This window comes from Colias philodice, chromosome 18 (genome assembly GCF_061535455.1).
Source record: "Colias philodice isolate Cphi_HAF_F1 chromosome 18, ilColPhil1 Martin Lab GWU primary, whole genome shotgun sequence".
Classification (NCBI taxonomy): Eukaryota; Metazoa; Arthropoda; class Insecta; order Lepidoptera; family Pieridae; genus Colias; species Colias philodice.
In genome coordinates this window covers 5,760,172-6,020,270 of record NC_143103.1, presented here as the reverse complement: position 1 = coordinate 6,020,270, position 260,099 = coordinate 5,760,172, and the positions used below count along the sequence as shown (strand labels likewise).

General features: G+C 33.6%; 17 protein-coding genes and 1 long non-coding RNA gene across 23 annotated transcripts; 10 read left to right on the top strand and 8 right to left on the bottom strand.

Annotated features, from left to right (window-relative positions):
• The first annotated feature begins 44,290 nt into the window (after window positions 1–44,290).
• LOC149480479 (uncharacterized) lies at window positions 44,291–63,791 on the top strand. Its single transcript, XR_016316978.1, has 4 exons — window positions 44,291–44,373; window positions 44,650–44,748; window positions 62,230–62,654; window positions 62,939–63,791. It is a non-coding gene; the product is annotated as an uncharacterized LOC149480479 (long non-coding RNA).
• A 6,598-nt stretch (window positions 63,792–70,389) lies between these two features.
• LOC149480478 (JNK1/MAPK8-associated membrane protein) lies at window positions 70,390–73,549 on the bottom strand. Its single transcript, XM_089706535.1, has 4 exons — window positions 73,082–73,549; window positions 72,632–72,841; window positions 71,995–72,164; window positions 70,390–71,636 (listed from the first exon to the last, which is right to left on the bottom strand). The coding sequence occupies exons 1-4, from the start codon at window positions 73,312–73,314 to the stop codon at window positions 71,356–71,358; spliced, it is 894 nt and encodes a 297-aa protein (XP_089562661.1). The 5' UTR covers window positions 73,315–73,549; the 3' UTR covers window positions 70,390–71,355.
• Window positions 73,550–74,184: 635 nt separating this feature from the next.
• LOC149480477 (UDP-glucosyltransferase 2-like) lies at window positions 74,185–76,426 on the bottom strand. Its single transcript, XM_089706332.1, has 4 exons — window positions 75,372–76,426; window positions 75,029–75,251; window positions 74,664–74,883; window positions 74,185–74,561 (listed from the first exon to the last, which is right to left on the bottom strand). The coding sequence occupies exons 1-4, from the start codon at window positions 76,200–76,202 to the stop codon at window positions 74,261–74,263; spliced, it is 1,575 nt and encodes a 524-aa protein (XP_089562458.1). The 5' UTR covers window positions 76,203–76,426; the 3' UTR covers window positions 74,185–74,260.
• A 389-nt stretch (window positions 76,427–76,815) lies between these two features.
• LOC149480476 (cyclin-dependent kinase 20-like) lies at window positions 76,816–79,063 on the top strand. The gene is made up of 6 exons (XM_089706218.1): window positions 76,816–77,200; window positions 77,410–77,598; window positions 77,726–77,847; window positions 78,077–78,191; window positions 78,399–78,626; window positions 78,972–79,063. Exons 1-6 carry the CDS (start codon window positions 77,003–77,005, stop codon window positions 79,056–79,058), a joined length of 939 nt encoding a protein of 312 aa, XP_089562344.1. The 5' UTR covers window positions 76,816–77,002; the 3' UTR covers window positions 79,059–79,063.
• An 11-nt stretch (window positions 79,064–79,074) lies between these two features.
• On the bottom strand, window positions 79,075–86,548 carry Ada2b (Transcriptional adapter 2B). Of its 4 annotated transcripts, none has more exons than XM_089706214.1 (10): window positions 86,368–86,548; window positions 86,223–86,282; window positions 85,997–86,138; window positions 85,691–85,908; window positions 85,352–85,424; window positions 85,037–85,190; window positions 84,023–84,245; window positions 82,533–82,600; window positions 82,035–82,173; window positions 79,075–81,298 (listed from the first exon to the last, which is right to left on the bottom strand). In XM_089706214.1, the coding sequence occupies exons 1-10, from the start codon at window positions 86,476–86,478 to the stop codon at window positions 81,158–81,160; spliced, it is 1,329 nt and encodes a 442-aa protein (XP_089562340.1). In that variant the 5' UTR covers window positions 86,479–86,548; the 3' UTR covers window positions 79,075–81,157. The 4 variants fall into 4 exon arrangements, with proteins under 4 accessions (XP_089562340.1, XP_089562341.1, XP_089562342.1 ...); XM_089706215.1 differs by having other exon boundaries at window positions 84,038–84,245; XM_089706216.1 differs by having other exon boundaries at window positions 81,163–81,298; window positions 82,533–82,595.
• Window positions 86,549–87,020: 472 nt separating this feature from the next.
• Window positions 87,021–92,573, top strand: Wdr37 (WD repeat domain 37). The gene is made up of 9 exons (XM_089706312.1): window positions 87,021–87,433; window positions 87,567–87,680; window positions 88,056–88,247; window positions 89,052–89,224; window positions 89,568–89,796; window positions 89,883–90,021; window positions 90,176–90,245; window positions 90,450–90,626; window positions 91,070–92,573. The coding sequence occupies exons 1-9, from the start codon at window positions 87,256–87,258 to the stop codon at window positions 91,193–91,195; spliced, it is 1,398 nt and encodes a 465-aa protein (XP_089562438.1). The 5' UTR covers window positions 87,021–87,255; the 3' UTR covers window positions 91,196–92,573.
• Window positions 92,574–102,349: 9,776 nt separating this feature from the next.
• Window positions 102,350–104,611, top strand: LOC149480473 (uncharacterized). The gene is made up of 4 exons (XM_089706299.1): window positions 102,350–102,489; window positions 102,870–103,016; window positions 103,398–103,570; window positions 103,698–104,611. Exons 1-4 carry the CDS (start codon window positions 102,430–102,432, stop codon window positions 104,554–104,556), a joined length of 1,239 nt encoding a protein of 412 aa, XP_089562425.1. The 5' UTR covers window positions 102,350–102,429; the 3' UTR covers window positions 104,557–104,611.
• Window positions 104,612–109,017: 4,406 nt separating this feature from the next.
• Window positions 109,018–130,806, top strand: spn-E (tudor domain containing 9 protein spindle E). 2 transcript variants are annotated; one of them, XM_089706297.1, is made up of 27 exons: window positions 109,018–109,395; window positions 109,644–109,872; window positions 109,944–110,138; window positions 110,283–110,504; window positions 110,670–110,745; window positions 110,911–111,206; window positions 111,315–111,523; window positions 111,846–112,024; window positions 112,675–112,838; window positions 113,219–113,386; window positions 116,568–116,730; window positions 117,488–117,615; window positions 117,881–118,087; window positions 118,469–118,698; window positions 119,088–119,148; window positions 119,233–119,324; window positions 119,411–119,534; window positions 119,919–120,134; window positions 120,758–120,973; window positions 121,756–121,881; window positions 121,992–122,152; window positions 122,450–122,569; window positions 123,070–123,192; window positions 123,416–123,563; window positions 124,317–124,438; window positions 128,872–129,096; window positions 129,651–130,806. In XM_089706297.1, exons 2-27 carry the CDS (start codon window positions 109,663–109,665, stop codon window positions 129,787–129,789), a joined length of 4,320 nt encoding a protein of 1,439 aa, XP_089562423.1. In that variant the 5' UTR covers window positions 109,018–109,395; window positions 109,644–109,662; the 3' UTR covers window positions 129,790–130,806. The 2 variants fall into 2 exon arrangements, with proteins under 2 accessions (XP_089562423.1, XP_089562424.1); XM_089706298.1 differs by having other exon boundaries at window positions 109,018–109,483.
• On the bottom strand, window positions 126,584–128,512 carry LOC149480472 (uncharacterized). Its single transcript, XM_089706852.1, has 5 exons — window positions 128,103–128,512; window positions 127,908–128,017; window positions 127,482–127,710; window positions 127,293–127,364; window positions 126,584–126,787 (listed from the first exon to the last, which is right to left on the bottom strand). Exons 1-5 carry the CDS (start codon window positions 128,151–128,153, stop codon window positions 126,584–126,586), a joined length of 666 nt encoding a protein of 221 aa, XP_089562978.1. The 5' UTR covers window positions 128,154–128,512.
• Window positions 130,807–131,559: 753 nt separating the features above from the next.
• Window positions 131,560–147,428, top strand: pug (pug C-1-tetrahydrofolate synthase, cytoplasmic). Of its 2 annotated transcripts, none has more exons than XM_089706295.1 (15): window positions 131,560–131,716; window positions 137,371–137,569; window positions 139,175–139,311; window positions 139,619–139,853; window positions 140,071–140,182; window positions 141,418–141,643; window positions 142,303–142,476; window positions 142,818–142,983; window positions 143,370–143,673; window positions 143,935–144,152; window positions 144,537–144,747; window positions 145,278–145,426; window positions 146,127–146,230; window positions 146,496–146,781; window positions 147,153–147,428. In XM_089706295.1, exons 1-15 carry the CDS (start codon window positions 131,664–131,666, stop codon window positions 147,393–147,395), a joined length of 2,817 nt encoding a protein of 938 aa, XP_089562421.1. In that variant the 5' UTR covers window positions 131,560–131,663; the 3' UTR covers window positions 147,396–147,428. The 2 variants fall into 2 exon arrangements, with proteins under 2 accessions (XP_089562421.1, XP_089562422.1); XM_089706296.1 differs by lacking the exon at window positions 131,560–131,716 and adding an exon at window positions 136,803–136,885.
• A 12,174-nt stretch (window positions 147,429–159,602) lies between these two features.
• On the top strand, window positions 159,603–166,768 carry LOC149480469 (putative G protein-coupled receptor Mth-like 3). Its single transcript, XM_089706410.1, has 8 exons — window positions 159,603–160,079; window positions 161,688–161,855; window positions 163,514–163,629; window positions 163,980–164,058; window positions 164,296–164,456; window positions 165,216–165,354; window positions 165,432–165,521; window positions 165,892–166,768. Exons 1-8 carry the CDS (start codon window positions 159,817–159,819, stop codon window positions 166,106–166,108), a joined length of 1,233 nt encoding a protein of 410 aa, XP_089562536.1. The 5' UTR covers window positions 159,603–159,816; the 3' UTR covers window positions 166,109–166,768.
• An 826-nt stretch (window positions 166,769–167,594) lies between these two features.
• LOC149480467 (G protein-coupled receptor Mth2-like) lies at window positions 167,595–178,917 on the bottom strand. Its single transcript, XM_089706865.1, has 8 exons — window positions 178,490–178,917; window positions 176,652–176,819; window positions 176,038–176,153; window positions 175,527–175,605; window positions 175,238–175,398; window positions 174,490–174,628; window positions 174,281–174,370; window positions 167,595–168,717 (listed from the first exon to the last, which is right to left on the bottom strand). Exons 1-8 carry the CDS (start codon window positions 178,774–178,776, stop codon window positions 168,513–168,515), a joined length of 1,245 nt encoding a protein of 414 aa, XP_089562991.1. The 5' UTR covers window positions 178,777–178,917; the 3' UTR covers window positions 167,595–168,512.
• LOC149480468 (uncharacterized) lies at window positions 171,989–174,085 on the bottom strand. Its single transcript, XM_089706866.1, has one exon. The coding sequence runs from the start codon at window positions 173,704–173,706 to the stop codon at window positions 172,861–172,863; it is 846 nt and encodes a 281-aa protein (XP_089562992.1). The 5' UTR covers window positions 173,707–174,085; the 3' UTR covers window positions 171,989–172,860.
• Window positions 178,918–183,809: 4,892 nt separating the features above from the next.
• LOC149480464 (RNA helicase aquarius) lies at window positions 183,810–229,226 on the bottom strand. The gene is made up of 27 exons (XM_089706219.1): window positions 229,065–229,226; window positions 228,131–228,231; window positions 227,366–227,522; window positions 226,507–226,717; window positions 226,011–226,203; window positions 225,271–225,424; window positions 206,506–206,619; window positions 206,051–206,154; window positions 205,539–205,650; window positions 204,177–204,390; window positions 203,954–204,002; window positions 203,513–203,748; window positions 202,984–203,201; window positions 202,312–202,481; window positions 198,925–199,056; window positions 195,721–195,858; window positions 194,312–194,403; window positions 192,748–192,946; window positions 190,210–190,390; window positions 188,547–188,671; window positions 188,097–188,257; window positions 187,088–187,355; window positions 185,678–185,849; window positions 185,231–185,401; window positions 184,867–185,064; window positions 184,368–184,538; window positions 183,810–183,995 (listed from the first exon to the last, which is right to left on the bottom strand). The coding sequence occupies exons 1-27, from the start codon at window positions 229,149–229,151 to the stop codon at window positions 183,846–183,848; spliced, it is 4,278 nt and encodes a 1,425-aa protein (XP_089562345.1). The 5' UTR covers window positions 229,152–229,226; the 3' UTR covers window positions 183,810–183,845.
• Window positions 208,668–216,519, top strand: LOC149480466 (putative G protein-coupled receptor Mth-like 3). The gene is made up of 9 exons (XM_089706445.1): window positions 208,668–208,878; window positions 213,289–213,518; window positions 214,072–214,257; window positions 214,650–214,765; window positions 214,840–214,918; window positions 215,283–215,446; window positions 215,531–215,675; window positions 215,762–215,854; window positions 215,981–216,519. Exons 1-9 carry the CDS (start codon window positions 208,873–208,875, stop codon window positions 216,183–216,185), a joined length of 1,224 nt encoding a protein of 407 aa, XP_089562571.1. The 5' UTR covers window positions 208,668–208,872; the 3' UTR covers window positions 216,186–216,519.
• Window positions 217,262–225,007, top strand: mthl5 (G-protein coupled receptor Mth-like 5). The gene is made up of 8 exons (XM_089706281.1): window positions 217,262–217,686; window positions 218,402–218,537; window positions 218,909–219,089; window positions 222,479–222,776; window positions 222,960–223,038; window positions 223,175–223,377; window positions 223,466–223,601; window positions 223,680–225,007. Exons 1-8 carry the CDS (start codon window positions 217,500–217,502, stop codon window positions 223,936–223,938), a joined length of 1,479 nt encoding a protein of 492 aa, XP_089562407.1. The 5' UTR covers window positions 217,262–217,499; the 3' UTR covers window positions 223,939–225,007.
• Window positions 229,227–229,369: 143 nt separating the features above from the next.
• Window positions 229,370–236,335, top strand: LOC149480463 (uncharacterized). The gene is made up of 10 exons (XM_089706749.1): window positions 229,370–229,735; window positions 229,813–229,987; window positions 230,150–230,245; window positions 230,523–230,689; window positions 230,805–231,010; window positions 231,347–231,488; window positions 231,641–231,766; window positions 233,150–233,274; window positions 235,441–235,560; window positions 236,157–236,335. The coding sequence occupies exons 1-10, from the start codon at window positions 229,370–229,372 to the stop codon at window positions 236,227–236,229; spliced, it is 1,596 nt and encodes a 531-aa protein (XP_089562875.1). The 3' UTR covers window positions 236,230–236,335.
• A 52-nt stretch (window positions 236,336–236,387) lies between these two features.
• On the bottom strand, window positions 236,388–259,897 carry tara (SERTA domain-containing protein 2 taranis). Its single transcript, XM_089706750.1, has 2 exons — window positions 259,670–259,897; window positions 236,388–240,296 (listed from the first exon to the last, which is right to left on the bottom strand). The coding sequence occupies exons 1-2, from the start codon at window positions 259,691–259,693 to the stop codon at window positions 239,562–239,564; spliced, it is 759 nt and encodes a 252-aa protein (XP_089562876.1). The 5' UTR covers window positions 259,694–259,897; the 3' UTR covers window positions 236,388–239,561.
• Between the last annotated feature and the right edge of the window lie 202 nt (window positions 259,898–260,099).

Genomic DNA, 260,099 nt, shown 5'->3' with positions numbered 1-260,099 from the left:
TCGGGAACTACTTTTCCGATTTGAAAAATTATTTCGGTGTTAGATAGCCCATTTATCGAGGAAGGCAATAGGCTATATATACGCTAAGACCAACAGGAGCAGAGCCTGCACGCGGGTGAAACCGCGCGGCACAGCTAGTAGATAATATACAGCATAATATATGTATTAAATAAAACTGAAATTAAAAGCTATATCGTAACGTCGCGTCCACAACCTCATGTATTACGTGTTCATATTGGCAGCTCGATTCGAAAAAGGTTTCGTCATAGTCATATCCAACAGGGATTCCTATTTTCCATATAATAATGTACAAATCTTGGAATTCGATTTCCGCAGCCCGTATCCGTTCGCTGTACGTAGGTTGCTTATATTTTACGATTGTAAATAAAAATGTATTGATATAGTTTAGTACATATTTATTTATTCCTTTACGAGTCCAACTGATATGTGAAGCTATCGTAAATTCCGTAGTTTATAAATAAATGAACTTTGGAAACCTTTTTGAGATCTTTTTATTTATTTGATTAAGAAATAATGTAGACCATTGTGATTCCACATAATCATTATTTCATTAGGTAATAAGATTGCTTATATTCCACGAAAATCCATGCTATATACAAACTTAAATTAATAAAAGATTGGTACGTTAAGCTTCTTTCATAGTGCACACTATAAGTAGGTATTTCTCTTTCTCCTTTGTTTGCAATAATTCAATTGTAAATGCACTGGATATTTAGTTTTTTTTGCAAATCTATTAAGAGAATAAAGAAAGCGAACGGATTATAGTAAAAGCATAGTAACTGGAGCGGTGTGAAAAAAATATAGCAAAAATCGAATTTTATAGTTGATTTAAAGCTTTCCAAGAATTATTATTTACGTAGTTTTTCCGCAAAGGGATTAAAATTTTCTATGTACTGTATGTTCACATGTATTATGGACAAAAACAAACGTATACAAATATAACAGTAAAATATTTGCTATAAAATGACGTAATCTCTTTTTTATTTTTTTACAACACAATAGTAAATGGTAAGGTAAAAACTTTTACTAAATCTGGTCGATTGCCAACGATATTGGCTGATCTAATACGAGCTATTCGCTCTATCAGCCAAAGCCTTCACGCCTTACTTAGTCACAAAGATGAAAAAGAGACTACTTGATAAAATCTTTTCGAAGCACTTTATTGTTCAATATTTTCTGTTCACATAACCTTACATGTTCTTCAATATTTCATGAAATGTAGCGTTATGTGTTCCCTGTGTTTAATTACATAAGCACGTTATTTCGTAGAAAATTACATCGACGGAATCAAAATATTCCGATAGCAAGAACGAAAATTCATTCCCTCGATCAATTCGCAACTCAACGACCCGCGAGAAGTATTTACAAAACAAATTACATTACATGTGTATACCTTCATAATGTGTTCCACATGAGTGGGGACAGGGACGAAAAATGAGGAATCCATTGGAAATCGAGGGGCGGAGAGCGTCGTCCGGATCACAGCTCCGGATAGTCTTGTACGTACGTCTGCTACATTATTGCTATTGCTACTTTCATGTATTTTAATATAGAGGTAAAAATTGTAAGTTGGTTAAAAAACATGTATTTAATTAGCTTCATAGCAAAGTTAATCTAGAGGCCAATCAGAGTATTGTTTTATATTTATATAAGATACTAAGATCAACGACTAGCTATTTTATTTATGACCTGCAGGCGATGATGCATTGATGAGATGACGATTGTAAAATATTTTGAAACAAAATATAGAAACAAATATGAACAAATTTCAAATAAATAGAAACATACAAAATATGTATCTAATTTGATAAAAGGCAAAATTTAATTCGTTTATAGTGATTTAAAACACTGAAATTAGCAGCAGCAAATCTAGTTTTCATCCAGCGCGTTTTACTCACAAGTACTTCACAATAGAAAATAATAGTTCCCGAACTTTTCGCACTTTGTTTTTGCTCGGGAATCATAAATGAACTTGGTTTTCGACGTTAATTAGAAATAGGCGTATTTCCATCGACGCCATTATGAAGGTAAATCCTGAAAAAGCGCAATTAGCGACCAGCTCGTGTTTTCTTATTCATTCGTGTGAAGTGCATTCTGTGCACAAGAAATTATTTTGTATTTCGCTAAATGCCGTGAAACCCTTCAGGTTTTGATAGCAAGAGAACGAATGAATACAATTTTGCAAAAACAACAAAAAGCGTAGTTATAAACCTCGTAAATTGAATCGTTGATGTTGTTCGCAATCATATTCTCTTCTGCTATTATATACCTTATACATTATTTATAAATAATAAAAAGTGTATATATTTTCATGAAAAGGAAGTACATAATACATTGATTGAACAAGAGCGTAATCACGTTTATTTTGTATAAAATACGCGATATAGGAGAGCTTGATAATGTGTTGCGAATGGTGCCGTCTGATAAGGAAAAACGGGTAAATAAGGAATCCTGAGAGCGGACCGGAAAGGTCAGGGTGGGGGGAGGGGGAAATCCGACGGATACACAGCCGTCCGCTAAGCTACCCCCCAACAGGTCGCACCGGAATTTTATAAACATTGAAAATCCAAATAAAACTGAACGGTTCATTACATTTCTGGAAATGAATATAGTTCAGTTTTAACTTCGTATAGTTTCTTTTATTTGAGAATAGCCGTAGCAAAGAAACTTACTGTATTTGTTATTTGTTTAATTTTTGTTGCATAAATGGAACTGCTATTTAATAAATGCTATTCAATTTATAGGAATAAAATCCCGTGACCCTTTATCGGGTTTCAGGCAAGTGCATTTCACATCTGGTTCATTTATTGATTTTTCCTTCCGGGCAATTAACTGAGAGAGGTACTAAGATTTCTTTTTTGTTTTGGGATCGAACCCCTACACTATCTCTCGGTTCTACATTATAACCGAGGAAGCTTTTATGATTTATTTCTTTAATTTGACATTAGAATATCTGTCAACTGTGTTAGAATGTATAAATGAAGGGAATTTATTAGAATCTTGCATCTCTAAAGACAACTAGGCAATGCGAAGGAAATAATAAATCGTTCCTCAAAATCAGATGCTTTTCTTACATCTATCGTTTCCGTCTCAACAAACAACTTCGATTTCAAACCAACACGGTCAAAGAGGTTTTCAGTGAGAAAAAAGTGCGGAAAGAATTGAAAGAGAGAAATAAAAAATTCACAGAAACAAGGAGGTCGGAGTTTTTCCTGTCACCGGGCACAAACAATACCTCCATTGTGCCCCTCCCTGCCGACCTATGGCTCGGAACTGCTGAGGAAACGAGCATCTTTTGTTTCCATACCTTCCCCGCTCGGAAATGGGAGCTTTGAACCCGCGGTCATCAGTATATCGCGTGGAATAGGAAAGACATGCAATTATTTCGTCCCCCGATATTGCATTAGGAAAGGAAAACCGTCGCAGGTTGGAACGTCGTGTGACGTAAGCTCGGGAGAATAATTATGCCCTCATTGTATAGGGTGACAATAAGGTGTCGTGACGCAGACCCTGTTGTGTCAATTTTTACAAACTAGCTGTTTGCCCCGACTCCACTTGGGAAGATATTTTTTGTAAACTTTTCAAATTTTTTACTGTGAATATGAGAAAATGCCAATTAACCTTAAATTCATAACATCAGTTACACCAATACAGAGTTAAAAGTAAGTACGTAACAAAAATTTCCTTTCATTATTTAGATTAAAAGTATAACAATTATTTATACATACTATTTTTGTGTATCTATATGCAACCGGAAGAATAAAGCACATTAGTCTGAAAATGTAATCAACAGTAAATTTCAAAGATGGACCATTTTGAAATCTCTCTTTACAACATCTTTTCTCCTCTACATTAAATTACCTAAGCGCAATAAACATTTCGCCTCGGAGTAAATTTCATTTGTATTTGCTAAGCGGAACGTATTATCATAATATCACATGAATACCGCGGTGGATACTGCATTGTTTTACATATGTAATGTAACTCAAATTACAAACGCGAATAAAAGCTTCAGTTATTTTAAAAACCTTAATTTTTCGTTGATATTTCTCACTACGAGAGATGTATAATAACGAAATCAAGTAACTACTAGAGAAGAAATGGAGATCAATATTGATTTAGCTTGCAATATTTTTTCAGCTGTAAGTGTTGAATCGAAACATTATATTGGAATGAAATGAAATCTGTGATAGACTTTGATTCCAATAATATATTGTTAATGAATTGGTGTAAAAAAATTATAGACCCTGACCCACTGTGTTTTATACTTCATTTTTTGTTTAGATGTCTACTTTATAGCTATGTTTAAAAATATTTTGACAAGGCAATAGAAGTTTCTACAGAATGTATAAGCAAAATAATAAGAAAAAACATATTTTGTGGAGTCACTTCTCCTAAAAGTAATAGGTACGTATTGTCCACTGTTAAATCGTTTGAAAGGAATCATTATATGTACTACAATCGAACTGATAATGATAATAATTAAAAGCTCAAGGGACAGTCGATTGTGTTCGCTCGCCCAAATATGATTAAATGATTTCGCAATTCATTTTAGTTTCGTTATTGGAAAACAAATATGTGAAGGAACAATACAATTATTATTGAGGACGGAATAAAAACGTCTGTTTCTACGCTAAAGTTATTATCTTTGTTATTGTTTATTATGAAACAGAATTGACCGTATATTTCATTTCGAGATACTTACTCTTTTCGATTATGATTTAATAAATAGCCAAGCATACAGAAACGTTTCGTTTAATTAATTATTTATTACTTTCCCGAAACTCAAAAATAATTGAAATCGCATTTCAATGTACTGATCAATTAAAATTACATAACTTATAACGGCTTCAATGTTTAGTTTGCATATTCATTAAAAATATTAAAAATAAAACTGCAGTGTTTTCTTATTTAATAATTTATTATTTTTATCAAATTTTTGATATTGAGCATTCGTTCTTTCTTACTAAATTTTTTTACCATTCGCATCGCCATCGCCATTTTGTATCATCTTAGTAAATCATAGATTACGATGAAATATAAAATTATGCTTAGAGTCTAAACAAAACAAAATGAGCACAAATTCAAATGTATTATTTATTCACTCATAAAACGTTGCTCCACTTACCTTACAAATAACGCCATTATGTTAACTAGCTGTGAACTCAATTAAGTAGATTACATCCGCGTCAAAAGTCGCAGCCGCGGTTCAGAACACACTGACAAATTAGTTTAGACGAGAATGTAATGACTTGAAAACATGTACGTATATTTGTACACAGCCGCGCAAACCAGTTGACGGAACAAAAGAAATGTACAAATAATAGGAGCGCATTTTAGCGGAAAATGACACGAGAATGTACGCCGAGTCAACCTAATTTTTCATAACATAATATGAACTTTTGTCGACGTTAAAATGTTTTATAATTTAAAGCTTTTATGGGTAATATATGGGTTACATATACGGGTATATTTATGGTATACTTTTCTGTAGCAATAACACACAATAATTTTCAAATACGTATTTAAAAACATTAAGAAATCAAAGCTTTTAAAAATGAAATAAAACCGATCTTCAAATTGCTTATATTATGAAAGCGAAAAATCAACCTACTTTTCGTGTAATTAGTATTAAAATGTCGACCAGTAGAATAAATAAAAGGCCTTTCAAATATGTTCAACGCTTAAGGGACGGAATTTATTAGGGGTATCGAAAGAGTCACTAAGTGATTGCATGAATATTTGTGCTGTTTTAGAAGCTTTTAACACTCTCGGTTTATATTTAAGCTTTGGAAAATTGTTATTATAACGATTATGAATAAAATTTTCATTTAAAGGGAACTAATATTATACATTATACTTTTTTATGAATATATTTCTCTATTTCTAATTTTAATATATTTTTTTTTTGTTAATAAACTTAAAAATTTTTACCATACTATACAAAATTATCCGAAAACAAGGAATAAGAAACAGAACTATTAATTTACACCGCACTGTTATTGATTACGTCAGTGTGTCCTTTCGATGCTTTGAAATATTAAAAGCAATAGAACCATTTATTATAAACATTAATGACTAATGGTCTCAGCTATAAATTTTATTATTTAATACTCATTCTCAATTTGTGGGACAATATTCTCGAAAAAACTTCTAACTTTTGTAGAAATTAATTTCCGCGAAATTAATAATGAAATGTTAATCAACTGACCTCGACGATAAGATACTGTCGAAGGAACTAAACAGTGTATTTTTTAATATACAGTGATATTTTGATTAAAGCTCTTCATAATATGAAACTTTCCATGTGCAAACAAATATTCATCTTTTTTCCAGTTAACACTGGTGAAAATAAGTGAAATAAAGAGAGAGTTTTAATTAAATCCCGAGATGCGTGAATTTATTTTTCATAGCTTCCGTTACGTACATTTGTAAATGTACCTACATATATTTATTACTAGCGGTCCGCCTGGGCTTCGCCCGTGGTACATGTTTACGTTTTCTCTACATAAGAACCATCCTCGTACTTCAAGGAATATTATAAAAAAGAATTAACGAAATCGGTTCAGCCATTCTCGAGTTATGCGCTTACCAACACAATTTGCGTTTCATTTTTATATTATGATGTATACATAATATATTAAACTATTGACACATAGTAACAAACATTTTGTGTCTCTTTTGTCTTGGTAAGTTATTATAACGACAGGAGGTTAAAACTTGATTTAATCTTGAACCTAGCCCTAACAAGTACTGCCAAGGCATCGTTCAAAATCCCGTTAAGGTTTGATTGAATTGTTCAAAGCCTCTACGCTTGTGTTTGCTCTCCCCGTCGATAAACTAACTAAAGACCTTTGTGTTAGAGCTAAATAGCTAGAAGGACAACAGAGATTCAGTTTGTGGCGTGTAATTTTTACTACATTTCCGTATCTTGTTCGCTTTAGTATGTGACTCTTGGCTATATTTAGACGAACTCTGCTCTGTTCCAAAGAATAAATAAGAATATGTTACTAACTAGGTTATAATTATTAGGTTATAATTATTAATGTTAATGCTTGAAATATAAACTGTGAACTCAATTTATGTTACTTTCATTTATTTTTTTTTTGTGTTTTCTGTTTCATTCTCCGCTCGCTCAATGAAATTCTGCATATTTTAAAAGTTTGATTAGTTATTGCATTCGTATATTCGTATAGCCCAATCTATTATTTTTAAATGTAAATATAATATAGTAAATATTAATATACTTAGTTATATTATTAATAGAACGACTTACCATTAAATCAAATTAATAAAATGGTGTTTAAATAATTAAGGAATGTTTAAATTGATAAATATTATATTAGATACTTTCCTAATTTTATTTTTAATGTAATCCAACATAACCAACCATTTCTTTTTCCACTGTCTTCTTTAATTTAACACCGGCCGTTGTGTTTTTACAAATCGGCATTGAATTGTCAAACACAGACTTGTGTAAACTTTTTATTGTATTTTGTTAATTATCTTCTTTCTTAATTAAATGAGAGCAAGTGAAATAAAGTACGAAAACGGATACAATTTTAAATTAATAGTTAATACCGAGTTAGGATTCATTTTTGTTTTTATATTAAGGAATTAGTTTAATTTGTTATTTATAAGAGAATTATTTATTCTTTATTTGTTATATGGCAATAGAAATAGCCTCTGTAGTATAACTGTCTTTGATATAATTTCTTCAATTTTTGATGAATTGCCTAGGCCGCGTGAAAGTGTATAAAAACCACAACCCAAACAGAAACATTTACTGTCAAATAATATTGTGAAAAGCAGTAAATAATAATCAGTATAAAAGCTTTTGTACCTCATAAAATCTATTACATATAATATAGTGATGTGGCTTGTAAGTTACAATTGAAAACAAAATCAAAGTTCAATCTTACATCCTTGCGATTAATAATACTTTTTTATTAATCTATTTAAATACTTACAGATGAGAGCTATAAGAATGATCGTGTCCATAACCTGAAACAAAAAATGTAGTATTACTTTATGTAGTTATCTAAAACATTATCAAGTAAAATTATGTTTACAATAAAATGTTATCATTAAAACAGTAACATTTCCTGGAATGTAACTACATTCGGCCAAATTAAAATGAATCTAGAGTAGCATAACAGACAGATATCAAAAAGTAACATGGCTGGCTGTATAAACTGTGAAGTGTGTGAATTTGATGCAAACAATGGAAGGAATTCAGACAAAGAAAAAAACACAATAAAAATTCATTAAGATTTTACTAACAGTTGGTGTTATTAAATATAATTTTATACAAAACTTAGAAAATGACGCTGCTTTTCGTTAAGACAAATTTCTTTGAGAATTAAATCTAATGTTAGTTACTAAAATGCTGATCACTATTATAATATTTTCTATACTTATTTTTTTAAGTCATCACAGAAAATTCGTCGGAAGCTCTGATGGACATAATTTAAGTTACAAAACTCTGGTATACAGGGTGTAATCGTTAAGTGTGCACAGGCGATTATTCTGTAACTATTGAAGATATTAAAAAACTTTAAACTGATATCGAAAGCCCTTTACCTAATGAGTAAAATGACAATAATAACTTTTTTTTAAATAAAACGGGAAATATCAAAAAATTTTACATGAATCACTCCCATACATTTAGTATGAGATATGACTATCCCAAACATGTAATATGAAAAATTTTGGTTCTTTTTTTGGTTTTCTGTTAAAATTACTTCGTAAATTTTAATAAAAATTCATTTAGAAACTGTAAATAGAGCTGCATGTGGAATACAATAGTATTCCAAAACGAGGACGTCTCTTCGAACATTTGCTTTGAATACAAAAAGTATGGGAAATTAAATGTATGGGAGTGTTTAAAGTTAAATTTTTAGATATTTTTCGTTATTTTTTTAAAAAGTTATTATTGCCATTTTACACATTAGGTTATGTACTTTCGATATCATTTTAAAGTTTTTTGATATCTGCAATAGTTACGGAATAATCGCCTGTGCACACTTAACGATTACACCCTGTATATGAAGCTTTTTAGTGACCAATTTAATGTAATACTTCTAATAGAAAGAAAGAATAAAATACTATTAATTACTTAAGCATAAAGTAACTTTTTAATAGCTTTAATATTAATTTATTTATTTAAACCCAGCGAAAAGCGGAACGGGTTCGATACATTGCGAAATAAAATTCATTTTTATGACTTAATAAGTCATTAGCTATTACGTTCGAAACTTAAGCGGTAAAAGCTTTTCACGATCCCATTTAAATTTTAATTACTACAAGAAAAGTGCATGCAAGGAAATTTCAATAAAGTGCTTTCTTACTTAAATAATTCTCGATTGGAAGTTATTTCAAATATGCAATATGCATGACATAAAAAATATATATAACAATTTTTATATTATGTTTAAGAAACTAGTAGTAAATTAAGTTATTTGGTTGTTTGTTTTCACTATCTCTTTTAATTTGGAAGTTATAAGTTTTGACGGCAAATTAAAATAGACTTAAATAAACAAGAAAATATATCTCGATCCTGAATTAAAAATATGTTTAAAAAATAAATTTAGGTAATTGAAACAAATCTTTGGTCTAAATCTAAAAATATGATGTATCTCAATTTTGTAATGTGTATCCAAATTTCTTACATTAATCTGAAATGTAGAGGCAGTGGTATTTTGGTACTAATCGATAAATTCCAATGAAAGCTACGGTCTACTGGCTACGCCGCTACGAGCTACATGCTACGTCAGCTGTCCGCCGTAGAACGGAAATAGAAGCTACGTCTGTTTTTTATGTACGATCAACAGAGGTATTTGTATATATGTATATATTTTTAAACTTATGTGGTTTTATTTTTTTTTTTTATATTAACCGAAATATTTTAATTTTTACGTGTAATGAAAAGTTATAAAGAACTAGAGGTCCGCCCCGGCTTCGCCCGTGGTACATATTATTTCGCAATAAAAGGTAGCCTAAGTCCTTTCTCGGGTATCAAAATATCTCCATACCAAATTTCATGCAGATTGGTTCAGTAGTTTAGGCGTGATTGAGTAACAGACAGACAGACAGAGTTACTTTCGCATTTATAATATTAGTATGGATTTAAAGGTTGAATACACAAATTAATACCACTACAACAATACTCACATGTTGAAAGATATTAAATTAATAATGAAATAAAAAACTATCACGAATTTATCCAAAAGTTTTAAACTTTACTTATAACAAAAAAATATGATAATATTGTTTACAATATTATAATGTTCTTATATAATTTATATTTTGTGTTGTTATCTCAAAGAGGAACGGCCTATGAGATATTTCGATTTTTAAATAAAACGCACTCAATTCACAAGATTCACTTTAATTCAATTTTCAAATTCAATGCTATAACAAAAATAATACCACTTTTGGGACCAAAAGTTTTAATTGGTTTCTTAGTTATGACGAAGTTTAATATAACTACAATAAACTATTAAAAGTTTCTCATAAAAGTGTATCGAAAATTGAAAAATAAATATTTTATTATTAATTATTAATGTCCACAATTTTAATATATTATAACACGAAGTTTAAGTTACTTATGTTTACAAACTCGACCGCGCTCACTTAATTACTTCGATAAAGTTTGCAACTTACCAACTTTACGCAAGTTCCATCAACGCAGAGACCGGAAACCGTGAGTCATATCACAGCACAGTTTATCAACACTGTCCACAAAGTTTTATAAGTTTCAAGTTAATAGATTTCACATTTCGGCAAGTATCGGCGCGGACGGAGGCTGCGTCCCGAGCGAGAGAAAAGCATGAGAGATCGCGAGCGACTGAGCCCAATACAGCCAGCCTCCCGCGCTCTCCTACCTATTTTATATATAAACCGCTTTATATACCGATTTATATATTTACCCGCACTCATACATATTTAACTTTTTTCCCATTTCACATCGTTTATTCGCGTATGTGAGACGTGGACAGTGTAGGCGCGGCGCGTGTGTGCGTTCCCGCCATTTGAACCGAACGAAACGAACTCTCCGCTCTTCTATTTACGTATTTTTAGAAAGGGTGAAGCTTTTATACCTTTCCTTTCTACTATTCGCTGTAGTTCAACTCGACGCTGAATACCTGAATCCTGTGAAATATTTCTTTACGATTCGAGAATTACATTTTTACACTTGAATACTGCTATTGTAATCATTACACAATGTAATTATATTACATAGTCAGTCTTTGTATTTATTTTAATAAATATGATTGAGGAGAAAAGTTTTAGCAATACTTTTGATTTATGTTTGATATTTGTACTCAAGTAAGTAATTGAAAAACTTTGATATTTATATTTCCAGGCAAATAGGATCGAATTCATCTTTTATTTGTGCGTTTAACAAATCAAGTTTTTACACGGACAAGTTTGGAACTAACCCGCAACTTTCGTGTTTTACTCTAAAACCTATTTCGTCGACAAACATAAAATAAAATGAGATGTTACATGGAACATAATAATTGATTATTTAATATTATTATTATCAAAATAGTTGTTTTAATTTGACACCTTAATATTATATAAGTAATGGTGGTTACGAAAACAAACTTGAAAATAAAAAAATCCACATATTTTAATATTTATTATAGGTACATACGTCTTTTTTTGTTAATTTGAACTTAATTCAAGTTATATAAACTCACAGTTGTAGTGAATAAAACTTTTCATCTGCGCAGCACACACCAACTTTTTGGCATAAGTACAAAAATCTGTAAAAGTGCGCAAACAGCTGATGTTGCGGCAGATAATGAAATTTATGTTTAGCAGTCGCGACCCTGCACCCTGTGATCGTCATTTCAAATTTATCACAAGACATACGTGAAGACTGCATGTATGATGTTAATAGATTTCTTTTACATGGATGATTGAATACACATTTATGTGTGTTCGATCATCGTATTTCTTCATTCTTGTTGTGTTCATTACATAAAAACTGGTCTCAACAAAACGACAGTTAGAAAAACACTCATTTGATTATGAACGAATCTTCAGGAGCAGTCGCAGCGTAAAAGTACACAAACACACACATACAAAATACATCAAAGTAATAAGAGAAATTCAGCAACAAAGCACATTGTCCATAGCTAGTACAAAACGCATAATCAAGGCGCGGGTCCGACCGCATGTCATCGGACTCGCAGGCTTCACAAAGAACACGCAAAAGTATTCTTTTGTACTTTGTATTATGAAAGAGAGAGGTTTCTTGTCCCGTTTGTCATTTATAAAGTAATACGTTATCTAAAGCGGCCACAATATGCTGTTTTACAGTGTGCGTGCAGTTAAAAATATTATCTACAGTTTACAGTGCGTTGCATTCAAGAATAAATAATGTTTACAATACATACCTATTTATTACATTTGATGATCTTAATAAAAATACTTTTTCCGTTATCCATTGTTTTTCGAAAATCAATTAGGTGATAGAGTCCTTCTCTACTTAAACTATGAAAACTAAACATAAAAACTGCTATCGATCTTAGCATACTTTTAATCAAATGATGAAAGACAATAGGTATTATAACCCAATACAGTGCTATAATTGCTCTTTGATGCTGGCTACACGTGTTTGAGATGTCGGAATGTATTCATGCAAAGTCTGCGTTTTTTAAGCGCCCAGAAAGATAATGAATCCTTTCTAAAACTCATCGGACAATTCCAATTTCAGCACCGACCTAGATCCATTCAAAATGCTGACTTGATTATTGTACAAACAACATAAAATTGAAAAAATCTTTCCGCTCCTAGTAACTAAGTTAGGCATAATTGTTAACCTTTATATTGTATATTTTTCTTTTACTTATATACCTGACCGCGTGTGAACTTGAAGTAGTATCATCTCAAAGTTGTTCTAAAATAAGTTACCGTTTTGTTTAGTATTAAGTTATTGCAAAAATGAGTCAAAAATATATGAAATAAAATACTGTAAGATGTTACAATAATGATATATTTGTACATTCTAATTACACATTATTTGCTAAAAGAGTGATTTAGACGTGCAACGGTAGCGAATATCTGACCTCATTATTAATAAAAAATACCAGGTGTCCAACCCTTTTTACCTCCCGAATAAAAACCAGCTTGTTAAAACATCAATTGTTTGTTCAATGGCGAGTTTCCGTGTGCAAATTGAAATCGGCTTATAAATCGGAACACGAAACAGGTCCAAACAAAACATTTTACGTATGATTTAAAAATTGAAAAATATATATAGTTAAAGTAAAACTGTCGCATGCAACACAGACCCACTTCTCGAGAGCTGTGTGGCTGTGTAGTTCAAACATCAATGTGAATCGCTGTGTTATTTTTATTTCGAAATTCTGTTGCAGAGTTTGAAATTTTTTCGTATTTGTATAACGAAAATATTGAATTGTGCGACTGCTTCGCAAGCTCAAATGGTTTTTTTTCTCAATATGCTACAGAGATGCTGCATACTTGACTAAAATATTTTTTATGCCAAGCTATTTGAAATACTCGCGAATGTACCTAATAAATCTACCTACTACTTGTTAGTTAGAGAAATTTCATGAATACAAAAACAATATTTGTCATTATTTTTAGAGAAGATCTCGACTAAAAATTAAACCAAATCGATTTCTACAATGATTACCCCCTCTAATCTCTACGAGAGGTACTTATAGATATTTATGAGGTCACATTACTTGCCGACCGTCAAGTGATAATTGTGCTCTTTACCCCTTTGCAATTTAAATCTTCTTAATAGCATTTTAAAGAGAAAATAAATGAAATTAATTTCAATACTGAGCAGTTAAACACACTTGACTTGTTTTAGTATTTCGTTTTATAGTTTTCTTTCACAAAGCCCCACCAAACAAAAGCGATGGGAGTCAATAAACTATATTCTCAGAGATATTTATCTCAAGGATATACAAATAGACCGAGCAAATAGCAATATTTTTCCACAAATTACTTTTCATACAATATACAGTGAATTCATGTACATTTAGCCGCTATTTATCAGAAGCCAATATAATTTGTCAGTAAATACAAATTTCTCTTACAATAAATGAAATTATTAGAATTCATCTCGGTCCATAAGCTTAATTGCAGCACTTCTCTAGCCCAAGATAATATTTGAACTTTGATTAATTTGGCCGGAATAACGTGCCCATATTAAACGTGTATTGTGTACTTACATTCATTACATATTTACGGGATCATTGTATTCCCAATATTAAATTGTATAATACCACTTTATCAACCGCATCTATACATAATATGGGGTCCCCGTATAAATGATTTAATAATTGTCTATAAGAAATAATTTGTCATAACAAGGTATTTTTTACATACAAAGTCAAGACAGATGTTCTAGATCAATAGTGTTACAAAAATGGTTGACGACGCTACAAGCCATTAAGAGCACAATAATTTGGTACGAGTGCAAGCGCGCTTAAAACTGCCTTTTGTAGTTTACGTGCTTGAAATTGCGTTTTTTATTCCCAACCAGACAAAGGACGCTAAAAGCGAACGGGGAAACAATAAAACGCGGGGAATTTTAATAAGTTTACAGTAGTGAAATTAATGTCTGATTGATGTATTAACGCGAAACTGGTGGCGCTGTGATGTTTGTAATTAGTGAACAATGGATGCAATTAATATAGTAATAATGATGGTTTTCATATAATATTTCGATGAGGGAAGTTACCTAGTGATGTGTATTTATTGTATGAATTTTAAACTTATGATTCAATACGATGGTTTTGGTATTGACGAAAATTATCTTTAGCATCTCGAGATAAGATGATAAAAATTCAATTTTAAAAACCATTTTCGAAATAGTACTTCTGATATAACAACGATAAGAAATAAGTATTTTCCTCAAATAAATATGGGATTCGAAAATCATCTCCTCCCGTATCGAAGCATAAAAGCTCAAATTCGCATTCCCTTTACGACAGACAGTCAATAAAGATTCTGCCAACGAATTTCAGTTCCGAAACCGTAATTACGCGGTTTTAACGCGGAATCCATTGAGAACCGAGCCTCTGAAAGGCTCGCAAAGTAAATTACAATCTGTTGCCCGTTGCTAAGACTAAATAAAGAACTTAACACGCAAAGAACTAGCCAGTGCTCCTCAGCTTCTTTTACAGCTCGGGTGTTTTATAACACTCCTGCCGTTTTAATTAAAATCTTACTTCAACTACGTACACTCCTCTTGAATCGTTAAAGAGCGGGTACCTACTTAAACGGTGCATGCCGTCCGACTACAAATATGTTGTTACTAGTTACATTGCGAACCTTTAAGTACACTACTCGTTTTAATTCATAGTTAGTAATTAAACGCTCGACACGCTTTGAAACTAGCTATTTTATTGGTTTTCTATAATACAATGGTCTTAATTAATTTTATAAGATTCCACGACTCTTAAAAGTGTAATTCGAATAAAAAATACATTCCTGATCAAGTTGATAAAAATATATATTATGTATATGAATATATATTTGGGTGGTAGGGTTTTATTAAAATAACTCGTAGATAGAGTTTTGTATATCTTCTATTGCTTTACGGGAAAATGTAAATACGTTTGTATTTATATTCATGAATTCCATGCCTAGATAATCTGTATGTTTGCCATCGTATAAACTCAATAAGAAAACATCAATTCAATACATTTTGGGTCACATCAAACCCTCGCTGGCTTTTTTGTATTGCTTTAGACAATTCACTTACATAACAATGATTTGACGATTTTTCCAGAATACAAAAAATGTTTGTTTGAGTGGTTTATATTATAAGTTTATATTTTATCTTTCAGTAAGTTCAACGAATGTACCTAACTATTTAAAGTAGTAAGCACTGTAACTTATGGAGTCTCTAACTTAAATATATATCTAGTTGTTTAGTATCTATAAGTGATCTTAAACTTATGAACATAATTTTCTTTAAAGCTGTTTGTTTGTATTATTTTTCATCCAGCCATATCGAATAAAAGACTATCGACAAAAGTAAGAAACTTTATTGAACTTATTCCAAAACGTTAATATAAAAAACAAACATTCTTCTTTTAATTAGTGAATGGTTAGGTTACCTGTAAGTAAATTAATAATTCGATTGTCTAGCTTCCGATATCCAATCAACGGTGGGCAGATTTGAATATTTGCGTCAAAATCTAGTCTGGCGGAACAATAAATCCATTCAGACCTTATTGAAGTGTTCATATAGAGCCTCGCCACTACGGTGAGTTTGGAAATTTGTTCCTCAATATAGGTATTTCCCATATATTTTCTAAATCTACCTGCCTATGCCTGTAAAGTGTAATTATTAATTCTACCTTCACTATCAAACCATATATCCTGAATTCTGCAATTGTTTTTGAGATTAGTTATAGGTATAATTGAATACTTTATCACTAGTCCAAAGAATAGACTACGGATTTGCGCATATTTTCCATCGCTATTATATGAAATCTATTTTTTTTTATTTAATTTCATCGTGTTGCTCCAGGTTTATGTGTGTGTGTGCTTAGAATTATTATTTTTTTATACTACAAAAAGATCTTATAAAGATGTTTATTTCTGACCACTGAGTTGTAGACCATTGGTATTGTAAGTGCAGTCTTTCAATGTCGTTCAGTCCTAAATTAAATTTTACATTTATAAACATTGCTATTAAAAGAGAAACGATACATTTCTATCCAATTTTGGAACACATCGAAAACAAATCATTAAGGTAACAGTAGACTATCAACAATCAACATAAATCACAAACGTTTAACAATTGAATTCTCTCAATTGCCATAGCAATTTTCTAATAGGAACGCAGAGTAGAGCACGCCAATTCTATAATATGAAAATGAACAGACGAGCCATGAGCCACTACTCATATTAACATGTTATTTATACGCTATTCTAAACATTACTTTACCCTCGACTAGCATGTATGGTATTTGTACTTACAAATGCGAAGATTATAAATAGGTACACTCGTTGCAGTAAAAAATAATTCTGAAGTAAGTAAGATTTAAATTTATTTAAAACCTACCTTACCTTACCTACCTACGGTACTTACCTTAGACCAACAACGAACATATTATATTTTCCATCTCTTAGTATATTTAAAAAATATTTACTAAAAATATATTTTGTATAATGTAGGTATTGATGCTACAACCCATGTTATGATTATATGTTTGTTCAATCATAAAATTTGATCATGTAACATATGCATTCCACATAAAAGCCGGCACTCTACTAAATGTATTTGATAAAAATATAAACATTTACTCTTGCAAAATTTGTAAAACGTGTGGACTAACGAGCTCAACTATTTTTTTAAACATAGCTACATCAGCTTTACGTAACTTCGTCCGTTTGTTTTGTCCTCGACGTAGGCTTGATTAAGCGAGCCGACTGTAATCGTATGTGACTTCACAAATACAGTGCCATTCAGTTTATACAAAAGACAACCCTACTATATCGGAATAAGGATCGCCCTTATAGAGAAATAAATTTGCGTCAGTCTAACATGAGCTTTCAAGCGACTCTATGCAGTTCCGATTTCCTTTGCCTGTTTATTGAAAGAATCCTTTAGTTCAACGGACACCTATATATTATACTGTGTTTTTTTACCTGTATAATTTTTAGGAATCGATAACAATCGTTGTCAAAAAAGAGATAGCTGAAGTAAAATTATTTCGCACAGTAACATAAATTATTATTATTTAGTGTTCATTGCTTCATTCGTGTCAATTTTTTTTTAATAGTAGTCTAAAATCGCAATCAAATGTATTAAGTGATGAAGTTGGATATTTCATTCACTACATACTACACAGACAGGGCATACTTTTTTACATTTGTATCGGACGTGCCACTAATGTAAAATCGAATCCAGTGAATGATGACCGAGTGACCCTTTATAAGTGTTTTTCAATTACAGTGAGTCAGTAGGTACTTACGTGGTTGATTCCAACAGGGGTTAGTAAATAGGCCACTTCCTAGTATGTACGAGTATATGTATACGGAAATGAATCCGAGCATAATGGGGTCAGAATAAAATGCATAAACCTAGCCTTAATACTTTGGCATATTCTAATATCCTTTGTAATGAAACAAATATTAAACTAGCTAAAAAATACCTGCATATTTCCTGTTCCAGTGGGTTTTCTCGGATAAAACCTATCCTATGTCCTTTCTCCCGCTATAAGCTTTCTCTGTACTTACCAAATTCCGTTCCGAGGTTGAGGCGTAAAGAAGAGATAGAAAGACAGACAAAGTTACTTTCACACACATAATTTTATTAAAATAATATAGTTAGGATTTCAAAACAACCACTCTTTAGATACCGTAAAGTATAAGCGAGGCTGCTGAAGAAGCAGAAGTAGTTAGCTAAGGGTCTTCTATCAGTTCCACTTAAAAACAAGCCTTTCTGAACCACAGTACCAATGCCTTGAGAAACTCAGAAAATGATTTATATTTCAGGTTACAGTTACAAGTGCGGTGGACTGTGAGATAGTGATTAGATTGTTGTCGGACAGCAATCCCCTTTCAACCAAGCAGACCAAAATCGCTTTGAGAAACTGCTAGCTGCTATTATTGACAAACCCTCGATACGATCAATTAGGGAATACAGGATATGGAATAAATGCACAGATTGAATTGTAGTTACTTTTTATTATTATATAACAGCATGAAAATTCATTGTCTTTTATTTTATGTAAATGGTGCGTCCGTTTTTCTATTTTTATTTAATGACTTCTCAAAAAGGAATGCTACGTTCTTAGAAATCTTGTGAATATGTGTATAATTAATAGATGCAGTGTAGTGAACTCCTTACATACCTATCTATTCAATTTTACATAATAATTCTTACTAACTTTGAAAATAATAATTAGATATTATAATGAATTTAATTATTTTATGGTGAATGTTTAATGTTAATAGCATTAGCAACGCTATATCCATGGATAATATTTTAACCATCAGTGTAAAAAAGCCATTCGCATTAATTAATTAAGCTCTACAAAGGAATAAACGCGCTCAGAACCGGGGATTAACTATATATGTAATAGGAAAATAAGCGTTCAATCTGATACACAAAGAAAATTAAAAACATAAAACACATTAATTTAATGATGAATGAAACTCTAGTTAAATAATAAAAGCAAACAAAGTTCTATCCAATTCCACCTTTGAGGTCGTTATTTCCGTAGAAAACTAAAATTTTATGCAAGCGTTTGTTAATTAAAAAACTAAGAGCAAAAAAATGTTAACAGTCGCAGCTTCTTTTTATACCGCTGGTATATAAATTCTTTGGCATTCATATTTACGATTTATTCGTTTAACTATCTACGGTCCTGCAGCATTAAATATTTAGTCGCTGCATAAAAATTTGGTTCATTTTATTTATTTTAATTTGCCTTCTATAATAGGTACCAACAACAAAATAAATGCGTCCTATTTTGTAGTACATACTTCACAGAACATAACATTATTGCTGTGACATCTGCAAATAATATCTCGTATTTATATGACGTAATTTAAAGCTTGGATGTATTTAACATTTAATATGTAATGTATTAGCAAATTATATGCTGGTAATTTTATTTCATACCTTCTTTTACTCAAAATCGAAATTTTTAATGGCAAATTACAAATAAATTTTAGGATTTCATCGAATATCAAATATCCTACTGAATACGATAAACTACAGCTAAGTATATAAAAATATTTCATCCTATGTTATTCAGTGCAAAGGTACCTAATCAAAATTCATTCACTCGAGTCTATATACCATACTCTTACAACAAAATCTTTAATATTGCTTGCAGTATCTTTATAACTCTGTTTCTCATTTTTATCTGTAATAATGTTCATATATTGATATGAAACATTATTACAGGGTAATACAATACAAGACTGAAATACATTTTATTATCACAACTAAGCAAGTAACACCTTAATCAGGTTGTAGGGTGAAGCTAATGGAAGTAGAATCGTGTTGAATCGACAGCTTATAACATTACTTACGTGACTTTGAGAAATGAGTTTTTAAATGAATTCCGTTCACATAGTCTGCTCACTACGACACTGCGTATGAGCTTTTACTATAATCGAAATGGAATCTACATATACCTTATCTTTGTGGCCTTAATACCTAGTACTTAAGTGTCATCTATATATATGTAGCTCCTTTGCTTGAAGATGGAATCCATAAGTTTTAATAGGTGAGGCAGGATTCCGTACCCGACGTAGTAAATAGAAATTGACTAAACAGAAAACCGTTATACAATGTAGTATAAATAATTTTTATCATGCCAAGCTTGAATAACTGACAAACTTCGATCACGACCGCCCTGTTAGAGGTAGAGAGAGTAGAGTCGAAGGTAGCGTGAAAGGTTTTTAAATGAATAAAATATTTACTGACTCGTAAATAAAAGTCACGTATACGACCATTAGCTTAAAAAGGCCTGTTAATAAGCCACTAATACTATAATTGTGACAATAATTTTAAAATATTCTGTTCATTTAAACCGCATTCGTAACTGAGGTCGAGAGCGTTTTTTATGTCCCCACATTAAGGGACATTACACGCCCGCTCTCGGTAACGTTGAAAATAATATTTTGAAGCTGTCGACTCGCTTTTTATTTCGGGACCGCAGCAAATGAGTTTCTAAGCGTAAATAAATCTTTCGCTCCGTCGGTCGGTGAGAGGTTTCATTATTATCATTTTGTTAGGCTTTAGACAATAAGAATTCAGAGCGCAGGAAATGAAGTAGTCGCAAACGACGGCCGTGAATAATATAAACATAATAACTCCTTCCACTTGATGAAATTTGAACAGCAACAACGCAATAAACGTTTCGAATCATTGTTTGAGAGTTAAATATTGCCCTCGGTAAAGAGTCTAAAGTGCTTTTCCTGTCATGGCTTATTAAGTAACGCGTACAATCTTATTTATAATATTTTAAATGATGTTACATTTACGGGATTTTGTTTACTGTGTTGAATAACTGAAGAGTTTATATAAAATGGTTTTACTTTAATCGATGTTATACTTTCAAAGGGTATGTATATTCATTTGTTTAATAATATTTATAAAAATCTGAAATGTTCATGTTTTCTCACTCATATTTAACAATGTATGAATCTAAAATTGTAAACATGCCAATAGTATCTACCAATTGAAAATTGTAAAGCAAAATTATGTCGCTCTCCAAATTTATAGCTCTATACTGAGAGACATTATTAAAAATAAGTGATATAGATAGGTTTTCTAGATGAATGTTCGATACATGCGACGCCTTGTAAATCTCGGAGCGTGTTACACATGACTACAAACCTTATTTGTGCTCGTTCTTCGGAATTCGTCTCGACTCAGTATTGGTATTTTTATTACCTTCGATATATTGCGGGACAATATATGTATGAGCTTGAAATGTTTCGCAATACAAATGATATATTGGGAAAATTATCGAATATATTTTATGCGATAACCCGAGCAATAATACTCACAATGACAAATAGAGAATAGTATGGAAGAATACGTTTCATTTAAATTTGTCTAAACATATCAATGTATAAATAAAAAGAACGATGCAATCATACAACTAAAACAAAACAATGAATGTATTATGGATATAAATTCATCCAAGTGAACAAAAATAATGAATATCCTTATTCGCTGTAAAAATTCTGGGATTCTTTAAGAGATTTCAACAAATCGTACCGGAATAAAGATAGCACGAGAATACAAAGCCAAGGTGTTGGTGTCCAAGCTAAAATGAACTCGCTTTTAGGTAACCGTATATTTCACGAGTCAACGATACGGGAAATTGAGAAGATCTTTCAATATTGGACACCATATACCACCTGAGATTTTCAATTTTCCAATGTGGAATAAATTTATTCGGAATTCGTTCTTCCCTTGTCGAAATTCTCGGGTAAATTACGTGTAGGTGTGTGGTGATAAAGAATTCATTTCTATTTGCTTTCGACATTCTTGAACATAATATTAATGGGCAGTATGTAATATGTATATATACTATATAGGTATCTTGTCTCGAAGTATATATATGTTATATGTTGATGCTTGTTTAATTGAAAAACTTGCAAACTAAAAATAAAATTGAAAAATAAACTTTGTTAACTAATTGGAGTGGGAAACATAAACGTTCAAAATTACATGGAAATTTTAAAGTCGTTTAGAATATTTTTAAATACGCCATCTTGTTTGGAGCAACGCCAGGCTATACTATCAAGCCGCTGCGCTGGCTCGACACCGCGACAGATATTTAATATGAACATACAAAAAATTCTTTATTACATTTTTCATGAATACTTCGAGATACTTCTATGACGTTATAACCTTTGCTTATATTTGAATTATTCACATGCTAGAGACTCGAGAGACAAAGTTTCAAGAAATGTTATTTTTAGTGTTTTTATAGAATAGATGGATATTATACAATAACTGAAAATGAATGAATGTAGCTATAAATATAAGTACAAATGTAAAATGGAGTATCTTATTTTATTAAATTATATGATATTAATAATTCTAAGCATAATAATTCCGTATTTATTAAATAGGTCAAAAATACTATAGAAATTCCTTAGATTATAGATTGGTCTCCGCGCGCGCGCTACGACTAGATACCGCCGGCGTACTTAAAAAATGCGGCAACTAATAGTACGCCGAATTCGGCGTACCCACGGCGTACCCAAGCCAGTCGTGTCACAAGCATTCTGTGGAGAGGGCGAACTGATACTTTATAAAGATTTTGGACAAAACCCGAAGTAAAATGCCTGTTTGTGTCATAAAACTGTGTAAAAATAATACAACAAAAAATAAGAAAGACACTGGGATCACATACCATCAGTAACTATCGTATTATTTGAAATTTCTCTTGTACTTTGAAAATGTTGTTTACGAAAATACGACGCCATTCAGTGTTGCCGTACTTGCATATCCAAAAAAAAACATGTAGTTGAGGAAATATTTTAGCAATAATTTGAACTTATTCATAATGTTTTTTTTTTTATTACTAACACATATTATATAAAAAAGGATAATAACAATAATTTATTTCAGTTTAACCATGTTTAACTGAGTCATGAATGTTATGGTTTTTTTACTACCGCTTTTTTAATTTTAAACAACCTTTGTGACTAGTATAGTGGCATCGCAAGTGGATTTGATTGGCATGTTCACGGGTTCGATTCCCGGCCAGGTCAAGATGAAAAAAATATATTTTTCAAACTTTTTACTTTTTAAACGTTTCCCTGAAATTCCGACATAGGTGTTCCGACCGAGGTTTTTTGGGGTGCTTATTTTAAAAATGATATCAGTTTTGAGATTTACGATGACCGCCGATTCCTCACCCCACCCTTTCCTTACTGACTGTCAATTCCAAACTTTTGTTAAAATGAACAATAATTGTTTTAAGTCAAGGATTGCATGACCACCTGTTACTCGGGGATCGCGGTTTCGATCCCTGGCCAGGCTAAGATGAAAAATGATATTTTCAAATTGATCTGAGGCTTAGATGTTTATCTATAAAATTAATATATTATTATTTTTTGAGCATCTCATAACACAAGACTTCATTGCTTACTTGCAACTTACTTTAGGAATAGCTCAATATTATATATAAATCTCGTGTCACAATGTTTGTCCTCAATGGACTCCTAAACCACTTAACCGATAATAATAAAATTCGCACACCATGTGCAGTTCGATCCAACTTGAGAGATAGGATAGTTTAAACATGTAGGTACCACGGGCGAAGCCGGGGCGGACCACTAGTAGGTATATATATATAGTTATTCTATTATCTTGCTACAGATTTCCTGCTGATCCTGTGATATGTGACCGTTGGACTACTATAATACGACGTAGTCGAGAAGAAAGCTGGTGGAAACCAGGAAATCGTAGTGTAATATGTTCTGTTCATTTCAATGAAAGCGACATGTACATTACAAAAAGTGGTTTAAAGAGGTTGCATAAGGGAGCTGTACCTCAAAACGCGTTATTTTTGTCATCAACACCACCGGACATAATTTGTAACATCAACGATAAACTCACTGAAAAACAAAACAAATCAGCTCCAACTGTCAATTTCAACAACAATGTTGTAACTGCAGAACCAAGCACATCATTTTTAGTTGTTAATGGAACCGATAATACTTTTAATGAAAATCTACCATTAGACGATTTTCCAGAACTAGATTCTATTTTTGAAACACCCAGAAAGATAAAGCTTAAAAAGGAGCTTCACAGGAAAACTATGTTACAAATTAAACATTTTAGAATAATTAAAACATTGCGTGAAAAGAATCGTCGATTAAAAAAAACTAATTGTAATTTAAAAAGTATCATCAAATCTTTAAAGAAAGAACGGTTTATTGATAATGATATATATAATTTACTCAGTAGAAATGTTGTCGCAGCAGATATATTTAATAATATATATATAAAAAATATAAAAAATAAAAAGATTTTGCCAAAATATACAAACGAACTCAAGAAATTCTGTTTAACCTTAAACTTTCATTCACCATCTGCTTATAATTACGTGAGAAGTAAATTTAGCACATGTTTGCCACATCCCAAAACTTTAGGAAAATGGTATCGTAACGTTGATGGTTCTCCAGGATTTACTGATGAAGCGTTCACAGTATTAAAGCTCAAAGCTGATAAAGGCAATATTATATGCGCGCTGATAGCTGATGAAATGTCTATACGCCAACAAAGTTTGTGGGATCGTAACCAAAATCATGGTTATGTTGATATGGGCATTGGGGTAAACGACACATCTGTATTGGCATCAGAAGCATATGTGTTCCTATTGGTGTGCTTAACTGAGCACTGGAAATTACCTGTGGGGTACTTTTTAGTTCACGGCTTAACAGGATCCCAAAAAGCGAACTTAATATCGCTATGTCTTTTTAAATGCCATGAAGTGGGTGTACGTGTTTTATCAATTACTTTTGATGGACATCCTTCAAATATTTCTGCAATGGAAATTTTAGGTTGTCGAATAAAAGATCCCAAAAATTTGATGACTACCTTCAAACACCCATCTTCAAATGAAGATGTGGCAGTTTTTCTCGACCCTGTTCATATGTTTAAATTAATAAGAAATCATTTTGAAAGTAAAAAGATTTTTCTAGATGAAGAAGAAAACGAAATTGATTGGAGTTATCTAGAATACCTACACGAGTTACAAGACAAAGAAGGAGTCCATTTAGCTAATAAAATAACGAAACGTCATCTGGAATTTCGTAATAATATAATGAAAGTTAAGCTTGCAGCTCAATTATTAAGTAGAAGCGTTGCAGTTGCTCTGAAATTCTGTAGAGAAGATTTATACTTGCCTGAATTCAAAAATAGTGAAGCAACAGAAAAATTCATTGTATTGTGGAACAATTTATTTGATATATTCAATACCCGAGACTTAAAGCAACATGGATTTAGTCATCCTATATATAATGGAAATAAAGATAATATATTAAATTATTTAGAACAGGCAAAACAATATATTTTAAATTTACATGTGAAAACATCTAGAAAACGTTCTTTTAAAGAACATAATCAACAAAGGAAAATTATATTTAAAAGTTTTAAACCGGTTTTAAGTACACAAGGCAATACTGGATTTTTAGGAATTTTAGTATGCATTGAAAGTCTCAAACATATAACAAAATTCCTTGATGAAGGTTTATTAAAATTCATTTCAAGCTACAAGTTTACACAAGATCACATTGAATTATTGTTTAGTGCAATCAGAATGCACGGTGGCTTCAATGATAATCCCAACACTAAACAATTCAAAGGCATATATAGGAAACTATTATGTCACTTAGAATTAAAAACAAGTGATACTGGAAATTGTATCCAACTTCAAAATATTGCTGTTTTAAATTGTTCTTCGGCACTTAAATGTATAAATAGAACAACAATGTGTGAACGGTTTGAAGAAGAAGACCCAGAGCTGTTAGCTGCAATAGAAATGGTTAAAGATGAATTTGATCAGATCACAGAATTCGTGGATGTGCCATATATGTCCAATTTTAAAAATCAAGTTGTTGGTTATATAGCCGGTTTTGTTGTCAAGTCCTTATCAAAACAAATAAAATGTATTAATTGTATTGATAATCTAACTGCAAAAAATCGTTATTGGTTTCATAAATTTGTTACATTAAAAGACAGAGGTGGATTATCATATGCCTCTGAAGATGTATATTTAATATGCATGGTTGCTGAATCTATAATACAGAATATAGATAAAGTATCCGATCATGTATCCGATATACAGTCAAATATTATTTATAAAAAAATTGTAATTGATGTCATGAAAAAATTTGTTGGATCGGACTCTAGAAGATATTTTGAATTTGACATGAGCCATGTTAGTGGTGCTATACATCAAACGAATTTGATGCGGCTAGTGGTTGAGAAGTATATACAAATTCGTCTTCATTTTATATCAAAAAGAGAAAATTTGCAAAAATCCGTAAATTCCAAAAGACAAATTTATCGTAAACTAGTACAAGTTAGTGGGATGTAATTATTTCTTTTCAAATGGGTGTTTCTCAGTAATGTTAATTTCGTATGAAAGTATTTTGGTTATGTTTTTCTTTTCTTTGTGATTATTAGTTGTAAAAAAATTGCCAAGGAAACTAAATAAAATAAGTGTTTAAATAAACCCTAGTAATTACCTACTGCTCTCCGCTTATCCTATCACATTATAAGTTTTACATTCACCCACGGGAACAGGAATTCGCGCAGGTGATCCCGCGGGCTCCCGCTAGTTTATATAAAAGTACTAGCTGTGCTCGTGATTATGTCCGCACTAAAATTTATTTATTAATTAACGTTGATGTTTTCATAAATTCCACGCAGAGAAAGTCGCAGGCACGGCTAGTTTTAATAATAAAATAATTTTAAAATAATTAATAAAAATTTGTATTTTAAAAACAAGTACATAGATGCATACAACCCATACTATCTACTACATACATCTCGCGATATCGGTTTTCCCATTTATGAGGTAAAATTTATGTAGCTGGCAACACAATTCTTCACACACACTAGCGTTGTGCTAGCGTACTTACAAATTGCCTTACACACACTACAGAACTGAGTTGCCGCACTCACGGAGCTATTGTTTTTTAGTGGGGCGGTATCTAGTCGTAGCGCGCGCGCGGAGACCAATCATTAATCTAAGAGAAATTCCTATTTCCAACGTAGGCCTGTAGGCTGTAATAATGTAATAGACATTCAAGGAATAAATAGATAATCAAGATCGCCTTTTAAAAAGATCGTCAGATAAATAATAAGAAGGTAATTGAATGTCAACACAATTACCTTTCGATTTCACAGATATCTTATTTGTCAAGAATAATCAATATAACATGATTAGATACGATCCTTGTGTTCTGTTATTACGTATGAGATTTCTCGAATCCCAATTCGAGACCCACCTTTCGTCAAATGCAGAAAATGTGTTCTGTATTAGAGGGGCCAATAAATTGCGTACGTGAGGCGACGTAGATCACGAGATCACAGCGAAAATATTCTCCTTTGTTTCACCTGATTAGATACTTGTTCTCAACATTTTATAAAATATAAATACGAATGTTTTGGATTTTCATTCGTTATATAATATAATATGCAAATAGAAAATGCTAGAATGATACGATGAGAGATTTATGAAACTTATATAATAATATATATTAAGTAATAAAACTTAACAGTCTCAGAAAAAAACTTTCAGTACAGCTCTAGATGTAGGATATACAAGAATATTTTATAGAAGCCTACATTCTAATTATTATTATAAATTGTTTTCCAAAACCCTGCATTTACAAAGGTTATTAAATACTTCTCTGACACACCGTACGACGTACGTACATACGCTAACCACAAGCCAAAGTTAAATAAATCTCTTCAAGCAAAACATAAAATGTTACTTTGTTATATTTATAGTGCGACTTTTGTAATTTTATAGATTTTGCGTTACTGGGGTGTTAAATATATTACTTAACGCTTTTACGAGCGTATTTTATGATATGGCTGTAGTAATATCGAGAAATTGTAGCTCAGTGGTCGAAAGCTCGGGCGTACAGGAGTTTATAATAGTGGCCTTATTGAGGATAAGTATAACAAACCCAATTTAAATATGTTCATACAATATAAATTCTTTACCGAAGCTGCAACAGCTTACAGTAAATTATTTTTAACCTTTACATTTTTATTTAAACTAAATTTTACATTTTATTTTTATTTACGCTCCTCGGATGCGGATTGCTATTATAACCTATTTTATTTTTAATCAATTAAGATGCACCTTATAGTAAGAATAAATAAATGTATTATGGCCTTTGTACATAAAAGTGTAAAACAAAGTAATAAAATAATAGCTCAAACATGATGTTTTGGGAGATATTTGTGAGATTCTCACTCTAAAATAATCCTCAAATTAAATATTTCATGAAATTTAAGAATGAATTTAAATTATTTGTAATGAAGGTATGCTACTAAAATAAATTAAAACAGGGAGCTATTTTCTGCGTCTATAGTACGCTCTTCAGTTAAATTTAATTGATAAAAATAGGAAAGTACATCATTTTCATTTCATTTAACCTCAGCGTATTCTATCCACAGTTCGAAAAGACTTTTTGGGTTATGAATATTACATTAATTCATTCAGTTGATTCAGATACTCATTTCTTATATATTTTATCATGTTTTCCACGTTGCACATTTTCTATTTGTAGGCCGATTGAAAATCCGACATCGAAATTTTTATCCGTTTTGCAAACAAGAATATAAGTAAAGTAAAACTCACTCAAATTTAAAATGTACTAAAAACTTCATACTTGAACGAGTTATGATCCTTATTCTATTCATTTAAAAACATACAAAATGCACAAAGGCATATTACAATGACGAATACTTAGAGTTAAATAAATGCTTCTATTATTAAAATAATAATAACCCGAATGAGAGACCGTTACTACAGCTTTCATTCTATTCTTATTTACCTGTACTAAAATATATTATTGTAATGAAAATATAATATATTAATTATAAAAGAAGATCATTTAAATTGAGTTTTCAAATAATTAAAATATGTATAGGTAATATTTATTCTCATTATGTTATACGAACTTTGATATAAATAGGTACCTATACGACAAGAATTCAGCATGTCTGTTACAGGCACTTTCACTGCATCGCATGTTTTTCCAATTCCATTTCCCTTTGGAATACGAAACGAAATATATTACTTACATTTTTCATACACACGACGAGACGAAATTGCAATAAAGATACTTAAAAATAGATTACACTTGGTAGGTGGAGGATACAAAATTGGATGGAATGCATCCACGGCTTTATGACTATCCATTTTGCAGGCCGCTTGGGGACATTTTAAAATAGAGTATAAGATCAGTAAACACGTGGTCTATTATCATTATGAAAAAAACTTTTTGACCGAAATTGCATACCTATTGAGTTTAGAGTAAAATAAGAATTACATATAAGTATTCATTACATATATTTTAATTATACACATAATATAAAATATATAATTTTCATAATGAATAGTGACGATGAGCTTTTTGTCCTATAATAAATGGAACGTGTTTCTGATTTCAACATAAACCATAAAATATATGCATAATTAGAATGTAGGTAGTTAAAGTAGGTATGCATTTCGCATATTCAGTGTTATTTAAAATAAGCAATAATTTATAAGTACTTATATCAAAAATTTCAAGCTCCCGAGCGAGTCAAATGCAGGAGGCACTCGACTCAGCTCCATCCCGCGATTTTTACAGAACCCATTTACACATTTAATTAAATTCTCACTGTTTTAATTTGACTCGGTTACTCCGCAAATTACTACCGCGTAATTCAAACTCTGAGCCGGTTAGCGAAGTGGCATAATATTACTAAGCTGCAATTAAGTATAAATAACGCTTATAAAATACGCCTATAGACGTGTTTCATTGAACGTAGTTCAAAATAAAATGACCTATTTAATCGCAGTGTATAAATTTAATAGCGGTTTATTATTTTGGATATATTCCCGTTCGGTGTTCCCGCAATACCCATTTTAATATTTGTTGCTGGCGCGGTTAACTTCCTTTGATTTATATTATAAATTATAATGTAAAAGCGAAAGAGAACAAAATATAATTGAGTTTGAAATTAAAGGAAAATCCTTAATGTAGTAAGTAACAAGTTTTCTATTATGTATATGTACAATAGCCGCTTGTATCGGCTTCATCCGGGTTGACCTGGAATAAAAAATAGTCTGTTACACGGTAAAGTATCTTATCGAAAAAAAATATATAAATATCGATTGAGTAGATTTTATCAAAAAACAACAAAAAATCAAATCCTTTCTATGATATAGTTACGTACGAATATAAATTCTCATATTTACGTTCCTATATTGTTAAGTAGGTACCTAGGTACTTACAGATACTTTCAAAAATTGATGTGAAATGTAGAAACCTTAAGGTACGAAATATATCTGCTAATACCTAATAATGAGATGATACCACTATTTAGTAGAAATACCATTATTTGATACAGTTGCTAATTTTATACTAGGGAGACAAAATGGGTGACTCTACATTTATCTCTAGAAAATAGAATTTACCTAACCTAACCTAACCTACCTACCTAATAATTTTAGTGGGTAAATTTAGTTGGTAAGTACCTACCGAAAACACATTATATAAATAAATTACCCTGTCTGTAACAATTCCCCAGTTTGCTCTATGTAACATTGTAGGTGCGTGCAATTGTCAGAAAAAATAATTTCCTGTATATTTCCTGCGTTCAGCACTTCACTGCACCGCTGACGTAAACGAATAACCTATCAGATGCAATGCGATCGAAACTTCGCAACAAATCCACGCCAGGATGAAAAAGGAAAGCTCCAACAAGATTCATCATTTATATTCATAAATATTTTCTTATCGACAATGGTAGAAATGTACTATGTAAGGCCTTTGCATAATACATACCTATGTGCAAAATAGTATAAATACAAGGTACCTAGAGTGCATGTTAGTAATATTGAAGCTTCATTTAATGTTCTTATATAAAACAAAAATATAAAAAATACACTTATCATCATCATCATCATCAATACTTATAATATAAAAATTAACGTTAAAAACAACCGACTTCAATCGTAGGTAGTAGTGAAGTAGTTCTTGAGATTAGCGCGTTCAACCAACCAAACAAACAAACTCTTCAGCTTTATAATATTACTACAGATAACATACGCACTGCAGTGATTAAATTATGTTTGAAATTAGCCTTGTAGTACCGTAATGTAATAAACATGCCTAATATGTGCTATAGTTGAGATGCATATGAAAATACATTATCTAATTAATTACCCTTTGATACATTTGATTAAATTACGTGCATTGTAATAGTGAGAAGCTTTGCTTTCTAGTGTCCATACCATTTGCAAGGAGAATAAAAACACAATTTTTTTCAGAGAATATTTATTACATAGTTATATTTTGTAGAGCTTGATAAAACTTTTTCTATATAGACCTTTTTTTTGCATTTGTTATATTAAACTTTATTTAAATACTCTTTTTGTACACATAAAATATAAATCTTACAGAATAACAATATAATATCTTTCCTATATTTTCAATATAACGTGCACATATCGCATTTTCATCTATTGAAGATTTCATGTGAAAATTAAAGAAATTAAATGTTTATGCATCAATATTATCTGCATGAAAAATTTACGCAATTTTATGTGAACATTAACATTTTCACACAAACTAATAGCAGGGAACGTTATCAATTAGCCGGATGTAAGCACCAACTAAAGCGTGTGTATGACAGGCAAAATACTTCACACACCACTGCTTTTCAGGAAAAACATGAATAAATGCTTTAGAGAAGATAAAACGTGATAAAACTATACAATATAGGTACCTACCGTCGAATACAAAAACATTCATTTAACCAATTCGAAATTGGAGAATATTTTTAAACCTAACATTGTCACATTCTATTGTGTTAGTAATCGAAAAACTACAATATGTAGGTACAATGTTTGTTTTGGCCTACGCAAATATACGAATAAAATACCTTTCAATACAGTAGCGTACCTACCCATACGTTTATAGTTGGAAAATCTATTTATTTCCACGCAAATGTTTAGAGTGCCACTCGGATCTACATGCCGCCCATAGTTCGACATGAAAGAATTTTAATTTCAGCAATCTAATAAACTAGTCTATTTGCGCGTCCTCAATTTTCATGCGAACTCGGGCTTTCAGCATATGAATGCCCACTCCGACATGTAGAGCTACCTACAATCTACATATCTAGTAGTTCAAAAGAATAATAATTTTTAGGGTATATTTTTTCTGCGGCCGCTGGCCGGTCGGCGTTCGCGTTTTATTGCACACTATTCCGGCGAATAACGCGCCGGGGGCTTAATGGACCGGCCGGGGGACCACCCTCACGGAACCTCCACCGCATCGGTTGCGAATATTCAATATTTTTGCTTCAGAAATGAAGCCTCAGCGCGGCTAACCACTTATTAGTGGCCCAGTGATGTACGGCATTCAAAGCCACAATTCATAGAGCTTGCCTTAGCAATTACTGTTGGGAACGCTTTAAAACGAATCTCTTTAATGAATATTCCTCTCTGACGGAACATGGTAACAACCGAACCACGACCTGCTATTTTAAAATGTATATTCAATTTGTCGCAATTTCTCGTTTTTATAAACTTAATTTCAACATATTTTAAAAGTGACGAGGTAGCTATTAAACTGTAACATTTAAATGAGAAAAAAGAAAAAAATAAACATTTCAATGAAAATAAATAATGAACCCACTTTTTATAGCATGTTTTATTCGTTGTGGTGTGGGCGGTCTAACGTTTTCAATAAAATACATAAACCCCGGGAGATTAATGAAATCCTTTTTCCGATGGTTCCAGGTAATCACGCGAGGCCTTTCAATCGCCGGGAATTGTTTGTTCAACTTGTTAAATTGCGAATGCTGACGACGATGGAGCAATTTCCGACATCTAAAACTGTTGCTGTTTACAGATCCACATACGTCGCCACTCGCCTGTGTAACGTTCGCAGTTCGTTCAACTCATCAACGCGTATTTGATTGTAAATATTCGAAAAAAATCGTCTGTTGAAAATGTGGTCAACGATTTTGGTTACTTTTATCAGGGGCTGGATCGCAATGAAATCTACGGTTAAAACCTAAAAGTATTGCACGGCTACGCTGCCCGCGAGGGGGAACCTACCGGCTATCCACGACATGGAACCATTGAACTTATTGCTTTTGGCTTTATTTGCATGGTTATGTCACCAACTTTTAAAATGTTATTCAACTTAATTGTTCCGCAATTAAGTTTTAAATATGAATATTTAACATGAAATAAGGGAACTTGAATTACTGTGCCATTTTTTTTCATTTTCGTTCGCAAAATTAATACTTAATTATAGTTAATATTTTTTACTGCATGCTCACATAATAGGAGGTAAAAACAGAAATCTCCAATACAAAGCATATTTGTTTTTAATAAGAAAACTCATTAGTAGTGTAACAAGGAAGCCTTTTTTTAAGTAACCGCTAACTTTAAATATCAAATTAATATAATTATAATTATGTATAATAAAATTCTTTAAAACCAAAATGTCTCTTTCGTTTTTTTTTACCCAAACCCCCGCTTCTTCCTATCTTATCCAGATAAATTTCATTTGTAGATAACAGTGGTATCTGGTATATTCGAATAAAAAGTAAAAACTATATATTTATACCGTACCTACCTTTTGGCTTTTATACACATATTTTATTCACATTATACAATTATAAATTTTTATTTACAAAATATATTTCGTAATATGACATTATAAAACAATAATATAAGCATATAAGTTAAACCACATAAACATTCGACCGTAAACTACCCGATTTAAAATTCCTAAACTTGTAGTGAAAGCTTTGGTCTTTTACTCTTTAAAAAGTTAAGAATTGGCCCTCCCCGACTTACGTATAGCTATTAGCCCTCTATCGCATAAAGTATTCTCTTGGAAAAACTTGGCAAAGTTAGAGCCGTCGACGTGCCCGACTTGCTCCTCGATTGTGGAACTCTTCGTTTACTTACAATTTACAGAAGTCACGCGAAACTTTTCTTCAAGCGGGCTCCTTTGATAGCGGCTGTAGATTCTTATACGACATCCAAATAGATGGGAAGTTACTTTAAAACACCAAACGAATGACAATCGACTTATTTTGCGAGATTCAAAGCACAGCCTTTTTCATCAAGTTTCAAACTTTGTGATTTCTGATAGCATCGATTGTTAGTTAAAATAAATAAATAGGCAATAGTTGAATAAATACTTCTTGGTATTTTATTGTAGTATTCTAAGAAAGTTAAATCATAAACTGCCACCCTTTGCAAATCGCAATATTCATCGTATTCTAAACCGGTAAATAACACGTTTGCGATTCAAAAACTAGTTCAATGAAACATCGAAACGTGCTGACTCTTTTGAAAAGCGGACATATGACTTCACTTTTAGCCATCGCGTATCCAGTAAATTGAAATGTCCACGAATACTAACCTAGTTTTGCGTTGCAGAGTTAAAGGAGTAATTTGTCGTTTAATTTAGTGTTATTGTGAATACAGCGAGCAACGAGTTAATATAATTATACAAAACAAGCTTTGACCGGCAGGTCCATAACTGATACATACATAGGTTTAAATGTAACCTATCTCCTATTATAGTATTAACCCAGTATTATAATATGTACATATTATCTGTGCCATCTCCTAACGGTGCATTTACATGAAACGAGCAAATGCTCATCCGTACCCCGCTATGTCAAATTATTTTAGTGTAAACCATGAAATGTGTAAACAGGCTTAGAGCGTTCTTTCGTTGTTCTTAGTGCGTTCGAAATGATTCAATGCATTATGCAATGTTCTAATACTGAACTGTGAACAAAACACTCAATACGAGTTTTCATTTACACTAATAATTATGACTAAAAGATCACGAAAAATGCTCTTGCTCTAGCTCTAGCTCTATGTTCGTTTGATATAAATACACCGTAAAATGTCTTAATGATTTTTCTCGAATTTTTGATGCACGTTACACCGTCACAACATAAAGGAATAACAGTAGAATAAGCAGTAGAATATGAGTAGAATGTATAGATGAATTAACATGCTAAATTACTCAATTAAAAAAAACATTGAATTACTTTTACTTTATAATACTAATACTTCATTCTATAAAAAAACATTATAACCATGATCTGCAAATGAACACAGACAGTCAATACAACATGAAGATTGAAATTGAAGTTGCTCACAATAGACTCTATTAACTACTAGCGGTCCGCCCCGGCTTCGCCCGTGGTACATATTTACGTTTTCTCTACATAAAAACCATCCTCGTACTTCAAGGAATATAATAAAAAAAGAATTATCGAAATCGGTTCAGCCGTTCTCGAGTTATGCGCTTACCAACACATTTTGCGATTCATTTTTATATATAAGACTAGCGGTCCGCCCCGGCTTCGCCCGTGGTACATGTTTACGTTTTCTCTACATAAGAACCATCCTCGTACTTCAAGGAATATAATAAAAAAAGAATTATCGAAATCGGTTCAGCCGTTCTCGAGTTATGCGCTTACCAACACATTTTGCGATTCATTTTTATATATAAGAAGATTTATTCAGGAGTTGGGAAAGGATCTATTTCAAGCACTCTGTACACGCTTTTTCTTTTCTTTCTTTGTTATCAATAGATATCTACGGCCTACCTACAATTAAAAAAAACTGTGCGTTAGGTATGAGAACTAGGACACAAGAAGGGTTTAAGAGGGTTTAAGAAACGAACCTACGTTACGTAACGTAGGTTCCTAGTAAAAACAAAAACTCAATATTATATTGTAATGAAGTCTAAAGACAAAAACAAAAGCATAAAACCAATTAAATTATAAATTAAGTACCTACCTATACCTATTACAGGAGGTTACTACACAAAAGACATTTTTTGAGGTCAGAGAATAAAGAAAGCGTTTAATAATGAGACCTTCCATAAACGCCGCCCTTTCTTTTTATTTTGCTCATCCGACCCATCTTTGTGACGAGATTTGTATTTAGCATAAACTCGCGGCTCGAAATAATATTCTAGATTCCTCCATTTTAGATACCTAAACATAAAATCTGAAATCGTAAATCCGTTTTTACTTTAATTTATTCCTACTAAGTATAGGTATCTAGGTATTTCCTATTTACGAAAAATATAGTAATACCTACGTAGGTACAAAATTTTAACACAATCGTTGTAGTACTCTTTTAATCGATTGTGTAAGTAGGTACAGTGTTCGCAGAAAAATAAGATGATGGAATTCGAGAATCAAACAAATTCTACGGTTCGTTCCAAACATTATTTTGAGTGTTTAGATGAATTACTTTACAATTAATTTAGAAATGTTTATTTTGCATATTTGAGAAGGTATACCAGATAAGAGAATATATCGTCGGAACGATCTATCGATTTAAATTAGTTTTTAGAGAACCTCATAAAAATTGAACCGAAAACTCCCTTATTTTGTTATTACAAAATAAGGGAGTTACATAATACATATTTAGCTTATCTTTCTTGTAACACGATCAAACCTAAATATGGGGGCTCCTAAGGGCCTATAACATTGCAGTTTATACAAGCGCAGGATCGTTGAGTGAACTTTGGTATCTACAAATAGTCTAAGATCCCACTGCAGGATCAGTGCGTTCATCGGTTTTTTGCTGAAAACCGAATTTTTATGTATATTTATAATTAGGAGAATATATATCGACTAGGTTGCCAGTCAAAATTTGGCCGCAAGCATGTTTAATTAAAATTTTTCTAATCGATTTTTGGGAAAAAAATTCGTTCACTTGTTTTTTGAATAAAATGTAGTCTACATCACGTCAAATGATATAAAAATTCTAAAAAATCACGGTTGCCGCTTTTCACCTGGCCGCAACATCTTGGCAGCCTGGTGCAAACAGGTATGATTTCGATTCATTTTTGCGTTCATAACGCACATTTATGAATCATATATCAAATTAAAGCTAATTTTTTTCTATTTATTATCATATATGGTTGCCTAATTAAATCCCGCCGCAAATACGGGTTGCTGGCTTTTAAAAATTATAAATATAGGATTAGTGCGTTCATCGTTTTTTGCTGAAAACCGAATTTTTATGTATATTTATAATTAGGAGAATATATATCGACTAGGTTGACAGTCAAAATTTGGCCGCAAGCATGTTTAATTAAAATTTTTCTAATCGGTTTTTGGGAAAAAAATTCGTTCATTTGTTTTTGAATAAAATGTAGTCTACATCACGTCAAATGATATAAAAATTCTAAAAAATCACGGTTGCCGCTTTTCACCTGGCCGCAACATCTTGGCAGCCTGGTGCAAACAGGTATGATTTCGATTCATTTTTACGTTCATAACGCACATTTATGAATCATATATCAAATTAAAGCTAATTTTTTTCTATTTATTATCATATATGGTTGCCTAATTACATCCGGCCGCAAATAAGGGTTGCCGGCTGTTAAAGATGTTGAATATTTAAGGTTGAGTGTAAACATGCTTGCAGCCAAATTTTGACTGGCAACCTAGTTGATATATATTCTCCTAATTATAAATACATATAGTTACATAAAAATTCGGTTTTCAGCAAAAAACCGATGAACACACTAATCTTATATTTATAATTTTTATAAGCCAGCAACCCTTATTTGCGGCCGGATTTAATTAGGCAACCATATATGATAATAAATAGAAAAAAATTAACTTTAATTTGATATATGATTCATAAATGTGCGTTATGGACGTAAAAATAAATCGAAATCATACCTGTTTGCACCAGGCTGCCAAGATGTTGCGGCCAGGTGAAAAGCGGCAACCGTGATTTTTTAGAATTTTTATATCATTTGACGTGATGTAGACTACAATTTATTCAAAAAACAAGTGAACGAATTTTTTTCCCAAAAATCGATTAGAAAAATTTTAATTAAACATGCTTGCGGCCAAATTTTGACTGGCAACCTAGTCGATATATATTCTCCTAATTATAAATATACATAAAAATTCGGTTTTCAGCAAAAAACAGATGAACGCACTGATCCTGCAGCCGGATCTCGTACTAAAAGTACCAACATTTTCTCAGAAGCACACATTGATATTTGATATCATCGCGAATTTTTTTCAGTTTCGCCAGAAACCTTCAAAAGGGAATCATAAAAATAAAAAGACTAGCATAGAATCATTAAATACTTTTATTTTGTTGTCTTGGTTGATGAATATGGAAAATAAATAATTTTAATATTATTTCGTTAAGAAAATTTCAGTTTACTGATTTTTATTATTCGTTTCCAGCATAAACTAAAGCCTCGCCTCTTGGTAAACATTTGTTGAGCAACAGTTGATCTACAGACAACAATGCTGCTGGGAACTTTGTTTAAATGTTGTCGCTCCTCGGGCCGAAACATATCAACATGCCTTATCATTTTTTTAACATGCGCTGTTGCTAGCAACATTTTGACAGAAACTCCGCAACAAGGTGAGCCAACTTTGTTGCGAAACAAATGTTTATCATGAAGACAGTACATCTCAATATCTTCAACATGAAACTTAAAATAATAATAAAAATATTAATCCAGTGGAAATATTAATTTATATATTAGGTATGTCTCTATAAATGTGTAACTTAATATAAATACTATTATGGGCCCTCTTTACAATAGCCTGTGATGGGCGAGTATAGGCAATCACGATAGTGTAGAGGGCTTAAATGTGTACGATCGGCCATCATTGCAGATGTTTATTTAAAATCGCCGTAATGGCGGCAAACATTGATTTGTTGGGCCAACGCTGTCGATTGTGAAGAGATCCCAATCGTTTGTTAGAGGAAACAATATTAAACAAACGCGAACGATAACTTAATTAAAATGTGTGAAATACACTAAGCACTATTTGAATTAATGAACTTTATACAAAACTAATTTTTCTTGAAATATTCATAACATTTGACTTGACTAAGTACATCAATAGTTTGAACTAGAGACATCAACATTTTTTTTTACTAATCTATACATATGTATAATAAATCTGTAGAAGGGTCAATTCTGTACATTGAAAATATTGAAAAAATAAATAGCAGGGGGTGTTACTGGATCGATACCAAACCCAAATATGTGATTAAAAAAATTTTTGTCTGTCTGTCTGTCTGTCTGTCTGTCTGTATGTGAAGACATCACGTGAAAACTAACGGTTCGATTTCGATGAAACTTGGTATAATTATACCTTATTATCCTGGGCGTAAAATAGGATACTTTTTATCCTGAAAAAATACGAAGAAAAAAAATAATCTTAATTTTTCGGTTTTATCCATAGACGTTGTTCTGTAGAACAGCGAACACACGTTGGGTATTATTATAGGCCTAGCCGTATTGGAGTCCAATATTATTATAATATATAAAGCTACACTACCACTCACTGACTCACTGACATCGCTTTTCTCGGAAACTACGGGGAAAGTGGGGGGGATTTTGACGTGATCGTGTAGAGGTGCGCCGAGTGACCAGAGGAAAAATATAGCGATCTCGATCACCTTCGAATACCGAGTGGACCCCTGGTGGTGCGCCAAAACGGTGGCACTTGGAGGGGGGTGTCTGAACAAAAAATGCTCGGAACTGGTGGCGATTACCAGGGGTGGTGGAAAAATGGGGATTTTCGCGAAAACAAGATGGCCGCCGTACTTTGCCAAAATCGCCGTTTATGAATCCTTACGTCTCAAATTTGGCACACGTGCTCTGTTCGAGCCGGCGAATCGATCGGTGCCCCGTTCGAGTGGCTCCGGGCTCCCGTTTCCGACTTTCATACATTGGAAAATCCAACGGCCCGCGGAAACGGTGCGAGTTGGGTGGGGGGTGTCGGAACTAAAAATGATCACCACCCTGGGACGCTACCAGGGAGCCATAGTGGGACGCTCGATTTTGGAATTTTCCCATTTTTGGCGCAAACATAAAAACGTAAATTTAGACGAGGTGGCGCAACGGAGAAATACACCAATGATGCATTCGTACTCGCCCAGCTCCCAGGATATCCAGAAAAATACGAAATCTTAAACTTTCCCTCATCTCTCGAAGACGGTCAACGGCCCGCGCAAACGGTAGCAGCTACATCTGGGGTGCTCGAACTAAACTTGGAGTAGACCTCGAGCAATTACCACAGATAGTGAAAAAAATTCAAAATGGCGGAAAAAATGGCCGCCGCCATACAATTTCTAAAACGGCCACCGCTGGGCCGATCGCGCTGAAACTTGGCACAGGGGCTTTAATCGAGCCGCACATTAAGGTGGGATACTCATCATCGAGTTTCCATCGCTGGTTTCCGAGTTTCATACAACGCGAAATTCGACGGCTCTCCGAAACGGCGCCAGATAGGTGGGGGGTGTAGAACTAAAAAATGATCAGGAAGATGGGGCGCTACCAGGGCAATGGAGAAATTTCAAATTGGACGCAATTTTTTTTTCAAAAATGGCCAATTTTTCAAAGCAAGATGGTGGCGCCAGTTACTTTACGATCGGTCTGAAAATTGACTTCTATGCTCTAATCGGCCAGATTTACAAAACTGCATACTCAGAATTTCTCTCCGACCCCCGGTTTCCATTTTCCATACATCACGAAATTCAATGGTTCTCTGAACTGGTGGCAGGTAGGTCAGGGTCGCCGAAGTAAAAAATGCTTCAAAACCTGGTCCGCTTTCAGGCATATAATATTTTTTTGTAGAAAGTGAAATTTTTTTTTTCGAAAATTTTGTATGGGAATTTCCATAGTAGGAAGGGTAATAGGAATATAGCAACGGAAAAAGATGGCACCGCGGGCTGCTTGCTGCCCGCGCACTGCGCAACCTCGAAGGTCGACAGCCTCCCGGAGTAGAAAATATTTGAATAAGTAGGTTATTTATAAGCAGTTTCGACTGACTGTGGAATCGCTGTTTTTTTTTTAGCTATCCGCGCGCCAGCGGCTTCGCCAGCGTAGTTGAAGAACCCGCATAGTTGTGAATAAAATAATAATGTAAGTAATGAACCGAGATGAGTAATTTCTATTGATGTTATTAAAACAAGTACTTAGGTATTAAAAAATCGAGGTTAAACAACCATTTTTTTTTTCTCTACGAACGGATCTCACCAGTGTTGAGATTTCGACTCGACTTATCTTAATTGACACAGTTAAACAGGACGAATAAATATTGTCCATTGATTGCTATGGGGTCTATAAACCCATCGTATATTTGCATAACAATTTTTTTCAAAAATATTTAATGTGTAGAAATCTAAGGTAGAAATGGACTGTTTAATTTTTTATTAAATATGTAAGTTACATATCGTTTCTGTAAATTTTGTTTTGTGTGCATTGTACAATAAAGTGTTTTCTATTTCTATTTCTATTTCTAAGTGGGTAAGTACATAGATTTAAATAAAAATGATTCAAGTGCGAGTTGGACTCACAACACTAAGGTTTCCGTATAAGTATGAAACTTCACTATAAGACCTTGCCAAGATTGCTTAGGTATATCTACGGTTTTTATTATTTTTGTTGTCGAAGCGACATCGACATCATGATCTCTGAAATTTTCAAATGTAGGTATCAAGGTTCATGAGATCAGAGATACAGCCTGGTAGCAGATGGACAGACAGCCAGTTAGTAATATAGTTCCCTTTTTACCCTATGAGTATAGATTCTTAAAAACAGAAAATTATCATTGTTTATAAATTTTTAAAACAATAATATTCAAGATCTGTAGAACAAGTGTAGAACCTATTATACTATCTCATTAAACATGTAAGAATAGTAATAACTAATAAGTATTTATTTATAACTAGATTTCCGCCCGCGGCTTCGCCCGTTTTGCAAAGGAAAACCCGCATAGTTCCCGTTCCCGTAGGATTTCCGGGATAAAAACTATCCTATGTGTTAATCCAAGTTACCCTCTATATGTGTGCTAAATTTCATTGTAATCGGTTCAGTAATTTTTACGTGAAAGAGTAACAAACATCCATACATCCATACATCCTTACAAACTTTCGCCTTTATAATATTTATTAGATGATTTTTTATTTCATTTAGCTTTTACCAATGTTGTACCTAATAAAAATTAAGTCTGAATAAAATGTACCTACCTACCCTCTTCAAATATTTATATGATTTCAAATCAAATTGGAATAATAAAAATTAATAATCAACAAGCATTCAATGAGAATTTTATAAATCAATATGTACTTACTTTAAAATATGCAATATGTAAAGTTAACATTAAAATATATTTTAAAAAATTATATGAAAGCAATTTAAATTATTTGTATAGCAATATATCTAAATCATTTTTTTCTACTTTATGAATATTATTACTAAGAGACACTAGATTAATAAGAAAATGAAACACATTAAAAAGTTTCCATTATAATATATTTACACTGAAAACATAATATCCAAACCATGATATTTATTTAATTTAATTATAAACATGACTTGGTGTAGGGATAGATACCATGTTTAAATTAATATTTTAATGATACATTAACTTTTATTTCATATTTTTGTCAAGACTTCTGCAGGGATCCCAAGTTACATTGTTCTTGAAAGATATTTTTTGGATAGATATATTAAATTAATGATGTTTGGTGAATTAAAATTGATAAAGAGTACGGCCACATTACTATACTCGGTTCCTTTTTTCTTATAGCAAACAATGCTGTTTAAAATGTAGACGGCTTTCACTTATTAGGTATTTGCTTTATATTATAGTAAAAGAACTAAGAAGTATAAAATGTACAGTAACAATAGCTATCAAGTTTTCAGAGACATCATGGTTATTCAAATTGAAATTTATACACTATTTTTTCATCTATATAATACCATCAATGGGTCAATCAGTCTATGTTATTCAATATTAATAATACTAATAACTTTCTGGAATCTTTTATAAATTTAAAATGTGAGCATCTGCAAATCATAAAACATTTCCTTTATGTTTGGTAAATTCAACTTTTGTTTTTCTTCATTTTCATATTCTGATCTTATTAGATTTCACTTGTTTTACACTTGGCATTGTAGTCTTCTTTCATCACAAAAATATATTATGTTTTAATTCATCCATTGTTCGATTTTTATTCAATGACATGAAAACTTCTTATCCACTTCTTTTGGAATGATAAATTGGCAAAACATATTTTTGTTATGCATAAATAACACATAATATTTTACATTATACACAAGAAGCCGTTTTCTTATTTGTTTTCGGAAAGTTGTTTGTTGACATAAAATTATTCATTTGACGTTTCAATGATCATTTAAAATTTGACATTAGTATCAATAGTAAAAAAGTGCATTAACAATTGAAAGACTTTAATTCATTAAATCTTTAAAAGAAATATAATGACGTAAAAATAAAACAGATTTAATGAAATAAAAAATTACGAGCACGTATAACTTTTTTCCAAGTGCATTTAAATTAAAACATTGCTATTATGACTAAAAAATATATAATGTTGGCAGCATTGGATATATTTTTCTCAAATCAGAATAAACTTGAATAAAATTTATTAATTTGCAATTTATTTAAGACGATACGTTTTTGTTTACTTTAGAATAATTTTATAAATATTTTAGTTGTGTTTAATAATTATGAAAATATTGATTTCTTGTTTATGTTTATAAAAAGCATAATTTGACTTTTATCCATATTTGATATTCAAGGTATTCATAGACACAGTCTTCTATAATTATTGTGTAATAATAAAAATAAATTAAACATTAGTTTCTTGTTATTATTATATTTTATTAAAAGAAATAATAAATATATTTGTATTTAATATATTCAATATAGCATATTTTCGAAAAATAATTAAATATGAAAATAATAAAACATAAAATATTATTAGACTCCTAACAGTTGGATTTTAATATAATACATATTATTATGTTTCTAAATTATTTTATTATTATTTTAATATATTTTTTAGATTAGATTACGTATTTTAAATATTTCTTATTAATTAAAATATATTTTAATTAAAAAAAATACATAACTGTGAAATTGTCTATTCCCACTTTTTTCGTAATGTTTGCAATTATTTTTACTTCCGGTGGGAAATAAGAATAAACGCCCCGCGCCCGCGCCAATTCTCTTCCATTAACATTTCATCTGTTCGCAGGGTAAGTCGATTTACATATTTTATTATTAATTATTGGTCTCATATTGTACTTGGAGTGATTAATTAATGATTTGAGTTTTATTGTTGTCTTTCTTTATACATTTTCCTTACTAACAATTAAATTTGTTACTTTAGGTAATTATAAAATATAAAAAGACTTCATTTCAATTCATGATGATTTATTCTTTTGTTTTTTTTCAATGGTTTAAGTAATAAAAACAAGTGATGTCTGATTTTTAATGCTTTGTTTTTTTAAATAGTCATTTATCGTTTTCAGTAACTTCGAGATTCTACGTGACTTCGTGCCTCAACATGTTCCAAGCATCATCTAGCAACAATGGCGGCAACGCAGCGGCAATGGCGTGCATCGCTACCGGTAAGCTTTATTCAATTTATTAGGTTTAAAGTCAATTAATATACCTACATATATTTTCATAAGGCTCTGTTAGGTAGGTAATCAATCACTTTTATCTTTTATTGTGCAAATTGAAATGTTCTGAATAAGTTGATACCTACTTTTAATAATAACAAAGATTTTTTTTATAAAATTGGTATCTGATGTTTAACATCTTAATACCTACGTAATTACCGTTGTTGTCATGTGTGTCTATGTACTTACTACTTACCTTATAGGTTACAGAATAAAGTCATTTTCTTTAACATAAAATAGAATAGAAAATAATATTTTAAAATAATATATAATAATATGTATAAATGTAGTAGGTAATAAGTCGGTAATATATTTTTTTTCCTAATTTGTTGTACTTACATCGAAATGAGCGGGAATCGCGAACCGGCAACGCGCGCGACGAGCGGGCGCGCCGCTCGCCGCGGACGGCGTCGGTCGCCATTTTGTGTGATAGATATATTTATTATAAAAATAAATTAGATATTTGGTAATTCATTCAACATTGTAAATATCCTTAAATAGTAAAAATTTAATTATTATAAATCATGAAATTGTCTCTGATCATTCAAACACATGTTAGGTATATCAATGTTCTGTATTTTAACGTATGTTATAAGGATACATACCTACCTATTTTCTTTTTAATGAAAGCTTTCTGCCAGTGAGTAGTTAAAATTGGTCCAGACGCTTTGAAAATTTGTATGTAATTGAACGTATATTATATATTTTATTTTATATTTATTTATTTTTAACTTATCTGTGGGTATAGATAAAGTATTGATATTTTCGGTTTAATTTCAATTAATTCTTCACATTATGTAGCGAAGTTAATTTACACTATTATATTAGAAAACTAGCGACCCCGGCTTCGCACGGGTGCAATGGCGGCTGGCCGGTAGGTACCTACCGCCGCAAACGCTATGTCCCGCAATTTTTAAATCTGTAATATTTTCGAAAATATTCACTTAAGTCATACGGTGTAAAGGGCCATATAGATCTATATTAAATGAACAATGTATTCAAGGTATTTAATTGGTTAAGGATTAATGCTGTATTAGTTAAAATCGCTTCGAAAATTAACCATTATTCATTGTCGTAAAAAGTAAATGTCAGAAAAAAGTTATTGTGGGTTATCCATAAGAGATAGACATAATATACATATTATATATAACCATCACGGACTTTTCTATAGACCTTTTCAGTGTTTACAATACTTAGTATATTATTTTGATAAAACTCGTTGGGTTCAGCCTGCGTTTGCAATGTAAGCGGAAAAAATGCGTTTGATAAAATTATTTGCGACATCACATTAGAAACCTCAAAAATAACAGTACTCCATTATTTAATGGATGTTATTATACATATTATAAACCTTCCTCTTGAATCACTCTTATCTACCTATTAAAAAAAACCGTATCAAAATCCGTTGCGTAGTTTCAGATTTAAGCATACAAAGGGACATAAGGAAATAGGGACAGAGAAAGCGACTTTGTTTTATACTATGTAGTGATAGTGATGTAGATAGGTACTTACTTTCAACATTAAAGCGAGATTTATAAACCAGATTTTAGAATTACATAGGAGACGGAAGGACGACTAAGTTGTATCATATACCTACTAGAGTCATTTTACTTGATAGGTAATGAGATTAATTTTAATTTGATATTACAAATATATAAGTTATATGTATACCTACATGATTTAATAATTGCCAATAACAGTATGTAAACTATTTCCATAAAATAATAACATTCCATCATATTACGTAAGTACATAGTTTTGATAGGATTAAAATTAACATGATAAATAATTCTAGATATGTTTGATTATACGAGTATAATATTATACTGAAACGTAGATCGTCGCGAATATTTTTTTATAGATTGCGGGGTAAGGTAGAATGACGCCATATTTTCTATTCGTATTTAGTAGCGAGCTTAGTATTTTTTTTAGAGTAGTTTCGACTCCTTTTTCATTTTGGATCTCATTCTCAACCCATATCTAATCGATTTATATTTTTGTGTTACGAAATTTTAGAAATGAAGTAGTGATTTCACTAGGGATACTTTCTTTAACATATTTCATACGGATTTGTATTTTATAATCATAGGTACAACGCATTATTCTTTGTTTGGGACATTTCAATTTGCTTAACAAATTATAAATAAATTGTGCGGCACTATATAAATATTATGTTACTTCTGACCTGATAAAATCTCATTCTGTTTTTATTATTATTTTAATCGGTCAAATTATTATTAAAGGGTCAACGCATCAAGCCGATCCCCGGTTTAAGGGTAACAACGCACAATGTGTCGCGATGGCAACATGCGCGGCTGTTTACTCTTCTATTCTAAATAGAGCCGTATTTTCTCAGGAAAATATTGACACTATTTTAGACTTTGGTGACATGTTATACATTCAAGTAAGACCACTTGGGGTTGCGCATAATCATCCTCATTTATATCCTGAAGAATTGCCTTCTGATATACGTGTAGGGACCTATTTGGCTAATATTAAATCGATGGCAGACAACGATAGTTGGATCGACAACGGACTGTTTCCCACATGTGACAGCGACATAGCCACTTACACTTTACAATTAAAATTAATCCTAAAAAATAAAATATTTCACACTGCACATAACGACTCCACACATAGCTACCTTTTCACCGGCGCTAATAATACGATATCTTTTTGGAGGTCAAATAATTCATATTTTATTTTTAATAGCCATAAAGTAGACGCTAATAATAAATACGTCCATAACTCGCATTCGGTAGGAGCCGCACGTCTCTTTCAGTGCAACAATTTAGATACTCTTGCAAAGTTTTTGTTTTGGAATCCGGCGTTTGGTAGTCAATATCAAATTCATAAAATTATTTTAAATCATTTTCATAGTGTAAATATTATTAATGAATTAGTTAGTGTAGACAATCAATTAGTTAATGTAGACGACCCTAAATTGTCTAATTTAAAACCGATAGTTTTAGTTAATAAAGGTATACCCCCAAAATATGACCCTAAATTAAATTCCCTAAAACCAAAAGTTTTAATTCAAAATATTCGCGACCCTAAATTAACAACACTGACACCCGTTGTCTGCATAACAAAATTATCCGACGTTAGGATTGTAGGTAAAAAACGCGGTAGACCGGCTAAATATAATAACAAACAAAACAATATAAACGTAGATTCAGATAGTTCATCAGTAAATTCAGTAGAAGTAGGACGTAAGAGGGGACGACCAGGTAGGCGATCTATAGATGCAAATTCTCATTTAAAAGCGGTCACAAAGTATAATGAAAAACATCCCGAGGTTAATAGGCAGGCAGTTCAGAAATATAACGAAAGCAATCCTGAAATTCATAGGCGGGCAGTTCAGAAGTATAGTCAGAGTAATCCAGAAGTTAATAGGCAAGCCGTTCAAAAGTATAGTCAAAGTAACCCAGAGGTTAATAAGCAAGCAGTAGATAGGTACAATGAAGTAAATCGAAATTTAGACGTTGAATTACGGAATTCAAACAATTTAATAGGTACAAAGAGTGGCGACGGCTTAACTGTCGTCAAATTGTATAGTTTTAAAAACATTTCATTATTAGATAGGGAAGCGTTTTTGTGTAGGCACTGTAATGCTAGATTGTTCTTTGAGGAAAAGAATCGTATCAAGTGGTGCTGTGGGGCTGGCGCTTATAACGTTCAAAATTTCCCGCCTTTAAATGAACCATTTTATAGCTTTCCTTCTTTTTTGCATAAACCTAGGGCTTATAATAATTTATTTGCTTTTAGTGCTTTAGGCGTTTCACACGGATTTCAACATCCGACAACGGGGGTATCATTTTTAAAAATTCAAGGGAGGGTTTATCACAGAGTTTTCGATCTTGCGTACTCAGAAACTACTAATCCGGCTGGACTTTACATCTATGATAACAGTGAGCGAGAGAGCCTCGCTACAAATTTAAATTTAGATTTAACTGTCATTCGATCGATTACAAATTTCTTGCATAATCACAACCCTTATATAGAGTGCTTCAAGCGGCTGAGCCAAGAACCATCCGACCACGCACACCTCATTTTTGAGCACACCACACGACGCACACATGGCAACATTCTCGGTGATATGCCTTTAGGCAACGAGATTGCTGCCATTATAAGCAATGAGCAGGAGCGTTACATTCCTCGCGCCATTGCAATCTGGAAAATTGGAGACAAAAAGCCTCACACAGTAGATATAATGCATCCCCTATATGAAACTTTTCAATATCCATTATTGTATCCGCACGGTAACCCTGGATGGTTTCCTAACAAAACGGACAATAATGGAGCAAAACTAACCCAAAACAAATATGTTAGATGTCTCCTTCTGAGCGAATCCCGTTTCAACGATTTTAATCGTTTGTCCGAAGAGTGGTTAGTTGATATGCAATGTAGGATTTTAGAAGAAAGACTTCGTTACCTGTATAACATCCAAAAAGGTAACACGGATAATGCTCTCCGTTCCGCTCCATTAAGAGAAGTAGAGTCAGTTTTACAGCAGATCAGTGTAGATGAGACTATTCGAGGAGAGGGTGGGGTTGTGCCTGGTAGAGTTTATTTGCCAAGTAGTTACACGGGGGGGCCTAGATATATGAAGCAAAAGTATATGGATGCTATGGCAGTAGTTAACAGATTAGGATTGCCATCTTTTCTTTTAACTTTAACTTGCAATCCCAAATGGCCTGAAATACAAAATTCAACAACAGGTCATCATAATACGCCTTCAATTTGTGCTAGAGTTTTTAACATTAAATTACAACAACTTTTGAGGGATCTTCGCACAGGGGTTTGGTTTGGTAAAATTGTTTATATTTTATATGTAATAGAGTTCCAAAAACGGGGATTACCACACGCTCATATCTGTTTTGCAGTCGAGGGTGGTGGCCCCGTTCACGGTACTGATGTGGATAAATTTATTAGAGCAGATATTCCTGACGCTTCAGAAGTTGATGGAAAATTAAGAAAAGCTGTTTTAGATTACATGGTACATGGTCCATGCGGTCCGCCGCATAGGACAGATTTAAAATGTTGGGATAGTGAAAAAAAAAAATGTACAAGCTATTTCCCAAAACCAGAGACAGAAGTCACATATTGTAATGATAAAGGGTTTATTAACTTAAAGCGTAATAGTAAGAATACAGCCACCATTAAGTACAGAGGGAGGGATGTAGAAATTAGTGATTTGTGGATAGTACCATACAACGCTGCACTTCTTCTTAGATATGATTGCCATTTAAATTTAGAATCAGTGTCCACTCGAACAGTCATTAAATATCTCTTTAAATATATGACTAAAGGTCCAGACGAGGCTCGAGTCGCCATTGTTCCAGATGAACTAAAAAATAACGAAATAGAACAATACGTCACAAAACGATACATCGGTTCTGGTGAGGCTGCTTGGAGAGTTTTTGAGTTTGACGTCACGGGACGTGAGCCTACTGTAAAGATGTTAGACGTGCATTTAGAAAATCATCAATCAATTTTTTTTAAGGCGGGAAATGAAGCGCGTGCAGTTCAGAATTCGGGTTCGGATCTCGTCACGTATTTTAATCGTCCCCTCGGTGAAGAATTCGATAGTTTAACATATTTAGATTTTTACGAGAGGTATATCGTTCATTCCAGCCGCCCCTCAACAAAAAATACAACCATTTATAATATGACCAACGGTAAATTTTTGACGAAAAGACAGAGGGGAGAAATAGTGACGCGTTTATTTTGGGTCGCGCCCAACAGAGGTGAACAATTTTATTTAAGATTACTTTTAGCTTTACACCCCTGCCGTAGTTACAGGGATCTTTATAACTTGGGTGGTCCAAATTGTAACACATTCCAGGAGGCCGCTAAAGCCGTTGGTATCGCCAACGATGAAGCCGAATACGAGATAGCTATGCAGGAAGCTTCATGTTTTTTGACCGGACCACGCCTGCGTAACTTTTTTGTATTATTGGCTGTTAACGGGGTAGCAGTAGCGACACTGTGGGAAAAATTTAAAAATGAGCTAGCTGAAGATATACTTAACCGCGTAAATAACGATCCGGATAGAGCGTACACCCAGGCCTTGGTTCAAATTGACCGTCTATTGCGAAAACATGGTTCGTGTTTGTTAGAGCAAGGTTTGCCTGACGCGCACGATGACACCACCGAACTAGGTCGTGAGAAGGCTCTACACGATGCAGACGGGTTACGCGAATTTGTGGATGTTTGGACGCCCAAGCTGTCTCATGACCAGCGGCAAGTGTTCGAATATGTGCAAAATTTGCTCACTGATCACGGTTTTCGCAATAGTAACGAAAGTGCTATTTATATAGACGGTCCGGCAGGCACTGGTAAAACGTTGCTATTAAATACGATAGCAGCGTACGTGAGGGGCGTACTCAACGGTGTAGTTTTATGCACAGCGAGTTCAGGTATTGCCGCGCAGAACTATGACGGCGGTATGACTGCGCACAGTATGTTTAAGTATCCGTTAAGCGCTATTGACGATTTAGGCTATTGGTATGTAACAAACGGAACCCAGAGAGCTGAACTCATACTACACTCCGATTTAATTATTTACGACGAAGCGCCGATGGTACACAAGTACCTCATTCATTTGTTAGATAGGTCTTTGCAAGACTTGACAAAGTCTAATAAAAGTTTTGGGGGAAAGGTTATCATTTTTGCTGGAGATTTTCGTCAGATTCCGCCCGTAGTTACCAACGCCAAGTGTCATTCAGATATATTTAATGCGTCAGTAAAATCATCGCCCTTATGGCGGAGTTTAAAGACGTTTTCACTAACTACACCTCAGAGGTGTAGTGAAGACAGTGTTTTTTCCGATTTTTTGCTTCAAATAGGTTCAAATAATTTGCCTTTACATTCGGTAAAGGTCGGTAGATCTTGTCAAAATTTAATAGACCTTTCACTTTTATCATTTACTACTGATTTAAATGAGTTAATTAATTTTGTTTTTTCGGATTTCCTTTTAGAAAACGAGCCAGAAGTTTGTATAGGTAGGGCCATTCTTTCCACTCACAATTCAAATATTAGAGAAATAAATAGGACTGTATTAGACCGTTTGCCAGGCGACCTTTTACATTTCTATTCAGTAGATAAAACGGCTACGGATGACACTGACGAATTGTATTTAGGCGTAGACGTGTTGAATAGTATGCACCCTAAAGGTATACCAGAACACGATCTCACTTTAAAAGTAGGATGTATTTGTATAATAATTCGTAACCTTAGTTTTTCAGATCATTTAGTTAATGGTACAAAAGTTATAATCGTAGCGACTTCACCTCGATTAATAACAGTTCGCAAACCGGGAATAGCCGAATTGTTTTTTATACCGCGAATCATGTTTAAAGCCCCCATTGATCATAATAGTCCAATAGAAATGTGTCGATTGCAATTTCCCCTTCAGGTGTGTTATGCAATGACCATTCATAAGAGTCAAGGTCAAACTATTAATAGGGTCGGCATAGATTTAAGATCGGACGTATTTAGTCACGGACAGTTGTACGTGGCATTAGGTCGCGTACGGGATAGGAACGATTTAATGCTTCTTGTACATAGGGAAAAATTAATTAACGGTAAACCTTACGTAAATAACGTCGTCATTCCACAGTTACTTTAGGGATTTCCCACCATGCATTACACTATTCACTTTGCTTGGTAGATTGACGAGTTACACTTGCAAGCATTACACACTCGGCTTCCTGGAATGAAATTGTTCACCTCCGTTCTATATCAGAAATCAATTATTAAAATCAAATCATGTTGCCAACGTTTACATTGTGCGTATTTTTTTATGAACTCTTATCATCACGACGCTAACATTAAAAAACGAATTGATTCTACGTTAAAGTTGAAACACTGTGTAACAAATTATTTGTATTAAAGTAAAATGCGAGAGCGAATGTATAAGTTTGTTATTGGTTTTAAGGTTGTATGCGCATTGTCGAGTATTTATATGTCAGTGGCGGTGACAGTAATTTATAAAATTGACTGAACTTTTCTTATATATAATAATGTTATAATGGATATGTAAAGTCATAGCAGCTGCTTGGTTCATAGGAATTTAAATGGATTTGAATGGACCTTATCGGCTCGGTGACAGGTGGAAATGCGTGTCGAGAGTCCTCTGCAAGGCGGTAGGTCGTGAGTTCCGGAGCCGGCGGCCGGCCGTGGGAGGCGCAGGAGCGACTCTGTCGCAGAGGTGAGTGCGGTGCCCTAAGTCACTTTGCATTGGCGCTGCGTCGCGCCTGCAGTGATGGCGGTGACTAGATGTAGACAGTGTCGAAACAATAGAATATTACGATTGATAATGCGGGGCGTTTCTCTCAAGTTGTATGTATTAATATTTATATTACATCTCATATAATATGTCATAATTGTGCTAACCTAACCAAAATATTTGCGTATTTGAAAAAAAATGGACAGATCACGGATACACAAAATAAAAACAATTTTATGTTCCTATAAATAATTGTTATTTATTCTAAGTATCAAATTTGATAAATGTTGAGTGAATGTTATCACTATCATGTAAACAAAATTTAAATGGATATGATTATTAATATTATTTTATTAATATACCGAGAAATATTCACAAAACGAAAGATGTCGTTTACTTTAAAAGTCAAAGCAGTATCATGAAAGGTCGGGAACCTTCAGATGCTGGGAAATGTTACCCAGGCATTTTTTTTTTTCTTTTTCATATAAATCGCATTTTACTTTTCCAAAAAGCTGGTACATCTCAGTAAAATGAGCATTCTTTCGATTTCTTTTGCTGCAAAGATTTCGTAGTGGGATTATGTTGTAGGCAATAAAAAGCAAAACAGAATATTGTTCATTGACTATTAAATAAAAATAATCATACTTTTACATTTAAGTTGTGCTTTAAATTCAGTGATTTAACTTTATTTATGGTTATTTCCGAGATACCAAATTAGGCTTATTTTTCCGAAATTAACCGAATAGAAATAATATTTATTAACTATCAAATTATGTGGTAATATAAAATGTGCTAACCCTAAGCTTCTTTTGATGCTGAGCAATGTTGTAAAATATAGATCGCTACATTATTAGGTAATTTTGCCCATCATTGTAACTTTTGTTTAAAACAACCTTCAGTGGTAGTTATAATATTTCAAACGTTATTTAATGACATATTATGAGTAAAAGAAACCTGTGTTTTCGCCATCATGCACAAACTATCAACTTGAATTTTCACCATTTTTTTTTTCCCGCGAAATAACACATGATATTCAATGAGTTACAACAAGTTGCTGATTTAAATTAGCGACACACACAATAAGCAGTGTTGACAGACAAATTAACCAACTATTTTACACCAAATACTTTGAATGTTGCCAAAGTATGAAGGTATTTTAACAATTTAAAAATTTGCATGAAGTGTTCTTCAAAGCAAAGCTGATGACCCATTGTACGCCAATCATCACATTTTCAGTACCCAATCACTTTATTACTTTATCTATGAATATTTTATTCGTATTATTATTTATCAAAATACAAACTCGATGCCATAAAGCATTGGTAGCACATCTCGTCTCTCTTTGCTTGAAGTGTTCTTCAAAGCAAAGCTGATGACCCATTGTACGCCAATCATCACATTTTCAGTACCCAATCACTTTATTAATTTATCTATGAATATTTTATTAGTATTATTATTTATCAAAATAAAACTCGATGCCATAAAGCATTGGTAGCACATCTCGTCTCTCTTTGCTTGAAGTGTTCTTCAAAGCAAAGCTGATGACCCATTGTACGCCAATCATCACATTTTCAGTACCCAACCACTATATTAATATACCTATGAATATTTTTTTAGTATTAATTTATTATTTATCAAAATACAAACTCGATACCATAAAGCATTGGTAGCACATCTTGTCTCTCTTTGCTTGAAGTGTTCTTCAAAGCAAAGCTGATGACCCATTGTACGCCAATCATCACATTTTCAGTACCCAATCACTTTATTACTTTATCTATGAATATTTTATTCGTATTATTATTTATCAAAATACAAACTCGATGCCATAAAGCATTGGTAGCACATCTCGTCTCTCTTTGCTTGAAGTGTTCTTCAAAGCAAAGCTGATGACCCATTGTACGCCAATCATCACATTTTCAGTACCCAATCACTTTATTAATTTATCTATGAATATTTTATTAGTATTATTATTTATCAAAATAAAACTCGATGCCATAAAGCATTGGTAGCACATCTCGTCTCTCTTTGCTTGAAGTGTTCTTCAAAGCAAAGCTGATGACCCATTGTACGCCAATCATCACATTTTCAGTACCCAACCACTATATTAATATACCTATGAATATTTTTTTAGTATTAATTTATTATTTATCAAAATACAAACTCGATACCATAAAGCATTGGTAGCACATCTTGTCTCTCTTTGCTTGAAGTGTTCTTCAAAGCAAAGCTGATGACCCATTGTACGCCAATCATCACATTTTCAGTACTCAACCACTATATTAATTTACCTATGAATATTTTTTTAGTATTAATTTATTATTTATCAAAATACAAACTCGATACCATAAAGCATTGGTAGCACATCTTGTCTCTCTTTGCTTGAAGTGTTCTTCAAAGCAAAGCTGATGACCCATTGTACGCCAATCATCACATTTTCAGTACCCAATCACTTTATTAATTTATCTATGAATATTTTATTCGTATTATTATTTATCAAAATACAAACTCGATGCCATAAAGCATTGGTAGCACATCTCGTCTCTCTTTGCTTGAAGTGTTCTTCAAAGCAAAGCTGATGACCCATTGTACGCCAATCATCACATTTTCAGTACCCAATCACTTTATTAATTTATCTATGAATATTTTATTAGTATTATTATTTATCAAAATACACTCGATACCATAAAGCATTGGTTGCACATCTTGTCTCTCTTTGCTTGAAGTGTTGTTCAAAGCAAAGCTGATGACCCCCTGTACGCCAATCATCACATTTTCAGTACCCAACCACTATATTAATTTATCTATGAATATTTTATTAGTATTAATTTATTATTTATCTACTGAATGAACTATATACTGAAGCCCTATGCTTCTTGAGGAGATAAAGGAACAATCATCAACATTATTTTATTATAAGTATCGAAATATAAACTCAGCACCATAAAACATAAGAGGTACATCTTGTCTCCTCTTTTCTATTCAAAGCAAAGCTTATGATTGGGTAATAATATACAACATTTTCAGTACTTAAATTGTAAATTATACCCGAATCCTCATAAATTGAAACTTTGATTACAGATTATATATTATAATAATCACACCTGCGCAAAGCATGCATATGCATTTACGAGTATTTTATGTAAAAAATATTGTAACAAGAATATTATGGTTATTCATCACATCGAATAAATTCAAGCGTTTGTTACTAACGTAAATAATATAAAGGGTGGAATTTTTACTTCTTAGATTATTTCGTATGCCTTTAATTTGCATAAATTAAAATGTATTTTTAATTATTCTATTTAAAACGGCAAATTGTTTAATAGCTACCAAAAAAAATACATAAAAAATATCAGAAAAAAGAAATATACAAAAAAAACACACAAAAAAGAACATAAACAAAAAAAAATATCAGAAAAAAAGAAATATACAAAAAAAGACAAAAAAAACACTAAAAAGAACAAAAAAAAACGAAAAAATAATAATGATAGAACATCAAGAATATATTTGCCGCATCAACGAAACAAGAAACAAATACTGGAATTACATACGTTATCTAATTAAAATAGCCATTTTACTATTATAATAAACAGTCATAGCCATTTTACTATTATAGAAAGCAATGAAAACATTGGTCAGACGCAATAGCCAAACAAACATGAGTGACATGATGACTTTTTCTCACTCCAAAAATGTCTCGAAGCTGACAAAAGAAATTTTCTGTTCACCAAAGGAAACGTCGTAAGTGGACAAAATCCTTGATAAAAGCCAAAGAAAATTGACTATCACAGTGAAAGTTCACGGTAAATATAATATATGTAATTAAAAAAAATGGCATTATGATCCAGTTGCCGTCGTATGTGAGGTCACAAAGTTTTGGAACTAAACTGAAGTGCAAATTATAACCGAACGAACATGAAACTAAAATCCTAATATTAACGACATCAAATACAACACTGAAGGCTATGCTTTTATGATTGATTTGTATGATAATATTTTCTGAAACGACATCCAAACAAGAACATGAATTCTATCCGGTTGCTGATCGCACTCGCTGGGCTTCCCAAAAGGGTCTCACCCGGTGGGGTTGATCGCACGGATCCTGCAAGCAAGTGGAGTTAATGAATTTTAATTTACCTACATAAAAATACTTGACTGTATTCAGTATTGAAGTATGGTGGAATAGTTCGATATATATGTGAATAGCGTTTATTTAGTAATTCCAGTATTTTGAATCACCTCAATCAAGCAAGATCAAGATTTATTTTATAATTTAGTATAAAAAAATGTATTCGTATTAATTTATTCTTTCATCTCGTTTTAAATGGAACTAAAGTTTAAAACAAATGTTGGTTGTCGATTATTATGTACTTATGAAAAAAAAATATATTAACATACACGTTACGTTGTCAACAGTTATTTTAAAATAAATTAAAGTTATAATATTGTAATTCGTATTGCAAAAATAAAAACTTTCTTCCTTACTTTTACTCTGCCTTCTCTTCTTCGAGAGAAACTTTATTGAATTAAAGTATCAGGCAACTCTTCTATTTTTTCGCTATACCTTCTTATGTAACTCGCCCTTTTCGTTTCGTGTTATTTAATTACACCACTGTGCCTATTCTTCTTTCTCTTCTTTATATCTTCTCTAAATTCTTCTTAATACGTTATAGTTTATACTATGTGTAATTTAAAAAAAAGTCAACGTTAACCTGTAATATTAAGAACTCATTGTATATAAAGTACATACTATCATTATGTAAAATACATTTTATCTTAATGTACCTAATGTTGGAATACAGCTGGTCGACTGGTTATTTATTTTGTAATTTGAAACATTTCATTGCTTGCTTGCTTAAAATAATTAAAGTGACTATGTAGTAAGTACGGTTATCGTACAAACTCCAAACCTATCGAGAACTGAAGAATTGTTATACTAACTAAGTACAATCAATTGCTTTTTTCACATGCATATAATATATCTATAAAATATAATTTTAGTTTTTATTAGATACATAAGTAGAACATTTATGTTTACGTATCACCTATAAGTTTTTGTTATTTACAATATTTTATTAAGACAATGTAAAATGTATGAAATACTCTAAGAGTTGAAAACATCTTTTGTTAGTATGATAACCATATTCTTGAATATTTTCCAACGCAAAAAAAAACTACATTATCAAAAACAATTAATCAATATCATAATTACTTCGAAAATGCATAGTGTCTTATTGTGATTTTTTTACCAAGGATATCTTTGCCCGAAGATCAATTCATAAGTCAATTTTTAAATTGCAAAAATACCTTCATACTTTGGCAACATTCAAAGTATTTGGTGTAAAATAGTTGGTTAATTTGTCTGTCAACACTGCCTATTGTGTGTGTCGCTAATTTAAATCAGCAACTTGTTGTAACTCATTGAATATCATGTGTCATTTCGCGGCAAAAAAAAATGGTGAAAATTCAAGTTGATAGTTTGTGCATGATGGCGAAAACACAGGTTTCTTTTACTCATAATATGTCATTAAATAACGTTTGAAATATTATAACTACCACTGAAGGTTGTTTTAAACAAAAGTTACAATGATGGGCAAAATTACCTAATAATGTAGCGATCTATATTTTACAACATTGCTCAGCATCAAAGAAGCTTAGGGTTAGCACATTTTATATTACCACATAATTTGATAGTTAATAAATATTATTTATAACGAAGTCGGTGCAAGTGACATTTACCCTCAGACGCGATACTTGTCCACCCGTTCAACTTAACGGAATAACAATTCCCCAGTCAGAAGATGTGCGTTACTTGGGTATATACTTGGACAGACGTCTTACATGGAAGAAACATATATTCACAAAAAGGAAAGCTCTTAGTGTACAGTTTCGCAAATTGTACTGGCTCTTGGCGCGTAACTCTGGCCTTTCACTGAACAACAAACTTCTTTTGTACAAGTCTATCCTCAAACCAATTTGGTCATATGGAGTTGAACTTTGGGGTACTGCAGCTCACTCTAATCTGGAAATTATACAACGTTTCCAGTCAAAAATACTTCGTATCATATCTCGAGCTCCGTGGTTCATTAGCAATTGTCATCTTCACCGTGACTTGTTTATTCCAACTGTTAAAGAGGAAATTCTCAAGAAACTTAAGACATATAAAAGCCGTATAAAAAATCACCCCAACATACTTGTCTGGAACATGATGGAGCCCACTCGCACTTTTAAGCGCATAAAACGGAGAGCTCCACAAGACCTCCTTCAACCGTAGAATCAGACTCACCATGATCATAGAAAATATTATATGGAGACGCCACTGGGCGTTTGCCATGCATGCCAACATTAAAACTTTTAACCACCAGCTTAATGCTTAATAAGGCAGATTGCAGGTTTAGAGGAGATTTAAAAAAAAAAAAAAAAAAAAAATATTATTTCTATTCGGTTAATTTCGGAAAAATAAGCCTAATTTGGTATCTCGGAAATAACCATAAATAAAGTTAAATCACTGAATTTAAAGCACAACTTAAATGTAAAAGTATGATTATTTTTATTTAATAGTCAATGAACAATATTCTGTTTTGCTTTTTTTGTCTTTTTATTGCCTACAACATAATCCCACTACGAAATCTTTGCAGCAAAAGAAATCGAAAGAATGCTCATTTTACTGAGATGTACCAGCTTTTTGGAAAAGTAAAATGCGATTTATATGAAAAAGAGAAAAAAAAATGCCTGGGTAACATTTCCCAGCATCTGAAGGTTCCCGACCTTTCATGATACTGCTTTGACTTTTAAAGTAAACGACATCTTTCGTTTTGTGAATATTTCACGGTATATTAATAAAATAATATTAATAAACATGTCCATTTAAATTTTGTTTACATGATAGTGATAACATTCACTCAACAATTACGTTTTACATCTCACTACTACAACATATTGGCTGCATCATATCGATCGCTTGGCTTCATCCTACGGTGCTTCAAAGAATTCAAGGATCCTAAAACAGCGCTTGTACTTTACAACAACTTCGTTCGTAGTCGTCTGGAGTATTGTTGTACAGTCTGGAACCCATCTTATCAAACGCATATAATTCGGATCGAGCGTTTACAAAAATTACTGGTCCGTTGTCTAGCATTCAGAACTGGAATTGGTAAAACCTGCACAAGTTATCTGGACAGACTCAATAACTTCAAGATGTTGAGCTTAAAATCTCGACGTACAATGTTAGATATATTTTTCTTATATAAAATAATTAATAATTGTATTGATTCTTCTGAATTATTGGGCAGAATATGTATTAATGTCCCCGCCAGGATCCCTCGATATCCCTGCGCTATACTCAGAACTCCTCCATTTCGAACAAACTTATGGAAGCATTCCCCAATAGTTAGACTTACCCATGAGTACAACGTTGTTGCAGCAAAGTCGCGTGAAATTGATATATTTCACAATTCACTTGCGGTATTCAAGCGTATTCTTAATAAACATTTCAATGAAACATGTCGATAAGCACCATACTATTTACAATAAATTGTAATAATAATAATAGTAGTCAGCATTAGTTTTTTAATTAGTAATTAGTAATATTAGTAAAAACGATATTATTGCAAATTTGTTTTGGATCTACTTTGGTTAATTATTATTTGTTTGTTTGTATTTCCTGCATCAGAAATTGTATTTCATTTTTTCATTAAACTAACATGATATTGTTATCCGTTTAAATATACGATTGTTGTAATTTCCTATAAGTAAAGAAACATATAGGACTTATTGTTATTATACGATAAGCTATTTTAGTATTAAGAGTTTATAAATTATGTTTTCTTTGTTGGAAATTCTTAATAAAAATAAAAACATTTATCAAATTTGATATTTATTTTAAATAACAATTATTTATAGGAACATAAAATTGTTTTTATTTTGTGTATCCGTGATCTGTCCATTTTTTTTTTTCAAATACGCAAATATTTTGGTTAGGTTAGCACAATTATTATGACATATTATATGAGATGTAATATAAATATTAATACATATAACTTGAGAGAAACGCCCCGCATTATCAATCGTAATATTCTATTGTTTCGACACTGTCTACATCTAGCCACCGCCATCACTGCAGGCGCGCCGCAGCGCCAATGCAAAGCGACTTAGGGCACCGCACTCACCTCTGCGACAGAGCCGCTCCTGCGCCCGCCGCGGCGCGCGCCGGCCCGGCCACGTCTCGCCGCCGAGCGAGGCCGCTCGCGCGCAGCTCCGCCCGACACCGGCCCGGTACCGTCCGCGGATCCATTCCTTCCGTTGGACTAAAAGCGCCCGCTATCGTCTTTCATGATCCATCGTTATTCTATATTCGAAGGGCTATCATTTCATTTTTATAAATTGCATCACGTCCGACGTATATTTACAGTACAACGCGCTACATCATTACTTCTAATATCGTACTTTTACATTCGCTGAGCGCATTTTACAGTAATATTTAAATATTTTGTCTCGCTATGCTTCAATTTTCTATGTAGATCAATCAATTTTGTTTTTTAACATAAACTTACATGCACAACACAAACTATATTTTTGTGTACATAAAATCAATTAAGTTTAGTTTATAGGTATATAGACTAGAGTAAACTAGAGTAAATTAATTTAGATCGTGTAAATTATTGATGTAGAATGTAGATATTTTATTCATACATTTTATTTACGTGTATACCTAAGTATATATTTTTGATAGAATCATGGTTATATTTATTTAATTTTATTTTATTACACGCATAACGCTTTACTTAAACACGTGTCAATCATATACACACTTTACAATTTTTATTTCTTTTATAGTTAAGTATAATAGTAGTAATTAGTGTATATCGAGTACTTAGACGGTAGTTAGGTAACTCCGCCTGTGTTTGAGGGTGAATAGAATAAATTTTATGAGATTATTTTATTCTACCTCATCGCAGCCAGTCCCAAGCCTGGATAAAGGAGGAGGTGGTAGTTTTGCATTAATACAGAAAGTTCCAGATATAATTTGCTCAGTATGATGTGAAACACCTCGCTGCCAGTCAAAAAAATTGAAAACAGTGTTCCTTTTTGCGGATATTTGTCATAGGTTTATATTATCTTTTATAATCTTCTTATTATCTTTCTAAATTTATGATACAACTTATATAATATTTCATATATTTCATATTTTCCAGATCGCAGAAGACGGACAAACAACACAAAAGAATAGGTTTAATATGACAACATTAAATCACAAGTTAAGTATATTATATTTGTTTGGCATAATTCCCTGTTTGTCTAAAAAGGAGCATTAAAAAAACATAATATCTTGATTAAGTTTAGATAACAAAAGTATGGATGCAAAACTCTCAATAAATTTAAAAAAAGTGTATTAAAACGTTTAAAATTATTGCCAGTCATAAAAAATGAGGATAATCAAATATTTTATAAATGTTTTTTTTTTTCAGAAACGCCACAATTGATTCCCAGTAGAAATAGGAAAATATAAAAGACCAGTTTCATCCATAGGAAGAAAGATACTACTTATTTTACCAATAAAAGGACTTGAGGGCAAAATATTTTACATTACATATAAAGTTTTGATGAGAAAAAATATCAAGTTAAGTACATAATATATTTATTGACCTAATTCCTGTTTGTGAAACATTTAAACTGCATAAATGTAATAAATAACACATCATGATTAAATTTACATTTTAATCGACTTCGAAATTGGACTTATTCTCTTTTTCGCGTTGTTACATCATAATTTTTCACTGAGAAAACCGATTTTGAGAATTCTTTTTTTTTATTTGAAAGCTGCCTGCAATGTGGTGGTCCCAATTATTTGATTTAGTTTTGACAAATTGAAGGTTTTCATTAAATGTGGATTTTTTTTTTCAGAAATGCCATAAATTACTCTATAACATAAAGACAGTTTCATCAGGAGGAGGAATGACACAACCAATAAAAGGAATAATTGAAGTCAAAATATTGTACATATATAAAACAGGCTTTGTATCAGTACAAAATGGAATCACCAGTTAAGTATGTTAATTATATTTTTGGCCTAATTTTTGTTTATGAAACGATCAAACTACATAAAGTATTGATCAAAAATAGTTTCCTCAATGCAACCTCTGTTACTATTAGAACAAAATATATTTTTTTATAAATTTATACTATTAACCAATGATATTTTATGTATAGATACGTTATATACTCACAATATATCCAAAAAAAATGCTTCATATGCAGTGTCAGGCACACACAAATACAAGTTTCATTTTACTTAATTTATTACATTGACAGACTGTATAAGAGAGATGGCTCTAATAAAATGATATAAACAAAAAAGACAAAGATAGTTTGTCACTTCCGCGCAGGTGTAAGCAAAAGTCATAAGAATTCACCAATTAAATATAAATAAACAAATAGTTGCCATGGTAATTGGCATAGACTAACGACACAGAAGGTTCAATGTTATAGATGTTACCTTTCCTGCACAAGAAAACAAATGTGACAATTTCATTTACTATTTATTCATTATTATGATGTTGTATTAAAATGAAAAAAACTTTTTTGGAGATATAACTGTATTAAGTATTTATTACTAGCTGTGGTGTTCGTTTTCGGTCATCATTATTTCACCCGATAAACATTAAACACCCACTGCTGAGCATAGTCCTCCTTATAGAACTCCATAAGGACCGATCTTACGCTATTCGTTTCAAGGCAGTTCCCGAAACCCGTACAAGGTCATCGCTCCAACTTGTAGGATATAAAAAAAAGACGGGTTGCACTGGGGGAGTGCCGGCAGAAGTGAAAACTTGATTATTAACGTTCAGCATGTTTGATATTTTGGAATGGTATCCGTCTTAGTTCTTACGCATGGAATATAAGGGCTAAAAAAAAAAATCCGTCTTACGCTTTTTCGATCAGGCCACGTGTCCTGACGCGAGTTTAAGATTTTATACCCAACGCCGCTAAAGAAGTTTTTACTTCAATAATAGTGGTGCCTAGATGAAAAAAAAAGATGAAATAAAAGAAAGGATGAAGTAAAAGCCTTTTTTATCTAAAACACAAATAAAATTTATGTTCAATACCTATATAAAGAAAAGCAAATAGCATTTTTCGTCAGTAGCGATAATCTTTTCTTTAATGTATTCAACATCATTTTTGCAAACAAACATTTTTGCCATCACGATTTCATTGTACAATATAATAAATAGATAGATATATTTGTTAATTACATGCACTGTGTGGATTTAAATATAAAAATAATAAAGTATTTACCCAAATCGAAATTAATAAAATAGCCGTTCTATTTTTAATAATCGTATCTACATGATAATCTTTGAACACAGTGTACGCTAGCTTTGTCACACTAGTGATTGAAGCAATGTTTTATCCCTTTCATTATTTCAATAGAAGTGTCAAGCAAGTGTCATTCATAAAGAATTGTAAATTGTTATTTTTAATCTTAAACTGTAATAATTTAATATATTTTCCTGTGATATGATATTCCTTTATCTTTCTTTATTTTTTTGCACGAATACGTGCACTGTCTGAACACACAGGAAGGCATTTTCGACAACTTTAATGTACCTATCGGCACATGCGCTCACTGGGACCGGTGACAATCTGACTGATTGCATTGGTCCCAAATAGGACCAATTCACGGAATCAGTTTTGGTGCGTTGATGACGTATCTACCTCTTGTTTCTATATATAATATCATTGCTATTAACTATATTTGTTGTAAAATACATTAAAATCTTTAATTTCTAACTATAAAACTCTCGACACAAACAATAAGTTTTATAATAAACATCGCTGTTAAAAACCAAAGTTGTGACTTTCAAGAATTCATATATATATATATCTATTCATAAATTGAATTTCAATCTAATCTTTATTATGGACTATTCTTGATTTTTGATTGATACTCATACTCATGCATGTGAAAAAGGATAACAAAAATATGTATTCATATTTTAAACAATTTCAGCCAGACGCGCCAGGTGCTCAAAGCAGCGTCACTAAGAAGAAACACGTGAAAGCACGAAACAGACCACCATCGTGCTCCGTGGCTTTATCCGCATTGTTACGCTCCTATTGGTCTTAGCAAGATGTTATATTATATGTTTAGCCTTTAATATGTTGATCCGACCTGTTTTTATAATATTTATTCAAAATTTTAAGTTTATCCATGCACTACTGTTTACGTCTAGCCCGGGGTAGCATATTTTTTGCTTCGATTATTATTTTGTAAATCGCACCCAAAAAATATTCACGTTTTTTTTATACGTTACCTACGTTTTTTTTATGTATAGATTTTATTTAAGTTGTATGAAAAAATGTATTACTGTTACCATTAGTTGAATAATATTATAGTCATGTTAATAAAACCATTTTAGTTTCAATTATTGTTGTTTTATTCGCAATTCAAAAATAATTATTATTATTGATTTTATGAAACTAAATTTTGATATAATATGTAAATAATCTATGAAGATAGCTGTTGAAAAGTTGTGTGCAGTGTGAAGTTTTGATTAGATAAATTGCCTATCATCTACTACACAAGACAATGTTTAGTACTTATTACCTACTTAAAATTAGCTTTTTCTTATGCCATTTACTTAATGATCTAAGTATGCCATAGAAACACATAGAAATGAACTACCTACTAAAATCATTATTCACATGTTCGATTCAATAAACAGTGTAGAACTTAACAAATTAATCCTTGCAAACCGACAGATGGAACTGATATAAATAACTATATTTTTATTTTTTTATAATAAACTTAGGTATATCTTCCTAACACCTAATTCAGTAGGTACATAAATTAAAAAAGGCAATACGAGGATTATAAAATGATAGAATTAAAAAACACTGATAAATGATAGAAAAAACACTGATGAATGATATTGACAAATGAAAATTTTAAGATTTTTAACTAAGTAATATTAATGGTCCTAACTACTATTTAAATTATTGGCTTGCAGCTAAATTACTAAAATACCTAAGGGACTAGAAATATTGAGAATACAACTTCAATTAAAAATCAACAAAGTCAATTTAATGTAACTAGATAAGAAAAAATAACGATAACAAACAATTATTTCGAGGTTTTACATAACGAACTACCTACCTACTTAACATTTAATTTTAATATCAGCTACACTCCACAGGAGTACTTGTTTATATAATTCAGTTTTTTGTTAGTTTTTAAACAAGACAAGAGGTAATCATTATTTGTAGGTATATGAATATGTTCAATGAAATTAAAACACATTATTTAGGTATCTAATTTTGTATTGTATCTTTTAAAAACACGTTTTGCCGAGATCACTTTTTCATTAAATAATTTCAATCTTCTATTTTCATTATTGCTTCTGTTAAAAACAATCACTTTCTATATTATCGAAGTCGTTTCAAAACTGAAAGAGAAATTAGTGATGTTTAAATTTTGTATTATAATGTTTAATATATTTAAAGACTAGGCTGCTCGAAAACTGAACATTGATTTATTTATTTTTTCTTATATTTCGCTTTTTTATACTTTTAATTAAATAAGAAAAATAGGGTAGTACATATAGTACATATATGATTAATGAATATCGATCAAATTATGAAGTATGGTGGTGTAAGATTTTTAAACATTATTTTTTCAATTATTATTCTTCAATATATAATATATCATAATAACAATAGATTGATGTAACACAGTATAAATATACAGGTATTACATATATTTAAGTTAAAAAATGTGTCAGTTTGCTATTTTCTTTTTAGTTGGTACAACTATAAGTATGTACATACAACAAAAATACACAAATTACATTGCCAATTACATTTTGTTGTTGAAACATGTATAATTGTATAATGATTATAATAGAAAAAACATACAATTTCGGTGTATTTTTTTTACATCAATGATCTCTTAGCGTTTTTTGTCATAATATACCCTATATAGTTATATATTTTTTTTTATGATTATGAAACGATGAATTGCGATTAAGTACTTGTTTGTTTAATTGAGTAAGTGTTGTCTTGGACTTTTTTTTCTGACAAAATAAAAATTAGAAATTATATTGCTATAGTCCAAGAGCTGATGATAGCTAGAATAATTATAGATAAAAAAAACAACATCGTTTGTTAAAACTCTTGGAGCACACGGAAGCTCGCGGGCTGCTTGCAGCCCGCGCACAACGCACCAGCTAGTATATTTATAAGATGTTATTGTCAGAGTTACTCAAAATGGAGAAATAAACCATCCACGCGAAGACCGACATCCGCGCGGACGGAGTCGCGGGCGGAAGCTAGTTTAAGTAAATAAAATTATCCAAATATCTGATTTTATGTAATACTTTATAAGATGCATTAAAATAGACGGAGCTACATAATAATTATGCTATTAAGGGGATCACTATGGTCAAAACCGAAAAACACCTTAAACATATTGAATTTTGTTGAGGAAACTGTTGGTACGATTGTCTTAAAAAAAATATATGTGATACTCAAGGATATAATTAACAAATTGTATTGTTTACTTTTCAGTTTAGAACGGCCTAAACATAAAAAAAATACATACAAATCAACCCCTTTTTTAACATAAAACGCATTTTGTTAGGAAAACGGCTACATATTTATACATGAAATTTATACCAAAAAATATGTTATGATATTTGTAACAATTTGTATTGATTGTTTTTTCAATTTTCATTATTATCGTTAAATTATCAAGAAAAAACTCGAATTTATAATAAAACCCACATAAAACATCATCTCTATTGCATATTTTCGACGAAATTTGACGGTGTCAGTTCGACTCGGACGGGGGACTGTACGTGCGGTTTTTTTTGCAAAATAACGCTAAAATTCACCGAATTGAATGTTTTGTTAAATTAAACCAGATTGTAATAGGTATTTACATGAGCAGTTCATGAAATGAAAGTTAAAAATAGGTATGTAAAGATATAAAAATCTGTTTGTAAATTAGTTTTGTTTTTGAAAGGCGTCATTGAATAATATCCAGTGTTGATAATTTTTGACAGTAAAATATTATCAGAAAACACATACCTATAAAACAGTAACCAGACTTTCCCTGTGCCTTGAATATTTTTAAAAAAAGATTAATTGCTGTTCTATCGTATATTTTAAGGGTCCAAAACAATCCAAAGCCGGGAGATACTGACACAAAATTTTGGGTCATTTGTAACAGGATGGCGGTTCTACAGTGGTCTTAGTACGCAATGACAAAAAGAAAAATCATGGTCAGAACAGTGGTACCGGTAGACTAGTCGCGTGGGCGTTAGTCGAACTCGTCGGATAAATTACGGAAGGCAAACGATTTGTAACACAAAAATTTTAGGATTTACCGATAGCCCATAAAAAAGAAGTAGGCGGTAGTGTCATGCCATACTTTTCCGGTGTAATTTACAGCCCACAATACCGACGTGAATGCGTTGATTTAAAAAAAAAATTCAACCATTTGTACCAGGCTAATTTTGCCATGCCATGTACGAAAATCGCCATGCCATACTTTTCAGACAGTTCCATGGTCGCCATACCGCCGAAAATCAGCAATTTTTTTTATATTGTATAAAATCATTTAATTTTATATTATTGTATAAAATCGTAGGAAAGTCAAAACTGACATAAACGTATAGCAACATTTTTAGCCGACGCCATTATAGGACGAAATTCTCAATTCAACTGAATTTTTTGTTGGTTCCGTTACCTCCGCACTTTTAACTGGGTGAACCGATGATTTCTTCTACACTAATATTATAAAGAGGAAAACTTTGTTTGTTTGTTTGTTTGATTGTAATGAATAGGCTCATAAACTACTGGACCGATTTTAAAAATTCTTATTCTTTCTTTTGTTAAATCAACGTTCGGCCTAGTAATCCAAACAAATATCAGATTTAATCAGATGTCGGCGATGTCTTATATAGACACAAATAATGGAAACAATGCTAAAAAACATAAATTTAAAGTTACAACATCATAAAAAATAGATTTGATCGGAGCCCTCAGTACGCGAGTCTAACTCGTACTGGGTCGGTTTTATTTCCTCTTCAACTGTACTATAATTTTCCTGTTGCCATGACATGGTGGTACTGATCTACACACGTCACATGCATTTCCAAAGCCACAACAAAATAAATTATCCAAGTTTGCACCCTTATGAAACCAATTCCAAGTTGCCCAATTTCTTCCTTGCCCGCGCCAACATAATATGTAAGACTGTTTAACTATAGCGTTGAACATTGTAATAGACCATAGATACCGACACAACTAACACTGTATTCTTTGAACGGAAGGTATGACCCATATCAGTCATAGTCATAGGCTCTGGTAACTTCAGTCGCAGGAAAATCACTCATTTTGTAATGTGTTCAAAGATAAACAGTAGAAAAAAATAAACTCAGTTTAAAACACGTTATAATATTTTTGATTTTAAGCTGCTATATTATAGTCGATAAATAGGCACCAAACTCTTAAAGGGATATAATATTTTAATGTTTAAAAATCGAAACACATTTTTTTTCTCGTCATCATTTGAAATTTTCAAAGACGTAAGGGATTTAAAAAATTAACCCCGAACTAACTACAAAATACATGACAAGTCGAAAAAAACGTGATTTTTTGTCCGTTCCCCTATTTTTTTCGGTGTGTGTAGGTTGCATGCATATATTTCTACTAGGTATGAAGAGATATACAGAGAACGCTAAATACATTTGCCTGGTCACCATTACCATTCGATACACCATGACATGGTAGAGGCCGTTCTATAGAATTACGTCAAATAATGTACTCCATCTTTTATATCTCTGTAGGTGAGATGTTCTCCACCCTAGCCATCATCAGGTCTCCAGAATATAGTAGAGTCCGTGTTGAATAAAATTAATTTCTAAATCGGTGTTTTCTTAACTGTTCCCTACTCTAGAACTTATAATTTACTTGCTTAGTCATCTTAAGGTCTCCAAAATGGGTTATGTAGTAGAGACTTTGCTTATAACGGTTAATGTTGAAAGATGAGTCTTCCTACATTACATTTACAACATACATAGTACACAATATTTACTATTCATAAATGTAATATGTTACTGCCTCTCAGAGAAAACATAAATTAGGTAGAAACCACTAACACATTACGATACAATACGATACATTATACAATTCCATAATCTTTGGTCACTTTTACTTCAACAACGATGTATATTTATAGAGGGCGGTTAAAAAAACAAATTCAAATGTAGTGACAGAATCATTAAGGTCGTTGAACCATGTAATTGCCTTAAAAGGATTTTATTTGCATATAAAATAGGTTAAAATTAATATTTACAATTAACAGTCACTTTATTTTAATCTTGCCGTTATTTACATCCTTTTTTCACTAAATATAAAAGTAGAACATCTAATCATAATAAATAAACAATGTACACCTAGTTTTCACATGTCTCTACCTTTCTAATTAATTATTACTAATTGAATATTGACATACTATTTTAACTTTAATATCATTAGAAATTAGAAATTCAATAACATCTGAATTTTTTTTAATAAAGTATCCAATTTTACAAATGTTAATGTGTTATTGTTTGTTAATATAGTATGCCTATAAGTTCTAATGTACAATATGGTTTGAAATAAATAAGTCTTGAATGAAAACTAATTAAATTTTCTATTGCAACACAAACATCAAGACATTGACAGTAATAAAATTAAATTATCTATGATTAACGCATTCCTTAATTTTATTTCTTAATTCCTGAATTCCTTAATTCATAATTCTTAATTTTAACATACCTAAAATATAGTAATGTGTATTTACAAAACATTTCCACGCCTCGATAATCTTAAATAATTAAAGTAATCTAATTTAAATAACATTATATGTAATATGAAAGCATAAATTAAGTTTACATAAACATTCAATTTTATACAAAGCCTGAGAGTAATTTCAAAAACTGCGTTTTCATCCTCCTCTTCAAAAGTCAAAATTATATTTATTTAATAACTTACATAATCACTATAAAACACATATTTACAATAAACAATAAGTGCAAACCGCATTTTAAAAATGTTCTAAACACCTCATACACTCCAATATATAGTTAAGTTCTAAAACACCTGATTTCATCAATAACCCACAGTACATTCCATTACCAAGTATAATTGGTAAATAATGTCATGTCATTGTTATTATTAAAATGTCTCTGTCTGCGCCTAGCACGGCGCGGCTCTTCATTGGGAGCAGCCGAAGATCAAAAAAGCACCATTTTCTCTAAAGTGCTGCGTGCTAGTCAATCGTTGTGAATCTTCATTGGGTCCGTGAACTGCGCGGTCAAGATGTAGAACAGAGCCGGAGCTGGTACTAGCGTCAGATACCATAGTTCCTTGAAGCCAGTCAACGATATAATCCCGTATGCATGTATCAGCCAATGGCCCAGAAGTATGATGAGGTTTCTCGCGTTTTTCACGGATGAAACGAGGAGCGCGGGTGCTGATTGATCGATTTTTATCGAGAAGTGCGATGCTGATGTCATCATAGATATGATTATGATGATGTAGGGGAAGGCACAATCTGTAACAGATTAAATATGAATATAGTTTTCTATTTGTGTGTTCTGAACATTACATTTAGTCAAAATTTGTTTACAAAAAATAAAAATACAAAAACAATAACCAGACTAATCCATTTTTATGTGTATTTCAGTTTATTCGTAAAAAATTTATACAGTTCCCATACACAACTTTAGAGATATCGTATTTTTAATCACATGCAGTTTTCGGAAAATGCAAAAAGATGGCGCCACAGACAAGCGATTTTGGTCGACATTGTGAGTAAGAAGCCAATACGTTTAGCATGAATAAAAGAAATAATTCAAATAACAATAAAAATTACTATACTAATAATAATTGAGCATAAATTTTAAACTAACATATCAATCCTGCTGCTACAGTATGCGTGAGTACCAATATCGGATAAAAGTACAATGCACTGTAGATGGCCTGCTTGCCCGCGTTGTTCTTAAGCCACGCCAGCAATATTGGCCTTAATGTCACAGTTAGTAGCAGACTGAATGCATATATCAGTAGAACTATGGTATATCTGAAATATAACACATATTTAAGAAAATAAATTAGTATCTAGTTAAACTTTAAAAATGAAGTTGGAAAATATGTTTAGTACATATTTTTCAATATCATTTTTTTTTGAGATCTTCAGAGTCATCATTAATTTCTGTATTTAAATTTCAGTAATGTCTTTAAGGGATTAACAAGTACATATAATCCGTACATTAAATCATAAATTGATATTAAACAAAATCCAAACTAGTAAGCAACAACTATGTGAAAACAAACCCCATTTTTACTAAATGAAATGTATAGAAAAGTAAGTTAAAGAAAGCCTGCTTTTTATTGAACTATTTTCATGGTGATGGTTCCCAATTCTTAGTATAAATAGTTTTTTTTTTATATATTTTATAATAACACTGTAACTTATTATAAACAGACAAAAGTTAAAACTATGCCCTGCATATGCATATTTTATAACTATATTAATCACCAACTTACAAGGGATACACAGCTTCTTGTGTACAATGCAGTGTTTCCTTATAATCCGGTTGAGGGTTATGCAGCAACGTGTACCAGTCTGACAGGGCCTTCGGTGTACATACATGGAGAGCTAGCGACCCTGTCGGCGGCAACACTAGTAGTGCACCTATTGTACCTGTCAATACTTCTATGAACGCGCAGAAGTGTTGGGTCACTGTTGTTGCTTTTCTAGAATTTTTAATAATTGGACATGAATAATATTTTTTGTATTTTATTTCAATTTTAAATTATATTCACATACTAGTAGTATTCAGTATCAAGAACTGATATTTAAATTGCAGTTACTAAAATTGTAGAAATACAAAACTAAAACAAGTAAATTCATGTTTTACAGTACCTAGGAAAACAAGTATAGGTATGTATTTTAATTATAGAGTAAGTAAATGGATTAACTTTTCATAATCTTACTTTTTTCCAGGAGCGACCATGTCAATAAAGAACCAGTGGAGAACTAAAGGCAGTAGAACCATGAAACCAAGATACTGCCAGTCGTACAGTGTTGGCTCATCTGCACACTCAACGCAATAGCTCGATGCATTGGTTCTATATCCTCGGGGACAAGCTCCACATTCACTCCAGGAGTTATCCGATAACTCTGTCCTGCCACAGTAAAGTCCAGGGCAAGTTCGTACAGCCGACATATTTTCTGAGTTTGAAGACAATGTACGACCGAGAACTTGTTATCTATTTCGAAAGCGGTATCTTCACAATAAAAGACATACGATAATAGATTATACGTTCACTTAGAGCGCTTTCATTTTTTAAATTATTTTCCCATTTCCAAAATAAAATATTTACGGAACTGAGTACGGAACTCTGAACTCAAATTTTGACATATTCGTAATTGAAGATTTTAGATATTTGACAGCATCTGTCAAACAAGTTTATAATATGTAAATGGCAGCAAGGTATTTGAGCTACGAGTAAAAATTACGACTTTAATATTTTTAACAACACTAGCACAGTATTTTCTAGTGTTTAAATTTACGCGAGTATAATACATTTAGAAATAAAAGATTTTTAACGGATTTTAAACGCGATTTTAAGTGTCCGAAACGACGGGAAAGTAATAAATCGCGTTTAAAATCCAATAAGTGTCCGAAAGGACGGGAAAGTAATAAATCGCGTTTAAAATCCGTTAAAGAATCTTTAATTTCTAAACACTATCACAGTCAGTCTACAATCTACACTCATTAAGAATGGAATCCTATCCTACTACTGTGTATGTATTACGATTGTAACTATCTTGCGATAAAGCAGAACAAAGTGGATACTTTATCTACTTTGTTAAGTTAGAAAAAAATGATTATTCAACTTTTGAAAAGCGAACTGTAGCAGCATGGTAGCAGCCCACGTGACAACACTATGAATTCAAGCTGTTTTAATTTTATTAAATATAAGTAAACTACTCGATATGGTATGCTTATGTACTTAGTTTTTATAAGTTCCTAATTTTCCGAGGACATAATATTAAATAAGACACTTTTTTTTATTAAAAATACTATAATGAATCATACACTTTTATTAGAATAAGTAACATAAATAGAAAATAATAAATTAAAACAAGAATTACTAACGTTGTTTACATTACAATGCTTTAAACTTTCCTTTATCTCCAAATTTGTTAACAAAGCGGGCATAAAGTCGTCTGTAAACTATACGCAACATGAAGTAAGTAGCCGAAAGTAATATTAATGATACTGAAAGCAAGATGCCAGCGATATCTAACATGTAGTATTTGACGAATGATATGCCAACTGCTGGGGACCGTAGATACTTCGCGCCGCCATTGCGTAGAACGTATTCCGTCCACCAGACAGCGTTGTCAGGGCCGGAAATCACGGGGCTCACAACCATACTCTTCAATTTTATCATTTCATTCTTGTACCTGTAAAGTAACATAATAATAAATTCGTTTTTTGTTAGAGAGACACTTTTGACCGATTTAATTTGGTATAATATTATGTCTGTTACTATTACACAAACGTACTTATTATTCGTTGCAACTTCAGTCACCACTTGTTTCAAAGTCTCCTTTTCCAAAGAATAAATGTCCAAAATTTCTCCTGTTCCATATCGAGTAATTTCACTAATAAAGACTTTTCTGGAACGCACTGTTGGTAAACCAATTATTGGAACTTCGTAGAAAATAGCCTCTTCTAAGGAACGTGGTCCACCATGTGTTATAAAAGCCTTAACATTAGGATGAGCTGAAATACAAATAAAAAAACATAAATAGTCATAAACCGGCAACGTCTCAAGTATTCCAAAAGGCAGACAGGTTATCATTATTCTTTAGAATAGAAGGAAGTATTTTCTAGGAATTGTAATGCTATATTAGAAGATGTTAATTACCCAAAATTTCCTGTTGAGGAAACCAAACATTGGCAATCACGTTTCCTGACAAATTCACCATTGTCGTGTTGCCAATCTTCCACAGTACTGTAAATGGCATCTCTCGGAACGCATCAGCCAGAGTTTGCAGTATACTATTGGAAAGATGTTCTGGTTCCTGAATGGCGCCAAAACTGAAGTATATCACACCTTTCGGCGCTGAATCCAAAATTGTTTTTAACTCCTGAGAACAATTTAATTTGAATAAGACAATTTAATGAGAAGAATAAGAATAAGAATCCGACCAAGAAAAATTTAAAACATACCTACTAACTACACAAACAGCAATAATTTATACATTTACCTGTTGTAATGGAAATCCTGGCTTAATTTGAAGGCGATCGACGAAAGAAATTGCTGGTACAGTTGGTCTATTGCCGATTAAAAGTGGATTACTAGCTATTAACAAAATGTCAATATCATATTCGACTTCTATGAGCTCTCTATTTAGTCCAAACATTTTCTTAGCAGCAACATCGCAAAGGGGAAGATAATTATTATAATATTCGTTTCTCGTGCTGAAATAACGATATATCTCAACAATTTTTTGCCATCGCGTTAGATTTCTGTGGCTTAAGGTATTGACGTCTGGATAAAGTATGGGATGAATCGGAGTGCCTTTAGATTCATACTGGTGGATTTTTCCACTAGAAGCAGTGATAGAAATGTGTGGAATTTGATATTTTTCAGCAATCGCATACAAAAGTGGTACATCAGCTTCTGTTATAACGAGGTCAAATTTGACATTCGGGTTAATTAGCAAAGATGTCATCGGTTTCGACTTTAACTGGGCAATGGCTAATTTTAAAGATAGTTCATTCATACTTTTCAGTCGTGGAAAATAGTCATCGGTATCGGTATATAATCTCTTGTATTCCTCCCAAAATGGCGCTGATTCAGTTCCAACATTTAGTTCCACTATCCGTTCCATTTCTTGTGGGTTAAAGTTACCTGGATATGGGGTCATCATCACAACCGAATGTCCTCGTTGAACAAGAAGAGAAATATAACTCCTGAACACAAGATGATCAGAGAAGGACAAGGAAGAAAATAGTGCTAATATAGATGCACTTTCAACACTCTTACAAGCAAGAAATAATAAAAACACCACGCTTATTCGCCGAAGCCACGTCATCTTGTCTGTTTATGATACGCCTTCAGTCTCAAGTCGCTGAAGTAAAAATGGTACCTTTCCTTTGGTAACCCGAACGACACACTTAATCAAACATATAAATTAAACACAAGTGTTCCAAGCAAGGTCGGTACGGTATAATTTGAGCAATGCTTACTTTATATTTGCTCGCTACATAAATTTTAATTTGAAATCTAAATGAATGATTTCATAATACTTTATTTATTTTATATATAATAACAATATAACTACATCTATTCCAAATGTTCCGAAGTCTTGTCCCTAAAATAGTATTTGATAGATAGTTAAAAACAAAAATATAAAAGCAACAAAATAGAGACAAATATAGTTAAATCGTTTTATCTTTAGCCCCTTTTGTTCATCTCGGATTTTTATATATATACACATTTCTTACAAAACCGAAAACAAGCGTAAACATTAAACAAGTCTCTGCAGCCCTTGAGTTTTATTTTTTGTGACCTCTATAGCAAACCCAGGTGCCCGATTTTTTTATGCAAATAAAATATAGGTATATTAGTATATTTTTAAAGTGTACTGTTCTGTCTTGGTTTGCACCTGATTTTCGTTCAAAACCGTCAATGTGCGTAACTACCCGCATACACAGATTTTAGATAATATGATGGTACTTAGGTAGCGGAAAATTATATAACGCTTTGCTTGCAATATTATATTGTCTATAGTTGTTGATCATAATCTTTATCAATTTGCCACCGCTTTTCGGTTGCTTAGCAACACATTCGCGCAACAAAGCAGAGCAAAAATCATATTTTCCTTGTTTTGAAATGGACAGAGATATATCAAGCTACTCCGTTGTTGGACGAATAGGTGAAGGTGCCCATGGTCTTGTGTTTAAAGCTCGCCACTTACCTACCGGTCGAGAAGTTGCTTTGAAGAAAATCCTCATCAAAAATCTCGAGGATGGAATACCGGTCAATGTTATGAGAGAAATAAAGGCACTGCAACTGTTACGATGTAAATATGTCAGTAATATTACTCACATTTATAAGATGTTTAATTATTGACCCTTCTCTGTACCATAACTCCCGTTCTTACCTGACAAAAAAATTTAAAAAAGATCGTTAAATAGGAAGTACCTATCTGCTATAGACTCTAGTTAACTGCCTCTTGTATCCTTACCCAGCGGTTTATTAATATGAGAATATTTGTTTATTAAGTCTATTAATTTTAGGTAATAAAACTCTACGACATGTTTCCCCGAGGAATGAGCCTTGTTTTAGTACTGGAATACATGTGTTCCGGATTGTGGGATATGCTGCATCATAATCAACAAGAACTTACCGTCCCTAGAATCAAATCATACGCACAAATGTTATTGAAAGGAACGAGATATTTGCACGCTCATTATGTAATGCATAGAGTAAGTAACTAGAACTTTGTGGAAAATAACTTCATTTTATTGGACTCGTTACAGTCATAAAACCAACTGAGATGTAACACATTTTTTAAACGTATGCATCAATATATCCCATTTATTTCTAACAAAGGACCTCAAACCTGCAAATCTGCTCATAAATCATGAAGGGATTTTAAAAATAGCCGATCTGGGATTAGCGCGCTTATACTGGCCCGATGGCGGTCGGCCATATTCTCATCAAGTCGCCACGAGGTATATTTTTTATTCAATCTTTTCAATATTTTATCATGATATGACCTATATGTACATTGTACATTATTGTTACCGCGGATTCGTTCCTGTTCACGGAATCACATTAAGTACATTCCTGTAGATGTTTAACGAGGCTCCAAAGTTTAATTAAAATTGCAAGTCAAAACTTTTTTTTATATTAATAATTATTAACACAGAGCATATTTCACAACTAATGCGATTTTTGTAGATGGTACCGTGCACCCGAATTACTGTATGGCGCCCGATATTACAGTGAGAAAGTTGATATTTGGGCTGTGGGTTGTATTATGGCCGAGATGATAACGAAGCAACCACTTTTTTCTGTAAGAAGTTCTTTTTATAATTTAAAGTGTTTACATAATATTAAATATCCTCCTCTCGTCTATCGTTCGTTCGCAAAAAATAATCAACGACTGCACCGGCTTTGAAGTATGAGGATAGATATAAGATAAAAGTATTAGAGTAACCGGAAGTGCAACGCTCGTTTAAGCAATAGTAAACAATTTTCAAAAGACTTATCCATCTTGCAGGGTGAATCAGACATAGAGCAGCTAGCGATAGTTCTACAGCATCTCGGCACGCCCACAGAAGAAACGTGGCCGGGCCATTCCGAACTACCCGACTACCATAAGATAACATTCCCCGAGTCCCCGCCAATGCCGTGGACGGATATACTACCGGGCGTCGACCCGGAGGCCATTCATTTTGTCAAATCTTTCATTTTATACGATGAAAAGAAAAGGATCCCGGCTAAAGAGGTATGCGAAAATTTTTAAGGTAATTTCAAGCAAAGTACCTTATAAAATATATCTGCATGAATGATATTGTAAACTTTTTGTATAACAACCATTGGCATAGAAAACAACTCGATTCACAATCACGCTCAAAAATTGCAAAGGAAACTCTGCCTACGCGTCTATTGGGCAGAGTTTCCTTACACGCCTATTAGTATGTACAAGTCTTTGAACAATACTGCAATTAAATAAGGTGTTAATTTCAATGAATCGCCTGCTAAAATTAGTTTTTATAGACGATTGTGAGTCTAGGTGTTTATTAATTTTGTATTAGGTAAGTCAATGATAACAACACGTATTTTATTTCAGGCATTAAGGCATTCGTGGTTTCGATCAAAACCAGCGCCAGCTACTTTAGAAGACATGCCTAAACCAACTGCAAATAAATCGAAATGAATAAATGAAAACAAAGTTCATATTAAATAATTTTATTACCCCTGAATACTCATTATATTTATTATAACCTAAAAATGACATTTTAATATAATTGTACTTTCACCATATGTACAGGGTTAGGCTGTAAATCGAATTTAGATAAGGCTTAAATAAATGAATCCGATGTTTCTATTATACGAATACTAACGATATTAATTATTCTAGAACATTCGAATATTTGTATTCTCTACATCTCTGTTTTAACGAAGCCTTACTTTAGAATTACATGTTTCAATAGCCCTTTTAATACTATTGTATTAAGTACCCATAACATAGTAATCCTTACTGTTTTAACCAACAAGGTAATAACATAGGGCTAGCTAATTAAACTTTTATATTTAGTTAACTATACTAACATCTCTTGTGACAATTTTATATAAGAAACACAAGTTTAATTTGTAAAAATCAACCCTCAATATGGTACTACAATGTTTTGTATGCACATAAAATAATATACATACTTTGAAACTATAAATACAAAAACTGCAATAGTGACAATTAAAGAGATCAATGAAACCCAATCATATAATAATCTACTTGATAACTAAAATAAAATATTATACACATTAGCAAAAATGCAGCCTATGATTGTTTTTTTACATTTTACATTATCATATTCAAACATTTAACTTGATTAATATAATTTTAGATATCTAAGCAATGTCTTTTTACGTACTACACAACTTTTGATATTTAAATCCACGAAATATATCTCGTAGAATGACGAGGATGTGAACTTAATCTATAAATAGATAACATACAAACAAAAATACATGAAAATTACAACATATACTTTATAATATTTACAACATTAAATTAACTAATACAAATTAGTTGAGAATTCTCTAATTCTTCTCGTAAAATGAGGTATTATACATACTTGTGTAACAGCCTAGACAGTTAAACGATATCCATTTTATACATTCGCTACTTACTAGTAATTTAAATACTGAGTTTCTATAGTTTTTGGCCAACACCAAACAAACATTACCATAATAATACTAACCTAAACTAAATTAAAAATGTTTATTACCATAATGCCAGGAAGATGCATTACAAGGTTATATATAACTACACTGCAGGTATGAAAATAATTTGCCTATAATCAAAATAATATTCAAGTAGAATTCCTATTTCTCTGTATGAGATTTAAAATATTATAAAACTATATTACTATATTTACAAAAAGTGGCTAAAATTGTTGAATATAAATATTTACTAAAATTTACTTATATATAGGAACGAAAAAAAATCTTTAATTGTTATTGATTGAACTAAATGTGTAATAGAATCATCAAATGATAATAAATAACTCTAAAATTAAATATTATGCAATGGGCATGTTTTTAATGACCCAGAAGTTTTATTCAAGAATTATAATCAATCTCTATTAAAATTAGATATAAGACAGAGTTAAGGCCTTATGGTATTCTCCAATAAATGGCCAATTCTTTTGAAACAGCCATACACAGTTAGGGTATCTAACCAATGATGGCAATTATAGCTTGTAAGCAAACATTGACAAGCAAAAATTAAGCGAAATGCTCGTTTACTTATACGCGTTATGCGTTTGCGTATGTAACGCATTTTACCTAAAGTGCCATCTTAATACCAGAGTTTAAGTGAATTATACACTTAACCCCTTATAATTTTATTAATAGACCACTACATAGATTACAACATAGATGATAGTAATCCATGACGAATTACTTTTCATAGAGCCAATATTTCTATACAGCTACTTTAGTGACATAAATTTTCACTACCCATAGTTTTAGTGTGCGATGTTCACGATAAATTAAATTTTCACTCACCCAGTAATATTTCACAGAATGTTCTTCCATAGATTTGAACTATGAATATTGTACACTCTATAAATTTATCATGCACAATATTTTTACCATTTTCCAATTCACATAAGTGAAGTGATTTATGGCCCATAGGTATTCACAGTAATTCCTTGTTATATATAACGTTTTCACTTGCACTTCACTTCACACTGATATCCTGTTATATTTCACATGTCCGAATATTTCACAGTGATTTTTCGTATTTATCTGTTAGTTTCGTATCCAACCAGCAGCGTGGAGATAATGCTTTAGCGCGTGATCAAGCTCGCAGTGCGGCGTTGCCGGTCGGCGCAGAAGCATGCCCTTGAGTGTGATATATTGAGCTGGGGCTAGACTGAGACTGTTGCATAGCTGAAATGAAAATAAAAAAAAATTGGTTGTTTGTAAAGTAGGTTTACGATCGAGATGTTTACGTGATAACATAATGCAGTGGCAGCGCTCGAGATGAGACGGGAGATCGGTCCGTCTCTCTCTCGTTATACCTGCGATCGCGCTCGTGAGGTTTTGGTGTGACACAAGTTTCTGAACATGTCACCCGACTAAAACGATTTTAAAAACGTTATCACGTTAATAAAAATAAGTTGGAAAAATACGGAAACCGAAATTTGAGGTTTTACTCGAATCTAAGATGGGAAATTAATTTATACAAGTTTGTCGTACTTATCGTCTGAATACTGAAACTAGGTGTTATTGGAAATGAAATGATTATTTGTAATATGAACACATTATAGGTAGGTCTCCACTACGAATAATGCCATGCCACGGCCATCGTGATTAAAATCCGTTAGTCTTGAATTTCTTTTATACATTTTATCCTTTATGATTTTAAATTTTTAAGTGTACTTTAGCATACACTAGCACAACATACTTAATGGTCCTTTGAGCCGGAAACCCCTTTACCACACACATTGTGTCTTGTTAAAATGAGATATTAAGACGACATACCAAATGGTCCTTCGAGCCGGAAACCTTAATAACATCCTATATTATGTAATAGTCGAAAGAACGCAGATAAAATTTTATCTGCCCTTTACTACGACTCAATTAGTCCGTATAAAATGGTCCTTCGAGCCGGATCATCACAAACCTGCGCCTCGTTAGTGTTGAGCAGCTGCCTCTGGTGCGGCGCGGCGGCGCTGCAGCAGCTCCTTCTGGAGCAGCCACATGCGGTACTTCCGTCCCGTGTGCACTTTGGGCTGGTGGAACTTGAGACGCTTTCGACGTCTCTGTAACAATACATTTTTATAAATTAGAAAAAAATATATTGAAATTATATTATTGGCATGTAAGTCACCACGTCACGATTACGTTATGGGAATTATATTTGAATTTGATGATAAATTTAACAAATAAATATGTAATTAAGAAAAATCACATAACAACCAATATTGCAGCATTCATAGATGGAATTTTTTTCCTTATTGACTATCTATCTTCCTTTTCCAAAGTGAAATAAGAGCACTTAACAATCTTTAATTTTCTTGTTAAGAACAAATAAGTAACAAGAAAATCATCTGGATTACCAAAAGACCCCACAAAACACCTTAAAATCGCCAGGTATCCAGACAATAAACTATTCACTTACTTTTTTCTTTGCTGCTGCGCGTTCTGCGTTTGCTCTTTTGTCTGCGTGTCCAGACACCCACTGCTGCCCTGGCGAATACAATTGTTATACGGGATCAAACACACAACTACACGACACGAGGGGCTCGTGTTAGTATCCACAACGTTACAGAACACAGATGAAGCGTCAATGAATGAATAATATGTTTATTTTTTAAATAGATTTTTGTTTTGACACAAAGAAATAAATCCCACTTTTATGAAGTTAACATAGTAGAATTACATTTTTAACACTATGCCAATTATGTAAAGTGCCCACTTAGAACACGATATAAACATTACACACGATTGTGTTCAGTAGTTTTTCATTTTAGTTCTGTGCATATTATTTTTTTAAATCTAATAACCCTTTAATATACAGCTTAAAACCCATAATAAAACAACTTTTTTACAATCCCCTTGTTCATCCTGTAAATCAAATACGAACAACTTCGTCGTAAACAATACTCTATGAATACTGTCACTACTAAAAGAAAGAGTAACTAAAAAGACTACTAGAACAGATGAATGTAACATGATATCTATATCATGATTCATGCCGCTACATTTAACTATGAGAATCATCATGCATAGTTAAACAGCTACCAACGAACGTTCATCGCGGAAGCAAAAGCGTATGTCTTGATGAAGCATGAACTTATAATATAATCCATGCACAAGAAATGGATGATACTGTCAAACATAAAACAAAAAAATGTAACTACCGACGAAAAAAAATTAAAATGCAATTGAAATATGAATACAACGCCATTATTACGTATACATTTTCGTCGAAGTTAGATAAGTATTTTTTTTTTCTCATTGTATTCATGCAAAGTTATAGTTACCTAATATTATTTTATTTCAAATTTTAAGTACCAATTTTAACTTATTCTGAAATACTAATAATGTAAGTACATATTTATTCTATAGCTCGGTGCTATAAAAATAATAAAAAAAAAAACAAATATTTGTCTAAAAGCAACAAAAATAATTTATAGAGAAAAAGTAAACTTTCATTAAATCATATAACATACATCAAAATGATCAAAATATATTCATACCACTCAGCCACAGAACACCTTTACCATGTAAGGGTAGTATTCACGCAAACCAATCAAAATGTGCAAAAAAATGCCCATTATTGAAGTGAAAACTTATTTTAACGCCTCCGATTTTCTATTAGAAAATTTAAGTGCATCAATAATAGTTACAATCATCATATTTAAGTCCTAGCTCCCCAAATCACCAAACAAGGGTTCCTATCACATTGAATCAGAACCGTATTTAAAAACCATATTACTTATTAGAGTAAGTACATGTCTTTACGAATTTAAGATTCCTTCTTTCTTTCATTTCCCTAACCAAACGTAATTTTCATTACCAACAACGAAAAACTTATCAAGTTTAAACTCTCAACACTTTCACATAAGTTGTCACTCCGTATGTACCGCAAGCGAAAAGCAAAGGTACCAGTCGTATTCTCACGTCGGCGTGGCCCGTGTGCCGGCGGTGGTGCGCGTGCTGCTCGTAGTGCGCGCACTCCTCGAGCCGCGTGACGCCCGCGAGCCGGTAGCGGTGGAGCTCCGCGAGCCGTACGCGTAGCTCCCGCTCGCGCCAGAGCCCGGCTACTACTGCCGTGTGTTCTGCGCGTCCGTAGAACTGCGCGGTCCAGCGGAGGCGCTCCGTGAACTCTCTGCGGAAAAAGTACCATTTTAAGATGCATACTAAATGTGGATATATAAATCTTAATATCTAATATATATTATAAAGGCGAAAGTTTGTAAGGATGTATGGATGTTTGTTACTCTTTCACGTAAAAACTACTGAACCGATTACAATGAAATTAAGCACACATATAGAGGGTAACTTGGATTAACACATAGGATAGGTTTTATCCCGGAAATCCCACGGGAACGGGAACTATGCGGATTTTCCTTTGAAAACGCGGGCGAAGCCGCGGGCGGAAATCTAGACAATGTGGATATATAGTAGATTTTGTTTTTAATTTGATTAGACTTTGCGCACATTGTATTGTATTGTACAACTTTGTAGTGCTGTAGTAAACACAAAATTGCAACAGCTATTTAAATTGGGTGTGTCTGTAAGCAATATAATAAAGTATTTTATTTTAATAAGGTTAGAGGCATCAAACTTGAACCAATAAAGTGAAATTTGTTATGAAAAAGGTTGCAAGTCATGCGGGAAATACCGCGCCTTATCATCTCCCACGCCTTATTATCTCCAAATGTACGTAATTATGGTTAATAATAGTAAGCCTTTGTGGACAAAAAGCAAAAACAAACATTTTCCTCACTTCTCCTAAAAACAGCTATGTTTGCCGATTAAAAAATTGGCTTGAGCGGATTTAACATAATATATATTCACATTTTATATAATTTTAAAAGATTTTTTTGCTATTTTAATAAAAAATGTAAATTGTACAAGCACTTTACAAAGTTTTAATTTCATTGACATATTACTTACTTTTTCTCTTTGGCGAGTTTTCCTAGAGTCTTTTGTTTGTTGCGCTGGTTGTTAAAGAACACAGAAACAAGTTGGAAGTCCCTGACAAGTCTTTTTCTTCTTGTTCTTTCTCTCAGCCGCCGTGTGTAAATATCCACTTGGGATAACTTGAGCGCTGAAAAAGTTCATGAAATTCTAAACATTGACATACTTATAATAATTATAAAGAAAGAAATAGTGTAAAATAAGCTGTGTTTCCTAAATAAATAAAAAAATACCATGGAAACAACTTAGAAAAGTAAAGAACATTCCAAATCAACTTTGTCTATAACTTACCAACATCAAGTTCATCATCTTCTGGATTGAGTGATAATGTTGATATTAACTGTTCTGCTTCATGATCATGCTCCTAAAACAAAGAAAATATTAAAGAAAGATGTACAATGTAACAAAAACATTATTCAGTTTTAAAAGTGCTGTTAATCAATCACATAAGTGCAATATTTTTACAAAAATAGCCGCTAAAACCAAATAAAATATAGCTAATAGTAATAATGTAGTTTTCTATTAGTGAAAATTATTAAAATAAGCTCAATACTTTTGGAGCACAACACAAACAAATAAAAAATAATTTTTCCTCTTTATAATATTGGCATAGATGTAGATGATACTCACTCTTTCAAAGTCATCTCTATTTGACATATATCCAAGTTGGGCAGCTTCATCTGCACTTATTGATAAGGGTGGGAGACGTGAGACAGCACTGGGACTGAGAGGCCCCTGATCTTTATCTGGACAGTGCAAGGATGGTCGACTGGTGCTTTCCACATTACCCCATGTCGCCCGACCTATGCTACCCTCCAGATATCTAGCTATATATTCATCTTTGGCTTCTGCAATCAGGAATAATCATTAAATCTATCATAATTATAATGTAAACTAAGTTATTCTTGATAACCATCTATTTTTCGAACACTTTACCTTCTGGAGTCCGTGTTTCTATATGCTTAGCTATATCTTCCCAATTCCCAAAACCAAATTGTTCTATTGCATCTAATAATCTTACTTCTTCGTTGGCTGACCAATTGTTGCGACCCAAGAATATACCAAAAGCGCCAGCGTCCTTAGTAAATAATAATAAAATTAAAATCGTGAGTTTAAATTAATTATAAATATAAATCAGCGAAAAATGTGGGCAAAAACTTACCATAAATTGATAGGAATGATCATTTTTATGTGGTCCGATTTCAGCACCCAGTGAAAAACACTGAAAAATTATGAAACCATAACAATATAAATTTAAATTAAGCGCCAAAACTTCAAACTATATGACAAGGACACCAGTAATTTACCTGCAAACAAATATCAAAATCTTTGCACTCTGCACATCTTACACGTACACCGTTTATTTCTTCTTGGCAATAAGTACAATTATATTTCGCGTATAAATCAGAAAAAGACATCTTAAAATTAAATCATTAAATAAAAATTAGCTAACAAACTTTGGCAGTTTTTCGTCAACTACGCGGCAGCCATATTTTATCACAGATAAAAAAAAGTTTACAGCTGGTGTAGAAAAAGCATAAAAACACAGATAATAAATGATTTATCTATGGATCATATTACTTAAAAATAAGCAAAAAAAAATTTCAATCATTTCAAAGATTGCATACAATCATATTTGGAAATCATTTAATTCAGGTAATATTTCAGGGAAACAATCAAAATATAATAAAGAACATTGAACTTATATAAATGACATTCAGAATTTTAAATCTATTCTAGTCATGTTCTAGTCAATTTAAATATTTTTTTCAGATATTACGTTATCACACATAATTACTATCTTAAAATATTGATAACGAATTAAAAGTAAACTGCCATATTAAAAATCTACAGCAAAAAAGACCAAGTGTCCATCAACAGGAAAAATAAGAAATTTAAAAAATATTGCTGTCATTGTTCAGTCTTGGTAAATGTCAATTAACAAATTGGCAACTCTATGCCAATATTATTTTTGTTGCACTTGCAAATTGTTGTGAAGTGATTGAATGTTTAATTACATATAAATAAATTCACTACACGTGTTTGCGATTGTTAAATTTTCATACTATACATCTTACGTGACAGCTATATTATTATTTTAAAATCTTCCGTAATAAACGTGTGCAATGTAATGTGATAGTTGATTGAATCTTCCTGTCTGTGTAGCAAGAGTTAAAACTAGTTAGGTACTAAACATGAAATCTAGTAAACGAAGGCTTCAGGCACTCGCAGAGGGTTCCGAAGGTTTATCCAATTATTTAAAAATGGAAGATTCTGAGACATCAATTCCACCTGTGTTTAGATCACGATTGCACGAATTGTTTTCTCAGATAGAAAAAGAATTTGACCTTCTCTACTCGGAAAATTTGAATTGTAAGTAAATAAGTTTACATTTTTTGAAGGTTTATCCTAGAATTTTCCTTTGGTGTTCATTTTTAACTTCAAGGCTCTGTCTGTCTGTGTGATTAAAATATTAGAACAGCTAATACTTTACGTATTGTTTTAGTGCAAGAGAAAATTGATATTTTAAGTGAAAAACTTGAGAGAGAGAGTTGTGTTGGTGACAAACAAAATGATTATATTGAATTTGAGACATCAGGAAAAAATTCTAAAGCAAAAAGTAAGTAATAATTATTATAAATAAATATCACACTGCAATCTATTAAAAATGAATATTATTATTAATATAATTAAACACATACTATAATATCTAGAGGTGTAATCACCTCTTCATCAATTTAATAATTAACTAGAACACAAACAACAGACTATGACCATTAAAATCTCACAAATTTATTTTTTGTTGATATAATACACTAAAAAGTTATCAATTCAAATGGTTGATAAACATAGTATCAAATTATGATAAGATAAATTCTTAGATTTGTCTTCATTGTTGTATTCTATTGTCTTTTGTTAAAAAGAGTGTACATAATGAGGCTCATTTCCATGAAATCTTGTCCAACTTTGGATTTTAAATCTTATGATGTTCCAGTATCTCAGAATAACTCTCAAAAGGTGAAAACTAGCCATAAATTAAGAGTGCAGACTAGTAAGATTGTGTCGAGCTTCAAGGCGCCAACATATAGTTGCCAGCTTGTTAGAGAATTCACTGGGCACAAGGATGGTATATGGGATGTCTCATCAGCAAGACCTGGTCAAGCACTCTTTGGAACTGCCTCAGCAGGTAAATATCAATATCCTCATGTCACTGATAAGTAAACTTTTAAATCTGACTAAGATAGTATTGTGTATTGTGAAAGGAAATATTGCTTTTATATTACTTAACAGAATATTTTGCATACATATAATATATACAGGGTGTGTGCACAGGCGATTATTCTGTAACTATTGCAGATATCAAAAAGCTTTAAACTGATATTGAAAGCCCTTTACCTAATGAGTAAAATGACAACAATAACTTTAAAAAATAAAACGGGAAATATCCAAAACAGTTACATTAAACACTCCCATACATTGAATTTTCTATACATTTTGTGTTCAAAGGAAATGTTCGAAGTGATGTCCTCGTTTTGGAAAACCATTGTATTCCACATCGAGCTATAAACTATATAATTAATCTGAAGATTGCATGTGATTAAACAGAAAATTTATTTCACCATTATTTATATTTTTCTATTCCCATCTATATATTTTAGTCAAGTTGAAAATTCTAGTCCCCTTGAATTTAAAATTTGCCATGTTGAAAATATCTATGAAAGGATGTAAAAATACAATTTTTTTTTAAATATGTGAATTAAACTATTTTTATTATCATGATTGATTACTGTTTGTTTATCATAATCATGCTCAATTAAAACAAAAGCAGACTGGATTATAAATTATTTTCTATTTTGTTTTATCATTACATATTCAAAGTGTTAAAGTGAAACTTTTATTACATCGTCTCAAACTTTTTGGTCTGTGTAGCGCATGTCGCGTGTATCGCGGCTGCCGAGTAGGTTAAAAGAGTTTTTGTCACCATTCTTAGATCACACGGCTTGCGTATGGAGCGTAGAATGGGGCAAATGCTTATTGCAGTACACTGGCCACTCTGGTTCAGTCAACTCTATCAAGTTCCATCCCAGCAGAGACATTGCACTCACTAGCAGCGGTGATAATACTGCTCATGTATGGCAAGCAGCTGTCAATTGGGATTTACCGGTAATTATTTTTCTCATTTCGCTTGTCGTCAATTTGACGAATTATGTCCGTATTATTATTGTTGAATAATGTCACTTTAAAGTATTGTACAGCTTAATATATTTCTAGAGCTGTGTACATAATTATAATACACATATTGGTCAAGTGTCAACATATTACATTTGATCAATATTAAAAGCTGATTTATGAATGAAAAAGTAATTTTAGTTACGAAGACACAACTAGGTCAATCATTTATTGAGGAATGATATATTACGTAGGTATGTGTACAACATGTAGTAGGTATATTGCAGGCTGTGTGTAGTAAGTACAAGGCTTTGTTTTAAGTATTTATTTATTTTAGCGTGGCCAATCTTCAGAGGAAGAACTCGAAGGTGGCGGTGAAGAGAGCCTCGGAGAGAGCGATAGGCCAGAAGTACTCCGGACTCCACTCACAGAGCTAACAGGACATTTGGGTGTGGTGGTAGCTGCAGACTGGCTGACGGGTGGCGATCATGTGATCACTGCATCGTGGGACAGAACGGCTAACTTGTATGATGTCGAAACAGGAGATTGTCTGCAAATATTGACAGGTATTATTATACAGACAGGTACTTATTCAATTCACTTATTTATTTAGTAAACATTACAAACAAGTACTTATTTTTATCATCTCTAGGTCACGATCACGAACTAACGCACGCGTCTGCACACCACAATTCGCGGCTGGTTGTTACCGCGTCGAGGGACACGACCTTTCGACTGTGGGACTTTAGAGAGCCGATACATTCTGTGTCCGTGTTCCAGGGACATACTGAGTGAGTTTGTTTGTTATTTGTGAGTTAATGTTTTGAATTTGTTTAATATTTACGAAAAATAGTGTAACTATGTAGTTAATAACACAGTATTTGGATTTAGGCTACTTTATCACTTAGCAGTGATCTATTTCTATTTTTTCTTATATGTTCTCAGGAGCGTCACATCCGCTGTTTTCACACGAGAGGACAAAGTCGTATCTGGTTCAGATGATCGGTCAGTTAAGGTAAGATTATTTTAAACACTTATTGTTTTTTTGTCTAAAGCATTCAAATATTTGTGTCAGATGCAATGCATAGTTATTGAATTGCAGGAGATTCGATTGCTCAAATTCTTGGTGTCATTGTGGTCTAGTAACAAGGACATGGGCATGGAGGCTTCAAGAAATTCTTCCTACACTTGTACTTTATGATGAATGATTTATTCCCAGGTATGGGATGTCCGCAACATGCGTTCCGCTTTAGCCACCATCAGGTCGGACTCGTCAGTGAACAGGGTGTCGGTGAGCGGCGGCGGGCTGATAGCCATCCCGCACGACAACCGGCAGGTGCGGCTGTTCGACCTGCAGGGGCAGCGGCTGGGCCGACTGCCGCGCTCCAGCAGACAGGTATATAATACTAGCTGTGCCTCGCGGTTTTACCCGCATTGCTCCGCTCTTGTTGGTCTTAGCATGATGATATATAGCCTATAGCCTTCCTCGATAAATGGGCTATCTAACACCGAAATAATTTTTCAAAAAAACCAGAAGTTCCTGAGATTAGCGCGTTGAAACAAACAAACAAACTTTTCAACTTCATAATATTAAGTATAGATTATAAGCCAATGAACAATATTGTATTTTACACCAGTCGGGCAATTACCTCAATTCCGTATTAAATTTTCAACAAATATTATTCCATCAAATACATGCCACTTTTCATACGCTCATGTGTGTAAACAATTCAATCTCTTTGTATACAGCAATCAACAATTACAATAATCAGCAATATAAAATCATACACATAAATAACAAGACTTTTATATACTAATATACCAATTATTAACTTACAGGGCCACCGTCGTATGGTAACATCAGTAGCGTGGGCGGATGACATGACGTCGAACATAAACTTCTTCAGCTGCGGTTTCGACCGGCGCATACTCGGCTGGTCGGTGCAGCCCTCCAAGGAGAACTGAACGATGTACTCGCCGTGGAATGTTCTAGAACGTTCTAGAAGCGGCGGTTTTTAAATGTCCTGTAAGTTGTTTTGTGGATAGTGGCTGATCTTCGCGGAAAAACCCTTTCGTGTAGGTAGTAGGTATCCAAAAATCTTTATCGAATAAATTTCAATTATATAAGTTACATCCAAATCAGTTGCTATAGGATTAATTGATTTGGGGTACATAAACTTCTTCAGCTGCGGCTTAAACCGTACTCGGCTGGTCGGTGCAGCCGTCCAAATAATCTGAGCTCGCCATGTTATGTTCTGGAACGTTCGAGAAACGGCTGTCTCTAAACGTATTTTAAGTGGTTTTGTGGATATTGGCTGACCAGCTAATGAACTAAAATCATACTTAGTCACATACTTCCGTCGTATAAGAATATCCCAATAAATATATCCTTTGGTTTCAAGTATAAAACAAAATTCTGGTTTCATAATACATAGGCCAATATTACAAAATCGAAATATTGTTTTACAGAATAAACTATCAAAATATCTTTAATGCATAATTGTTCGATTTATAGCGTTTTAGTAAAAAATATATCCTGTTCCATAACAATATTATGTTGTTCGTAGTGTAAATTTTTGTCATCTGTAATGTTCTGTAGAAAAAAATGCTTGTTCATTTGAATCTTTGATCCATGAATTATTTTCACTTTTTATATTTATTTATGTACTTTATAGAAAGAATAGTTTTGAATGATTACTATACTGTTTATAGAATTGATTTTCGGGAATTAATTATAATAGATCTTAGTTATCTAACAGATATCAATGAATAGTGCCCAAATTTCATTCAAAATTACTTGTTGAATATAGTTATAATGTATTATAATATAATTATTATAAGTAAATTTATCTCGGATTATGAGTACAGTAAAAAATCTCTTCGGTTATAATAAAGCCATCGCCATCTTATATTGCAGTATAATATATATCAGACCTTCTAGAACCTCTAAAGATTCTTAATTAATTAATTTTTGTCTGATTTTATTTGATTTTGTCTTAAATACACCACTTTTACTTTAAATTTTGCTTTAGAATATACATACAAAAATGCTGCATTTGTAAATACATTAATCTGAGATATCTATATTTTTCTATTACTCAAAAAAAATACACCACTGGATACTGTAAATTAACGAAAAAATATAAAGTATACGTACTGTATAAAAAGACTACAAACATATAAGATTTGGAAGATTAATTAAAAGTGAACTCGTTTTTTCATTTTTCTATAGTACTATTTGAAATGAAATGTTCCTAGAAAAAAATATATAATTATATGCTGTACAATACACTACCTTACATATTTAAAATATGTAGTTGTAAAAAATTAAAATACGATCAATTCTGAGCAGAGGCGGCTCGCCCTAAGGAGCGCTGGTGCAGTGAACTCCCATAAATAATTATAATAAAATCATACTCCTTAATTTAATTATTAACATTAATTATTACTATTTAAAATCAATCGTAATCTTTAAAACTACTGTTAATACCAATGAATATATCCATCATTCCATCATCCCATACACCTGTATAATACCTACTGTATTAATGTAACGCGCGAAGCGGTGCGCTCACGATTGCGATCCAATGAAAAAAGATTTAGTACATTTCCTAATACGAAATCCAATAGGAGTGAAAGAGAGGGTTTTGCCAAAGCCCTGCGCGTGAAACAAAGGATTTTCTATGGAAAAGTAGCAAAATTCGGAGCGGCGCACACGCAAACGTTGCCGGTTCGTTTTTACCGCCCGACAGGACAGCGATAGCGCGCGCGGCGCGGCGCGACGTTGCCAGTTACCACTTCTATTAATATAAACAAACACTCGAGTCAACTTCAATGCTCGCGCGCGATTCATGCAATTTTCTAATTAAAATTATAAAATACGTGTTGAAATAGCCTGTAGTTATCAGTATTACTTGTGAGTGTTAAAATGAACAATAATTATAATGTGGCGTTCATTAAAAAGTGTGATAAAACGTTACAAATTCGGCTTGAATGTAAAGCTAAGGGACCGCCACGGCCTGAACTTACGAACGCAAAAATGTACGACAAAAACGAAAACATATACGCGTGTGTTTAAATCCGAACAATATTGTGAAAACACCGTGGTTGTGTGGTTGTGATGAAAGCAACAACAGACATTTACGAATGTCTTGTCGCTTTAAGTTATAGATATTTTTGCACACCAAAAAGAAAGACGTATGTATTTCCTTTATAAGTAATTTTTTTGATAAATGTACTGCTTTACACCATGTATTTTCAGTGTTTTATTTCAAGTGAACACCCATAAAATTTTGTCACGAGCCGCCTCTGATTCTGAGTATGACTTCCTGTAGAATTTAACATATTGTCTAATGTTTTAATTATAAAACAAAATTAATAACCATGATACTGAAGCTGAACTTATGTGATCACAGCTTCCAATAAAATATAAATAGAACAATATACATACTCGCACATAAAAAATAATTCTAAACAAAAAAAATCCATCTACGAACAACATAAAGGCAATTTTGATTTCTTTCCTTCCAGAGGGCGCTGAATTGTAGGTAAAAGCTCACTTTTGAATCGCCATAACATAATTTTACCATTTACCACTGGTTCCGAAAACAGCTACAAAAAAGAGCTGGCAAGAAATTTAAAATTTCATTTTAGTTTGTATATAGGTACCATAAAACTGGTAGCATTTTACTACAATCACTTTAAAAAAACTGCATTAATTCATTATACTTATACGATACAAATGAAATCTTTCGAATTTTAACAAATATTTAGTATTTCTTTACCCAATCAAAGATTTTATAACGTTATAGAATCGACACTAAACTTAAAATAAACTTCAGTGGATATCATATTATGTAGGTACCTTAGACCAATAAACAAGTATAGACGGAGCCGTCCGCATCGTAAACAATCGCGACGAAATAAGTGAGGTCAAGTCTCGGCTTTGTGTGCGTAACTCGGTGTACGATATCGTAGACTAGCTTTCCGCCCGCGTTTTCAAAGAAATACCCGTTCCCGTAGGATTTCCGGGATAAAACCTATCCTATGTCCTTTCTCGGGTATCAAAATATCTCTATACCAAATTTCATGCAAATTGGTTCAGTAGTTAAGGCGTGATTGAGTAACAGACAGACAGACAGAGTTACTTTCGCATTTATAATATTAGTATGGATATAGTATGGATTTGCGCATGTATGCTAGAGAAAAATGTTGCAAGCGTTGAGTTGCAACTCCCAAGTACGAGAGATATACTTTGGTGAAAGTTTTATTATGTACCTAGTATTGTGTTTTATTTGTATTGGGTGAATGAAATGTAAGATAAATTTAATTAGAGTCATTTAATATTAACATCAATAATAATTAATTTTACAAAACACAAAACTTACGTAAATAAAAATTACTAATGTCCCTTATGTTTAGAATTTGTGTTAGTACATAATTGTGTTGGTTTATTTAAGTACTTAATAGTTATTCCTTCTTTAACAATTTTCCTTAACACCAACTCACACGTACAACATACATTACTGCGCGGCCACACACTCGACGAGTGGTATGGGAAGTAACGTGGAAAGCAGGCAGAGACAATAGCGTGGCCACGTTACTCGTCGTGCTCTTTGTCCTGCTCACTGCTCCCTATTTTGTCGGCTTTTTCGCGCGAGTCAAAGGACCGGCAATACGAGTGCGAATGACCGGCCACATACTCGCGCGATCGCATTCCGCATCGAGCGCTCGCGCAAGACGCACACGTATGCAAAATTCGAAATTAATAATTATGTCGTCTCCAAGCATGGAATGGTCAAATGAAAAAGTGTTAATGTTTTTTATGTTCGAGGACGACGACGACGATGTATATGTCTTTTTACTACCTACATTAATATAATTAGCTATACTAAAAATGCTTAGCGAGCACGCTGCCATTGTTTCAACGTCCATTGTGTGAGACAAGGCAAATGACAAGTGAGGAGCGTCGCGATTCATTGCGCGAGTAGAGCAGTGTCTGGCATTTGATTTTTTTTTTTAAGGTAATGAGCAACTCCACCAGCTATATAACCGATTACATATTTCATAAAATCATTTATTTCCGGTACATCTAAGTAGCTGACCAAATTTCCAACGTCGTTTACAATTGGTTTAAGGAAATTGAGAGTGCTGTCTTCATAATTCTCTTCATGACGGTAAGATGCTGAAGTAGCATTGATAATTTGTATGACGGAAGAGCAATTTAGTATAGCTATGTGGCCAATTTAGTATTCCCATGTCTACTAGCCCATGATATTTTTTTCCGTCCCATATCTTTTGCTGTCTTAGAGCCATTTCATCAAATACAAGGGCACATATAGGACGGTATTCTGAGGCTTCAGCCTTTTGTCTTACAGCTGAAAAAGCTTCTTCTATAAAGCCAGGTTCTTCGTTAATATGAGCGTACCATTTCGATAAAGTTTTAGAGTGTGGTAGACATGTTCGGAAGGTTTGTCGCACGTATTCATAGGCTTTCAGTGAATAAAAGTTGAGGGTGAGACAGAAAATTTTCATTGCTGAAGAATATTTGATTTTTTTCTTTCCTATACCTATTCTTTTTGTTTATGTTATGAGTTATGACATATTTCTGCTGCAACAATGTTTTCACCGAGCATATTGAATACGTCAGTGTCTATATAATGTTATTCTTTGAAATCTTTTAAAACATTTTTTAGTGACGCATTTTTCTTTTTAAGACGTCTAACTTTCTGATTAAGTGTTTTGATTTTACGTGCATGAATCTTATAACGTAACTCAAATTTTCTAACTTGTTGTCTATGTTTTTGTTTTTTTGGAGTGATATATTGATTGATGTACTGGACTGACCGAGTTATCTTTTCCCATCATTGTACTGGCTCCATCCGACGCGAATTCAATGATGTTCTCTAATGGAATCTCTACTAGGCCGAACAAATATTCTGCCGTAGCACTCTCCACTTCCGAATTTTGCTCAAAAATTTGACAGAGATGCCAAAACTTGCTGACCACTCGACCCTCTTCAGCATAAAAAAAACCTGTTTTACAAAATTTAAAATATAAAAACAAAGGATACATAATTATTATCCGTAAAAGCAGTGAAACATGAGTATTACTATTTACCTTACAATGCACATCGTTTGTATGCACCCAATCGGTTGATTCATAAATTAAAACACTGCACCGATTGATCTGCAATTTTTTTTGTAGCCGTTCTTTTTCGGCTTCAGCAATGACATTTTTTATTATCGCAGTTCCTTTCGTCGATTTCATCTGCATTTTCTTAATAATTTCAGAATCATGCACAGAACTTTGCAATAGTGTTGTCAAATGATTTAAAGTAGTGAAGGATATATTATGTTCGGCTAGAAAACCACATAATTTTATTTCAATTGCTTGACTTGATTTGGCTTTCGTGCTGATTTCGTCAGTCTTTTTTATAAAAGTAGAGATTGACTGTTGGGATGCTAAAGGTTTACGAAGATGAATTTTCGATGTCATATGATTTTTTATCACAGTCAACTCTGCATTCATTATTATACCGCAGCCACACACTATGCTCTTCGTGCTGCTCATCGCGCTGCCGTTATTCGCCGCGACATTGCCCGCTCTCACACTGCTCTACTCGCGCGATTAATCGCGACGCTCCTCACTTGTCGTTTGCCTTGTCTCACACAAGAAACGTTGAAACGATGGCAGCGTGCGCGCTATGCATTTTTCGTGTAGCTAATTATATTAATGTAGGTAGTAAAAAGACATATCTATACATCGTCGTCGTCGCGTCGCTCTCTGAAGAATTTTCAGATAATATGTTGGATTCCGCAGATACAAACATGGCTAAGGTTTCAGGCAAAAATGTTTCTGCTTTCCTTTTCTTTACAGTTCGTTCGTTTCTTTACATGCTACTGAGCAAAGCAAAATCTTGGCGGTAACATCTAAAATGTTTGTTGCGAGCCTCAGCTGCTTCCTCGGAAAGCTATCCGATTGGTAATAATGCCTTTTCAATTATGACTGCGCCATGGACTAAAATCTTGTGCATTGTTGGCGTCATAGGATGCCAATCATATAGGTTCACGTAAATACGAGCAGTTTCTAAAGCATACCTTTCATATTTCACGGGATCAATTTTTAACCCGCTTGAAATCTCTTCCAATATGACTTTTAGTCTATAAATTAGCTCATAATTGATACCAGTTATTTCAGCGGCTAATTTGGGGTTCTCAAAGAACCTTCTGCTGATATTTCCATCATTAGTATTCCTAAAATTGGATTTAGGCATATCTATTATTAGACCAGTCTCAGTGCGAAACCTTTTTTGTATCTCTTTTTTGGTTTGATCTTCTAGGTCTTTTTCCTCTTTCAACTTTCTTTCCCTGTATTTTTTCACCATAAGTTTGTAGGCCAAATGTAGGGATACATTCAAATATCTGAATTCTTGCGTGTAAGACCGATATGCCGAATTCAAGGGCTTCAAAATTTACTTTTCTCGTATAAGTAGTCCAATTTATTGAAATCTTTCGAGGTTGCTCCACAGATGTAGCACCTACTTGTAGACTTTGTGCCTGTGGCTGCATTGCAGACTTTTCCGTCTATTATCTTTATAAAAATGTGCTTGACTAAGAATTTTTTTCCTGCTATGTCGACCTCTGTTGGGACTAAAAACCTAATAGCGCTTTTAACGTGTCTTATTTCTTCTTCAGTGACATCATTAGTTTCCTTGATAAATTGGAATCTTATTGGTCTACAAAATCGCGGCGAAGAGGGCGTTGGATTATTCCATAAAACTTTTTCATTGTTATCTCCACAAACTAATTGAAGAGGCACGAAGCATCTTTGGAATATGTTTGAATCAGAATCGGTATCACTTTCTAGTTTTTGCTTTAACTGTGATTGTTGGGACCCATCGCAGCCCCATTTATTAATTATAGTTAAGCATTCACGCTCTTGCTCATTTAAAGTTATCAATACCTCTTCTAGGTATTCCGATAAACGCCTAACAGTAAAATCCACTAGAGGCTGTAACTGAGCTTCAGCACTGGTACTCGTTACCGTACACGATTCTTGAGGTGGGTAACATTTCTTCTTGGCTTTTTGTAAGTTATTATAGCACGGAAAAAACTTCTTATTGGTCTTTCTTATAATAAATTTCGTACTGTCTTTGTGTCAAATCTGCATCTATAAACATTTGCAAAGCTTGCATTGGTGTCAAGGAGGGTTGCTCTTTAATTGCCTTTTTATATTTAGTCGCTCTTGTCGGAGTACTAGTGATATCTTTTAGAACATTTGATGCATCTTTGTTACCAGATTTCCCTTGTTCCACTTTCGCAGCATGTATGTATTATGATCTCTTTTTAAAAATTAGAACGAAGTTCTTCAGTCTTTCGCCTCTTGCTCCTCTCACTTGTCTTCAAACGATTGGATGGTCGACCTGGCCGTTTTTGTGAAGTCTCAACAACAGGTATTTCAAAAGTACCTTCCAGCCAAGACCTGTTGTATTTAATAAAATTATACTCTTCATAATGAGCTTTGGTCCACCTTTGTTTGATTTCTGATTTGAAATGGGCAAAACCACGTTTCAAACTAACAATTTGGTATTCATTGTAACCTTCACATGACAAAAGTTTATCTTTCAGAAAATTTAATTTGGCATCTAAATTAAGCAAATTTTCGATCTTCATGAGGTCAAACAAGTATTGTCGGGTCACAATCCTTACTCCTGATGTACCCGCTGAACCTAAAACAAACATATATTATGTTAAAAGTCGTTAACAAATATTTCCAATTATAGACGAGTTCCGCCGAATATTTTTAATCCCTCTAAACAGTATTTATCCGGACGTTTCCGGAGACATTTTGACGGTGTTTATAAGGAAAAGGATCAAATCATAACCTATAGTAAAAACTATAGCCCTCTCTCGTCTCTGCCTACTTTCCTCGTTACTTCCCATACCACTCGTCGAGTATGTGGCCGCGCAGTTACATTGCATGTACGGCATTTAGCTTTGTACTGGTCTTCAGGCACTTTGCTAAGCCATTATGTATTTTGAATAATTCCCTTTCTCAGAGCGAATACAGACATATAACCATAATAATATAATGACTGCCAATATCGAACTTCTCTTGTTCGCATTGGTAGATACTATACTGACCAATAAGAAAGAGTATCCCATGTACAGCAGGCGCTGTATAAAGTTACAGTCTCAGCAGTGGTGAAACTTATTAGAGTGGATCGTAAGAACCAATAGGAATAGAGAACTTGTATTTCCCGGTATCAAGATTTTATTGAACAAAATAAAATCCGTATGGGCGAAATAATATAAATTATAAATTCTCGAATTTTGCATCATGATAGAAATTATCGTACAATCAGCGTACGATAATAATATACTATCGTACATCGTACGTAGGTACAAAATTATCGTATGTAATTATCGTATGGTTCCGAACGCTGAGACTACCGCGCACTGCGCAGCCGTCTTCATATGGTTGAATCGTCTTCATATGGTCGAATCATCTTCATATTACGTGCCTCCCTTTTTGAGCGCAATGTTCTATCTATACTTTTTTATTGGTCTAAGGTAGGTTCATGAAAATGATGTAATCGCGACAAATAAATACTTGGAATTTTACATATACATATTTTTGAAAATAATTTTATGATTGGTGCCAATTACATAGATGCGAATATTACAAAAGTTTTGAAATAATTTATTAATTTGTTCAATGTTATTAGCTTTTTAAAGCTAACTTAGTATGTTTTATTATTTTTTTTCACATTTGTAAACTAACAGTTCATAAGATACGGTTATAGAATGTTTCAATTACAAAAGTTTATTATACTATGACTAATGTTTAGACTTGATTTAAAATCTTCAAGTCAATATTAATTATCTCAAATAATACGAAACAAAAGAAAGAGTCGGATAAAATCTAAATTAGCCCAAGTCTTATAATTATCAATGCTGACTAAATCTGCACAATAATTTTAATTGCTTAATTTTAAGATGTTGTTGGTGTTTAGAGTTTATTTAAGTATAGTACGGCTTAGGCATATTTGTAGAATATTTTATTGTTATTAAATAAGTTGGTTGTCGGTTTGTCCTTATAGTTTTAAGCTAAAATTAAATCATTTGCGTGATACGTGATATATATAGTATTTCATAATCACTCTATTTTCGAGAGTACATTGTTAGCTGTAATTTTAATTATTTAAGCATTTAGTTATGTTCTTTGATGTTTCACATAACTAATTAATACTTACTTTTAGAACAGTTAATATTGTTTATAGTAATATGTAATTCATATTGTATAAGAAATTTAACACTTCAAAATGTCGTCAGCGATAAATTTTCCATTTAATACAATATTTCAATAACTACCTGAAGAAATTATGTTTGTGAATTTTATTTGTAAAGTATTATTGTATTTTATCGAATATTATTAATATAGTACTCGCTTTTCAATGTTTTCATTTAATATTATATATCTGTGAAACATATCTTTAGATTTAATTGATTGAAAATCTGAAGATATCAGCAATCTTACTAGTCAAGCGGAAATTTTTATTTAAACCAAAGATGTGGCTTGGACTCTTAGTGTTTATTTATTCTAACCCAGTATTGTAAAGCATATATGAAAATACGACATATCATAGAGATACCTTTTCTCAACATTTTGATTGTATACTTAATTAATGAATGAAAATGTTAAAATTTCCAATGACATGAGATGGCAAATTTATTTGTATAACTACTTTGGGAAAATATTTTACCATTTTTCTTTTGAACTATTTTTATTACGATAACGATCATCGAACAAATTTTTGCACCTGCAAGATATTCACATTACAAATTCAATGTATGTATTTAGTTAATGATTTGATTAAGCTCCCATTAAAACCTTGCATACCTATTAGCTATTTTAATCTATGTTACAAGTGTTTATCTTTATATTTAACCAACCTACACAAAAATCTGGTTGTAAATTCGTAGATTTCTGTTTCGTTTCATTGGCATAACTATCTAATCAAAAGATATTTATTTAAATATTAATTTGTTAATAACTGTATTAGTTGTGATGGATATTAAATTCTCATATAGATAAAAATAAGATAAGTACCTTACCTTATATGTAATTATTGCTGTACCTATTCATTTCACCTAACTTTATAAAAAAATGCATATTATATTCTGTTATTAGGTACTTATTTTAATGATTGATTTAATATTTATAGATTATCTATGTACTTATTGTATCTATTTAGGTATGTCATGTTAAACGGTGTTTGCAAATATGAAAAATTGTGGTTAATTGGGGTTGTGGGAAATTATAAAAATGATATAAGTAGCTACAGATAAAACACATATTATTGTATAGTTATTAATATTCTAAAAAATAATTGTATTTAAACTGCTTCATGCCGTCTATTATTTAAAAGATTTCATTGCTTATCACGTTAAAAATTAACGTTAATTGTACTCGATCATGTAACATAGCATAATAGTTAATTTTGAATGGAATAATCATTGTGATTATTAAGTAAATGTAGTTTTTGAAAATTGATCTGAATATTTTGTTATTTCTGTTATGATATATAAAATAAAATGTAAATGATATTATATGGTATTTTATTTTTAATATACCTAATCCCTAAACGACATTGGTTTTATTCTCAACTGGTAACATTTCTTTTAAGATATTTTGTAAAATTCAAAATATTATTCTGTTGTGTTTTGCTTAGTTGATAGAGTGAAAATATCAAGGAAGCAGAACTAACAAGTCGACGATGCGGACGTGAACATTTTTGGACGTAAGCGATTTTTTATTTCCATCAATACATGTAATAATAGGTAAGTAGGTATGGTTCTTCTTTAAGAATCTTACCCACTATAAATGAAGAAACCAAAGGCAAGGAAAGGATTTGCCTTGAACCTTTTACAATTTATAAACTTACTGAACGATCCTTTTCGTATTTAGTACTTACATATGATTGACTGATTAGCTTAAAATAAAGTGTTCATAACAAGATGATTAGACATACAATGTTATGTATCATAGTGTAATTATTCGGCGCATTGATTGAATCTTCATCTTATCAATTACGTAAATCACCCACGCCCAACTATTATTGTTAAAACGTAACCAGATACGTACATAATGGAATACTTATAATTTCTAATACGCATTGTATAAATACACTAGACATGCGGCTATCGGCGAGTTTACCAAATATTTATCAGTGGGTACGCACGATGGATTTAAAGGTAGGTTTAAAAATGCCGTTTTTTTAATTTAAATTTTATTTAATCTAAGATTTAATTAAGTTATTAAACGATTATCTTTAAAAAATAAATAATCGACAAAAAATATCCTTGAGAAATTATGAGTTAAGTGGGTGTCGAGATAAATCACTGAACACCTAATGTACTTGTTAATCTTTTTACCAACTTAAATAATAATTGCACATAATTATTAATTTATAATTGGCACGTTACATGCTTGTAAATTCAATGTAGGTAATATTGTAATAAATGCAAGTTTCCTCAGGATATGATCTGGCAAGTGTCATTGAAGCGTGAGGTCTTTTTGGAAACTTGTTTTTTTGCAGATTTTGCGATTTTAAATGGTTTATGTTTTATTACAGTTATTAACAATAATATGCATGGTTTGGTGCGTAACAGCGCGTTCACCAATCGCTACTTCTGAACAGAAGTTTGTTCAATATTTTAAAGACGAACCGAAAAAAATAACATACGTTGGGTCTGACAAATCTGAAAATCATGAGGAATATGTAAGTCATCATATATAATTATATGATATAATACTGAGGACAAAAGCGAGTTTATAAAAGACGATGGCAGTAGTTTATTTATCTCGCACATTATACCGGTCACTCACATTCGCACGAATACGCAAACCCACAACGCAAATGTTTTGAAACCCTGCATAATATGCGCAGATATTCGTAACTACATTGTACGAATGTTTGCACGAGTGACCCAAGTCAGTTACGGTGTCGGTTCATCTTCTGTCTTTGTAAGTGACTTATCTTTTATCTGACCTTCTAAAAGTAATTGCTACATTGCATTTTCCTTACTGTTCAGTGTTCTTTCTTCCTTTCTTTCATTTTTTGTGTACGTAACGAGTAACTACTAACCATTTTCTTTTACAGGTCAACACGTATCCCTGGTATGAGTTCTCTTACAAAATATCGGATCCCCATACGCACGACTATAAAGGACAGGAAGAAACCAGAAATGGAGACAAAGTAAATGGAGATTACTGGCTCGTAGAACCAGATGGTCGAAAACGAATAGTCAAGTATCATGCTACTGATAAAATTGGGTACATGTTAATAACTTTATTCAGCGCGTTAGTTATAGTGGTAACTTTTACATAATTTTCAACATATTATATGTTGAAAATTTGTACTTAATTTTATTGTTTTTAACATTGTTTAATGATATTACAGATTTAATGTTCTTGTGGATTATTTGCAAAAAAAGCGACCTTATCCATCTCAGCTAAAAGATCAAGATAGTAGAGAAAATTCAGAGGAAGGGAGTGCAGAAAAAATCAATAAAGCCAACGACGAAAAATCCAGTAATCAAGAAAATGTATCTTCAAATTCTGTAAAGGACAAAAATTATAATGAAAGCCGTAATTCAAAAGAAAGTAATAATTCAAAGGAATTACAAGAAACAAAAGATCTGAACAACAATAAATCTGGTGAAGATAATAAAGGAACTCAATCGAGAAGCGAGAAAGAAGCTGTCCCAAAATCACAGGTTGAAATAAGCAGTAAGACTAAAGAAGGAACAATGAAAGAAAACATGAGACGAAGACCATATTGGAAAAATGAAAATAAAATTAGCAACAACGACCAAAACACGCAAAGTAAAAATAACGAAGACGGTTCTAACGAGGAAAGAAAAGAATGGGGAAAACGAACACATATACCTTACTACAAAAAACAAGAAAAGAAGAACGAGAGCAAAAATTCAAACGAAGTTAGCAGAGAGAATGAAACTGAATCCAAAAATTCACAAAAGCTTCCCGAAAGTGAAAAACCGATAAGCAAAGGATATGAAGTATATGAAGAAATTAATGAAAATACTGAGGAAAGTAACAATGTTTCACAAAATAATCAAATAAAAGAAGAAGGATCCGAGGATAAGAATGCTCAACAAAGTATGACAAACGGTAGCACAGAAAAGAGCGAGAATGAAACAAATAAAAAGAATCAAAGTGGTGAAAATGAAAATAACAAAGAAGAAATATATGGATACAACACGTTTATATATCACAAACGTCGCCATGGTCGCCACTAGACTTGTATGTTGTTGTAGGACTTGTAGGCGTTTTAAAAATAAAGAGATTGTGATATTATCTTGTTTCTCTAGTGAAAAAGCTTATGGCTATTATCATTTAATTTTAATCATGATTTAAATTAATCTACTCTTGTTATGGTTAAATTATAACTAAACTCGTACGGTTACTTTAACCCTTAATCGGCCATGACTTCAAACAAGTTTATTTTAATACATCAGTATTCAGTACGGGGTTATATCGAGATTGGTAAACACGTCTTGAGTATTAAAAAGTAAAATATTGGGTAGCTTATTTTTTTTTGGCGGTGGGATATTATTTCCCTACAACCATTAAAAGTTATGTTTTGTGGGAAATTATTTCCCTATATCCATGAACTAGCAAACCGCCCCGGCTTCGCACGGGTGCAATGGCGGCCGGCCGGTACCGCCGCAAACGCTACGTCCCGCAATTTTTAAATCTGTAATATGTATCTTCGAAAATATTCACTTAAATCATACGGTGTAAAGGGCCATATAGATCTATATTAAATGAACAATGTATTCAAGGTATTTAATTCGTTAAGGAATTATGCTATATTGGTTAAAATCGCTTCGAAAATTAACCATTATTTGTCGTAAAAAGTAAATGACAAAAAAAAGTTATTGTGGGTTATCCATAAGAGAATATCACATATGCCATCACGGACTTTTCTGTAGACCTTTTCAATGTGTACAATACTTAGTACATTATTTTGATAAAACTCGTAGGGTTCAGCCTGCGTTTGCAATGTAAGCGGAAAAAATGTAATTATTTACGACATCACATTAGAAACCTCAAAAATAACAGTACTTCTCCACTATTTAATGGATGTTATTATACATATAAACCTTCCTCTTGAATCACTCTATCTATTAAAAAAAACCGCATCAAAATCCGTTGCGTAGTTTCAAAGATTTAGCGTACAAAGGGACATAGGGACAGAGAAAGCGACTTTGTTTTATACTATGTAGTGATATACATGTGGGAAATAATCACCCACTTGACTAGCTTTTGCCCGCGGCTTTACTCGTCGATTTTAACACAGGGACAAAAAATAAAAAACCATCATTAAATTTATTATTTATTGAATATGTATGAATGTTTTAATTAGTTACTTTTTACTTTACTTAACTTTTTACTTTTTATAACTACTTGGTATCCTTACGGGATAAAGGGAAATATAAATTCCCATTTGAAGATTTCATGAACGGCTACAGGGTATTAATTTCTCACCATTTTTGAATGAGAAAAAATAGCCCAAAGTAACAGCTTTCGTACGTTCTTTTGTTAATATTTGATAAATAACACGTTTTACTTTACGAATTAAAAACAATTGCATACTTACAGGAATTTTTCGGGGCGTAGATCCAAAAACTGTCTTGAATTTCGGGAAAAAACGGTCGTTAAAATGAACTTTTGACTTCGATTGATCATTGACTACTGACATTGACAGTTGACGTTTAGAAAGATGTGTTGCTAGAAAAAATTGGTTGTTTGTAAAGTAGGTTTACGATCGAGATAACGTCTATTATATTGGTGGCAGCGCTCGAGATGAGACGGGAGATCGGTCCGTCTCTGTCTCGTTATACCTGCGATCGCGCTCGTGAGGTTTTGGTGTGACACAAGTTTCTGAACATGTCACCCGACTAAAACGATTTTAAAAACGTTATCACGTTAAAAAATTAAAAGAACTATCAACTATCTATCATAAGGTTCCTTAAATTTTACCGTATCTTTAAAAATACAAAAAATAATAATTAATTTGTGGGCAATGCCGAGGTGGGAAAATAATATCCCCATGGCTTATTAAGGGTTAAAACATGTGCCAAGCGAAATTAATTAATAATAGACATTGCTATTTGCTAAACACCGTCAGTCGTCTTTGTGGTCGTCTTCCTTCTTTAGATTTAGACCACATTTATACTAATTTCAAACTAAATACATAAATTTGTAAGTATTTGAAAGTGGAGAAAAAGAAAAGATGCAAAAAAAATATGTGTGTCTTTTTTTCTACTTACGCTGCCCGTTCTAATTGTGTGGTGATCCAAGTATTTGTAGAAATTAAAAAACTTATTTAATAGTTAGGTCGTAACTTGAATGAGTCACTTAAATATGTACTCGTTAGTACTTAGTTACTAAAAAAATATATATAGGCAAAAATTTGAACTAAATATTTTTGAAGTGATCGAAACTTATGCAAGATTTGGAAATTTTTTATTAAACCTTTCCTTACCTTAATAATATTATAACGAAGGGAATAATTTAAAAGTGCAGAAATAATTAATGATGCTAAAGTCCAGTCTCTAATGCCGGTCACTCACATTCGCAATTATACCCACAACCACAGTGCGCTTTTCTCGACACTTTCTACCGAGAACGCCGACCTTGTGGAACAACTTATCATCCTGAGAGCGTTTTCACATTATCCGATCCGATATCGGATATCGGACGCCGATAGCCGATATCCGATATCGGATACAATTTGCCCTTTCACATTGTCCGATAAAATCGTTCCGATATCATCATGAGTGTTGCCAGAAATTTTTAGAGAAAACTAAACTAAATTGCCAGTTGATAAAAAAAAGGTATAATTAAAAAAAAATCAAATATTATATCATAGTTGTACATGTACATTAAAAATAACTACGATAAAGAAAAACAACTTCAAAAAAGAAAAGTAAAATGTAAAAAAAGATTTGATATCACAAATTACTGCATATTATTTAAATGTGCTATTTACTAAATAGTTTTGATATCGGTCATTTGTATAACATAATATACTTATGTTAACACATTATAAATTAAATAAATTTATATCAATACCTACTACAACCTAGTATTAGTTAATAGTTTTAGTAATACATATTAGTAAATACCTTTCAAAATCTATTAAATGTATTTTTAGCAAGACGTACCTAGTCATTTAGTCATTTTTTCACTACATACATTTATAAAAGTTCATGTTCAGTTCATGTTCAGTACCTATGATAAATTTATTAAGTGATACAATCTTTGTTCACATTTTCTTTTCTTTTTCTTATTACACTGTAATATCCTAAAATAATATTGTCACTCGTTCAAATATATTTGTAATATGATTGTTGTAATTTCCTGTAAGTAAAGATACATAAATTATTTTATTGTCATAAGCAATTATTTTAGAATTAAGAGTTTTCAAACTTTGTATTCTTTGTTGTAAATTCAAAATAAAAATAAAATCGGTGTGAAATCTCCTCCTTTTTTTGAAGTCGGTTAAAAACAAAGCACTCAATGACAACAATACAATAAACAGCACAACCAACATCCGAGTAGGAGGAGGAGCGAGGCAGAATGAGATAAAATAAAGATGATAGACACTAATGTTTTCGAAGATAGATATTTGAATTTAAGAACGCAATATATTTTTGTTTACTTCAGTTCAGCCAATTGCCGTATATTTTAATACGGCAAATAAAAATACCTGCCGTATAAATCGTATTTTAAATGCCTATAAATACTTAAATGTGTGTTTTCTTAATAAAAAAAGGTTTCTTTTAATAGAAAGGGTTTTAGGTTAAAAGCAAAGAATTTTTTTAAAGATTGAGCGCCCTATAAGACTGAAAATACACAAACTAGTGCTTTTTTGCTGTTGGTATACTGCCTTTTCGAAAATTGAGTTGGCAACACTGAACATTATCGTCCGATAGCCACTGGGAATATCGGTGTCGGCTCCGATATCCGATATCGGACCGGACAATGTGAAAGACAGGTACATATTTCATACATTTTACTTCCCTCCGATATCGGATATCGGCTATCGGCTTCCGATATCCGATATCGGATCGGATAATGTGAAAACGCTCTGAGTGTTCCCAAATTGATTCGACGCGGAGACCTTCAAGAAAAGGGCATAATATTTATACCTCAAAGGCCGGCAACACATTCACGGTGGCACATCACTTTCCATCAGGTTACTCGCCCGCGCCAGCTCGTGTGCCTGCTTAAGCGATAAAAATAAAGTGTAGATACAAAGGCAATTTTAAATATTTTTCCCTAAATTAGTAGCTAAATTGTATATTTATTTATTATTTTTTACACAAATAATATATTAATAATATAATTAATTTTAGCCGCACTGCATATTTAATATTTTCCCTGTGGCAACTTAGTCTATAACATTTTAGAAAGGGATTACCCCAACTTGTACAAACTCGTTATGAACCGTTTTATGAAATTTGAAAATGCTTATTACAAGCAATGAATAAAATTGTTTTATTTTTCCCTCCACTTTCAGAAATCACTATTTCTACATCTTTCTAGTCCTTTTCACTTCTCTTAGAGCCCTTTCTGGCCAGTTCCAGTTGTGAGCATGAGTTACCCATTTTATGAATCAAGGTTGCAGCACTTGTAAAATAATAATAATTATTGTCAGTCACAGTGTCAGTCTTCAAAATTTGAAAGCAAAGCGCGAGAATATTGAAATAAGGGTTGCCTAAGAAAAAATCTCCTTTGTTTTAGAGAATTTACAAAAAAGGTTTTCATCAGATATTTTAGTGTAGTAATAAGGGATGAAGTTATGATAAATTTCGTATAGGTAGTTTGAGTTCTTGAAATGGGATAAGTAAAGTTATTGAAAATGAGGAAAAATTATGATTGCACGGAACAATACATTCAACGATCTATGATTTATTCTCAGATTTATTGGGTAACACTGCACTTGACACTGATAGTTAATATCTGTGGTTAATATTAATGTCTTCTGTAATCTTGACAGAAAATATCGAAAAGCGTGAGCTGAAGCGGCAACAATTTGTTGATGTATCAACAAAAATTTTTGCAAGGTAAAAGTAAAAAAAAAATATAATATTTAATGCTTCTTGTCTCCGTTCTTATAATTTAAGAGCAGTAATTTTGTTACAACAAACGTAGGTTAGCATTTAAAAAAACAATTTTGTTTATTTATCCCATCTTATTTTTATATATTGACAATAGCATGTTCATATTTACAAAAGCATGTTTCTATTTGCTAAATATAAAATTTTCAGTCTTATGAGAATATTGGATTATATTTATGTATTTTATTTACCAGCTGTTCAAATATATGAATAATGGACGAACTTCGGGCGTTTTTCAATAATCCTCCCACAAGTTCACAAAAAATTAAACTACGAGGGCCGCTCACGGCAGGTCGTCGTATCACTAAAAATGATACAATAAATGAGCTTAATCGCTCCGAAGACCATCGTCATTCCGTACTTCCAAGTGGTACTGGTTATGCCAAAGAAGCTCAGCAAAGAGAAGTTGAAATTTATTTGAAGGTAAAAATAAGTTCATTCATAAAATAAAGTTTTAGCATTTCCATGTAATGAGGTTATTGGTTTTATTTTAGAATGAGAGGGAGCGGCTGAACTTTGAAAGTATTTCTGAAGGTTTAAATTCTTTAGAGGAACTTTCATCATGGGCTTCAAGTAGGCCACACTTATTAGATCTTTCTGAGGAAGTGATGACCCATGTGTATAACAAATACACTTTTCAAAGGAAAGAAGATACCAAGAATCTCCCTATAAATGAACATCATGAAGAGGTTTGTTTAATATGTTTTTTAAACCGATATGAATATTTTCTAAAATAATACTGCAGCTAGGTTTGTGGTGAAATTAAATTAACTTTTAAGTTAATGTTAAAGCTTTTTTCTTAAACATAATATGAAATTGTTATTTTAATATAGATCATAAAATACATCAAATCTTATGGAGTAGTAATAATAGAAGGTCCCACTGGATGTGGTAAAACAACACAAGTGCCGCAGTGGATTTTGGATGATGCTTATAACAACAGGCAAGCCTGTAAAATAGTTGTCACTCAGCCAAGGAAAATTGCAGCCATATCTATTGCAAAGAGAGTCGCTCAAGAGAGGGGCTGGGATGTAGGAGGGATTGTTGGTTACCAGGTTTGTACATTGAATGTATTTTTCAGAAGTAGATGTAGTCAAATTATTTTCAAGTAGATGAGCTTACTTAAATATAGAATATCCTGTAATACTTTAGATGGAATTTGTCTCTCAACAACTAAAAATAGTCTATATTATAAGGCATAATTGTTGAATAATTTACAGGTGGCTTTAGAAAACAGAACTTCAAATGATACTCGAATATCATATGTCACTACAGGAGTATTACTTCAGAAATTAGGTAAGTATGCTATAACTAATAGTAATAAGATAAAATATGTTACATACACCAAGAACCTTTTTAACCCATTGAGCCCCGAACGGCCCGATCGGTCCACGACACAATAGATTTTCTATTGTGTCTGTGATTCCGGGGCCTAAGTTATTAACAATGTCTTTGTTTTAGTTAATGCAAAGAATATGAATGAGTATACACACATCATATTGGACGAGGTTCACGAGAGGGGTCAGGAAATGGACTTCCTACTGTTGGTTGTTAAGAAGTTTCTTTATACAGTCTCGCCACGGGTCAAAGTCATTCTCATGTCTGCCACATTTAATGTACAAACATTTGGTGATTACTTTTCCCTACCATGTCCTACCACCAAGCAGCCTATGTCAATGTGTGTGAGAGTGCAGTCAGGAAAATCGAGATATACTACAAAAATATTTTACTTAAATCAATTGAATAAGTTTGGATCTGTAAGTATTTTCTGTTTTTTCTTCTATAGACTAAAATAAGTGGCTAAATAAAAAATATGTTACATTCAATATAAAGCAAAATAAATATTTTTTTTATAATTCCCGTAGATTCCACAACAGCAAGGCTCACCGGAAATTGCTCCAGATATGAACCATCTTGTTGTTAAACTTGTAAATGCCTTTGAAAATATAGATAAGAAAGAAGAGTTTGAAAAAGATGATATTTCTGAAGAAGACTTGCCATCTATACTGATATTCTTGCCTGGTATTAATGAAATTGAAGAACTATACTCCTGTTTAACTGATCGACAAATAAGGTATTTAATAATGTCAAAATATTGCACTAATATTTTTTCCCAACTCGAACAGTTCCCAACATAATAACTTGTGTCTAAAATATGTTCTTTATACCATGATTTGACAATAAAGTTATAACATATAAAAAAATGTCTCTAGGAAAACCCAGCCTATGCATATAAGAGGCAGAGTTTTCTAATAATCAATACTACTTTACTCTCACCAAAAACGTTATAATTTCAAAGAATGTTCGCGTTCGAACAATTTTTGACGTACTTTTCATATGCATTTGATTGACTCGGACAGACTAGCTGTTTACAGATGATAATGTTTATATTATAGGATGAAGCTATGTGGCGCCGATTGCGCTAAACACGAGTGGTGGGTATTGCCTTTACACTCGACCATAACAGCTGACGAACAAGTGCGCGTATTTCAAAGAGCCCCTCCCGGTCATAGGAAGATTATACTCGCAACAAATATCGCGGAGAGTTCCATTACAGTTCCTGATATTAAATATGGTAAGTGAATATTGAACCAAGAAACAATCATTGACCATTGTATTCTGTATTTTTATTGATTGCACAAAATATGGAGACGGATATACAGTAGAACTCCAATTATCCGAATTAATGGGGACCGGGACCCATTCGGATAATCAAATATTCGGATAATCGGATTTAAAAAAAAATTGCCATTGGAGAGAATAAAAGCTACGTTTTGATATTGCACTATTTTTTTATTGAATTAAATGAAAGAAACATGAAATTTTCACATGTTTTAAATATTTTTGCAATCATTTTTCTTATTTCCTCTAGTGACAACGCATCTTTATCATCATCATCCTTTCCATATTCTTGTTAGGGGAAGAATAATAGCGCACTTAGACTTTTTTTGGACAATTTTTGGTGATTCGGATAATCGGCGATTCGGATAGTCGGAGTTCGGATAGTTGGAGTTCTACTGTATTTTTTCATTAATCAGAAAATTATTCCCTTTGTTTCTACAGTTCTACTATTTTAATTGTGTTATTTAATTAACAGATATGTTCCTTCCTTAACGAATGCGCAAAGAGCATTGTTTTGTATTTTCAGCTTTTGATAGTGTTTGGTTTTAAGTATCATAATAGGACAATGTGACTTTTATAAACGTGAACGTATTCCCATAACAGTGATAGACTTCTGCCTGATGAAAGTATTAGTAGCGGACACAAACACGAACTTCACGTCGCTGCAAATGATATGGGCGTCGAAGGCGAACTGCCAGCAGCGGGCCGGCCGTGCGGGCAGAGTGCGGGATGGACGAGTGTATAGACTGGTTACTGATAAATTTTATGTGAGTGTATACAAAATATTTATTAAATAAAAAAATGTCAAATAAACTTTAAGGGCCGATTTTTCAATGCTTGGATAAAACTTATCCTTTCAATAAAGTATTACACGATAATATTAAAATGTCACCTAAACTGTCAAATACGGGCAATTAGAATACGTTTTGAAAATGGTAGTTTTAAACATTATTCGACGAATAAGTTTTATCCAAGCATTGAAATATCGGCGGTCCTACTATGAATAATTTTTACTTTATAATTGATGTGACCCCGTTTCTTTAAATTAAAATTTTATAATCTTTTAATAAAATACAAATATATTTGACAGCACCAAATATCAGTTTCAGTTGAAATGTCTACAATATATATTCTTGTTATATTTTAGGAAGGTTTACTGGACGAGAGCCTACCAGAGATGAACCGTTGCCCTCTGGAACGGCTGGTGCTGCTCTCTAAAACGCTAGACATGGGCCCGCCCGCGGATATTCTGGCTTTGGCCATGGATCCACCAGATATGTCCAATATACATCGAACTATACTTGTGTTGAAAGAGGTACATATAATGGGTTACCTATCTTAATCTCGAATTTTAATATTCCGAATATCATAATCCAGAAAACGTTTGGACATTTTTTCATAACCCCGAATTTTTAAATTTCGAAGTTTTGTTTGCCATATAATCGCAACTCCGAATTTCATTTGCCCATTTCTTTATTTGTACGACGTTTTACAATCCAGACGAATGAGTTCCAGACATACGAAATCTAAATGCACAAAATCCAGATGACCGTAATCCATATGCACGAAAGCCAGATTTTTAAAACACAAATTTTTGAAATACAGTTAATTGATATCCAGACAAACAATGTCCAGATTTTTGAAATTCAAATAAACGATATCCAGCAAAACGAAATCCTTCAAGGGGGACGCAGCACGAACCTAACCTAACCTACTGAATAGATTTTAACACTTTAACCTTTCTGTAATGGGCAAGTAAAACAATAGCGAGTCGGTTCTGGCACTCGCCGGCCGCTGCCGCGGCACGCTCGCTTCGCTCGCTCGGCTCGTGCGTGGGGGGTCACAGTTCAAACCTAACCTAACCTACTGAGTCGAATTTGACACTTAAACCTTTCTGTAATGGGCAAGTAAAACAATAGCGAGTCGGTTCTGGCACTCGCCGGCCGCTGCCGCGGCACGCTCGCTTCGCTCGCTCGGCTCGTGCGTGGGGGGTCACAGTTCAAACCTAACCTAACCTACTGAGTCGAATTTGACACTTAAACCTTTCTGTAATGGGCAAGTAAAACAATAGCGAGTCGGTTCTGGCACTCGCCGGCCGCTGCCGCGGCACGCTCGCTTCGCTCGCTCGGCTCGTGCGTGGGGGGTCACAGTTCAAACCTAACCTAACCTACTGAGTCGAATTTGACACTTAAACCTTTCAGTAATGGGCAAGTAAAACAATAGCGAGTCGGTTCTGGCACTCGCCGGCCGCTGCCGCGGCACGCTCGCTTCGCTCGCTCGGCTCGTGCGTGGGGGGTCACAGTTCAAACCTAACCTAACCTACTGAGTCGAATTTGACACTTAAACCTTTCTGTAATGGGCAAGTAAAACAATAGCGAGTCGGTTCTGGCACTCGCCGGCCGCTGCCGCGGCACGCTCGCTTCGCTCGCTCGGCTCGTGCGTGGGGGGTCACAGTTCAAACCTAACCTAACCTACTGAGTCGAATTTGACACTTAAACCTTTCTGTAATGGGCAAGTAAAACAATAGCGAGTCGGTTCTGGCACTCGCCGGCCGCTGCCGCGGCACGCTCGCTTCGCTCGCTCGGCTCGTGCGTGGGGGGTCACAGTTCAAACCTAACCTAACCTACTGAGTCGAATTTGACACTTAAACCTTTCAGTAATGGGCAAGTAAAACAATAGCGAGTCGGTTCTGGCACTCGCCGGCCGCTGCCGCGGCACGCTCGCTTCGCTCGCTCGGCTCGTGCATGGGGGGTCACAGTTCAAACCTAACCTAACCTACTGAGTCGAATTTGCCACTTAAACCTTTCTGTAATAGGCAAGTAAAACAATAGCGAGTCAGTTTTAGCGTGGGGGTCGTAGTTCAAACCTAACCTACTGAGTCGACTTTGACACTAAAACTGGTCTGTAATGGACAATAGATCAAGAGCCCACGACGGCCAGACTTTCCTTTCTTTCGGAAAGTTGAAAGTTTCTCTGTATATGTCTCCTATACAGATAAGAACGACCAGCGACTATCAAGTTTGGGTTGTGGTTACTTTGGTAGGAAACAGGTAGTAAAGGTGTATAAAATAGTACCTAACTTTCATTATAGTTTAAAAGCTAAATTTTATATATGTTACTTGGGGACCTATAAAAAGATATTACCTTAAGAGCCAGACAGTTTTCATGGTTCTTACATCTAGCCAGACACATTTAAAAAATAACTAACATATCATCAAATTCACATAACTACCTAAAAGCGTAACAAATATGAAATAACCCACTAAAAACATTAGTTAACTATAATTATTAAAAAAATAAAAGTATAATATATAAGTAATAAAGTTATTACTTATCTTTTACGGGGGCTTATGTTGATGGAATTTCACGTATCTCGATGACACAATAAAAAAGTCATCGGGATACGTGAAATTCCATCAACATAAGTCTAAGTAAAAGATAAGTAATAACTTTATTACTTATATATTATACTTTTATTTTTTTAATAATTATAGTTAACTAATGTTTTTAGTGGGTTATTTCATATTTGTTACGCTTTTAGGTAGTTATGTGAATTTGATGATATGTTAGTTATTTTTTAAATGTGTCTGGCTAGATGTAAGAACCATGAAAACTGTCTGGCTCTTAAGGTAATATCTTTTTATAGGTCCCCAAGTAACATATATAAAATTTAGCTTTTAAACTATAATGAAAGTGAGGTACAATTTTATACACCCTTACTACCTGTTTCCTGCCAAAGTAACCACAACCCAAACTTGATAGTCGCTAGTCGTACTTATCTGTATCGGAGATATATACAGAGAAACTTTCAACTTTCCGAAAGAAAGGAAAGTCTGGCCGTCGTGGGCTCTTATATTACAAGTAAAACTTACTGACAATGATTATTTTCAGTCGATAGTAAAGGTATAATCACGATTGTATGGAAATCAAATAAAAAGATTATGAAAATCTGGCAATAGTTTATCTGTTATACGATTATATGGGAACCAAATAAAAAGATTATGAAAATTTGGCAATAGTTTATTTGGAAAATGGTACGATGGGAAACAAAAAAAAGTATTCTGAGAATCTGGTATAATCAGATCTGTATTATGAGAATACGGGAAACAAAAAAATACTTTTTAAAAATCTGGTTTTGGTGCATCTGGAAATTGATTCATCTGGGAAATTAAAAAAGGAATTTTAAAAATTTGTCATTCATTACATCTGTCTTTTAAAAGTTCTAACAACCGTTTTCGGGGTTTTAAGATTCGGGTAATAGAAATTCGAGTTTTTAATAGGTTACCCATATAATGACTATATTCGATAAAAAAAAAGAACCATTTTGTCTCTTCAAGAGGCAAAATTAGCTTAAGTTATTGTTTTCAAAATTGAATTTTTGTCTTTTTTACATAAAGATCATACTAATACACTTTTTAACAAATCATAAAAGCCAAAGAATGCAAAAAATTGGCTTACGAAACCAAATACGTATGTAAAACAATTTATTATTATAGACCGGCGCATTGAAGAAAATGATAGATGGAGAATGGAGTACATCAGATGGGGATATTACTCACTTGGGTCGTCTAATGGCCACCCTACCGATTGACATCAAAATGTCCAAACTCATTATGCTTGGATACATCTTTGGGTGTCTGGATGAAAGTGTTATTATGGGTGGGTATCTTGAAATATTACATTTTGCACGCCTCTTAAGCGAAGCGTTGAGGTGGGTACTACTGTCACTTCGCGCAAAACATCTGATTTTTCAAACTTAAAATGTCTTTATGTATCATACATTGCACTTGTAAGATAATACATACACACACATATTAAGAAAAAACACTATTTTTAACGTTCATGATATTTTTGATGTCATTTTTGTTATATAAACTAGTTAAAAAACAGTTTAAAAAAGTTCTGTCTTGGACGTCCGTGTGTCTGTATGTGCGGATCCTTTTTCTTGTTAACACGATAGCGACCGAAATACTTTACTAATTGAGTCTTTTTTTTTCTCTTACGCTTGAGTATGCTCAGGAATAGAACCCTTTCATTTTTCAGGGTCTGATTCGATGTGGTTTAATTGTTATTAAATAAACAAAAATAATAATTAATAAATATTTATTAAAAAAAAATTATGAGGCGTGCACTTTTGGATTTTCCAAATTTTTGTAGTTATTGTTGAATATTACAATTTAATGAAATGTTTTTTTTCTTATTGAAGTGAAACTTCTTTAGGCGCGTTGAGAGTAAAATTTTACGGTCGTGTCATGGCAATACCGTCACGTAATGGAGTAAGGCGACGAATTTGGTATCTTTGAATCTTTCCAAAGAGGTTTCACTTCTGACACGTGTGCTCGCCACACACGCTCTTTTTTATTTATTTAATGGAAATTGTTGAACAATAAATTCAATTATATTATTTGTTCTACAGCTGCTGCAATGTCTGTCAAAAACGTGTTCAGTAGTCCTTTCCGTGAACGCATGAATGCCTATAATTCGAAGCTCACTTGGGCTGATGGTTCGACGAGTGACTGTGTCGCTTTTCTTAACGTTTACAAGGTAAATATTGTCTAAATATTAAAAAATGTTGCTATTATTATGAAATTTCAACTGTTACAAAAACATAATATTTCAAAAAGAAAAATGTTATTGCATTGGCAAAATTTTAAGTTTAATATTTAAAATGATGAACATATCAATAAATTACGATTTTTTTGTTACAATATATATACATATATAGTAATATTTCTGTTGCTGTATTTTTTATTTGATATTTATTCGATATATTTAGTATGCTTAAAAAAATATATAACACACAAAACAGGTATGGAACCACCTCCGTCAACAACAATACTTCAAGCAAGCCGGCAACACGGAAGCGCAGTGGGCGCGACGCTTCTACGTGCAAGTGCGTGCGATGCGCGAACTTGACGATATGGTGCGGGAGTTGAGGAACAGACTGTCCAGGGAGGGCATGGAGTCGGCTAATAATACTCCGTGGAGTAAAAATGAACTGCCTATTGTGCTGAAGGTAAAACTGTTTTCAGTAATAGTGTTAAATTAAAGTTAATGAAATTACGAAAAGAAATCGTCCTGCTTTAGTATGGAATCGCAGACGAACATGCCTCTAATTCAATAGTTTATCATTTATTGATCATATTTGTATGTATAATCTCATATGATTCTTAGGATGTTATGTTTTAGGGAAACTGCATTTAACAATTTATTTCCAATTTTTTTTTACGAAACTCACAATGTCTATCAGTAGATTTCCTAATAAGAATTGATATGTTTAAAGTTTGGAATAGCTTGTGTTACAGGGAAGAAAAAATTAAAGAAGCATTTTACAGACGCTATTAACGTCAAATTTTCAATTCAGAAACTGATCGTAAATCTTGTGTCGTATTTGCAGGTGATACTAGCGGGTGCGTTCTACCCGCAGTACTTCATACAAGTGGGCGGCGACGAGGGTCGTGAGCGTGAAGCCGTACGCACGCTGGGTGGGCTCGACCCGCGCACATCTGTGTACCTGCGGGGATTCCCTGACCACCAGCCGCCTGAAGTATACGCGGCTGCTATACGATCAGTGGTGAAGCAGCATATAGGAGATGAACCCAGAGTCACTTTTGATAAGAATAGCCGGTGAGTTTGTAGCACGTGGTGGTAAAGGTACCCGCATATACCCGCATAAATAGTGCACGTACTATTGTACTTACGCGGCTTCCCCGACGACTTCGTTGGAAGCGTACGCGGCTGCTATACGATCAGTGGTGAAGCAGCACATTGGGGATGAACCTAGAGTCACTTTTGATAAAAATAGCCGGTGAGTTTGTACCACGTGGTGGTAAAGGTACCCGCATAAATACTATACGCACAACTGTACCTGCGTGGCTTCCCCGACCACCATATTTATGCATTAAAATGTTTTTATGTTTTTGGAGTTTCTACTCCCGTTAAATTATGCACCTTTTTATCTTTTCTACTTTGCTGCCCAATAAATTAAATATTTTTTTACAATTTAATTTCAACAGAAAAGTATATCTAACGTTTGACGGTGATGTGGGCGTGCAGCGTGACAAGAACAAAGGCGGAGTGAGTAAAAACTTCTTCATTACTTAATATATCGTATTATTTTAAATATTAAATTAACAATAATATGATATGGCATGTTTTCAGGATCCAACAATACCTGGTCAAGTGGTGTTGCCAGTTTATAAAGCCATAAAAGCTCGACATTTACAAATGCCCATAAGGATTCCATTGCTACCGTAAGTTTATTTAATTTGCAAATCTTATTTCTGATGTATAAGGAATATGAACAAGGCGATGAAATAATTCCTTTATACAATTTTAGACTGGAGAAAGCAAATGCTTTGGCGGCAGCAGCAGAAGCGTTGAAGGCAGCACGAAATGTAGATAACATGGTGCCGCGTTTACCAGAAATTGATGATACTTATTTTCCACTAAAAATATCCCAGGTATGAAACCATACATATAATAAACCATACGTAATATTTATTTGACTTTTACTTATAATCAGAGAATTTTTTTTTTTATTTTATCCTTACAACTACAACTAAAGCTGAGTACGTATCAAAATGAAAATCTCTACTTAATAAAAAAAAAATTGGTTGTCTGTAAAGTCGGTTTACTGACGATAGTTGAACGTGACAACGTCCGATTGTGCTTCTTTGTCGCTCGTTCCGCGCTCTCTCTCGCACTTTAAGCCTTACTTGGAACGCCTCAGAGTGAGGTAACGCCGCATGAGTCATGTTTTTTCGTGCGTGCAACCGGCTCTATCGAATTATAAGACGTTGTCACGTCAAAAAATATAGCTTCTCAAATACCTTCTATATTTTCAGCTAATAAACGTCGGCCGTTTCTGGGTGCAATACGACGACGAGTCGACAGCCAATGAACTGCGGCACATACAGAACACACTAAACCGCAAGCCGCTAGCGCCGTTCTCTGGGGCTATTGTAGCGGACACGTTGGTTGCGGCGCCGTATACAGACGATACCGGCACTATGCTGTACCGAGCGAGGGTCACTAAAGTGCTGCCTCGGGATATGCTTGAGGTTGGTGCTTGAGACAATATTACACAGCAGCAACATTCCATAATATGTTGACGTTGTGTGATTTTGAATAGTTTTTAAATATTTTTATATATTTGTACTTTAAGATTTGAAGATTTTTATTCATGAAATTCTAAATTATTCCGTTAATTTCTAGATGTAACCGTGATGCTAATTGTGCAGGTTTTAGACTTACGAGCAAAAATCTAAAAAAAAATGGGTCCTATGAATTCCTACAATCTTAGCTTGAGCACTTTCGATATGATCATCTGGACATGTCGAGGAATAACTGTGCGATTTTCAAACTTACGCGAATTATTTCCGCTAATGGCCCATTTTCGGCTTAATTTTCTTGGCCTATTATGTAAAAATCACTGCATAGTATAAAACAAAGTCGCTTTCTCTGTCCCTATGTCCCTTTGTATGCTTAAATCTTTAAAACTACGCAACGGATTTTGACGCGGTTTTTTTTAATAGATAGAGTGATTCAAGAGGAAGGTTTTAGTATATAATTTATTAGGTTTTAGACAAAGCGGGCGTAGCCGCGGGCGGAAAGCTAGTTACTATATAAAACGTGGATTTAATCATATAGTACGTCCGTAATATGTTTCGATTGCACTGTGCAGGTGTTCTACATAGACTACGGCAGCGCGGGGCGCGTGTCGGCGGGCAGCGTGCGCGCGCTGCCGGCGGGCGAGTGCGGGGCGCGCGCGCCGCTCGCCATGCAGTGCGCGCTGGCGGAGCTCGCGCCGGCGCCGCTGCTGCACGCGCACGCGCACTGGCCGCCCGCCGCCACCGCGCTCTTCGCCAGCCTCGTAAAGCGCCCCCGCCTCATCGGACGGGTCAGTTACAGTTCGTCTGAGACACAGAGACTACTTCAGCCGCACAGATCACGGAAACTAAAGGGAGATACGGTTAGGGGGCGGGGCCGATGTCGCAGCAATATGCCCAAAAAAAGAACAAGCTTCTAGTGTGCGAACGAATAGTCGCCCTCATATTTTTGTGTGATGACACGCACACAACGCGAAGTATTGTTTTGATTTTGTTTACCGCAGTTGTGTGCGTAAATTTGTAATGAGACACGATTTCGTACTCAGCGCTAGCGATTGGCATCTCTCTAGATCTCTATGTTCAGCAGTCACCACAGTGAAGTAGCCTCTGCCGTTCACAACTTGCCGTTCGTGTGTTAAAACTCTGAAGCGGCCATTTCATTAATAGCCTAGGCGATTTGTTAAAGCGTTATCTGTAAGCGATTGATTATCCTGAATGATATCCAGTCGTTTTGATATAACAACGGCGCAATAACAAAATGTTATTAAACGACACTATTTAATAAAAAGTCTAATTTATTTAATGAATTGGCTGTGATCTATTTTAAATAACAAGCATAGAAATGAAAAAGAAAAATCACAAATGACGAAGCCATTAGCAATCCAACTAGCGCGGGGTAAGGTGCCCTATGTACCAAAGCCCAATGCAAAAAATGTGTATTCGAGACGGGGTATTTTTCTTAGTAGTGTTACCGAATTTTTCATCAACGGCTACCTACATAATTTCAAAATAAAAGTTTTAGGCTTTTTCCAAAATTGAAAATTCAAACTTTCTAATGGGACATTGTTTACAGGTGTATTCCGTAACGCACGGCGTAGTATCGATAGAACTGATGGGGGACGGAGGCAAAATAAACATCAACAAGGAATTGATCGCTAAGGGATTTGCTATCAGTTGTGAAGAGAGCTATGATTCAAAGGTATGTTATTCAAATATTTTTTTATTGCGGCTAATTCCTCGTCATTTATAAATAACTAAATTTCTTACTTACTATTTGACTAAAAATGCACTATAACAATATTTTTTTAGTTAAATCACGAACTAAGGCAAACGGCAACAGAGCTCAATATGGCACAAAAGCGTGCGTTTAACAAAGAACAAACGGAGCTAGCGTTCAATCAGACATGTGATATTGGCCCACTTAGTTTCAAGGAGTGTATTTCGGATGTCTGTCTGAAAGGTCCTACGAGGTATAATTTTTTTTCTCCCTAAGTTATTATGACCTGAATTAGTTCATATAAATTCTACCCCTTTTCACTCCTATCTTTATTGACAATATTAAAAAAAGGATATTTAATAATTTACCTACCCCAATTTTTTAAATTTCAATAAGCATTATTAAAAATTACAATATTTTTATAAGAAATAAAACAAATCTTATTCATCTTATTTAATGTTAAATTTGAAATATCAGTTCGTTTGTTAGGCATTTCCTTTGTTAATATAACTTATTTATTTGATTTTATTTATTTATTTATTAATTTTAGCCCACTAGAAACAACGCTACACAATATGATGTACGCGAGCCGCGACAAGCAAGTGACGGTCGAATGGAGTTCTGTCAACTCTGTATTGCTGGATACTGAACCTCAGGAACTTTATGAAAGGTATAAAAACTGTTCTTATATCTATAAAGATAGGTACATACTAACTTTAAATTTCTTGACTTAACGTCTAAATAAATAGCTCCTTTACATATTTTTTAAAAACAGTGATTTTCATGTTTAGTTATTTTTATTAAATCTGTTTATAATTGAAATGAAATACGTTTATTATGGACTTGCGGTCCGCCCCGGCTTCGCCCGTGGTACATATTTCGCAATAAAAGGTAGCCTATGTTCTTTCCAGGGTCTAAAGATTATCTGTGTCAAATTTCATCAAAATCGGTCTAGTAGTTTATGCGTGAAAACCATACATACATAATTACAAACCTTTCCTCTTTATAATATTAGTATAGAATATAGATTTTAGATACATAAAATAAGATACAAATAAACAAGTAACTACACACAGTATGTTTGTAAAAATCGAGCTAGAATTAGAATTTGCTAAAGAAATATGTGTGTATGATTAATACACTTGTTTGTTAATATTTTGTTAATTACAGGTTGCTAGTAGCAGGAGAAGTGGGCCACAACGAGCACAGTGGAAAATTAACCCTACGCCATACAACGCTAATGCCGAACATTCCCGGTCTGCCAGCTATTTTGGCACTGCTTTTCTGTCCTGTGTAAGTTTCCTTTAGTGTTGATATTAGTTCTAAAGTCCTAAAGCGCAAATAATGAATATCGTCTGTGAATGTTTTTTAAATAACTGTATTATTTATGATACCAATACCTATATACCAAGACATAAAAAGAGTAATTTAATAATATATTGAGTACTTTTTAAAAGGTATCTTTCATACTAACAATTGCTATTTTTAAAGTTATTAAAGTTGATTTCCTATACAGTGCTGAATTACGCCGCGATTCCGCTTGTACCCGCTACGTGAGTGTTCTATGTGGTCTGGGCAGTGAAGAAGACGGACAACCTTACTTCCCTGAACACGATCTGTTGGTTAACATCGATGCGCAGCTCACTGTTGAAGATATTGGCCTGGTTAGTATCTTTTTGTAGGATAGGATAATTAAGTTTTTGATGCGGCTTGACACAGTGGGGTTTTGGTCGGTAGGAATCCGACATAACCCTTTCCCCGGAGGTCGTGGGTATCTATGCAAGATTTCCCCACTTAAAAAAAAGGATAGGATAATTAGATCGCAAGGATAACAAGATTAAACAAACTTGATACTTGATTCCGCTGGTACCCTCTCTTCCACAAATATTGCAGAAAAAAAATTGGCATATCAGTCTAGACATTCTCCAGTTTTAGCGATGTAAACGAACAATGCGTATCGATATTATTTGTAATTGAATCATAGAAATAACTTAACATAGTTTTCAGTTGCCGTAGTCTATGATAGAACCGTAATGTTGTGACGACTTTTATGGCCGTTCCCAATATTCAAACTACGGTTATAAATAGACAGCTATCTCCGATAGCTAGTAAGGGTCTGTCTATCGTAATATAGATACGATATTGGGAACTGTCAAAACGTTATTGGGATGCTCAAACAGACAAATTCAAAGAGAAAAATATACCTCTAGTAAGCAGTTAGTCCTCCAGACGATAGATAGCGATCAGAGATAGGTTAGCTTATCGCTAGTAAGCTTACTGGGATGCCAAAACAAAAGATAGTATTTTCTATATTTAGTAGGGTCAAACCGAAGATAGATACGATATTGGGAACGGCCATTAGTGTTTTTTAAAGTTACTTGCGAGAATGTATTAATTAAATTTAAAATATATTTCAGATAAACCACATTCGCTATCTAATGGACTACACGATGCACATCAGTCGCAACGGCGAAGTGACCACCGACGACGCGGACTTCACGCACAATATACCCAAGTTTATTCGAGACGATCTCATGAAGTAAGAATCAAATTGATCAAATTGACTTAAAGTTTTTTATTATTTTGGATTTGTGATTATCGTTTTTCGTAGAAAATGGTTAGATATTGTGCTGTTTACGGATGTATTTCATCAGAAAAACGCGAATTTCTTTACGCTAGTCACAATTAATGTGCCAACCATAAAGCGTTAACACACACATTTGCAGTCTCTACAGTGTGACTGTCAAAACGATAATTTTGTATGGAGTGTCCAGGGTGTTATACAAGTATAAGTTTATCCGTTGTAATTACATACATTTTCATTTAATAAGAATTTACATATCTGGCACAATGTCTGTGACTGGTAATTTTTGTACAAATAAATTCTTTACATTTTCATTTAAAACATTAACATAGAGTCCAAAAGTGCTATATTATGTGTTACATTTATAAATACATTTAGAGACAAAACACTAACAGCCGTACAAATAAACGAGTCATAACATTTTATGATATGAATAAACTAAGAATAAGGAAAAATCATACAAATAAACACGTAATAAGTTAAACCTACCATAACGTCGTAATAAGTATTCATACTAATGCTATTTCATAGTTATTCCGGCTGTCACCCTAGTATAAGTCTGACATAAACGAATAAAAACACATCTTTTCGTACTTTCTGTAGTAAAGGTTGTAATTTAGAAGCAATTTTTAATCTTAATTCGAGATAATGGCAATGAGAGCAATAAGAGAAGTAGAAGAAGTTGAGCAAATTAATAATTTCATTATTGAAATGGAAAATCCTGTAAGAAGTATCAAAACATACGAAATTAGGAAAAACCCCTTTGATATTTATAATGATAATAAGTTTCGTAGAAAATATAGATTTTCTAAACCTGGAGTTATGTTTTTGGACCAGTTATTTGGCAACTCTCTATATAAAGACAGACGTGGTGGTGGTTTATCTTCTGTTCTCCAGATATTGATAGCTTTGAGATGTTGGGGTCGCAATCAAGTAAGTGTGTACCTTACTATATAATTTTAATTATTTCATTAATAAACATCATTTTTAGAGTAACCCACACAATATTTTTGTATTTGTAGTTTGCTGTGCAAGCAATTATGTAGGTACTAGGTAACTAACCTAACTAAAATATTTTGATTAACTTTCAGATGCAAGATGATTCTGGTGATATTCACGGTTTGACTCAGCAGTCTGTCTCTACTGTATGTCATCGGGTAGCAAGGGCAATATTAGTGAAAAGGTTTGATTACATTAAAATGCCGCTATCTTTAAATGAACAGTTGAAAGTTATGCAGCAGTTTGAACTGATTGCTGGGTTTAAAAATGTGGTTGGTGCCATTGACTGCACTCACATTAAAATACCAAAAGTCCAAGGACTTAGTGGTCAATATTATATAAATCGGAAAGGATACAGTTCCTTAAATGTACAGGTGTGTGTTATTTTATTTTTTCTCAAACTGCATAAAATCTATCTATATGTAAACTATCAGTTATATATATCCACCATATTAAATTGTGTGTTGACTCACCAATTATTTAATTTCAGGTAGTGTGTGATGCAACATTAAAAATAACGAATATTGTTGCTCGTTGGCGTGGCAGCACTCACGATTCACGCATATTCAGTGAAAGCCGAATAAAACAAATTTTTGAGAGTGGGCAAATACATGGTAGATTACTAGGAGACTCTGGATATGCTTGCACTCCGTACTTGTTTACACCCCTGCTAAATCCTTCTACTCGGAAAGAAGAAGCATACAATTATGCCCATATTAGAACACGCACAAGTGTTGAAAGATGTTTTGGTGTGTGGAAGAGTCGATTTAGATGTTTATTATCAGGTTTTCGAACAGCTCTGGACAACACCAAAGCATATATAGTTGCTTTGGCTATATTGCACAATATAGCCATCGAATTAAATGAGGAATCTTTCTTTGGTGATGATGATGATGACGACGATGAAGAAATACCTGCTCAACCACCAACAGTACCCGCTGGTATCAACACATTGCGTGGACCTGCAGTACGGGCCACATTTATTGAAGATAATTTTTAATTATGTATATAATATGTATATTATAGTATATTTTTATTATGTAATTTTATTTAGTTAGTAATTATGTACATAAGTTTATAAATAAAACGATAAATATTATATTATGCATTTTTATTATTATCCAAGCATTTTTGTAAAATTTCATGTTGCAATTTTAAATTTTTCATAACTTGCACATGCATTTCAGCCATTTGAGTAATTCTTAATTCATGTTCCTTTTGTAGGCGCTCATTTTCTTGCATTCTAAAGCTATGCATGTCTTTATAAGAGGCTTCAGCAAAATTAAAACTATTTTGTCTTGCTATCTATAACAAACAAGAAAAATTTAATTATCTTTTGATACCCTAGATTTACTAAAATTCTAAGTTCTGCCCATGAACAGCTACCAACATTATATCTATCACACATTTAATATAATTATATATCTCAATAACAAACATTTGAATAAAAAAATATTTTGGAAATAAGTAGAAATTGAACAAAAACAAATATAAACTAAATCAAAAGTTAAGATGTATATAATTACTGGTGTTTTTTGTTTTTGAGGTTTTTTTTTTGTTGGTTTTGGTGGTGTTGTTTCTTCTACTGCCTTGCCAATCTTGTTATTTATAATTTCCTGGAATTAACAAGAGCAGTTCATACAAGTATCTACCTGAATATAATAGATAGATATTAATCTAACTACCACTATTACTACTACTTAGTGACCTACTAGTGATCATTATGTCACTTGATATGGTTATACCTGGTTAATATCATTTAATAATAAATTGTATGATTATAATAAAGGAACACAAAAAAAATCCCTACACTACTATTTCCATCCATTGGTGTATTTGGTTCCACAGGATCTGGATTCCCACTTATTTCATTTGTAATATCCTGAAATAAAAAACACCCATGATGAGACCACTTAAAGAACGTCATTACAAGATAAATCTTGGTAATTATTTACTTAGTAATGTAAACAAAGGAATAGTATTTAAGTTAATTTCTAACCTTGATACCATCACAATCAAACTCATTAAAACCAATCTCAAACTCCTGAGGTACCATGTCCAGTATTTCCACAGCATCTGGGGAAGGAGAAGGAGGTTTGGGGCCACCCCCAGTTTTATTTGACTCTCGCCTAAACAAGGACATTTCTTTCTTCGAATTTAATTTTTGGACCTTCCATTGATTAATTAATTGTTTTCTATCCCTTGTTCTGACATTTGCTAGATTAAAACTGAAAATAACATGTTTCAAATTTCAAATTCAAATGATTTATTGTGATTCACAGGTTATAAGGGTTATTACAATGTATGAGGTGATCCGCTGTGATCTGCCATGTGGCGTACAATTTTTAAAAAATGTTTTTCAAATGTTTGGATACATCAATAAGGTTTATAAGCAAACTAATATACAAAACAACACAATACTTACTTCTCTGTTATTTCGTCCCAAGCCTTTGTTTTTTCCTTATTTGTATTGGTAGTTAAATCCTTATTTTCTATTATATTTAGATAGGGTCGTAAGATATTCCTAAACAGTTGCTGTGAACAGAGAGAGGTACAAGAAACATGATCGAAGCAAAGAAATTACCACGCATCAATTATAAATGTACATAACTCTACATACCTTTTCCTCCTTTTCCCAATTCAGACAGCGTTCTCTTTTATTTGCTTGCATATTTAATTATAATATAATAATATATTTCCAATAATATTTTCCAAATAATTTAACAAGACATACAATGAAACTTCGAAAACAAATTCGAATGGAGGGAAGTCTCAAGTCAATCGAGTGTCGATTGTCAAAATGACAGCAGAAACGCTTATCCATAGACAATTTCAACGTTTTTCATAATTTTATGAATGAATTGCTACGTTGCCGCTTCGCGCCTATTGCATAGCGTGAGCATAGTTACATCGACGTTATTCTTAATTTATTTGTAAGAAGTTATGACATCCATATTCTTTATTTATTCCAATCATATCTATTCATTGCATAAGGTTTGAATAAGCAAGTTTTTATTTGTACGGCTGTAATTCTATTTGAGTTACTTAGTTGCCCTTTTAAAGAAATGAAAACATTGACACCTTATTTAGTGAATACAACTCAAAATGAAACATTTATTTATTCAATTAGCCTTCTTTTAGCAGTTTTGAATCGTCATAACATAGTTTACCATTTACAACCTATAATTTATCATCAATACGATGTTTTTTTAAGCTATTGCATAGCTTCTATCGCGGGCCTTGAGAGCGGGGACCGAATCGAGAAATTTCGTAACGAAAAAACCTCATGCTCCCCACTCCGACGAGTACGGAGGTGTGGCTTGAAGGCATGCTATGCAATAGCTTTACCGCGGCAGTCCCCGAGTGCCACACGTCTTTTTTTATTTCAGATTACTCCCAAAACGTCGCAAACACCGTGAGCCAGAATCGGTAGTGAACGCGTGGGAGTGGCGTTCAGTGCCCGAACAAGAGTTCCTAGAGATATCCGTACCTGATATGGTAGAAAGGGCCGAGTTGTTCCCTCTACACGCGCCTCTAGAACTGGCGCCGTTGCCAAGGGAACGGCTGCTCGAACTCAAGAGGGATAATGATGAGCTCAAACAACTTGTCGCTAGGTACAATTTTGCATTACTACACTAATACGTGTACACATATATACACTAACGCCCATAACGTAATAACGTTATGGGCGCAAAAGTTTTAGTTGCTTATGATATTTTCATACACATCCATACTTAATATTATAAATGCGAAAGTAACTCTGTCTGTCTGTCTGTTACTCAATCACGCCTTAACTACTGAACCAATTTGCATGAAATTTGGAATGGAGATATTTTGATACCCGAGAAAAGACATAGGCTGCCTTTTATTGCGAAATATGTACCACGGGCGAAGCCGGGGCGGACCTCTAGTATCATATAAATATCATAAATGGAAATGTTTGATAGATTTCCGCTTATGATATTTCCAAGTTTTCCAAATAGTATGATGAGGCAGAATGAACAAACGAATTAATGAAATATATGACAATGCACTATACCCATACACCACATTTAGACATGGGAACATTTCTATTATTTAAGTTAAAACTAGACGTCTCTATCGATTTTTAACCGATTTATAAACTGTTTATTCAGCAGCAAGCTTAAGTAAATGTATTTTTATACAGGGCGTCGTTGGCATCCAACGCGCAGTTTGCGTGCAAATTATGCGGCACCGTGCAAATGGCCGCGCACGCGATGCGCATACATCTCTTGTCCAACGGACACAAGGAAAAGGAGGAAGACTTCAGGATTGTTCAGGCTTAAAAATTTATTTTTTTATTTTTTTGTATTACCGTCCACTATAACCGTCTTATTACAAAAAAACTTAAATAATAAACACAGACTATAAAGTCATGATTTTACTTTAGTACAGAGGTTTTAACTTTTCCTCATTTGTTTAGTTACTATTAGCCGATATAGACTCTGGTTTTAATACAATTATTTAGGTCTAGTTTTGTAGTAAGGCCGTGTTTTGTTAAAAGACGGCATAATTTTTAAGTATAGTTGTATGTGATATAATAGATATTATGACTCGTATTTTGTAATATGTTATTTTTTCAGCCAACTTAAGGGGAAAACATAATTTCTATATCAGTTATTATGTAAGATATGTTTCATATCTGCCTTAAAACTTTATTTTTTAGTACCTAGCCTTGAATGTCCATCTAACATTAAAGTGTACATAAAATATATCTTTATGACATTTATATTACGTATTATCTAATACAAATAAGGTATTGTGTAGTTTTATAAGTATTAAGTTGTTAATCAAGACCCCATCGAGATAAATATTGGTTTTTAAAAGCCAATAAGTTTTTGTTGATTTTTATAGCATTTAGTAATTGTGTGAGAGATGTGTGATTAATCTGTGTAAGTTCATTTTTTACTGTTTCCTTAAAGATTCGATACAAATTTATCTCTTTTTATTTCCTTAGAAGTGTGATATAAGTTTATTATAATTTGCTTTTTCAATTTTTTTTAGTTGTAAAAAAAAATGTTGAGTGACTTGATTATTCTTTTAAAACATAGTTTAAGTACTATGACACTAATTAGAAATTATTTCGTTTTTTTTTTTGTTATATTCTATTGGACACAGAGTACGAGAAAGTTCTTTAGAAACCACACATATTTGTATGACAATTTGGTTCGTGTCCAATTTTATTCTGTGATTTGTGTATCCTTTTAATTTACATAGCTTGTAAGAAGATATATTGATACCATTTATTGATCTGTTATGTTTAGGAATAAAGAAGTGGCCAAATAAATGAATATTTTCTGGTACGTTGTCCTTTTTACATAATTAACCTTGAGTAAATTAGAGTTAAAATAATCAGCATTATTTTAACTCTAATTTACTGAATAATATGTATAGCAAAATATTGATTAAAAATATAATATATTTGTTTATCAAATAAAATACCGACGAACCCATACAATGGGGTAAAATTATATCTACTTTTATGCTGATTCTTATCAAAACTTTATAAATGAGACCTTTGTATAATCGGGATATCAAGTTTCAGAGGATCGTTTGTCCCTCTTTCAGCAATAACAATAGCGACAAAGTAGCTAGAAATTATTATAAACTGTATATATATTTTTCTTTCATATTATTTAATGAGACAATTATCTGAACAATAAAATGAGTTATTAAAGTATCCATATACATTTAAGATTTTATCAAGAATTGAGCTATAAACTTAATAACTCTTCGACCTGTAATAAAATGTTAATTTTTATTATGAAATCACGCCGCATTTCATTGGTATAAATCAGTTAATCAATTGGTTTTTAAGTGACAAACCAATCTAGCCTTCTTGATACAACGGTAAGTATACACAACAATTAATTCCTCCGTGAACAATGAAACTAACAAAAACTCAAACTCATTACTATTCTCAACACACCTGGGTCACTTAATTATATGTACATTTGTACCTATATACGTACATTTGTAACACATCTAGGACATGTTCATCACTCCAGTGCACTCATATTTAGTTACTACAACAAAAGCGTAACCAAATATGTAGTTAATTCATCAAGTAACAAACCAGTATTTCCTGACTCCATCTAGAGGCTTATAACCGTAGTGGTGGCAGTCGCGTGCTGGCTTCAACACATTTGACATGTAAACGATGCCTTCGAATACAATGTGGAAATCGGACGACGATCTGGAACTCGTATTGTCGTAAGTAAAATTATTTTTTATATATAAAAATGTGTGATAGTTTTGTTTTATTTGTATTTTTTATGGATAAAGTATAAAATTGTTTTTTTTTTTATTTTTCCTTTTAAGTTTGTTTATAATTTTTATGTAAAGTAGGTATTTGGTTATAACCGGCAATTTGCATCTTTAAATTAATTAATAAAAAATTGTTATGTATAAATAAACTAGTTCTTTCCATAAGTACGAGTCATGCACAGCCCGTTTTACTAGTTTTAGTATTATAAAAATAAAATGAATGGACATTGGACAATAATTATAGATATCATTATAATATATTTCAATGAGTCACGTTGAAAATATGTAATTATTTATTCAAAGTTGATTTTAAATCATTCTTTGTATTTTGTAGAGTAAAATTGTATTTGAAATTCAAATTTAACTTCATTCAAAATATTCCTCTTGATATTATTTTTGTTATTAACATTCATACATCAATGTTTTTTTCGCATAAGAATAGTGAATAAAACCAATATTTACTTAACTTCATAACAAGTTGATCACATTCAAAATATTGTATTCGGAAGATATTTGTTCCGCATGTTTTGTATCATTATGTAATAGCAACTATGATAACATAATTTATACAACATCCTTATAATCAGAATCGTACTTGGAGAATAAAAATTAGTTGTATTAATGTAAACATAGTAATGTTTTTTACAAAACAATGTAGAATCTATTTATACTTCTAAGAATTTATTCAAACGTAGCGCTGTTTGAGTTTATTTCTTAAAAAAAGGAATACCTTTATAAAATATTATATTTTTTCTTAGAATAGGTACTTATTATAATCCAAATCATTACTTACATAAAAACAATAGAAGATACTACATATAATCATTTGAAAGCATTCGGGATTATTATCTTATGTAGAGTCATTAAGATATTTGCTTTCTTATCACTTAAAAGCTTGAGACTTCATCGAAATGAATTGTTTACTTTACGTCTATAGAAACCCAAACAAGTGATCAACGTATTTAAAATAACATCAATATGTTGAATAATGTTTTCATTATCCCGATCAATATCTAACATGAAGTTCGGTTTTAGTTGCTTTAAGTTTCCTGTGAGAACATTTTTTTGGGAAACATGTAGAAGGTAATTTCGTGTTATTAACTATTAAAAACCATTTAAAAATATTCCACAAAGTGTAGTCATGATAAAAGAAATTTGTTAATTTTGAATTATATGTATTCATCCCTTTGTTTATATATTGTCAATTATTATGTATCGGTCAATTAGGGAAAGCTGGCATGTTCACAGTACTCACACTTATGCAATTTCACTTACAGTATGTTCAAAAATAAATGCGACTCTAGTTTCATTTTAGACTTGAATTGTAAAATGGGTGCGTTGTAGATATATATATATATATGCAAATATAATTACTTATGAAAGCTCTCATAATTTACCTGTAAAATTATAATTTAAAAGTAAATCAATTGATGAAGTTAATTATTTATTCTAATAATAATCAATTGGATAAAAGTATTAATAATCATTCAATTATCAAATAATAGATAATTAAATTCCTGACTTTGGTCGAGTAAAGATATCTAAGAAATATTATATTTGTAGTAAGTACGTAATACCTACCAATACGCGCTAACAAATATGTGTTACATGTTTATTGTATAATTTTCACACTATTGGTTTTAAACTCAAACTCAAACATTTATACAATTAGACTTCTTCTAGAAGCACTTTTGAATCGTCATAACAGTTTAACAGTTTTAACATTTACCACCAATTCAGAAAGCAGTATCTATAGAGAAGAAGAAGAATCTATTTAATCATAATCGTAATCTTCTACTTCACTGTAACTTTCATCGCTCGAAGAACTCGATGTTTCGTTGTCGGAATTTCTTAATGTTATTATAAATGAGTCAGTGTAATTATCTACTTTTGGTTCTAATTGAATATATTTTTCCTCATGTTCTCGCGTCTTTCTCCAAACGTCACTAAACATATCCAGACTAATAGCATTTGCTTCCTTTCTAAATAATTCTTCCACAGTTTTCAAGTTAAAGTTCACATTTTGTGATGCTACTTTCCCTTTAATTATGCCCCATAGTAACTCTATTGGGTTGAGTTCTGGATGGTATGGTGGAAGGCGCAATACACTATGTCCATGATCTTTGAGGATTGCATCAAGTAGGTAAAAATTGTGTATAGTTTGGCTTATTTTTTTTAATAATGTGATAACTCTGATTATTAATTAGTAATTTGATTTTTGAAAAAAAAAATGCCGATTTTAGTCAAAATTTATATTTTTCTAACAAGATCCTTATCATCCAAATTTCCACCTTGGTGAGAAAAATTGACATTTCTAATGAAAATGAACAAAAAATTAAATGATTTTATTAAATACTGTAAAATAGTCTATAATTCTTCCATTTACTGTATCACAAAATTCTTCATAGATTTTTAGATATTCGTACTACACCAATTACATCACCCTGTATTTATAAACAATTGCAAAATATGACACATACATAGGCCGGGAGATACTGACACAAAATTTCGGGTCATTTGTAACAGAATGGCGGTTCTACAGAGGTCTTATTACGCAATGACTAAAAGAAAAATGATGGTCAGAACTCAGAACGCTGGTACCGGCGGACTAGTCGCGTGGGCGTTAGTCGAACTCGTCGGATAAATAGCGAAAGTCAAACGATTTGTAACACAAAAATTTTATAATTCACCGATAGCCCATAAAAAAGATGTAGGCGGTAGTGTCATGCCATACTTTTCCGGTGTAACTTACAGCCCCCCATACCGACGCGATGCGTTGATTAAAAAAAAAACAATTCAAATATTTGTACCAGGCTAACTTTTGCACAGGTAATCATCATCGTGCAGACATTTACGAAAATCGCCATGCCATACTTTTCGGACGATTCCAAATGGCCACCGCCGAAAATCTGCAAAAAAAAATTTTTTTTCGCCAAACAATTTGTACCAGTATTGCATTTGGATTTTTGGAGAGTATTTGATAAAATGTGACCATTATTATATTTGCCATACTTCTAGTAGGGGGAAAAAGTGCTGCCATACTTGAAAATTAATTTATTCGTCACGTTTCAAAAATACGACTGTACAATACGTAAAATAATTTTTTACAGTATGGGATCATTATATTCTGTTTGTTTGTATACAATTCTACCTAGAAAAAAATATCGCAGATTGCAAACATGGGGTGGATGATTGTAAGACTTAAGCCAAGACGTAAAAAAAAATGAAAAGAATTGGCGATTTGTACCAGTACGGCATTTTTGGAAAGTATATGATGCAACGTGACCATTATTATATTTGCCATACTTTTAATAGTGGGAAAAATTAGTGCCATACTGCTACAAATCGTTCAAACTACGAATAAAATCTTACAATAAGAAAAAAATCTTATACACATTCGCCACCTCCCACAGGTATGGCATTATCACACTTCTATTTATAATCATTCAGGAGTTGTTGAAAAAAAAATGTAGGGTGGTACAAATCGTTTGGCGAGAAAAAAAAATTCAAAAATTTGCAGATCTTCCGCGGTATGGCGACCATTTGGAATCGTCCGAAAAGTATGGCATGGCGATTTTAGTAAATGGCTGCACGACGATGGTTACCTGTGCAAAAGTGAGCCCGGTACAAATGGTTGAATTGTTTTTTTTAAATCAACGCATTCACGTCGGTATGGCGGACTGTAAGTCACATCGTAACTGTATGGCATGACACTACCGCCTACATCTTTTATAAGGGCTATCGGTAAATTCTAAAATTTTTGTGTTACAAATCGTTGGACTTTCGCTATTTATCCGACGAGTGTGACTAACGCCCACGCGACTAGTCCACCGGTACCAGCGTTCTGACCATCATTTTTCTTTTTGTCATTGCGTACTAAGACCCCTCTAGACCGCCATCCTGTTACAAATGACCCGAAATTTTGTGTCAGTATCTCCCGGCCTAATATGTGCAATGTGTAAATGTGTTGACGTTCCAGCTCTTCTTAATATACCTGTATGCATGTATATTGTATATATTGACTATTGATGCGCTAAAATTTAAAATTCGCGGGTGTAATTATTTCGACATAATACCTATTATGATTCTACCCGCATACAGTAAACGTTGACATTTAATTCCATTCTATAATTATAATAGACTACAGGCCCGTGTTGAAAAAATTATGGGTCATTTGACCCACCAGGTGACCTATCTAGAACGATATAAGAGCATAAAATAATAAGATTCAGCACTATGACGTCACTTGTAAGCTGTCCACCTGAGTGCAGATGAGAATTCGAAGGTTCAGGTAGAGATTTTCTCCCCTTGTCTCCATGATTTTTGTACGGCGTTGCGGAATAATTGATTAAAAGTAGTATAGAAATAGTATTACACAGATGCCGTTCAAAATCAAATGACCAAATTTACCCCGGCAACTGTCGAAAAATAAAAATAAATTCCGACTTTGTGGACCACCATTTTTGTACGGCATCTGTGTCATACTATTTCTATACTGCTTTTAAGCCATTATTCCGCAACGCCGTACAAAAATCATGAAGACAAGGGGAGAAAATCTCTACCTGAACTTTCGAATTCTCATCTGCACTCAGGTGGACAGCTTACGAGTGACGTCATAGTGCTGAATCTTATTATTTTATGCTCTTATATAATTCTAGATAGGTCAGGTGGTGGGTCAAATGACCCATAATTTTTTCAACATGGGCCTGTAGTCTATAATGATTATTCAACTACCCACTTGGCTTCCCTGTTGGTCAAAATGTTAGTGATTGTCGGAATTTAGTGCCAAAATTTAATTTCTACAAGCTGCATTTCTTTCATAACATTATGTAAGTTGATAGTAACTCAAATGTTCCGTTATTATGATCACGTACACGTAGTTTTTATTACTTAGATAAATTGCTCCCATGATTATGCTTTTATCATATGATACCTGACCCTGGGACAATGAAATTATAAAATTTAACTAGTAAGATCTACCGTATCAATGTAGTAAAGGTTATCAGGGGTTGGTGTCGCTCCTGCGAGATAAATTGTCTCAGTTTAAGCTTTGCATACTCCACGACCACTTGTCAGGATGGTGGCTCAAGCAGTATCAGGAACCGCGATTGCTGCGTACGAGCATTTTTTTATATTTATGTTATTGGTTCGAAATTAGTCAAATTGTCTTTGATACTTGCTATCTTTGCGAACAGTCAAAAGTATAATTCAGTTTGGTCTGCAATGTTTTGTATAAATTTCGCAATATTTCAAAAAACTATTACTATTAAAAGTGAAGTCCCGTGTCCCCTAGTGGGGTAAGGGGCAGATGTATTAAGTATGCATAAGCACATCTGTTTCACTGATCGATTTTTCTTTAGGGACAAGTAGGTGATCAGCCTTCTGTGTCCTGCCAGACCGAGCCATTTTTTTCTTCGTCTCCACCGGGAATCGAACCCAGGACCCCTCGGTTCTACGCTCACGCGTCAACCACTGTACCAAGGAAGCGGTCAAATTACTATAACGGACATGTATTGTAAATTCTAAGCCAGGACTCAACGATCATCTTTAGATTACATATTCAAACTTCAGAGCAATAATTCCTTCAAATTGTATTCCAGATCAATCCAAGATGAGCTTCGCAAGCAAGTATCGGAGATGCGAAGCAAGGTGGCCAACTTCAGGCCACGGCTGGCGATCGTACAAGTTGGGGGACGGGAGGACTCCAACGTTTACATCAGGATGAAGCTGAAAGCCGCTGAGAATATCGGCATCCTGGCTGAACACATCAAACTGCCCAGAGACTGCACTGAGGTTGAGGTATTTAAACAGAATGTTCAAAAAATCAAGTTTTTTTGTGATATTACTATTTCAAATACAAAATAGTTTTGTTTAACTTTTAAATAAAATTATTTTAAATCAGTCACATCTCTGATTATATTGTAGAGCTTCAGAAGCTTGTTAAATTGAGCTAATAGCAATGTAATAAAATTTATATAAATACATACTATAATATTTAAATAAAGAGAATCATCAAAATCGGTTCATCCCATCCTCACAGTCGAAAGTTCTGAAACAAACACAAAAAAAATACAATTGAATTGAGAACCTCCTCCTTTTTTAAGGACGGTTGAAAATATAACATTTGAAAGAATCAAACGTGATAAAAAAATAATAAAGAAAGCCTTGCCAAATAATATCTAACAAAATTTACATAAGTCAGCTACCTATTGGTTATGAATGTATGTATTACATAACTAAATCTACAATGTATTAAAATAATTAAAAAAAATACTTGAAAATGTATGATCAATTTATATTATGTTCAGATTGAAAACGTAAACATAATTTAAGATACCGCGACCTCAGAAGTTGACGCAAATAATCTCCAATTGTTTACCAATATGATCATGATGTAAGATATCGCAATAATGGTTCTATGTATTATGTATGTTGTAAACAAATTAAATTGAGTCTTATAATACACAGTTGTATGAAGAGCAAATACATCATGAAAGTATTTTGAAGTGAAACTTCTTTAGGCGCGTTGAGAGTAAAATTTTAAGGTCGCGTCATGACTCATGGCAATATCGTCATCGAGTAAGGCGACGATTTTAGTATCTTTGAATCTTGCCAAAGAAGTTTCACTTCTGACACGTGTATATTAAGTAAGATATGTAGAAAACAAAAAAAAAACTGATATGAATATGTAAATAGTTAACAAACTGTATTTTTTATTATTTAATTGCTAATTGACATTTTTTATCAGTTTTTTTTCTTCTATATATCTTAATATGCTGATTACATAATACAGGCAATACATTCTTTCTTCTCCTTTCAGTTAGGAATAAGACTCCGATTATCAATACCTACGTGATGAATTTGCTTTTAATACACTAGGTACAGTGTATAAAAAGTCTCAATTTAATTTGTTCACTACACAATACACAAACATTATTATAGAAACATTATTGCGATCTATTACATCATAATCATATTGGTAAACAGAGAGTTGAGGAAAATTGTTTTATCACAATAGAAGCATTTAATTTCTTAGCTCTATTTTACCATTCTTAATTAGTTAACTTTTTTTAACATCTTTTGTTAAATAAGCGGCAAATTACATGATGCTCTCTAAATTTATGTTTTTTACGACAAAGCAATACTATATCTATTGATTATAAAATTTATTTTTCCCAACGCAATAATTTTTGCTCACCCACCTCCTTTGAATGTGTTTCCATGTTAATATTAATGGTAGTCTGGAAGAGATCGCTGTCTAGCGATAAGGCCGCCATTTGTACATACTTGCATCTATTTGTCTTTTTCTGTGTTTATTGTAAATCTTGTGTGTGCAATAAATAATTATCTATCTATATCTACCTAAGCAATATATATTACTTATTTGTTGACTCTTCTTCGCAGCTATTAACCAAGTTGAATGAGCTGAACGAATCGCCCGAAGTCCACGGCATCATCGTGCAGATGCCGCTCGACTCCATCCATCCTATTGACAGCCATCTTGTAACTGACGCTGTTTCGCCGCACAAGGATGTTGATGGGTTTGTGATTTGCTGCAATAAATATTGACGTGTAGTAGTAAAACAGCTTTTATTTTAATCTATCGAAATTAGTTTAAACAATTATAATCAATTGAATGTATAAACAATTTCAATTATAACATAATATGTTGGAACATAGGCTTTTAGTTACTTTATAATCAGAAAAAAGAAGCAGTTTTCAAACAGCTAAAGACATCTATTAATAATAGTTATACAAAAGATTCATAAGTTTCGCAAGTATCGCACGTGTTTTAATGACAATTTGATGATATTTTTTCAATTTCTCTAATTGACCATTCACTTCCAGCTTAAACACGCAAAACGAAGGTCGCGCAGCCCTAGGTGATCTATCCGGATTCGTTCCTTGTACTCCCGCTGGGTGTGTCGAGCTGATCAAACGCACTGGGGTGTCCATATCGGGCAAGCGGGCGGTAGTGTTGGGCAGGAGCAGGATTGTGGGCACACCTGTAGCTGAACTACTCAAGTGGGAGAACGCTACTGTCACTGTGTGCCACTCGAAGACCGCCAATTTGAGTGAGATCGTAAGTTGGGGTGTTTTTCTTTTAAAATTTGTAATTTATAATTTATGTCCATGGGTATCCTACACAGTAACATTTTACACAACCATTTGCTTCCGCTAATCATAATTATTCCGCTAAAAAGTACATAGTAGGAATTTTTTTTCGATAAATTAATTACTATAAATTACACCAATAACTTACTCTTTTATACTACTTATAAATATTTTCTTGTATGCAGACAAAAACCGCAGACATCTTGGTTGTTGGTATCGGCAAAGCTGAATTAGTCCGCGGATCATGGATCAAGCCCGGAGCAGTCGTTATCGACTGTGGAATCAACCCTATCCCAGGTTTGTTATATACATACCTATTTAAAATTTTATGAACATACCTACTAGCGAACCGGGCAAGCAAGGCAACAAGGGGCGGACGCCCCGGCTTCGCCCGTGGTACATATTTCGCAATAAAAGGCCTATGTTCTTTCTCAGGGTCTAAAGATTATCTGTGCCAAATTTCATCAAAATCGGTCCAGTAGTTTATGCGTGAAAACCATACATACATACATACAAACCTTTCCTCTTTATAATCTTATATATAAAAATGAATCGCAAAATGTGTTGGTAAGCGCATAACTCGAGAACGGCTGAACCGATTTCGATAATTCTTTTTTTATTATATTCCTTGAAGTACGAGGATGGTTCTTATGTAGAGAAAACGTAAACATGTACCACGGGCGAAGCCGGGGCGGACCGCTAGTATTAGTATAGATATGTTTGGTAGAAATTGTGTTTATAATGTTAAGAAAAGTAAAACAGCAAAAATATTAAAGTTGGGCATTTATCTTGAGACTACAGTAAAGTTATAAAATAAGGAACAGAACTCGTCCTGTTCAATCTGTTTGTGTAAAAAATATCTTAATTTTCGAGAATATTTAAAAAATTATCTGCAATATACTTTGCATACCTTCGTATGCTAATGGTTTAGTCATTGTGTCAAGTGTTATTGGTTATAGTCACTTCCCCTTTCAATAATGTTTTCAAAATATTGCAGTACAGTGAGTACAATGTTACATTCATTGTACTGTAAGTTATGCATTGAATAGTAACAGAATTTTATTATACAAGCATTGTAAAATATTAAACGTAAGTGTAATTGGATTTTCTTTGTTATCGCGGCTAGTGCAATATCAAGTTTGCTGTTGAGTGATTGTTCGTGAAGTTTTATTTTGTAACCAAATGTTCGTATAATTTTAAACAAGAATTATCTAAAAGTAAGTTATTTAAATTGGTGCCTTGTCAGTTTTTTTATTTGACTGTATCTTACTCCTTAAATCTTTATTCATTATAATATTATTTATACCGACGTTTCGAACAATTTAAAGCGAGTGTTGTCACGGGGATATAAATCTTGCAAAAAACTACAACTCGAAAACTATTGACAAGATTTACTGACACTAAGTATTAGGTATGCTCTTTACCAAACGCTCTTTGCGTGATATTTGTTGTACTCCAAAAAATCTGAACGAACTAATATCACATTCCAAATTTTCATCTAAACCCATTCACATAGCTATCTTTTACCACAGACTCAACAAAAAGCAGCGGCCAGCGTTTAGTGGGTGACGTAGCCCACGCTGAAGCGATCCAAGTGGCGTCCCACGTGACGCCCGTACCGGGTGGCGTGGGCCCAATGACTGTGGCCATGTTAATGCGTAATACAGTTGTGGCTGCGCAGCGACAGCTCGACCGACTTGTTGCACCCACGTGGGGCTTGCAAGTGTTGAGACTGAACCGCGTTGTACCACCTCCTAGGTAAGTGTCTATATACACTTTAATCTGCAACAAAAAGCAGGGTTCAAGTAGTGGCGTGGGTCCGATGATGGTGGCCATGTTGATGCGCAACACAGTTGTGGCTGCTCAGCGACAGCTCGACCGACTTGTTGCTCCCACGTGGGGCTTGCAAGTGTTGCGGTTGAACCGTGTGGTACCACCTCCTAGGTAAGTGTCTATATTATGCACTTTAAGCTGCAACAAAAAGCAGTGGCTAGTAGATGACGTGTGCCACGTCTCCGCTACTATCCTACTAATTTATAAATGAAAAAGTTTATAAGAATGTGTGGATGTATATCTGTTACTCGTTGACACTAAAAAAACAGCTGTTCGGATCTGTATGAAACTGTACTTTTTGCCCGGGAACTCAAAATTAAAGACGCTGCGTTGGTTTTCCAATTCGTTATATTTCTTTAAGTCTTATGAACCATACGTTATTTTTAAGCTATTGCATAGCTTCTATCGCGGGCCTTGAGCGCGGGGACCGAATCCAGAAATTTACTAACGAAAAACCTCACGCTCCCCACTCCAACGGGCGCGGAGGTGTGGCTTGAAGGCATAGCATGCAATAGCTTTACCGCGGCAGTCCCCGAGTGCCACACGTCTTTTTTTACTAATATTATATTTACTTAATCCAACAGTGACATTGTGATCGCACGCTCCCAAAAGCCAAAGGACATCAGCAAGCTGGCTGAAGAGCTCGGTCTATTCCCGAGCGAGATCTCTCAGTATGGACACACCAAAGCCAAGATTTCCCTGTCTGTACTCGATCGGCTTAAGGACCAGCGTGGTGGGAAATATATCGTCGTTGCTGGGTTAGTTCATATATTATTTTTTTACGATTGTTTGCCATCTGATGCAATTTTTGAGTATATTCATTCCTTTAATAATAAACCATAGATTAGAGTGTTGCAAGAACCAAGCAGTTTACCCTTATTTTTTCATTCATTTTTATATTAGCTACTAAGTAATAAGCTAAATATAGACTTAGAATTTTATAGTCTTGTGCCTATTTGATTTCGAAAATTATGATACATGGTTTATTAATTATTTTGTAAAGATACTTTTTTATAGTCGTACGTAGATAATGTTATTTTCTTACCAAAACAAACTCACAAAACGCTCATTATACATATTTTAAAATTAAATATTCCAGAATTACCCCCACCCCTCTAGGTGAGGGTAAGAGTACAACCCTCTTGGGTTTGGTACAAGCTCTAACAGCGCACCGTGGTCGCAATTCCTTCGCGTGTATGCGTCAACCGAGCCAAGGGCCTACGTTTGGGGTTAAGGGAGGTGCCGCTGGAGGTGGTTACTCGCAGGTTTGTTATATTTGTGTTTGATGTAGAGGTACTTAGTTGCTGGAAATTGCTGAATTTGTAAGATTTTATCTTTTTAACATATTCATAGAACGAATGAGGTAACAAGAAAAAAAACCTCCTTTTTTGTGGTCGGTTAAAAAGTGTGAGGAATATGCAAAAGACGGAACTTTTGGTGGTATTGAGTCGTTAGTTGATGAATTTCAATATATTTCGTTTTTTGAAAGTAAACTAAATTTGTAAAGTAAACTGCTGTGTTCTATCAAAATATTTATAGGCAATGACAATTGTGGTCATGATGATAGATAGTATTTAGTCATTTAAAATACAATTCACGTTTAAAATGTGCCAGAAAAATAAGTCTCGAGTCACATTATTGCTCCTTTCAGGTTATTCCCATGGAAGATTTCAACCTGCACTTAACTGGTGACATCCACGCGGTATCTGCAGCTAACAACCTGCTGGCCGCCCAAATGGATGCCAGAATTTTCCACGAACTGACACAAAAGGACGGTCCCTTATACGATCGTCTGGTACCAAAGATCAAAGGCGTGAGGAAATTCTCGCCAATACAATTGAGGAGACTGAAGAAACTCGGCATTGAAAAGACTGACCCTGACGCTTTGACTCCCGAAGAAAGGACCAAGTTTGCAAGACTTGACATTGACACTTCCAAGATTATGTGGAATAGAGGTATAGTACTTTAAACGGGTTTATTTTATGTATTAAATAGGTATTTAGATGAAAAATATAATCATTCTTCATAAGTGTGGTGGAATTTTATTTGAATTTTATTTATCTTATAATTTTTGAGTGTCAAACAAATTTCTCTTCTCCTTTTTTCTAAATTATGTGCCTAAAGTCAAACAAACACTTTCACTGTGGTTTCACACAAACAAATTTTTTGTACTGTTTCTATATCAAATAATAATTTAATAATAAAATTCCTTACAGTCGTGGACCTCAACGACAGATACCTCCGTAAAGTAACCATCGGTCAGTCTCCAACTGAGAAGGGATTCACTCGCGAGACCAGCTTCGACATTTCTGTAGCGTCCGAAATCATGGCGGTGTTAGCTATTGGTAAAGATATAGAAGATATCAAGGACAGGCTCTCGAGTATGGTCGTGGCTCTGGACAAACGCGGAAACCCTGTGACCGCTGATGATCTTGTAAGAAAACTTTTTAAACCACTAACTATTAGTAATCTTTTATATAACTAACGTGTAAATAAAAAAATCTACTTTTTATTTTCATATAAATATTGTAAGTATACTTAGTTCAGAGATGTTATTAGTAATCAATTTTGTTATTTTTTGGGGATATGTTTGGAACTGAAGTCGGAAGTACAAAGTAAAATTAATAGTTTAATCTATGTGCATTAAATTGTTTGTATTCTACATATGACATACATACGACTTATTTGCGCGAAAGTTTTCAAAAACACGTTAGGAACCAGTTCATGGTTTCAAGTGCAAAAAAATGTAGTACAATGCAGTTTACTAGAAGAGAACAGTAGAAAAGAACCAGTGACAGTTTACTCCCTCACATTACAGGGTGTAACCGGCGCTCTAATGGTCCTGCTCAAGGACGCGTTTGAACCAACACTGATGCAGTCGCTAGAGGGCACCCCTGTGCTAGTGCACACGGGACCCTTCGCGAACATCGCGCACGGATGCTCCTCCATCATCGCTGACAAGATCGCCATGAAACTGGTCAAGGAGAACGGATATGTGGCTACCGAGGCTGGATTCGGATCGGATATTGGTGAGTTTACACTTTATTTATTTGATGATGATATTCACTGTTTGTTTCGTTACTATTAAATAAAGGATACATACTCTATATGAATTATTTCTGCTCGTAATAGTTACCATTTTTTAATATTTTTTTTTTAATTTTTTGAAGTGAAAACTTCTTTAGCGGCGTTGGGTATAAAATCTTAAACTCGCGTTAGGACACGTGGCCTGATCGAAAAAGCGTAAGACGGATGTTTTTTTTTTTAGCCATTATATTCCATGCGTAAGACGGATACCATTCCAAAATATCAAACATGCTGAACGTTAATAATCAAGTTTTCACTTCTGCCGGCACTCCCGGAGTGCAACCCGTCTTTTTTTGAAATGAAACTTCTTTAGGCGCATTGAGAGTAAAATTTAAAGGTTGCGTCATGGCAAAACGTTATCGAGTAAGGTGACGATTTTGGTATCTTTGAATCTTGCGAAACAAGTTTCACTTCTGACACGTGTGCTCAGCTCACACGCTCATTTTTATTGAGAATTGTTTTTGTCTCACAGGCATGGAGAAGTTCTTCGACATAAAGTGCCGCGCGTACGGCGCCGCGCCGCACTGCGCGGTGGTGGTGTGCACGGTGCGCGCGCTCAAGATGCACGGCGGCGGGCCCACCGTCAGCCCCGGCCTGCCGCTGCACGCTGTCTACGTGGAGGTGTGTATACAGGGTTTAAGTGTGCACAGGCGATTATTCCGTAACTATTGCAGATATCAAAAAAACTTTAAACTGACATCGAAAGCCCTTTACCTAATGAGTAAAATGACAATTATAACTTTTTTTAAATAAAACGGGAAATACCCAAAAAATTTACATCAAACACGCCCATCATCTAAGCATCTATATGTGTGCTAAATTTCATAGTAATCGGTTCAGTAGTATTTGCGTGAAAGGGTAACAAACATACAAATACACATCCATCCTCACAAACATTCGCATTTATAATATTAGTAGGATAGGATACAAAATTATTATTTAGGCTACACCTTGTAAACGTGAAGTGCCACGTGGTGCAGCTCTACGACCCAAAGTGCCAGTGTACACTGAAGACATGAATTGTTTCTGCTACACGCTGTATACGTGGAGGTATGTGCTCTGTGTGTGTGGAGCGGCTCTTCGACATGAAATGCCAGATTTCATTATAGACACGAATTGATATTGCTTCACGGTGTATACGTTGAAGTATACACAAAATATTTATAACATGTTTAAAAATACACGAACTGAATCGACGGTTATTTTTGCTTCACCCCGTATATATGAAGGTACACTATACGTTCACCTACGACACCTAATCTAACACATTTGTATGGGCTAATATAATAAATAAACGTAAACATTTTATTTTTCATTACAGGAAAACCTAGAACTCTTGAGCAAGGGCTTGTGCAACTTGGGCAAGCACATTAGCAACGGTAACAAATTCGGCGTACCAGTTGTAGTTGCGATCAACAGACACGGGTAAGGCTTACAAATTCTTACATAATTCCAAAAATAATGAATCCTGCCTTTTTGTTATAATATAGCAATGATTTTTTCGTTTGAATTACCGAGTGCATAAAAATGTATGGATTTAGTTCGAAATATAAAGAGATTTTGTAGGTTTTAATTATGACATTGAATTGTAGAAAGGTTCGAATTATTGCAGTTTTGAATTAACGAGAGTCGAGTATGATATAATAGTATTATAGGCCATTTTGCTATCATTTCCCCAACTCATTTCCAGCAACGACACACAAGCCGAGCTGAACTTGGTCAAAGAGTTTGCTACCAAGAACGGCGCTTTCCGCGCAGTGATCTGCGACCACTGGGCTCAAGGTGGTGCTGGGGCCCTGGACCTGGCTGATGCTGTCATCGCAGCCTGTGATACACCTTCCACCTTCAACTACCTCTACCCCCTGGGCATGTCCATCCAGGACAAGATACAGAAGATCGCCTTTGAGATGTATGGCGCTGGAAAAATTGACTACACTGATGATGTACTGGAGAAGATCAAGCGTTTCACTGAGAAGGTTTGTTAGAATTATTATTTTTATAATGATACGTCGAATTTGATCTTTGAAATGCAAAAATGTATGTTTATTTAGCCAGTAGATTAATTTTCTATGGAAAGTCATGCTATAAATTGAACACACAATATACAATAGTTTTACTTCAACTTAACGACCTCCAGATCATTCCACAGTGATTTTGTCAATGCAGCATTATAGTATTTTTGTTTTTCGCCATCTAATCTGCATACTTTTGTTATAATTATTCCTCACACATCAACGGCAATATTTTGTACTGTGTAATAGGAGAATTATACGTACGTACGTCAGTATAATTATTCTCATATAAGAATTCTTTATCAACACTAAAAATAATGTTTTATCCCCCCCAGGGCTACGACAAGTTACCAATCTGCATGTGCAAGACATCGAACTCGCTGACCGGCGACCCAACAGTCAAGGGCGCTCCAACAGGCTTCACACTCCGCATCTCGGATATATTCGTATCTGTTGGTGCGGGCTTCGTGGTGCCCATGGTTGGGGAGATCAGCAAGATGCCTGGGTTACCCACACGCCCTAGCATCTATGATATCGACCTTAACACCACCACTGGCGAAATTGAGGGACTATTTTAAGTGTTTTTTGTTTGAATAAATGTTTTATTGTGATTCTGGTGTTTTATTTTTGGCAAATGATTTATCCTTGGTAAATTGGCCAAGATTGGCTTGTCCATCCGCTCTAGCATCTATGATATCGACCTTAATACTGCTACGGGCGAGATCGAGGGACTTTTTAAGTGTTTTTTTTTGTTTGAATAAATGTTTTATTGTGATTTTCGTGTTTTATTTTTGGCAAATGATATATCCTTGGTGAATTGGCCAAGATTGGCTTGTCCACCCGCTCTAGCATCTATGATATCGACCTTAACACCACCACTGGTGAAATAGAGGGACTGTTTGAAGTGTTTTTTTTTTGTTTGAATAAATGTTTTATTGTGATTCTGGTGTTTTATTTTCCTTTTAACCTTAAGAGGTTAAAAGTAAAATATTAAAATAAGTTTTAATTAATCTCTTCGAGGGAAAAAATTTCGTTGTATCCAACAATGTTCACTGCTTGGATGTTAGTTGTTTTAGTTTCGAAACACGTAACATAATATTATAATATTGATAAGTACCTAGATTAATTAAGTAGTCTAATTTTTTTCTATTTAATTAAATGGCAACACGAAAATAAAGGTGTTTACACAACTTTCGTTTAATAAAAACTATTTTTTTATAGCTGATGTGCATTAAATGGTTGCTTCATAATAGAACTAAGCTAACTAGAATAGAGACTAGTAGGTAACAAATTTTGTTTTTCAGCAATCTGCCCTAGATTGCTCTTAAAACAATACTATGTAACCTATTATTAGTATCATAGAAGTAACTAGGTAATGCGTATTTTGGGTTAATTTTCTGTTTGTGTTTGTCTGTAGTTAAAGAGCTTTATCCTAGAAAATATAATTACCGCTGAATTTAAAACTGTATAGAGCGTTGGTACCTAATACCTAAATAATTTTGTTTCAAAAATTACCTACAGAGCAGCATAGACTTAATTCTAAATTATCCATAACTACAACATATTCGCGATGTGATGAAAAACATGCACACCACTCGAGGTTTATTTATCTTTTTTCTTAGCATATAATATAAACGTTATTAATCAGATCCTATAAATATCAATGCATCAGAATCAATTCTTGTAATTCAGTTGTATCATAACTTTGAAGCTAGTTTTATTAAACAATCTTATATTGAAAAGCGACCAAAATATTTCGACAGATGAAGTAGGTAGGTACATAACCATTCATATCTATATAAGTATCTGAATATGTTTCTCTCATTGTACTTTCTTCGCTTCATTTTTGTTCAATTTTGACAATGGTTTTGTTATTTTATTAAAAACTGGGGGTTCCCCCCGCCTTCGCTCGTACATATTTACGTTTTCTCTCCGAAAGAATAAACGAAATTGGTTTAGTGGTTCTTGAGTTTTAGCAACACATTTGGCGATTTATTTTATTATAAAAGTTAAATAAACAAACTTTCGATAAATAAGGAAAACAACACAATTTTATAGAGCGAGATGAAAGAACTTCATAAAAACTGATTGCGAAACCGTCGTATATATTATAGAGTTATGAAACTTTACTAGTTACTATAGTGGAGCCAATTTAATAGGCAACATTTGACGTCTATCAATTTTATCTTCATAGGGTGGTAACCTGCATAAAAACATCGATTAAAGTGAATTAATCGATACGGACTTGAAACATTTGTCAATCGAACTTGAAACACATGTCAATAATTTATGATAATTTTTATTCCCAAGTAATCAATGCATTCGATTCTAGATGTCTGATTTCGATTTTTAGAGTAACGTCTCTGGTATTTAAAAAGAAAAAAGGTTTATTGACACAAAATTGTAGCGACGTCAGTTCTTTAAATCAGAAATTGTTTATTATGTTTAGAATGGTTTATCAGTAAAATCAAATCCTAAAATACTTATATCGGTAATTATTATAATAAATATGTAATCGTACTTGAAAAAAGTTAAGCAAATGTGCAGTTCTAACAAAACGAAATATCATGTTATTTTATGTTGTCGTTACTAGGTTACGTTGTTGAATTTTGTTGAACTGTCAAATTTTGCCTATTAAAATGGCTCTACTATAACTAATTTATCGTAAAAAAACATAAATTATATTGCATATTATGGTTAAAGTAAAACTCTCTGTTTTTTTGATTGAAAATATTTAAAAAAAAAGCTGCGAAAAGCTTAGATGAGATAATAATAATTGAGTGCGGAAATTTAAGTCAAAGATACATACATACCTAACTAATAATATGTATAATCAAGAACAAATATTATTCATGTAATAAACATATAGTTACGTAGAGACACATTTTTGCGAAAATGTTCACCAGATATGCAGTTAATATTGAGGAGTATCAAAATCATATCCAAAATGCTTAACATAGTTACAAAATAATAATCGCGTGATCTATAATGATCTATGACGCGTATATTATTGTAAGATCCGGGGTCAGTAAACCAACATTTTTACAATGCTAATGTGTGTAGATTAAGTTAACAAAAATGTGGTCCTGCTAAATACATCTACCAAACCAAATTTATGACATTTTAAAGCTTTGATTGCCACAGTAGCAATCAAAGCCTGAAATAGAAATAGCATGAAATAGACAGACCTACTTAACTACGTTGTTAGTAAATATCTAAAAAATATGTAACTTTTTAACCTATTTTATATAAGGACTTATTTGTCTACATTATTTCTGTGGTATTTGGTACGTACCACTTAAGTGCAAAATGGTGATTTTTGGGTACCTATGAGCGTTTGAAAGTTTTCACGGTTGCTACCCTGTTGCTACAGATCGGAATAAACACTTGAGTAAAACAAATTTATGATATTTAAATGTCTATTATGTTCAAGTTTTGAACACTTACAAAAAAAATAAAAAAAATGTTCTAGTTCAAGAGTAATTGTTACTTAACATGTTTGTACCAAAAGAAAAAATGTGAAAATGATGTGAAAATGTCTAAAACGTGTGTACTTAAGTGGATTAGAGCATATTTATTTGTACTCTTATTCCTATTTTTACATTAATGGAAAGGATTTTTCATTTTTTTTTCGACGGAGACATAATCAGACATTAAAAAACAAATATTATGGGGAAACGTCTTCAATAGTAAATAGATTTAACCATATATAGTAAAAACAAAAACGAATAGGAGTGTGATTTGCCACAAATAAGTACTCATAAAAAAGCCAGGAAATATTGTGATTTTCGTGCAATATGCAATTCTCTGATACTCTCTCTACAAAGTAAAATCCTAAAAGTAGTGTGTGTTTGTGTGTGTGGTTCAGAAGTCACGGTAGTTCGCTTGCCTGCCGTGCTAGATGCTGCGGGATCGATCCCATCAACCGACATGTACCAATGTGTCTTTTTCGGATGCATAAGTAGATTCTCTAATAACCAGAGATACATCTTCTATAACAAGAAAACATCATCATTTCTAATAACAGGAAAACATCGTGATGGCAAGTGGCAACCGGGATTTTGGTCTGAAATCACCAACCAGCAGTGAGCAAGCGTGGTGATTACTGCTCATGTCTTCTCCTTGTGAGAAGATGTCTTTACCCTGCAAATAGTTACGAGCTGGATCAAGTCAAATAAAATTTGTTTGTAAAACGTACCACTACAACATTCATTCGTAGTCGTCATTACTGTCACTGAAAGTCATAAGATTGTTTCGGGTCGGACCATGAGACAATGATTTGAAATAATCATCATAAATTGGATCACTTATTGGCAGGAGATCTAAGATATCTTTGAATTTCAGAGCATCGATATTGATAGGCTCATTAGAGGCCAATGGCAAAGCCACTTCGGAGACTTCTATCTTTTCTCAGTTCTCTTAAACCAGAAATACAGAAACTCTTCATTTTCACTCAAAGAGTATTTAAAATCTACGTCATTAGACTTTTCATACATCAACCAGAAAATACAGTTCTAACCAAATGTAGTTTTGTCTGTTGCAGTATTTCTTTTGATAAAATGAGTAGGTAGTCAATAGTTTCGAAAATGGAAAGAAGTCAGATTCATTCATTAATTTTACATCATGGCGATTGCTGGTCATTTTCATTTATCTCGAGGAACGGAGATGGTGCTGTTTCTTTTTTGAATGAATCTTTCAATATCTGCTTAACAGGCAAGATACCGTTAAGATACCGTTTTTGACCTGAAAAACACTGAATATAAAATAAGCTACTCTACTTCTTCTGCCAAATGGTTAATAAAATGCCATAAGCATGATGCGATTTCATCCGCACCTCTTTGAGCTATTCCTTCATACATAACATAATGGAATGTTCGTCTAATAGTAACTTTGTGGATTTTTAAATTAAAAGTCCAAAGTTTCTTTTATAAATAGACTGGGGTAGAAGCCTTTGAAAATAGTGAAAAGATAAAAAAAATCGCAGTCGGATGAAACCCATTAGAAAAGGAGGGGAATATGATAAAAATGTAAGGAAAAATAAATTACGGTCAATCCGAGTTCGGGAAGCGGGAGGGGGGAGCTTTTAAGAGGAAAAAATGGTTTCTCTCGATTTCCGACAAAACTACAAGTCCTATAGAAAAAAGTTCAATGGCAAAGTTGTAGGTAATAGGCATGACGAAAGATTTTGAAATTCTCTTCCATAATGTGTGTATACGTATACTATACAAGAAAAACCCTATATTTCGGTAATATACTTAAATTTAACGAAGATTAAAGCCATTTTTCAAAAAATATTTAATATCTGTGCCAAAACAGCTCGCAGGTGTCATGGCGTAGGCGTGACGTCAAACTTTGGTAAATACGTAATTATTTGTACGCATTGCGAAGAAAATTAAAAAAGTCTTTATTTAATATGTGTTATAGAAACGAATTACAAAGTTTATAAGTGGTGTGCAGTATTGCAGTGTGAATCCACATAAAAATAATGCTCAAAAATGTGTTAGTAATTATTTCGATGATTTCAAGCGAAAAAATAATAAGAAATTATTGTATAAAGTTGGCGCGGAGAATCCCGAACCATGTATTCGTGAATTCGCAATTATATTTCTGTTCTGAGTCGATAAAGTATACGTGAAACAATAGAAAATAAATAAAAATGCGTATTCTCAACATATTCATAACAACAAAATACATCTGACGTGAGTTGTTTACTTATGCGTGACGTCACGCGTGTTTTAGTCAAAATGGCGAACTTCAGAATTTCAATGTTTTATTTTATTGATAATCTCATTAATCTTAATGTTTTTAAGATTTCTAAGTCGCTATATTTAATTTATTTATTATACATTTTCCCTTAAAAACACTAATACGATCATTTATGGATACTGTCGTCATGCCTATTAAAAGTTCTACAACTTTTGCATTCACAATTTTTTCACATAACCTAAAAATTTAGGTGAAAAATTCAAAAAACCAAGTTTTTGGTCTTTTATTTCTATCTACTTCAAAATTTATTTTTTTTTCTACAAAATTTCGTGGAAACTTACTTTATTATGTCCCAAATACACTGTAATTTATTTGATTGAAAATATTTATTTTTTCGCCTTATTTTGAATTAATACCAAAAAAACAACCTAATTTTCAATCGAAAAGTCACCCGTCAAAATATCAGCTTTTTTCAAAAACTTGGGGTGCCTTTTATTCATTGAAATCTCTACTTTCATATGGTGTAAAAAAAATAAACACCACCATAGTAAATGTTCTCAGGAAATGCATACAAACAGTCTGAAAATTAGCTTTTACTAAATCAGGCACAATTCTTGAACTCTATATCTTCTCTTGTATCGGCTTTTCGGTAATATTTCAAAAGAAAAATAATTATCTGTTCTAAGTTTAATATTTTACAGCATATTCAAAAGCAAAATGATGTCGATAAAAACATTTCAGGTAGTTCGAGAAGTGTGCCTGATTTAGTAAAAGCTAATTTTCAGACTGTTTGTATGCATTTCCTGAGAACATTTACTATGGTGGTGTTTATTTTTTTTACACCATATGAAAGTAGAGATTTCAATGAATAAAAGGCACCCCAAGTTTTTGAAAAAAGCTGATATTTTGACGGGTGACTTTTCGATTGAAAATTAGGTTGTTTTTTTGGTATTAATTCAAAATAAGGCGAAAAAATAAATATTTTCAATCAAATAAATTACAGTGTATTTGAGACATAATAAAGTAAGTTTCCACGAAATTTCGTAGAAAAAAAATAAATTTTGAAGTAGATAGAAATAAAAGACCAAAAACTTGGTTTTTTGAATTTTTCACCAAAATTTTTAGGTTATGTGAAAAAATTGTGAATACAAAAGTTGTAGAACTTTTAATTACCTACAACTTTGCGATTGAACTTTTTTCTATAGGACTTGTAGTTTTGTCGGAAATCGAGAGAAACCATTTTTTTCTCTTAAAAGCTCCCCCCTCCCGCTTCCCGAACTCGGATTGACCGTAATTTATTTTTCCTTACATTTTTATCATATTCCCCTCCTTTTCTAATGGGTTTCATCCGACTGCGATTTTTTTTTGTTTCAAAAATTATCTACTCTAGTCTAAAAAGGCTACAGATGCAGTTAAATTTGGAATCTGTAAACAAACAGCTTTTATCTTTTAGTTTCATAGTGAAATGTTGCCTTACGCTCCGATTTTTCTAAATCTATTCTAATCTGACATGAAAGAATGAATTTGAAGAGACAAAGAATCAAACCTTGTGCATGTAGGTATCGTTATTTGGCTTTTTAAACGTTTACCAATCTTTAAATTGATTTAAAGATTGGTAAACGTTTCTGAACACACAAAGTCTAAGAGATCTTGCATCACATGCATGTTTCTTTATAGGCTTGAGACCTAATGTCTGAAGATTTAAATTATGTGCCAAATAACGTTATATTTAAGTAAGGGAGAAGACCTGTTAAGTTCACAAATAATTTTATTTGATTTGGTACAAATAAGTTAAGTGATGATAATAATTATTCAAGTTTGGTCTAATTATGTTAAGTGCTCTTACGTTGCAAATGGCCGTTCGTTGATTGAGTATTCGTTTTACAAGTCTATGTTAAGTTATATTAATATATTTGTATCAAATAAAAATATTTTTTTTTGTACTTAAGGGGTTTTGATACAACCTATTTAAGGTATTTCTACTATCAATAGGCTTATGTGACATAGACCAAACGAAAGAGGACGTTTTTATCAGTATAGATGGCCAAAAAACAAAAAATGGCCATTTTTGCACTTACGAGGTATATACCAAACACCACAGATTTTGATTATAAACTATTATACAGCCTGACAGCCAATAGAAGTTACAAGAACGATAATGGAGGTACAGTACAGAATTTAATCAAAATATAGAGACGTGAGAATTGCGTATAAAGTGCAAGTGGTACAACCACAAACATCTAAATTAATAAAATAGTATAGTAGCAACATACTACAGCGTACGCTAACGTCAATTTAGTACATAATTCATAGATTTTCCTTATTTCATTCAAGCCCCTATCATTCAAGAGCTCGGCGTGAGTAATGTGTAATTAACGATGTTTCACTTGTTTAGGGCTTCCATTTTTTTACTAGTGAAATAATAATAATAATATTCAAAGTCATTTTTAAATAAGTATTGTGTAAAGTTTATTCATGAGTAAACTTTATATAGAATTTAATTTTACTCAGTTTATTTAGGTATAATTACTGTTCATCTACCATCTTCGATAACAAACTATTTTCCATTAACCATTTATAAAGTATAAACATACGTTATTTTCAATTCGGATTTCGGCATTTGGCTTATGTCCAACTAACTACAGATAATAAAATTCCTAGAATCTCTGTTTAAGAGATCGGAAAATGAAAATCGTAAGATTTTTTATATGGTTAAGCAGTAGCGAGTAGCGACGAACCTTAGGCACGCACCTACACCATTTATAAAAATATATGTACGCAGAGCTATGTACATATTTTTCGTTTACTTATAAAACTTAACAAAAAAAGGATGTCCAGGAAAATGCGAATTGAACTGTTAATAATTGTGAAGCTTGAAGAATTTTACATAGCGTGTTATATGAATTAGTAAGAAAAAGTAGAGACTTTCCTACCAAGTTAAACATATTAGGTAATTAGGATGAATAATTCTATATAGCTAATAGCTATACTATTCCTAACTACGTCAAAGCCGTTATGTCTAGATGAAACGTGAAAATCTTCTACTAAGCGTCATCATGTTTATCTTAATATACATCAAGTAACTATTATTTGTAAACCAAGGTCGTACCTATGTGCCCTATTTGCATACCAATACTAAACAGCTTACTTGAGCTATGCAATGATTTCATGTGTACTGTATATTTATCTCATTTAATGGAACTAATCGACCGTGAACAAATTGTAGATCATCGCTGAAATAATTCAATCACGTCATAGGTTTTTTTTATTATGAAATGGAACAAGACAGCCTAGGTACCTACTTGAGTACAGTTTGGCAACATCTGTAAAAGATCACTTTACGTTTACGGCATACCCACATTGCGAACGACCTGGTACTAAATTCAGTACAGTTTTTATTTTTCCTTAGGCCTTGGAAAATGCGATTATTAAGTGCTATTTAAAGAATCCTTTCTTTATGTCTAATATCCCAATGAGATGGCTGGTTAATCTAATAATGGCTACCACTTATTTACAGTTAATACATACATATAATAAAATACATACACATAATGTATTGGTACCTATATGTATATACCTATGAGGTACGCGCTAGCGAAGTTTTCAGAAGTTGTAAAAGGTAAAATTTTAACAACCTAAGTATCGGTGACAGCTTGTACTGTTCAAAAATGTACTTTCATGTCTATAAACAGTAATTGAATATCAACACCAAGAACACTCTACATATGGGCTTAGGCGGTTAATTGTCATGAATCACGTTCGTCAGTGGACTTGACCAAAGTACCATAAATCCTTTTAAAATGGTCTTCGTGTAAATTTACATAATGAATATTGTGTGAACTGTACCTAATTTGGGTTAAAACAAAACAAAGATTAAGTACTTACCTACCTAATCTTTGTTTGAAAAAGCTTACCTTAGCTAGATAAGAATGCTATGATAAGAATTCCATGACTAATAAAGTTGTTTTATGATATCTATTCGAAATGGTTAGGCTGGGAAAAAGTCACAGCTGAAAGTCGAGGCTGGTATGAGTTAGAAAACACGCAAAAACTAATATGACACTCTCCTCATAGGTATAAGCATGTCTGTGGGTATAAGGTATGTATTATTTATTCGCTCGTGCAACGTTCATGGAAATAAGTTTTACGCATTTGTCATTGAATATTTCTTATTTCTTAGAATGATTGACCGCTAGATCATTATATATCATTACCGATTAAGCAAGGAAGTTAAATAAGTACCTAAGTTCTAAATGGCAATTGCAAGGACCCAATTATTTATTAATTACGCTTGCTTACGTTTTAATCTATGATTGCTATGTTTAGAATAATATAAAATACGTTTTGAGTCACACGAAATAACCGTTATTACCTAGTAACGGTGCATTTACGTCAAACGAACATAGGAGCTAGAGCAAGAGCATTCTTTCGTGATCTTTTAGTGTAAACGAAAATTCGTGTTTAGTGTGGTTCAGTATTAGAATATTACATAGAATCTTCGAACGCACTAAAAACAACGAAAGAATGCTCTACGCCTGTTTACACTTAAATAATTTGACATGGTAGAGTTAGAATGAGCATGCGCTCTGTTAGGTAAATCGTGGCGTATTGTGTTTAGAAAAAACACAAATATAATTTTTAACACACAGAAATTGCACTTTAATCCAATAGGCCTTCTTCCCCTGCACCCCGCGCGGTACTGGTACTTCTCTCAAGCTAAGCCGGTAGATCTGACCCTTCCGTAGCTCTGACCATTAAGAGAGAAGCCAGTAAACTATTAATACAAGGCATTATATTCATAAAATATTGCTGATTATAGTCCATGTCAGCAATATTGGACAGTGTAACAGCTCGCTTTATGTAAATGCACCGTAAGGTGTACCTACCTATAGGCATAGAGCATTAAATATCAATAACGAAATAAGTACCTAGTTATGTCTATAATATTTTTAAATCATTGTTTGAACAACTCTTCTGAGACGACAATATAATATCTTGTAACATATAATTTTTATTTGAATTAACATTAGTTAACCCGATTCCATGACACACTTACCTATTTATAATTAGTAAGTATTTGAGTTATTCAAATCACCTGAAGGAAAACAGAAGAATTTAACAAAGTCATGTTCTTCTCCGTAATAGAGTCCAATGTTACATCATTTTGAAATTAGTCTTAAGTTTTCTGCTGTTTCATTAAAGGGGGGTCACTGCAGGAAAAATATGCAAACAAGACAATAAAACTCATACAGATAAAAAAGTTCTTTCAATCAATCTTAATAAATCAAACCACATGAGGTCATGCTATCAATGAAACATTGATTAGTTAAGAGAGTGAATGCATACAGCTTTTAACGTTAATCATTGCGAACGTGTTGCGAACCGTTTTGATTTAAAAATAAGAGTAAGCTCTAAATATAAAGCACACACGTGCCACTACAGTCTTCAAGGACGCCAGACGCCCACAGTACGTAATATTCTTTGTATTAGGCTTCGGGTGACACACCTTAATATTACATAACACAATATAATATTTATTTGATATGTTATGTAAATGAACATTAATTTGCACTACACGGAAACTCTATTCTCTCTAGTTAAAATATTATGTTGAACTCATGGATAAAAATAATTGATAACCTTGGTGTCGTAGGAGTACGATTCACTACTGAAATGAAAAAGAAACACAGGAAGAGAAAACTTTACTTTCACTTTGATCTAATTTTTGACTACGTGCCTAATTTATTTCTTTACTACTGTGATTACATACTGCGAATGTGAAATATTTATTTTATTTTTAAAAAGTTTAAAAGGTTTAAAAAGTTTAAAAAGATTTCATTTTAAATATAATGGGATACTTCGAGGCGAGGGCGAACTCGAGCTGAAATGAACAGACGTACTACGTGCATGTAATAACGTTTTATATTTTATTGATTTTTAACATATTAAATTAGGAAGTAAGTAGGTAATGGAGAAAGTCGCCAGTTTTGTGTGAAGGGAAATGATTTTCAGCGCTATCAATACATTAATGAAAAGGCAACCATGCCTATTCATAAAAACTATATTGTTTACATATTTTTTGGACCCGATTGTCAAATATAGTATAATTGTTTTATTTCATTGATATTTTTGTGAGATATCATAGTATGTAGTTAGATATATATAATTTATAATTACTGAAATTTATATGCCTATGGGGTTTTTAATATGTCCACAAAATATGATTCATAAACCATAGATACAAATTCCTGAAACACTCAAATCAGCACTTAAGCACAGCACATACGAGCTTCACAGAATTCGACCCAATTTTCTCCATGGGTTTATTCCTACGGTCTATCATCATCTCACCTAATTTTGTACCGTTTACGTTTAGTAATTTATTTTTTCTAAATATTAATTTTTAAATCTCCGTTTATCGATTCGGGACTGAGAAAGAAGAGGGAACTTTTACTATCAGAATGCAGAAGTTCTAGGATTTTAAATGCACTAAAAAGTAAATTGCATAAATAATTGCAGTCTACACTTAGTCAATTTATATTATTAATAAATAGAAATTACAATTACATAATTAATACTTTAATTGATAAAATGAGTCACGATAAGCGGTGTTTGCACCGCTCGCTCCTTAAACCAATGGTCCGAGTCCGAGAGATACCTAGTAGTAATAGAGAAATCGAAATAAAATGACTCTCTGTCAAGCACATCATCTGTGTATGAACTAGATTTTTATTATAATTATAGATACATGATCTTCCATTCTTTTCTCATTTTTTGGGAATATGTAGATTGTAGAGCCAAATCCTGGCTCTATCTTTTTAAGCAGTGAGAAGGTGCCTTATCGAGGCTTAATAAAATATGTCAACCTAATTTTTTATAAGCCAAATTTTAATTAAAAGATCGACTGTAAGTAACACAATCCTATCCACTTCCATTTCAGTTTCCTTTTATTTTTGGACAATAATTAGAAATTATAGAGGTGAAACATGTTGAAAACGAACAAAAAGAAAATGACGTAGGTATCGCGAAATGTCGATAATATTTCGGGGCTATCGATCCTCTGTGCAGCTCCTATATACCTAAGAACTGCCTTCCAGTGCCTACTAGTACTTTCAGCGCCGGCGTCTGAGCATGACGCGCTTGCGTATTATTTACCATACAAGATAACAAACGGTCACATGCGTGCTACGTGCATTTTACCTATAAGTTGTACGATAACATGTTCAACGTAGAAAATAGTGCAGCTGCGTTTCGATACTTAAGTGTGCGAAATTAACAAATAAAAAGTACAAAATGTGGTTTATTATAGTTTTGGGTTTATTAACTTCAGTGAACTGTGAAAAAAATAATACAGCTTGCTGCCTACCGGAGCAAGGTTTATTTGTGGATGGGCAGAATACTTGTGAAAATGCTGTTACCAAAATTCGAACACCGACACGATTAACATGTAACAGTACGGACCAAATATCTATGAGTATTTTCAATTATACAATAAAAGATGATGGGACTCTCAGTATATTAGATGAACTATTTGACACCGATGTAGAATATGAAAAGTAAGTCGAGTAAAATATTAAAAAGTTTGGAAAATCCAAAAGTGCACGACTCATAATGCTCATTTAATTATGAAATAAATAAAAAAAAAAAACTTATTGTAGTTTTCGTTTTTTATTAATTGCAATTAAACGACACTGAATTAATTAATCATTCGCATTCAGTGACCTACAATCGTCGATTAGAATATTTAAAAAAAAAAATTTAACTCAAATGATGGATTTTTTCACAAGTTATAGTGTTTTCAGGTTTCACACATGACGGACAGGAAAATTTTTTGACCTATTTCGGTGTTTTTTTCCAATTCTATTGAAGTAAATCAATTTTTAAAAAGTATGGGATTAATCTCCATTAAATTATCTCGACAATAGTATGCAAAATATCTTGATTCCGTGAACTAACAAGGCTATAATAATAAGAATAACTGCAAAAATGAGGCGAAAAAAATTTTTCGATCGTAAAGCACTCTCTGATGCTTCGCATCATGAGTCGTGCATAACAAGTGCTTCGCTTTATCGCTTCGTTAAAAATATATAGTACTAGCTTACCGCCCGCGGCTTCGCCCGCTTTGTCTAAAACCTAATAAATTATATACTTAAACCTTCCTCTTGAATCACTTTATCTATTAAAAAAGACGTGTGGCACTCGGGGACTGCCGCGGTAAAGCTATTGCATAGCATGCCTTCAAGCCACACCTCCGTGTCCGTCGGAGTGGGGAGCGTGAGGTTTTTTCGTTACGGAATTTCTCGATTCGATCCCCGCGCTCAAGGCCCGCGATAGAAGCTATGCAATAGCTTAAAAAACCGCATCAAAATCCGTTGCGTAGTTTTAAAGATTTAAGCATACAAAGGGACATATGGACAGAGAAAGCGACTTTGTTTTATACTATGTAGTGATTATAGTAAACAAAAAACTAGATCAAGGTTTTGCTCGATGAATATTCGCGCAATATTCGTACGAAGGACTTTAGGTTTATGAGATGACGAGATCACACTTACCTATAAGGAATACCTTCCAATAATTTAAGATCAAGTTTTAAAAGGTTAAGCATCACAAAAAGTATTTTATATGTATATTCTTTCAATTTGGTTTTCAATATCGTAGTTAACTAGATTTTCAACCTACAACATAGGTAGGTACCTGGTACTTGGATTAACACATAGCATCCTATGACCTATCCTACTAATATCCTACTAATATTATAAATGCGAAAGTTTGTGAGGATGTGTATGTGTGTGTTTGTTACTCTTTCAGGCAAATACTACTGAACAGATTGCAATGAAATTTTGCACACATATAGAGGGTAACTTCGATTAACACATAGCATAGGTTTTATCCCGGAAATCCCACGGGTAAGGGAACTAACTATGCGGGATTTTCTTTGAAAACGCGGGTGAAGCCGCGGGCGGAAAGCTAGTTACTTATAAGAACTGAACCAAGCTGAATGTAAAACACTAACTGCTTTTTATTTTCACCCGGGTTGCTCCGTGAATAAAAAAATTGCACCTTACTCCGTAGAAATGAAGGTTTCTAAAAAAATAATTTTTATAGCTAACTAGTACGGCTATTTTTTTACTTATTTTACGTTATTTACGTTATTTTTTTTCTAGGTATTGTGTAGCAGGGAGCATAGTAAATCAGACGGAAGGTTTGCTGGTTTTTTGTTCTGAAGACGAAGAGAAGCTAATAGAAGGCAATGTACTCGAATATTGTATGATTGTTTCCGTCATATTTCTTACGCTCACAGCGTTTATTTACTGTATATTGCCAGAAGTAAGGTACGTCAATCATTACCTACCTTATTTGTTTATAGTCGTCACATTACATTTTATCAATGTGAATTTATTACCGTTGAGTCCAGAGTCAGCTTAGCGTGGTTTAGCATTATGGAAGAAGTAAGAAACGTTTATAGACGTGGGAGAGCATTACGATATCTAAAGGATAAAGCACCTTATGAATTCACTATAAGTACATATTTTAAATTAACAATTTAAAAAAGTATTGTTATAATATATTTGTCTCATGATTTCTGTAATGACTATGTTCAAGGATTAAAAAATCATTCAACCGTATACTTGATGTCTGTCTATCCGCTAAAATCGTTCATCCGAAAACTTCTTATTATTTGCATTCATAAAAATGATAAACACTTTAGAACCCGGAATGAAAATGGTTATACAGTCACTTACCAGAAATTGAACGTTTATCCACTTTGTGAATGAGACTTATGATTCATATTTTAACTTGAATGATTATATCTAATGCTCATTACTACATATAAGTGCTCACATCCCCAGTATAATCTCTATGTAGAGCTGAGATAATTAAAATATTTTGGGTAGGTAGGTATTTGACATTTGTAGTTATAAAAGTTTTGGTAGGTAAGTCATACGTTATTATAATTATATTATAGTTAAGAAATTAAATATGAAATAATCAACTTTATATTTTCTTCTTATAAGCTGACGAATGAACGTAGAGTACATTTTTATATTCAAATAATCTGAATGATTACAAGTTGAAACTTATAATAACGTAATATTATTTCATCAGCATCAACATCATCATGATGATGGATACTTTTAATTGTTATTGTTTAAGTATTCAGCTCAATTCTTAAAACTCAACCGCTTGTAACGGGAATGGTCCATGACAATGCGAAATTACGTTTATTCAAATGATAAATTGGGACGCAAAAAATTGAAATTCATTGAACTCCATAGTTTCCGAAATGTTTCATTCAATGATTTGACTAAAGTATTTCCTTGTTCGAGTTCTGATATCGTGAAAAATCGGACTCCGACTGAGACACTCAAAACAGTGAACCAGGATTTTTATTTAAATACATCATGTATATAAGAAGGTGTATTATTATTTGAAATAGAGAATCGGATTTTTGCGAGTTGCGATTGCGTGCATATTGCGATATTTCTTAATTACTCTTATCTTTATAATATCTACATAATTATGTTATTTAAAAGAAGTATTAAATAACAATTGATAACTTTTTTAACCGATTATATAGTTAACCTGAAGGTATTCAATTAAACATTAATGAAAGTGGGTCTTTTAGGACTTATCCTGGACTTATTTAATAAATAAATTGTATAAGTATTGTGTTAAAATGTTACTAAATTAGTACTTGCAATATTAGAAATACTAATATTTATATCAGTGTCCGTTGGTTTGTAAGTCTTTCTCGTTTGAACGCAGCAATAAATGGTAAGACTTTTAAACATTCTCAAACCATGGGGAACTTCAAATAAGCTTCAAATATTAAAAATACAAAACAATCATTACAAAACTTAGGTATTTGCCTAATGCCTTGTCATCTTGAGCGATTCTTTTTCCCGCTCTATCCAAAAGTCGACGCTCCCTATGATTACTTTCTTAAATCAAAATATTATGTATGTTAATATTTTCAATATTTTTTCAGAGATCTTCAAGGAAAAAGCATCATCAATTTCTGTCTGAGCTTGGCTACAGGTCTTGGAATTTTAGCTTTAATGAAATTAATGGAATATTCTGATATGAATTTATGCGCAGTACGAGGTACATATTATTACGTTTTATTTAATGTTAATTATTTTTTTATGTATTATAATAATACAAAACTATCAATCCCATTTAAATGTGTCAAAGATTGGGATGGATGTTTGTTAGTCATGTATGTAAATGCTATTTCACACAGAGATAGAGTAAAGAGATTTGGTCAAGATATGGTCAAGATAGACTGGTTTACCTAAGCGTGAGATGTCATACTATGAAATGTACAATGTACATACCTACTTAACTAGTACATTCAATTAAAATTCTGAAAAATAAAATGATGACACCAAAGCGTGCCTAGATGAATTTTCCTTCTTGATTTTTTTCTTCATGAATTTTTTTTCTTTTTTCAGGATTTTTGACATACTTCTTTTTACTAGCAAGTTTCTTTTGGATGAACGCTATTGCGTTGCAAATGATGTTGTATATAAAGTGAGTATTCATTTTGATTTTACGTTCGAAGAAAATAGAATCTTGAACTTTTTATAGTGTTAATCAGGAACGTATGTATAGGTACCTACTACATACGTACCTAATAGCATATTATGGGTATGTAAGTAAATATAATTAAAAAAAAGAGTTAAATTATATATCAGTGTGTGCAAGACAAACTAAAGAAATTTATAAATTACGATTAAATATGATTTCAGTGCTCTCCTTATATTTCAGGCGACCATTCATGCACGATTATGGCTGGAAGCCTTTCATCTGGTATGCACTTTACGCCTGGGGGTGTCCCACACTCCTAACTATATGTATGGCAATCGTTAACTTCCACCCCGGGAAACACCAGAAACCTGGCATTGGTTTGAACACATGTTGGTTTTTCAGTAAGTGATTTTTTGTCTAGTGTAATGTGTAGGTTTAAATGTTGATTGTGTGGCCAGTGGGAAAAATATGACGACGTTTTGGAAGGATTTCATGAATTTGCACATCGAACAAACTGTTTATTATGCGAAAAAATCCAATTAAATACGCATGATTGAATAAATTATCTTGAGTGGTACTAAATTAACGTGTGGAAGATGTTTGATGAATTTAAAGTTACTACCAAGGTTAGCCTTTTTTGTCCATGTGCGATGTATCGTGTATGTTTATTTAATCATCATCAGTACATAATATATTTGTTATTTATGTAGCTGGTGCGACAGAAGCGACTCTACATAGCTCATAACTCATAATATAGGTAGGTACCTACCTACCTAGATGTCCGTGGTGTCTGTTGGTGGTGTCCATGTGGTGTCAAACTTACATAATATGTAATAGTTATATTTTTAAGTATAATTCGACCGCCATATATTTGGATCATTCTATTCTATATTGTGCAATAATGATTGCCATATTTCGTAGAAATTATTGTTAGTGTGTGAATCTTAGTATGAATAGATAGGACACATCTAAGTACCAACTTTAACTAAAATATTCACTTGTTTTTTCTAATTCAGGAGAATCTACAAAACGAATAAAAAGTGTGAAATTTTATTTTTTTGGTTTAGCACATAGTCTATACAATTTATATCGTCGCTTGTAATCATATAACAAAAACAGATTCTGATTTCAATTAACACATGTTATTATTTTTGTTCTAGATACGCGCCAGCAGTGGTATTATATGTATAGTGTTATGTCGATTATAATAATATTGAATATCTTCATATTTATTTACATATCGATGTACATGTGGAGGCAAAAATTTTCATCGACGCATGTAAAGGCAATGCGCTATAGGTATGAAATTTTCTATAAACATACATATTGATTAGCAATTCTGTAATTGATGAATTAATTGCTAATTTTTCTTTTAGGTTTACGATGTCTGTTAGGCTATTTGTTTTATTGGGATTGCCTTGGATATCGGAAATGATCAGCACATTATCCACAGCAAGTATCGTTTGGTGAGTATTGGGAATAGATAATATGTGTATTAGTGCAGTTTTTCACTAGTTAAAACACGTGGTTAGCACAGATTGTTTATTTTATTTCAATAATTTCAGTTAATAAAAAAAAAAGTTTGTGTGGACGAAGTCGTCGACAACAACTAGTATCGAATAATCTATATTCTAATCGAAATGATCTCAAACGATTATAATATTGTACTAGATAATAAACATTCTCATTAATTTTGCAATTAATATTTTATTTGCATTAAATCCTTGAACACCTATCAACCTACAAAGATAATAAAGAATTCTTATCATAATAGGTATAATATTATGTATCTAACATATTTGAAAACAAATTTCAATAAAAATTTTACTTTAACAGGGTCGTATTGGATATATTTAACACACTGCAAGGGCCAGTAATTTTCCTGGTTCTTGTCGTATTCCGTCAACGAGTTGTTAAGGCACTATATAAGCGAGGCTATTTGGATTGCATCTCTGGAGTGGTCGAGAGGTACTTAGCGGTTGCGGACGACGACGAAGACATCGTTCAGCACACAGCCGACGTCGCTATGGACGACCGAAAATTGGACTTGTGATGAAATGAAAATATCTACATGAACTACGTGGCTTGGCTTTTATTGAAATATATATTTAAATATACGCTGATAAGACTCTCTAAGATGTAGTTAAAGACTTTGAATATGTTTTGTCTAGATACAGCGTCATACTGTTACTATTGGGACAAAACTTCGAGCTCCTTTAATATGCGTGCCTGAAAATATGAATTCATTTAATTTGTGTATGCGTGATGGTGAATGTCACAATGTAAAGAAAAATACATGGATGTATGAAAATTGAAAATGTTCTAAAGGATAAACTAGTCGAAGAGTTACAAATGGAGTAATCTAGTCCAAAGACTTCATTAATATTATTTTGTCTCTATATGCAGGTACTTACATTATGTCTTCTAAAGAATAATGATTAAATATAACAGTATTATGAGTCCGTTTTTTTTAAAGGAAGAAGATTGAATCGTCATAAACTTATTGTATGTATGATATTATGTAAATCATTTTATTGTGTGTCAGTAGGTACATGAATATTAATTGCATTTTTTATTAATCTCAATGGTACTAATACTGGATAGTATTTTCAACTGGAGGAGTTAGTACATGAGTAGTACCTACCTAGTATTCTTTTATTTCATTTTAGTTTATAAATTAAGTTTAACATTAAATACATTTATGAGTACCTACCTACAAAATATTTTTCAATAATAAAATTTACGTAATCTATCGTTTCTACTTCTTTTTTTCCTTAATTTTCCCATATATGTATATCCCATTTATCCTTTGCTGTAGGTAATTTCAGGCTTATAAATAACTAGCTTTCCACCTGCAGCTTCGCCCGCGCTGTCAAAGAAAACCCGCATAGTTCCCGTTCCCGTGGGATTTCCGGGATATAACCTATCCTATTTCCCGGGATAAAAAGTAGCCTATGTCCTTTCTCGGGTATCAAAATATCTCTATACCAAATTTCATGCAAATTGGTTCAGTAGTTAAGGCGTGATTGAGTAACAGACAGACAGACAGAGTTACTTTCGCATTTATAATCTTAGTATGGATTTATTTCAACATATTTTCTTCTAGAATTGCTATAGTATTATAATATTATCTATGCTTCTAGTATAACGTACCTATTATTGGCTCCGCTATATCATATACTTACTAGCTTTTCGCCAACAGCTTCGCCCGCGTAGTTAAAGGAAAACCCGCATAGTTCCCGTTCCCATGGGATTTTCGGGATAAAATCTATCCTATGTGTTAATCCAAGTTGCCCTCTATGTGTGTGCCATATTTCATGAAAATCGGTTCTGCAGTGTTTGCGTGAAGGAGTAACAAACAAACAAACACGCAATCTTTCGCATTTACAATATTAGTAGTATTCTATGAACTTATTGGAATAGCCCTCAATGTCGACTCACACTTGGCCGTTTTTTTAAGAGGAGCAAATTTTCAGTCGCCAATGAAGATTCGGGAAATAATATTAATGACAGATGAGTATATTAAATGAAACTACTACTTAAAAACATACATTGTTTATTGTTAATTATAAAAAAATATCCTTATGTTAAACAAATGCGGTGGAAATATTATTAAATTTAATAATTAAGAATACAAAAAAAATAATAAGTAGGTAAGGTATACGATTTAATAAATTTATTACATGTAATATCTAATAACAGTTAATTGTATATAATATGTAGCTGCATGTTTTCACAACATTAAGTGTAGAACATGATCATTATCCTTAACTTCTACCTAAAATTAAAATATACCTACAGTAAAAAGTTGTGAGATGCTTAGTTCTTTAAATAATAATATTAATTAAGAAGATCTTTCTGTTGTAGAAACTAAATTATTGACAACGAATCTTAACTTTATCAATTATTAAATGCCTTAGAATTGAGAAATATTTATAAATCATATGCACGTTTAAATAGCTCTTATTGACTAGATCTTGTATAATATTATTATTGTTGCCATGAATGTAAACCACCTGTTAACAAATAGCAAGAAATTATTTTGAATTACAATAACACATGAGTACGTTTATTTTATTAACACATATCTTTTCCTTTTTTAACATGGTCGCGAATGTAATCTAAAAATCTATAGTGTGGATACCTATATATCTTTCTGTAAACATCGATTGCATGATGAACAAAAAATATAATGTGGTCAGTGGTAACCCTAATTCCTTAAACTTCCGACGAAGTCACTTTCACTTCACCAAGTTGTAAAACAACAATAATTTCTACCACAAATAAATTCCAAACTGTTTTTTTATTCTAGTTTGCGATTGTGAAAGGTTAACGCACTTAATACAATTATTTATCTGTAAAAATTCATTTACAATTGCCACAGTCGTTGCATCAATATATTATATTGTTTTCTCTGTCGCCCTATTCTTATATAATTTGCCTCAAGCCATCAGATTCTATTTATCTTCCAAGCCCAAGGCGGTTGTATGTTCAACGATATCTTCGTCATCGTCAGCGACCGCCAAATGTTTTTCAACCATCCCTGACATGCAGTCCAGGTAACCTTTCTTATAAAGCGCCTTGATGGCTCGTCGACGGAACACCACGAGGATTAGAAACAGTAAAGGTCCTTGCAAAACGTTAAAAACGTCCAATATAGTCCTGTAATATGTAAATAAGTTAAATTTAAATAAGATCTAATTTGAATCTAAAATATCCTAAATAATCCTCAAATTACATATTAATTGCTTTACTAATATATTAGGTATGTAGGGGCTTGTTATGTGCGGGTGTAATAAAAGATGAATAACTACACAAAGGTTATATTTCGTTAACTACATATATTTATTCGGTATGTAATTAATATTCGACCTAATGCGACCAACCCGCGTCCCGACAAGCCCTTAACTGACTGTGCATAACGCACAAACTGTTTATATACGAGTTACCGTGTGAACCTATGGTGGGAACTTTCTTAGTAGGTACTACACTTGAAATATTTCGGTAACTCGTAAATTGGCTTGTCGTCGCTACATCATTCCCCCCTTAAAATAAAAAGGGTATACAAGTAAAAAAAATCTTACAATAAAATTAAACAATAAACAAAGGGGTATATATAAAGTGTCGCTATATAAGATTACAAAATGTTTACAATATAAAGTATAAAAAATGTTCACAATATAAATCAATCATAACGTATACAAGTGGTTAAAAGTTAACACCTAATTTCGTTAAACTATTTATGTTATTATAAAAACTTGGTTGGGTCTTCTAAGTGGCGTGCGATAATTGTTACACGTCATCTAACACTTAGTAACATTAACATTTCAAATCCCAATACGTTCTTTACACTTGTATCGTTTAATATTACAAAGGCTACTACTAAACACTCAAAAGCCATAAATCAAAAGTACTTAAATTTCTAAGTAGTAAACATTTCAATAAAAACTCAACACAAACATAAATTTGAAATACCATACTAAACGTTAAACAATGAACTCGTTTCAAAATTACATAAGTTCTATTATTTATTAAATACGATGTGTTGATTAGTAAGTATTTATTATACATTTCTAAGAAGACTTAAGAATACTTATAATCATCGTAATTCTAATAAATATAAAATAGTGGAAAAAATTACAAATACAATACTATTACCTAAATCGTACTGGTAATCGTATAGCTCTTCCACTACGCGTGGTATGTGTATTAGACAATTCGCTACTTGGAATTAATTGTAATGGAACCTCAGTATCTGCCCCAGATGTCGTATCACTATCATCATTCAAATAATATGCAGGTTTTAGACGGTCTACAGATATTCTAACTTTCCTGCCAGTCATTTGAATATAAAATACCTTTTCCTCTCGCCTCAACACACGATAAGGACCGTCGTATGTTGGTTGTAAAGGCTTACGTACTGCGTCGTTTCTTACAAAAACATAATCGCACTTTTGCAAATCGGGGTGAATAAATATGTTCCGTCTTTCATTCTGTCTAATAGCTACTGACTGATATTTCCTAATAGTATCTCGTAATTTACTTACATACTCAAGACTGCTATCTATTTCAAAACTCGATTTTTTATCGTAATAATCACCTGGTAATCGTAAAGTTGTTCCGTACGTAATTTCTGCTGCGCTTATGCCGGTATCACTTCTTACTGCTGTTCTAAGTCCTAGCAACACAGTTGGTAATTCCGTAACCCAAGATGATGATATATTGCATAAGCGAGCCGTTAATGCCGCTTTAAGCGACCTATGCCAACGCTCTACCGCCCCGTTACTCTGTGGGTGGTAAGGTGTCGTACGCAACTTATTAATACCTAATAACTTCATTAGTGTAGCAAATAATTGATTTTCGAATTGGCGTCCCTGATCGCTTGTTAGCTTTTTCGGACAACCAAAACGAGAGATCCATCCTTCATATATTACACGCGAAATCGTTTCAGCAGTTATATCTTTCGTAGGAAAACATTCTGGCCATCGCGTCCCCCTATCAACTATGGTAAGGCAATACCTAAAACCTTCGGGTGAAGTGGGTAAAGGTCCAATTAAATCAACATGAATATGTTCAAACCTATCGCACTGCAGAAACGATCCTAAACCTGACATTGTATGTCGATTAACCTTCGATCGTTGACATTCAATGCATGTTTTAACTTTTAACCCATTGGCCAACGTGACGAATCATATTTGGCCAATAAAAACGATTTTGAATCAATTTGCGTGTAGTCCTTATTCCGGGATGACATAAATTACATATGTACACTATCAAAAGCAATACGTCGAAATTTATCAGTCAAATAGAGTCTAATTTTAACATTATCTAAATTACAATAAATAAATGTACCACTTTCAGGTAACATAATTTTCTTTAAGCTATTATTAGCGTCTTTCGAATTAGATAATTGCAACATATAAGAATCTTGTTGTTGTTCCTTAGCAAGTTCCGCGTAATCTATCACAGTGGGACAATTTATTGTTGCGACTCGAGATAACGAATCCGCAACGACATTATCTTGCCCACTAACGTGTCTCAAATCCGTTGTGAACTCACTAATGAATATCAAGTGTCGTGTACGTCTGGGTAACTCTTTCTCGCTATTTACTTTAGAGAATGCATAAATTAACGGTTTGTGATCCGTATACACCGTTAACTGTCGTCCTTCGACCATATTCCGAAAATGACGAATAGCTAAGTAAATTGCTAATAACTCCCTATCATACGTACTATACTTGCGTTCAGTCTTAGATAAATTCTTAGAAAAATAACCTAAAGGTAACCATTCATTATTTGCACGTTGTTGTAAAACTGCACCTACATGAGTATCCGATGCGTCCGTCATAAGTGCGAGCGATGCATCGGCTAAAGGGTGCGACAACGTAATCGCATTACACAAGCTCGACTTACATTGTTCAAATGCTTGTTCGGCGATTGATGTCCACACAATGGGTGTTTTATCTTTCTTTTTAGAGCCATGAATGAAACTATTGAGAATCGATTGTGATGAAACTGCGTTAGGTAAATGCGCTCTATAAAAATTTACCATACCTAAAAATCGTCGTAATTGTTCAATGTTTTCGGGCCTAGGAAATTCATTAATAGCTTTTACTTTATCATCAAGCGGGCGAATACCATCTGACGTAACATGATAACCGACAAAGTCGATTTCCGTCTTCCCAAATGTACATTTCGCTAAATTAATTGTAATATTGTACTTATTAAATTGTTTAAATAATGATTCTAAATGTCTACGGTGTTCGTTTTCATTTGATGAAGCTATTATTACATCATCAATATAACAAAAAATATTATCTTTACAGTCCGCGTCTAGGTCCTGAAAAACAGTATGATGCATGAATCGCTGAAACGTCTGCGCAGCATTACGCAAACCGAACGTCATGCGTGGAAATTCGAATAACCCAAACGGCGTTATTATTGCAGTTTTCTCTACATCTTCCGGGGCAACAGGAATACAATGATAAGCCCTATTTATGTCGATTTTAGAAAATATTTTCTTACCAGCTAATAAATACGTAAAATCTGATAAGCGCGGTATAGGATATCGGTCCGGCTTGGTTATAGAATTAAGCTTTCTATAGTCCCCGCACGGACGTAACTCGCCATTCTTCTTAGGTACCACATGAAGTGGACTAGCCCAAGGACTCTTAGAGGGTCGGCATATACCTGCTTCCTGCATGTATCGAAATTCTTCCCTGACTTTTTTATATCTAGCTGGAGGTAAAGGTCTAGCCCGGGCAAACACTGGAGGTCCAGTCGTTTCAATATGGTGAAAAACACCGTGGCTAGGTATTTCCCTGTACGATGAAGGCTTTGTTATATCTAGGTACTTACATAACAAGTCGTGAAATTGATGAGTTTCCTCAACTGTTGTCACAGACGGTTGATTCACCTTAATAACACTAGCTACTGATTTTAATTTAGTTAAACTATCAATTAATCGACATGATCTTAAATCTACAATCAAACCATGATGTGCTAAAAAATCTGCACCTAATATAGGTTGAGTTACCTCGGCGATAATAAATGACCATTTATACGGTCGCCGTAAACTAAGATCTAAAGTCATTAATTTAGTACCGAATGTCTTAATTACACTACCGTTTGCCGCGTATAGTTTATAGTCACTACACTCACTCGCGAATCGGTTATTTTTCGACACTGGTAAAACTGAAACATTAGCGCCAGTGTCCACTAAAAACTTAATATTACTTTTTCTATCTCTTATACACAGGCGTTTATTTACGGTGGAACAGACATCCGCCTCTGTCTGCACCGTATTTAGTTTTTTTGTTGGCTCTCCTGCTGCTTCTGCCACGCACAAGGTTGAATGCACTTGCTGGCGTTGTGCTTATAGCGGAAATGGTAATAACATATCCAATTGGAATTTTTGCGTTTTGATATTCCTGTACGATCGCGACTTCGCGATGCGGAGCGATGCGTGCGATTTCCGTACCTTCGACCGCTAAACGATCTGCCTCTCGAGCCTGCAGATTCCAGCTGGTTTATCCGCTGCGTTAACTGTGTAATCTGTTCAACCAGCGTAGGTTGTATTGAGGATATTTTATCTCTGGCACACGATACCTCCTGTATCTCCGCGAAACGTGTCGTTTCTATAATTTTATCTGCCATGTTAGCTAATTTCTCTGTATCCTTTAATTCGCTAACAGTGAGGACTGCTTGCACGGCTGCGGGTAAATGTCCCATCCACAGCATCGTCAATGTTTCCTCCGAGAATTTATTTCGAGCCAGATCTCGCATACGCCGTAAAAGTTGCGAAGGCTTCTGTTCGCCCAACTCAAGTTCTTTCAATAATTTCTGGACCTGACGCACTTCCGATTCTTCATAGACTACGAGCAACCGGTTTTTCAATGCTTCGTACTTCTTTGTATCGGGTGGTGCCAATACAATATCACTAACCTGCTCAACGTGTTCGCGACTTAATTTCGCTACCACCAGGTTATATTTCGATTCGTCCGCCAGCTTCTGATTCGCCACCACTGCTTCAAACTGCGCGAACCAAAGTCGTGGTGATTCTTTCCAGAAGTCTGGAATTCTACTCGACACAGTGATCTGCGCGAGAGCATTTTCACTCTCATCCGCTCTAATTGGAACTGCCGGATTCATTTTGAATTAAATTTTTATTTAATCAATAAATTAAATAATCACACAAACGAAATCTATGCAATTCACTATAATAATGTTCACTTTTCGTCGGGGGTCACCAATGTAGGGGCTTGTTATGTGCGGGTGTAATAAAAGATGAATAACTACACAAAGGTTATATTTCGTTAACTACATATATTTATTCGGTATGTAATTAATATTCGACCTAATGCGACCAACCCGCGTCCCGACAAGCCCTTAACTGACTGTGCATAACGCACAAACTGTTTATATACGAGTTACCGTGTGAACCTATGGTGGGAACTTTCTTAGTAGGTACTACACTTGAAATATTTCGGTAACTCGTAAATTGGCTTGTCGTCGCTACAGGTATATCACCAGAAATATATGCCTAGTTGGAATTTATGCACCTATTTAATAATTCTTGACTTAATTTTGATACAGTTCGCATACTATTTTCAATTCATATAGGTACGTAGTCTATCGTGCGCTTGTTGCTGGCATTTTAAGGAATGGAATGCGAAGGCTTCGAATAAATTAAAGGATAACATAATCTATAATATTATATACTCACCAAATGATATGAGGTTTCATTAAAGAGCTGATCATTTCAAATATCCATGGCAATCCCATTATAATGCACAACTTTAAGGTCATTCCAGTTCTAGAACAAAAACAAAATTATTTTAATTGTATCACATATTATGTAAATGGTAAACTGTGTTTAATTTGGGAAATCAATTTAAGTTAATAATAAATAAAAAGAGTAAAGTTAACACATACTTGTATCGCATTGCCTTGATGTGGGTCGACGAAAATGACTGCCTCCATAAATGTACAGATGTATAAATAAATATGGCTGTGTTCAGGAATATTATGATCGCCATAACGCTGTACATGTAATACCACTGCTGGTACTTATCTGAAATATCAATAAATAAAAGTTTACACGTTTAAATAAAAAAAGTATTTCTATGGGAAGACTAAGGGGAAGACATATTCTTTTTGTATAATTGTTTATTCAACAATTGTTCATAAAAATTAAAAATAATTTTGATAATATGCACCATTTATTCCTTGGAAAAGTGTTTATATAATATTCTAAATCAGATTTGAGGAGGCCCTGATAAGACTAGCAGATAAGTCTCTGTGACTCTATGTATATGGCATAAAAAAGATAATCAACATCTTTTCAATACTTAAAATGTAATGTTTTCCGTAAAAAAGATCGACGAGTGAAATATATGCTGAAATAAAATCTATCTGAAAAAAAATAATTGAAAAGCCTATGTAAATGTGGATAACCCGACCAGCCTTTGACGCTATGGGATTGACGTTGTTCTAATAGCTAAGGTATTATTAAAGTCAACTAAATATATTACAAAACTAGGCCATGTCGGCGAAACGATAAATATTATGTATTCATTTTTCACGATTGTCACGCTTTACCACAAAATTAACAAACGAACGTCATTTATTTTAATGTAATTTAACATTAAGGAAACCAATATTTAAAAAAAAAATATCTGACCTTTAAACCAACATGTATAAATCCCAATGCCTGGTTTCTGGTGGTTTCCGGGATGAAAATTAACAATGGCCATACACATTGTGAGAAGGGCAGCACATCCCCAAGCGTATAGAGCATAGAAGGAGAATATCTTCCAACCATAATCATGCACCACGGGCCTCCTGAAATTGTATTCGATAAAATTTAAATTTGACAGGTAGACTGCCTTACGGGAGGAGATGTTGCAAAAGTGAGAAGGTATAAGATTTATAATACCTACCAGCTACCTTATTGTATATTTTCAACTAACCTTATGCTGAGGAATATTTGTATTGAAATAGCATTCGTCCAAAAGAAGCTTGCAATAAAAAAGAAGTACACTGAAAATGCTGAAAAAAAATATACAAAATCATCGAATGCACTAAAATATAGGTATCTAGTAAGTAATTAAAATAAATGAGACAATATTATGTTTAGCAGGACAAGACAGTATTCGAAATCACAAAAAATCGCCAGGAATATTGATTTTTTGAAGTAATTAAATTTTTTTAACTAATGATTTTATATAAAGAAAACACATACATCAATTTAAATATGTTTTGTTATCTTAGTTATCTTAAATATATTATTCTACTGCGAATAGCTGACGTTATCGAACAAAAAGTTTCATCCCCTACTGTTGTAGGGTAGGTAAAGTTTTTACAAATTTGAAATGTTTTATTCATTTGAATCAGTGCAATGGTTAAGGCGTCCGCGTCATTTGGGTAACATGCTTAGTGAAATATCACTGGGTAATAACCAAGTTATAGTAAAAAACTTACATTGAACAGAACAAGATACCAAATCTGCCGCTGGCATGAGTCTTGCCACGGCAAACAAACTAAGAGCTAATGATAGACTTATGCAGAAATTTATAATACTCTTCCCCTGAAGGTCTCTGAAAGTAGACAAAAAAACCGTATTGACAAAAAATGTTGTGTGGTTTTATGAAACCACGGTAAAAGTGAAACTGTTCGAACGGTTCCGAACACTGCTTTGTGTAGCGCATGTCGCGTGTCGGTCGGCTGCCGAGTAGGTAGGTATACCTACTCGGCAGCCGCGATACACGCGACATGCGCTACACAGACCAAAAAGTTTGAGACGATGTAATAAAAGTTTCACTTTAAATACTAACGAATTATAGATAACGTATCTACTATTTAGGAATCTCAAACTTTATATAATTGGAATATTATAAACGAGATAGAAATAATTACGTTGCCAACTCTATAGCTATTGTAAATTGTAATAGAGCTTCAAACACAATTAAAGCTGGTAGGTACCTAGTTTAGGATTTAATGTATGTTTATTCTAATATTATTTAATGGCAAACATAGATGATAGGCGAATTATTATACAATTCAGTTAATTCTCTAAATTAAATGATAAAACCTACCTTAATTCCGGTAACAAGCAGTAGATAATAGCAGTAAGCAGTAGAAACACGACGGATATAACCATACAGTACTGAATGACGTTGTTCTCTTCCACTGGATCCTCATCAATATTGCACAACACGAGCACAGGCTCCGTCTCATTGACCGTCCTGTCTGCTATACAGAACCTTGAAACAGATACAGGAGGATATAGGCAACGATTTAGAACTAAATATGAGGTACCTACATATATAAAAACCTCACACTAATTTCTAATAAAATAACTCAACTAAAACTATAAATCTCTTTGAAAATTAGTAATATTTTAAAAAATTATACCTACAAAAAAAATGTCCAGATTTCATTAGGAGGATAATGTCTGGAGTCTGGAACGCACTTGAAATAAAAGTTTATAGCAAAATCATTAATTATTATTATTAATTTTTAAACAAGTAGGTATTATAGCTACACTAGCTTACCGCCCGCGGCTTCGCCCGCTTTGTCTCAAATCTAATAAATTATATACCTTATATACCTTCCTATTGAATCACTCTATCTATTAAAAAAAAACCGCATCAAAATCCGTTGCGTAGTTTTAAAGATTTAAGCATACAAAGGGACATAGGGATATAGGGACAGAGAAAGCGACTTTGTTTTATAGGTACTATGTAGTGATACTAAATCAAAATCCCAACAAAATAATGTACGATTTTTGTTACATCACTCAGACATGAGACAATAGAGTAAGATTAATGTGGTTCTAAAAATAGAATGGCATGTCATAATATCATCACATAATAATATATTATTAGCACAAAGTCAAACCAGCTAGGTACTGGTTCCAGAATCCAGACATATCGAAGGCTTTTTGTAAATGATTTTGCTTTTTTAAGCAAGCTTGACTGAAGCCGAAATAAATGATAATGAAGACCTGATCAATCTAAGTCCAGAAACAAGAAATATGCCTGAAGAATAGGGGAAAAATAACGAGACAACACGCTTAAAACTTGGTAATAATTTTGAAGATATTAGATAAGTGATATCATAACTAAATCGTATTATGAGAGGTTGTCCGAAATGCTTCATTCAACTACCTATAAGAAAGTTTAATTTATTGTAACATATAGAAAAAAAAACAAATTTTAATTAGCAGAAGCGGAACGTAACGGGACTTAACTTGACCTCCATCATTGGCCATGAACGGAACCGCGGTTTCATTTTTTACAAAAAAAAAATATATTTTACGAGTAGTTAATTATTATTGGCAGCTCATAGCTTTGACTTCTACATTTTTACATTTGAACTAGTACTTTTAGTACCTACTGGCAGTAAAAATAAGTTGTTGTGAACTATTATCGACTTCGGTCGTTCTGTTTACATACAGATTGTGCTGATAACTTTCAAGTTAAAATAATTGTTCGTACAAGTACAAGTACAACATTCTATATCTGCTGTGAGAAAACGGACTACTGATAAAAAAACGCGCCAAATCTTTGTATAGGCGGGAAACACGCGTTGCTCTACCGAATAACCTGCCTGCGTAGACAACGAACGAAAGATATCAACATGATTATATAAAAGTAAAACTTTAGGATTTATCAATGCTCTAGTTAAGTGCAAACAAACATCGTTTAAGACCCATAATGTTTTTAATAAGTCAGTACCTAACAATATATTTTTTGCGAATGTCAAACCGGTTTTTTGTATGTTATAATATAGAGACTGGTTTATAACGTTTTAAATAGTGATAAGGTAAAGTAGATTTAACCTGTTAAATTAATTGATCATTTAGGTAACTAAGTACACAAAAATTGTAATAATGAAATAAACCAATAGTTACTATAAATTGTATACTTACTCTCCTACCGGTATTCTAGTATTGATATCGCCGTTTATTTCAAGGGACCCATCCTCCGCCAGAGATATGTTAAAATATTCTAAATTAAGGTGGTCCGTCACATTGCATTTAAGATCTAACGGTGTTCGAGTTCCATTAGTCGGGTGTTCACAATAATCCAAACCATCCATTAATATTCCTTTCTCCGCTGAACAGCATGTCGATTGTATCTGACCACAATTCACTGACGCTAACAAGGCAAACACCAAAATAACACAAATTTGCAAACAGTGCCTTTGTTCAAGCATTTTCACTTATTATTATCAGCATTAGTTCAAGTGAGAACAGCGATAAATATTTATCAATTCGCGTAAAAACAACGATACGTCTTGCTCATGCGCAGGCGCAGGCGTTTTTGCCTTTTGGCCGTTTTGGCTCCTATCGCGGAGTGTGAGTCCGAGTAGGTATAGTGACGACATCGTATACAATTTTTGGTGAGAGTAAATAGATTGTAGGTATTGCGAATTTTACACCGGCGCGGGCGCGGCGGTTCCACAAAGTCTTGTTTCTTTATCTTTTCATCACTTTCGAATTCGATGATGAGTAATATTGTGACGGTGAGATCATTGCAAACTAAAACGCATCTGAGTTAACCGGAGCTAATTGTGACTGTACAGCTAAGATGCTTCCATAAGGATTTTCCACTTTCTTTTCGTTTAAGTCTACAGAAATCTGTGTAACAAGAGCGGGCTTAGAGAACTTTATGGTCTTGCAAGATGATGATGAGATGCAGTAAAAGAAGGAAGAATTAAAAAATCCCCTTAAACCACAAGGCAATTAGAATTTCAGCTTTATTGATAAAAGCAGAGAGTCAATATAAAATAACGTTAATCCGATTCACCGGTTTAATAATAACAAAACTATCTCACGAGAATATTTGAGCTGCTAATTGTAATGCCTTAAATTACTTAATAGGTACCAGTTAGCCGATCAAGGTTAAATACCTATTCTAAATATAAACATTATTATGTAGAGACTAGCCAGCCCCGTGCTCTATGTTATATTTGTATACGTAGTATATTATTATTAGTCTGTGGTTATATCTAAATAGGCAATGCAATATGCATTGTGTGAATAGTACGTGTGTTATCCAGTTATTGACAGAAATAAATAATATACTTAGCTACCTCAAAAAAAAAGACTAAAAACTTGTTCGATCGCAAGTAGAGCCAAGCGTGAAGCGACTAATTCGACAAGTCCTAATTTAATATGCTGCCACAGATACTGCTCTACACCTTACTACTTAGATACGAGAGCTATTGTAATAAATTAAAAAAAACAAAGTGTTATAGAAATAAATACAATGCGAATGGAAATAAATTAATGAATAAATTAATTACGCTAGCATAATGTTATTTTTACTTTTATTGTTTATTTTTTTGAAACTTAATTCACTTGCATAAAATAAATTGTATCACAAGTTATAGTTTAGCAGATAATTACTGATAATCCTAAAATCTCGTACTAATAAAACAGATATAGCACGAGTCACGTTCGTAAACTCTAACTAATGGTTGTACTGATTTGATAACATCGAAAACCAAATTTATTTTCGCGCGTGTCTGCTATTGTTTTATTAATTTACCCGCACCCAGTGGCGGCGTTAGGGCAGGGCGCGGTAGGGCGACCGCCCAGGGCGCCAGATATAAAGGGGCGCCGCAGGCGCCCCTTTATTTCCTCTCGCTCATAGAGTGAGGCCTACTTACTCGTAAAGTCCCTAAATTTAGGGAAAGCATCGGTACGCAACACTAGAATGGAACGCAGTGTTCAAATCGGAGTACTGCACTGCATGCATTTAATTTTACCGGGAATACCCAATTGAGAAAAACATTATCTATCTGCTATCACTTATTAACACGCTTTTATTAGCTTCACCTGTATGTTTGTATGTAGGTAACCGACTTCTTTCGACTCGATTTTGACCCACTTTAAACGGACAGATTTTGTTCAAATTTTGTACAGTTATCAAGAGTATTCATGAGTTTATCAGTTATCTTATTATCGACTAAACAAGTAATAATGCACAATTTGTTTCACGCCTGATTCAGGGCGCCGTTCGTATCACAACGAGAGAAAATCATTGCGTGACGCATTATTTTAATTTTGCTATAACTCCAAAAATATTCATTTAATATGAAAGACGTAAAAGAAAAAAAATAATCTTTATGAAATACTCAAGGTAATTACGTATTTAAAATGATAAGATTTAGTACCGTATTTCTGTAAGTAGCTTTCCGATTACTACTTTGTAATTGCCAATTTTTTAAAGTAATAAAATTGATATAACTAGTATGTTCTCTTTAGAGATAGACATGTCCTATAACGGACTTTTCTGGAGACCTGTAACTGATAGGTAGGTACACAATTCCACCATACATTATTTTGTTATAATATCTCAAAGGGTTTAGATAGCATTTTCGTGGACAGCCCCCGTACGCTTAATTTTTTTTCCGACTTCTTCAAAATATATCCTTATATTTTGGGTAATTTGTACAAAATCCTAATACATTATATTATACTCAAGCTTTCCTTTTGAATCGTTATATCTAATAACTATGCAATAGCTTAAAATTGAAATAAACTGAATTAAAATCCTAGTTCAGGATCCATCGCCCATTTTTGCAAGTGATTACTATCAAGCTAATTTTCCGTGAGTAGCTTTATTTTGATGAGATGCCCAATAATTTCTTGTACGAAACTCTCGATTGTGGTAGCTAACAGAGGTAACAAGGATAAAATTTTTTGATTTGATGGTTCTCAAATATTTATTACGCAATTTGTAGGACAATATGTCTGTTGAATTATATAAATATTAACTAAGTGAAAACAAAAAAATCAGCTGGTTAGTAATCAGTTATGGTGACCTCGTTATCGATACACAAGCGATACACATTGGAAAGAGGGGACTCTTTGATCAAACCATAGATTTTGTAGGACAAATATTTTTTCGAATAATTTAGATAATTATCTTGAGATTGAAAATGGGCGATGGATCTTGAACTATCCGTTGCGTTATGTATTTATAGAGTAGGCGGCGGGAAGCGCTTTTCTTTTATGGTTATGCAAATCTTAAAACTGAGAAGAATCTGCATTTCCATCATTACCTACTTGTTACCATGTTATATCGACTGTTATTGATTACCGCTACACATATTAGCGCTACATTATAGGCTAGGGTGGAAAGCTAGTACAAATAATAACAAAATATTAAAGATATGAGTGCACGGACATTATTCAGCATAAATCTAACCAAAAAATGCGAATAAATATCGTTAAAAAAAAACAAAAAACACGCTTTCAAGATAGATACCACTAAAAAGTAAAAAAAAAATATTACTCTAGGAATTAAACAATTACGAATACATAGTATAATTGTGAAAAAAGCGTGGGGCGCTTTTCAAGAGCTGATTATACATGGCACACATATTAGCGCTACATTATAGGCTCGGGTAGAAAGCTAGTACAAATAATAACAAAATATTAAAGATATGAGTGCACGGACATTATTCAGCATAAATCTAACCAAAAAATGCGAATAAATATCGTTAAAAAAAAACAAAAAACACGCTTTCAAGATAGATACCACTAAAAAGTAAAAAAAAAATATTACTCTAGGAATTAAACAATTACGAATACATAGTATAATTGTGAAAAAAGCGTGGGGCGCTTTTCAAGAGCTGATTATACATGGCAAGCATTTATTTCATATGGGTTTGAATTGCAGTTAGGGGGCGCCGTATAAATCTCGCCCAGGGCGCTGGTAGGGCTAAAACCGGCACTGCCCGCACCGAATTATATAATTACAGCGGGTTTACTAGACCGTGGGATATAAGGTGGGAGGTCGATACATGAGTCATAAAACAGATGTTTTTGTAGCTCAAAACGTACAAAAGATGCTCGTAAAATCGGCGATGCGGCCCTGATGCGGCACACTGTAACAGATTTAATGAACTGGAAAATCTTTATTTACACAATAATCGGTTCTCGCACAAAAATACAATAGCTTCGAAGAATAAAAATCTTTACCAGTAAAAAGTCAAGTAGGTATCTGGATAATGAACATTTTAAGAAAATACATATTATTAAGTCAGCCTTTTGCTATGCTTCACATTTCGGTACTAAACGCAGCGTTGGTTCCTAGCAAATTAATCCTAATTTATGTATAAAATATATTATGAGGTAGGTATATTATGCAGAACGTTTTCCGGCAATCCTAGACCATTTTAGCACACGATTGAACATCAAACAATTTTTCATTGATAATAACATTAATTAAAGAGTACTAGTTAAATTATCTTTACACCCGACTAACTACTTTATTTGTCAATATCAATTAAAGTTGATATGCTTTCCCACTGATGAAGTTAGAACACACACAGAAGTTATCGGTACAAGTAACAGTTCAAGTGCTTAATTTCAGGTTCTAGAGACATTTAAATAAAGATCATCTTACACGAACAAAGGCGTGCTGCATTATTTTTAGCGATGCGTATTTAAATTCAATAAATTCTGCATTGAATTAATTCTTCCGAGATATCCCTACCTGATGATGAATTTTTTTTAATAGGATTATTAAAAAAATTCTAAATTGATTTGATTCGATGCTGTCACGGATCCAAAAAATGTGATAAAAATACCTTGATAATCAAAATATGAAATAATATGTACAATTTATAAACAAGCGAAAAGGAAATGACTCAAACGTTCCTAAACGTTAATACAACAAAATAATCTCAATAGCTTTGTTTCTAAATATTTTGATAAGTAGTAGTAGTTGATTACAATGTACATAGTTCAAGCGTCATGAATTCAAGGTTATTAGGTCGATTCAAACGATTTTAAGCAGGTTGTAATATTATGTAGAAGTATTGGATGCTTCCATTTTACAACCACATTATAATTCAGGTGATAACATATATTACACCCGAATTTATTAATTAAAACGAGAATGAAATAATAGATTATTTATAATAATAATACTTTTTTAATGAATGTTTCAGTATCAAAGACAAGATAGTCGAATTAACTTCAGAGGTGTTTTTTTGACGTGACAACGTCTTATAATTCGATAGAGCCGGCTGCACGCACGAAAAAACATGATTCATGCGGCGTTACCTCGCTTTGAGGCGTTCCATAGTGCCAGCGAGAGCGCGGAACGAGCGACAAAGAAGCACAATCGGACGTTGTCACGTTCAACTATAGTCAGTAAACCGACTTTACAGACAACCAATTTTTTAAAATAAAAAAACACAGTTTATTAATAATTTTTTTTTATTATCAAAATCAATACACGTACATAACTAGATGACAATTAAATCTAGGCTTCATCAAGTTCATTAACGATTTCCGTGGGTGTGAATGTCTCGTCGTCCGAGTCCCCGCCCCCCGGGTGCGCGGGCACGTGGTGCTCCGCCTCGTGCGCGGCCGCCGCACGCGCGCTGCCCGGGGCACTCCATTCTGCTTGGCTCTGATGAAAATATTAGTTTTAATAATTATAGATACATGTGTATTATTGTAAATTATGGGGCGTAGTAGGGTATGAAAGACAAGAGAGTGTTATTAGTGTTAGAAATTGTGTGCGTACGTGGGAATGTAACACGAGGCGTGTGAATTTATTATTTTTTTAAAACTAAAAACAAATATGTTAGTTCACGTCAACTGTGTGTGTGTGTGTGTGAGTATGTGTGTGTTGAATGAAGGGCTTGTAACCTATGTGAATGGACGATTACTGTTTTAATCTCCCACGTATGCTATACTATGCAACAATGTATGCGCGTCCTTTGGCCCAACTGTGCACTATATTGCACACACGCTGACTCAGAAACATGTGTGCACTCACCGGCGCGGCGTCCCTTACGACGGTAAGGTACAGGTCGTACACGTAGCGCGCCATGTGCGGCATATCGCGCACACGCAATGCTAGCTCGTCGGGCACGGTGGCGCCGGTCCGCCGCTGCGCCGGGTACCGCTCGCCCGGCACCAGCTCCAGTTCTAGCGGCCGCTCCACTAGCTACAAATAAGATCACTATTAGCAACAACCCTAACCCTTATAACAAGACATAATGCTGTTTCAACATTTCCAAAAAAAGAGCGTGCTTGCCGAGCTCACGTGTCAGAAGTGAAACTTTAGTAAGATTCAAAGATACCAAAATCGTCGCCTCTTCATGACGTGACGTTATTATCATGACGCGACCTTGAAATTTTACTCTCAACGCGTCTAAAGAAGTTTCACTTCAACAATAATAACAAATAATAAACATAATGTTTAATTATATTAAAATTAATTTCTGTCAATTATAATTGAACTATCATAAGATAAATGTGTAACGGTAATTTACCTGATTGAAGGTAGGTTGTAATTCAAAGCAGTTCTTGAAGAGATTGGCCCTTGCGAAGATGTACATTCCCAGTCGTGCGCGAGACGCCGCCACGATCAGACGTCTCAAGTCGCGCACGTGGCCCACTGCTTTGGTGCGCACTAATGATATGAGAGCGATGTCGTTTTGCTGTCCTTGGTACTTATCTACGGTTGTCACCTAATAAACATTTAGAAACATAAATTTAATGAGATACTTAAGTCCGTGGTATTTTAATGTCATATGAATGTCTTTTATTTCTTGTGTTTTTATAACACTAGAATCTCATCATAACGACACTGCTTAACATACTTATAAATTCATCATTCATGAAATAGTATATTACCTTATGAGGTCTTCCAATGAGTGGATTATCTGCGCAACGCTTTTCAATTACATCTCTTATGAGATGTTTCTGCCCATTATAGGTTGTAAGAATCGAAATTTTCTCCGCTGGCCATCCAATAAGCCTCATGTACATAAACACTGCAACTACATATTCAGCTTCTGCTAAATTCTGGAAAGAAAGTATAATATTTTTTTCTAGCTCTGAAACAGTTTGGTTATTTTTACAATTTTTTTTTAGCGCGGTACCACCAATGGTACAAGTTGCAAATATTGTGTGAAAGGTAAGGCATGTACTTCATTGATCGATTTTCTTTTAAGGACAAGTAGGTCCGCCTCGGATCAGCCTTCTATGTCATGTAAAATGTCTCGTTCTAGCCTACTAGAACGAGACATTGTATTGCTCCTGCAAAAACTATACCAAAACATTATTTTGGCACTTTTATACCTGATAGAAGTACGGGCTGGGCTCAGTCTCGCCCGCCCCGTTGAAGTCCTCCACGTTGACGAGCTGGAAGTCGTACCGCAGGCCCGCGTTGGCCGCGCGGTACTCGGGCAGGTTGCACACGTGCGACAGGTCGCCGAGCGCGCGGTACCGCCAGCGGTATAGGTTGCATATACTGCCAAATTTCGGAATTATTAATTGGAATGGCCCTGATCAATCCCTCCTATTTTTTATCCCTTTCACACCCACTTGCCAAGTTAGGTGTGAAAGGGATAAAAAAACATACAGGCGTCATTCAAGATCATATTTTCTTGTTACAATTTAATGTTCATACTGAAATCTCCAGTGTATTAGATATAAGCTTCTTGGCCCTGATAGTGTATTTGACACTGTTTGAGGTTAATTTTCATATGTTACTCGTCATTTTTGGTGACAGATACAAGGCAAACAGAAGATGAGAAAGCTGTAAAATCGACCCTAAATATAGTAATAAATCGAAAATTTAAAGATTACATACGTTCCATCGTTACGATATTGTTATCATTAGACCAAATTCTATACTATAGAATGTTTAAAATGTTTACAATGTTGTAACTATAGATTCTATAGTTACAACATTGTAAACATTGAAACGTGTTTTCGTCGGTTATGATGTTTTTACTAATTTTAGAATGGATTCAGTTGCGAATACGCAAAGTAAATAATTATGTTCATTGTTCAATAAGAATATGTATGCTCTGCGAATCAAATATAGGTACTTAATTTATGAATTTTCGTTCACATCACTGATTTAATAACTCAGGACGGGCTATAAATTATATAACAATTTTTTATGTATTTCAGATGTTCAAAATCAACATGTGCTCGAGCTGTGATACAGAGTTTATACCATAATTTTAATACAGTCTGTAGTAATTAAGCCTGACGTCACCGCCTTGGCAAGATCTATTTACAGATTCATCTTTCCAAGAAACCAAAATTCTTTTAGCGAAACACTTTATTTTCCTCGTATTGTATAATCAATTCTCATGTGTAAACAAGCAGATAAAAATGTATTTACTTACTAGTCTACACGTGTTATAAGCGTGAAAGTTTTTAAGAATATATGGGTGGTAGTATTTTATAGTGTTTTAATATAAATTGTGCCATCGGTTTATTTATTGATGCAAATAAAAAAAATTGATTTTTATTTATTTATTTGTCGAGTATAATTTATCCTTCTTACACGTTATTTTTTACACAAAAATGTAAAAAAATAGTTACAAGGAAAAAGAAAGTAGATAATCTAAAATTAAATTTAATGTCATGTATATTCTGTGTCCTTGTTTAAATTATTATTGGATCGACTAATAAATTATCAAGCGGACATATTACCACAAATTAGCATTAGAGTTCAAAATTCTATATACTTACGAAGGCCTCGCACGTCCCTGCGCGTCCAACTCCACATATGGTACTCCGAGCCTAACCATCCTTGTAAACAGGCTCTGTTCCATATTACAATACTTCTGGAAGGCCATATTCTTGACAACTGGAGGCAGTTGGTGATGGTCACCGATCATGATCCAGCGCTTCAGCCGAGATCTACCGTCCTGGGGGTTCTGCAGCAGCAGCGGTATGAACGTCTCTATCTCCAGAATTTGAGCTGACTCCTCCATGAGGATATTGTCGTATTTGAATCCTGGATACATACAAAGATTTCGATTTGTCGGTATATTTTTTATAGTTACGATGTATTATGTAACAATTTTGACAAAAGCTAAAAAAAAAGGGATTCAGCATTATTTCTTACTCTATTATCGTCGTTTTATTGTGTGTGATGAAGTCGGATTTATCATATTTGAACTATCTGACCTATCGTCTGTGTATTCCTTGCGAGTTATCAGACTTAAATTTGCAATAAATTTAAGAAGTGTTATTTAAATCTATATTAACTAATAATTACTTCTAAAAATTTCTAGAACAAACGAAATTTAGCAGTCAAATCAGCTTTATTTTTGGTGTCAAACTCATATACAACATTCTCCTTTTTTGTGGATACAATAGCTAATTTGAATAAACTTGTTTGGCGGATAACTTGGCCTACTAACTACTTTGAATACTAAACATATCAATGTTTTATTAACGGGTTCACCGTTCAGAATTTGACAGGGACGACGCGACGTTATTACTTAAACATATACATTTAACAGAATATTTGAATGACAATGATGACCATTTATTCTATTGCTATTAAATATACCTTTAAAATGTTCATAACTGTTATTATTCCGCTATAAATATAAAAAAAACACATTAATTTTATTATATTATTATTTAATTATAACATACAGGATAGCACTTCCCTATTTTTACCACTTATCTCCAAATATACCCATATACCTAATTGACACCAAAAAACTCATAATGACATATAACATACCCATTTGCACAAGTTCAGATCGTTTCAAGGCAGCGTGTGTGCACGTCATGGCGATGATCTTAGCTTCCTTTACGAGTAAGTACTTGGATCTGTCCAGACCAGAGCGTAGAAGCTCGAACGCTCTGAACTCTTCTAGCTCTTCGAATATGTGGTCTATGTACCTGGGGAAAAAGCAAATGATTGAAATTGGATTTTGGCAATAGGTACCAGGTATAAATTTTTGAACGGAAGTTTAGCAGTAAGATATTACAAATTTAAAAGTACCAAATTTTTGTAATTCAATATTGATAAAATTTCCAGTTTTTAAAATTGCAGTGTTAACATTAATTTAAAAAGATTGAACAAAAAAAATATTAGGCAACTAGTAACAGTGGGCAAAAATATGGTCGCAAATATAAAAAGTTTGATAAAAATCATTTCTTTGAAATCGCAGGTATCCTAATTACTTACCTATAACAACTTTCAGCGATTTCCATGTCCTCTTCATAGGATTTTCCAGGGAATAAAGGCTTGGGAGCATCGTCGAAGAATTCATGGAATGGGAATTCTTTACTAATGGTTTCGATGGATTTCGGCTGTAAGAAAGAGTTTATCAATAAAATGGTTATGAAACAGTAGGTGTTTTATTTAAATTTTACAATGAAGAATCAATATTGAATATTCATAACTTTAGAAATTACAATCGAGCTGTTATGAGTTTTGACAACAAGCATAATGAAGCGATAAAAGAGACAACATAGATAAGACAAAAAAGACAATAAGTTTTGAACTTTTCTAATAAATCTCAACATTAACACGTTCGCTGCGGCACAGATATATCTGTACTTTCCATTACTGCGTTACGGGTCGTTTTAAACCTTGTCCTATACCAGAGATTGTGGCGGCACGAGGCATATTAAACCCCACCGCCCGTAGGAGACCAAAATCCTTTTTTTGGCGCCAAATAAGACAAAGTGTGCGGCTTTTGTCGTGATTATTATTAACAATGAGTTCATTAACCTAAATCTACCGCCGCCCGTGGTTAGATTAGTTAGTTTAGATTCTATGGGTAAAATAAAATGTGGGGTCTGATGTACCCCATACCGCACTGAACAATAGCAGTTTTTCATATAATTTAGTGATGGGAAAAGAAATATCGATTTTATTTAATTGTATTTATTTATCAAATTTATGGATGTTTTTTATTAAAACAGGGCAAACCAGAATATTGTTTGCAACCAGTGCATTCTGTGAGAATTTCCTTTACTTTTTTTGTCGGCCTCACGACTTGTTAAGAAGATGCGGAGTTTTTCGTAACATCCTACACATCTCCTCTTCTTTGATCCCTTTAAGAGATGATGTGCCTTGTTTGTTGGCTTGTTGACTTGGGCAAGAGTTAAATTTTGATGAGCCATACACCGATTGCCGGGTGTTTTGGATTTGCCGCTAGTTGATTCAATGAACAAACACACTAATAGTAATCTTGATTATCAACCTATTTGAAGAAAGTTACTCAACATGTCACATTCACGTTTCTATTAACGATATTTATTATAACGAGTAGTTTGAAAATTAGGTACCTGTATCCACATTCAAGTCATTCTTTGTAAAAGCTTCAATAAGTTGTTCCACAAATAGTCTCGAATGCGTTGCACAACACTAACCGCGTGAAGCTAGCTTAGGGTGCGGTACGAGGTGCGCGGTGGTACGAGGTGTTCGCAACCTCGTTCCGCACTGTGTTAGAATTTTTATTTGTTCAGTGCGGCACGAGGTCTAAGAAACCCGGTATTAAGGTCGGTATACCATTGAACTAGGAATCAATAGCACATCTCAGATATATAGATATCACTTTCCTACACTGAACCAGATGGAAGTTATGCTTCCCGCACGACAGAGAAGTTTAAGTTTTTTCCTACCGCTATAACGACGAGACACGGACAGGGTGTTTCAAGCCCTGTTTCGCAGCGAACGTGTTAAAAAAATAACCTGGTTGACTGGATCACTCGAATCACCACTACGAAGTGAAAAGTCCGCCCAATAATTCCTTCTCTTTTTTATTCATATTGGTGACCTTCCTGTTCATGTAATATCACTGAAACCTTCAATAATAAATATTATAACATTCCCTTTATACCTGAGTACGGCAAGTCCTCAAGAACGCCTGCCACCTGGGTCGTACATGGTACACGTGGAAGTGGTGCGCAAGTTCGCACGTGGCGCCCGCTTCACCGCCCGCTTCTAGCGTGTTCTGGAGGCGAGCCACTTGGCCCAGTAGCTCCAGACGCTTGGCTAGCACGTAGTTCACTCGCCCGTATCTATAGGGGAGATAGTGTCAAAAACAAAATCTTGCTCAAACTTCTAACCGATACGACAATAAAAGGTGGACTTGAAAACTGATTGTACAAAAGGAATTTACCCTCAACCATTCGATATCAATCTATATAAAAAAATGAATCGCCAAATGTGCTAAGAGTATATAATCCGAGAATGGCTTTACCAATTAGAATTTATTATAATTAATTAACGTTTTTATTATGGCACAAGGAAATTTATTATGGAGAGATGGAAACGTAAAACGGACAATAAGATAGAACTACGTCAGCCGGGGTAATTAGTCCTTAATAATTCCAAATTATTATCTATGACCGTTCATACAGAAATGTGTTGTCAACTTCTGTCGAAGTAGAAATTTCATGCATTGTTATGCGGAATACGAGGAATATCGGAGGAAGAGTTCTGTATGGGTTGTGATACACATATGTGTGTCTTAGATATTGTAGAAACACATTCAATAAAATGTAATGTGATCTAAACTAGGAAATGTCAATGTCTAAAGCGAACCGAATTAGGTGTCATTCACCCCAATTAGCGTTTATCACACCGATATTGAATGTCATGAAACAATCCATACTAATATACTAATATATTAATATTATAAATGCGAAAGTAACTCTGTCTGTCTGTCTGTTACTCAATCACGCCTTAACTACTGAACCAATTTGCATGAAATTCGGTATAGAGATATTTTGATACCCGAGAAAGGACATAGGATAGGTTTTATCCCGGAAATCCTACGGGAACGGGTTTTTCTTTGAAAACGCGGGCGAAGCCGCGGGCGGAAAGCTAGTATCATATAAATTTTCGTTCTGGGTTCATGACGCAATACATTAAAGCTATGAGTCTATATTAAGTACTGAGTGCAAATGTAAATGAACTTTACATATCGATGGTTGTTGCAAATTTTCGGAAATAGTGTTCTTTTTTAATGAGTGACTCACACAAACATACAGAAAATTTGCGGAATTTAATATATGGTTAAACTTACGCATAATATGCGAACTACAACCGCAAGGGACAAAAAAACCAAGTGCTAGATAAAAGAGCAATGGATGTGGAGTCTCTTGCCGGTTCTTCTCCATAGATACTGCTTTCCGAATCGGTGGTAAATGTTAAAACTGTTATGACGATTCAAAAGTGCTTCTAGAAGAAGTCTAATTGAATAAATGAATGTTTGAGTTTGATATCTATTACTTCAAAATTTATAAGAGACTAGCTTCCGCCCGCGGCTTCGCCCGCGTGGTGTTTTGATAAAAGGTAGCCTATGTTTTTTCTCAGGGTCTAAAAATTGTCTGTGCCAAATTTCATCAAAATCGGTTGAGAGGTTTTAAGCGGGAAAGCGTAACAGACAGACAGACAGAGTTACTTTCGCATTTATAATATTATATAGTAGGGATATATCTTATTCATAATGATGCAATAAAGTATCATACAAAAGGCTTTAATTAATAGTCATCACTTCTTAAAACAGAATACGCAATACAATGATTTGCATATTCTTTTCATCGACCTAATTTTTTCCTGTAAAAAATTACTATATCTTAGTATCCATATCAAAAAATCTCTTCGGTAAATGACTTGCAAAAAATATTTTAGCTAAGTGTTTTCCTCATTGCCTTGTATGAACTTCCTAAATAGATTTCAGAGAACAATCTTAGCAAAGATGACGCAATACCACAGGCAATACAGCATACCGAAAGAGGTCAATCTACGATGCAAAATGGTCATGGCTAGATAAAATTATAAGCATGACTAAAAAGGTCGACACAGCTAGACATATTTAGTACTCATAGTGTTCATTCATCAATCATCATTGTCTTCTGTATAGATATAATCGGTTCATCAAATAAAAATTGCTTGCACAAAAAGAATCATGTCATGAAAAAGTATTTACCTTGATAACGGCTGTATTAACTATGCATGAGTAACCGCAAAGTTGGTAATTAAAAGACAAAGAAAAACTGTTTTTAAATGCAATTATTTATATTCACTTTTTTGAGAAATGACTTCTTTGTTTTAAGATTCCTAAGATTCCTTCTTTGCAAGAGTAGTGTCACACAAACGTAAATATTTGAATTGTTACGATTCATCATTTTAAATCATTTTCATTGCCTCAGCTCGCTTTTATTTTCTAAAATAGGTTAATAAAAAGGTATTGTATATTAATAACAGTCCTTCCTACTTTAACATTTTTATAGTATAACCGCACTTTATACAAATCAACACATTTCTAATATTCGATTGATCGGTCGATTGATTGATTGATAGTTGGATCGGTTGGTTAGTTGTTTGTGATCAACTTTTAGATTGATTGTTTCGCACGATCGTTTCTTACCTCGAGAAGTCCTTATCAGTCTGTAGTTCTTCTTCTCCATGACCGAGACGCAACAAGTGTCGCTCGTCTACGTCTAATTCGGCCACTTTCTCGAACAGCTGGTTGAGCGCTTGGTTGCTGTGAGTCACCACCAGAGTGCGTTGCCATGGGAAGTTGTGGTACAGGTTCGATATTATCTGTACTGCTACGTCCGTTTTACCTATTTAGAGTAAATCCCGAAGTAAATAGGTGGAATGTGCACGATGTGAATTGGAATATGTGCAAGAACGTGTTGATACATTCTTGAATGTGAACAAGGTTGTTCTGTACTACTATAATACTATGTGGTAAAAATATTGTTTGAATTTTCGTCCGTGATATTATAGTGTGCAGGTACAGTGGCGTACAGCCTTGAGTTCTGAGATTAGATAGCCAATGGAGCCCAAGACAAGGAACATCTTTGTCTGCTAGGGCACCTACTTGCCCGTAACTTTTCATAGGTATTCGTTTAGAAAGAAAGTACCTAATGTCTTAAGTATACGGGATATTTACAATTTTGATTAGTCATCAACTAGGTACACTTAAAATTTATATTCGCACAAACCAAATAATACATAGTTCATAAAGCAAATCATTCGCTTATATCCGTTAGTTTAAGTAAATATTCAATAGCAGTTCTAATTCAAGACCAATCTATTTTAGCAAAGCGTTGTTCGCTTTTATTGAATCGTAAAACAATTTAACTACTGTTCTATAATAGACCACTTTAGCTGTTAAGAGATATTGTTTCACGATAGATTTATATTTACACTGAAATAATTTTATTCTAATGAATAATTTATAATTACCCCGTATCTCTCTATGATACAGGAGCTTTATTCGAATCATTAGAAACATAGGTAAAGTTAATTAAATAATGATTACTCATGTACAATACTAAAAATAACATATTCATTTGTTTATAATATTGCAGTTAAAATTATTAATTGCGGTGCATTGACCACATTACCGCGTTTTATCTTTTTCCATATTGTTCCTACGCACAAATTACGTAAGATCGACTATTATTTTTAAACATTATGTACTCATTTCTGATAGAAACATTTATAATTCAATTCAAAACACATTAAAACTTTGCCCAACACAATTTGATTAACAATGGAATTATTAAAAATATTATTAATGTGAAGCACATTTTTTCAAGTTAAAAAATAGAGAAAATAAATTTAAATTCATAAATTTAATTTTAAAGTGAAACTTTTATTACATCGTCTCAAACTTTTTGGTCTGTGTAGCGCATGTCGCGTGTATCGCGGCTGCCGAGTAGGTATACCTACTCGGCAGCCGACCGTCACGCGACATGCGCTACACAAAGCAGTGTTCGGAACCGTTCGAACAGTTTCACTTTTACCGTGGTTTCATTAAACCACACAACATTTTTTTATTTATATTTTAAAGTGAGTTCACTTATAATAATTCCAATTAGGTCTTCTATCTGCGGACTTTCTTTGTTTTTCTCCTACTTTTTCGAATCGTATAAAACTACTAATTTTTTATTTCTATAAATAAAACTTAAAAAACATACCTGTTCCCGGAGGTCCAACTACTAATGTAAGTCCCGGTTGCATTCCTGAACGAATTGCCTCCACTTGCGTTGGAGTAAATAAAATGTTGTTCCTGCAAATTGATATATGCGTTAGTCACAATCAGTGCATATGTAGTATAAAACAAAGTCGTTTTCTCAGTCCGTATGCCCTTATGTCGCTTAAAATTTTTAAAACTACGCATCGAATTTGGATGCGGTTTTTTTTAATAAGAGTGATTCAAGAAGTAGATTTTAGTATGTATATTTTTTTAGGTTTTAGACAAAGCGGACGAAGCCGCGGGCGGAAAGCTAGTAATCAATGAACCCGATACTAATTCTTTGCACATATTGAAGAATGTATTGTTTCAACAGCGTATCAAAAATATTATATCTCTACATTCTGATGAAGTATCCCATTTGTTAACAATCAGGACATTGAAATTCAACAATAAGAAACGATTATAAAAAACATAAGTAATAAAATTAAATGTGCATAGAATTTTAATATTTCATCAATGTATTGTTGTATTGTTATGCAATGCATCATCGTTTAAAATACATGCATGCATGGTGTCATTGCTATTTGGATGTTAATTTGGGGCATATAATGAATATTAAAGCCATTTATACACCATAACAAATGTCAATATTATGTACTCGTAACGGCGGAGGCACACGATGCGTTGCGGCGCCGCACCGCAAAGATTTCACCGTGTCAGTGGGCACACGAGCGGTGCGGCGCCGTAACGTTGTTATGTCGCAGCGGCGTCGTAGCAGCGTTGGACAGACAGTCCTTCCTTGTGACGCAAAATAACTGAGCGGTGCCGCTCCGGCGTCGCACCGCATTCACCCCTCCCCGCCTCGTTTCGGTGGTTGCAAGTCCGGTGCGGCGCCGGAGCGCATCGTGTGACATGCCACAGATATTTCTATGTAAGACGACGCAGCGACACCGCTCCGGCGCCGCACCGCCGCCGCAACGCATCGTGTGCCCCCGCCGTTAGTACATGCATACAAAATTACATAATACGTGTTTTATTACTACTGTTTTTATCATAAGTACCTATCTCATGAAGAAATATTAAGAAGACGAATTTTTGCGTGTGCGTGCGTTTATTTTTTTAACACGTTCATATTAGCTTTAACTTTATTTATATGTTTGTATGTAACCGACTCTTAGAATCAATTTGGACCTACTTATACTGGACAGATTTAATTTAAACTTCAACGTACACGTATCGAGGATCGTAACGATACAATAATAAGAAGCGTTTATCTTAGAAGTGTGTTTTAGTTATACTATATTTATAATATTTTAATGTTTAATGGTGCGGTACAATAAAAGTTAATTAATAAATAATTATTTATCCATCCACTTACTTCTTAGGTTCGTTATTTCATTGTGTACTTACTTTTTAGGCTCATTATAAAGATATGGTCCCCGTTTCGGCTGAACATGAGGTTCCACAACGATGACCTTTCGCGGTTCATCTTCATCCATTGCATTGTCGCCCAACTCCTGTTTCCGTAGAACATTCTCGAACGTCACTCTGTATAAGTAAGAAAATATAGTTAATATGATTGCTTAACATGTGTGGGGGCTGGATCGACAGTCGAATAGTATAGAAAAAAAAAGATTAATTATTAAAGCAGAATAAAATATTTATAATGTTTATTTATAATGTGCTTATAAATTCCTATTTTTCATAGTAATTAATGCTAGGGATCGGTGAAAGTCACAGTTTCGATTTTCACCTCAAGATTGATATTTTCTTATTTCACTTTAATTCTTATTTATTAATTATGTTTTGTTTCTTTTTTCAGAACTTTATTTAAAAATTAAAGTAAATGCTTAATTATATATCTATTTGCTGAACCATTTGGTTTAGGTTGCGGATAAGAGATTCCTCCTAACAACAAAGCCGCTTGAAATTTATCATGCATAACTTCCGCTTACATAAATATATTTAAATTTTTTTGAAGTATTTCTATTTCGTTCACTCTGATTTATAGTATGATAAATAATATTTGCTTACGTTTTCCTTGTTTCATTGATAAACTTTGCATCGAGTTATTATAGTGGTAAGATAAATGTTTTTGTTTTTATTATGAGCATTCAATTTAATAATAAATTTAATTCAATTCAAAAACGATTTGAAAACTCACACTGTGTTTAATACATAACGACTCGTGGAGGCGAAAAATAATCAAAAATTTTGTTATAACTGGGTCTTCATATTTGAATGATCATAAATTTTTATCTTAATTTACATTAATGAGACAAGAAAATGTGCCATTTCGGTGAGATGAATCAACAATTTGCCTTCATTGATGTATCAGAAAACACATATAATTTTAGATCAGATCATTTATATTCTGTTTTCAGCGGCACCATCATCCGATATAAAAACTTTATAAATATATTTTGTGCGAACGACCTTCCCGATAGGAATAGAAAAAAATTGCTGTTGGGTTTCTCCCGAGAGCACATGTTTCAGTGACGTCATAGCCGCTAATAGAAGTTAATTGATAAGGACGGGATGCTTTAAAATGTGTATGGGAGATAAAATGCCCGAAATATACGATTAATAATAGCACAATAAGATGGAAAAGCTGTCATGAAAAGTAAAATGAGCTAGTTATGAACTAGTTTACATTAATATAATTAGGAGGAAAAATTTGTAATGAAAAAGTACTGTGTCGCAGTATCGATTTTAAAAATTAATTTACCATTGGTAAGCTTAAGGCCTGAATCGGGTAGAATTCCCTTTTAATAACGAAAATTAACTCTAGTTATAACCGTTTTTCTTCTAGATTCTTAATGTACATATCTATTTAACCCTATGGATATTATTGAATTCAAATATTTGAGGCAAGAATCAATGTTATTAACGAAAGAGTGTTATGCTAATTGTTTAAAAAATATTGAAAACTCGATAAAGATTAATCCCAAATATTTTTGGACTCATGTAAAAAACTTGAGGAAGGGAAATCTTTCTTATCCTTCTACCATGTCACTTGGTAATGAATCTTGTAGCAGCCCAAAAGATATCTGCGACTTATTTGCCAAGTATTTCTCCTCTGTCTTTAATCCTTCTATTGTTGATTTGAACTACAAATCTATGGCTTTATCTTATGTATCCAACGTAGCTCCTATGCTCAGTGCATTTTCAATATCGAGTCATACAATTAAAAAAGCATTATTGGCCTTGGACCTGAGTAAAAGTTGTCTGGACCTGGTCGGTCCAGACAACGTCCCGCCCATATTTCTTTCCCGTTGTGCAAGCATGCTGTCCGTTCCCCTGGCGCTAATTTTCAATACTTCCCTTAAAAATGGCCTGTTTCCATCAGTTTGGAAACAAGCTCGAATTGTACCCATATATAAGGGTGGCAATACCTTACCTTAACCTTATATCAAACTATCGCCCAATCTCCATCCTTTCTACCTTGACAAAGGTTTTTGAGTCAATGGTTTATGAAGTACTCCACAAGCATGTCTATTGTCATTTTTCTGAATCTCAACACGGTTTTATGACTAAAAAGTCCACTAATACAAATCTTGTAACATATGTAAGTAATTTAACTGAGGAAGTTGATCAGGGTCACCAAGTCGATGCAATTTATACCGATTTCTCAAAGGCCTTTGACAAGGTAAACCATTCAATTCTAATACAGAAATTGGAGTTGCTCGGAGTGTCTGCCACCGTCTTGAATTGGTGCAAATCATATTTGGATACCAGACCATCGTCTGTTGTTCTCAATGGTAGTCAATCGTCTGTTGTTCTCAAAGGTAAATAAGGGCATGGATGTTTTAATTTGTTTATTTTACAATCAGGTTTATTGGAAAAAAATCATGAACTGAGGTCGATTTCCAAAAATCGACCTCAGTTCATGATTTTTTTTTAAGTCCAAACTTTAAACCAAAACGCTAAGTCAATATAACGTCAATTATAGTAGTGTTTTTACAGTGTGTTTATGAAATTGAAACACAGGGCATGGTTGTTTTAAATTTTGATTCCATATCCAAATATCTTTTTAATAATTTTTATACGTATTTTTACAACGGTAGATTCGCGCCGGACCCCCAATCCCGCCATGTAAATCACCTAGCAAGGTCGCTAACCTTAAAGGCCTTAGGCCCAAGGCCTTAAATCTTTACAGAAACTATTTTTGTATCAACAAGCGCGGAACCAGGATAAGTAGTTAGTCCTTATCTAGTACTACTTTACTTTGAAAGAAGGAAAAACGAATAAACACGTTTGTTTTTCTTACACGTCGCAGCGGAGCGATTTTATAGTATGATAGGCTACTATTTACGGCAGTAAAAGTCTCATGGGAAGATCCATTACAACACATATTAGAAACACTTAAAATTTTATAATGCAGATGTTACTGATAACTACCTTTCAAAACCGCGGGAAACTATTCTTAATAATATATATATAAATCTCGTGTCACAATGTTTGTCCTCAATGGACTCCTAAACCACTTAACCGATTATAATAAAATTCGCACTCGCATTCGATCCAACTTGAGAGATAGGATAGTTTAAACATGTAGGTACCACGGGCGAAGCCGGGGCGGACCGCTAGTTATAAAATAAGTTAAATACTCACTTGAACGGTCGGACGAGTTTCTGCGGGTTGTCTGTCTTTACTTTAATCTCGTGTCCCGGGAAGCTGTTCCTCAAGTGTTCCATATCCAGGAACGTGTCGTTAAAGTCCAGTGTTGGTATTTCATTGGGCATCCTGGACAAAATATTACATGAATTGATAATTTTACGTATGTTTTATTTTCAAATACATGTATCGTTGGCCCATTATTATGTAAATTAACGAAATTTTTTTTAAATCAAATCAACAGAAAATGAAATTAAAAAAGTGTGTGATGCAAATGTTAAATTTACTTATTTTTTACTTTATTTGTTTACTTTACCTCACCCATCGTAATAGTTATAAAGAATAGATAAACAGTGCATCGCAATTAAACACAAATAATTCATTTGAAAACTCTGCCTAAAAGAATCGTAAGCAGAGTTTCACGTCGGCCGATTTTTGTGATTGTCAGTATAGTTATTACTAGCGACCCGCCCCGGCTTCGCACGGGTGCAATTCTGATACTAAATACACTACAGAAAAATTGTGAACGTTGTATATAAAAACATAGCGACCCGCTCCGGCTTCGCACGGGTATAAAATACATAGCCGGGCGGCCGGCCGGTACCGCCGCAAACAATACGTCCCGCAATTTTTAAATCTGTAATATCTTCGAAAATATTCACTTAAATCATACGGTGTAAAGGGCCATATAGATCTATATTAAATGAACAATGTATTCAAGGTATTTAATTGGTTAAGGATTAATGCTGTATTGGTTAAAATCGCATCGAAAATTAGCCATTATTTGTCGTAAAAAGTAAATGACAAAAAAAAGTTATTGTGGGTTATCCATAAGAGATAGACATATACAGCCGTACAAATAAACGAGTTATAACATTTTATGCAAAGAATAAACTAAGAATAAGGAAAAATCATACAAATAAACACGAGATAAATGTAACCTAGTATAACTTCGTAATAAGTATTCATACTAATGCTATTCCGTCCTTATTACGGCTACCACCCTAGTATAAGTCTGACATAACCGAGTTATAACATATCTTTTAGTACATTGTGCTGTGTTTTACAAGTTTTAGAAGCAATTTTCAATCTAAATTTGAGATAATAGCAATGAGAGTAATACGAGAAGTAGAAAAAGTTGAACAAATTAATAATTTCATTACGTACCTATTGAAATGGAAAATTTTGTATGAAATGTCAAAATATACGAAATTATGAAAAACCCTTTTGATATTTATAATGATTTATTTATTTACAACATGCGCCAAACCATACATACATAAAACTTATTTCTAAACTTATCACAATAATATACACTTTCGTTGAAAATATAAATCTTCTAAGCCTGGAGTTGTATGTTTTGAGTACCAGTTATTTGGCAACTCTCTATCTCAAGGTGGGTTTATCTTCTGTTCTCCAGATATTGGATAGCGTTATCTATCATTTGCTTGCATACCTATTTAATGATATATTTAAATTATTTCCAATAAATATTTAAAAAATAAATAAACAGAACATCGTATGATGAAACTTCACAACAAATTCGACGAAGTCAAACGAGCGTCAGCAAAATGACAGCACCAAGGCTTAACCGTAGACAATTTCAATGTTTTTCATAATTTTGTGAATGAATTGCGACGTTGCCGCTTCGCGCCTATTGCATAGCGTGAGCATAGATACATCGACGTTATTCCAAATTTATTTGTAAGAAATTATGACATCCTTATTCTTTATTTATTCTTATCATATCTATGCATTGCATAAGGTTTGAATAAGCAAGTTTTTATTTGTACGGCTGATAGAGATAAACTACGATAACATGGCGCGCCCCTCCAAATTACTGTTTCAATGTGTGTAGTGACATCCTTACGAATGAGTTTGTATGTAGTTGTACGTATTCGTCTTTAGTACTTTACGTCCAGATTTGTTGGTCAACTAATCATAAGTTGCCGAGCGCCCAAGACAACGCACGTGTCGTTTTCATAGAATACGTCAGTGCAGCGCCATTACTAATAATAATGAGCGATTAGAGCGTGACTAGTCGAGCAACAAATCCGTGGATTTGTTTTTGTTTGACGGCCGTCTCATTACGCACACATGCGTTGTGAATCTTGGTGGTGCATTGTAAATACTTTCACAAATACTTTCAAACGTTTTGAATTTTGGAGGGGCGCGCCATGTTATCGTAGTTTATCTCTACCATCGCGGACTTTTCTGTAGACCTTTTCAATGTGTATAATACTTAGTACATTATTTTGATAAAACTCGTAGGGTTCAGCCTGCGTTTTCAATGTAAGCGGAAAAAATGTAATTTTTTACGACATCACATTAGAAACCTCAAAAATAACAGTAGTTCTGCACTATTTAATGGATGTTATTATACATATAAACCTTCCTCTTGAATCACTCTATCTATTAAAAAAAACCGCATCAAAATCCGTTGCGTACTTTCAAAGATCTAAGCGTACAAAGGGACATAGGGACATAGGGACAGGGAAAGCGACTTTGTTTTATACTATGTAGTGATTATACGCTTCAATACTATAGTTTTAGTTTCCTGGTAAGCTTAAAAATATTAAGCCAGTTCCGGGTCCCTTGCTTATGGTCTGGCATTTAACTAAAGATTTGATAGAAATAATCTAAAATTACCTAGCATGAAGCGTCTGTATATGCCCCTTCTTTACCCTCATCATTTAATATCAGCATGTATAAATAATCCTTTTGTTACCTGGTATAAAACGCCTGTCCCGGGTCCTTCTTTATCAAGAAGATTTGATATAGGAGCATGTATAAATAATCCTTTAGTTACCTGGTACAAAACGCCTGTCCCGGGTCCTTCTTTATCAAGAAGATTTGATATAGGAGCATGTATAAATAATCCTTTAGTTACCTGGTATAAAACGCCTGCCCCGGGTCCTTCTTTATCTGGAAGATTTGTTATAGGAGAAAGTATAAATATTAGTATCTTTACCTTTTTTTTTATAGTGGGGAAATCTTCCAAAGATACCCACGGCCCCCGGGGAAGGAGCCGTGGGTTATGTCGGATTCCTACCGACTAAAACCCCACTGTGTTCCGTCGAGCCGCTTTATTGCCGCAGGTATTGGATAGAATTCTTCCGCGACCCCCTCGGCGGCAGCCCATCTCCAGGCCAGGCGCAAGCCAAGAACAAGAAAGGTGGTTTGCCTGCTCTTCCTTCCAGTTGGCGGCATGAGCGGAACACGTCTCAAGCCGCCTCACCGCACCGGACGATGGATTACAATTAGTATATTTACCTGGTATAATGCGCCTGCCCCGGGTCCCCGTAGCCCAGCACGATGTCGTGCAGCCACTCGGGCACCACGCACTCGGTGTTCATGAGCTCGCGGATCGATTAGTATATTTACCTGGTATAATGCGCCTGCCCCGGGTCCCCGTAGCCCAGCACGATGTCGTGCAGCCACTCGGGCACCACGCACTCGGTGTTCATGAGCTCGCGGATCGTCTCCAGCACCGCCTTGAAGTTGTTCTCTTTGGGTTTACGGCGCATCACTATGTTGAACGTTTCGTAAACGTCCTGGAACAGATTGTTTTAATTTGTTAATCGTTCTCAATGAATATCTCAGCAGGTTGTTGAGAAAATTGAAAATTACATGTGTGCTTAGTTTTCAAGCTTTTTCATATTATGTAAACAATTTATTGAAGTGAAAACTACTTTAGCGGCGTTGAGCACTTTTTCTATAATGGGTATAAAATCTTAAACTCGCGTCAGGACACGTGACCTGATCGAAAAAGCGTAAGACGGATACCATTCCAAAATATCAAACATGCTCAACGTTAATAATCAAGTTTTCACTTCTGCCGGCACTCCCGGAGTGCAACCCGTCTTTTTTTCTACGTTTATTATGTTACATAAACTAAAACATTTGAACTACATCAGAGCAATATTTCTAAAAATGAAAAAATAGACAAACGAGTTATCCTATAAGTCTGTTCTTGCTTTTTCATTCTGAAACTTTATTATCAAATTGACCAAATTTCTATACAACCCACTACACAAAAACAGTAACAACTCTTACCTGGTGACCCTTGCTAGCTCGATCCAGATCCAATCTATACTGGTTAGGATCTAGAAGCAGGCGGAATGTTCTAGAATCTCCATCCAGCTCTGGTCTCGGTTCCGGTCCCTCCTCTATGACCCTCCCCGACGCGTCTAACATTCCCTCCACTTCGCAACCGCGTACGTACACTATGCCCGCTTGTTCCACCATACTCTTTTTGTAGTCGTACTTTGTGCCTGTTGAGAAAATTGCATAATATATGAATTATTGTAGTTAATACTACATTTTGGGTGACATGGGGAACAAAAGTGAAGAAAAGGATCCTTACAAGTTACAGAATGTAACAGATATGAATTGTACTAAAATTGTGTGTAACAAGTATAACCACATAAGCTAAGAGATATAATAGAATCTCATCTCTGGCTAAATCGTTAAAAGGCAAAACAACAAGAATTAATTAGTTATTATCTCCAACCTAATTGATGTTACGCAGTTAGCCCATCAAAAGTCAACTGGTAAAATTACCCCAAAAAAAACAATTGCTCACCAATACTCTGACTAGGCCGCACTGTAACCAGGAAGCAAACATCATGTTTCCTCAAATTTTCCCACTCGTGTTTGATCTCTCTCCTCACACTGAGAGTCACTGTGACGTCAGCACGCACTCTAGAGGGCGCTTTTTCACCAATGTTCGGTTTGGCCACTTCGACCACGGCAAAGCTTTGTATGGGATGGGCCATGCGTGCCCAACCGCCGAAGTATACGCTGCCGTCTTCGGCTCGCCTGTGAAAATAATATAATATTTATTATTTATCTATAGCGAAGAAAATATTTAAGATCCCTTTACTGTTATAAAAGACAATTATATACGAAATATATAAAAGAAATGTATAAAATATTGGCAAAAAAAAATCTAATTTATTTAAGTACACACCACTGCAGTGTTTTGCAAGATTTTATTATAAATAAAAAAAGTATCTCAACTTACCACGGCGATAGGCGATACACTGCATCTTCAATGTCTTGACGAATTTCATCTGCAAGAAAAAAATAGTTATTATTATTATTTCCATAGTCCATATATTAGAAATACTCATAAATTCTGTTTCTTTAATCTATTTACGAAGAGATAGAAATTAGCAGGCAGAGTTAATATTGATTGGCGATGTTTTCTATACTTAAATAACTATAACAAGCACTTGTCTACTCACAAGTACTCTCCAATCTAAACAGATTGAAATTCCTCAACAGATAGTCGTGCAGCGTCAGAAACTGCAGGTTAAGTTTGGGTAGGGCTAAACAATTCTCCCCACTGTATATCTCAGTGGGCACTACATTTTCATCCCATATGATTTCTTCAGTCGGATATAAGGGCATGGAGTTGAGCTCTTCTAGTTGAGATATACGCCGCTCGTGACGAGATATCTGTGGAAGAAAATAGATAAACTATTTTAACATAGTAAATTCACATAGGTAGTAAAACATTTTGGAATTGGAACCGACTAGATCTAAGACAGTTAAATTCGATACGAAGGGAAGAAAGTTACAGAGATTTAAAAATATTTTAGTATCAAATAAATAAATAATAATAAAAATAGTTTTTTTTGTTTCTAAATTTTACACAATACTTAGTAGGGCCCTCCTAGTAAGTTAAAAGAAAAAGTATTAATTACCGTATAACAATGGGTTCTCGTTGTTATACATATATTATAAAGTATTAATTACCGTATAACAACGAGAAGCAATAAAACTACAGTTTATATACAATATATAATATAATTTGTGTTATATGTAACATGTAAAACTGAAGACTCAACCGTTTAAATTTGTAAAATCCAAAACTTTATGTAAGTAAATTTGAGTAGTTAATGCTATAGTTATTTTTATATTAAATTTTATAACTCAGAAACATAAATACTAATTAGTTACTATAGTCCTTTCCACCTAAGATGATTTCTGTGACACATCGATTTTTGACACGTGTAGAGATGTCGGTTACTGAAATCGTATCAATTGTTTCCGATAATCGATAATATTCTATATGGAAATGAAATCGATTTGAATAAAGTACCAAAATTAGTTTTTTCGGCATTTCGCCAACAATTAACTAAGGAAACTTAGCAAACAACAGCAACTAAAAGTTAACAATAACAATTAGTAACAATAACAGAATACCACGTAAAGTGTCAATATAAAAATGCAACTTGTATACAAGGCTGACGCACTCGTACAGACGATTGACTCTATTGACAAACGATCACAAGATGGGCGCCGATTATATGATTTTCCAACTCTATGATTTTTCAACGATCCATTTCATGTACACGAATTGCGTAGGTATTATATTCCCTATATTATTTTATTTTTCATTATATTAAACTAAACAATACTGTTTTTGATTTATAAGCTTAAGATGTTTCATTTTTATATTTTTGGTAATAATGCCGCCATAAAATAAAAATATTATGCACTAAAATTATTTTGACTTTTTAAACATAAAATTCGTAATTCGGAACACGATGAAGTGTCACAGGAATCATCATAGGTGAAAAGGACTATAAAAATATACATACCAATAATTCTTTAAGAAACAGTTTGTCCATTCGATGCCACGGTGCTTCATCCTCCTTGCCTTCAGGCGGTACCAAGTTCAAATATGTGGCGATATCTCGCAGTGCTTTGTCGCTGAAATATTATTATTTTGATTATAAAACTCATGTAAATAAAATGATGAGAGAAAACTAGTTTCAGTGCACATCGACATGCAATTTATCCAGACATATTGTAATTTTAATAACATTTGCAATTTTTGTGAAATGTAAGTTGTCTGCTGTGTTGTAACCATGTTTAATTGCAAATAAATGATTTGATTTGATTTCATTTCATTTGTGAATACACTCAAAATCTAACATGAACCTGGCAATATTATATCGTACTCATACTTTATGAATTATGAATTTGAATTTATTGAATTATGAAATTGAAATTTATGAACTATGCCTTTATGAATTTCGTCATCAATCATCAAAATCATCATTATATACCCAATGAATTTATTTATAAAATGATAAAAAACATATCTCACCTCAAATTCCCAAAATGTTTCTGTAACGATTCTCTGGTGTCAACGCTGGCAACATTGGCTAGCGCGAATAATCTTAGATCAGGAAACTTTGCGAATGCCGCTTTCTAAAAACACAAAATATAATATGCCATATAACATAAATAAAATATAAAATAAATATTTCAGGACCATTTTCACACACGGCATGATCTGATCCCATACTAAGCTTACGCTTTTGTCTAGTCTACAGTCTACAGTCTCGTCTAGTTCTACAGGACTATCGGATATGAAAAAAATATTCTTTATAATGAAATGCGACAGAATATGAAATAATAAAGAAGTAAATAAATAAATATTGAAGAAGTTATTTACAGAACAGTGTGTAGTGTAAGTTTTGATATTTAAAAGTCATAAAAGATAAGGACATCATTTTGACATCTACCTACATATTATATTGTATAGTCTGTATAAGTTACCTGAAGTGAAGTAATCCTTGAATAATGCTGTAAGGTCATGTCCTTGTCCGTCATAGGGTCCCCAGTTTCATCGCTTATTTCAAACCTCGCATAAAACTTCAACATTTGTAAAAGCTGCAACAACAAAAAAATGGTGATATTACACTCAGCTCGTTATACATTGTAGTAAATAAATTGCATAGGTAAATTGTAAGTAATTTAATAAAAATAATTGAATAAAAAACATAGCCATGAAATAATTAAAGGGATATGTATTAAAAATTATAATCTTTAGCGCCATCTTTAGGAATTGGTATGAACTAATTCAAACGAATAATTTTATCATCCATACTCAAACCATAGTACACGATGTTATAAAGCTCGAAAGACAGATGGCGTAGTATCAATAAAATTTACTACAAAACATATTGTACATCATGATCAATTAATAAAAAAATTGTAAAAATAAGCAGAAATAAATTGTTTTATACAAAAATATGAGGTCTTATTCTTTGAAAAATCTTATAATAGTATGGACTTTAACTCAATGAAAATTATTGAAAAAAAAAAGATAATAAATTCTTAGTATATAGTTACAAAAAAACAATATATTTTTTATTATTTAATTACCTAACTACCAGAAAGATTAATGATGATATTTAGGCTCAAATTTTGCTAAATTTCCATGACATTTGCACACACATAGGTAATGCATGCAAAAGTCCTTCATTTCAACTATAGTGGAGCCAATTTAATAGGCAACATTTGACGTCTATCAATTTTATCTTCGAAGAGAGGTAACCTGCTTAAAAACATCGATTAAAGTGAATTAATCGATACGGATTTGAAACATTTGTCAATCGAATTTATTAATTTATGATGATTTTTATTCAGAAGTAATCAATGCATTCGATTCTAGATGTCAGATTTCGATTTTTAGAGTAACGTCTCTGGTATTTAAAAAGAAAAAAGGTTTATTGACATAAAATTGTAGCGACGTCAGTTCTTCAATTCAGAAATTGTTTATTATGTTTAGAATGGTTTATCAGTAAAATGAAATATTAAAATTACTTGTATCGGTCATTATTATTATAAATATGTGGTCGTAATTGAAAAAAGTTATGCAAATGTGCAGTTCTAACAAAACGAAATATCATGTTATTCTATGTTGTCGTTACTAGGTTACGTTGTTGAATTTTGTTGAACTGTCAAATGTTGCCTATTAAAATGGCTCTACTATAATTATATTTCTTATATACACGAAGACGACGCTATAGTATAGTTTATATCTTCTTCTTATATATAAAAATGAATCGCAAAATGTGTTGGTAAGCGCATAACTCGAGAACGGCTGAACCGATTTCGATAATTCTTTTTTTATTATATTCCTTGAAGTACGAGGATGGTTTTTATGTAGAGAAAACGTAAACATATACCACGGGCGAAGCCGGGGCGGACCGCTAGTTTTGAATAAAGATACAAACGTCATATTTTGATTTCGTAACGCGTACAATAGGTAATTCATCTTCTTCTTCTCTTATATATAAAAATGAATCGCAAAATGTGTTGGTAAGCGCATAACTCGAGAACGGCTGAACCGATTTCGATAATTCTTTTTTTATTATATTCCTTGAAGTACGAGGATGGTTTTTTGTAGAGAAAACGTAAACATATACCACGGGCGAAGCCGGGGCGGACCGCTAGTTTTGAATAAAGATACAAACGTCATATTTTGATTTCGTAACGCGTACAATAGGTAATTCATAACTTGATCAAAAGAAAAATTAAAAAAAATCAAGAACAAAAGCATCTGTATCATTAACTTTTCCCATTGTTGAAGGAAGTCATCTTTATTCGCAAAGTTAATTTTTCAAGCCTCTCGAACCTTGACACTAATTTTTTCCTTGTGCATTATACAAAAATAAACTAAATACCTGAACCATTAAAAACAAAACAAAAGTTCAATAAACTTTTGTGTAATTTAATTATTCAAAAACGCAAATTTAGATGTTATAATTATGTATTTTCAATGAACATTTTTTTTATAAATACCTACATATTAATATTTAGTAGTAATATAAAAATTATTTCCTGGATAAATTTTTGTTATAATTCAAACGTTAATATTAATTGACTTTCCTCTGGCCACAGATTATATTACGAGAAGCAGGCTGTCAAACGAACAAAAACGCACTCGCACGGACTCTGCGCGTATCAGTGGCGGGGACGCACGCGCATTCCTTTTTTTAATCAATTTTTACTTTGTGACCGTTGATATACGATCTACAGTAGCCACGATTGAGTCCAACAAATTTTTTGAATAACTCATTTTATAATTTAAATAACTTAAAAAAGTTTAAACAAAGTGCTTTGTGTATTATTTTAAAAATGAAGGTAAGTTTAAAAAAAATGTGTAAAAATCTCAATGAAAATTGAAAACTACATATTGCTAAAATTAAAGAATAAATTAATATTCAAAAGGTAATTTCGGCCGCGTCATTTGCATTAAAATTTTAAATACATTCACAATTGTTTTAAATCTAATTATAACTGGCGTCTGTTTTTAATAATTAAGTGGCACCTGTTAGATATGCGCTCTTTATCTCTATTGCCTCAACATTCATGAAGTGTTGTTTTACGTGTACTTAAACGTACGTGTGATTTTATGAAAACTAACAGAAACGTTTTTCATAATTTAAGTAAGTACTAAATTATTTTCATAAAAAAATGACGGTAGAAATACACATTCCATGAACTGTAACTCATTATTGAATTGATAATGTAAAGGATTGAACTTTATATTGCAAGTAAACAACATACATTTTTTACGGTAGAACCGTCACAAACAGAACATTTGCAACCACTAAAGTAACCTATATTTGGATCGAGTACGACGACAAATGTGTTTATTTCTGAGTCTTAAATTTACTTCAATTAGCACGAGTTTTGTTTGTATCGCAAGAAAACTACATTAAAAACACGTTGATATAATTAGACGATGCTACAAATAAATTATACGGAGTATTTCTTCGCAGTGAAAAATAAAGAAAACATAAACCTATAGCGAAATCAATCTATACGTGTATACATATATCATTTTGTAAGATGAAGGTTGAAATCGCATCTCATAAGTTTAACGAGGAAAATGTTTATTTAAATAATTTAACTAGCTATTTTAATTATAATACTGTAATAAATTTTAATATTACGTCAAACAAAGTTGAAACAAAGTTGCAATTATCACTACCTACTCCGCACCGATTTCATTACAATGTTTTCATATAAGTTATAACATTGATAGGTACATTAATAGAGACCTAACAATTTGTATATCATAGAGAGGAATCTTAAATTTAGTACAATCTACCTAAAATGGACATAATACGATGATTGAGTATATAACCGGTAAGGTGTAAATAACAACAAATTACACGAGTGACAAGTTGTTTAATGTTTCGTGTTCCCTCAGCTTTTACATATTGTGTATTTAAGCTTTGCCATTTATAAAACTTGTCCATAGAAAACAGTAAACACCTGCATTGTACACTTGATCTGGGAAGATTCATTAATTCATGGAATGTTGTATCGCAGCATTTAAAATTAAGATATATTTTTTTTATATAAGTATCATTTATAATTTTATACATTTGGACTTAATTAAAAAGCTAAATGACGTTGAATGCACGTAATGAAGTAAATATCTGATTAATTACAGGCAGGTACAGCTACAATAAGAAATTTTATCGTTTAGACATTACTTGTGTATGTAACCTGTGTAGTGAGAACCCATAAATGGCTTTTAAGTTATAAACAAAGACATATTTCTAGAAACATCTTTGTATGTAAGTAAGAATAATAATTAATACAAAAAGATAGTACTATATCTACTACATTAGGGGCTTGAAGCGCACTTATCGTAAGTTTAAAAACAGTTTCCGCGGATAGGGGCAAGGGTCTTCATTTACATGATAGGTAATTAAACATGTAAAAACATACATAACAATTAATTAAATTGACGTTAAAAATTATCTGTATACTAAGAAATAGATCAGGAAAAAGTTTAAGAGAAATCTGTTATTAAAAACTCGGTTTTAAAACTGAAAAAAGCTACATAACCATCACGCATTAAAACAAAAGTATAATACCGACTAAAGCATTCAAAGTAGACTTTATAAATTTGAATAAGAATTGTAAGTGTCGTATTATTGAATACATATTATGCTAAAAGTATTTTCCACATTTCAAAAGAACTGTATCTCCTAAAATTGATATAACCTGTGGTTATAACCGTAATCAACGTTTTTGTTTTTAATTATTCAAATCATATGGCCCCTATTTATTTTATTATCTATGCACATAGACGTCAAACCATCTGATTCATGATTATAGTGTGATCAGAGGATTTCCCTTCTTACGCGACAAACAAACATTTGGATATTCGAGGAATCGAAACTTAAACAAAACAAACATGCTTAATTGCTTTACAATTTACAAATCATACGTTAGTTCAACAACATCGGAAATTCCTATTCTAATCAAATCTTATATATAAAAATGAATCGCAAAATGTGTTGGTAAGCGCATAACTCGAGAACGGCTGAACCGATTTCATTAATTCTTTTTTTATAATAATCCTTGAAGTACGAGGATGGTTTTTATGGAGACAAAATGTAAACATGTACCACGGGCGAAGCCGGGGCGGACCGCTAGTAATTAATAAAATTTGATTAAATAGCGTTCTTATGGATAAAGTGTATAGTGGAATATTTGAGCCGCAAATACTTCTGAATTGTTTTAATTTTTTATTGATTGTGAATAGGGGAAGCTACATTTCCGGTTACAATAATAAAAAAAATAGATTTGTAAATTACTCATAACGGTTCCTACTTCCTATAATATAATAGGAGAAAAAATATCAGACCAAGTACAACTAGTACTATACATGACAGGATTTCCCGCTCTTTTATCATTATTTCTATTTGCCACAATCTATATTTAAGTATGATAAAGGGGGTAAAAATACATAAATATCACATCCTCCTTTCATTGATTAAAGGGTAGGAAAATAACATTCTATTGATATTTTTAATGGAATGCACAGAAATAAACTTTCACATATTGCAGCGCATTTAATATCGAATTTAATATTATTTTGTATTAATTTGAACTTTACATGAGAATAATGACTAAACAAAGTAGGTACATAATATTATTTAACCATTATTATAAAACTACAAAGGATAGGTACATTTACATATTAATCAAACCTAATATATAAAAATTAAAAATCTGGTATCGCATTGTTTGAAGTTAAACCACGTATGTATAGTATAATTCCTCCCAAAAGGCTTGCTAGGTAGGTCTGAGATCGTCTATTTTTCATTGATAAGAGTAAGCAGAACATCGGGTCAGCTAGTTATAAAATGATATAATAAGCAAAGCCGTAAAATCAATATCGAATTACCCTCTTTACATATCATTACCGATCGCTGATTGCCCACTGACCCATTTTCAGGTACAAATGCGACCCGTTTGATCCTTATATGACTAGTAATACGTATATTATAATTGAGCTTAATAATAATGCTCTATATTATTCATAGAACCATTTGATTGTTATTTGGTAGGACGATTTTTAATACCACATTCATATTTGTGCTTGATTTTATATTTCTAAACACATAAACAACATTGAAGATATGAAATTGGAGTGAATCCAAAGGTATGATTTACCTATAAGAGAATCTTTATTTGTTTAGTCGAGTAGTCTAATACTAGACGGAATACGGAATAATCTGTTGTTTCAAAAGCTTTTACTTCAATTTATTCATTCGTTAAAAAGAGACTTTGTCAATAAACATGTCGAAATTTACAATTATAATTGTAATTTATAATTTTGAATCACGAGCATAGAAACATAAAAAAGCTTTACGAGAGAGGCCAATTTATTAGGCATGTTTTAACTTAGATTTAATCGGGTTGAAATATAAAAATAAGGTAATACATATATATATATATATATATATATATATATATATATATATATATATATATATATATATATATATATACGCCAAGGATGATTTTTAAATTATAATTAATGTGTAATGTTTTAAAATTTAAATTCACTGCGATAGCGCATCAATTATACACACTAGATGCACGCCCCGGTTCCTTTCGCGTACACGGTACACTCTTGTATGTTTTTCAAAATGTTAACAGGCTTTATTCTAATACAAACAGATAAACATAAATTCTTAAGTTGTGTAACCAACACGAGATTCTATTGTAAACTACAGATACATCGTAGATTATATAATAATAACATTATATTATATTCAAGGTGTGTTGAAAATCAATTAGTTTCTGGACAAAAGATAAAATGTATAGTTCAATAACCGGACGCTCAAAGTGAATATTGGTATAACGTTTGTATTATCAGTAATTGTATCAAAACTATTATAATTATTGCGTTGACCCTGACTCCACACTGGTGATAACAATTATCATTCAAAATAAGTTATGCAGCCAACTAATTACCACAGATTCTACAAAACAATTATGTGTACAATTCAGTAACAGTATAGACTATAGCCCCTAGTTGTCTTCAAAAATACCGATTTTATCTAAAATCAAAGGTCAAATGGATCTTGAATTTCTTGACTCTTCGATTACAATTGAATTATCCTCAGTTCCGTGATGATAGTTCAAGCTACATATTTTCCATTACTTTAGTTAATAAGCAAGTTGTCATATTGTTGCAGGATACAAATACAACGTATATTATAATAAGCCTTTTTTCAGGAGACTCTCTTCCTGCTGCTTTTGGGCTGTGGCCTCTCCCTATCAGCCAAACAATGCTGTCCGAACAACGAGATAATCAGACCCAGAGGATATTGCGATGATGACCTAAAGTACAGGATAAACATGAACTGCACATCAGGTCATATGCTGCTAAAGGACGTAGTAGTGGATGGAGACAAGATCTCCACCATGGATTACCCAGGATACGTGTTTACGGACAATCCAGATAGGTTAGTCGATTTCATTAATTTAGGTGACACGAATTTCTACTGGATATCGTTTAACAACAGCATCTCATGTTACTTAATGTGTTAATCAGTAAAATGATTTTAACATCTGCTCAATTTAATTCGCATATTCGGTTCGTTCAAATTTTTTTGTTTAGTTTATTAAAAGAGAGACACTGCTTGCCTGGCAGAGATCACTGCTTAGTGATAAGGCCGCCAATTGTAATACGTCCTTCTCGTACCATATATATCTTCTTTTTATTGTTTTTTTTTTGTTATATAATGGTTGTATTACAATAAAGTGTAATAAATAAATAAAATAAATAAAATGTAACCCAAAAACTTCAAATAGTTTTTTTTATTGTTTTTAATATGTTTTCCTTTTACGAAGACGTATTTTGTTGCAGCATAAATAGCAGTTCCTTACAAATTAATCCGCGTCGGCATCATTCTGATTCAATAACCATTTTTTCAGAAATCACCAAGACGCAACTTTACCTAAACTTAACAGTTTTACACAATATATAAGTCATTAACCCCATTACTTTCATTTTAGCTACTGTCTAGGAGACATGTACCGCAACAATAGCATGCCTTCGTTGGGTCTCATGAAGGCCGCAGTGGTGTGCTATGATAATAACCAAAGCACAAATGATGTAGAGACTGGTGGGGTCCTTGCCCTCGTATCAGTTTTGTTCCTTTTCGCCACTGCTGGCATCTACATGTATTTGCCGCAAATGAGGTATGTAACCAGTATACAGTAATTATTTTCCCCTATTTTAATGATTCAAAAGCGCTTCTGAAATAAGTCTAGTTGAATAAATTAATGTTTAACAGATATAAATACTTGTCTTTAAACCCTTGGGCTATCCATAGTTAAATCGAAAACGAATGGTTATTTCAATTCAATCTTTAGTTTTTCCAAAGAAAGCAGTTGAAGGCATACTAATAATAGAAATGTATTTTTATTTTTATTCTGTTTTGTTATTATGTCGAGTTAAATGGATACATTTTACAACTTATAACTACTGCATATGACTACAGAAATTATGAGGTCTATACTAAAAATAAGTTTTATGAAATGATTAGTTTATTATCGACTGATATTATTAGTTCATTTTTTTTTATTTGTAGGGACTTGCAAGGAGTATGCTACATATGCATGTGCATAAGCATGGCATTAGGATTCTTATCGCTCGGAATTCTCCAATTGAGTCCAGGATTCCAAGGCCAGATATGCACTGTTACAGGTAAGAAATACAAATATGTAGTACATACAATTATTATATATGACTTTTGCTTAAAAATACCAATAATATTGCAGGTTTCCTTATTTATTTCTGGATGATGGCAACTTTCTTTTGGATGAATGTCATTAGCATCAACATGTATCGCACTGTGATGTGAGTAAAGCTTCGATGAATTAATAAATAATAATAATAAATAATATTTTTCTCTCTATCCCAATTATTATTTAACATCTAAGTAAATTAATAGCACACGTCATAATATCATGATAATCATAAATCGCTCATTGTCATACGACACGTAGCCAGTCATTTGCCGCCCCCATTCGAGTTTAATTTGAGTATGTGCAGATATTTTTTTTTAATCTTTGCAAAGTTTATACAAAATACGCAAAACAATAGATTATCCATAGAATTCTTCATCTATTGTTTGAAATCTGAAAATTTAATTAGAAATAAGTTATAAATACCTACTTCTTTATCTTCCTGGCTATAGGATATATTTTTTTGTTATTTCCAGTGATGCCGCCTATCTAAAGAAGACAGAGAGACGGCAATACTTCCTATACAATAGTTACGCGTGGGGTTGCACGTGCCTATTTCTCATAATAGCCCTCATAACCAATTTCGTCGAGGGAAACCACTACAAACCTGGTATTGGTGATAATAACTGCTGGTTCAGTGGTAAGTTACATCTTGTAGAAACTTTCGCTTATAAAAGTTATAATATAGACTACTATAAGTTCTTGACCATGTCTATAATTTTAGGTCGTGCCCAAACCTGGATTTACTTCTATGGACCCATTGCCGTCCTCATCGCCGCGAACGTCATACTTTTTGTTATGTCCTCATTCAGTTTATGGACGCATAACAAAAAATACGAAGTAAACAAGCTAAATAATCTCAAACGCAAGTATGTTTTTACTTTTTATCACTAATTTACTGGTTAGCAGTTATCTCTGAACGAAAGAGTGTCATTGTTTATTTATTTCTTTTAAGGTTTCTCGTGTCTCTAAAATTATTCCTGGTTATGGGTATTTCATGGATCTTCGAAATTGCCAGCTTTGCTCATGGAGAGAAACATATTCTTTGGTAAGATTTTCATTTTGCTTATGTTCGCTGTTTACACTGTTAATTTTAATTTAAATAAATTATGAATACTATTATTATCATGTAGTAACGATGTAGGTATGTAACTTCATTACTTTGATGTTTCAGGAAAATAATGGACACCTTCAACTGCCTGCAAGGGGTCATAATATTTCTGATACTCGTTGTATTCAGGCGTCGCGCTATGAAGGGATTAGCTGATGATCATATTTGCTTATTCGTCACCCGTCCCATAGCCAATAGACTTAGTCCAGACGACGATGCAGACGAACAGCAAATATTAGATGACACTGTGGAAGTCAGGCTGAACTAAGTCCTCGTAAATTTTATAAAAACGCAGTCTTAATATTAAGCATAATGTAAATAAAAAGCTATCATTTTAAACGTATGAGCGCGTAGAAACAACTCAATGTAAATAGTAGAAGGATCAATGAAAATATCTTATTTTTAAGCGTCTAAATGCTCTAAAAGGATACAAATTATACGCAGTAAAGCTCTCATTCTTATATAGATTATTTAGCTATGAATCTCCAATATAATTAATTTTATAAATATGGATATAGACACTTTTCTGGGTTCTAATGTTTTATTTATCAGAAGACAAATATTGTTTGTGCCATAATATTGATAAATGAATTTATTATCATTAGATTTACTTAAGTGTAAATTCTAAAATAGTTATAATATAATAATATTAAGGTTATTGTATAATTTTAATATTTTAATTAGTTCCTATATTTTTGTTATATATGCATGAATTATTAAAGAATGTTAATATCAATAACCATCGAGTTTAATTTCATTTTTTATTCACATAACTACAACAGAATGAGTTCCTCTAAGTTACATAAAATATGTATACAAAGCAAGATACAAAGGAAAGAAACAATGTTATCATTAAATAAAATAAGGAGATATGAAAAAAATTGTTGCATACCGAAACATTGTCAATTATCTACGAGAAAAATACGAAAGTTTTCGTGCTAAAATTATCTAATTATTCAGGAAAAATAAAGAAATTAAATATTTCATTTATGATTTTACTAGCTGTGCCATGCGGTTTCATCCGCAATCTAACTAATAAAAACATTCATCTCCTATTTTTACCTATATTTGACTCTACATTCCACTATTTTCATTCCAAATTTCATCCAGGTTATGAAGATTACTGTGAATTAATAAACAAAAAACCAGATTTTCAATTTTATTGTAATAGTTAATGGATTTCATAAAGAAATTGCTTTCAACTTTCAAGTCACTTTCAATTATTAGTAATCCCGAGGATAGTAGGTACATTTTTTTTAATGATGTATCTTTGATATGGCAATGAGAAAAGAATTTTGTCAAAACTGTCAACTGTCAAGTGTCAAATGTCATTTGTCAATTGTCAATTCTGTCAGTTACAAAAGATTCAAGCATCACGCTACAGGAAATCGTATTTAAATTAATCTAAGCATTGAATTCTATTAAAATAAGTGATAAAACTTCAAGATTCTAAGTACCACAACGAAAAGATTTCATAGAAAAGCTATTCATGACATTCGGAAATAAAGTGCCTTCAGTTTTAAGTCGAAACGTAGACCACAACAAAACTTATGTGTGATCAAGTTATTATAAACATTCAAACATGTACTTTTTGCATTTAATATTCTTAATAAGTACATTGTTACTACGAACTTCTAAAGCTGAAGTTGGTGACACAGACCTAAATGATTTATCAGAGCAACAAAACTCAGTACAAATAAACAAATGTTGCGAAGAAAATGAAATAATGGTTGATTCTGTGTGCCGATTGGCTGAACTATACAATGAAAGTAAGTTATGAGCTTTTTGTGTTATAATTTACGTGAATTAAATACATATAAAGTCTAAAAAGATATTCAACATAACAGAAATTTTGATTGTTACATTATGATAGTTAGTTTGAATACCTGCAACAATTTAAATTAATAAGTAAAAAAATGAAATATCTCTTGGTCTGAGTAATTATATGGAAAATTTTATTTATAAGTACGCTATAGTGTTGTAGAGTAGTATACTACTCTAAATATATTTAATTGAAATGACAATTCAAGCAGAATTTAACTTTTCTCTTATACTTTTTATTTAATTTCTCTTTTTTTATTTGCCATGTGACAACTTATGTATTATGTATGAATTACACTCCTTTATATTGATTACTAGTTGTTTCATACAGCTTCACCCGCTTGGTCTAAATATCTCACTATCAAGTATCAGATGAGTTGTTTTGGCTGTGGGGTTCAGTAATCTTTGCGTTTTATATAATACTAGCTATCCCGGCAAACGTTGTTCTGCCGTACTATTATTATTTAGGGGTATGAAAAATAGATGTTGGCTGAATCTCAGACCTACCCGATATGCATAGAAAATTTCATGAGAATCGGTCTAGCCGTTTTGAAGGAGTATGGTAACTAACATTGTGACACGGAAATTTTATATACCTATTAGACAATGATGTGAACTAATAATGAAATTCAATATTTTCATATCATTTAACTGTAATTTCAGGTCTTTGGCAGCCATTGTTTAAGACTGAGGATGGAAAAGATGTTAAACTTAAGTATTTTAGATTTATAAATGGAATACCAAATTGTGCAACCACCCAACAAAGACCCATATTTGATCTAGGGAAATCTGAGGATAAGTAAGTCTATAATTAAAAAACTATACATATTATTGCCATAAAAATATTTAAAATATATGGCATAAACTTAGTGACACTACTGTAGTTACCAGTGACTCATTGTATTAATGAGTCACCTATGTAAAAGAGTGAAAGTTGTAACTTGTATCAATCAAACTGGAATCTCTACTATTTTAAATTAATTAATATAACTGTTAACAAACAGAAAAAATGTATTTCATTTACAAAATTATCAATAAAAGCTTTTTAAAAATACCACACTTAGATTTTATGCCAAAAATAACACTAATTTTTAAATGGTTACCTCATTTATTTATATTTTTTAATATTGTCTCCATGATATTGTTAAGAAGCACCAAATTTATTTTCAGGTTAAATCTTTTGTCTGATGGCCGTTTAATGCATTTGATTCACCACCAAACAAATGCCCAAACAATAAGAGACGATCCACTCTTGGCAAATTCATTAAACTTCCATGATATCATTTCAATACCTGAAGTTAAAGAGCCATCTTCATATATTCATGTGCAGAATAAATATTGCATGGATAAGGTAAGCAAACTAAACGAAATACTACTATAGCCTTCTGAATGAGATGAATCACATTGAAAACATCTTAATGACTATGCTCATGTCAAACTTAACATAAAAAGTATTTATACCTTTTGATGGTTATATACAGTTTTTCTACTATTGTGATAATTTCAGTGTAAGTTTTTTGTCTCATTGTTATCTCCATTCAACAATAACAATTGTGAAATCATTGTTGATAATTAATGGACAAACAGAATTTTAGCATTATGTTACTCTTTAGATGACTGAACTTATTATATATTTTTTACTTAGGATATATTTTTCGAACAAATATCAATTATAATATAAAAAAAAATTGTATCATTATTTTTACCGCCATATAAAAAAGACTTATTACATTGTATTATGTTTTACATTATGTTTAGTTAAGGGCTTGGTCTAGTAGTGCAAACAAATGCATCCTGTCATCCTATATGTAAATAATACAAATGTACTAAGGGAAAGTTGCTCCACTTAATTTTTAAAAATTAAATCATTCGTATAATTTAATATTCGTAATAAGTACCAAAAATGACAATTTGAAACAATTTTCGTGAAAATTACACCGGGTGATTTTTTTTATCAGTACACAAGATTTGCGAATACTTTCTATTGATATCTTCAACTTCATGTTGATATAACTGATCAACTTTTACAAAGAAATTTGGACGAAATATAAAAAAAATAAGCTTTCCATACAAAATGCATAACTCTATACATTTTTTTCGACCTAAGTTTCTTAGTGAATAGTGTAGTGTTTGTGTTAAAAAATTATAAAATAGAAAAATACGCAAATGAAAACAAAAGATATTTATTTCTGACTAGCGGACCGCCCCGGCTTCGCCCGTGGTACATATTTTGCAATAAAAGGTAGCCTATGTTCTTTCTCAGGGTCTAAAGATTGTCTGTGCCAAATTTCATCAAAATCGGTCCAGTAGTTTATGCGTGAAAACCATACATACATACATACATACAAACCTTTCCTCTTTATAATATTAGTATAGACTAGCTTCCGCCCGCGACTCCGTCCGCGCGGATGTCAGTCTTCGCGTCTTCTACAGATTTATTATATTATGTAGTTATAATATATAGATTTATATTTATAAAACCTAATAAATCTTTTGCTAGCATTCTGATGCTTTATCGGTTGCACTGGATTTATCTCTTTTTTTTCAATCGCTTGAATGATATAGGATGGGTCCTTGATGGCATCGAATGCTGAAGTCTCGAATCAATCAATTCTGACAGTAGGCAATTTATGTAAAATCTTGATAATGGTCCATCATTTTATTTTGCCTGAACGTTACATACTTTTTTATATATTCTATTTTTAACGAATGATTCACTCCAGTCCAAACAGCAAATAAGCAGACTTCTGCGTCTGCAACGTTTAGTTGTCCCTGAATTTGGAAAAAATAGTCATGATTCTTATCTATGACAAAAGTGTTATTTTTTGCATTGTATTTCAAATATTAAATTTTTTTTTAACCGCATCTTCCGCATTCATGTTTTTTGCCGGAATTAGACATTTAACTTCTACTAGTCCCATTTTCCCTTTTTGATATGGGAGTGTATAAAGTAATTTTTTTAGATATTTCTCGTTATACTTTTAAAAAGTTATTATTGTCATTTTGCTCAATAAGTAAAGTAATTTCGATATCAGTTTTAAGTTTTTTGATACCTGCAATAATAACGTCATAATCGCCTGCACATACTTATCGATTACACCCTGTATACAATCCACCATCCACATTCATAATGTTTTCCTGTCCTCCTCTCCTTTACGCTGTTCACCGATACATTTTAAATGAGTAAATCTGCTACCACTGAAGGATGTTTCATTGTGATCAGCAAATTTTCACCACTGTTGTCGATTATTTGTTTTTCATTTTTAATCAGCAATTGGGAATCATCAGTTTTGTTTTTTGCAGATTGGTGATGTACCCTAACAATACGTCGAAAAGGGAAAGCATCAACGAATTATCGTTTTCGTCCTCTTTTTTTATTCTTCGCGTCTCTGTTACTTCTGTTTGTTTAGTTCTCAACACCCACTGAATTTTCTATGTTATTGTGATCTTCCATTACATCTGAGTTTTGATGATGTGATGATAATCCATTCGTTTTAATATTGGTACTTAGAGTTGGTAGACTAAACTAGAAATGGCGGACTAAATTTGTCAGCGCGTCTGTAAGATCAGAATATAAAACCAACATACTGTATTAAGTTACAAAATTAATAATCAAACAACATGCCGCTACGTTGAAAATGACTAGAAGAAAAAATTAAAACACCTCGGACCAATTTGGAGTAAACAAATCATTTTCCCCGTATGGGGATTTCCCCGGATGAACTTGGGAAGTTCAAGTTCTCAATACAAGTTTATATTATATTTCGTATTTCTCAAACGAAAAATAAACATTTTTGGAACTTCAAAAAAATTATATTATAAGAACATTTATGAGCTTACTTTAGTTTTAGAAATATACATCCCTTTACTGACACCCCGTAAAATAAAGAAATTGTTGCCAATCACCTTTGCAATCTATTTGGTTTCATTAACTTTATGTTCGAAGATAATTTTTTTTCTAGTAGTTACACGCGTATTTTTTTCGTTTATTTTCCATATCGAAATCAGATGTTTAAAAATACGAATATTTGCACAAAACTAAGATAAAAATAATCAATTAACAAAAATATTAAATTTAATGAAGTAGAGCAACTTTCACTTCGGTATGAAGGAAAATCGAGCGTAGAGCACACGTCAGAACGCTCCGGCCCAAGGAGCGCGACTAAAGAAATTCGCTAGGATTTTTCCTAATTATTTTAAATATATTTTAATATTTAAAGAATTATCAAAATTAAAAAAAAAATTTTTTTAAAGGATTAATACTCATTGGTCTTCAACCAACTCGAATAAATTAATGGAAAAAATAACTTTTAGCAGTATTTATCAATAGATTTTGTAAGGCAAAAAATGGGAAATTTAATGAATTTATAACGTTCTAATTAAGAAAATCATAAGTTTTTCGGCAATTGTATTCAGCAGTTTTTAATAACGACTATATAAGGATAATAATGTGCTGATCAGATTGTGTAAATTGTAATCGGTTGCAACGTAGTGAGTGCACAAACTTAGCTCGAAATGTCTTTGGGAGAAAGAGACTTATCTTGAAGGCCTGATTAAGGTAAAATAAAGTAACTTTATAAATGTGAAAAAATTCACGCGCATTGCGTATATAACACTAATTGATAAACAAGAAAAAAAAATTCAGTTTATCATTTCATTAGCCGGGAAAAAATTGTCAAATAACTTGTTGAAAACGCAATTTTGCTAGACTGCAGCCTTAATATAAGAATATTTTTTTAGATTTTTATAACAAGCACTAATTCCACTGGGCAGTATGCACTTGTTTGTGTACCAGAAGTGAAAATCAATTGGAAGGACACAGGGTTTCTAATGAAAAAAATTCTCAATCCCATCTTCCATGCAATAGCAATGATATTATTTTTAACAGTTGCTATTATTTACTTTGTTTTGCCAACTCTGAGAGATCTTGCTGGGAATATAATTACAACAATAAATGTGTGTTTGATTGTGAGTCAAGCTGCAGATTTAGTAAGAATATTTACAGAGTTGAGCAATCATGTCAGCTTTATGATAACAGGTTAGTAACTACTTGGTTTATATTATGCATCAACTCTTGGTTAAATTATAATTTTTTATGGTTTTTACAGCTGTTGTAAAAACCATTAAAAATTATTTCATATCTTTTAAACTTTAGTCATAAACAGATTTTGTTTAAAAAATATTTATTACTATAGTTTAATAGTAGTCTTTTTTTTTTCAGATATAATCTTATATGTCAGTTTACTTGGTGCCTTTTTCTGGTTGAACAGTTTTGGTTTCTACATATGGAAGACATTCAAGTGAGTATACATGCTAATTAACAATCTTCAAAAGATGAGGTTCTAAGTTTTTGTTTTTTACATGTGTTCACAAATTTATTTTCCTCAAATAATTGACACAATCCCACAATAAATCGATTTAATACATTATTTACAGATCAAGGAATGTATTTCTACGAGTGACAGATGTTCGCAAATACTGCTACTATTCAAGCGTGGTATGGTCGAGTGTTACTCTAATGGCGGCTATGGCTATATGTGCTCATTTTTTACTAGACACTGGTACAAATCCGTACAGAAAAATGAAAACGCAATTTTCGTCGTCAATTTTAATAGATGATGTTGAACAGGAGACTATTGGTATGTTTCTTTTCCAAAACCTCACAGTTATATAAAATAGTTTATGATGTCACAAGAAAATAATTTCGTACTTATTGTCTTTTTTCAGGCTGGCTTGGAATTGCAATATTCTTTACACCAGTTGCATTCACTATTATTTTTAATCTGTTTTTCTATATAACAACTTTAAAAGTAATCAAAAGAATAAATATTTATGGGCGGATCCATTATAAATTAAAGGGATGGTGAGTGATTAGTTACTTTTCTTAATGAATACCCAAAATCAAAGCAATTCGTAAATGAAATGTTTCTTCTCTTTTCAGTTTCGACTTATTCCTGCAGCTATTCCTCATAATGTCAATGTCTTGGTTATTCCTAATGCTGTCTTGGCTGAATTTTGATGGATTACTGTACGCACACATTGTGGTGAATTTATTGCAGGCAATATTAATATTCTATGTGTGTGTTGTTAGGCAGAACCATGTCACATTTTTATTAAGAAAAAGCTGTTGCTATGCTCAGCCAATACCCACAGGAGAGTGGGGTGATGAAATGACTCATATGAACGGTGGAAATTACTAAACACAAACATACTGATTGTATTCTAATCAGTTATTAGAATTTATATGTTATAATTACACTCGTAGTATATAGCAATATTATAATTGCACACAAAGATTTTTTAATATGTAAGTAGAAGTAGGATTTCCCGTGATTTCATGTGCTTTTGAACGAACTTTAATCGAAATTTGTGCCTTACAACGCAAGCAGTATTCTGTTAAACAATAAGTTTTACTTCGTCAATTGGTAGCTTTGTAGTTTTAAGAGAATGACTATGTAATAGATATATTAATTAATCATAGATTTTATAACGATTTATTTTTAATCGAAATATACTCTGCGAAGAGGAAATTGGTAGGGCCTTAAACGAATTTTTAAGTCGATCTAAAAATTATACGCATTGTGTCGCATTTATGTACAAATGAAAATTGTGATTATTTACCGTAGTGCTCATAGGAGATACTTAATTTTAATTTTATTGGACCAACTAATTATTTGCACTACTAACATCATGAAGTTACTAACATTTTTTAGGATTATAAATTATAATTGAATTATCAAATATTATGTTTTTAAAAAATATAGGTATTGAACATAGACAGGCCTATTCTCTTTATGCTATGCGTTTCTGACTCACAAATTATAATGCACACTCTTTTATCTTTTGACTGAAATAATAACTATTTTAGTATTAGTTTTGTGTTGTGACATTTTTACAATTTTTCGATTATTTACACAAAATATGTCCGTCCCAAATTATTTTTTATTAATTATACTTTCGATTTTTATATTGCTCTCTATTTCTTATGAATGAAGATTACTGAATAACTATGTTCAATGCTGTCTTTTATCTCGAATAAGAAAGATATACTTGATGTGTTTTATTTTATCAATTTACACGAGTTTTGTAAAAGCATAACCATGGTGACCTGTATAATATTTTATAGCACTTTGAAAGATAGAATTTATTGTAGATTTTATATAATTCTAATCAATAATAAAACTGAGTATATCATAAAAGATATCAAAGTCAGAATGTATATATTAAGCTCGTGTAAATTATACAATGTGTGTATAATCAAATAAATTTTTAAGATAATACTTTTCTTTTTATTTAATTCTCTACCAAACATTTTTATTGTTGTTATGTTTTATTCAGATTTCGGATTTTTAATTTTAATTCATTTAACTACAAAACATTAACGCCCACTTTGGCCACCATAATTGGTATTTATAACTCTCGTTATTTAATTAATTTTCTTTAGAAATTTGGACTTAACTCAAACTCATTCCAGGAGTTAAAACCAGACAATTATAAACTTTTAATGATTAAAAATATTAAACAAGACTTACTTGTGAAAAAAGTTGTCCCTCCGGCCTTCTAGTAAGAGCTGCTAACTGACTGCGCACCACAAGATGACAGTCATCCATCACTGTGTTGAAAAACCTCCTTGTTGGCAAAAGGGCTTCTAGGTCAATCATCAGCTCGAGGAACCGCTCACAGTATCTGGTAAACATAAAACAATATGGTAAGTGTCACATTAAGTTTTATAGCATTTGTACTTTATAAATGAGAAATTTTTAAAGAATAGAAAATTTCGTTCGCCCCGGCAAGATGACACGCGGTTTTAAATATCACTTTGTGATAAAAAGTTTTTTCGCTTTTAAAATTTTTCAATAAGGTAAGTGGTTTTATAAAATTAACCCTTAATTGCAGAAGAAGAGTGAGATAGTAAACGATAAAGTATAAAGCACTAGTTAAGCCCGCAACTTCGTTCCAAGCGTTTCCCGCGTAATTTGATGTTCTGCTTCTATTCGAGATCTTTTATAGTCTGTCTCGATCTATACATCGATACCACACTCACATCATTAACCATATTTTCAAGCTGTATAAATAATGAATAAAGTATATCGAAAAATGTCTTCGTAATAGTGCAAAAACGTTTTCTTGGGAATATGAATTTTTTTTGTGACTTATTTATTTGATTTAAATTAATTTGAAAATAAAGATGTAATATTGCGTGCTTATATTGCGTGTTTACATATTTTGTTTTGATAAGCCAGCTTATTACAAAAAGAACTAGCCAACTAACCTGACTTTATCATCACTGATATCACCAGTCTCCGGGATGCTCTCCAATATCCTCATGAACTTGATCATCAGTCGCTGCAAGTACCTCCGCTCCCAGTTTAACTTATCTATTAACTCTGGCTTATCTTTCTTTTGTATTGCGCGCCAGTATTTACGCCATTTGGGCACGACTTTGAATTCTTGAATTCTACGACCTTTAAATTAATTTAGTTTTTTTTTAGTAATGGATTAGAACGAAGGATGAGGACATCCTCTTAAACATATAAAATATACGGAATAATTTAATTACATTGTTTAATGTCATTTTAATTTAAATGAAATACATCACACATGGCAAACTTGTAACTGTTTAATAAACTTTTGTTGCTCTTAGAGGTGATCTGTATTTCCCCATTAAGAAAAATAAAGTAATTTCATTTCACTATTAAAAGAATAGTGATCTAAAAATATATTTTGATGATATAAAGTTAAATATAAAAATTTGACTAAAAAAATACCTTCTTGCAAGCTAATCCACATGCTCAACGACACAAGTCGCTTCACTTGATCCCTGCACAGTTGCACCTCCATACTCCCAAAGCAATGGTTGAGGAACAGCAACAATGATGTCTGTTCTCTCATGTTGTTGCTTGTGTGGTCCTCCGCGACACTCGCTCGGAGTACTTGTTCAAAAAACCCTGGGAAGTGATCTGGTTTCTTGAGTAGCGCCTGTAATGCATTTGCATTTGTATTAATAGTAAATTTTATTGAACGACATTATAAAAACGAATCCCTATTTCCCTTGGTCACAAATTGAGTCTAAAATACAGATGAAACTAATGTTAAAAAGGAATATTTACATTGATTGAAAAATATGGCAATTATAAAGAAGAACATTGCAATAAACAAAGTTTTTTAAATATGTGATAACTGCTAAGAATTATGAAAGAATTTGGCATTGCATAAATATTGATAAAATATTGACTGACTGGTTGTCTTGGTTTGTAGTGACCCTGCCTTCCAAGCCACTAGTTGTGGGTTTGATCCCACCCGGGGCAAATATTTGTGTGATGAACATAGATGTTTGCTCTGTGTCTGGGTGTTGATTATCTATATTTAAGTATTTATTTAAAAATTATATATGTATGTTTCTCAGCCATCTGGTTACCATAACACAAGCGAAAGCCTAGTATGGGAATAGATTGTGACGTGTGTGAAATTGTCCTGATATATTTATTTTATTTTATAATGATTACTGATACTGCTTTTGTTTGATATCACTTATTTTCAATTTGTAACGATACCTAAGAGGTAAATTAAAACATCACAAGCATTCACTATCAACAATACAACTTCAAAAATTAAATGAAAACACACCTGCCAAGCTGGTACTCTTTCTCTAAACTTCTCGTTGATCATTACAATAATAGACATCATGTGCGAATGTGACGCCTGACCAGTTTCATAGTGTGGCCACAAATAGTTTTCCAGATACTGTGAAAATTCAAGCATCATGATACGACGGACTGAAAAACTGGAATAAATAATAAGTGTGATTAAAAATATATTTCTTAATAATAATAATGATAAATAACAGGAGGATTTCCAACTGTTTAAACTGAGGTTTATGATTTGTCTATTTAATATCCTCATTCTGTTTTTTACTATTAAATCAGAAAAATGAATCCTGAGTACAGAATAACAAAATTAGATGTGTTAAAATATGTGGTGCTTGAAAATAGATATTTTAGTTGAAACTTACAATTTTTTATAAAATCAAACACAGAAACTAACATAATATTAATCCACATACATTGTTGCCTTACACTTAATTATTATCAAAATTTACAATTTACTATTTACTGATTTTATTAAATAATTAAATATAATTAATTTTAAAATGAAATTTAAAAATTTTAACATAATATAACAACTTAATTAATTAAACCCTAGTTAAATTAAAATATTAAGCACTATTTTGATTTCCACATTGGCACAAAATCAGTAATTTAAAAAATAAAAAGGTCAATGAACTGAATCCACTAGGCCACTGACCCCAAAACATTCATTTGTCTACTTCAGTAGGGCTAAGACTGAAAACCAAACCCTTATATTTTTGTATGGAAATTATTACAAACTTACTTGGATCCAAGTATTTCTGCTTGATAAATTGATTCAACAATAGCAGCATCATAAGGCAAGTGGTTTTCCTTAGTTTGTGGTGCCCAGTACTGGTGAGCAAGCTGAAATATCAACCATATTGATTTATAATTCAATGAGGTTAGTTGTATAGATTTGTGTGCATAATATGTTGAGAATACCAGTTGGCTTTCTCTTTACTTATAAACAATTTAAAAGGAATAGCATTATTCCTGAATTCCATCTGTTGCATAGATGTACTCAATACTAATATTTTCTTATGTTATTATGAACACAGACAAAGATAAGATATAATATTACATAGTGTAGAATTTATATCCATATACATTCGTTTATGGGTTTGAATTTTATTGTCATTATGATCTTGATAGCTTAGATATACTGCAACTAATAGGTGGAAAGCTAGGGGCAGTTTCCATCCAGATTCATATATTGATTCATAGATTGTTAGCAAGAATTATGCAATTTCTAAGTCGTCTTTATTTACGAAGTAAAAAGAAATGGAAAAAAATTCAATATGAATAATTAAATTGTGGTCTGGATGTATTTGTTATAACACACATTTCATTTTTATATCTATATTCTATAATATAAAAATGAAACGCAAAATTCATTGCTAAGCGCATCAAGTTCAGTTGAAGCGATTTTGTTAATTATTTTTTTATAATATTCCTTGAAGTACGAGGATGGTTCTTATGGAGAGATAACGTAAATATGTACCACAGGCAAAACCAGGGCAGAGCTCTAGTTGTGTATAACTTCAAAATGTGGAAAATCATCCTCCTTGTGAGATACAAAAGATATAACTCATTAAAAGGGGGTCATAGACATTCTTTTGATATAATTTTACTACACCGAAACGTAAAATATATAAGAAAACACAAAAACTCTAAATAACCTAACTTTCGATACTTACGAGTGTAATTCTATCAGCATTTATCTGAGAAAGTGTCGGCAATGGTATTTTCGCCTTATCTGAAGGTGCTGCAACGTCGACCTTCATTTTTAAAATATGTTATTATACTTTTTATTCATTAAACACACGGGATAAACACATCAACGAATTACGAATCAAACAATTTACAAATAAAGTAATGTCACTATCACTGTCAAAATTTCCATGACAGTGACATAAATTAAAATGTTTAGAAACCGAAATAACAACAGGTTTTAATAAAACATTGTCACTCAGCTTATTTTTTTTTTTCAGATAAAGTTAATATGCTGTTTACATCTGAATTCAATGAAACTTTGGACATGCACGATCGCTTTGATACAGATGATCTATTATTTAGTCACGATGCAACTCCAGCTTCGATGGCAAATGCAGAAAAAGATCTTATTACCATAACAGAAGAAATAATAACTACTGTAGAAAATAACTTTAATCCTGATGAAGCTAATCATTACTTTACAATGGAGAATGAATCGTTTATTGGTATGAGTACAGTAATCACCCATGATGAAAACGCAACAATACAGTTAATTCAAACAGAGCACTTATTAAATGATGAACCGACGTTATTAGATGAAAATACTGTTAACCAATTCTTATTACCATTACCAGCCTCTTCTAATGAAAATAAGGTTAATAAATTAATTTCTCATTCCATACTTAGATACTTACTAAAAAATAGTTATTATTAAAAGAATAATATTTTCAGGAGAATTTAAATACAGGACCCGATCTTTTAGCTTTATATTCGTGTGTAATTTGTCATGATATTTTTACAAATGATGCTGATCTACTGGATCATACAATTTTAATGCATGCAAGTGATAATTCTACAAATTCTAGTATCCCTAAACTGGCACCTCAAAATACTAATAGTGGAAAAGGTATAGAATATTATTTTGTCCGCTGTAAATTAGGAGGATATTCATCAATATCTGCTTCAATAAATAATTTTATCTAGTGTTATTGTAGATAGATTTTAATACGTTTTGAATTATTGACTTACATTACTATAAAACATACTTATCTAAGCATGTATTTCCTAGAATTACCAACTGGCAGTACAAACTTTGATGCCGAATGGCTGGTGTGTTGTCTTTGTGAAAGAATTCTTTCGACTGCTTTAGAAAATGAACCTACTGGTGAGTTACGATATTTATTTCGGAAATAACACATAATTTAAGTGTATGTGCTATTCCTTTATCACGTTAAAAAGGCTAAACAGATTTTGATATACAATTTTTGAAGGAGTGATAGGTTGTACCTAAGAATTTCAATGAGGACTTAAAACGCTTATTTTTATTATAAGAGAACAAATAGAAAATTTCATCACCCTAGCAACAACATAGGCCGAGAGCTTATAGGTAAGTGCTTGGGTAAGTGGTATGGTATAAAATGTTTTTTAACTTTATTTTACAGAACAATTATGCTGCATTGACATTAATGGCAAAAGCAGTGTTGCACCGCGAAAACTCAGCACAATGTTTGTCTGTGATATTTGTAACTATTTATTTGCTGACGGGGAAGCACTCGATTGTCATAAGCTAAGTTGCTATTCGGAAAGCGACCAACTGCCCGGAAATCTAGTGAGAATTTTTTTTTACATTAATTATATTAAATTAACTACATTATGCACAATATTATATTATCTATATTTTTATATATCTAAGAAGTTCTAACAATAGGTGTTTTCATCCACAGGAGGAATGTATTTTAGAAGCACCTTTACCACAGAGTATAAACATTCTACCATGTACGTTATGCGGGAAGCAATGTTCAACAGATGAGGAACTACGAGCTCATGCTGAGAGTCACAGACCCGGTCGTGGTCGACGAGCCTACACGCCTGGAAATAGTTCCAAAATGTGGAATTGTGGATCTTGTAATCAACTGTTTGCTACTGCCAGGTACCTACACCAAAAATCAATAATATTTAACGGAAATATATTTGGAAAAATATTTGTATATCACGACGTGTTCTTTTTTATATTACTTACCTATGTACCTGTTCAGAAATCCTCTTTATATTCCTAGCTTACCAATTATTATTTTATTTCTCCTCCAGTTAATCTAATAAGTAGGTACCTATTATGACGATCATGAACAAGTAAAAGATGAATGCTCTCTGAAAATATCGGCAAATATTCTCACGATCAGTGTCATTTCCATATTATAAACGTTCACTAAAATAATTTATAGAGACTTTCACAATAAAAAGACACTCAAAATGAATATTCTGTTAGAGAGCTATATCGTCACAAGCGGGGTGAAGACCGCCCGCCCGGCGCACCTGTGATGGCCTATGTCTGTGAGGAGTGTGATAAAGAACTGGGCAGCATGTGCGCCTTGCACACACACAAAAAGATGCACAAAGTATCGAAACCAGTAAGGATATAACTTATTTCATGTATATATTTACACCTAAAGGCTAAAAGTTCTGTCTAGAAAATCTCACATTTTTCCACCATGCAAAGAATTTCAGTACATTACTTTTTCGTAATAAATTTTCAGTCTTACGAAAAAAACAAATACTTTAGGGTTATCCGTGTCGAGTGTGTGGTCGCCGCTTCAACCAGTCAGGACACCTGGCAATCCACATGAGGATGCATACAGGAGAACGGCCTTACCCTTGTGATCTTTGCTCGAAGGCGTTTAAAGTCAAGGTTAGTAATTAATCTGTATTAGGAAAGGTTTCGTATGAAAATGTAGTTATTTAATAAAAATATAATTTATGAATATAGATGTATATTTCTGGCAGCTCGCTTAATATTTTATACCTATGCCTACCTATTAGTCTATTTTTAAGAAGGCCGTGCTGAAGGCGTTCTTGTTCTTTGACGTCCTTCGGAAATCGGATGCGTGGAAATTATTACGCACGTGTAGACGACAAAGGTTCACGAAGCGACGTCAAGCAAACTCTTCGATAGTAATTAGAAAGTATTGAGGAAAAAAGAGTATAATTTTATGAATAACATGAATTATATTAACAGAAACATAACCTTAAGTTATAAGTATATATTTTATAAAATTCTTGTAATTGTAAATTGTAATAGGTAATTGAAATAATAGAAACATACCAAAACTTAAATGGTTAATAATAAATTCAGCCTAAAGCCTTATACTATAAGGCTGGAGTTGTTACTTGTTAGTTGTATAGTTAAACGTAATTTTTAGGATTGTTTGAAAATTATAAGCGCCTACGGCTTATCTCCAAATCGTATTGTATATTCTTGAACAAAAAATGTCAGGCGTAAAAAAAATCTTTAAAGTATTTTGAAATGAAAGCTATTTTTTCAGACTTATATTTGGAGATAGCTCACGTTTTTGAGAATCGATCATCTCTATACAAATTTCCTACCCCATATTTCATCCTCATCAAGTTTTGTTTTACGAAAAAAATTGCACACATACGATGCTGCTACTACCTATATTTTAAAATTCTCGCAATTCTGTTCAGCAGTCCACGCGTGAAATTGTAAAAAACAGAAGACAGTTACTTTTGGATGTGTAATATCAATTTCGAAGTTTGGATACATTGCGATTGATGATCTTTACAAATAATACAATAGGTACCTATAGGTATATAGGTCAGTATGATTGCACTGTAGGTGCTTTGTTAAACTTTTTTTCGACATTTTAAGCTAGCTCATGTGGAAATAGTAATATATTTTGTATAATTCCCTTCTTTTTTATGGATATAGTTTCCCTTTAATTTCTACAGCTTCTCAAAATGTATGTACCTAGGTAGGTACGCTTATTAAAGTATACACTTACAAGATTAGTTTAAGTATTACTTTGGCATTACTAGCTTTGATGTGATTCAGAGAATTCTATCAAAATTACTGGACGATACATATTGCCTTACGTAGGTACCCTTTTCTATTTCATACATACACACAGCGATAATTGCATCGGTCGCTTCCCATAAAATACTCGACTGAATGATTTAGTTGTTTACAATCTATTTTCCGTTCTCTCATAAAAAGCGCATACATCCCCTCGCTAGGTTGGGCATAAGCAGTTCCCAGTAGTTTTTCCCGTGGCAGGTGGAGCGCGACGACCACCGGCGGACGCATACGGGCGAACGGCCCTTCGCGTGCACGGCCTGCCCCAAGACGTTCACCGCCGCCGCACGCTTGCGTGAGCATGCGCGCATACACACCGACCAAAGGTTAATATAAACTGTACATCTATTTAACAATGTGATACAGGTACAGCCGGAATGTTATGGTCATATTTTCAATGCGAATTTTTGGGCTGCAAAAACGAATGCTAAGTTATCGAACTACGAACTGTCCGCTGTATAGAGATAACATTTTGCGTGTGACTCATTTGACTTGAGTGACTAACTAAGACTGAAGGGATATTGGGAATTTCAAAGTGCAATCTGATGAAATGAGGAAAGAGTGAAGAATTATCTTTATTACACATTTTTTAACATATATGTTTGTATTGTGTTATTACTAATTAATAACAAATACGGAATACCCAAATCAGACTTGACACAAAGTCGGCGAAATTATCCGCAATTAGCTATACGGAGGCATGCGGTATTTGCTGCTAACCACGAGGCAACAATGTCTGCTCATTTGCGTGCCCTAAAATTTATGTATGTATATGTATTTACATAGATATTAATTTAAAAAGACGAGGTTTGTTTTCTTCAAATCTTTCATAAAGAACACCCTTATAATTTACTTTCATTAAACCTTGTACCTAGTTAAATTCTAATGATATATTATATTTAGTATGTAGATGTTGTAATTATCGTACTTTATGTTTATTTAAGTACCCTAATGGTTTATTTTAATTCCCTTCCTATGAACTTACCCAGTAGATTTATCCATAAATATGGTTGAACATTATGTATATTGTATAAAGCTTATTCCTTATATATCTATATAACCGTAAACATCATCACGACTAATTAAACCTTCGGTTAAACATAACTATACAAGAAGCTGATGTGTTCCTTTATTAGTAAATACATGTAGATGGTATTTATTAGGTTCCCCGTTCCGAATTCCGATTTAGTGTAGCGTTAAAAAACTTTATAATATATTGTGATTACATAAAAGAAATGAAACGTTATGTAATCTAATAATTTAAATTGATTTAACATTAAACCATCTACTATTATGTACATTTACTCAGTTTAAATTTTTGCAATAAGTATGTTATATGAATAACATGCTACGTATATAGTAAATAATAATAAATTATTATTTAAAATGTCCAAATTATAATAATAATTTCAATTATTTCCATCTAAATAATTAATTCTACTATCCGTGGGTCCGGTCGATCAGACGAGTCGAGGACGAAGTTCTCAATTATTCTAAAAATAAATTAAACAACGACCAAGAGATGGCGCTAGCTGTCTCGATTCTAAATTGCCGAAAGCGCGGCAAACAGTATTCAACTGAGTAGATCTAGTAATATTCATGTAGGTAATAAGAACTGAATAAAATTGTTCCGAGGAAATATAGTTTAGCATCAAACTTTATTTATAAATAGCTATTATCTCTTTATATAATTCCCTTATTAAACACAATTATTTATATATTTAATGCTAAGCTACATTTCCTATTGCACTTCCACTTTAAAATTTTCTTTTTCATTTAAGTATTTATGTTATTTTAAATTCAGTATTTACAACCTTGGTACCCTGGCTGGAGATGCAGCTAATGTAAATGGTATAATAATAGCAAAAACATTCATTATTTGGTAGGTACATCATAATCCATAGATAGACAATTTCAAAAAATGTAGGTTATAGGTACTTAACTAATAATAGTCATAGAGCGGAAAGGAACTGCCTATCCTTTATCCTTATATTTTAGCTTTATGATATTTAAGACCATGGTTTTTCTACTCTATCACGGATTGAAGCCCCGACCCGTAGGTCAAGTTTAACGCTCGACTAAGCAGCAATAGTCTAGTTAAACAGTATTATGGGCCTATGACTTAAAGCAGACATATAATATGTACCTATTTTAATATTGTATTTTATTGTGTGAATAAACTAAGTTATTTAGGTATTCCGAATGAATTCATAAATTCCTAACCGATTTTTGATACATTTGACTAAACTATTCAACAATTTTATCAAACAATCGCTACTGTTGACATTGTATCCTAATCAAATTTGTTTCTTTCAGTCTCAAAATCAGTAGTCAGATAAAAAAGTATTTTTTAAATACTTTTTAAACTTAGAAAGCCTAGTTGTTTTTCGCCTAATCGCCAAATCGCAAAGAGACCGTTGCAATATAATCCTTGTCTACATTATGTTAATTTGTTTGTAAATTGTTCCTGTGTGTTCTCCAAATAAATGCAGGCCCTACCGTTGTGATATTTGCGGCGCGGCATTCCGGAGGCCGTACGCGCGCACCGTGCACACGCTGATCCACACGGGCCAGAAGCCGCACGAGTGCAACGTCTGCGGCACGGCTTTCAGGTACCCTAGCAACTGGCTAGTTGCAGCCAGTACTCAATAGCCCGCGATTGTTAAATAGCTGAGTTTGTTACTCTGTGTACCTTTACACGGAATAAATAAAGGTACTTCGTACATACAGCTAAATTAATAATATTTGTAGGTACACCTTTGATGCAGATCAGCTGTTTTTTACGTAGAAGAGCACAATATGTCGAGTCAATAAATTTTGTGTTTAAAATAATAGGAAATGACTAGCTGAAACTCTTCCGTCGGTAGATAAAAGCATTTCTATAAAAAATTGTAAAGAATGGAAAAAACTTTTTATAAAGCATTTGAATGCCATAAAACCAAAAATATCAAATTCAAAAGTATTTCTTTAAAAAAACCATATGAATGCCTTTCTGTTCTGTTCTATATTGGTCTAGAAATCAAATGTGCCTAGAAACCCTGTTATATAGAAATTATATATGTATATGTTTTTCTGCAGAGAAGATTATTATAACTAGGTACGGATTGTACAACCTCTTTCAAATTCTGGTAGATTTTGTGAAATTTGTAATTTCTTGTATTTTAATAATTATTTATGTAATTAATTTTATATTATAATTTGTTATCAGGCGTTCTGGCGACATGTGGAAGCACAAACGGACTCTACACGGCATCCAACCAGAGGTGGAAGCGAAAATGTGATTTTAAATGTGTGATAAGATTATCCAATTATTTATTTTAAAAAAAGTGTGTATAAGCAAAGAGTGCCAGTCTTTCAATTAATTCTTTCTCTGTGTAGAATGAAGTATCTTGTACTTTCTAGGTATATGTAGGTATTATGATAAATAAAAAGTCAGAAATTCTTCAACAGTAAATATTTATTATAAAAATTGCTCTTATAGCCACATTTCTGTTTCTATAATATATATAATATTTATGTTCATTCTTTGTGCCATTGTTTCACAAAATTATTCCTGTTCTTGTTATTTTCGACACAACAGCTTAAACAATATTAATATATTACAATATTTCTTACATTAGAACACCGGGAACAATTTTGAGTGCCTCGTAACATGAGGAACGTACTAACAATTCGATGTGGAGACTGAGTACATTCAAAATTGATTTCACGATTTCCTAACGAGTATTCTTCTAGTAATATACACAAACGTTTTAATATAAATCCTGTCATTTTTTTGGTAACCAATGGCAATGAAAACACTAAGAAAAATTACACTTAAATAAGGATTTTTACAAAGTTACGTATGATGACGCCGCGGACGTTTCTTTGAAATGTCCTCGACTAGAAGACGGATGTGACAACAGTCAACTCGCACAATAATTATTGCTGTATTTCACAACACAATGCGCGGCGCAGGGCTCGCCAACTGATTCCATGATATCTCAAATAATTATAACAACCTGCTATGTATATTTTAATCTATTATAAAAAGCGCCTTTGAACTATCAACACTCGATAGTTGGGCTTAACAGTAAATCTTCACATTGTGCCATTTGTTTCATCGTCCAAATGCGGTTTTTATAATTTCCAAGGAATAAACCTGTGCAATGGTTATATCTACGGGTTTTTGGAATTTCGATGCATATTTTACATAATTCTGTACACTATTATAATGACAGGACAGTCGATGAAAATATTGAAAATTTGTACATGATTGCAAGCATTCAGAATGAGCATTTATGATAATATTTCTGTCGCACAATATTTAATTTTAATTCATTATTTTTACTAAATAATTTCAAAGTCTCAAACATCAAACATTTTATAAACATCGTGTATTTAAGTACAGTATTAGAATCCAGTCAGCATTTGTTCATTGTGCAACAGAAATGTCAATATAAACTGTGTCAGTACAAAATGGGTTTATGTACGTCATAGAAATATATCCATAATTCACTAACTTACTTAAGTAAACCATCACAACCAATCATACGGACATATTTAACAAAAATATCTAGGTAGGTACGTATGAAAAATAATCAGTTCAATTAAACGATACAAGAAATAATAATTTTAATGCATCACCGAGTTTAGAACCCACGAATTTAACCTAACTAGAGAATATCTGAGTCTGTACTGGCAATATTTGTGACATCTTACAATAAAATGCAGCATGTAACTTGTGTATCTGTGGTCGGTACTGAGACGTGGGGCGAGCTCGTCCCGACGCCAACAACATCATCTGAACTTGACAAACGATATCGATAAAATTATTAATTTACATAATTTATTTACAATCGCGTATCACCGCGCTATAATGCCCATCTCCGTAAATTTTATATGTACACTAAATTTAAGAACATAGTTTTCTCTCATTAGCTACCGAATCACAATTCAAATATTAGATTAATTGACAACGGTGGACAAACATGCGCCGGAGCACTAATGCATCTTACTTTATTGAAATTTGTACTTTGTTCTATTAAATGTCGTGATGTATGTTTGGTCCATGCAGTCGCAATTCCGTGTCGCGCCGGGTGATGTGCTATCGGGAGCGCGGTCGGTAACGAAAGTTAACCTATTATACAAAAATAATTCAATTTCGATGTAACCCGAACTAAATTTGATTGCAATGTCGCCGCAGCGATTGATTCCGACCGCAAATCCTGATAACACATTCATTAAGTCCCATTTCACGCGGGATGCTCACAACCCGAAGCTGCTAATGAGAGAACGTATCATTGCCGCGGTGAGGCAGCACCTTGTGACTAGATCTCTCTTGTTAGGAACGACGGGTTGCCGCCGATTACTATATAACTTATCATTCGATGTCTCAAATCTGTTTACCCATTACCGTAGCCTATTTTGTTTGTATCGCTCGCTTTTACGAATCAGATAGAGACGGCCTCCTGGCAGTGGAACTTTATAAAACTATATTACGGACTGCAAACGAAACGCCATTTACTAATAGTCGATAGAACGTTAGGAACTGTGTGTGAGTAGCAATTAATTATGAAAAAATATCACTAATATTCACAATTTAAGTAGTATTTAAATAATTTAATGTACTTAATAGTAACGGTATTAGTAAAAATAACTTCCAGCAACAGAAGGCCGTCGCATCTTTGGACAGAACGTGAACGTTAGCAATTCCTGTTGGTTTAAGTACAACCGTGACAGTGTTTAATATCATAAGTATACATTTATATTACAAATTCCAATCGTCAAGTGCGTGCCAATCGTGATACTTTCATTACACTCAGAAACAGTAAGGCTGTTTAATTGACAACCAGTCACAGCGCCATAAAGAAACGTCGGATGCGGAAATAATGAAAGTCCATCGATTTCTTAAGTACTTATCAATTAATAAATTACAGTTTGTTTTCAATTGTTTACAAATACATAGCAGTCAGCGCCGCGCTCGCACCAACATTCGGCACATGTCCATACACACAGAACTGGCGACCGCCTCCCGTCGCCGCTCGCGAGAAGCGCGCTCTCAGCAACAAGGAACAGAAACAGTAACACAATAATGTTTGGTAATCTCGCTCATCGTCAGCGGGCCACAGCGGGCGACCGCGCTGCGGCGCACGGGAGGCCGGGGAACATAACACATAGTCACGCCGGTCGACATATTTTACAGAAAATATCAAGACAGAAATAATTTCAAATAATCCTCGTATCCTCTTTTAACATAATAAATATAGCATTTATCTAATTATACACAATAATTTCAACAAAAATTTCAAACACGGATCTTAACGATAAAACGTCTTCGGCTAAGTCACTTGTTGCAGTTCGGAATTCACTTAAAGAAATAAACTTATCAAAAATAACTCGGCTCGCGTTAAAGTCCCGCGTCTCGAAGCTAGCACCTTCCCATAGTGAATTTCATAATACTAACTACTGACTGCGCGTTCGCGTCGCGTCACGGGGCGGGCGGCGCCGACTAGAAGAGCCGCGCGGGCGGCGGGGCCGCGCCGCGCGGGCCGGGCTCAGCTGGCGCGCGCGGCCGGCGGCGTATCACAGGCGCTCAGGGGGGCGCGGGCGCGTCCTGCCCGCGCGCCGTGCACTAACTCGTCGGCACCAGCAGCCGCACGAAGCTGTCCTCGCTCCAGCCCCAGTCGTCGGGCCACGTCTCCTCGGGGGGGTCTAGCGCCGACCGCGACGAGAGGCTCAGCACGGAGCCCCAGTCGATGGTGCGCTGCTCCTCGTCGCCGTAACCGGAGTCCCGGTCGGGCTGCGGCGGCGCGGGGAAGGGTGTCGCGCGCCCCGCGGCCCCGTCGCGCGCGCCGAGCAGCTCGCAGCGCGTCACGCCGTTCGCCACGCAGGCGGGTTCGAAGGGCGCCTCTTCGGCGCTCTCGCGCTCCATCTCGCGCTCGATGCCGCGCAGCGTGTTGCAGACGAGCACCGAGCGGCGCAGGGAGGGGTCCGCCGTCTGGCGGAAGCGCGCCAGCTTGAGCGCGCAGAGGTTCATCATCTTTAGCCGCCTCTCGCGGTAGCATCGCCGCGAGGCGCAGCGGCCGGCGGCGCGGCCGTCGCAGCAGGCGCGCGCGGCGGCCCCGCCGAGCTCCAGGTAGGACTTGCCGTTCTCGGCGCGGATGGTGTCGTGCGCGCCGCACCAGCCGCCGCACCAGCGCCGGCGGCAGGCGCGCCGCTCCTCCTCCTCCCGCCAGCAGTCTCCGCCGCCCGCGCCGGCGGCCACGGCTTCCAGTCGCGCGATAGAATCTTCCCAGCGTGCGACCTTGCCGCCGCCCTCGCACGGGGAGCTGGCGCGCCGCTTGGCGCCGCACCCGCCACCCGAGCCCTGTAACGCAAAATTCGAAATTTAATATTACGAACATTAGCCACTGTAATAGATCGATCCATTTATTCCATAATATGTACATATATAGATCTTTCCATTGAAACATTTCTATTTAAAGAATTTTTTACGAGAACGGGTCATATAAATTTATTAACTATTGTTCTTTGGAATTATATGGCTATGGAAACTATTGATACAAGAACAATCAATTTCGTTTTGCATAAAGTCTATTTATAAACTTTCTAAATTAGTTAAATTCAAAAACTTTAAATATGTGTAATTGTAACTGTTACATTTGACTATTATGATACACGACCAACTTTATATCTACCGTACCATTTAAGAATTAATTCCAAATGGAAAGATCAAAGTGATATCCAGAGAGCAACTGAGTGTATAGTGAGTCGAACATCGCTCGAGGTACCTGGGGTTGCACAGGGTTCTATTGTGAAGGGACCCTTCCCTTTTTTTGGGTGCAATATGCTTTCGGGGCGCTACCCCACTGGGGCTCTGGCCAGGTAGATCCGTGTTTCGGAATACAACTGTGGGATTTGGATACAACTGGCGTTCGCATTCTTCAACTTAAATTGTTACCTTACAAAAGATTTTAACGAGCATTACGTACGGGAACCCTTCTTTCTAAGTCTTTTCTATTACGATTTACGTTTTCCTTTTATTTCATCCTTCTTGGATTCTATTACCTATGCTTAGAATATATTTAACAAATAGAATAGTTAAAGACAACAAAAGTGGAAAAATAATCTATGTGAGATTGAGTAGGTATTATGAGTAAGAATTTGTATACTTATGTAATATTTCAAAAATATTTCACACTGCTAGCCCACAAAATTCAATAAATGGATGAACTCAAAATGACAATATAATTAAAAGCAACATTGTAATACATATCTACTGAAAATAAAACAGCCTAGCGTAAAATCTTACAACTTGTGAAACTTGAAAAACGAGCCGATCTATCGTAATAGCACCTGCGTCAAGAATATACGTGAAGCTTTGTGTTGCTGTAATTCTATGAAGTCAATTTACTGTTTTTTAAATAATTCCCTACTTCGGTAAATTTTATTCTTAAAAGTAACAACGCATTCATTTTAAGTCGTAATTATTTTATTCAAAAAAATCAGTTAGAAAACTCTACATGTAGAGTATTTTTATTTTTATATGTTATCGAATATTGTACTTGTACTAAATTGACTAAAATCTGATATATTTTATAATATATTATTAATCAAAATCAAACCTTTTGCCATACGATTATTAATGCATTATTTAATTCATTTAATAATAGCTTATTGTCAATACAGTATCCTAAGATTCATGCATTATCGTGAAATCGAAAACAAGATATTTTACAAGTATGTAATAAACAATAACAGACTCAACCTAATCCAATTGGTACATAATGTAACAATTACTTAAGCTATTAATAGCTACGCAATGCTTATGTGGTAAAAAAAAATAGTAAACTTTACGTCCATCGGGCGGCAGATGCCTTTGCACCTGTCACGTATAGGTGGCACGCTTTTCTACGCAAAATAATTCAATAATCCACTGACCCTTCATGACTTCTTATTAAAAATAACTTAAAAAGTATTTCAAAGCTTAGGTAAAAATGAAACTACCAACGAAAGAGGCAAAAAACAGGCTGCATTTTTGAATTGAAAATTTTTATAAAGTTTTCGCAATTCAAATCTTTACCGCGTAAATACGCATAAGCACGCGTAGTCACACGGTACGTACGGCGCTGCTCATTGCTCCGTTGACTCAACGATCACTCATCACTAAACTGTAAATAATTATTTTACGTCACCCTCTCTATCGTTCTTCGAAAAACGCTCTTATATTGTCTGCTTTTTTTAATTATGTAGAGTTCAGAATAAATGTGAAATTTTACAAGTAAAACTTTATACCAACATAATTTTATTTAATATTATACAGCGAATCAACTGGTATAAGAAGCGAGTAAAATAGCGGTGTCGTCGCCAGCGCTGGCGCTCATGAAAATAAATTTAGTATATGACGTCGGTGCCCTGGCGTTGCCGCATCGCTTCGTGGAACGTGGCCGTGCGACGTTGCCGCACCGTTCGCTCTTTCTAATCTTGTCGTAAAGTTCTTTTTCTGATGCGCAGCGCGTCGCTTGTTCTGTCCATTCGAAACTTGAAAATGTCTGACGTTTATTTTATCGCTCTTGTCGCATACTGCTGCATTTTATAGCCTATGCTTAGTATAGAACTTTGGCTTTGTGAATTCAATATTTAATTAATTTTGTTTTTAATTAATTTAATTACAAATGTTTGTTTGGCATATACAAATCATTTTAAGTAAAGCAAAACCTATATGCTGAACGCAAAAAAAGATACGTAAAGGTAGGAAAAATTTCGAGCAACCAGGCGAGTCGAACAGACTTTCTATGGCATTGTGAAGAACGAATAGATAGCGGCACAGCATTGCCTCAGAGCGCGCTTAACCATGTCGTTGTCGAGCAGACGAGGGTCGAGGCGGAGCGCAGTACGGCGCGGGCGAGGGAGAGGTTGCGGGGGGCTGCGGCGGGAGGGGCGCGGCGGTGTGCTAGTGTGCGGGCCCGGCGCTGCACGTGCACGCGCACACAGACGCGCCACATAATAACATCGCGTAGCGGCCGTCCGCTTCTATCTAGCGCTACAGCTACCTACGCTCCAACGAGCGCTGTATTATAGTCGACTATAAAATGGGGTAGATAGCGTGGGGTGTAGCTCTACATTATAAAGCGAGGCTATGCAAGAAAACATTTCGCTGCTTCTCTACTTATTTGACATTATTCAAACGATACTTTTATGTGGAAATGTTGGCTATCCTTTTGATAAAAAAAACGGTTGAACACTTATAAATCTCTTTTAATACTTAACATTATTAAATTAATAAACCATCGTCGCTTTAATTAAAAGGCTGCATTATAAAATTGAATGCGAAATGTAAACAAAGATGAAAGCATATTGCGAATGATTTGATTTTTATTACGCTTCCATTGTAAATCAACAAACACGATAATAAAACGGCGTAACGATATTTACTACAAGTGATCTACATAGTATCTTTTGTGCTCCATTCATAAATTCATAGCGTGAAGAGGTGTTAATCCGCAATATCGAATCGAGTCGATTGAATGACCGATTAACGAGAACCGTTTCTTTTCTGTACAATAGAGCTGTGGAGCACGTGATCGAGCTGTAGTTTCCATTCATTGAAGGGGTGTTCGGACCTGCTTGCCTTGTTTACAGGTGGCTGAAGATTAGATCGAGATAGCTCCGACTCAAACGTGCTTAATGCATCAAACCCTCGATTGTTTCCGAGCTTCCGATTATTATCTCGATCACGATGAATTGAACTTCCTAATGTCTTAATGAAAATTACTCGTTTGCAATTTGTGTATTGTTTTCTATAATATCTCTGGCGTATTGACGCTAGATAAACATTGGTTTATTTAATTATTTGATTTTTTTCTTATTTTATGAAATCTATCTGTATCATCGAACATAAAATTATTAATTAATGTATAGCATAATATACATAATATTATATTCCTACAATAGACAAATAGGTATATTTGTGTTATATTTTATAATGAATGCAAACATTGGATCTTAACTAGACGCGATGGAAGCTTATCACTAACAATCATGAATCATGATATTAAAAAAAAATACAATCCATCTATCTATAATACCTACGAAAATTATAATCAGCAAGTCACTGATTAAAATTGAATAACATTGTGAAATTCCGAAAAAGCTATCTGCTGATACTTTAAAAAAAATTTCCAATATACAAAGTGGAAGGCGTTTTCGGGTCGCACATTCGAGCGTTCGCAAGCATAACCAAGGCAGCTCGGCCGGTCTGTGGCACGCACGTTTCCGTGAGCGGCGAGCGAGGCCGCGCCGCGCTGTGTGCGTGTGTGTATACGTACACCGCCGTGTGTGCGCACAACCAGTCTTACATCCTGTTTGGTGGCCCGTCGCTCGCGCAGCTTCGAATACACTTTAGAGCTTTTTATTTCACTTCTGCTCCGTTTAGATCGGTTTTAACGCTGCCCGTATTATTGGGGCATCAGATGTTTAAAAATTATTTGTTTTTTGACCGTGTAACATCGTAGAATTTTGAGCAAAAATTTTTGAATGATAAATTTAATAAGTATATTTTTTCAATTTCTAAATGTTATAATTGCTATCGCTTTGTATGAGACCATAGCTAGAATCAACATGCAACAGAATTTTTAATAATCATTTGAAAAAAAAGTATAATTATAACCTATTTACGTTGTATTCGGACCACAATAAGGAGAGTTGGCCGGGTACCGTTACGAAAGTGCGCGGTGAGGTTGAACAATTTAAGTGTGATGAATACAAAAAAAGTTTACGCATACCGTTAAGAAACAAACAAAAGGAATTCCACAGGAATGTGTTCCCGCATAAAAAGCAAGGGTATTCCCGAAACGCATTGTTTACAATGTGCAGAGGCGCGTGCGAGACGTGGCGTTATGCGTTTATTATGATGAGCGACTTGCCACTTGATGCAATGAAAGGGAAAATTGTAGTTTTTTGTGTAGCGATGACGCATTCGCTTCCCCGAACCTCGCCTCGCTTGGAATGTCGGTTGCGACTCGCGAGTTTGCAGCCGCCTAGTGGAATGTTTCCTCTTGCCTAGTAAAACCTGCTCATACGAAACTCCTTACCTTCAGCGGTAGCAGACCGTCTATAAATATTGAAACAGTTTCACATGCTAGCGAGTAAGGGCGTATTCAGAAAGAAAGCTTGAAACTTATACGCGCTTATCGGCGCTTGTCATGTTCATATATTTTCCTGTCAGTGCTGGTAACCCGCGCAGGAAAATATATGAACATGACAAGCGCCGATAAGCGCTTATAAGTTTCAAGCTTTCTTTCTGAATACGCCCTAAGTTTGCGAGATACTCGATGGCAATAATTTGGTAAATTTATTTGGACACGCTTGGAACTCTACATAGCGTTAAAAACGAATAACAGATTATAAATTTTGCTTTAAGTAGATAAATCCACAAGGAAAGAACTGTATGTATGGTCAGGAAGAGAGACACATAATATTTTTGTTTCAAATTCTTTGTATTAAAGAGGTATATACATATTCGATAATTTTTATAATATCGCCCTTTCCAGTTAGGTATTCACAGTAACAATTACGTTGTAATATGTATATATTAGGCATGTGACGTAGCAAGTGCCGCTTTGTATGAGCTGTATGCGATTATTTCTCTACAAAGTTGACAACTTATTTATTCCTGGAAAATACTTGACTGTTTTCTTTCTGAATCGGGATCAAGGCTACATACACTGAAGCTATACAACTCTATGTTGCATAAGAGTGAAATCTCGTACTCGGGCTTCTTGCTATGGTTTTTTATTACATACACAAAGAAGTTTAAACTGTTTCTTGAATTGGGTAAGTTACGGTTCGAGCTTGAGACTGACATTGTTAGACTCGCGTATGTAGTAGGTACATAAATCACTGCAATCCACGGGGCGAAGTGTTTCATGCTCATTTAAGATAATAAATCAGAAACCGCGGGCGTGAGCGAACCGATAATGACGTCACTGGCACGTATTTCGGAGAATCCCCGGAAGAGAATAAAATAAAAATGTCACGTAGCGATCAGCTGTCGGGCTCGAGCGTGACGGGAGGGCCGCACCGCAGCGATACGCATAACGACGCCGCAATAAAACTTATTTTTATGTTTTTCGCTTACAATGGCCGCGCGAAGGTCGAGCTATCTAAATGGGTCAATACACTCTGCGTAGTACGAGCGAACACGTGCTCCCGCGTTTGTAAATAGCGAGATATCGGCCGATTGTTGCAGTGATTAATGGGGGCGCGTAATGACTCGGCGCCGCGGCCGGCCGCCGCCCGCGCCGCTCGCTAATGTGCCCGTTCATTCATCGCCCCGACACTATTATTTGCTGACGGAGATGGTTTTGTTCGCATTCCGGTAATCGATGCGACGACATTAGGGCGATGCCCAATGTCAAGGTTGCACTTGATATGCGCACTCACCCGTCACTCGTTACGTCACCTGCACTTAATCCTCTCTCTAGATATACATATTTGTTATCAGTCCATTGTGTTCTCCGACTATTTTTGACGTAATCGACATCGTCTTTATTCTGTATTGTTTACAACGTTTACAAAATATATTATCCATCGTACTGTGTACATTTTGCTGTTGATCAAATGGTTCATTTTCAATTGACTCTTGGTCTCTGTTACAAGTTCTACAAGTAGAGTAGATATAATAATATGACAACTCTACATCTGGGAACATATTCTTCACCAAATGTACAAATTCAATTTAAACGTTATTATAAGAAACCAGATCAATTTCGTGTAGTGAAATTAAGGTATGCGAATCTTGATTATTAAAGATATATAAAATTTAAATGTGTATTTTACTACCTACTTTCAACTTTGTATCATTGAAACATTTTCATAAAATATCATACCATCATATCAAGTTGAACACATAAAGAGTGTTTTCATACGACATAGAGTTAGTTTCAAATCAGCTGTTGCGTCGAGAAATACGACACACTGCAGAGTTAACACTCATGTACCTAGGTGAGCCCTTCGTGTGGGAGCAATCGACAGCCGCGATAAGGGCGAGGTCACGGTTATCAATGGCGGTATCTCCATACGCGTTCGGCCACGACATCTCGCGCCCATTCACTATGAGGAACCCCCCGCGCTCCCCCGCGTCCTGTGCCCACCCCGTACTTCGCGGTGCATCCATGCAACAAGTTAGGTGTCTTGAAGAAGTTCCCAAACTACGTGTGAGGAAACTTGCCCTACATAATAATTATCTTTCCGACTTCAATTACACAGCTAATGATTTGAAGTTGCTACAGTGTTGTGAATCGTCATTATTGGTTGGTTCCATTGTAGCGATACATACGAAATAAAATTTAACCCACACCTCAAACGCTGATCAACCGAATAAAATTCTAGTGAAACACGCTGGTACATATTTTCAGTGATGCCCAATTAAATATGGATGTGATTGAAAAACGCGTGTCCGGTAACGAGCGTGTACATAATTGGTGGGCGGTGGAAGCCTGGAGTGACCCAGTTGCGTTGCCCGGCGACCCGGGTGTCCCGGCCGAGCTCCCTCTGCCCCCACGCCCCACCCTGCTCCCGTCGCACTAAATAACCTGCCCGAAAGCGACACCTTAACAAAGGTCGTTCAACCGTCACAGGGTACTTTGCTCTTGTGATTTTTCATATGTGATATTCGACACCAACAATCCACTGCGTACCTCGGCCCGTGAAAAGCTGAAGGGCAATCGAGTGTCGTCTATTTCAGGAAAAAACAATTCAATTATTATAGATTCGGCTCGATGAAACAGAGAGGTTGAATTTGTAAATTCAGTTTCAGTTTCGAGCAAATAATGAAAAATATAGCAGCGAAATTCAAATATATTTATAATTGTTAAAAGTCGGGTTTACCGACTGCCACCCTAAGACGACGACTCCTTAAAGGGCGGAGGGGGATCGAGTAGAGTTGTATTTCTCCGAACTTGCGCAAAATTTCACTTTCTCTGAAGATGTTATGCGTAAAGTTAGCCACCCCTTTACTCCCGTCTTCGCTAACAAACTTTTATAAAATAGTTTCTCGTCTCTTTAAACATTTATCATCAGCAGTTCTGGCCTATTAACGCACCATTCAATAGCGTTAAATTTATACTGAATACGAAAAATATTATACGCTTTGAAATTTCTTTCATTTTATATCGTGCTATATAAAAGATTAAAAGTTTAACTAAAAACAAAACTTGCAGTACATTCGCAGAGAGCGCTTTTCACCCTCTGTGTGACATCGTTATCTTAGCAAATTCTAACCGAATAAAACATAAAAACGTACGTCAAAAAAAGTCCTTCTACTCACAAAAACCCTACTGCCACCTCGCCCTCTCTGAAGTTATAAAACACTGAAAGCGAGCGAATGAGGCGCAGTGTTCTCGACCTTATTCCTTATTGTCAGAGCTCAAAGTGGTGTACGCGGAGCGCACACGAAAGTCTCGTGTCTGAAAGGCGAGCACACGAGCGTAGAAGGTTTAAAGCAAAATGAAAGCCGACTTCGCTCTTAATTCACCAGTACATAGATGCGGCATACGAACGTCGATAGAGCTCCCCCGGCCGCCTCGCCCGCCCGCGCCGCCCGCCCCCACGCCGGGTATAAATAAGGGGGAAAACTCCGGTTAACAAGAGAGTGAGCACCCTCCCTCGCGGCATCGCTGGAAGGGAGAATTAAGGGGGTTGCGGCGAAGGACGAATTAAGGAGATGAGAGAGCACACGCTCTCGAGACGAAACGTCATGCCGAGCGGGGAATTATACAAAAAGCTTCTGAATACTGCAATGCTCATTTCGCTTTTTTGTTCTTCGATATATTTTATAAACTATGTATTTATAATTAATAATAAGTAATCAGCATAATATCTAGTAACTAGAAACATTACTTCAAATACCTACCTAGACGTAGAACAATATAGTACGTTCATAATATGTTATCATATATTTCTGATTACAAATATCTAGAACTTATTTTTTAAGTCATAAATAACAAACTATATCCCTCTGGAGTTAGGGTTTGTTTTCGGTAGAATTGGTGGAGCTCCTTTGTCTTGCTAATTCTGGACGGAGCAGAATCGATCGTATTACAGAGTCTCAAGGTGGAGTTTGGCAAAACGGAATCGTAATATTCTTTGGAAGAGGGTGGGTATAAATTTTCCATGGGGGCAGACGGGGCGACGTCGCGCGAGGGCGCCGCTGACTCACTCGGCGGTTACGGGCGTGGGGCGCGGGTAGCACATATTATAAGTATCTTCTCACATGTCACAAACTTTTCTCCGCATCGAGAAACTTTGTTAACGTCAACCGAGCACGTGGCCTTCGGCATTATACATAATTACTACTACGATTCCCGCGCAAATGCGAAAACTTTATCGCCTACTTTTTACGATCAATGTCAAGTGCTTAGGCCTTAATGAAAACAAATTCTAGTATTTGGTCTTGGTAATTATTAATATTTATATTCATTGACAGCGTAGTTCCTGGTGCTAGTTTTCATTGCGCTTAGGTACTTATATCTACTTAATTAATTACCGCTAACATAGAGAGCGCAACTCTAGAATTTTACATAGTATCATACCTACTTATATATTTTCTTTTTCAAAAAAAAAAATAACAAGATGACCAGCAGATACACAAACATATCAGAATATCGCAAACCTTTTTTTATCCAACTACGTAGAATGTTTAGAGCGGAAATACATTGAAAATACATTAAATTCCAAACAGCATAACATATAATAATAATAATTGTCCGTGATAAGAGTGTCGGGCAATCAGCGTTACATCGGTCCGTCACCTTGAAGACTGATAACGGGCCCGCTGATAAGACGCTTGCGACATTCTCGCGGTACGAGTTACAGCCGTGATTATTTAATTATAATTTTACATAAATCTTTACTGTTTTCATTAGGCTACAAATCATTGAGTAATTTACATCATTACATAAAAACATACACCGACTATCATTATGCAAATATCATGTTATCCATTCACCAAGATTTTTTAATCGTATTCAGTGTTACGATGGTCATTAATATATGTATTATCAGTATGCGATACATTACGAATTTCGCTGAATGGTTTAGTTGCTGTTTAGTGTTTACTGTTTATTATCATAAATAATTTATAATTTTTCTAATAAATTGTTAATCAATATGAATCTAAGAAATTACAGTGCGGTGTTGATAGTTGAATATTTTAAGCTCCATCAAATATTCAGTAGCGTGATACTTTTTCTAATATCGAATACCTACATGTAACGCATATATATTTCTTTTAGAACCTTTATAGCGACGCGTTCGTTTTCAGCATTAGCATATTGAAAGCAATAAATGTTGGAAGATGTGTGTTCGTTCGCTGCGCTCTGTGAACTGAGATCGGAGAGTTCTCTCCAGGCTGTATATTGTTATATCCATTGCGACGAAGGGGCGGCTTTATCTATATATTCGCCCCTCCTCCAAGAAAATACGCTGGCGTAGCGCGGGAACGACTTTCCCGCTAAAACTTATAGCCAGTTCGTTTTGACGCGACGCTTTTTCATGAGCTTGACTTAGCCGTCGTTTTATGGAAAGCAGATTTTGCACGAGCTAAATAACTTCGCAAATTTATGAGCATTCAATCCTGTTATGTCTAACTTTGTCTCTTTAGTTATTTAACGAATTAGGCTGATCATTTCAACGTGAAGAATACTAGGAGCTTGATATTTGTCTAGAGCCTCGGTCGGTATAATCAATTTATAGTGGTAAGGAAAACAGAAATGTGGCCACCAAACGTATCGTTCGGTTTACTGTTGCCAGCTAATGGCGATAGGGCCAGTGTGGTAGTACCGTTGCTGCTTTGCATAAGTAATGACCACCGATGCCTCCCGCCGTCCCGCGCCCCTCGCCCGCCCCCGCTCTAGGCCTATCGATTGCGGCGGCGCGAGGGCGGGCCGCATCGCCGTAATTGTCACAGCAAGTAAAATCATACTCGTTTCTCTTAATATCAGCCTTATTACTATGGCATAAAACGCAAACTGCCTAAAATCAATCTCAAATAGACTACCAAATGTGTTATAGTCCGCTCTAAGTTAGGAGGCGGCTCGTAATAGAGCCTTCGAAAAGTCTATGACAGAGCTTAATTAGACAGGCGTGCGATAGCGACAAATGGATTTTACTTGTCCAATATTTCTGCGCAAATTCTGGCCTTAAAAGTAAACTGTTTAAAATTAGTGGTCCTGTGTGTGAATTGAGCTGACCGTTTCAGCTCGTCGGCGGTATATATATTTGTTCATTTTGTTAGCAGCAATCTGCTACCAGCTAAAAACAACATGATTTTCAGACGTGCTCAGTTCAAATAGAGAGCTTAATTCAGATGTTGAATTCAGATATTTTCAGAATTATTGCAGATTTAAATAATCCAAAGATTGGAACGTATGCTAACGTATGTCGTCGTACCTACTGACAGTATGCTACAAAGTTTTCATCTTTTTAGAAAACAATAACGCATTCGAGCAACGAAGCGAGCGACGTCGCATCGCATGTATTAATAGTAGTCGTCTAATAGCGCTGTTTTTTAGCGCACAACCAGCGACGAAAGTATGGTGAAAGTTGCGCGTTGACGTCACACACACACGCGCAAACACGCGTGCTGTGCCCGCGCCGCAGCCGACGTGACAGCCGAGGCGCGCCGCTCACCTCAGTCTTACCAAACGACGTTGCAACACATCGCATGAGAAATACACCAGCCCGATACTCAGTGGCCTCTCTCGACACGTTCTCTTACCCAACAGACTGTACGTACGAGTTCGACTCCGCTGTAATATGCGACTGAACTCTACCGAAGGACTATGGGCGTTCCCCGCTGCTGATAATAATTGATTATATACGGGTTCTACTGATTGCATGCGGGTGGCTTAATAAACAAAAATACAAGTCATAAATAATAGAAAAAGTCGAGACGTATGTGGACAAAAGTTTACCCGAGACGTCTGTGCAAGAGCCCGGCCTAGATTAAACTAAATACACACGCATTTCATTCATAATATAATCACGAGGATAGTTAATCGGATGGTGTCGTATGTGAAGGGCAGAAGTAGCAAAATTCGCCGGCAGTGGAGTTACGGCACGCCGCCCGTGGCGACAATTAATTACATAAAGTGAGAGATGAAAAGGAAAACGACCGACGATCAGCTGATTTCTGATGCGTGCGTAAAGTGTATAATTACCAACAGTGTTATATTTTGAAAACCAGTATTGACTAAAATCGTTGCTACAACGTTGATTCCATTGCGTATATGTCTAACCAAAAAATAAGCTGAAATACGTACCAATTTATTTTGAGATTGCTAGTCTAGGATGCTGTACGCGTGCTAATAACTAATAAGCCTCACATTTAAATCGCACAAAGAACACTAATTATAGGAATCTACTTGAAAACTGTGCACGATACAACAAATTTTAATTACCTACTCTACCAATCATACATTGCTAGTATTTTGCATTACATGTTTACAAAAGACTCTTAATTTGCAAAGTGTAGGTGTAATCTGCAGAAGCTTTATTTTTCATTGCCAAAAAAGCTATGAGAGGTGACGTCACGACCTCAGTGGGGTAAAGGAGATTAGACGGGGTGGGAACGAGATTGGGAGCGGAGGCGTTCTGACGCCAGCACCCCTACCCCTTATACTCGATTTCAAAGCGTACTGTTCAACATGATTAAAAATTTTATAGTTCTCATCGAATTATTTTCGAAATACTGCTAAGAATAAGGTTAATGAATTGTTAATTAGTAATGCATTTTTGGGTTAACTTTAGGTGCATTTATTGTTAATGTACGATTGGAATATATTGACGAAACTACAAATTTTAATTAGTGTAATTTTCAGTATGATTCAGATTGATGAGATGATTATTTAAAAAAAATGTCAAAGTATTTAAAAGCAAAATAGCTCAAACATTTAAACTGTAAACGAATTAGCAAATATTCAGTACAAAACATTTCGAGGCACGAGTGAGTTTCCATGATAACGTTTTCTATAGAGATCAAGAGACGGGGCGGGGGGTGAATCCCCACAGTGGGGAGACATGTCGATCCCCTTACCCCACACTCACACACTGCATTATAGTAATTTACAATTAAAAATATTTTCTAGTCGTATTTGAAAAAACGGAAAAGATAAACCTGATTTAAGACTATTGATATATATGCAATTTTCTTTAACACATTTCAATCTAGTATTTATTTTGTATTTTGTAACTATGTACTAATTAATAAGTCCTTTGTGTATCACATAAATATAAATGACATTTCATATTTGAAATATTTAAGCACTTAAAATGAACGCCTAAAATCTAAATAAAAATTTTATTTTACGATTTACAAAAAAACGTGTGAATTCTCATAGCGGCTGATTACGACAAGCAACGGAAGAAGAATGAATTTTTAATAAACACAGCGCGGGTGGGTTCCCACTTCCCACTACCCATCTACCTCTAAACGGCACGCACTTAGAAGATTAGTCCCGAGAGCAACTCTACCTAAGTGACTAACAACAAACATCCATAATAAAATAGGACCGTTTCTTTTACTACATCAAATAATCCAATCTCGAATATATTTATTTACGATCACTTCACTCCTTTAGATCTATCAATACAAATAAGATAATAAAGCACCGCACGTGGACGTAAACAAACAAAAAAGTGACACACTTTACACGAAAAATCATAAATCCGAACATCAACAGGTAGCGCGTAATAAAATAAAAGCAATAAAAGATAAGGCGGCGACCCGGAATGCAATAACAATGTAAATAGAGTTTTATAGTGTAAACAAGAAGAATATGGATGTGTTACGTAAACACTACGTCAGCGGGCGGCGCGTCACGGGTGCGACGTCACGGGAAGTCCGCAATAGATATACATATTTACAGTAGCCGTGCACCGCGCGGGTTCAATGTCGAGCTATCTATCGCCCATCAATCACCGATAGACGCGGGACATCCTCCCGCAAACAAACATCGCCCGTCGCGCCCGTTTCTATTTCCCTGCGAGCTGCGACTTACTACGGCCACACTACGGCCGCAGTTGTGCAAGGATCGACTGAACCTAAATCGAGACATAATTACCGTTAGATTACGCGTCATCGATTTGACGTAACATTTTGCACGCGCACGTTAATCTTTCAGCAAAAAGCGGCGATGCGGACAGATGAGTAAACAATCGATGTATGGTAATTATCGCCGGCGGAAAGTATCGATATCGTCGGTGCGTGACTGGCGGAGAGGTGAGCTGGGAACAAGGCCGGCGATGTTTACAAACTTCCGTCACGAGCCGCGAGCACTTGTCACCGTTCCGTTCCTCACACACGTCTACGCAAATAATGGCGAGCCCTCACCATTGACATTGTCCCACTTAGAACGACTGGCCGGCTGTCTAGACTTAAAATGCGTCCGTTGATAGACAGATTACTTGTATGTTGTAACTTACGATCGTTTAACTGTTGCGTGCATTGTCTCCCTACTTAGCGAGTCAACGCTGCGTTGAAATCATTTTGTCTTCCTAGTACAATTTCGCTTCATATTCAGTATATTTTACATTTCATAAAAGCATAAAATATGAAAGAGAATATGTCACACTGCAACAGTAAATAGCAATTCCTTGATTATAAACGTCGACAAATGAGCAACGGTATTCGCTAAAGATAGAATAACGTTAGCGAAGAGTATTCTAAATTTTCAAAGGCGTACGTACACCCTTGTATTTACCGTGCCCTGTATAGGGTGGCTAGGGGAGCGCATTGGGGTGGCTGGCAGCCCCGGTGCAGTAGGCGCGTAGTAGCTGCAATAACGGAGCAGTGAAAGTGTCGCGGCTCGCTTCAACCGTCAATGGGTGAAGACGTACTACTCCCTTCACCCCTTCGTCTTGAGCACAAACTTGCAGTTAATACTAAGTTATTCGGCAAGACAGCACGTATGCAGCCCGCAATGCACTCACGAACATCTCAAATGTTTTATGCCTTGTACCTAAATTGTTCGTTTAAAAAGTTATAATTTTTCAATGTGCAAGTTGGAGTTGGTTGTAAAAACAAGCTAACATTGATCAGTCATTTATAAGAATGGATATGAACGATTTTGGATATCGAAACGTACGTGATCGCGTGGTGACATGTCGCGGCGACAAGCATATAAATGCGAGGAACGAGTACACCGTCATTATCTCAAATCATGAATGAAACGGAACGTAAATTGAAATGTATCGCGTGCCATAATCCGCGTGCATTAATCTCACTCAAATGCCGATCGTTGCGTCACATCGAACAGCAAACGGCTCAAGTTCATTGATCCACTTAATGTCCGCGCTAAATGTGTCGTTATTGTTGAATGTCAAAACAATGTTACATAATAATACGCGTTTACATGCCATTTGCGCACGTGGTGGAGTAGAGTAGCGAGCGGCGAGGAGCGAGCCGCGGCCGCGTTTCGGCGCCTGCCCACTTCCGACTGATCACTAGCAATACGTCATTATGTTTATTTATGAGCTTATGATTATAAAATGACGTTTACTACATTCTGATATCGTTCGAGTTGTATAATAACATCTATTCATTCATAAATGATTAATAGTCGCTACCTACGAAATAGATTTGTAGTGGCATTAATGAAGCTATTATCGTATAATTATACCTAAACAAGATTTTACGCTTGCCGTCTGTAGTAAAACATAATTCACAACATTAAAATGTTTTATTTACATTTGTTCACGTCAAACCATTAAAGGATTTGTGAGGTAATATTTTATTTTCCTTACATTCTTACACACAACTAAACTATTTATACCTATTCTTTACAGCTTTAGCAAAATAAATACGCTAAGTCATCGTACCATTTATAATTTTTATTATTAGATATTGCCTTCAACATATTATAAACTATACAACCTATTACAACTTATTAAAACTTATAAAAATAATCCACATTACTACAAACAGGCACCTTCACCATATGACTATTATCAACAACCAGTCTGACATAATAAAAGTATACACAAATAAACATTTAAAATTGATGACAGCTATTAAACTTTCACCCCAGGATGAACTTGACCGTCGAAATAAGAAAATGGCAATAAAAACGTCAGTCTTATGGCATGACGTGAATTTACATAAATTATTATTGGCGGCGGAGCGTCTGGGACGAACGGTCGGGAGCATGTTTACCCGGTTGCAATGTTTACATAGGCATCCGTACACGAAACTGAAGTTCAACGACACCTTTATTGTTTTATAGACACGTAATTGGGTCGCGGTGCGTTCAAAACATGTGTGCTTAGTTGGCAGAATCGCAAATCGAACGACACCGTTTTGCAACTTTGAGCTGTTTTTATTTAGGTATTCACTTTCGTATGCAATTTACATTTTTCATGCATGATTTTGACTTGGGATTAGTTCCTTTTAAGTAATTGTTTTATGACTTAAACTTTATCTATTTAAACGTATTATCTAATGATACTGATTTAGCTAATGAGTTAACCAATTTCTCCGAACATATTGTTACAAAAATGTTCAACTGTTAAATTTATACTAGCAACTGGGATTTCCAAGAGATAAAGACATAATTTGGCGTTGGAGAGAGAACTACTAAACTAACTAACTAAAACACACACAACACAATTCAAAAATAACAAATTATAGGATTAGCACATTTCAACACTTGTTCATCGAACAGCGCGTGCCAACAATAGACCAGTAACAAAAAGTAAAAAAAAAATCAAACAGACGTCACGAGTAATTCAATACGATAATAAAATATGAACCGTATTGAATTCGGTACACCTGACGCGGTTTTTCTAAACAGGTGCGATCGGCCATTCATAATTCACGTCGTTAAGTGTCGATGCCCTATATTATTGTAGTGTCTCAAGTTCATTGAGTCACACAATAGGCTCATAATTGGTTGTAAACGTTTATGTCAAAACGCCGGCGCGATTCATAATGTTTTACATAATTAGTTTTGTTTGCATACGTGATTATTATGCGTGTCTTCGCGGATGACGTCCGGTGCGTTGCGGCACATTCATTCATTTGTTTATATTGTTTACTAACTTTAGCCACGTGCTCCAATGTGAACGTGTTAAGTGATTATCACAATCGCATCCGTTGATAATCGAATTTGTGCGTTCAAGATTCGCGATAGCGTTGTGAGAATTTCACGGGCATACGATTTATGTTTTGTTTTTATATGTATTCAGTCTGGTGTAGTCAATGTAAAAATGATATAAGTTGTCTCACTTGTCTCTGTCTGGGGGTATTTGAATAGTTTACTAACTTGATTCTGATACATATAGGTACATATACAATTTAAGTAAATTTCTGTGCACGTGAAAACCGAAAACACATACATAATTCATTTTTTTTCTTTCGTCTTGGCAACAAGATAGCAATACACTTTTTTGCAATTATTAACATTTGCTGTCCATTGTTGAAAATTACAAATTAACGAACTAATTTGATATATATTTAAGTCCGGATAGGTACCTACAATCTACATTCCTCAGAAAAATAATAGTAAGCAAAATCTAATAAATCCCAAAAGGCACTAGTAATTCCTAAATTTCTCATCGTGCATAACTAATCATAGGTACTTATTTCTTCATAAAATATTTTGCATAGCAATACCTACATTCATGTATTCTAAAAATATTATTTTTGTTATTGGGAATATTCGCAAAGATAGGTGGTATTTAAATAGCAAGACAAATGTCCATCCACAGCAATTTATAAAGTGTAGGTAGTCTTTATCCGAACTGAACCAATATCAAGTTCGGAATAACGGGTTATTGGCAAACAGCAATACACGGCATACGAGTGACGTGTGAGGGCTGAGGACAGATGCACGTGACTGCAACAAGTCGCATTCCTAGATGCACCCTTCACCCACCCTCCCCAACCACCCGATAGGCCTACTAAAGTTTATGTCAACAAACGAAAGTTATTTTACTTGGTTACTACCTATACAGAAACGAAATACCTAACAATAAGTACCAACCATTATTATTATCGCCTTATTCTTTGAAACGAACTTATGGTTAAACAATTACAACGATATCAATAACTTATCTGATAAGCGATAACATATTATCGGCGGGATAACATATTTGCAACACAGTTTTTTATATATCTTTTCTATTTCTTTATGAAAAGAAAAAAGAGATAGACAGAGAACCAAAGAAGGTATGGGGCGGGGCGCCCCAATCGTTGCCATAACAACGAGCCCTCGTGCTTGTTGGGAAAACCCAAAATTGAAATAGGAATATACATTAGAGACGACTTAGAGAAGACTGTTATTAGCTTGTACATACTGTAATAAATAAATAAATATTCCATTAGGACTGACTTTTTAATGTAGCATAAAATAACTATATTTTACCTAGGTATATGACTATCGTTTTTTTCATAGTTCTTATTATTTCTTTGTTTAAATTTATTTTCATACTTATACAATTTTAAATATAAATTCTAATAACTAGAAAGACATACAATATTCTCTAATCCAGGAAAACATACTAAAGTGCGAAAAATATATTCGAATTATAGACACGAGTTCGTAATAAAACGAAGGAGCAATATAGAAAGTAAAGTGTGTTCACGCTGGCAAGCCAACTCGGCGATAATTAATGTGGAGTCGAGCGAGCGAACGGCGCCGGCAGCCTCGCGCCGCGCACACAAAAAACCCGCCCCGACACAAAAACACCCGTCGCCAGACAGAGACGGCGCTATGAGTTAGAGCGAAACAGTAACGTTTACATATTTCTTGATGACTTCTCGCTCGCCTCGAGCGTCGCGCAGTTATCAAGATTCGAGGCGAATACAGCGCTTTTGATTTAAAACTACAGAATGCGCCCTTCTATCTATCACATGACGTTTGACAGGTCGCCGGAAACGCGGCAAGATGTCAGATTCGAAAAAAGGCGCGTATCGCACTTTTAAGTGTAAACATTTTTTTAACTATTTGCGTTTCACAATATCTAACAAAGGACTAAGTTTCAGTATATGAGGTATTAATTACAGTAAGTGAGCGATGTTTAACTCAATAACTTCGTGGAAAATTACAAATAACCATTATGCATATTTGCTTTCTATATGTACTAACTTTAACGGGTATATATACTATACTATAATATGTACATATTATGACTGAAAAGTTAATCACTATGAACATATTCTAAAAATTTAATTTGGGTGGGTATTTACATAAATTGAGTAAAAAAACAATGAAGTACGACAGACAGAAATTACAGCGGGTAGACATAAACTGATGGGTAGTAATAAATCTGTGAAAAACGAATGAATCCCACATTGATCCAAAATACGAAGTAAACAACTTTTTTATGATTGAATTCTATTCCTTTTTGAATGAATAAATATTGCATTCTCTATTAAAACGTTCTTAGTTCTTACATCAATACTAGAAAAGAAAAAACTTGAACAAAGTGTTGCAAAGTTCGAATTGTGTAATATCAGGAAAAATATTTCTATGAAAGCATTTATTAATTATTTCCTCGAATAGGATTATAGTTTCCATAAGATCCAAAAGAACATAGTTGTCAAAACCTAGTCTTGGACTTACAAAAATCACTTGATGTTACTCAACTGAATCAAGTTGCAAACTATGTTGAAGTTGAATAAATTTCCACACAATATAATAATATAATACGCACGGGGGGACGTATAGAACTGTATCTTACCTGGAAATCACTCCACATCTTCATGGGGATACACCATAGTTCCGATACGAAAACATCACAAGAACACGATAACAACTGTCAAATATGTCACAGCACGGCGTCACTAACACGTACAATCGGTGCAGAGGCCGGGCGCAGACTGACGAGAGCGAGGCGAGTGTCGCGGCCGGGACTTGCGACGTTTCGGAGTTGCGATCGGCCCGAATCGGCCCCGCTTCGCCCGACCTGCTTCGACTGTACGGCTTTCGGCACACAATACTGGATTCTACGTTCACAGCGCTGCGCCCACCTGCGTTATACTTCCACGAAAAACAAAATTAAACTTACCCTCCACTGGCTCCAGCATGAACACAGAGGATTTATGTGTAGCTTCTCCCAGATTGCAATTTAAAGCACTTTTTTACGAAAAAATACTATTGGAGTGGTCAAA

Bases quoted from the DNA above. Each gene is read 5' to 3' on its own strand.
- LOC149480466 (XM_089706445.1), top strand. The intron at 213,519-214,071 runs GTTAGTCGATTT...CTTTCATTTTAG, and splicing joins TTTACGGACAATCCAGATAG to CTACTGTCTAGGAGACATGT. The intron at 215,447-215,530 runs GTAAGTTACATC...CTATAATTTTAG, and splicing joins TAATAACTGCTGGTTCAGTG to GTCGTGCCCAAACCTGGATT.
- mthl5 (XM_089706281.1), top strand. From the start codon at position 217,500: ATGTACTTTTTGCATTTAATATTCTTAATAAGTACATTGTTACTACGA. The intron at 218,538-218,908 runs GTAAGTCTATAA...ATTTATTTTCAG, and splicing joins CTAGGGAAATCTGAGGATAA to GTTAAATCTTTTGTCTGATG. The intron at 223,602-223,679 runs GTGAGTGATTAG...TTCTCTTTTCAG, and splicing joins CATTATAAATTAAAGGGATG to TTTCGACTTATTCCTGCAGC.
- LOC149480467 (XM_089706865.1), bottom strand. From the start codon at position 178,776: ATGCTTGAACAAAGGCACTGTTTGCAAATTTGTGTTATTTTGGTGTTT. The intron at 175,606-176,037 runs GTAAGTTTTTTA...ATTTTTTTTCAG, and splicing joins GGTATCTTGTTCTGTTCAAT to CATTTTCAGTGTACTTCTTT. The intron at 174,371-174,489 runs GTATGTGTTAAC...TTTTTGTTCTAG, and splicing joins ATCAAGGCAATGCGATACAA to AACTGGAATGACCTTAAAGT.
- LOC149480473 (XM_089706299.1), top strand. From the start codon at position 102,430: ATGCGGCTATCGGCGAGTTTACCAAATATTTATCAGTGGGTACGCACG. The intron at 102,490-102,869 runs GTAGGTTTAAAA...GTTTTATTACAG, and splicing joins TACGCACGATGGATTTAAAG to TTATTAACAATAATATGCAT. The intron at 103,017-103,397 runs GTAAGTCATCAT...TTTCTTTTACAG, and splicing joins CTGAAAATCATGAGGAATAT to GTCAACACGTATCCCTGGTA.
- spn-E (XM_089706297.1), top strand. From the start codon at position 109,663: ATGGACGAACTTCGGGCGTTTTTCAATAATCCTCCCACAAGTTCACAA. The intron at 120,135-120,757 runs GTTGGTGCTTGA...TGCACTGTGCAG, and splicing joins TGCCTCGGGATATGCTTGAG to GTGTTCTACATAGACTACGG. The intron at 121,882-121,991 runs GTATGTTATTCA...ATATTTTTTTAG, and splicing joins AAGAGAGCTATGATTCAAAG to TTAAATCACGAACTAAGGCA.
- Wdr37 (XM_089706312.1), top strand. From the start codon at position 87,256: ATGAAATCTAGTAAACGAAGGCTTCAGGCACTCGCAGAGGGTTCCGAA. The intron at 88,248-89,051 runs GTAAATATCAAT...CACCATTCTTAG, and splicing joins CTTTGGAACTGCCTCAGCAG to ATCACACGGCTTGCGTATGG. The intron at 89,225-89,567 runs GTAATTATTTTT...TATTTATTTTAG, and splicing joins CTGTCAATTGGGATTTACCG to CGTGGCCAATCTTCAGAGGA.
- LOC149480464 (XM_089706219.1), bottom strand. From the start codon at position 229,151: ATGAAGGTCGACGTTGCAGCACCTTCAGATAAGGCGAAAATACCATTG. The intron at 204,003-204,176 runs GTGAGTAGACAA...TTTTTCTTGCAG, and splicing joins GTTTAGATTGGAGAGTACTT to ATGAAATTCGTCAAGACATT. The intron at 188,258-188,546 runs GTAAGTAATTAG...CTTTTTCCCCAG, and splicing joins ATCGCTGAAAGTTGTTATAG to GTACATAGACCACATATTCG.
- LOC149480463 (XM_089706749.1), top strand. From the start codon at position 229,370: ATGCTGTTTACATCTGAATTCAATGAAACTTTGGACATGCACGATCGC. The intron at 230,690-230,804 runs GTGAGAATTTTT...TTTCATCCACAG, and splicing joins ACCAACTGCCCGGAAATCTA to GAGGAATGTATTTTAGAAGC. The intron at 233,275-235,440 runs GTTAATATAAAC...AAATAAATGCAG, and splicing joins CGCATACACACCGACCAAAG to GCCCTACCGTTGTGATATTT.
- LOC149480472 (XM_089706852.1), bottom strand. From the start codon at position 128,153: ATGCAAGCAAATAAAAGAGAACGCTGTCTGAATTGGGAAAAGGAGGAA. The intron at 128,018-128,102 runs GTATGTAGAGTT...CTCTGTTCACAG, and splicing joins ATTGGGAAAAGGAGGAAAAG to CAACTGTTTAGGAATATCTT. The intron at 127,365-127,481 runs GTTAGAAATTAA...TTTTTATTTCAG, and splicing joins TTGATTGTGATGGTATCAAG to GATATTACAAATGAAATAAG.
- LOC149480468 (XM_089706866.1), bottom strand. From the start codon at position 173,706: ATGAATCCGGCAGTTCCAATTAGAGCGGATGAGAGTGAAAATGCTCTC.
- LOC149480478 (XM_089706535.1), bottom strand. From the start codon at position 73,314: ATGTCGGCTGTACGAACTTGCCCTGGACTTTACTGTGGCAGGACAGAG. The intron at 72,165-72,631 runs GTAAGTTGGTGA...GTTATATTTCAG, and splicing joins CAAGAAGCTGTGTATCCCTT to ATATACCATAGTTCTACTGA. The intron at 71,637-71,994 runs GTTAGTTTAAAA...AATCTGTTACAG, and splicing joins TGTAGCAGCAGGATTGATAT to ATTGTGCCTTCCCCTACATC.
- LOC149480477 (XM_089706332.1), bottom strand. From the start codon at position 76,202: ATGACGTGGCTTCGGCGAATAAGCGTGGTGTTTTTATTATTTCTTGCT. The intron at 74,884-75,028 runs GTAATTAACATC...TTTGTATTTCAG, and splicing joins TCCTCAACAGGAAATTTTGG to CTCATCCTAATGTTAAGGCT. The intron at 74,562-74,663 runs GTACGTTTGTGT...GTTACTTTACAG, and splicing joins GAAGTTGCAACGAATAATAA to GTACAAGAATGAAATGATAA.
- pug (XM_089706295.1), top strand. From the start codon at position 131,664: ATGCCTTCGAATACAATGTGGAAATCGGACGACGATCTGGAACTCGTA. The intron at 131,717-137,370 runs GTAAGTAAAATT...ATTGTATTCCAG, and splicing joins GATCTGGAACTCGTATTGTC to ATCAATCCAAGATGAGCTTC. The intron at 143,674-143,934 runs GTATAGTACTTT...AATTCCTTACAG, and splicing joins CAAGATTATGTGGAATAGAG to TCGTGGACCTCAACGACAGA.
- LOC149480476 (XM_089706218.1), top strand. From the start codon at position 77,003: ATGGACAGAGATATATCAAGCTACTCCGTTGTTGGACGAATAGGTGAA. The intron at 77,848-78,076 runs GTATATTTTTTA...CGATTTTTGTAG, and splicing joins TCTCATCAAGTCGCCACGAG to ATGGTACCGTGCACCCGAAT. The intron at 78,627-78,971 runs GTATGCGAAAAT...ATTTTATTTCAG, and splicing joins AAAGGATCCCGGCTAAAGAG to GCATTAAGGCATTCGTGGTT.
- tara (XM_089706750.1), bottom strand. From the start codon at position 259,693: ATGAAGATGTGGAGTGATTTCCAG. The intron at 240,297-259,669 runs GTAAGATACAGT...TTTGCGTTACAG, and splicing joins AGATGTGGAGTGATTTCCAG to GGCTCGGGTGGCGGGTGCGG.
- LOC149480469 (XM_089706410.1), top strand. From the start codon at position 159,817: ATGTGGTTTATTATAGTTTTGGGTTTATTAACTTCAGTGAACTGTGAA. The intron at 163,630-163,979 runs GTACATATTATT...TTCTTTTTTCAG, and splicing joins GAATTTATGCGCAGTACGAG to GATTTTTGACATACTTCTTT. The intron at 164,457-165,215 runs GTAAGTGATTTT...TTTTTGTTCTAG, and splicing joins GAACACATGTTGGTTTTTCA to ATACGCGCCAGCAGTGGTAT.
- Ada2b (XM_089706214.1), bottom strand. From the start codon at position 86,478: ATGTCTTTTTCTGATTTATACGCGAAATATAATTGTACTTATTGCCAA. The intron at 85,425-85,690 runs GTGAGTATCATC...TCTTTGTTTTAG, and splicing joins ATAGAGATGACTTTGAAAGA to GAGCATGATCATGAAGCAGA. The intron at 82,601-84,022 runs GTACCTTTGCTT...TGTATTCGCCAG, and splicing joins CCGACGTGAGAATACGACTG to GGCAGCAGTGGGTGTCTGGA.